This window comes from Oryctolagus cuniculus, chromosome 9 (assembly GCF_964237555.1).
Source record: "Oryctolagus cuniculus chromosome 9, mOryCun1.1, whole genome shotgun sequence".
NCBI classification, from domain to species: domain Eukaryota; kingdom Metazoa; phylum Chordata; class Mammalia; order Lagomorpha; family Leporidae; genus Oryctolagus; species Oryctolagus cuniculus.
The window spans coordinates 25,755,488-26,043,845 of record NC_091440.1 but is presented as its reverse complement, the minus strand read 5'-3'; the positions used below and the strand labels follow the sequence as shown (position 1 = coordinate 26,043,845).

The window sequence follows — 288,358 nt, the reverse complement described above, 5'->3', positions numbered from 1 at the left end:
GATGACACATAAGGATAATAATGTTCAGGCAGATAAAAACCAGAGGCTGTCTATGAGAGCTTTAAAAGATACTGAGGACATGGGAAAAGCTGTACTGAAAATAAAGTTTGAAATCTGAACACTGGCACCTGTGGAAAATTCGCAACTTACATGAATTACACAGTCTTGTCAGGTATCTTCAGTCAATCTGAGTTTTGATGAATTAGAAAGGGGCTCATGAGACCTAACATAGATAAATTTATGTGGATAAGCCTCACTATCTTGAATTTCCAAAGTCATCTGAAACAACCTATACAACAAAATTGAACTATTATCCTCTGTGAAAGAAAAACACTTCCATGTATTAGGAAATCATACAACATCACTGGAAACAGGTATCCCACAAGATAACACTTGATCTTGATGACTGCCCTATATCTTTCATTGCTTCTAAGTCTAAATCAAGGTTAGATGTCTTTAGAGCCTGGGTGAGCAAACAAAGCATATTTCCCCATCATTCATCCAAATAAATTCTATAACAAAGAACAGAATTACTTAATTCATGGAGGTATATTTGCTGTTTCCATAGAGTTTTACAATGATAAGGAAAGAAGCAATATAAGTCAAGTCTGAAAGAGAAAGTATTTTAGCATGATGTCACTGATCTGTGACTTAAGGGTCAATATTCTAGCAAGGTCACTGGTAGTTGGTCTATATTTACAGGGATGGGTGCCTGACAACTGAAAACAATGATAACATAGAGTAGACTGAAAGTTCTTTGACACAGATTCAGGGAACAAATGAAGAATCTCAGGTATCTGGGTACTTTAGGATACATACATCTGAGAAAAAAGAGGACATTCATTAGTCCATGAGGAATACACTAATGAATGTGGCACAATATCTTTGGAATCCTAATGATAGCTGGCTAGCAAGAGTACTTGGCACGGTACTGGATGTTCCTAATGATACAATTGAGGTTAATGTTATTATAGAAGGTCAGAGCAAAATTAAGCCATTTAACAGAGACAAAGGGGGAATCAATTAATGTGATATGTAAAAATGCTGACATTGGAATCAGACTACCTTAATCTAAAGGAATCTATGGGAATATTAAAGCTCACAGTATGCCTAAGGCACAATAGATGTGCGGTTAAGCAGTTAACTAACATTGCTTACTTTGTATATTTTTTAAAAGGATTAAAAGCTGGCAAGTAAAAGGCTGACATCAGCAACCACAATGGAAAAATTGAATTCTTCACATAGTGTATTAATATTTATTGCTGCCATCACAAATCAGCACAAACACAGCCACCAAAAATAATTCTGCTACAGTTTGAATATAATCCAGTACCCCAAAATTCAGCAGATAAGATCATAATTTTATATTAATGGTCTAGTATATAAGTATGATTAAATTACAGCTTTTAGTAGCAGAGCCTTTGGGAAGTGTTAAGATTGAGATAGATTTTTAAAGTGGAGTCTTCACAATTGAATCATGGTGGATTTATTAGGAGACATACACAGACACACAGATACTCCCTGCATCTTTCAAGTAATGGCTGTGTGCCACCTCAGGGCACTGCCAGTCAGAATGTCTTCATCAGTAACTAAACCAATGAATCTACTCAAAAATAGTAAACTTCCAGATCCCTGAGCCAAAAAAAAAAAAACAAAAAAACAAACAAACAAACAAACAAACAAACTCTTTTTCTTTGTATGTAGGTGAGTCAATTATTTTGTTATACTAATGAAAAGTTAACTAATGCAAACACTCATATGTTCTCTCACAATTCAAGGCGGATTCAGCCAGGCATTTTATCTGGGTCTCACAAGACCAAGTCCAGAGGTTGGCTAAATTTGACTCTTCCTTCCCTTCCATACTGTTTAAGATTATTTAAAGAATCTGCTTCCTTGTGGTTTTAAGTCTGTGGTTGACATTTATTTGCTGGCTATAAATTATGTGTTATTTCTCTCTTAAAAAATTCCAAAGTTCTTTTTTGTCAAAGCTAGTGATAATTCAATGAGCTCTTATCCTTTAATTTCTTGGTGATTGCACTGCTAACTAAGCCATAGAATACTCTCCAAATTTAAGACTTCATAAGATTTAGATCAAGCCTAATCTGATAATTTCCATATCTGATGGTTAATATAACTTAAATTAAGGCAGTGATGTCCTAGCATATTCAAAAATTCTGAGGATTAGGGAAGGACATTTAGGAAGAAGGGCAGGAATTGAAAAAAATATTTCCCACCATATTGAATTTCTTTAACTAAGTTCCTAAATAAAATGCCCAGTGATTAAAGGTAAGGACATGTGTTCTTAAAAATCACTTGCCCAACTACTAAAAGTTAGACACTGGTTTCAAGCTCTACATCAATGGACACCCAGCCATGTTTTTGGGAATAGGAGCTTCTAGTAGGCTAATCAGATATCTCCTCAAGAACCAAAACCTTTATTCCTTCAAATTCTATGGCAATAGCCTTCTATCGGCTCTTAACTGAATACCTGCCGGAAATTGTTCTCAGTTGTCTTTGGGGAAAGTGTTGCAGGAGTCTGTGGTTCTAATCCATCAGGGTTGTTTCTCATCCCTGAGAAATGTTGCTGATTTTTCTTATTGGCAATTTTTTGAAATGTTATGGCTCTTTTAGATTACATTTTTTTTTCCTGCTGGATTCCTTGTCTCACAACCATGAAGAATAAGGACAACAAACAAGGAAAATTGTGTAACACACAAATAACTTGCTGAAAGAAGCAAAGAAAGCGGTCAGCAACCAGGAGAGATCCTTTAAGAAGGAACGATTGAAGGGTGATTGTCTAGGGGTTTTATATACTGTCAAAGGGGTTATTCTCATGATTGGTCCAGGATAGGAATTGAGAAGTGATGGCCGGCGCCGTGGCTCACTAGGCTAATCCTCCGCCTTGCGGCGCCAGCACACTGGGTTCTAGTCCTGGTCGGGGCGCAGGATTCTGTCCCGGTTGCCCCTCTTCCAGGCCAGCTCTCTGCTATGGCCCGGGAGTGCAGTGGAGGATGGCCCAAGTACTTGGGCCCTGCACCCCATGGGAGACCAGGAGAAGCACCTGGCTCCTGGCTTCAGATTAGCGCAATGTGCCGGCCACAGTGCACCAGCTGTGGCGGCCATTGGAGAATGAACCAACAGCAAAAGGAAGACCTTTCTCTCTGTCCCTCTCTCTCACTGTCCACTCTGCCTGTCAAAACTAAAAAAAAAAAAAAAAAAAAAAAAAAGAGAGAGAGAGAGAGAGAAGTGATGGTTTTTGTTGGTTAATTGGGTTACAGTTAACTCTCTGTTTACATAAAACAACAGAAGTATTTTTCTTGACTTTTCTCAGATCCTTGGAGACTCACCTCCAGAAGGTGAGATTAGACCCTAGACCTTCAGGTCCCTGTCAACATAGCCAAGCGTCTATCCCTCTATCAGTCTCCCATTTGAAAAGGTAACCCTAATTGCTGTTATGGAAAGGGGGTGATGACCACTCTTCAAAGGCATGACATTAGATGACAGAGATCTGCCTCCAGAGGGCTGTGCAAGGGTCCCCAGTTGAAGGCATGCATCCATGGCTCCATCTGCAAGACCATCTTCACTTTGATAGTTTCTATGAAAGACGAGACAAACCATAAGCAGATAATACACAGGAAACAAATATTAGCAGTATAACAAAAATGTGAAGAGGGGCTAGAAAGGATTAAATTCATGTCCATAAATTACAGAGTCCTAAAGATGACAAGAAGAACTATGCCTGTTTTCTCAGGGTATCTGTGAACCTGATGTTTTCTTTTAGAATCTGTAGATTTTCTTCTACCTGGGGAAATATTAATCCAAAAACAACATGTTTCATTAAATAGTGCACAGATTCTGCCTTGTTGGGCCATAAGAATATATAATATTCAATTATTTTGCAAGACCATAAGACCCAATGAGTTAACAGAGCTTTGTTGAACCTTGATGGATCTTATCATGGTCTTCCATTCCTGTTGAGACCTGAGAGTAAATGCAACCCTCACTCTGTCATATATAGTCAACATGGTTAAAACCATGGGACTGTACAGTTAGTGGAGATAAGCAGATGTGCAATAAGATGCAAAGAACTAGCACCCCAAGTAGCTAGGCTATTCCGAAAATGATTGTAGTTTCATAATGGGATTTAGGGATGATGGGATTAAGGCATGAAGGCTGAAGAGGAGTGTGAATAATAGACTTAACTTTTTAAAAAAAGTTTTAGTCCATCTGTGGCTTGGAAATAGTATTCAAATTCCTTTAAGGTACTGAAGTCATCCTCTAGGATTTAATCTGAAATTGGTTCAGAAACTCAGGCTTTCATTTTAAGAATGGTGAATCCAGAAGTCCCATCAGGACACCTTTACTGCAGTGGGAGTAGAGACAATCAGAGCATACAGTCCATTCCCATATTCTTCTAAAGAGGGAGAATGAGTTTGAAGGGCCAAAATTGATACTGAGTCTTGTGGGTACACTCGGGCTTCTGGATCCCCTGAATTATGCCTCTGGGAGTTCTTGAATGACCTGTTGGAATTTAGCAAGTGTTGTGAAGAATCTGATCAGGGTTAAGGTCTCATTGTTATTATATATTATTAGGAAGGAAAAGACTACCATACAGCATTTCAAAGGGGAACAAACCTAACTTTGAAGGGAGTAATTCTGATATTCACTAAGGCTTTCAGCAGGAGAGAGATCCAGAGAAGGTGAGTTTCCTGAGATGGCTTCTTAAAGTGTTTCTTGAGGATGTCATTAGTGTTGTTGACCTTCACTGATGATTGAGGCCCCCAACACTTTGGAAATTATATTGTATACTGAGCACATTAGAGACACATTGAGTGATGGTCACTTTGCAGGTGGGACCATTTTCATTTTGTGGGCTCATAGGAATTCCAAATTGAGGGACAATTTCCGAGATTTTTCCTACTTTACTACTTCAATAGCACCTTTACTATTTCAATAGCCTTCTCAGTCCTACAACAGAAGTCTTTTACCCAATTAGTGAAGTGGACAGCTCAAACCAAGAGATCCTGGACATATCTTTCTTTCTTTTTAAGATTTGCTTTTATTTTTGAAAGTCAGAGTTACAGAGAGGTAGAGAGAGAGAGAGGCCTTCCATCTGTCGGTCCACTCCCCAGATGGCTGCAATTACCAGGGCTGGGACAGGTTGAAACCAGGAACCAGGCATTTCACCCAGATCTCCCGCATGGATGACAGGGGATCAAGCACTTGGGTCATCTTCCACTGCTTTTCCTCAGGCCGTTATCAGGGAATTGGATCAGTAGAGCAGCTGGGACAGGAACCAGCTCACAAAAGAGTTGCCAGCATCACAGGTGGCATCTTTATTGGCTATACTACAACACCAGCCCCAGTACTGGGCATTTCTTGTTTTAGACATGAGAGTAAAACCTACTTTCTGGTTCTCCCCTGGATATATTTCTTTTTACTTCCTGGGAAAGGAAGTCTTTGATTTAGGGGTTGTATATAAGACAAAGTTCACAGAAACCATGACCATTTTGTAATACTCCTGAGGAGGTTCTTACCGGTAAATAGCCACTTGACCAGCTGAAAAGTCTCATCTCACCCCAGCTGGAAAGCTGGATAGGGATTTTTAAGTGCCTTTTACTGGCAGGAGGAAGGAGGATGCATCCTTCCTTCTTTAGACTGAAGCCTTCCACTGGACAGAGACTTAAACCTCTAGAAAGTACCTATTGAGTCTCCTAAGAATGTATTTTGATCTGATTTCTTATAGGAAGCTCTTCCCAATTGAAGGTACTTCGAAAGGCTCAGAGAATAGTTTCTTTAGCTGCTTAACTGTCCAAAAAACATAGCAGTCACTCAGCTATTTAACCAGTCCCATTTTTGTATAACTACCCTAGAGTGTACAACATTTATTTCCTTGGGGAGGAACACTGAAGATAACAATTGATTTCCTGATAGTATTTGCTAGGGGGCCAATTTGCAGTGAGGAAGTGTTTCTGTTTCCAAAGAGCCAAATGAACATTGAGAAATGGGTAGGCCCACATAGAATTTATATAAATATTTACTTTTATCTTCATCAGCTTGAGGGCACTTGTAAGAGCTACCAGCTTTACCAGCTTTGACTACTTGTGCTAGGAGGAAGCTGAGCACTCTCTTTTTGGTCTAATTTAAGGTAACTATGGCCTATCCAGTCCTGTGGATTCCTTGTTCAACAAAGGAACTTCTGTTTGTGAATAGAACCCAGCTTGGGTCCTCTGAAGTTATTCATTGATGTCCTCTCTGGGTGCATAAATGTGAAAAACTATATGGTCACAGTCATGTTCTGGGATCTGCATTTCCTCTTGGAGAACAACAGTGGGATTAAGAGTGAAGCAAGTCTTGACCTGGATTGCAGGGCACTCTAGCAGTAATGTCTGGTATTTTAAAAATGTGCTTATTAACCAGAGATTTCCTTTCAGGCTAGCAACCATGCCATATTATGGGAGAGGTATACCATTAAATATTATTCCAAGATTGGTTTGGTGGCTTCACGAATTAGGATAACAATAGCTACTTGGAAGAATGCTGACTACCCTTTGGCTGTCAGGTCAAGTTCTTTGCTGTGATACCTTACAAGTTGCTGAGCTAGTCCTGAGCCAACAGGACCAGTTGCTGAGCCAACACTCATGAAGCCATCCCTTTTCTCTCTGGCACATATTAATTGAAGACATTGCTCATTAGGAGGCTTAAATCTGGGTCTTTGAGTAAAGCCTGTTTATGCTGGACAAAGGCCTGTGAAGCCTCTGAGCTCCATTTCAAAATGTGGGTCACTGCCTTCTGGGTCTCTTTTATCAGTCGGTATAAAGGATGGGATATTTCACCATGTCTAGGAATCCAGTTAACATAACCCTGTGACTTCCAAATTTGGTTTGTTATATGGACTATTGTATGGCTCTGAAAGTGTACTTTAAATTGTCTATTATGTCTTTTAATTCTACTATCTAATATCTGAGACTGATTGAGAAATAAATTTATACTCTAACTTGCTCTTCCTTCTAATAAATTGGGAGAAAGGGGAGTATGCTCAACTGATGCCCTCCCTCAATCTCTCTAGGTAGGTGGTGGTGTTCTCTGGACAGTGGTTGATCATGGATAGCTTTGAATAGTTTATGGACTTGATCCTGGTCCTCCTCAGTCTCTATAGCACACAAGCAATGAAATGTTTTCATTTCCATACATCTACTTGACCATACGCTCAGGTCCCTCCTCAGGGAACAGATATTTTCTGGAGAATAATAGTTTCTGACCTCCTTGGTGAGAAGACGATTTAAATGTCATGTAAAGTTTACCCAAACGCCCCTGTAACTTGAAAAGCAGCTTGCTTTTCAGTCTCAGGATCTGGAATAAGAGTGAAATTACTTCTTTCTACGTTTGTTCATAGTCTTAATCCAAAGTCTGGAAAGTCTCTGTGTACTTATCAGGATCATCTGAAAATCTTCCAAGTTCTACATTATCTTTCTGAAGTCCTGTAAGGAGAAGGGTGCCCCCAGTGGGGCTGCCATGCCTTCCATCTTGTATATTGGACATGCTGTAGTACAGAAAAAAAATCACACATTCTTTCTTCAAGGATTGGGATCAAAGAAATCCCAGTGCTCAAGGATGAACACCAAAAGGATCCATGCCCAAATGGGTTATTACCCATGTGAAATAAAAAGACAAAGGCATATACCATGGCCAGCGCTGTGGTATAGCAAGTAAAGCCTTCACCTGCAGTACCAGCATTCTGTATGAGTGCCGGTTCAAGTTCTAGTTGTTCCACTTATGATCCAGCTCTCTGCTACGGCCTGGGAAAGCAGTAGATCGCCTGAGTCCTTGGGTCCCTGAACCCATATAGAAGACCTGGAAGAAACTCCTTTCTCCTGGCTTCAGATTGGCACAGCTCCAGCCATTGCAGCCATTTAGGGAATAAACCAGAAGATGGAAGACCTCTCTCTCTCTCTCTCTCTCTCTCTCTCTCTGTCTCTCTCTTTATCTCTGCTTCTGCCTCTGTAACTTTGTCTTTCAAATAAATAAATAAATCTAAAAAAAAAAAAAAAAGAAACAAAAGCATACCAAAGTTTCTGCTTTTACTCCCTCGAGGCATACCTCAAGTTCCTGGGTTATGCGAGAATAGCATCCTGGAGTGAACAGCAGAGAGGAGTAAGAGAGTAGTCGACTCTCTTAGCTATGCTTCTAACCTTGCCCTTGATTCCCTGATTCCCTGAGATGTTGACCTCATATCCTTGCCGATGAGGCCTTTTCCATTTCTGGAATGCCTGTATCAGAAAAATAACCTCCATTCTTCACATTTGAGACTGAGAGAGGGGAGTAGCAAACAGGACGAAGAGAGAGAGAGTGATGAGTGCATATTTTACTCCAGCACCTTAATGTGTGGTTGGAATCTGGATCTGATCAGGGAGAATTAAAGTCAACACCAGGTGGCGCCCCTGGCCAGATGCCATCAATTACTCCAGACCTTACTTCAGCCTTATGGTGAATTTCTTCTTCAGCCTTCAGGTGAATTTCTGTGAACGGAAACTGAGGCAGAACAAGACCAACATTTGAGTGCCAAAATGTGTGTGTGTGGCGGGGTGGGGGGGGTGGGGGGTGGGATTCAGATCTGCCCCAAGGAGCCTGCTCTCTGAGCCATTAAGACTGGCAACTGTTCTAATCACTTTTAACTTGTCGACATAGTTCCAAAGTGTTAATTAGTAGAGGACTATGGTGGAGCTCAGAGTCTCAAATAAAAGGTGCAGAGGTAGTCTGTCTTTACTCACCTTTCCAACGATCCTGGACCAGCCCCCAAGATATGTTGCTGGTGGCCGCATTTCTAATCACTCAGGTTTGTGTCTTGTTCAAAAGAAACGACACAGAATTTTCTTCCCACTGAATTTTTGAAATATCACAGCTATTTTGGACTATAATTCTTCTTCTCCACTGGGTTTCTTCAACTCATGTCCACAAATAATGAGGTTCACCGACAAGGAAGAGTGTGTAAAGCAGATGTGGTTTATTTAAAGAAACAGAAAAAGCTCCCAGCAGCTGGAAGGAGGCCCTGAAAGAGGCAACCACTGAGGGCTGATTACCTAGTAGTTTTTATAGGCTGTACAAAGGGAAGTTCTCTTGATTGGTCTAGGAGAGACATTGAGGAGTGACAGCTTTTATTGGTTAATTAGGTGAAAGTTAATTCTCTAATCTCAGAATCTGTCTGCTTGCCTTTTCTCAGGTCCTCTGAAACTCCTCTGAAACATTTCCAGAGGTTGAGTAGGGGACTCCTGGTGCCTGTTTGCTTAGCTGGGAGTCTCTATCAAAAGGAGCTGAAGAAAACATTATGTGTCTTCTTTGGGAGGGGTCAGTGACTGGTCAGCGTGTTGTCCTCGGACTCATGTTTATATCTGAATTCATTTGGACAGGCCAGCCCCCATTGGTGCTATCTTGTGACCAGCTGATGTTTCTCTTACAAACTAGTTATAATTCACCTCTTCTTCTGCCCGATTCTATTTCTGTTTTCTTCACCTGGTTTTGGGTAGAATCTCAAAAGCCGTAAACAAACCCTGCACCCAAATATTTGCCTCAGAATATGATTTTTTAAACTTTTATTTAATGAATATAAATTTCCAAAGTACGACTTATGGATTACCATGGCTTCCCCTCCATACTGTCCCTCCCACCCGCAACCCTCCCCTTTCCCACTCCCTCTCCCCTTCCATTCACATCAAGATTCATTTTCGATTATCTTAATATACAGAAGATCAGCTTAGTATACATTAAGTAAGGATTTCAACAGTTTGCTCCCACACAGAAACATAAAGTGAAAAATAATAGATGATTTTTTTAAATGATGATGAAATCAGATCAGACCTATTGTCATCTTTAATCCCAGTGAGTCAAGTTGGGAATTGCTAATTTCTTCTTCTTCTTTTTTTTTTTTTTTTTTTTTTTTTACAGAAGATCAGTTTAGCATACATTAAGTAAAGATTTCAACAGTTTGCACCCCCATAGAAACACAAAGTGAAATATACTGTTTGAGTACTCGTTATAGCATTAAATCTCAATGTACAGCACATTAAGGACAGAGATCCTACATGAGGAGTAAGTGCACAGTGACTCCTGTCAGAATATGATTTACAGAAATTCATTTAAAACAATGTGTAAATGTGAACAGGGAAAAGAGTTTATCTAGATGGCTTGAGGGCCTTGGACATAGTATTGGGGCTAACATGAGTAAGAGATTATCTAAAATGCTACCACATTATATAGATGCCACATTTTCAATTTTTATTGACTCTAAATTTTGTTTCTGACATGTAGTGGAGAGGTGACAAAAATAGGTCTTTTTAAATGAACATCACATACCTATGTAAATAAACTTCTATTAGAGTTTTGGGGAACAGTTACATATCACTGACTCAAAAAAGCCTATAAAATATCTATAAAATATGCTATTGATTCATTATTAACAATTATTAATCAGTAAGCAAGTGGTGCTGGAAATTAGCCTAGTGAAAGAAACACCAGGTTTCACGTCAGTGTGCCATCATTGTTTCTTGGCTCTAGCTGCTAACTCCAGTTTCCTGCTGATGTGGATGCTAGGAGGCAGCTGGGATGGCCAAGTTACCGAGTCCCTGCCACTTGTATGGGATATGTGGATCGAGCTCTGGGTTCCTGTTTTGGCCTGCTGGGCATTTGGGGAATGAATCAGTGGATGGAAGCTCTCTGCCTATTTTTCTTTCTATCTGTCAAATAAATGATGACAATTTTATGTTATGAATAAGCTAATTACCCTGAATTTGTCATTAGCCAATATATGCATATACCAAAAGGTTCAATGCATATCATGAATATATTACAAATATTATCTGTTCATCAAAAATTAAAGCACTAAAACAATAAAGAACTCCATGTGAACTTGGCTAGGTTGTTTATTGAGTTTTACACATCCAAAATCACATCAACCTGAGTGAGTTATTATCTGGGGATTCTACGGAAAATTACACTGCTAAATATAAGTAAGTTGTTAGAAAAATTCTTAATATTTGTAGAAGGTCAACATTTCTTTCTTACTGTCAGCCAGAGACTTATCTTCTAGAAGATACTTTCTTTCTTTGGCACATGGTTGCCTCTATCTTCAAAGCCATCTAAGGCATATTCAATCCTTCTTATGGTCCACTGCTCTCTGACTTCTTTTTTGGAAATTCTGCTATCAGTCAAAAGAGAGATAGAGAAAAAAAAAAAAAACATGTAATTTGATTAGGCCCACCTAGTATTTTGCTTATAAATAGTAATATAATTAAGTCCTTTGCCATGTAAAGTAGCAGGATCATTAATTTATGTTTCATATCATTTGCAGTTTAAGATAAAAAACGGGATAAGGTTATGCAAGGACAAAGATAATTGGGGACCATTTTTAGAACCCTACCTACCATATATACTATATCAACTTTAGTCAATGTTTGTAATATCGCAGCTTAATAACACTTTCTTAACACACATCAAAGTCAGTCAGGACCAACTGGGACTCTCAAGTGCTGATGGAATGAGCAGGAGGAGCCTGTGGTCAAAGCCCTGAGCTCTTTTATTCCTGATATGTTGCTTGAAGAGGGGAGATAACCCCAGAGGTATTGGTTTCTAGGGGCAGTCAGTTCTCCAATGTTCCCCATTGTTAATAAGGTAGAGCCCTGGGGATTTCTCTGACAGGGGAATTTGGACACTCCTTCTTAACGTGTCCCATTTGATCACAGCCGTAGAATTTTTGAAGTCTCCAGGGGCCATAGGTGGGTGAAGATGTAAACTGCTACCAGTGTTCGGATCTTTCTGTTATCCCTACTCTCCCCTGGTTCCTGAATGATTGAGATTGAGATAGTGACCTTAAGGGTGTTTGCTAATGTGTTCTTCAGCACAATAGCCTGTTTTTGAAGATTTTTCCTTGTGTATGAGGCCGATTGAGTAATAAGCCAGTCCTTTAAGATTGCCAGTCCTTCCATAGAACCAAGAAATTAGAGGGTATGCTTAATCAAAGTCTCAGTCTTTCTAGAAAGACAGGGTGATTATTTTCAGGGTCTTTTTTATTGCAGATAGCTGAGAGTAATTTATGTCTTTGGTACTGGTTCTCCTTAGTCCCTCCAAGATACAAGCAATAAATGACTTCCATTTTCAGTCATCCGCAAAGTCATATGGTTTCCATGTAGGTAAAGGTCCCCCTGACAAGTAGCCTGCTTTCCTGTATGATATTTTCAGCCCTTGGCCCCCCTGACAAGGTGAGGATATAAATGCCATAAACAGTTGATGACCCAAAATTTCTGCAACTTTAAGAGCAGCTTGTTGTTCAGCCTTACTTAGCATCTGATTTAGGAATTACATTTTGTAGGTGAGTTTACAGACATGGGAAAAACTCTGGAAAGACTCAATGCATATGTCAGAATCAACCAAAATCTTCCCAAGTCTCCCTGCAGGGAAGAGGGAACACAGACATGAGTAGAGCCACTGAACTCTTCAGGAACCTCCTGGAGGGTAAAATAGAAGTTCATCATTGGTTACTTTGCTTGTTAGCAGGTAGTTCTGGATGGGGGGTGGTGCATGAGGGAACAGGAGCAGTACGTGGTGGGACTAGTGTGCACTGTGTGGCAGGCTCTGCAGTGGCCAGGGATAAAAGCATCTGCAGTCTTGTGAGTGCTGCTGAAAGTACCAGGTCTAATTTACAATGTTGACAAACATCTGGTGTACCTTATAGGGGAAATGCTTGTGCATAAGGGATCTCAGAACAATTTCCTTCTCTGTGACAGAAGAAATCTGGATGGAGGATGGTGTGATAGTTAATAATTCCTTCTCGGGGCCTAGTCTTTCTATCACCTGGTTTGTATTGTGGCCAAGCCATCATATAGAAGAAGACAAGGTGTTTTTTATCTTCATGGTTGAAGGTCAAAAGAATCCCAGTACTTGATGATGTATTCCAAAGTGTTGTATGCTGAAGATGGATTGTTACCTATCTAAAATGAAAGGAGAAAAGCCAAAGGCATCCCTAAGTTACTGCTTTTCCTCTTTGGGTCATCTATCAGGTTCCTTGGCTGTGGGTGCATTGCATCATGAATCCCACACTGTGGAAGAAGTTGGCAGACAGGAGTTGATGTGGTTACCTACACTCAGCAACCACTCACCTATGTCCCTGGGAATTTTTAGACTGTCTGTGGTGCAGGACAGAGAACAAGAGCTGATCTGTCTGTGTCTCTACCTCTGCCATTTTTTTCCCAGTACTGTGACTACTCTTGACCTCCAAGTCTTTTCCATGTGTGGTATTCACATATTTGAAATATGGCTTCCCTACTCACAGTGTGCCACATTTCCCACACCTCCTTTGATACCATCTGGAAAACACTGGTAAGAAATTTTCTTAAACTGCTATTTTCACCATGAACAAGACCCATACAGGACCACGTTTTCTCTAGTCTAGTTTTCTCTAGACTAGCAAAAGTGGGCCTCCTGGCCCTTCTGAGCCAAAGAGTTTCCACCTTTCTTTCCCTCCCCCCCCCTTCATTTTATACTTGCTAAATTATAGCAGTTTATCTGCTAACTTATTTAATATACTTCTGCTCTATAGTTGGGACCAATATATGCTTCGTTAAACTCATAGAGCTCTGATTGCCACTGCTTTTCCAATTATCAGTCCTGAGGCTTGAAAGGGTAAAACAGTCTGGGAGACCCTGCTGCATATACTAATCTCCTGTAACTTGCTGCGTTGTTATTGTGACAACCAATTTTAGGTCTTTCTGCTATCTGATTGTGATTCTCTGTACAAATTTGCAATTATATTGATGGAGCTATGTCTTAAAAATGTTGTTGGTTCATATTTAAATGTTTGTCTTCTTGGTTTAATGATTTTCCTGAGATCTATATGGCCTGCTATACCATGGCAAATTATAATATTGCAAATAAATATAAAATGTTACTATGGGTTAAAATTCTCTGTTTATTAAAAGATAGTTTTCTCTTAATTTAGAGGGGATGAGGATTGTTTCAGGATGTGAATTGAAGTAGTAGGTAGGAAAGACAAACGTGGAAAGTCTATAAGAATAAGAATGTATTCTTAGTGATGAAGGTTAATCAAAATTTATTTATAGAAAGTGGAACTGAATGAATATGTATACTGTAGAAGTTTTGTGAAAGTTGTATATGATGTGAGGTTAGGTTGGATGAAATTAGCAAGAAATTATGTTAACGTTAGCTCCTGTATCCAAAATGTCCAGATAGCAGGGTTTCTTGATGCTCTACATCTTTGTTCCTCTTAAGAAATGGGTTCATATGCAGATGTCATGTGCTGATACTTTTTAAAAATTTATTTATTCTATTTTATTTGGAAGACAGAGAGAGAGGGAGAGAGAGAGAGAGATCAATCTTCCATCCTCTGGTTTTCTCCCCAAATGGCTGCAATGACCATGGCTGAAGCAAGGAGCCAGGAACTCCATCCAGGTTTTTCACATGGTGACAGGGACATGTACTTGGGCCATCATCTGTTGCTTTCCTAGACACATTAGCAGAAGTGGAGCAGTTGGAACCCACACTGGGCACGTAAGGGATGCTGGTGTCACAAGTGGAGGCTTAACCCTCTGAGATGCAATGGCAGCCCTGATAATTCTTTTAATCAAGATTTTCCTGTGGTTTTGTAACTGACTTAATTAATGAGAATGTTACACATCTCTGGGAAAATTTTCCATTTTTTTTTCTGGTCTTTATTTAATCTTGATTGCTTGGAAAAACTGATTCTTAAGCAAATTAATACTATCTGCCTATTTTTAAATGATTGAGTGGTTAGGTCTGGTCCACAGCTTTTGTTAAAATGTTCAAGTTCAATGGGTTCTTACTTTCACCATGAGTTGAGATCTTATTTTGAGGGCCCAGTGCTCTGGCATATCAAGTAAAGCCACTACCTGTGGCTCCCATATGAGTACCTGTTTGAATACTGGCTGTTCCACTTCTGATCCAGCACCATGCTAATGTATCTGGGAAAACAGTAATAAACGGCCCAAATCCTTGGGCCCCCATATGCACATGGTAGCCTGGAATAAGCTCCTGGCTCCTGGCTTCAGATCAGCCCAGTTCCAGCATTTGTAGTCACTTGGGGAGTGAACCAGGGGATGGAAGATCAGTCTCTGTTTCCCCACATAACTCTGTCTTTCAAATAAAAAAAAAATACATCTTTAAAAAAAATAAATAAAAGGGGCCAGTGCTATGGCATAGCGGCTGGCATCCCGTATGCACACCAATTCCAGTCCCTGCTGCTTCTCTTCTGATCCAGCTCTCTGCTATGGCCTGGGAAAGCAGTAGAAGATGGCCCAAGTCCTTGGACCCCTGCACCTGCATGGGAGACCCAGAAGAAGCTCCTGGCTCCTGGCTTCAGATCGGTGCCGCTCTGGCTGTTGCAGCCATCTGCGGAATGAACCAGCATATGGAAGACCTCTTTTCTTCTCTCTCTGTGTAACTCTGACTCCCAAATAAATAATAAATAAATCTTAAATAAATAAATGGTCTTATTTTGACCAAATCATTTGAAGCTCTTCAGATTCTGTAGATTTTAAGTTCTGAACTGAGTCTTCTGACTATAAGAAAATGATGCCAAATTTTTTAAAAAACTAATAATTTGAAAGGCAATGAGAAGAAAATATTTCATCCACTGCTTGGAATGTTGATAGTGCAGCACCTGGCCTGGGCTACTCCATAGCAGATGTCAGGAACTCAGTCCAGGGATTCAAGTACTAGAGCCATCATCTACAGCCTACCAAGTGCATTAGCAGGAAGCTTGACTGAAAGCTTAGTGGACTAGATTCCAGACACTACTACAAAAGATACTGGTACTGAAGCAGTGACTTACCCCTGTACCACAATGCCCACCCTGATAATATTCTCAATGACTCTGGGAAGTTTATTCACTACCTATTCATCCATTCTTTGTATATTAATACACAATTACTATACCATATTAATGAATAATAAAAAGTTAGAATACTTTAAAATTTTTGAAGGAATTTGATATGAAATTAACATGTACTTTGGAAATTTCCTGAAAGTATTGATAGTTTGGTAGCAATAGTAATTAATAACTCTGGTAGAGGAATCATAAGTAATAACAGATTTTAAACTCCACAGATGAATAACATGTAAAGATTAAAAACATTCAATCTGAAGTTCTGGGCTTTAATCCTAATTTTGTTACTTTGTAACTATTTGACTCTAAGCAATTAACCTCTTTTCAGAAGCAGTTACATCACCAATTAATAATAATTATTTTTTAAAACTTCATAAACAGACTGTGAACATGATGAAAATGATGGTGACTCAGCAGTGACATACTTTCATTTTTTTAACTTCTGTGTGATCTGGAATTAGCTAGTTCTGTACTTGAGATAGCATCCTATTAAAAAAAAAGCACTCATACTTGAAAATAAATCTTAGCAAAGTTTCCAAATACAGTCATTGAGTACTTATAAATTCTGAACTTCTGAGTAATTTTCATTTTATCTTGTTCTGTGAGCCTATCCAAGTTTGAAAAATTGATGACAATAAAATTCTAAAGCAACATTTGCTTGAGGAACTAAAGAAAACCATTTGTAGACAGATGGTCAGAAGAAATGCTTCAAGGACATGGTGAAGCAAAATTTGAATCAATATGATGGAGTTGTCAGTGTCAATGAAAACCAGACTTATGCAGTGGTGCAATAGTGTGTGAATAAGTGTCTCAGAACAAAGTAGTGTTTGGAGGCTCAGAGACAGAGCTAAAAATGAATTGTGCAAGTGGCAGCCAGTCATTAGAACTAAGATGGGTTATACACATAATCAGTGTTGTGGAAACTTCACTTTATTCATTAGGCTATTGGATTCTTCAGACCATGTGTTTCCATAAGGTACAATTTCACAGCATTGAAGAAAATATTTATCTATCATTCACTATATAGTAGAGGACAATGTTAAAATAGTTGGAACTCTTCAATTCTTTAAAGAAAGAGGGATAATGAATTTGCATTGGATTCACATTGAAACATTTAAAAAGCCTCAGAACTTAATATTTAACAAACAATATAAAAATTTCAGCAAGTGACTCATGCATCCATGAACAATAAGTATGTGGTAGATTATGAAGAAGTAAGTGCTAAACAAGAAAGATATGGTACTCAATCTGTTAGTCTCCTAAATTTGGCAGAAACAGAGTGGTATAATCTATGATGTATGATTAAATGTTATGTCAAAGAAAGTAAAGTAGTATTTGGAACAAATACCATGAACAGCTAACCCATTATACATAGTGTATAAGAAGTTTTCCCAGAAAAAATATTATCTGCTTTCATCTTAACAAGACATTTTCCAAAAAAGTTATATTCCTCTAGTTCAGTGTTTCTCAATCAGTAATAATAACTTCCTACAAAAATTAAGAAAACATTATTTTTGAAACCTATTAAATTATTTGTACTATAATATTTATATGTTCACAATCATAAAAATACAAATTTTTGATGTTTATGATATTGTGCCATTTCAAAATTAAATCGCATTTGGTAATGATTCTTAAAGCAATATTTATTTCAAATTAGTGAAATGGATAATGTTTGCCTGATAGAAAATTGCTTCTTGAAATATAAATATGGAATTTGCTTTAATGATGTAGGCATTTGAGAGTGCCTTGATTTACTGCTAAATGTTTTTTTTTTTTTCTAAAAGATTTTGTTCATTTTAACCAGAGCAAAAATCATTCATATAATTCAGGCTATTAGCATTAGGTCCTCATTTTGTGAGAACACATCAATTTTGTACTATTTCTGACTCTGTCTTTTTGTTATTGGATCATAATAATTAACATGATACTATTCATTACTAAGAAGTATTTCAAAAATATGTGCATTTAAATTATATCAAATTAAATTCAAAGAACTCCAACTCATTCCCTTTTGCAAACTGGAGTGATTGCATAACTCTTTTCAAAAATTTGCATACAATAAGAAGCTTTTGGATTTTCTTGAATTTAAGACTTGTCTTGCTCTTTTTGTGCTGCTATAACAGATTATCTAGAAAGGGATACTTTATAAAGAACAGACAATTATCTTCTCATGTTTCTAGAAGCCTAAAGTAAAAAATCAAGGCACCAGCAGGTTCAATATCTGGCATAAGCCCCATAAGTATTTCCAAGAAATAATATTTTTGGTGTGTTTTCCATAGGGAGGAACACATTTCCCCTACCTAGGTGACAGGGGTTAAAGGGTTGACAAGGTAGTAAACTACTTCTTTTGAGCCCTTTTATAAGAGCATAGATCCTCTCCAAAAGTTAACATCTCCCAGCACTGAAGTAATGGGGGCTGCATTTCAGTATCAATTTTGGAAGGTGCACTAATATTCAAGTACAGAAAAACAAAATTTATTGAAATTAAAAATGGATAAAAAATGGAAGCTTAAAAGTGGAATTAATGATGACTAAGCAAACTGAAGAGCTAATCATTATGGTGAAATGCCGAGTGAAGAAATTATCAGAGAAAACACAGCAAAGATAGAATACGTATCAGGTACACACACATATGTAGTCACATCCCACAAAGAGATATTTGTAGAGGATTGCGAAAATTCCAAAATGCATTTTTCAAAGATTTTATTTATTATTTATTTGAGAGATAGAGTTTTAAACAGTGAGAAGGAGAGACAGAGAGAAAGGTCTTTGATCCACTGGTTCACTCCCCTAATGGCTATTACAGCCAGACTTTGGACAATCTGAAGCCAGGAGTCAGGAGCTTCTTCCAGGTCTCCCATGTGGGTGCAGGGACCCAAACACTTGGGCCATCTTTTACTGCTTTCCTAGACCATAGTAGAGAGCTGGGTGGGTAAAGGAGCAGCCAGAACTGCCTATATGGGTAGCTGGTGCTGCAGGCGGAGGATTAACTTCCTACACCACAGTGCCATCCCCTTCAACATGCATTTTTAACATTATCTAGAAATGAGGAGAAAAGGAAACTCTACAACATTGTATGCCTCCATTTCACTATTTAAAAAAGTACATTTAAATATAATCAATGCAACTTAAAGTTAGTAGTAATGGACTATATATCCTGGCCTTATTTTCAAATGAAGGACTAAAAGAAAAATACAAAAACACCACTCAGTCAGTAGCTTAGTAACTCATCAATTTTTTTGTGTGTGTGTATTATTGAAGTTAAGCAGATATAGAATGCCAAAATGTACAATGTTAAATGTAATCACTATGGTAACTATAAGGCAAATAGCTATAGGAATCAAACTAAATACGAGAGAAATTTTAAGTGTTTCAATACAAAATATCAAACACACAGAAAAAAGACAGAAATTCAGGAAATAGAAGACAATAAACTATAGAGTACCCAGAAAAAAGGAAATGGTAGAATTAAATTCCTTTTTATTAGTAATTACTTAAATGTAACTAAAAGAATGTTATAAACATTGATAGAATGTACTTCAAAATCATTTGTCAGCTATGTTGTCTATAAGAGTGTCACTTTGGATTCAAAGACATCAAAGATTCAGAGTAGAAAGAGAGAAACGTCTATTACAAACACATGAAGAATAGAAGACATCAGAGGTGGCTAAACTGAACTAATATCAAACAAAATAAACTTTATCTCAAAAGAACAGAGACAAATAATAATATCATATATTAATAAAAGATCTGGTACAGTAAAAAGATGTAACAGTTATAAACATTTACACACCTAGTAGCAGACCATACAATATCTATTAAATTGACAAAATTAAAGGGAGAATTTTTCTAAAATAATAGTTGGAAAATGTTGTATACAACTGTCAGTAATGGAGAAAATAAACAGGCAAAAGTCAAGTAAGGGGAGGAGGGCTTAAGATAACAAATCATCTAGATCTAACAGAGCACATGCATAAAAACACTTTGCCCAAGAATGACAGCGTGTATGTTCTCCCCTCCCCCCACCTCCATGTACATTTTCTAGGAGATAGCATCGTTTCAATAGATTTAAAAACATAGATGAAGTTTCCAGTACTTTTTTCTTTTAGCCACAATGAGATGACGTTAGAAATAGCAGAAAGAAAACTAGAATAACATTTTTATTCATTATCTTTACTTTCTTCCAGCTCAACAACCCAAGTGCTTGTCAGAAATCATCATTTTTCTCCTTCAATGTCTGCATGAATTTTGAGTAATAAAGAAGGCTGACATTGTTTTTATCAGATTTTTGTTGTGAGATTGAAATATTTCTAAATAATAAAATTATTGGCATGTTGCACATTGAGGTTTTATTCCAATTGATTACAATATTTTAAATGTATGAGGAAGAATTCAAAATAATACCACCACATAATTTTTGAGATTCATCAATTTAATTCTTTTTCTTATTTTGTTAAAGTAGTATTTTCTTTCCACTTCTTCAGAAAATTTTATAATTTGGTATATATTTTATATATTCAAGTATTTTATTCATACTACTTATAAACACATGAAAGAAAATTATAATCAAACATTAATAAGTAGCAACAAAAAAGTAAGCATAATATTTTATTATATTTATATTTCAATGTCTGTATTTATACATATACATCGCTTGTTAGGTGAAACAATGTGATTTTTGTAGCAATATTTTGCCATACCATTCTACCATGGTGGTATGTCATTTTCACTACTCAAATCAGAGAGGTTTTCTCTCTGTGAATGGCTTCGTTCATTTATCATAACGTCTTCAAGATCCAGACATTACTAAGGATATGTCAGAATTTCTTTTTTTGTAAGTGGATAAATTCATTTACTTTTGCATGAATTAATAAAATGAATTATTGCTTCTTTTTTAAATTTTTTTTTATTTGACAGAGTTACAGTGAGAGAGAGAGACAGAGAGAAAGGCCTTCCCTCTCTTGGTTCACTCCCCAAATGGCGGCTATGACCGGAGCTACATGGATCCAAAGCCAGTAGCCAGGTGCTTCCTCCTGGTCTCCCATGCAGGTGCAGGGGCCCAAGCACTTGGGCCACCCTCCACTGCCCTCCGGGGCCACAGCAGAGAGCTGGACTGGAAGAGGAGCAACTGGGCCTAGAACCCGGCGCCCATATGGGGTGCTGGTGCCGCAGGCGGAGCATTAGCCAAGTGAGCCACGGCGCCAGCTCCACTTTTATTTTTTTAATTCTTAGATTGATGTAAACATTAACCACATTGAATTTCCTAATTAATTTCTCTAGTCACTAAATTCTCTCTTATTTATGTATTTCCAGAGGAATACATTAATAATGATTCTAGGATTCTGCTTTCTAGGTATGCAAGATAATGTGCCATCAGTCTGTGTTCTGTTTGTTTTATTGTTTTTTCATCTTCTTAACTGGACTTATCCAATTTGGCTGTGTTTCTTAAGGATAGAAGTAGAATTAAAAATATCAAGAAAGTACCTTAGCATCAAATGTATTATGGCCTCTAGGGTTTATTTTTGTGACTATTTCTTTGTATAACATGGGCATTTGTACCTCAAGCCTTTCCACCCTACATCCCTGACATTTCTACCGAAGCCATTGTTTAATAATCACCTGCCTCATGTCAACATCCTCTTTCTGGTTTACAGGTCAGTTAACATCAAATGCATGATGAAAAACTTCTCATTGTCAACTATCTCTCATATTAAGAAATTTAATATTTATCAGACAGTCAGTATTTACAGAGACTGAGTCTTAGTTTCTGAAAAGTTTAATTACTTGTGAACAAAGTAAAGATTTCATCAAAAGCCAAGTGTTTATCTTTGTGTTTTTTTCCTCAAGTAAAGCCAGTTATTTTATATTATTCCGGCAAACCGCAAAATGATGAGTGTTCAATTAACTGATCCATATACATCGTGTAGAGTGTTATGCTCAGAGTATTTTACCCTCCAACCTGCTCCCCTCCCCTTGCAAATTTGCATGTTAACCTTCAGGGAGATGAGTACTTTGGAAGGAGATTGGGTCATGAATGGGATTAATGTCCTTAAAAAGAGACACAAGATTGATCATACAGCCCTGGCACAATCACTTCTCGGCCTTTTGGGTAAGATCAAGTGCATACAGCCCCGGCACCATATGAGGACATAAACAGAAAGAGACTGCCTCTTTGAACTAGGAAACCGGTCCTCGCCAGATACCGTACCTGCTTCTGCCTTGATATTAGATTTGGTAAACTCTAGAAATATAGGGAATGAATTTATGTTATTTTTAAGACACTATGTTACGTTGTTACAGCAACTCAAAAAACCAAACACACACACAGAATTCATGTTATCAATTAAAGTTAAAGAGCTTTATTTTGCTCCAGCAAACATCAAATTACTATAGATATTTAAATAGGGTTTGGAAAAAATAAATAGGGTTTTGAAAATGTAAAAAAATATTGAGAGATAAAAGTTGCCCTCAATTTTGCAAAATTACATTGAAGTTGTTGTCCAATATTATTCTCCAGATTGGTTTATTTCCCTTATCTCAACACTTGTTGTTTGGTAAGTAGTGATATGTCACCCTGGAAATTCTATTGGAAATATAGCACCAAGTCAGGGGAAATCAAACAGCCCTATACTCAGGGGAAACTTAAGGTTTAAAACAATTCCATTGTGGTGAATTAGTGAGAACCAACATTTTCAGAACAAGAGAATTTTCTGATTATAAAGATCAAGTTGTATCTCATACTATTTATTCTCTGCTTTGCAATTTGCTGTTAGGCAAAATGAAGACAATAATATAACCATGAACATAGTTATTACGAGAATGAAGAATATTGAAGAGCAGTGACAATGGTAAAGATGCCATAATTAAATCTTAATAATAATTACTTGCACATTTAATTCTGGGGCCTAAAGACTTCATAACAATTAGACCAACATAGCTAGAATCTCCAGAACACAAACCTGTATAAAGCTATTTTTCTAAAATATTATTGGATATAAAAATTTCATTAAGGAAAGAATGATCAGAAACATGGATTTAATGCATGGTTGTATGCCACCATTCTAGACATAACTTCTCAATAAAATAAAGTTTGTTGCTTAATAATCTACCCATATAAAACTATTGTGCCTCTGAGTAGACCGATGAAATGGAGAGTAGAAATAGAGAGGGATTTGTTCCCTGGTTCCTGTGTGTGTGTGTGTATGTGTGTATGTGTGAAAGTCCATGCTGAATATGCTACCTATCCTAAACTTTGGTTCTCTTCACTGGGCTTTCTGATTATTCATGTGAATAACCATACGGCTCACCTGAGATGTGTGGTGCCTTTCTGATCATAAATAAAGTATGTCCTTGAGTATAGATAGGCTGATTCACCATGACTGCTGAAGCTCTAAATTCTTCAAATTACAAACCATGACATAGAAACCTTCACTCCTTCCAAGATATTTTATGTACACTTTTGAGAAACAGAAATTAAGTTATTGTGATAGCATAGAATCACTTACTAAGCAAGGTGAGGCTATGGGAAAGCTCAAAAATAATCAGGAGAGAATAAAAAAAAAAATTCTTGTCTAACACAGCTATCTCTGCCAATTCACAGATCAATTAACACCATCTTATAACATGTGTCTTTCTTTAATAATGTGAGACTAAATGGACAGTCAAGCATCTATGATAGGATAAGTGAAAACTCAATATTTAATTTATGTGGTCAATTGCAGTAGTTGGTTTAGAAGTAGTTCAGTGTATTAAGAAATCAATTAACAATCAGCTGCTGAAGATGAACCTAAGCACATAATTGATATCCATTTCTTTACATAAATTTATGTTTCCCTTACACTTTGGTAAAATTTCATATGGTATTGTTTGCTTGTCCAGAGGGATTCAGCAACTGAAAATATCGTCTTCTCAGGCAAAGAACGCTGAGAATTATGAGTAGTGACATCAATTTACTATTTATAAATAGAACTAAATGTAGAAGCACCAAGAGGCGCCCAGTGAATTGCCTCAGTTTGATTTATTTTCTCCACCTAACTACTACACAGTATAGGAGGTATTCTAGTTCTTCACAGATTTCAGTCAGTCTTTTTAGTCGGCACACTGATATGTCAACTGGCATGAGCACTCAGAATTTCTCAATTTAGCAACACAATTTCACTTTCACTTAAGAAAGTTTTAATTTGGCCATGGACCAAAAATGCCATGAATTTCCAAAAGAATTGTGAAATAAAATCTGTGGCTGGTTCTGTGGCATACTGGTCACAGCTGCCGCCTGTAGCACCAGCAAATCGTGTGGATCACAATCCGCATCTTCCATTTGGGTGGCAGGGACACAAACACTTGAGCCATAACTTGGTGCTTTTCTGTGTGTGTGTGCACATTAGCAGGAAACTCAATAGGAAGAGGAGTGATGAATTTTAACCAAGAACTCAGATATGGGGGCTGCCATTGTGGCACAGCTGGTTAAGGGCTACCTGCCATGTCAATATCCCATATAGTCAAAGGTTTGAGTCCCGGCTGTTCCAACTCCAGCCCAGCCCCCTGATAATGTGCCTGGGAATGCAGCAGAAGACAGCCCAAGTGCTTGGGCCCCTGCAACCATGTGGAAGATCCAGATGAAGCTCCTGGCTCCTAGCTTCTGAGTGACCCAGATCCGGTCATTGTTTCCATTTGAGGAGTAAACTAGCAGATGAATAAAACATCTCTCTCTCTCTCTCTCTCTCTCTCCCCCTCTCCCTCTCCCCCCCTCAAATCTGCCTTTCAAATAAGTAAAATCTTATAAAAAAGAAAAGAACTCAAATATGGGCTCAAATATGTAGTCATTCCAAGTGGGGACTTAACGTGCTACAGGGCATCCCTTAAGCCATTATTTTCTAAGGGGAATTATTATGTAATGGTAGCTACCTAATATGTCTACATTTTCTTCCTTTCTACATTTCTTTCCAAATCAATAAATTAAAAAAACATGAAAATATATATGTTTCTATTGCAATAACAGGGTGAAATGCGTGGAGAAAAGCTTTCTTATAATTTCATTACATTCTAAAGACATATTCCATTCCTGTTAGCAATGAATGTATTTCTCATTCATTCAAACATTATGGAATTCTGCTTGGAAAAAATATCTTATTTCTAACCAATTTTCCTAACTAGATTTAAAGTGTATAATGTTGATGAATGATGCCTGTGAGGTGAGCAATATTTCTTTAGCTTCACAGCAGTCACCCAAAAGACAATGGCTATCTATTATTATCAAGAAGTTTCAAAATGTAGTTGGAATTTCAGGTCTTATGTGGAAAATCCAACATAAACAAAAACATCAGAAATTGAAATTCTACTTAGAGACATATAAATATAACTTTTAGTCTAGTGTGATAAGATTTTTGTAAAGCTTGGACTTTCTCTGTCAACGTTTCTTTTTCAAAATCTATTTCTTGTGATTACAAAATATTGATAAAGAAAATGTCCTAGAACCTAGAACTACAATATGTATATATATATATATACATACATACATATATATATATATATGATAAGCATTGATCAAAATGCTATTAAAGTAGGACAGAAAAAGATACTTTTTGAGTAATCAGGCTGTTCCACTTAATCAAAGCATGTTTAATTAGGGAGCTCTTTTAATTGGGACTTTCCCATCTTATCAAATAGAGCCTAATAACACTCAACTGTAAAGACAGGTGCTTAATTGGGATAGTAATTCTAGATAATTGGGGTGCCTGTGGGTGATCAAGAGTAGCTTACATCAGTTTGATTCAAGATATTACATGTTTGTAGATATCTCCTGCTGTGCTTGTTTATTTGCTCTCTAAGAATGACCTCTCCTCTTTTAAGAGAATAAATATCCTTTTCACTACTGGTTGCTACAATTATCAGTTCCTATCTCAGTTCTCAATAACATTATAATCCTTAAATTCTGTTGCTACTATAACTACATATTTTACATGGGATGCATATATTTGTTATAAATTCTAATTGAATATTAAAAAATAATGAGCCAAGAATAACATGAAATCAAGTATCACAGAGTAAATATACTCTAAGACAATACTACCTCTCAATACCCCAAACACAATATTTCACCATGTATAAATTACTTAGCTTGAATTTTTTTTTATTTCTCCCTTAAAGAGTCATTAGTAAATCAGTTCCTACTATAATTGCTAAAAATATTATATCTGGGAATTTGATAAACAATTCTCAAAATGCCAGCTCCAGTCCCTCACAAAAGATTAGTGAATTTGAAAATAAACAGGATTGTATTCTATTAATCATTTACAAGTAAATTTAATTACTTAGAGAACACTAAGATTACAGTTTGTTCAGACTCAACATGGAAGCTTGCAAAGTCATCAGATTACATAACATTTTCTGTAAATGAATTTCTACTTAGACCAAATTTATCGCTTCACTTTGATACTTTTGAATACATAGTACAGTAGGAGTGACATTGATTTCCACAATTTCTCCTTGAAATAAGTACACAGGATATTTTGCATTTTAAAATTCTGTGTTTTTTTTGTGTAAAGAGAGAGACACAGTGAATAAGACAGAAAAGAGCAAGCTCCCACCCTTTGGTATACTCCCCAAATGCTTGCAGTGGCCAGCAGGGGGAGGAGTGAAGCCAGGAGCCAGGAACTCAATCAAGGTTTCCCACATAGGTGGCAGGAACTTAGCCACTTTAGCCATCATTGCTGCCTTCCAGGTCTGTATTAGGAGGCAGCTGGAAATCACGAGATAGAGCTGGTTATCGGAATCAGGTTCTGACACAAGACATGGACATCCTAACTAGCAGCATAGCTGTAGGCTAAATACCCTAGATAAATAATATTCTGCAACTTAATCTGAATATTTGAGTCACTGAAAGAGATATTAATAAAAATACAGTCAAATTAAACTTCCTGGAATCTATGTACATAAATCTTCATCATGCCATACTTAAATGAGTAACATTAATAACTTCCTAAAGGAAAATTTTAGACATAGCTCATGTTCTTAAGCATAAACCACAATTTGAATATATATATACATATGTGTATACATGTGTATGTAATATATGTGCGTGTATATATATTTACATATATGGAGATAGAGTTAAACATCTCTAATGAACTAAACTTTACATTTAAATACCATTCCCGTTTTATTATTTGTGTGTTTTTGTGAAAAGGGCCTGGAGGATTACTGCAGATGAGAAACTGAGTTTAACCCCCAAAGCTGAGCATTCTTCCTCAGTGGTTGAGTGCATAGATGACATCCATGGCCATGATCACTATACATCACTACATCGCAGATCACACTCTAGGAAAATGATCATCACTCACGTCTCCTCATAGAGGGGACCAGCGAATTCTCCTGATACCTCGGGGGTGGGTCAGGCACTGTATGGAGATTTGGTGATGCCCTGCCTGTTGTGCAGTGCAGTGTCTTGCCGTGTTGCTTGGTGCTGCCCTTGCCTGGACTGCACTGCCCTTGCAACAGTCAGACATGGCTGATGTTCAAAATTGAGTAATGAGCCCTCCTTTTTAAGTTTCAGAAATGAAGATGTGTTTACATGTTAACAGCAATATCAAATGCTAGCAAGGATGCAGAAAACAGGACTCCTCACTTATGGTAGAAATGGGAAATGGTACAAGCCAATTTGGAAAACAGTTTGGTAGTTTTTCAGAAAGTTAAACAGAGTCCTACTATTCACCTGTTACAGTCATAGATACATAACCCAACTGACCTGAACACATATTTACATAAATACCTGAACAGGAACTTTTATAGCAGCTTTAGTAATAATTACTAAAAGTGAAAATAGCTATATATATATATATATATATATATATATAATCAATCAAAACTTTTTATTCAATTATTTTTTGAAAATAAAAAAGAGCAATGTAGAGACATAGAGGAATAATGATTTTTGTTTAAAAATATAAAAAGTCATGAAAGAAACTTCAATTTACATATTTGGAGAACATGTACTTTTGAAAGAAGCCAATTTGTACAATCTATATACCACTGATACCAGATGTGATATTCTGTGAAAGGCAAGATGATAAGGAAAGCGCAAAGATAATTACGGCACCACACCCTCTCTGTTGCAGCCCAGGAGTTATCCCACCTATGCAGAGAATTGCTGGGAGATGTTCTTGCCCAGGCCAACTAGACAGGCTTTCTGGCCTCCATCCAACAACAAATGATAAAGCAACCCAATCTCTCCCCAGCTAAAGAGTAGTTCCAGCTATGTAGGGAACTACAGAAGGATTAACTCATCTAACCACCAAGAGAGATTTGCTGGACTCCTCATAGCAGTGCCTAAAGGGGCCTTTTCCTAGCTCCAGCCCTTGACTGCTACGGCTGAAGCTATCTCACTAGTGCAGGGGATTGCTGGGATATTCTCCCATCTGTGCCAACACAATGAGGTTGCCAATCTCTATCCCATAGTAGATCCTTAAATAGCCCAGCAGCCTTGACTTCATCCTCTCCCACTGTGCAGTCTCAGAGTGATCCTTATGCAAAAGGGAACTGCTGGGAAGTGCACATGTTAGTACCAACTGGACAAGTTTTACAGACTATATCCCACACAGTTTCTCCCCAACTAATTTCTGCTGGGGCTCAAGCATTACCTCATCTATGGAGGGAATACCTTGGAGATGCACCCAAATGGCCTCTGTGTCACAGAGTTTGTGAAGAGTCCCTGAATCTCAATCCAACCCTTTTCCGAATGTGTTGTGTGAGCAATCCTGCCTATTTTAGGAACTGCTGGGAGTCTTGTGTAACAGGGCCACTGGGTCTGGTTTGCCAACATCAACCCCATGATGTATTCTGAGTTAGCACTGAACCTTTGTTTAGCCTCTCCCAGTTGTGATCGTGGCGATCTGCCAAGCAGAGATCCTGTTGGATGATGTGCCAATTAGTGTGGCAAGCTTGCAAAGTCTGTCTTTCAGATGTTCACATATCCCTGGATCTCAGTCAGAGCTACTCTGGTGTGGACTGTGAATCTTGATCTTCATCATCAAATGGATGGATAAAGAAGATGTGATAAATATGCGCACTAGAATAATACACTTTAAAGGAAGGAAATCTTGTCTTTTGCAGTAACATGGATGAATTTGAAGAACATTGTGTCCAGGAAAATAAGCCAGAAATAGAAAGACAAATACTGCCTGACCTCACTTAAATATGGGATCTATGAAAGTTGAACTCATAAAGTAGAATGGTTATTAACAGAGGCTATAGGATTAAAGTGGATGAGGAAAAGTGTATTGTTAACCAAAGAGTTCAAAGCTTATCAGGAGGAAAAATTATTTTTTACAGTTTTTACTCACAACAAGACATTTTGGAAGGCATTTTCAATTCATCACAAAACAAAAAATGCTGGTGAGGATTTGGGGGGGGAAAGGTTCCTAATCCACTGCTGGTGAGAATGTAAACTAGTTCAGCCATTGTGAGAGACAGTACAGAGATTCCTCAGAGATCTGAAAACACATATACCATATGACTCAGCTATCTCACTTCTGGGAATTTACTCAAATGAAATGAAATCAGCATATGAAAGAGTTATTTCTACCCCCATGTGTATTGAATCTCAATTCACAATAGCTAACGTATGGAATCAACACAGGTGTCCATCAACTGATGACTGGATAAAGAAAATATAGTACATACTATGGAATACTATTCAACAGGAAAGAAGAATGAAATCCTGTCTTTTGTATCAAAATAGATCCAACTGGAAACCATTATGCTTTTGAAATAAGCCAGTCTCTGAAAGACAAATACTATGCTTGCTCTTATATGTGGCAGTTAATATAGAATAAAAAATGTATAAGAATCAAATGGACATTTTGCGATATGATTGTCATTTTTAGCTTTTGTCTATACTCCTGTGGAACTGTGGTGTGCTACTTTTACATGTTGGATATTATGGTTAGTCGTGAATTAAGCCTGTGAATATAGAGTAGATTAAAATTATACCTTTGCAAAATCTGATGAACAGAATGAGAGGAAGGGATATTGGGGGTGTGGGGAAGTGTTATTGTCTTCTTGGAACTGTACTTATGGAATGTATGAAATCTGTCCTCTTTATATTAATACATTTTTAAAAGCTACATATTGCAAGCAGCATTGTGGTGTAGCAGTAAAGCCACTGCGTGAAACACTGGCATCCCACTGCCACCCATGTGGGAGACCCAGAAGAAGTTCCTGGCTTCTGGGTTCCACCTGGCCCAACCCAGGCCCTTGGGGCCATCTGTGGAGTGAACCAGTGAATGGATGATCTTTCTCTCTCTCTGTCCCTCCCTTTCTGTCTATAGTTCTGACTTTTAAGTAAACAAATAAAGCTTTAACAACAACAACCTCCCAAAAAGTACTCTGAGCACTGAAATTTATGCTCTTCCCAGAAGCCAAGCAGCGAGCAGGCCTCAGTCCAGGTGGTACCCACTTTGCATGACAGCATCTTGTCTTGTGCTTGCCATTTAGAAACCACGCAGTGCTGTTCAGCAACTTGTCAGTTCCTGTGTAAATATTGTTTATATGCATTGGCCTTTCTGTGTACTTTTTCACTTGCTTTATGGATCATACAATTAGAAAATTATAGTACCTGCTACATAGAGTTCTGAGGCGCCCAGCATTGTCTTTCCTTTGCTGCCATTCTATGCATCCTGAGGATGTCCAGTGCTTTTACGATGCTCCATGCTGATGCCACTTTGAATTAAGGCTTAATCAAATATTCAGGTCTGTATTTCAGGGGATGCAAGAGACTAGGTACCATGAACCAGCAGGAGATGCACCGCCCGATTTAAGAAAGCTTTTCACTGGAGTTGAAAAGGGAAGCAGTCAACAGTACACTTCTCTCTTTCCCTCTCCCTCTCCCATACCCTCTGGCTCTCCCTCTCTCCCTTGGTCTGACCTGGCTGTTGCCATTGCTTGGTGAAAATGAACCATCACATATTTCTGTGGTAGTCAGCCAAAAATCCTGTTCTGAAAGTCTTGAGATGCTTTCAGGGTGATCTTTATACACTTGAGTTTCTTTCCCTGCAGCCTGAGGCTTGCTCCCAGCTGATACTGAGGACACTCGGTGCAGGGCAAGCCCATGATCTGTGCTTTCTTCAGGTGGCATCACCTGCCCTGCATCGACACATGACTCACATGGATTTTATTTTTTTAAAGCATCTTAAATTTAGAAATAAAGTGGAGAGGACCTAGCTCTTTTTACAATGTGAATCTACCTCTGTCAAACAGTTGGGTGCTATTTACTAAGTCTGTAAATTAAATTGGAAAAAGTAAACAAACAGTGGGATAAAACTCCACGTGAAACTTGAAATCATAGTTTCTGGTTATATAATATTATTTTACTTATCTTGCGCCTTTTATGTTGTACCCTAATGCATTAAAGAAATCATTATAAAATCTACTATTTCACATTGCAGGTGGGGAGAAAAGTACAAATGACAGTGAAGGTTGCTAGATCTTCCCACAGCAAACCCCTGCAGCTTGTCAGAACCATACCACTGTCTTGTGCAAAGGAACATTTCTAAACCAAAACAAGTTTAACATTTTGCAAATAGTAAATCCCAAACCCTTCTATGCATTTATTTATAGCTATCACTTTCCCTTTCTGTGCCAATGAAGGGACCGCCAAAAATGAAAACCCATGAGTACTGGTACCATTGCTTTTTCAGCCATTCACACCCGCTTTTCCTCTGGCATATTTAGTCCGAGTTGATTTCATAAGCAGCAGATGGACCATTGTTGTTGTCTATCCCTGCTGAGCTACCTGGGCAGGTGCTAGGACCATGGACAGAGGTCAGACATGCCTGTGACTGTTCCCTGGCTGGGAGGCCTGCCTTCCCAGGGCAGGCTCTGAACACAGGGAGGAAAGGTAGGATATGGACAAGTTTCCATGCTTTCATATTTGGCAGTTTACAGTTCTAGACATTTCCTACTACAGCAATCTTGTTTTTTTACTTAATTCTTCTGAAGTCATACAATCTGTTGGAGTCTTAAGAATTTGATTTTATGCCAAGAAATAAAAATTAGGAATCTTCCCTGTAATATATATATTCTGATTGGCACAGTGCCGTCCGTAGTGGCGATTTGGCGGTGAACCAGGAGAGGGAGGACCTTTCTCTCTGTCTCTCTCTCTCTCACTTGTCTATAACTCTACCTGTCGAATAAATAAATAAATAAATAAATAGATAAATTTTAAAAAGACCACTATTCCTTATGGCAAAACTTTGAAAGTTTGGTAAAGCTTTTGGCAGCAGTCTTTTTTTTTTTTTTTAAATTTGACAGGTAGAGTTATAGACAGTGAGAGAGAGAGAGACAAAGAGAAAGGTCTTCCTTCCGTTGGTTCACTCCCCAAATGGCCACCATGGACGGCACTGCGTGGATCCAAAGCCAGGAGACAGGTGCCTCTTCCTGGTCTCCCATGCAGGTGCAGGGCCCAAGCTCTTGGGCCATCCTCCACTGCCCTCCCAGGCCACAGCAGAGAGCTGGACTGGAAGAGGAGCAACCAGGACTAGAACCCGGCGCCCATATGGGATGCCAACGCCGCAGGCAGAGGATTAACGAAGTGAGCCACAGCATTGGCCCCATTGGCAGCAGTATTTTAGAGAAGAGAAGAGAAGAGAAGAGAAGAGAAGAGAAGAGAAGAGAAGAGAAGAGAAGGGAAGGGAAGGGAAGGGAAGGGAAGGGAAGGGAAGGGAAGGGAAGGGAAGGGAAGGGAAGGGAGGGGAGGGGAGGGGAGGGGAGGGGAGGGGAGGGGAGGGGAGGGGAGGGGAGGGGAGGGGAGGGGAGGGGAGGGGAAGGGAAGGGAAGGGAAGGGAAGGGAAGGGAAGGGAAGGGAAGAGAAGAGAAGAGAAGAGAAGAGAAGAGAAGAGAAGAGAAGAGAAGAGAAGAGAAGAGAAGAGGTTCTAGTTAACCTCCATCAGGTTGACACCCAAGCAATATTTTGTAAAGAGTAAATCATCCCTCAGTGTGTTGCACTGATCAGGGTGATCATACTTTCTCAGTAATAATAAGTGTCCTACAATTGGCATGCCAGCAAACATTTTGTTTTTCACTTAGCAAGAGTACTTTGGGGCAGTGATTAAATTTACAGCTACCTCCAGAAGAGGAATCTGAATATGCTGCGCTTTATTTTGCTTTTGTTATTTTTGTTTAAATATGTGTGTTTTTGGGCCCCTAATAGACTGCTGAAAGAAAATTTAAAGTTATTCTTATAGTGGTATAGTATGTTTTTTTTTTTTTTTTAACTTTACTGCTCTGTCTGGTACAAAGTTTGTCCTAAATTAGAATGATGCTTTACCTAAACACATCCCAAGGAAAAGTATACACAGACAATAATGATTCCAATCCTTTCCATTCAGGCTGCTTTCTTGATCCACTTCTCCATCTGCCCAAAGTTGAGATATCTTGTTTGGAGGCTGAGAGATACAAAGCACAGCATCTTAATTTTGTTCAACATGGACTTCACCGAGTTGCCATGGAGTGAGTAGCGTGGCTCAAAAGGTGTTGTCCCACCGCCGAGTTTTGTGAGACCAGCCTCTTCCACATCTTATTCCTCTGTGCTCCCACTGCCCAAACACATGGGGAGTGATCTTGCTCCACAAGATAAACTGGTAAAGAAAGTTCAGTGCTGTGACACTGAGCATCTACTGTTGTCTTTCAGATAAGCTGGGCCCCTTCGAGTTTGGTTTTTCAGTTTACAAGGTTAAAGAGTTTGTAGTATTTTCACAATAAATTCATGGAAAATCTAACAGTTACTTGTTTTGTTTCTTACTGTGTATTATTAAGAATACTAAAGTTTGGTGTAGTGTTTTTTCCAGCTCCTTACCTAGCCGGTAATGTGCAAAAACAGTTGTACATCTGATAAAATGTTGTGAATGATATTTTATAAAGTTATTTTGTATGGTGTCAATTTTGTCTTATAGTACCTCAAGAAAAAATAAAATACCTCATAAAAATAACTATTACTACAATAAGTAACAATGCATTGAATGTTTCAAAATGTCCGAAGATTGTATTTTGTTTCAACCCTTCAAAATTACGGTGATGAGAAATTTTTGGATTTGCAAATTTGACCAACTTAATTATAATACATTAAAACATGTAACAAACTTTCACATTGTACCCTATAAAAACACAATTACTTTTGTAAACTAATATTTTAGAAAAAAATATTTGGTTGTCAGAGTTTGGGAGGAGGAAAGGCAGGGTGGATAGGTGGAGCACAAGTGGTTTTTATAGTGGTAAACTATTCTATATGATGTCCTATTGGTGGATTAATGACATCCCTCATTTTCCAAAACCCTACATACACTAAAAACCATAGAACCATATAACAAAATAGTGTCTCTTAATATAAACTACACATTTTAGTTAAAAATAATACATCAATATTGGTTCATTATAACAAATGTATCGCACAAAGGAAGGATGTTGATGATTGGAAAAATGTGATGGTGAAATGAGCTTTACATGGGAACTCTGCACTATCTGTTCAATTTTCTGTAAACCCAAATCTCTAGACAGCTGTTAGACTTAATCTTAGTATATTGGGGATGCTATGTGGAGGTGGGTGTGTGCGGGGGAGGGGTTAAAGGAGAGGGAGAGGGAGGGAAAGCCAGTGTGCTTGTTGTGTGTAGCTTTTACAGAAATCCCAGCCCAGGCTGGGAGGTGTGAATGCCAAAGACAACTTGTGCATCAGGCTGGATTCTGCCTTCAGGGGACTTATCTCCAGCTGACATTTTTGCTGAAAATGTGGGAGAGATATCAAGAGAGAATTGTCCAGCTGTGAATAGTCAACTACTTAAGCCACTACATTCTGTGGCAATTTGTTACACGCATTAAACATTGAGAACAATCTGTGAAGGTATGCCTGAGGTTAGCAACTGTGATTAATAGTGGAATCTGCCAAAAATGTTCGTGATTTTCCTTAGTAATGATGGCCAACCAGAAACAAAGGAAGCAGAAAGCAAGATACACCCTGTATGTGATATTACCAAAAGAAACACTGTTAAGAAAAATGCTTTGGAAAGATATTTTAACATGGATAATATACTGAACTTCTCCAGTTAGACATTCATCCTATTAGTCAATGTATATGTATATGAACCAAGCATTTGAAGTAAAATATACAATATTTTAAAATCTAAATTAAGGCTAGAAAATTTTAATATCATCAAACATACGCTGTGATTTCCTGTCATATTATTCAAAAATTGCTTGTTTTCTTTCATATTCAGGTGAAGTGTACATTTTAAACTAGTATCCCAAATACTATATACTTATGTGGAGATTAGAAATATTGTTTGTATTTTTAATTTTAAGTTCAAAATATTAAATGTTGCTCGCTACTTGTTTAATTTTGAACAATGTTATAGTATTGAAATCACAGTGAAATTTGGTGGGGATAAAATTATTCAAATATAGTTTGGTCTAACATTATTTTCTATCTTTGTATACCAACTTATTAACAGTGATTCACTAGTATCATTTTAGTGATCAATGATCATTTAGAAATTTACTATATATGAATGAAACTGGCATATTTTCATTTGATTATTGTCAATAGCCCTTGCCTACATTACTACTGAACTATGGTCTTTTTGCTTTTTACTTGTTGAACTCTATTCAGTGGATCATTAAGCTTTTAATTATTAGATAAATAAAATATTATCTCAAAAGAAAGATTGTCCATATTATTAAATCATTTATTATTTAAATTTTAAGAGCTTTATTGACATGTTTCAGGATTTTTAAGTATTTGTATTCTTGCAAATTCACTTAGTATTTAAATGTACATATTAATACTTCCTTTAATATATGCTAATTTTGCTATTAGTGGTACATTTTCTTGTCTAAATCAACCCTATAATATTTAATCAAGTGACAACCTATCAGATTTTGTTCTTACATTTATCAAATGAAAGAAGTAGCCCCTGTTACTAATGCCTCAAATAGGATTTAACAATCATAAATGAGAAATCTATTTTTTAAGATTTTTTATTTTATTTATTTGAAAGTCAGAGATACAGAGAAAGGGAGAGACAGAGAGTGAGATCTTCCATCTGCTCGTTCACTTCCCAAATGGCCTCAATAGCCAGGATTGGGCCAGGTCAAAGACAGGAGACAAGAGATTCATCCAGGTATCCCATGTGGGTTTAGGGGCCCAAACTGTTGTACCCTCCTACACTGCTTACTCATATAATTAGTAGGAAGCTGAGTCAGAAGTGGAGCAACCAAGGAATCTAGACATGAACTGGTGCCCATATGGCATTTTGTCATCGCAGGTGGAGGCTTAACCTGCTACACTAAAAGACCAGCTACTATGAGAAATCTATTTCAATATGTTTATGCACATTGACTTGAAAATTTACCTGACCCTTGAATTTTTCTATTGACATTAATTGAGTTATATACATATAAAACTAATTACCTGCCCGAATAGCAATTTGGATTTAAAAAAAAAAAACAAAAACAAAAACAAAAACACACACACATCCTAATCAACAAAAGGAATTTCAAAGTCTCATTCTATTATTCAAATGAACAGTTCTTTAGCTCATTATAGATTTTTAAAAAGATTTTATTTATTTATTTGAGAGGTAGAGTTACAGATAGTGAGAAGCAGAGACAGAGAGAAAGGTCTTCCATCCGCTGGTTCACTCCCCAGATGGCCGCAATGGCTGGACCTGTGCCGATCTGAAGCCAGGAGCCAGGAGCTTCCTCTGGGTTTCCCATGTGGGTGCAGGGGCCCAAAGACTTGGCCATCCTCCACTGCTTTCCCAGGCCATAGCAGAGAGTTGGATCGGAAGAGGAGTAGCCAGGATTTGAACCGGCACCCATGTGGGATGCCAGCGCTGCAGGCAGAGGATTAACCTACTGTACCACAGCACTGGCCCCCATTATAGATTTTTGTATATCAACAGCATTTAATAATTTTAAGGCATTAAAATATGATCAATTAATGTATGAATTGCTAAGTTACAAAAAAAGGCTTCGTTGTTTTTTTTTCATGAAAATTCTGCTTTATGAAGAAATAAATATCTTAATCTCTATAATGTTTACTGTTAACAGATTTCACTTAACATCTATTTACAATAAAAAATATCCTTGGAGCCAGCATTGTGGCATGGTGGGTAAAGCTGCCACCTGCAGTACCAGCATTCCACATGGGCAGTGGTTAGAGTCCGGGCTGCTCCACTTCCAATCCAGCTCCATGCCAATATGCCTGGGAAAGCAGCAGAGGGTGATCCAAATGCTTGGGCCCCTGCACCCAGTTGGGAGACCTGGAAGAAGATCTTGCTCCTGGATTAGGCCTGACCCAGCCACAGCCATTGTAGCCATTTGATGAGTGAACCAGTGGATGGAAGATTTCTCTCTCTCTCTCTCTCTCTCTCTCTCTCTCTAATTCTGCCTTCCATTTAAACAAATCTTTTTAAAAAGTAATTCTTATTTAACTTTAATAATAATCTCATTCCATTTACAATACTAAAATAATCTCATTAGACCTTCTCTTCTCATATTTGCTTATAGTTTTCCAATAAAAATATATATCCATTGCATTTTAATTTTCTAATTGAGAGTTCTGAGCAGTCACGTGATATTACAATGTTATGGAAGTCAGGGAATCTGCTGGTACAAATAAGACTGAACAACAACAACTAAAATTTACAGACTCATACAAATCTGTCCTGTTACAACATATTTTTTAATTCTGCAAAACTCTCTTTAGATGTAGAATGCCTAGAAGCAAAAGGCAAGAAAAGACTCAATTTAAAATGTTCTTGCTGTTCTGAATTCAATCACAAATATGATATATACTTATAATTCTTATTAGACATGTGCAGAATTAGGATTCTGAAATACAAATTATATGTCTCACCAATTCTAAGAAGTAATGTGAAAACTGTAAAAATTGAAGTCACTATTTACATTTATTTTTTAAACTCTATTGTGCTACTTCCAGAGCAGTAGTACAAAAGCAGTGTAGGGGCTGGTGCTGTGGTGCAACAGGTCAAAGTCCTGTCCTGAAGTACTGGGATCCCAGATGGGCACCGGTTCTAGTCCCAGCTGTACCTCTTCCAATCCAGCTCTCTGCTATGGCCTGGGAAAGCTGTAGAAGATGGCCCAAGTCCTTGGGCCCCTGCACCCATGTGGGAGAACCAGAAGAAGCTCCTGGCTCCTGGCTTCAGATCGGTGCAGCTCCAGCCGTTGTAGTCATCTGGGGAGTGAAGCAGCAGATAGAAGAGTTCTCTCTGTGTCTACCTCTCTCTATAACTCTTTCAAATAAATAAAATAAATCTTTAAAAAAATAGTGTAAACGTATTTTGTGCTACATTTATGGTAAACATAGACTTTTAAAAAAAGATTTATTCATTTAAATGAAAGGCAGGGTAAAAGATAAAGAGAGTGCTCAAAAGCCCTGGATGTGTCAAGCCAAAGCCGGAAGCTTGGAACACTGTCCAGGTCTCCCTTGTGGGTGGCAGCAACCCAAACACTTGAGCCATTATCTAATGCCTCCCAAGATGCATTCCCATGAAAGGAACTGGGACAAATCAGACACTCTGATAGGGGAGACAGACATCCCAAGTGTACCTTAACCCACTGTGCCATAATGTCCTCTACAAACATATATTTTATACTTACAAAAAAAAAAAAAAAAAAAAAAAAGTTGTTCAATTTGGGATCGTCTGCAGGATTGGGATTGTTACAGAGGACGCCACGGAGCCCGCCGGAGCCACAGTTCCTGTGCTGCCGCCACTTCTCAAATCAGAACCTTTTGAGCCGCAGCCACCCGCAATGTCGTGAACGAAGTGGACACAGGCAGTAGTTCAGATGGAACCGAAGATTCCGATTTGCCCACAGAACTTGAGCACACAGTTCAGAGAACGATGTCACGTTGCAAGTGTCTGCTCAAATCACCCGCTTCTCAGCCAGGCTAACTTGGAGTTCTCAAGATTGCAGCCCTGTTTGAAATCTGCAGTCTTTCGGCACTAAGGAGACTGCTTATTCTACCAGAGGAGTGACACAAAGTCAGCAGCAGCCCACCCCAGTCACTCCCAAAATTACCCCCTTCAGCAGACATGGTCCTCTGGCTCAGAAAGTGAACTAGTGGTTGATTTTTCAGGTACACAAACCAAAATTACAGCTGATCATGATGAGACACCACCTCAAATCCCAACTAGAAATGTACCTTCCTTGGAGTCTGACATAGAAATGTCCTGCCCCAATGTGTCCCACGATGAGAACATTGCCAAGGACATGTCCAGCAGCAACCTCTCTCACCGCCCCAAGCGCCATGACCACAAAAGCTACAATTTCGATATGAAGTGTCCTACACCAGGCTGCAACTCACTAGGACACCTTACAGGAAACCATGAGAGACATTTCTCCATCTCAGGATATCCACTCTATCACAACCTCCCAGCTGACGAATGCAAGGTGAGAGTACAGAGCTGGGATAAGCAGGTGGAAGAAAAGATGCTGTCTTACAGGCAAGATGACAACAGGCACCCACCAAGAGGCATCTGCGATATAAGGAAAAGGTACTGAACTCAAGAAGAAATTCTGGCCCAAGCAAAGAACAGAAAGAGAAGTATATGGAACACAGGCAGACCTATGGGACACTCGGAAACCTCTCTTAGAAAACCTGACAGGAGAGTATGACTTGAATCTTTTCCGAAGAGCACAAGCCAGAACTTCAGAGGATTTGGAGACGCTAAGGCTTCAAGGACAAATTGGAGGGGAGAAACATGATTAAAACAATTGCTTTTGGCCGCTATGAACTTGATATTTGGTGCCATTCTCCCTATCCCGAGGAATAGGTATGGCTGGGATGTCTCTACATGTGTGAATTCTGTTTAAAATATATGAAGAGCCAAACAACACTCCGCCGACACACAGCCAAGTATGTGTGCAAACACCCTCCAGGTGATGAGATGTATCACAAAGGCTCAATCTCTGTGTCTAAAGTGGATGGCAAGAAAAACAAGATCTACTGCCAAAGCCTATGTCTGTTGGCCAAGCTTTTTCTGGACCACAGACATTGTATTATAATATGGAACCATTTCTGGTCTATGTGATGACAGAAGCAGATAACACTGGCTGTCACCTGATTGGCTATTTTTCTAAGGAAAAGAATTCACTCCTAAACTACAATGTGTCCTGTGTCCTTACCATGCCTGAATACATGAAACAGAGACGTGGCAAGATGCTTGGTGATTTCAGTTATTTGCTTTGCAAAGTGGAAGACAAAGTTGGTTCCCCAAAATGTGCAATCTTAGATCTGGGGCTCATATGCTACTGCAGCTACCAGAAAGAAGTGCTTTTATGTTACCTACATAATTTCCAAGGCAAAGAGGTTTCTATCAGAGAAATTTTTCAGGAGATGGCTATGAATTCTGTGGACATTGTCAATACTCTGCAAGCCCTTCAGCTGTTCAAGTATTGGAAAAGGAAACACCTAGTTTTAAAAAGAGACAAGACCTGATTGATGAGTGGATAGCCAAAGAGGCCAAACGGTCCAACTCCAATAAAACCATAGATCCAAGTTGCTTACAATGGACTCCACCCAAGGGCTCTTAAAGTGACCTGTCATTTTGAGCCAGTCAACCTCAGCCGTAGGAATCTGTACCCTAGGGATGGGTCTGTCATTTCTGTTACTCTTGTGATTAGCAAGTACAGAATTCTTTGGGAAGGCCATCCCCCTCAGGACTATCCTGGTTCCGACTTTTTGTGCACAATGCAGATGCTGGTTCTGAGGAACTGTTGTTTGAGCCTCAATGAGGTTGCCTGGCTGGGATCTGGATTAGACTCCATGCAGTGCCCTCATCGCACTGACCCAAGGAGTTCTGTTATGGTACTGTACCTGTCCAGTCACTGGTTCTCTCCTCACGTCCTCTAGCCCCTGAGGTTGTGTTGCATCTTCCGAACTTTGTTCTAGTGCTTCTTGCCACCCTGTCACCAGACCTCCAAATACGGGTGCTACAACTAGGACCCTTCCAGTTCCTCCTGACACAGGTGTTCTGTGGAAGGGCTGGAAGAGGTAGCACTTAGAAGTGAGTGTGTGTGTGTAGTGGGAGGGGTTCGTTCACTTTGGATTTCATATTGCTCGACATGTTTTCCTCCATTTTTATTGAAAGATATGTTTTTGATCAGTACAGAGCCGACCAGAGCCACATAGTTCTGAAGAGTTTCCCAGGGATTAGTTTTCTTAACATCTGAGAATCCCTCTTGAGGAGATGGAGAGAATTAAGAGGGGGTGATTGTGTATTTTGATTTTGAGTTTACCTGTGAGCAATGGGCACTGTTTTGATGGAAAGAAATGGAACCTTCTTTTTACCTCACCAAAAAGTGCCCAGTCATAAATGCATTCTTCCCTGTTTACTCCCTGCCCTGTTTCATGTTTGCAGGTGCCGAAATAATTGACAATTTTCCCTTCATGTAACATGTTAGCTCATTAATTATGCTGTAAGAAAACCTTTTCACTTGTTCCAACAGCACAGAGTACAGTATGCCTGTACCAGGGAGAGTACACCTGTACTTGCACATGAGTTGCCCTGATTTTATCCAAACGTCCTGGAAGAGTTTGAAAGTGACTAAAAATGACTTCTGTGTCACAGCCTGTGACTCAGCCCCTGCCAAGGCTTGCTTCCTTTCTCAGCAGTGCCTCACCCTCCCTCTAGAATGACAGTGTTTCTGCCTCTCTGAGAGCTCCCCCTCCACTTCCTTCTTGGGATTTTCCATCTTCTCCTATTATCTCTCTCCTATTTCTGGTGTTGTTCAAGTGAAGGAGGAGATGGACCCTCTAATTTCTCTCTAGCCCATTATAACCTGCTATCTTGGGACAGCTTCTGATGTCTGACATGTCAGCCTTCCCAGCTTGGTCTCCTACAACACTGTCTTCATGTGGCGCCCTCACCACAATCCCGATTCTGGTCATTTGTGCCTTTCATCTCTGTACACTACTTATATTCACTGTGGGTCAGGGGAGCTAATTTTAAGTATGTTCACTGGCAGCTCCCATCCAGTTTTAGTGTCACTGTGAAAATTTATTCAAAAACAGCTTCACTGGGGGTTTTCTTTTTTTTTTTTTTTTTTTTCCGTTTTACATTGGATTTATTTCACTTTCACTTCTAAAAGCCATTAAAACATTATTTAGCACTACATCACATACTTCCACAAAATATGAATTTTGTCATGGAGTAATATTTCTTTTTCTTTTTTTTTTTTGTTTTGTTTTTTTTTTTTTTTTGGCATAGAAATGGTAGTTTTAATTTTTTTTTTTTTAGGATATTTTATTTTTTTTTAAACTTTTATTTAATGCATATAATTTTCCAAAGTACGACTTATGGATTACAATGGCTTCCCCCCCATACCGTCCCTCCCACCCACAACCCTCCCCTTTCCCACTCCCTCTCCCCTTCCATTCACATCATGATTCATTTTCGATTGTCTTAATATACAGAAGATCAGCTTAGTATACATTAAGTATGGATTTCAACAGTTTGCTCCCACACAGAAACATAAAGTGAAAAATAATAGATGATTTTTTTAAATGATGATGAAATCAGAGCAGACCTATTGTCATGTTTAATCCCAGTGAGAGTCAAGTTGGGAATTGATAATTTCTTTCTTTTTTTTTTCTTTTTTTTTTTTTTTTACAGAGGATCAGTTTAGTATGTATTAAGTAAGGATTTCAACAGTTTGCACCCCCATAGAAACACAAAGTGAAATATATTGTTTGAGTACTCGTTATAGCATTAAATCTCAATGTACAGCACATTAAGGATAGAGATCCTACATGAGGAGTAAGTGCACAGTGACTCCTGTTGTTGACTTTACCAATTGACACTCCTGTCTATGGCATCAGTAATCTCCCTATGCTCCAGTCATGAGTTTCCAAGGCTATGGAAGCCCTCCGAGTTCTCCGACTCTTATCTTGTTTAGACAAGGTCATAGTCAAAGTGGAGGTTCTCTCCTCCCTTCAGAGAAAGGTACCTCCTTCTTTGATGACCTGTTCTTTCCACTGGGATCTCACTCGCAGAGATCTTTTGCCAGAGTGTCTTGGCTTTCCATGCCTGAAATACTCTCATGAGCTTTTCAGCCAGCTCCGAATGCCTTTAGGGCTGATTCTGAGGCCAGAGTGCTATTTAGGACATCTGCCATTCTATGAGTCTGCTGAGTATCTCACTTCCCATGTTGGATCACTCTCCCCTTTATTTACTCCATCGGTTAGCGTTAGCAGGTACTAGACTTGTCTATGTGTTCCCTTTGACTCCCAGTCCCTTCACCATGACCAACTGTGAACTGAAACTGATCACCTGACTGAACACCAAGAGGGAAACCTGTTGGAGTGAGGTGGACACTATGGGAAATGGTGGCTTGATCAGCATAGCCCTGACTGTTAATGAACAACTTAACACATTATCCCTCTTAGTAGTTTTTTTTTATCTGTTCTACTTAATATGACTGGTTTAGATCTGTAATTGATGCACAGTTATTCTTAAGTGTTGAAAATTAACTGAAATGTGATCTCTGTTGAACATGGTGGTGGGAATGGGAGAGGGAAGAGATGTATAATCTGGGACATGCTCAGGCTGACTTGCCCCAAGTGGTGGAGTTGGAAGCATACCAGGGGATTCCAATTCAATCCCATCGAGGTGGCATGTACCAATGCCATCTCACTGTTCCAGGGGTTTTCTTAAGGGCAAAGGCCTTTTACAGAAGCTAAACCCTTCCCCACATGTGGTAGAATGTGCTCTTCCATATCTACTCTTCAATAAAGCATGTTCTCTGCTCAAAAAATAAAAAGCTTCTCAAAATGTCCCTCCAAAAACAAAATATATGAGGCTAGAAATGACTTATGAGTTAGCAAGTAGCAATAAAATATAGGAAATACGAGAGTATCTCAACAAGGTTACGGAAAATGCATGCTATGAGAAAAGCTATGCACAGATTTCAAAAATTTCAGACAAAAATTTACATTCTATGTTTCCACAAACTTTTCAAAGTAATTTCATGAAGAACCAAATAGTCAGGCATAGTTTATTAAACACTGTACATATTGCAAGACTTAATTGAAATAATCTTTATAATAGTTCAATGAGAAATGAAATATTTATGTTTGATGTAATTACAATCTTTGACCAATTTTGAAGTTCTAAGTGAATTTTATAATATAGGCAGTAATATATTTCTTCTAATGAAAATTACAAATAATTTATTAGTAAATAATTTTCACAATATTTATTGCAAACTATTGATCATTTGATTCTGTTAAGTCCCAAAGCATATATGGCACTGGCTGCATGAAATATCCATAACAAATATTGATTGTAGAGAGCATGGGATAAGTTAGTATAGTCACTAAATCAACAAAATATATCCAGCACAGTTTATATAAGGTTTTTCAAAAAGTTATAAACCTATTTGAGATTCAGTGTTACATAGAGAAAGAGAGAGAGAGACAGAGACAGAGAGAGAGAGAGAGAGAGAGAGAATATCTTCCATCCATTTGTTCACTCAAGACGGCTGCAACGGCTAGCACTGGGACAGGCCAAAACCAGGAGCCAGGATCTTCATCCAGGGCTCCTGCGTGAGTGACACAAACCCAAACACTTGGGCCATCTTCCATTGCCTTCCCAGGCAATTAACAGGAAGCTGGATTAGAAATGCAGCAGTGGTACAGGAAATGGTGCCCATATGGGATGCTGGCATCAGAGACAGCTGCTTTACCTGCTACACCACACACTTGCCCCTACAAAATATGTTTGGTAATATAATGTTGGTAAAGATATAAATTAGCATGGAAACTGTTAAGTGCATAAATATATAGTGGAGTATGTATAGAAGCAACAACAAGAATAATTTTCATTTGTGTAACTGCAATTGTGCTATTGGATGCTAGATAAAGGAGAATAGTTTGGGAAAGAAATGGTTTATAAAATGGCTTTGTTTGAATGTAGGTTGAGTATGTAGATTTCTGTTTTCATCTCATTTGCTCTAATCTGCACATTTTCTTTGCTTTATATTATATTTGAATATTCAACAAAATGTATGTATTTTAATAGATTCCACATGTGTGACTTCAAATACATTTATTAAGATCTTATTCTTCACTGGACAAAGAAGTTTGATGACCCAGTCTCTAAATATCTATGCAAAAATGGCAATGTTTTTAATTTTTTTTTTAATTTTTTTTTTCTCCAAATTCCTGGTTTAATAAGGACTTGTTTATTTTGAGAAAAAGGTCCCAACATCAGGCTGTTCACAAAAATAACCCACAGTATCAACTTTAGAAAACAAATATTAAGACTATTACACTACTTTTTTTCTAGAGGATGCATTTGACATGCCAACTCTCATTCACAAAAATACATTGTTACAGTTGTGTTGAACAGCCCCACACAGCACTCGTATGTGGGGTAGCACACACTTCTAACTCAAAGCCGCTGGCAGGTGCTACTCAACTAAATGAGATGGCTTTTGCAGTTAGGGAAGCAACTACTGAGCTCATGAATGGGAAGAACTGTACTCCCTGCATTAACAAGAGATTATTTTGGAGACAGCTGATAAAAACCATACATCCTTTTTATTGTTAAGTCATAAAGAGGTATCAAAATTAAAAGCAAAAATTACAGGGCAAGACTTAACAAAACTACTAGGAGCATCAAAGGAAGTGAAAATGGGACTAGGCGCAGGGCAATAGGAATTAATGAACATGGGAAGGACAAGGATGGGGCGAACAGTGAGCATGTGCTGAAGATACTAGGGGAGAGGATCTGGTGAAAATTTTGATCTTAGACAAGCGCCTAGGTAAAGAAATAATGGGATAAGATTCCTAAACCCCACTATGTGCTTAAGAGTCATCCTCGCCATTGGCGCTGTCTCTGTCATCCTCTCCTTCCTCAGCCTCTTTTTCATCATCCTTGATCAACTCCAGCTGGTCATCCCCCCGATCTTCATTATCATCATCATCCAGTAGGTCCCCCTCCTCAGCAGAGTCATCTGCACCCCCCTCAGACTCCATCTTCACATTAGTCTCATCTTTCTTCTGGGAGCTGCTGCTCTGCTCCTCTTCTGACTTATCATTCTTCATCTCTACTCCTTGTTTGCTCTGCTCCTTTTCAATTTTTTCCAGGCTTTCCAGCAGAGAATCCACTTTTTGTTTTATCTGGGTCAATTCCTTCTTAATGGCCTGGAGGTCATCTCCTTTCAACTTTCCAGACTTGGAAGAAGATCCTCGTTGTCCACTCTTAGAATTGAAACTTTTTCCCCTTCTTGAGGTGTTTCCTGATACACGCTGGCGTTTAGAGGGCACTACAGCCCGAGCAATAGGAGGAGGAGGAGGAACACTTGCTGGGTAGCTGTACATCCTGTCATAATAATCCCGTTGAAAGTCATAGTCCAAGTCAAAAGAGGAGCTGAGTAGAGGGGACGGAGAAGGGTGTTCTGGTACTGACCCGTACATCTCCGCTGCAGATCGTTTCACACCTGCTTTTCCTCGGTTCACTTTTGGCTCCGCAGCCAGATTAATATCTAAAACCTGGCCAGCAATCATTCTGCCATCCTCTCCTGCTACTGCAGCTCGGGCATTTCTCTCATTAACGTACTGAACAAAGGCAAAGCCCTTGTGAACAGAGCAGCCCACAATTTTGCCATACTTCGAGAAGATTGCCTCTACATCAGACTTCTTGACCACAAGAGTGTTGAGATTCCCAATGAATACACGGGAGTTCATGGAGCGAGGATCTGTCTTGTTGGTAACATTGCTTGCCATTGTGTTTGATGCTAGGGTCTTCACAAAGCCGAAAAATGTAGCTGAAGATCAAAAAAATCTCACAGGAGGGGGAGGGAGAAGAGATTCGATTCTGAATCTCCCACTCCCGAGTTCTACGTGGAGAGGCCGACCGCTGCTCGAGGTAGGCAACAAGGCCACAACCGCACCGTCTTCGTCTCCAATTTTTTTTTTTAATTTTTACAGATAGAGGGACATCTGGAGAAAGAGATATCTTCCATCTATTGGTTCAATGACTGTGGCTGGGCCAGACCAAAGCCAGGAACCTGGAATTCCATTTGGGTCTCCCAAGTGGGTGCAGTGGCCCACGCACTTGAGTCATCTTCTGTTTTCCTAGGCACATTAGCAGGCAGCTGGATCAGAAATGGAGCACCTAGAACCCAAACCAACTGCCCATTGGGATGACTGTCTCATAGGCAGTGTCTTAACCCATTGATCCCCAATGCTAGCTTGAAGATAGAAAATCTTGGAAATTAAATTTTACTATATGCACTCTTCTAGTCTTCTTTATTTCATTTGGCAACTCTGGATGTAGTTATCCTAAGTAATAAGAATTGTGTGTTTCACTTTTTCCTTCTATTTCTAATATAAGACAAATAAGCACATGCACAAATGCATACACATCTTTAAGGACAAGATCTTTCACAATTTCCTGGTTTTTTTCACTAATTGGAATCAAATTACTTCCATTTAATGTGAAAACACATTTTTCAAAAAGTAACTTTTCTATGTTTTATGTTTATTTTCAAATTTCCTAATGGTGCTTGCTAAAACTGCCAAAACAAATTATGACAAATGCAATGGCTGAATACAACAAGAATCTATTTCTCACAATTTTAAGTATATAAGCTTCAAACCAGAAATCATCAGGGCCGTGCTCCAAATGAAGGCTCTAATGCAGCATCTGTTGCCTCTTTGTACAATCTGGTGGTCACCAACAATCTCTGCGATGTAAACTTGTTGCTCCATCACTTAATATTCAAGTCCGTCTTTACATGAACTTCTCTGTTTTTAAAATAAAGATTTGCCTATTTATTTATTATAAAGGCAAACTTATAAAAAAAGATAGAGGAGGAGAGAAAGACACACAGATTGAGAGAGAGAGAGAGAGAGAGAGAGAAAGAGAGAGAGAGAGAGATTTTTTTTATACCTGCTGGTTATTCCCAAAATGGTTGCAATGGCAGGGGGTGGAACAGGATATGGTCAGGAGTCTGGAATTTTATCCTAATCTCCCACATAGATGGCAGGAGCCCCAGTGCTTGGGCTCCCTCTACTGCTTTGCCAGGCACATTGGCTGGGAACTGGATCAGAGACGGAGCAGCCAGGACTCCAAGGAGCACCCATATGGGGTGCCAGCTCTTCAGGCAGCAGCTTAGCTGAGTGTACTGCAGCACCACACTGATCCCAATTTTCTTCTCTTGTGTTTGTGAGTCTCCAAATCTTCCTCCCACTATGAAATCAACAGTGATCATACTTAGGGCTTGCACTAATCTAGTATGACCTTGCTGTAACATAGTTATATATGCAAAGACTAAATCTTTCCAAATAATATCATACCCATAGTTACTAGTAATTAAAATTCAACATATATTGTGGGGGTACACAAATCAAACCACAACAATTGCCACAAGTTATATGAACACACTTAAACAATTACCATAAATAATTTAATGACATGTAAAAGTAAAAATATTGTATATAGCTTAATAATTTATTACATACAATTATATAATAAATAATGTTGCAAAAAGAGTGGCATTCAAATCATTATCTCAACTATTCTTAAAAAACAAAACAGAAAAGTGAATATTTAGCCTATAAATGCAAATGTCAATTGATACGCCTGTGTCCCACATCCATGTATCTAGATTCCATCCAGGCTAAGGCTCTTATTCCAGCTTCCTGCTAACATAGACACTGAAGGGCAGTGATGATTACTTGAATGATCCCTGGCTCACAGCGGAGACTGAGATTGTGTCATGGACCTCTGACCAGCTCTAACTTAGTCCTGTCCTCTGTGGACACTTAGGGAATGCATCAGCAGATAGGAGCAATCTCTCTCTGTGTGTCTCTCTGTCTCTGTCTCTCTCTCTCTCCTTTTCTTATGAAATACGTTTTAAAATGCCTAACCAAAAAAGTGCTTGTATGTACTTAGATGTAACAGAATCAACATTTGAGAAGTTATTTGGAAATTAAATTACTTGCGATTATTTTCATTTGGATTCTATATATAAGATTAATATTTGCTTTTGTGAAAGCTGTCATGCGAATTTTGTGATTATAAAAAGAATATAATTCTTGATAATCAAAATAAAGGAGCAATCATGGCATATTTTTGTGTGTTACAATTTATCCCAATAAAATCCATCACCAGCAATGTACAAAGCTAAAGAACACTGTGTGCATAAAATCATTCTTTACAGAAAAGAGAGAGATTTACTCTTGACTAAGCATTATAAATTGAGCTGTTTACCAAATGAAATAAGTCAAAACCATGATTCACTGGTTGAATTGCATCGTAAAAATTATTCTCTTTCCCATGTAAGTTTGAAAGTTGGTATAATGTAACATTATAGATAAATAGGGCAGCTTCATTGTTCAGTTTCCATTCCATGGAAAGAAAGATACAACCTCATTTTGACATTAACAAGACCTACAGTAGTATCAGAAGACTGTTTCAAATCGAAACACCTTCTAAATGTGTTAGAATACAGGTAAATTCAAGAGCAAGCATTTTTGGTTAAATAAAATGTTTTCTACTTTTCATAACTGAGATAAACTTTCCTAAATTTGACACATCCGCCACTGCCCATGAAGTTCATTACATCCACCATTACCACCTTGACCACATCAAATATAAAACCACTTATATTGTGAAGACATGGACATTATAAGTGAAGCCATGGTCTCCATATCTGCACATACAGATCGTGTTGTATATATTATTATATTGTATGTAGATAGAAATTAAACTATTCTGTTTAAAAAAAAAAAACACTGGAAAAACTTCCCCACCTGTTCTCTCTTGAATGCTTTCTCGTGGCTATGCCTGCAAGTTTTCCATTCTTCTGAGACTTGAATCATTTAGATTAAAAAAAAAAAAAAACACCATTCCCCTTTCCAATTTACCTGTTTATTACAGTTATAAAACTCTAATAATGGCTTTACATTACAGCAATATGGATCTCTATATATGGTTAATTGAGAAGTAGACAATGTATGTTTCAAATGACTACTCATAACTTGCTCAGAAAATATGTAGAAAGAGCTTATCTGAAAACATAAGCTAACAGAAAAGTGAGGTTAAATGGCATATGGTTATCCCAATTGCTTCAGAAATTCAATCACAAATTTGTTTACTCCCAAATAAATGAACCTTGTCTGAATTCTTCATAAAGTTCTGGTAGTTAAATAATATGAAAAAACATGATGCATGAATTTTATTAAACAAGCTTATATTTTAAGTCCACAAATTAATAACAGACAGTTAATATTTATTTCGTTGATAAAATGTCATAGATATCATATGATATCTGTTCCCTTGAATCAAATGTGAAGATTTTTAAGAATAAGAGAAAAGGAAACTATATAGCAATCAAATTCTAGCCAAATTAATTATGATGTAACTAAGTTCAAGCAGATAAAATAACACTATAGAGCAAGCATTATTAGGAATAGAGCATTGCATAATGTGAAAATTTCCATGCTTTTAAGTATAAATTTATGAATACATTAAATATTGGCAAAGGAGGTCAGCATCAAGGTGCAGCAAAGTAAGCTGCCACTTGCTACACCAGCTTCCAATATTGGAGTGCTGGTTCAAGTTCCGTCTGTTCTGGTTCTAGTACAGCTTTCATCTAACGTACCTGAGATGGCAGTGAAAGATGACTCAAATACTGTACCTATGCTACCCATGAGGGAGATAAACTTAGATCTGACTGTTGCAGCCATTTGGAAGAAGAACCACCAATGGAAGTTCCCTCCCTCCCTCTCTCTCTCTTTCAGTGTGTGCATTTTTTGTATATGTGTATGTGTGTGCTACTCCCTTTCTCTCTGTCATTCTGCCTTTTAAATTAAAAACAAATCTGAAATATAAATGAATAACAGCAGATCAACACAGAAGAAATATAAACATGATCATTCCATGTGACAAAATTTGAACCCTTCTTTCATTAAATCATATGCCAAACATAGAAAAATATTAAAACTATATAGAGGCCATGGACAAAGTACTATAGATCCATGACAGCTAACCGAGCACCTAAAAGGAAACCTGTTGAAGTGAAATGGACACTATGAGAAACAATGACTTGATCAGCCCTTGTCCCGACTGTTGAGGAACAACTTGATACTTTATTCCTTTTAATATTTTTTGTTCTACTTAACACTATTGGTTGAACTCTTTAATTAACACACAATTATTCTTAGGTATTTAAATTTAATTGCAAAGTGATCCTTGTTAAATATAAGCATGGGAATAAGAGAGGCAGGATATGTACAGTTCAGCACATGTTCAATTGGACTTACCCCCAGTGGGAGAGTTAGAAATGTGCCAGGGGATTCCAATTCAATCCTATCATGGCCTGTAGCAATGCCATCTTACTAGTCAAAGTGATCAGTTTCAGTTCATAATTGATCATAATGATAGGATTAAGAGTCAAAGGGATCACATAAACAAGACTAGTGTCTACTAATACTAACTGATAGAATTAAAAAGAATAGAGTGATCCAATATGGGAAGCGGGACACACAGCAGACTCATAGAATGGCAGATGTCCTAAATAGCACTCCGGCCTCAGAATCAGCCGTTAAGGCATTTGGATCCAGCTAAAAAGCCCATGAGAGTTCTGCAGGCATGGAAAGCCAAGACACTCTGGCAGAAAAAAAAAAAATGACCTAAATGAAAGATCTCCGTGAGTGAGATCCCAGCGGAAGAATGGGCCATCAAAGATGGAGGTACCTTTCTCTGAAGGGAGGAGAGAGCTTCCACTTTGACTATGACCTTGACTAAATAACATCAGAGTTGGTGAACTCAAGAGGCTTCCATAGCCTTGGCAGCTCATGACAAGAGCCTTGGGTGATTACTGACATCATAAATAAGAGTGTCAGTTGTTAAATCAACAACAGGAGTCACTGTGCACTTACTCCTCATGTAGGATCTCTGTCCTTAATGTGTTGTACTATGTGGATTAACGGCATAAGTAGTACTCAAATAGTACTTTATACTTTGTGTTTCTGTGTGGGTGCAAACTGTTGAAATCTTTACTTAGTATATATTAAATTGATCTTCTTCTGTATATAAAGATAATTGAAAATGAATCTTGATGTGAATGGGATGGGTGAGGGAGTGGGAGATGGGATGGTTGTGGGTGGGCGGGAGTTTATGGGGCAAAAAGCTACCATAATTCAGAAGTTGTATTTTGGAAATTTAAATTTATTAAATGAAAGTTAAAAAAGTAATTTATATCATTTTGAATCTTAACTATCTATCATTTTTCAATAATACTATATTATAAATATTAAATAAATTTGAAGCCACAAATCTGTAATGTTAAAAAACTTACTAGTTTATGAACTACATTTCCTCACAGGAAAGGAAAGGAAAATTAACTCAGAAATAAGTAATTGTTTATTATTTGCAAATCAAGTCTAAGTGGCTGAGAAACAAAAGACCATTTTATAGTAAAAATCATAATAAAATGTACTATGACATTTACATATGAAATTAAATAGGCTGCAAGCTCAAACTATAGAGAAAAATCAATAGCTTCAAATACGTATAAAACTGGAAACACCTAAAAGTAGAATCTCAGAGTGGATTACATATGACATTATTGTAGGAAACTGTAGCCAATTACTTGCATTCAGGTCCCATCACCCACATGAATGAGGAACACAAGTAAGGAAGGGTGAGAGGGAGGAAATTTTTATTTATTAAGTAAGAAGAGAAAGCAAAATAGAAAGAAAAAGCTCCCGGCAATAGACAGGAGTCCCAGAAGATTTGGCCTGTTGAAGGGAAGTTATGTAGGGGTTTACAGCCTCATGGCTGTGAGGAATTTTTTTTTTTTTTTAACTTTTATTTAATGAATATACGTTTCCAAAGTACGAATAATGGATTACTATGGCTTCCCCCCCATACCGTCCCTCCCACCCACAACCCTCCCCTTTCCCACTCCCTCTCCCCTTTCATTCACATCAAGATTCATTTTCGATTATCTTAATATACAGAAGATCAGCTTAGTATACATTAAGTAAGGATTTCAACAGTTTGCTCCCACACAGAAACATAAAGTGAAAAATAATAGATGATTTTTTTTTTAATGATGATGAAATCAGATCAGACCTATTGTCATGTTTAATCCCAGTGAGAGTCAAGTTGGGAATTGATAATTTCTTTTTTTTTTTTTTTTACAGAGGATCAGTTTAGTATGCATTAAGTAAGGATTTCAACAGTTTGCACCCCCATAGAAACACAAAGTGAAATATATTATTTGAGTACTCGTTATAGCATTAAATCTCAATGCACAGCACATTAAGGACAGAGATCCTACATGAGGAGTAAGTGCACAGTGACTCCTGTTGTTGACTTTACCAATTGACACTCCTGTCTATGGCATCAGTAATCTCCCTATGCTCCAGTCATGAGTTTCCAAGGCTATGGAAGCCCTCTGAGTTCTCCGACTCTTATCTTGGTTAGACAAGGTCATAGTCAAAGTGGAGGTTCTCTCCTCCCTTCAGAGAAAGGTACCTCCTTCTTTGAAGACCTGTTCTTTCCACTGAGATCTCACTCGCAGAGATCTTTTGCCAGAGTGTCTTGGCTTTCCATGCCTGAAATACTCTCATGGGCTTTTCAGCCAGATCTGAATGCCTTTAGGGCTGATTCTGAGGCCAGAGTGCTAGTTATGGCATCTGCCATTCTATGAGTCTGCTGAGTATCTCACTTCCCATGTTGGATCACTCTCCCCTTTATTTATTCTATCGGTTAGTGTTAGCAGGTACTAGACTTGTTTATGTGCTCCCTTTGACTCTTAGTCCTTTCATTATGATCAATTGCGAACTGAAATTTATCACTTGGACTAGTGAGATGGCATTGGTACATGCCACCTTGATGGGATTAAATTGGAGTCCCCTGGTATGTTTCTAACTCTACCATTTGGGGCAAGTCAGCTTGAGCATGTCCCAAATTATATATCTCTTCCCTCTCTTATTCCTACTCTTATGTTTAACAGGGATCACATTTCAGTTAAATTTCAACACTTAAGAATAACTGTGTATTAATTACAGAATTAAACCAGTCATATTAAGTAGAACAGACAAAAAAACTACTAAGAGGGATAATGTATTAAGTTGTTCATTAACAGTCAGGGCTATGCTGATCAAGTCACCGTTTCCCATAGTGTCCATTCCACTTCAACAGGTTTCCTTTTTGGTGTTCGGCTGTGAGGAATTTTTATAGGCTTTTGCAAACATGTTACTTCAACATTCTTGTTCCTGGGGAGTCAGGTCCTGGAGCAGCATGGGTCCAGCTGTAACTTCCTCCTGTTTTATTTTCAATTTCTCTATCTTGTTTTTGAGTAATGAGGCATTCAATTCCAGGTGTGCCCCTCTGCGCACTGGGCTTGTTTCTTATCTTCTCATTCCAGGCTTCCACTCTCTCCCGTATTCATCAACCCTCTCCTGAAGAGGTAACTCCAATTTCCATTAGGGATCAGTAGCAATGGCTGCTTTACCTGTTTTCTGCCTGTAAGGGATGGTGAGGTGTGAACACAGATACCCGTCAGAGTGATGTGTCTAAGATCCCTTGGTTGAAGGGTGGAGTATCATTTGTACCTGAATTGCTTGTATGTGAGAAGAAATAAAATGGGTGATTTAGTTGGTTATGAGAAGGACAAAGAGCAGAAGTATGAAGCTGATGGCAAATGGCCCTAAGAGGGGAAGCAGCCAGGGGAGACTAGGCAATATAAGGGGCAAGAGATGTTGTTTACTTTTTTGCTGAAGTTTTTTATGTGGCCTGGTGACCTGTTTATACAGCTCTCTGATGCTGGTCTCAACCTGTCCTGCTTATATAAGTACAACAGGTTTTATTAATTATAATGCAAACCCCTCCCTGCTCCATTGGCAGGTAGCCTGAAGCTAGGTGATTTTCTGTGACCACTCCTTCCAAGGAGTCTATTGATTAGGAAATATTTCTCTAACCACCCTTCCCTTTGTTGCACTTTGTAGAATCTTTACCCTAAATATAGATGAGGACAGTAAATATAAGAGAAAAAAAATGGATTCACATTAATGAGCAGACATGGAAAAATCCTAAAAACCTCTTAAAATAGAAAGAAAATAAGATATTATATAAAGTTTAAAAATATAATAATAATTTATTAATTATACATATCCATGCTTCCCATCAATCTCTCTGTATTAAATAATTTTCAAAATTGTATTACTATCAATCAGAATAATCAGAATAACTATACAAATTCTGAAAATATAAAAGTTAATAAGGAATAGTTTCTTTAACAAATGGTATGTTATTCACAAGACAACTAAATATATAAAATAAATAAGTTATGGACTAAAATAAGACTATTTAATAATACTTACAACAAAAATAATGTATTTATGTAATGAAATATTATAAGTGGGCTTTTAAAAAATCAAACTATGAATCTATTTTTCAGAATCTGAGACAAAGCAAGGTTCAGTTCATGCAGTCTTGTAAATCATGATGGGATGTTTATTCTTTGAAAAAAAATAATAGCACACTGACTCTTGAAAGAGATTTAACCTGATTAAAAAAATCATTCAGGTCAGTTAAGAAAGGAGAAGAAACATTAAATGATTTATTAATATATATCTATTTGGGGCCAGCGCTGTGGCACAGTGGGTTAAGGCCCTGGCCTGAAACGCTGACATCCCATATGGGTGCCAGTTCAAGTCCCAGCTGCTTCACTTCCCATCCAGCTCTCTGCTGTGGCCTAGGAAAGCAGTAGAAGATAGCCCAAGTCTTGGGCCCCTGCACCCGGGTGGGAGACCTGGAAGAAGCTCCTGGCTCCTGGCTTCGGATCGGTGCAGCTCCTGCTATTGCAGCCATCTGGGAAGTGAATCAGCGGATGGAAGAACTCTCTCTCTGTTTCTGCCTCTCTCTGTAACTTTTTCAGAATAAATGAAATAAATCTTAAAAAAAAATTAGAAAAATATATGCACCTATTTGTGCATATACTTATGAACAGCATTTTTACTTGTTCTTAATGTTGTGCATTTTCTAAATACCATGTTTTAATATTTTTAGATCTTAAAGAAGTATCATAGTTCAAATGTGACTTGTTTTTATTTTTAGTTTTATTTATTTATTTTCATTTTATTTGAAAGGCAGAGACAGAGACAGCAAAACTGTCTTCTATCCACTGGTTCACTCCCTAGTTGCCCAGGCCAAAAAAAAAAAAAAAAAAAAAATTCTTTCAGAGTCTACCACATAGGAACCCAAGTACTTGAGCCATCACCTACTGCCTCTCAGGGTGCTCATTAGCAGGAAGCTGGATCAGAATTGTAGTAGCTAGCATAAGAACCAAGCACCTCAGAGTGGCATGTGCAAGTCACAAGCAGCAGGTTAAGCTGCTGCACCAAATAGCTGCCCTTAAATAATTTTATTACTTCTTTCCAGTCATATAATAATAAATTTTGTTTTGAATGCTATTCTATTAAAAATGAGTAAATTACACCCTAAAATAAGATTAAGTGACTAAGGCTATCAGATAAAGCAAACAACATAAATCAGTACATTACAGAACTGATTACACTTCTTTGCTTGTTAGATATATGGCTTCAGGGGCTTAGGCATCACTATTTTTGACATATTAGTCATCTGGAGTTGTCATGAATTACCAAACCAAAAATTCCCAGAGTTCATTTTATAAGCCTCAGAAGCTAAAGAGTCTTGTCATGCCATCTTTTTACATGGTTTTATCATTTATTACAGAATACAATTATAACTATTTACTCAGTCAGGCAAAATAGATTCTTAGGAGGAATACAAAAGCCATGACCTGCATAATTAAGAAAAGACTGTTGTTCTGAATAAATAGACCTGGGAATCTGATGTGTCTCGAAACCCACAAAGTATTCTTCAATACTTATGCAGCAACTAAGAAAAATCTGTATATTAAAAGATTGCTACCAGAACGAAAAAGTTTAAAAACTCATAAAAGTAATAAACATAAATGGGTATATGCATATGAATCATTGTTATATTATAAGACCATAAAAGATGATCATAATATCTTGAAAATTCATGATTTATGGTTTTTTTTTTTTTTTTTTTTTGGACAGGCAGAGTGGACAGTGAGAGAGAGCGACTGAGAGAAAGGTCTTCCTTTGCCGTTGGGTCACTCTCCAATGGCCGCTGCGGCCGCCGCGCTGCAGCTGGCGCACCACGCTGATCAAATGGCAGGAGCCAGGTGCTTCTCCTGGTCTCCCATGGGGTGCAGGGCCCAAACACTTGGGCCATCCTCCACTGCACTCCCGGGCCACAGCAGAGAGCTGGCCTGGAAGAGGGGCAACCGGGACAGAATCCGGCGCCCCGACTGGGACTAGAACCCAGTGTGCCGGTGCTGCAAGGTGGAGGATTAGCCTAGTGAGCCATGACGCCGGCCATGATTTATGCTTTTTAAGCAGATATTGGAAGTTGTTATTGGTACAAAATCATAACACATGCATATGAAATGTGAAAGTAAGGAAACAATAATTTGAATAGCTCTCTGTATTGCTCTGTTCCTTTTCTTTCTTCTGCCTCCAATTTTAATAAGATCCCTAGTTATAAGTCAGATGTTTATACTTATGGAAAGTATTACATCTGTTTGATAGGAAAATTGATAATCAGATGGGAAAGTAGATTAAATATTAAAAAGTCAATATACTATCAAGAATGATTAACAGGAGCCAGTGTTGTTGTACAGTGGATTAAACTGCTGTTGGGAATGGTGACATCCAATATAGATGCTGGTTTAAGTCCTGGCTGCTCTACTTCCTGTCCAGCTCTCTGCCAATACCCCTGGGAAAGCAGTGGAAGATGACCCCAGTACTTAGGACCCTTTGTCACCCAAGTGAGAAATCCAGATGGAGATCCAGCGTCTTGGTTTGGGACTGGACCCATCTTGGCCATTACAGCCATTTGGAGTGTGAACCAGCTTATGGAAGATCTCACTCTCTCTATGTCTCTTCTTCACTCACTGTAGCTCTGACTTTCAAGTAAATAAATAAATAAATACTTTTAAAAAATAAAGAATGAATAGCATAGATTAGACTTGGCAGTGAATCAACAAAAGAAAATAAATAACAGCAACAAAGATGAAGACAAACTAGAATTTTTTTTTAAGATTTTTAAAATTTTATTTGAAAGGAAGAGTTACAGAGAGGAAAGGCAAAGAGAGAAAGAAATGTCCCCCAACCACTGGTTAGCTCCTCAAGTGATCACAATTCCCCATGCTGAGCTGACCCAAAGCTAGGATCCAGGATCTTCTTCTGAGTCCCTCATGTGTGTGAAGGGCCCCAAGCACTTGGGCCATCTTGTACTGTTTTCCCAGGCCATAGCAGAGAGCTGGATCAGAAGTGGAGCAGCCGGAGTTTGAACTAGTGCCCATATGGGATGCTAGCACTGCAGGCGGCAATTTTACCTGCTGAGCCACAGCTCCAGCCCCTCAAACTAAATTCTTTTAAAATTATTTTAATAGGGAGTAAGAAGTGCAGAAGAAGGACAGAGTGTTTAAAAGAATGTGATCCCTGTCAAATATAAGAGTGGGAATAAGAGAGGGAAGAGATGTACAATTTGGGACATGCTCAAGCTGATTTGCACCAGACGGTACAGTTAGAAACATAGCAGGGGATTTCAATTCAATCCCACCAAGGTGGCATGTACCAATGCCATCTCACTAGTCCCAGTGATCAATTTCTGTTCACAACTGATCATAATGAAAGGACTAAGAGTCAAAGGGATCACATAAACAAGTCTAGTGCCTGCAAATACTAACCGATAGAATAAACAAAGGGGAGAGCGATCCAACATGGGAAGTGAGATACACTGCAGACTCATAGAATGGCGGATGTCCTAAACAGCACTCTGGCCTCAGAATCAGCCCTAAAGGCATTCGGATCTGGCTGAAAAGCCCATGAGAGTATTTTACGCATGGAAAGCCAAGACACTCTGGCAAAAAAACAAAACAAAACAAAACAAAACAAAACAAAACAAAAAAAAAAAAAAACCAAGGACACTGTGGGGAGCCACTCGGACTAGACTAAGTTACTGGAATTAAGACTTATTCTATGCATCTGCTCTCCCACAATATGGCGCTGGGAGAGGAGTAAACAACTTTTACACAGCTGCCTCCAGTTTGACCAGTAACCTGCAGGAGCTGATCCTGCTCCTGATTGGAGGAGAGCAGCGGACTCGGCGTGTGGGTAACAGAGTTGGGATTGGTGGAAGAGGACTATAAAGGAGGAGAGAGACAACATGCACCAGGAACACCTGAGGAACATCTGAGCAGCCCCCGAGAGAGCCGGCCGGCGGTATGCCGCTCCCCCGCGGAAGTGGGGAAAGTGGCAGGGGGGCCCGCCCCTCCACGGAGGTGGAGGGACGGCAGCCAACCCAGGAAGAACCAGCAGCAAACCCGGGAAGGGCCGAGCAGACAAAAGAACAGCGCAGGGCCCTGTGTCGTTCCTCCACGAAGAGGGGGAGCGACAGGACCCAAATGAAAGATCTCTGTGAGTGAGATCTCAGTGGAAAGAACAGGTCTTCAAAGAAGGAGGTACCTTTCTCTGAAGGGAGGAGAGAACTTCCACTTTGACTATGACCTTGTCTAAATAAGATCAGAGTTGGTGAACTCAGGGGGCTTCCATAGCCTTGGCAGCTCATGACAAGAGCCTAGGGTGATTACTGAGGCCATAAACAAGAGTGTCAATTTGTTAAGTCAACAACAGGAGTCACTGTGCACTTACTCCTCATGTAGGATCTCTGTCCTTAGTGTGTTGTCCAATGTGAAGTAATGCTATAACTAGTACTCAAACAGCATTTTTCACTTTATGTTTCTGTGTGGGTGAAAACTGTTGAAATCTTTACTTAATATATACTAAACTGATCTTCTGTATATAAAGAGAATTGAAAATGAATCTTGATGTGAATGGAAGGGGAGAGAGAGCGGGAAAGGGGAAGGTTGCGTGTGGGAGGGAAGTCATCGGAGGTGGGGGGGAAGCCAATGTAATCCATAAGCTGTGCTTTGGAAATCTATATTCATTAAATAAAAGTTAAAAAAATTAACCAAAAAAAAAAGGAAGTGAGAAAATGAATGTCAGAAACCCCTCATTTTGTTGGCAACACTCTCTCTTCTTGTCTCTAATGACTAGTTACATGTGAATAGTTGATATAAATCAATATGCCAGTGTGTGTGTGACAGTAGTTGTGAGAAGGTATGCTTGGTAATATTTATGTTTTTTTTTTTTTTGACAGGCAGAGTTAGACAGAGAGAGACAGACAGAGAGAAAGGTCTTCCTTCCATTGGTTCACCCCCCAAATGGCCGCAATGGCCTGCGCGCTTCGGCCAGCAGCCAGAAGCCAGGTGCTTCCTCCTGGTCTTCCACGCGGGTGCAGGGCCCAAGCACTTGGGCCATCCTCCACTGCCTTCCCATGCCACAGCAGAGAGCTGGACTGGAAGAGGAGCAACCTGGACTAGGACCTGGGGAGCCGGCGCCGCAGGCAGAGGATTAGCCAAGTGAGCCAAGGCGCTGGCCGGTACTATTTAAGTTTTAATATGTATTAAAATTTTCTAGGAAAGCCACATGTTTTTTAAGGTTTCTTTATTAAAAGATTTTAACTGTCAATTTAATTTGAATACATACAGAACCCTTAAGATTAGCCACATCTCATTGGAAGAAATTGAGTATCTGTGTCCTTTAAGAAATCTGAGCTCAGCTCAGGTATTGCACATGGACTGAAAGAACTGTGGTTGAGCAACCACCTGCAGCTTCTCAGGGCGCACATCAGGAAGAAGTTGGATTGGAAGCAGAGCCAGTACTCAAACTCAGCACTGTGATATGAGATGCAGGAATTTCAAGCAACATCTTAACAGCTGCACTAAATGCCTACCACTCAATTTATTCTTTTAACATCACACTGCTAGATGCTCAAGTATTTCTTGGAACTCATTGCACAATGCAAAATTAAATGAAATTTCAAGGACTGCCAGAATGGCAATTTCTTTTTATTCCTAAATAGCAAGTTTTATTTAAATATTTTTTTTTCAGTTTTAGTCTTTGAGAATGAAATTTTATTGTGCTCACAAATTATCTCCAGTTAAGATATGAGGGAATCTTCTTATTATAGATGGGGCTCAACTAGCATGAATCACTTAGTTATTTTATTTTCACTCTTTAATCATCAATGTACTTTTAAAGTTATTACACCAATAAATCATACTTTTTAGAAAACCAACTTCTTGCATAGAAAGCATTGCTATACTTTTATTAAATACAAGAATTTCTTAGGTTGCTATCTATAATATTATTAGTATTTTACTTCAAGATATTTCTATCTTGTGCGTAATGTGTGTGAATAATAATGCAATTTAAACACATCTTGCAATATCTTGCTTAGGTCTTGCCAAAATACAATCTGTGAGGTTTCAGATTTAATTTAGTTTACCATTTTGACAATTTAAACACAACATCCAATTTAGAAGCAATTCTGGTAGGTAGGATGAAACAGGATATGGGAAACACCTGCCAATTTTGGCATCGCTTGTGAGGATAAACCACTCATAAAGACTATCATGATATACCAAGAACAGCATTGCATTGTATTTATCAGCAATCTTGTTAAAATTATGTTTTTCAGATTCACAGAACTGGGAACTTGGATGACACTTTTTAACTTTGGAAACATACTTCTAAATTTATGTATGGAAGTTACATTTTCATGAATTATTTGTGTGCATTTTAAAATAGGAATATGCTTACAATATGCTGTTCATAGAAAAATAAAAGACAAAACTAGCATGAAATCAAGTTACATTCATTAAGAAACAAATAGGGGATGGTGTTTGGCACAGTCGTTAGGCTACCAATTAGGATACCTGCAACCCATATCAGAGTGACTGTGTTTGAATCCTAATTTTACTTTCCATTCCAGTTTCCTGCTAATTCGTATCTTGATAGGCAATAAGTGATGGTTAAATTACTTGGCTGCTGCCAGCCACATAGGAGACTTTCTCTGAGTCACTGGCTCCTGGCTTTAGTATGGCCCAGGCTTAGATGTTATGGGTATTGTATTTGGGGGATGAACTCATGGTTGGAAAATCTCTCTCTCTCTCTCGTAAGTTAATAAATAAAAAAAATTGAATTATAGAATTATAAGATAAATACAAGTTTGTCAGTTACAATAAATTCCATCTAAAGGTATTAACATTGATGATAAAACAGCACAAAAAGATAAAAGGAAAAAAACCTCTATAGCCAAAAACAAAAAGTTAGTAATGGCAACAAGGTTATTTGAGGGCTCTTCAAAAATTCATGGTAACACTTTTTATGTTGGGATACCCACATCCCATGTTTTGAGTGTCTGGGTTTGAGTACTGACTTTGTACCCTATTCTAGCTTCCTACATATGTGTAACCTACGAGGCAGCAAATGATGGCTTCAATAGTTGGATTCCTGCTGCCCATATGAAAGACTCAATTCTGTGCCAAGCTCCAGTTTTTTGTCTGTTCCAGTACCTGGCATTGAGGGCATTTTGTGAGTGAACCAAAAGATGGGAAATTTCATTCTATGTCTATTGCTCATTCTCGTTTTCTCTTTCCCCTCCCTTTCTCTGTCTCTTCTTTCTCACATTTTACCTTTAATAAAGAAAAAAGAAGTATCCATGGATTTTCAAATATTTGAAAAAACATAATATTATCTTTTAATTCAATTTTACATGAACTTTCTAAATTTCCATCAAATGTGCTGAAAACTATAGAGAAAGTATTCTAAGAATATATTAGAGCTATTAAGATGTGTTAAGAGTATCGTTAAGCACAAGGACAATGAACAAAATGACAAATAGACATTATAAAGACATATATGATAACATTTATATGTGTATATATACACACATATATATACATATATATGTTTCAAAACGGAAAGCTAAACCCATTAAGCATATGTTTACAGTATTTTCAAAAATGCTTAGAACATCTAAAAACAATATTGAGAAGATATAGATGAGATGTCTGAATGAATGAATAAATGCTTCATTTCAGTTCAAGTAAATATGGTAGAATAGTTGCAGAAAACTTTAGTCTGGAATGCATGTAGTTTAAATCAACATTAGTCAGCAAAATTCAGAAGAAATTGCAAGCTGGGGAACTTTCTCAGAAATAAATCTTTCATATTATTTATAAAGTTATTGATGCAGAGAAAGTAACCACGATCTATATTCTTTTCCTCTGTTTATTCCTAAAAATATTCTTATTTTCCCTATCAGTGTATCCAGATGAAAATATCACCAATTTCAAACACTTTTGCATTGCATCAAGTGGTAACTGGATCACAACATCAGCCAGTTTTGACCTTTCTGAAATTACGCTGGCTTTGAGAAGGAAGACTTGGCTTTCTCAGTAAATAATGCCATTCATAATTTGTCCTTTTCTTTTACTCCCAGGTCAACATCAAAATGAGAAATGTAAATCAGGCTAGAAAATGAAACAGATTTTTAAAATCATAAACAGAAAGATATGGAGTATGGAGAGCTTGAGCTTCTGTAGGCTGCTACCGAAGCTGGAAAAGACAAAAAAAAAACTCCCACAGAGGGACTGGAGAGGCATGTGCACCTTTCACGACTTTCATGTTATCCAAGTAAGACCCATATCATACTTCTGAATAAAAGAACCCTAATAAAACCAGTGTGCACTTTAAGTCATCAAGTAAGTTATAATTCCTTACAGCAGCCATAGAAAACCATTAGATATGGTTGTATGTTTATCATAGTGACTGCAATGCATATTGGAGTGCCTTGCTTTGATTTCTGGCTCTGGATTATGAATCTAACTTCTCACTAATACAGGTCCTTAGAAGTGGTGATGATGGATTAAATGATTGAGGTCCTGCCACCCAGCTGGGAGATCTGGATTGACTTACCAGCTTCCAGGTCTGGCAGGGCCCCATTCATGGTCATTGTAAGAAATTGGGGAGTGAACTAGCAGATGGGAATTAAATTGTGTGTGCGTGTATATATGTATGTGTGTGTGTCTGTGTGTCTGCTTCTCAAATAAATAATCAAAGTTTGAAAAATAGACAATAGCTAGCTAGACAGATGATAGATGTATAGTGATATTTATACACAAACACTTAGTCCCTGGTCAGAAATCAAATTTCTTTATTATAGCAATAACTTCATAGTGACAACTTCTTATATCAGTTCTCTGCTGTACAATGATGTGAGCTAGGTGTCAACTGTATATCGAGTTATATTTGCACTATAGAAAATAGCCCAAGATTTATGACACTGAGTATATATGGGGCAGCTAATACATCTGAATACTATCGTTTGAAGAAAGATATATTTTATTCTGAAATATTAGCAGATCCTCCCTGGGGGTGAGAAGATAGAGTCTCTAGATTTTCTATACACATTGGATTTAAACAAATGAGTCTACAAAAACAAATGCTCAAATCTTTCCAGTGAAATACATGTATCTCACTTCCAAGGTATATGTTTGCCATTTATCATTTAATCCAGACACTAGTGTCCTGTGCTCAAAAATCCCTGGAATATATAAATGGGAAAATATTACTAAAGCAATGTTAAGACAGTAATAATCTCATTTTATGTTTTAATAAAATATTCATATTCATAAGATGTGGCTGCATGTAATTTGGTCAACATAAAATGTTGAAGGATAAAATCACAATGAAATAATATTGTTGAAAATCAAAATATCAAGGAACCTAAATTCTCACTGTTAAGACAAGTATGTGAGCAGAATTAAGAGCAATGAATATACTCATCTGCTTTCCCCAGTTACCTCTACCATTGTTCACTGGGCTCAAGAACAAAGTGGTCATGGTAGAAGGGATGAAGGTTATCCATGGACTTCTTTTTGAAATTATTTATTTATTTATTTATTTGAAAGGTAGAGCTCAATAGATTTAGTGAAAATCATCTTCAGCTATGAGATGAGCATTGGTGGAGAGTGAATGGATGTATTCTCTTACTGAAGCAAAGTATGCATCTTTTCTTGCTATCAGACATCATTGTTATAAGCTCTCACATCTGCAGACTCAGACTGGGATTGTGTTGCCTTGATTCTGAAATTGTTTTGCTTTTCTAAAAGTATAAAACATTCTTTCTGAAGTTTCTACTTTGCAGATGACAGATCATGGAATTTATCCCCTTAAATATCACGAGGCAAATGATTCAACTAAACCTTTTTTTAATTAATATAAATATCTATCCTGTTACTTCTATTCCTCTGGTGAATTCTGATATATCCTTCAAAGACTACTTTTTATTTTTAAACATCTATTTATTTGAAGGCAGACTGACAGAAAGAGATCTTCAATTTGAGGGTTCACTCCCTAAATGACCACAATGACCAGGGATGGTCCAGGATGAAACCAGGAGTCAAGAATTCCATTAAGGTCTTCCATGTGGGCGGCCGGAACCCAAGCACTTGAACCATCTTTGGCTGCTTTCCTAGAAACATCAGCAGGGAGCTGGATCAGAAATGGTGCTCTGATATGGAATACCAGCATTTCAAGCAACAGCTGAATTCCGTGTGCCACAACACAGGCTCTGAGATAATTCTTTTGAATCAATTCTTTGTCAATTATGTTTGTGTTTGCAACTTATATATACTGTCCTGCCTCCATTTATTCTCCTTTCTTCCATTACTCTCTCCATGTCACTCTCTCTTCCCTCCTAACTTGTTTTTCCACTTGAGGGCATTTTTCTTCACTTGGTCAAAGGTATATCAATAACATATTATACACTGAACCATGCAAGCAATCTGTTGAAGTAGGAATATATTAGTAAATGGAGTTTGGATTAAAAGAAATAGGGGAAGCTGGGTGTGATTCATTAACTCTGATAAAAATAATAGCATGATATGTTAATATAGGAAATTAGGAGAGGGTTATATAGTGACTCTGTTACTACCTAATACTTTTTATTTTGTGAATGTAACCATTATGAAACAATATGTAGAAAAAAATATTGAACACAATCTTTGCTGTCTTCTAAGGACATTATGTTTTGTCTGAAAGAGAAGCTGATGTGAATATTAAAGTTCATTTCCTAATTTGCATAGTGTCACATAACAGAAGAAAGAAATTCTTCTGATCTCTGTCCTGATACCTTTTATACATGGATTTATCTAGTCTATCATTATAAGTCTGAGTCCAACGTCAGACTATTTGACTATAATAGAAACAAATACTGGAAATGATGTTTAGTTAAAGGCCTCTGGTATACAAATGTTAATAACTGATTAAGTGTGCAATGGGTTGATCAGAGGACATACCTGTGAGAGAAAATTGGGCAAATTCAGAGTATGCTGTGAGAGTCCTGAAACCATGAGACAAATATGAGCTTAAAAGAAAGGCAGAGGCGGCCAGAGCTGCTGCATAGCAGTTAGAGCTGTGGAGTCAACATCACAAATGGGTGCCTACTCGAGACCTGGCTGCCCCACTTCTGTGGGAGATCCAGAAGAAACTCATGGCTCCTGACTTCAGATCAGTCCAATTCTGGCTATTGTTGCTATTTGGGGAGTGAACTTTTGGATGGACAATCTCTCTCTCTCTGTGCCACTCTCTTTCTCTTTCTGTGTAATTCTGCCTTTCAAAAATAAAAAAATAAATCTTTAAAAAGGAGATAGGTTTTAAAGAGAGAGAGAAAGGTAGAAGCAAATAAATCTTGGTAGAAGATTAATAGACTCTTGGAGAGTCTAAGAAAATTGTAGCAAGCCCATTCAGGAGTTTTGAGCAATAATCAGTAGTCTGAGTAGTCCCACATTCCCAGAACTCAGACCTGCCTTGGAATGACTGCTTTGTTCAGCTGGTGGGAACTTGAGACTCAGCACACAGTGATGAATTTTAGATCACAGATGCTAAAGCTTTGGTCATTTGTCTCTTCTTGGAATTGTCATTGATGGACTTTGCATTCCAATACAAGCTCCACACACTGGGTAATAAAGCACAGAATCCAAATACAGAAGCAGTATCATAAAGATTTTATTCCCAAATATATCTTTAAGTCCATATTTTATTTGAAGATAATTATAATACATTTTTCTATAATCATTTGACAACAAATTCAGTTCATAAAAAACCCAACTTTGTGTCTGAATGGTACTGATATATGATTATATTATCATAATCTTTATTATTCTAATTAAAAAATAACTGGTTTGTAGAAAAATTTCAACGTTTTCTTTGCATTCACAGCATTAACACATGAGAGCAACTGCAGACTCTACTGGTATCAAGATGGAGCATTAACCCCAATAGTTCCAGGGCACAGTTATGGGGGTATGGAGAGAAAGAAACATGCTTTTCCTATGCTGGATTAGGTGGGTAACTGACCCCCTACTAGGGCTCCAGGGAGAATTCAAAGTCAACATCACCCACAAGGTTCTCCCTCATGCAATATCACCATTGGCATGGGTTGCCACCATCTGCCCTCACCTCCCTATCAGAACCTGGCATCTCCTCCATGCCTCAGCTGCAGGATTTGTATGTGGTGTCCCCATTCACTGCTGCATGTCCGCACTCTCCACACTGCTCCATGGACTTTTTCTTCTTACTGTAGTGTTCTCACCAATTCTCCCCTGTGAATACACTTCATCCACTTTACTTATTCTATCTTCTCCTGGTCAGACTCAGCACATCTTTTCCTATTCTGCCATCTTGGATTCCAGCAGGCATGATCGTTACCCCTCACCACCACTGCCACTGACAATAGACAAGATCTACCATGCCCATCTTGGGTGTCACCATGGATTCCCACCCCACACTGGAGCTCCATAGCTCCACCAAGCACATGCCCTGGCTATCTGCTGAAGGAGCAGACACTCCACTAAACCACAGAGGTATACTTTAAAGGTAAAACCCATCAGTGGAGAAAAGTAACAAGTGTTTCCATAAATATTGAAAAATTAATGTAAAAATACAAGAAACAAGAATAAGAATAAGGAAGACAACCTGACTCCCCCAAAAGAGTACAACACTTCAATATTAGAATGTGAAGGTGAAGAGATGGATGAAATACCTGAAAAAAGAATTCAAAAGAATGAAATAGGATTACTCAGAAGCAATAAGAAGCAAATTTATGAGTAAAGGAATCCATTAAGACATCCATAAATGACATATATGTAAAATTTTCTGGTGAGACAGTGATTTTGAAGAGAAATCAAACCAAAATATCAGAAATGAAGAATTCAATATGTCAATAAAAATACAGTGAAAACCTTAAAAACAGACTTGTGTGATAGAAGAATATATCTGAGAAAGAAGACAATTCACTGGAAATAGGTCAATCAAACCAGAAAGAAGAAAGAAGAAAAAAAAGAAGAAAGAAGAAGGAAAAGGAGAAGTGTGGGGAGCAATCCGGACTAGACTAAGTTGCTCGAATTAGGACTTATTCTATGCATCTGCTCTCCCACAATATGGCGCTGGGAGAGAAGTAAACAGCTTCCGCACAGCTGCCTCCAGTTCAACCAATTAACTGTAGGACTTGCTCCTGATTGGAGAGCAGCGTACTCAGCCGAGTTGGGATTGGCGGAGGAGGACTATAAAGGAGGAGAGAGACGGCATGCACCAGGAACATCTATGGGGAACATCTAAGGGAACCCGTGCAGCCCCCAGAGAGCCGGCCGGCGGTGTGCCGCTCCCCTGCGGAAGTGGGGAATGCGGCCAGGGGGAACTGCCCTTCCACGGAGGTGGAAGGGATAGTAGCCAACCCGGGAAGAACCAGCAGCAAACCCGGGGAGGGCCGAGCAGACGAAAGAACAGCGCAGGGTCCTGTGTTGCTCCTCCACGAAGAGGGGGAGCGACATAATGGTGCCGTGACTCGGATAGGAAACTTAGGACGGATATGAAACTTAGGAGGGAAGAAACGGGAAGAACTAGGGAAAATATCGGAGAGAGAAACTAGCAAACAGCCTAGGGAAAAGCCGGACGAAAAAGGAGCCGGAAGAAGCTATTGAAAGCCTAGGCATAGACTCGAAACAGCCTAGGGAAAAACCGGACGAAAAAGGAGCCGGAAGAAGCTATTGAAAGCCTAGGCATAGACTCGGATACGGACTACGGGGGGAAGCTGGGAGAAATCTCTAAGGTCGAAAGTGAAAGCTAGAACAAACAAGACTCGGATGCAGACTGTGGGGAGAGGCCAGGAGAAATGAGGGAGGAATATCGTTGGAGGAAAGCTTGGGGAAACATACCGGGTAGAGAAAAATGTTAGGGAAATTGAAGCCGCGGGGGGCAGGCCGAGGCGGAGACGAAAGCCACTTTGGGATTCTCAAGTTAGCCCGGGAATAGGGGGCGAAAAGTTGAAACCAGAAGCTGAGACGTAAGCCAGATTGGGATCCGTCTGATTAGCCCGGGGAGCAAAGGACGGGAAGCCAAATCGTGGGGCGGAGACGTACGCTGGGTTGAATTCGCCAGGCTAGCCCGGGGAACTTGGATTGAATCCTAGTGGTGGAGACGCAAGCTACGCTGTGTTACTCACGGAAGCCGCCGCGTGCAGAGAGAGCACGGGGCGTGAGTAGATAGGGAACGGGGCTGGCGTAGGCCGTGGTTCAGACGCGAAAGGGTTAAGCGTGGAGACCGCGGACCGCGCAAAGCCGGGAAGCCGCGCAGATGAGGCGCGGGCTGAAGCGGCTCAGAGCCGGCGAGGCGCGGAGAAGCAGCCTCGGGGCGGAGCCCGCTGGCGGGGCGAGGCGCCGGGAAGCTGCGCGGAGCCGTGAAGCTGCCGGCAGGGCGAGGTGCCGGGAAGCTGCGGGGATAAGAGAAACAGAAGTTTTAGAAGTAAAGTGAGAGAAATAGGAATGCTGGAAGACAGAAGTAAAATGGGAGAAATAGAAATGCCCGGAGATAGAGAAATAGAGAAAAATAAGGCCTCCCCTCAACATGCCAATTAGGAGGCTTGGATTCGGTCTGCCTGATTTAAGGCGGTAAGCGCCAGCAAAGCTCGACCAGAGTATGAGCTGCAGGTCACCGAAGATAGGCACAAACCAACACTAATAAGTCTCCCCCACAATACGGCAATGAGAAGGCTTGGATTCGGTTTGCCTGATAGGTTTTGTAAACACCTGCAGGCAGTTCTAGCAGAGCAGAGCATGCGCTGCAGGGCACCGAACACAGGCACGCATCAGCGCCTAAAAACCTCCTCACAATGGCGAAGAGAGGACCCGGATTCGGTTTTCCTGATTGATAGGACTTGTAAGAGCCTGTGGCAACTCTAGCAAGTACAGCAGAGTGTGTGCTGCGGGACACCGAAGACAGGCGCGTATCAACGCCAAAAAATAAAAAGAAAGGGGGATCTGTGGGGAGCAATCCGGACTAGACTAAGTTGCTCGAATTAGGACTTATTCTATGCATCTGCTCTCCCACAATATGGCGCTGGGAGAGAAGTAAACAGCTTCCGCACAGCTGCCTCCAGTTCAACCAATTAACTGTAGGACTTGCTCCTGATTGGAGAGCAGCGTACTCAGCCGAGTTGGGATTGGCGGAGGAGGACTATAAAGGAGGAGAGAGACGGCATGCACCAGGAACATCTATGGGGAACATCTAAGGGAACCCGTGCAGCCCCCAGAGAGCCGGCCGGCGGTGTGCCGCTCCCCTGCGGAAGTGGGGAATGCGGCCAGGGGGAACTGCCCTTCCACGGAGGTGGAAGGGATAGTAGCCAACCCGGGAAGAACCAGCAGCAAACCCGGGGAGGGCCGAGCAGACGAAAGAACAGCGCAGGGTCCTGTGTTGCTCCTCCACGAAGAGGGGGAGCGACAAGAAGGAGAAAAAAAATGAAATTAGAAAAGTTTAAAAACAGTGATCAGTGTTGGAGATTTATGAGATATTATCAAATAACCCAACATATGGGTGTTAGGAATTTCTGAAGGTGTAGCAAGACAGATTAGATTAGGAGGCCTATTGAATGAAATATTAACAGAAATGTTCCCTAATTTTGAGAAAGAAAAGGGCTTCCAAGTACAGGAAGCACAGAGAACTCATAATAGACAGGACCAGTAAAAACCTTCACAACAACACAGTGTTGTCAAACTTTCAACAGCAAAAAATAAAGAAAAGTTTCTAAAATGTGCGTGAGAGAAATGCCAGATTACCTTCAGACGATCTCCAATTAGACTGTCAATTGATTTCCATCAGAAACGTGACAGGCTAGGAGAGAATGGAGGGACATAGTGAAAGCCTTAAGAGAAAAAAAAAATGTCACCTCAGAATACTGTACCCTGAAAAGCTCTCATTTATGAATTAAGGTGACAAAATAAAGACCTTCCATAAAAAACAGAAATTGAAAGAATTTGTCATCACTTGTCCATCCTTACAGAAGATGCTTAAGGGTATGCTACACACAGAAACACAGAAAGATAGTTAATAACTTTGCAATACAAAGCAAAAAATAGAAATATTTACAGAAAAATGGCAGGGCCAAGCAGTTATTTATGAATAATAACATTAAACGTAAATGGCTTCAAATCTCCAGCAAAAAGATGAAGACTGGTTGAATGTATTAAAAACAAGACCTATTTGCTGCCTTCAAGAAACACACCTCACCAAAAAAGATACACAGGGACTGAAAGTGAAAGAATGGAAAACGATATTACATGCTAACTAATACAAAGCAAAAACAAGCAAGTATAGCCATCCTAATATCAGACAAAATAGACTTTAACACAAAACTGCTAAAAAAGACAACAAGATGTAATGATTAAGGGATCAACTGAACAGGAATATGGGACTATAGTATATGTATTTGCACCCAATGCCATGGAACTTGGCTATTTAAGCCAAATGTCAACGGAACTCAAGGGAGATATAGACTCCAATACAATAGTTACAGGGGACTTGCACACCCCAACTTTAATCAGTGGATAGATCCACTAGACAGAAAATTAGGAAAGAAACAACAGAGCTAGGGGCTGGCGCCATGGTGCACTTGGTTAATCCTCCACCTGTGGTGCCGGCATAACATATGGGTGCCGGTTCTAGTCCTGGCTGCTCCTCTTCCAGTCCAGATCTCTGCTGTGTCCTGGGATGGAAGTGGAGGATGGCCCAAGTGTTTGGGCCCCTGCATCTGCATGGGAGACCAGGAAGAAGCACCTGGCTCCTGGCTTCAGATTGGCGCAGCTCCAGTCATTGAGGCCATTTTGAGAGTGAACCAACTGAAGAAAGACCTTTCTCTCTGTCTCTCTCTCTTACTGTCTGTAACTCTACTTGTCAAATACATAAATAAAAATCTTTAAAAAAAGAAACAACAGAGCTAAGGAACTAACTAATATTTATTGAACATTTATTGCACAATTGAAGAATACATGTTTTTCATCATTGCATAAAACTTCCTTCAGGGTAGACCATATTCCAAGCCATGAAGCAAGTCTCAGCAAATTCAAAAAAGTAGAAATCATACCACACATCTTTCCTGACCACAATGGAATGAAGTTAGAGATTAATAATCTAATAATCTCCAGAAAATATGCAAATATATGGATACTGAACAACACACTCCACAGTGAACAGTTAGTCATAGAAGTAATCAAAGGAGCAAACAAAAAGTCTTATAAATGAATGAAAATGACAATACAGCATAGTAAAACTTATGGCATACAGTATTAAGAGAGAATTTCATAGCAATCAGTGTCTACATCAAGAAATTGGAAAGACATTGAATAAATGAGGACCCAGAAAGACAAGAAGAAAAAAGCCCCAAATTGGTCAGAGAAAAGAAATAATGACAATTAGAACAGAAATAAAGAAAATTGAAGCAAAAATACAAAAAATCAGTGAAATTAAAAGATGATTTTTTGAATAATGAAATTGATACACCAGTGGCCAAACTAATCAAAAAAGAAGGGAGAACGCCAAATAAATAAAATCAGTCATGAAAAAAGCAATATTATAAAGGATACCACAGAAATAAAATAATCATCAGAAATAGTTACAGACAGCTATAAGCCAAGAAATTGGAAAATCTAGAAAAAATCAGTAGATTCCTGAACACAAACAATCTACAAAAATGAGTCATGAAGACATAGAAAACCTAAACAGACCAATAACCAAGATGGAGATAGAATCAGTTAAAAGACCCTCCCAACAAAGAAAAGCCTAGGACCCGATGGTTTCACTGCTGAATTCTACCCCACTTAAAAAACAACAAATTTCAATTCTTCTCAAACAATTCAAAACAGTACAAAGTAAGGGACTCCTCTGAAAGTCTTCTATGACATCAGCATCACCTTAGTTCCAAAACCAGAAAATGATACAAAGAAAGGAACTATAGACTCATGTCCCTGATGTACCTAGATGCAAAAATCCTCAAAAATGCCAGCTAATCAAATCCAACAACACATCAGAAAGATCATTAACCTAGACAAAGTGGGATTTATCCCTGGTATGCAAAGATGCTTCAAGATATAAAAAAATCAATAAATGTAATAAATCAATCAACAAATTTTATAATAAAAACATGATCCTCTCAATGGATGCAGAACAAGCATTTGATAAAATACAATATCAATTCATGATGAAAAACTTTGGTAAATTAGGTATAGAAGGAAAATTCCTCAATGCAAACAAGCCAATTTATTTATTTATTTATTTATTTGACAGGCAGGGTGGACAGTAAGAGAGAGAGACAGAGAGAAAGATCTCCTTTTCCATTGGTTCACCCCTCAATGGCCATTGTGGCCGGCGCACCGTGCTGATCCGAAGCCAGGAGCCAGGTGATTCTCCTGGTCTCCCATGCGGATGCAGGGCCCAAGGACTTGAGCCATCCTCCACTGCACTCCTGGGCCACAGCAGATAGCTGGACTGGAAGAGGAGCAACCGGGACAGAATCTGATGCCCCAACTGGGACTAGAACCTGTGGTGCCGTTGCCACAGGCAGATGATTAGCCTATTGAGCCATGGCGCCGGCCAGACAAGCCATTTTATGCAATTTATGAAAAACCCACAGCCACCTTCTTATTGAAAGGGGTAAAGTTTGAAGCGTTTCCACTAAGATCCAGAACCAGACAAGGATGCCCACATTCATCATTGCTAATCATTATAGTCCTGGAAGAGTTACCTGAACCATTAGGCCAAGAAAAAATCAAAAGTGCATCAACTGGACAGGAGGAAGTCAAAATACCCCTACTTGCAGATGACATGTGCCTGGGAATGTAATGGAGGATGGCCCAAATCCTTGGGCCCCTGCACCCATGTGGGAAACCTGGACGAAGCTCCTGGCTCCTGACTTTGACCTAGGTGTCAGACCTAGCTTTTTCAGCCATTTGAGGAGTGAACCAATGGATCAAAGACCTCTCTCTCTTTCCCTCTCTCTAAATGACCTTATTATCGAATAAATAAGTATTTCCTCATTGAACTACATTTTTAGTTCATATGGATGTGTACAGAAAAATACCTTAGATTGTGTACTTTAAGTCCAAAAGATATTCATTGTGCAAATTCTGAAGTCTGGAAGGCTTAAGATTGAAGTGTTAACATATCTGATGTCCAGTGGTGCTCAGTTTGCTTCACATGGTGGGAGGAGAGACTAAGCTCCTTCATTCCTGTGTATGAGGATGCTAAATCCCATTCATGAGAGCATAGCCCTCATAACTTAATCATCACCAAGGTCTCACTTCTTCAAACAACATGTTGAGGATTAGTTTTAACTGTGATGAAATTTGGGGAAATGTAGACATTCAGATTATATTACTAATATTCAACAAGGACATTATACATAATAAACTAATTATAAACAGTAGTTGGTAAAGGCAATTAAATATTTGTTTTGTTGTGTGCAAATGATATTCTCTATATAATATTGGTTATTTGATACACTAAATTGCTTATTCTTATTTTATAGACTATTTTACAATACTCTTTCTCAAAATATATGCCATAAGAATTAAAATTATATTTATAGAAACTAACAAAGTGTATCCCAATAATTTTATTCTATCATTAAATTTACGCTGAGAAAGCAATGGTATAGCATTTTTTCTTGCTATGCTGAACTCTGTGTCAAAGAAACATGTAGCTATGACTTGTGGACTCCATGTATGCATAAAAGAGACTCAATTTTAAAATGCCACCTGACAAAATGTGAAGGTTGTCATTTACTCTGTAAATTGCAATGTACCACCTTCTCAGCATTAGTAAATCAGAACCTTAATCACACTTGCCAGTATTGCATACTTATATTTGTTCTTTAGTAAATGCTCAACAAGACAAATTTTTTTCAAAATATAAATGATGGGTTACCTTAACAATACTATTTTAAAATATTTTGAATTATAAAATATGAAAACAAATAGATTTCCAGAGTGACAAGTGACAGTCTGCTCACCCATATTAAGTAAAATGAGCTTAAAATATAAAAAATAAGAATTACTTATTTTTAGTAAAATTTCTAATTTTTCAGGTCATTTTTACATATATTACATATTTGAAAATAAGTTCTGCTATCTGTTTTACAGGCTCAGTATTGAGAGACTGTAATACCTTATGTTACTTCCATTGTTATATTTACATCCTTTATCATTTCTATCATTTCCTATTTTTACATATACTATGGCCCTGTTGTTTGGGTTTTCTCAATGCCTTTTCAAATATAATGTTACTGATAACTGAATTGTTATTCAAAAGTAGTTAATTGATACCTGAGGTATCATACATGTGTAGATATCACCCTTTCCTACTCCCATACCTTCTCCTTCATGTGTCTTAATTCTGGGTGGCACTGTGAGGGTTAAGCTTTTAATGTTTTTCCATTTACTTGTGATTGATTGGTATGTATTGTTGCTTTTGTTGTTGCCATTGTTACTTCCAGATTCATTATAGTATTCTTTGACAAATCAGTACTGTTTTCACTTTTCGTTTTGATTGGTACTTTGTGGGATGATTACAAAATTAGAATCTTTTAGGTTCTTGTGATCTAACAGAACCGTTTGTCTATGAGATTTAAATCATCATACAAACCTTCAAATGATTGACTAGAAATGACAATTGCCTAATGCAATACACATTAACTAGCCATAATAGATGTAGTTTACTGCATTTTTAACTTTCATTCAAAACTCTGGAAAATATTTTTGTGATGGTTACACAGTGATATTGGATATGTTCAATTCTTAGGTGTCCACCTAACACAAGAAGCTAAATACGTGCATGCTCATACTGCTTTTTCACAGAATCAAACATATTTATGCACTTTAAATTAATTCAAAAAAATCACACAATATATTTCGATAACACAAGCTTCTGAAGCCATGCTAAATTAAAGAGTTGGTAACCCATGACAATTTATAACCATAATAAATTTTTCATTATCCAAAGAGGAGACTGTATGCAGTCTTAAAGACAAGAGCTTTATTCTGTTCTTGTTTATATTGTGAATTGTTTCTAAATCTAAATGCCTCTTGAGGTACATAAGAGGCCTTGGGGGAATTCTAGGAAAAGGCAGTGTAGACTCCAGGCTTGGAAACTGGCACTAGAGTCAATCCACTGGTTTTATCTTGCTCTGTTTTTACCGGCCATTTCATTGTATGAACATTATTTAATCATTATTGACACTTATTTTTCTCATTTGTACAAAAAATATATAAATTTACTTTCTTTAGGATTTAGTAGTGTGATTATTTAAAATATACCCTTTGAAAGTCTCTGGACTCCAGTTTCAGGTTCTACATATAAATGAGTTTGGGAGCAGGCATTTAGGCTTGTGGTTAAGATGCCCATTTCCCACATCCAAGTACTTGAATTCACTTCCCACTTCTCTTGGACACAGTGGTGATCATTCCAGTACTAGGGTTACTGCCACCCATGAGGGAGAACTGGGTTGAGTTATAGCTAAAAATATTGTCAAGAAAAAGAGTGATTTAGAATGATCCTCAAAGAGAAAATTTACAATGAGGGAAAATGTCAATATGAAGATACAGTAAATCAGAAGTTGTAATGTATAAGGTTACAAAATTAATAAACAAGGGGCCGGCGCAGTGGCTCACTTGGTTAATCCTCCGCCTGTGGCGCTGGCATCCCATATGGGCACCAGGTTCTAGTTCTGGTTGTTCCTCTTCCAGTCCAGCTCTCTGCTGTGGCCTGGGAAGGCAGTGGAGGATGGCCCAAGTGCTTGGGTCCCTGCACCCCATGGGAGACCAGGAGGAGGCACCTGGTCCTGGCTTTGGATCGGTGTAGCTCCAGCTGTAGCAGCCATTTGGTGGGGTGAACCAACAGAAGGAAGACCTTTCTGTCTCTCTGTCTCTCTCTCTCTCTCTCTCACTATCTGTCAAATATAAAAAAAAAGAAAATTAATAAACAAAAATAATGCATGCATACAGGACTCTTTGTTTTTGACATATGGGCATTGTCCATCAGGGAGGAAATGTACACTCTCATTGTCTTGGATCTACTGGATAGCAAAGGAGGGGAAAAGGAGCTGACATTCTGGTGTAGTGCGTTAAGCTGCGACAGCGACAATGGCATCCCACATGAGCACAGTTTCAAGTCCTGGCTGCTCCACTTCCAGTTCATGTCCCTGATAATGGACTGGGGAGAGCAGCAGAAAATGGCCCAAGTGCTTGGGGCCCTGCACCCATGTAGGAGATCTGGATGAAGCTCCTGGCTCCTGGCTTCAGCCTGGATTAGTTCTAGCCATTGTGACTTTCTGGGGAGTGGACCAGGGGATGGAGAGTTGCTCTATCTCTGTCTCTTCTCTCTCTGTACTCGCCTTTCAAATAAATAATGACTATTTTAGAAAAAAGGAGAGGGCAGAAGGACAACATGACTATGTTATTATCCCATAAGTAAAATCAATGCCAGGTAAATTGTGGATCAAAATGTGAAAGACAAAACGTAATTTTGGAAATTAATATTTGAAAATGCCCTCAATATATTACCACTTGTCAATATTTTTTTTAAATTATTTATTGGGACCAGTGCTTTGGCGCAGCATCCCATATAGGCCGTGATTATTTTCCCAGATGCTCCTCTTCCAATCCAGCTCTCTGCTGTGGCCTGGAGAAACAGTGGGAGATGACCCAAGTCCTTGAGCCCCTGTACCCACATGGGAGGTCCGGAGGAAGCTCCTGGCTCCTGGCTTCAGATCAGCGCAGCTCTGGCCATTGCAGCCATCTGGGGAGTGAACCAGCAAATTGAAGACCTCTCTCTCTGTCTCTACCTCTCTCTGTAACTCTTTCAAATAAATAAAATAAAATATTTTTTTTAATTTATTTATTTAGTTTAAAGAGTTACACAGAGAGAGAAGGAGAGGCAGAGAGAGGGGTGGGGAGAGGTCTCCCATCCACTGATTCACTCCCCAATTGGCCACAACAACCGGAGCTGTGCTGATCCGAAGCCAGGAGCTTCTTCTGGGTCTCCAGACTTGGACCATCTTCTACTGCTTTCTCAGGCCACAGCACAGAGCTGCATCGGAAGTGGAGCAGCTGGGACTTGAACTGGTAGCCATATGGGATGCCCACACTGCAGTCTGTGGCTTCACCCGCTGCACCACAGTGCTGGCCCCATTGGCAATGTTTCTTAAAAGATGATTGAAAATCAACAACCATAAAATATAAAGAATTCATATTCATTAATAGATACCATGACAATAAATACATATTATGCAGCAAAAAATGTTTCCACATATATTGATAACTGAAAATCAGAGGGCTTAAATTAAGAAAATATTGTCATGAAAATCAAAGGAAATACTTAATATGACTGGTTTAATTCTGTAATTAATACACAGTTATTCTTAAGTGTTGAAATTTAACTGAAATGTGATCCCTGTTAAACATAAGAGTGGGAATAAGAGAGGGAAGAGATGTAGAATTTGGGACATGCTCAAGCTGACTTGCCCCAAATGGTAGAGTTAGAAACATACCAGGGGATTCCAATTCAATCCCATCAAGGTGGCATGTACCAATGCCATCTCACTAGTCCAAGTGATCAATTTCAGTTCACAATTGATCATAATGAAAGGACTAAGAGTCAAAGGGAGCACATAAACAAGTCTAGTACCTGCTAACACTAACCGATAGAATAAAGAAAGGGGAGAGTGATCCAACATGGGAAGCGAGATACTCAGCAGACTCATAGAATGGCAGATGTCCTAAACAGCACTCTGGCCTCAGAATCAGCCCTAAAGGCATTCGGATCTGGCTGAAAAGCCCATGAGAGTATTTCAGGCATGGAAAGCCAAGACACTCTGGCAAAAGATCTCTGCGAGTGAGATCCCAGTGGAAAGAACAGGTCTTCAAAGAAGGAGGTACCTTTCTCTGAAGGGAGGAGAGAACCTCCACTTTGACTATGACCTTGTCTAAATAAGATAAGAGTCGGAGAACTCAGAGGGCTTCCATAGCCTTGGAAACTCATGACTGGAGCATAGGGAGATTACTGATGCCATAGACAGGAGTGTCAATTGGTAAAGTCAACAACAGGAGTCACTGTGCACTTACTCCTCATGTAGCATCTCTGTCCTTAATGTGCTGTGCATTGAGATTTAATGCTATAACGAGTACTCAAACAATATATTTCACTTTGTGTTTCTATGGGGGTGCAAACTGTTGAACTCTTTACTTAATGCATACTAAACTGATCCTCTGTAAAAAAAAAAAAAAAAAAAAAAAGAAAAAGAAAAAAAAAAAGAAACTATCAATTCCCAACTTGACTCTCACTGGGATTAAACATGACAATAGGTCTGATCTGATTTCATCATCATTTAAAAAAAATCATCTATTATTTTTCACTTTATGTTTCTGTGTGGGAGCAAACTGTTGAAATCCTTACTTAATGTATACTAAGCTGATCTTCTGTATATTAAGATAATCGAAAATGAATCTTGATGTGAATGGAAGGGGAGAGGGAGTGGGAAAGGCGATGGTTGTGGGTGGGGGGACGGTATGGGGGGAAGCCATTGTAATCCATAAATCGTACTTTGGAAATTTATATTCATTAAATAAAAGTTAAAAAAAAAAGAAAATCAAAGGAAAAATAAAATAGCAAATAAAAAGTAATATGAACAGACCCAGTATCCAGAAGCTGGAAAAAATTCATTAGGATATTATTTAATGATCCAACTGGGTATTCAACTCAAAATAAATAAAAAAGCAGCTTCAAGTCCCCCTTAACCTCCTGACTACCTCACAGAGAGCCAAATAGCCCTGAAAGTTTGGGCCTGTAAAATAATCAAGGGAGGTAATCAATCCCTCCTCAGAAATGAATTAACAACAGCAGGAAAACTAGTAAAAAGAAAATAATACCCCATCCCACTGGAAGGGAGAACAGGGTTATAACTGGTGACGGGGTGCTGATGGCCGGTGGGTTACTTGAACCCTGTGTGTCACCTTGTAATACCCCGTTCTGCATATTAGGAAAAGAGACAGGTTTTACCAATTAGTCCAGGGTCTGAGAGACATTAACGGTACAAGGCAGACATCTGGTGATCCTAAGCCTTATCCTCTCCTTTTAAGACACCTCTACCTCTTGTGGTTCACCGTGGTGGATCTCAAGGACACCTCCTGGGTCTGCCCTTTGGCAGAAGAGAGCAGAGATCTTTCTGCTTCCGAATGGGAAAATCCCCGATGGGGAGAAGTCGACAATGCCGATGGACTGTCCTGGGCCCTCAAGGCTTCACTGACTCCCAACCTGCACAGCGCTGAGAACAAGGCATTGAAAAACTTACTCTCCTTCCCCAAATAAGCCTTTTAAGATATGTGGATGTTCCGTTATCCGGACTCACAAACAGTAAAACGATCCATGCCTCCATCACACCCCTAAACTTCTCGGGCCACCAAAGCCAAAGTTCAGTCTGTAGTGGAGAAAGCTGTGAACTATAGGACCTCTAGTCAGTCAAGGGGTCTGAGAGAGCAGCCCCTGCCCTGAGCCAAGAGAGTCCTTAGACAATGTCGGGAACTCACAGAGTACTGGAGGTTACAGAGACTCCTCTGCCTTAAAAACCAAACCTTCATATTCTAAGCTGGCAGAGGACGAACCTGAGGAACTTGGGTTAATAAGCAACCTTCATTCCTGCTCTGCTTTGGCTTTACCCATGCTGGAAAAATCCTTTCACCACTTTGTCACCATAGAGCAGGGAGCAGTGCTTGGGGTTGTGACTCAAGAACATGGGGAGATAAGCCAGCTGTGGCCCCCGTTTCTCAGTTACTAGATCCTGTGGCAAAAGGATGGCCTGAATGCACACACTCTGTCATGGCTGCCACCCTTCCTGTTGACAAGAGCAGGAAATAAACTTTTGGAGGCACAGTAACAGTTAGCAAGCCCCGTCAGGTGCAAATATTCTACAACAGAAAACAGGAAGCTGTGATAGATTGAAGAATATTAAAGTATAAAGTCTCTCACTAGAAGAGGACGGTTCCATTCTAGGCACGGTAGGGTGTCTCAGTGCAGCTGAGTGTGCTGGGAGGAGAGTTTGGACCCATTGGAACATGACTGACTAATCTTAGTTTCAAACAAAAGAGCTGACCTGAGTGCGATCCCGTTTAAAGAACGATGTCCACGTTTTATAGATAGGTCATCGAGAGCAGTACGAGGGAAAAGAAGTGAATACCCAGAGGTTATGGAGATTTTCTGGAAGTTGTAGAAGCAGGAAGATTCCAAATAACTGGTCAGCCCAAACCTGAGTTTGCTCTAAACCAAGCATTCAGATTCTTCAAAGGGAAAGAGGAACCAATCTATACTGATTGGAAGTATATATTTGAAGTAGTACAAACCTTTGGAAATATTTGGACTAATGAGAAGTAAGGGTAAAGGGGCCTGGCACTTGTAGTACCAGCATCCCATATGGGTGCCAGTTTGTGTCCTGACTGCTCCACTTCTGATCCACCTCTCTGCTAATGGTGTGGGAAAAGCGCAGAAAGACGGCCCAAGGGCGTGGGCCTCTGCACGCATGTGGAGGACCTAGAAGAACCTCTGCTCCTGGCTTCAGCTTGGCCCCGCCCTGCTTGTTGGGCCTTCTGGCGAGTGAATCAAGGATGGAAGATCTCTGTCATTTTCTCTGTAATGCTGACTTTAAAATAAATTAGAAAATAAATAAATCTTTTAAAAAGAAATAAAGGGATATGAAGCAAAATGAAACATTGAAAATATACATGAAATGACAAATATGCATATGAATAAAATAACTATCCAATAGTCTGTGGTATCAAAGAAACAGAGTTGTAACATGGCTACTGAAAATAATGTGAAGTGTGGCGATGATAATTTTATGCATCTACTTGCCTAGGTCATTGTTCCAGGCTATTTAGTTGTATATCTGCAATCATACATTATGAAGCAGCCTGTAATAACTACAAGGATACAAAGTAATGTACAAGATATATAATATGTTTGGAAAAACAATAGGCAAATTAGAAAAAAAAAATAACACTTTGTATTGGATTAACAATGTTGGTAAAGCAATAGGGTTGGTGACTGAAAAAAGACATGAGGAGGTTTGGGACGCAAGGTTGACTTTATTTCATGTATGTATTCAAAGTATGGTTAATGACACTTAACGAAAACGAGTTGAGCTTTATACTTAAGGTCGTGGGTGTGAGTGTGTGTGAGTGTGTGTGTGTTAGAGTATACCTGGGTTCGGCATTTGGCATATTGGTTAAAATGTTTAGTAGGCCTGAAGTGCCTGAGCTGAGTCCTGAATCTGCTGTGATTCCGGCTTTCTGCTAAGGGACATCCTCCTCTCTGTCTGTTGAAGGCATTTCAAGATTGAGCCAACAGATACAAGACCTTTGACTGCCTCTTCCCCACTCTCTCTTTCTCTTTCTGCCTTTTCCCCTTTAAAACAATAAATGTAGAAAGAAAGCTGTATATGTAATTTCAATATAGGCAGTAAAATGCTTAAAACCAAAAGTCATCATATAAGACTAGTATGGAAAGTTTCAGTAACTATTTCAAGTTCAACAATATGAAACTGCTTATTAAAGAAAAAATAATTGAGATTACTGACGCCTTAAACAAGAGTGTCAGTTTGTTAAGTCAACAACAGGAGTCACTGTGCACTTACTCCTCATGTAGGATCCCCGTCCTTAATGTGTTCGATGTGAATTAATGCTATAACTAGTACTCAAACAGTATAAACAGTATTTTTCACTTTATGTTCTGTGTGGGCACAAACTGATGAAATCTTTACTTAATATATACTAAATTGATCTTCTGTATATAAAGAGAATTGAACATGAATCTTGATGTGAATGGAATGGGAGAGGGGGTGGGAGATGGGAGGGTTGCAGGTGGGAGGGAAATTATGGGGGGGGGAAGCCATTGTAATCCATCAACTGTACTTTGGAAATTTATATTTACTAAATAAAAGTTAAAAAAAGAAAAAAAAATTGTGCATCATCGTGTATTTTAAATATTTTCCATTTCTATCATAATGTATGATTGCTGATGTACAAATAAAAATAAAATTCATAGTCCTATACAACAAATACTGTTATTACAAAAATATCTCATCTACCTTATTTATTGTTCATAATGTTGTTTGGCTCAATTTAATTGTGAAATATTTTTCTACTGAAGACTTTTAATTGCAAGTTATCACTCCAAGAAAATTCAGTCTTCCTAAAAGCTAAAATTATTCCACCTTACATCAATAATAAGTGTTTTTAATAGTTTTCTCTAAATGAAACTAATATTATAACTTATAAGGTAATTATGTATAATATACCAAAACATGAACACAATACTAATTTCTTTGCCACATTGTAATAGTGAGATGGTAACTACAATGCATGATAGAAGCTGATATACAGAAGTTAGAACATGAACATAAGTTTTTCACATATATGTTTGTCTTCTTTCTAGGTCATTTTTTTCAACAACAAAATAAGTACAAAGGAAAAATGATTCTTTAATTATAATTCTTGGAAGCTGACAAATAGCTATTGCTATCAAAAAGTCTGTGCCAATCTAGTCAACTTCAAAAGACCCCGAAGTCCCTGACCCTGGGCATCACGTGGAGGAGCACTTTTCCTTTAGACGAGGGACGCCAACCTCGTGTATATCAACGCCTTCCTTCCGGAGTTTGGCCATGGAATTCCAGCACTCCTGCATGCAGTGTTGTTACCAGTTTAGGAGTTGCTCTTTGAAGATCTATCAAAATCACGTTTACTTGTTACAGTTAATCCTAAATATACACTAATTATATAGAAACAGTTAAAAGAAAATTGTGTTGTTAAATTTATGGTCTCTCAATCCCTACCAGGATAGAGGTTGACATAGCAGATCCTATTAAGTTTACCGTCTGCAATGCCTCGGTATAATCAATAATTTTAATCCCAATTCTGTTTTGGATTTTTGTTGGCATTCCTGTTTTCATCTGGGATGTTATTTAAAATTTAGGATTTATGCTTTCAAAACAGGCTGTTTCAAGGACTGTGGTATGGACGGGAATCTAAAATAAGGACTGCCGAGTGAAGAAATAAATTACTACACACATGGGAATTCCTTATGGATATCTCCTCTTCTGGTAATGGCATTTAAGCCATTTCTCAATTGTACCAACTGATCTCACACAGTTTTCTCGATTTCTCTTACTGAGCTGTCATTCTTAAAACTTCACCGCTTTTATCACTGATCCTCGTGTTAAGATGTAAGAAATTATCCTGTCTCCTAATTTTTTTAGGAAATGACTGCTTTGTATTTAACTTTTCATCTGTCTTATCTTATTTCTTTCATACATTTCTTCTGTTCTTTGAACAAAAATGATCTGATCAAACTTTTATTTCTTCTTTTCTCATACATTCTATTTGCTATCAGAGTAAAGAAGAAATATTTTTTCAGAGCATATGGGAACTCTTTTTGATAAAAATAAGAAATAAATTGCAGTGTCAGCAAGCAAATAGCCAAAAGAATAAACACATTTCAAAAGTTATTCTGCCTAGACTTGCTAAGGTGTTAGAAGTTGAAGGTTTTTTTTTTTTAATTTTTCTCTCTTTCCAAGATGTAAATGTTTCTTTATGTCAGCAATTTTTGGCTATGCCAGTGTTTTTCTCTGCTGAGATTGACATGGAACCATAAGGATCATGTGTTTTCTGATCATTGTGGAAGGTACAAATGCAAGCAATGTGTCAGATGTTTGTTTCTTCTTTTTTTCAAGAGTTATTTATTTATTTGACAGAGTTACACAGAGAGAGGAGAGGCAGAGAGAGAGACAGGGGTCTTCCATCCGATGGTTCATTCCCCAGTTGGCCACAACTGCTGGAGCTGTGCTGATCCGAAGCCAGGAGCCAGGAGCTTCTTCCTGGTCTCCCACATGGGTGCAGGGGCCCAAGGACTTGGGCCATCTTCTGTTGCCTTCCTAGGCTATAGCAGAGAGATGGATGGGAAGTGGAGCAGCAGGGACAAAAATTGGTGCCCATATGGGATGCCGGCACCTCAGGCTAGGGCAGCACTGCGCCCCAGAGCTGGCCCCAAATGTTTGGTTTCTTTAGAACCTGTATCTTTGACTTGCTGATAACTATCATCTCTTATTTGTGTGGATAGGTCCTTTGTGGACAAGAATATGTGAATCATAATCTCTTTGTCTTTTTTATTTTTTTTTTTGACATGCAGAGTTAGACAGTGAGAGAGAGAGACAGAGAGAGTTATAGACAGTGGTCTTCCTTCCGTTGGTTCACTCCCCTAATGGCTGCCATGGCCCTAGCTGCGCAGATCTGAAGCCAGGAGCCAGGAGCCAGGAGCCAAGTGCTTCGCCCCAGTCTCCCATGTGGGTGCAGGGACCCAAGCACTTGGGCCATCCTCCACTGCCCTCCTGGGCCACAGCAGAGAGCTGGACTGGAAGAGGAGCAACAGGGACTAGTACCCAGAGCCCCAACCGGGACTGGAACCCGGGGTGCCGGTGCCACAGTCGGAAGATTAGCCAAGTGAACCATGGTTCCAGCCATCTCTTTGTCTTTTTAAAAATGCTTATGTGCACTTTTACTTATTTGAAAGACAGAACACACACACACACACACACACAGCGAGTGAGAGTATACTCCATCCAATGGCTTATTTTCAAAAAGCGTGCAACAACTAAGGCTGGTCCAAGCTGAACCTAGGAGCAAGAAACTCCATCTGATTCTTCCATGTGGTTGGCAGGGACTCAAATACTTGAGCCATCATCTGTTGCCTCCAGCAGAGGCAGCCAGTGTAGCTCAATACCAGCCATTCTGATATGGGATACAGGGGTTCCAAGTACAGATTTAATCCTGTGCGACACCATGGCTGACCCTCCTCTACTTCTAAGTGGATTTAAGAATGTAGGATTTAGAAAAGGTGGGACACAGGAACATGAACACAGGATATGAACCAGTTTACTCACTTGAGAGCCTTTTTTCCAGAGGATAGAACAGGGAAAATCACCTTGCAACATTTTACTCCAAGGAAGTGAGGTTACCAGAAACAAGGGAAGCTGCAAGAACAGTGTAAGTCACATTTTAAACACACAAGGTAGGAATACATTTTTCCTGGAGCAACAAGGGCTCTCCAACTCCTTTTGTGTATACTGGACAGATACTTAAACAGGAATCTGCTAACATTCCTTCTTTTCTATATCCTAAACACTCACCTAGCCATTGTTATAAAAGCCTTTTCAAATTGTTTTGAAGGGAGGCAGGTTTTATAGAATTATATCTTCCCAGTGTCTCTTTACTTGTTACAAGTAAATAAATCTCTCTTCTGCACAACTCCTGCATGACACCCCAAGCGAATGGACCTCATTTCCACTAAGAAAACTGATAAGGCTGGATGGGACCAAATCCAGCCTACACTTGGCGTGACTGTGAAGTGAAAGTGAAGCAGGGTCTTTTCACTCTCAGTGAACATTTTCTTTGTCCCGTTAGCATGAGGTTTCACTTAATGCCTGGAAATTCTATGTTTCTGGATTGGAGATCCAAGAAATGAAGTGACTAGAAACCATTGTGTCCTGCACCTCCTAGAATAAGGAGTGATTTGGGATTGCTACTCTAATAAGTGTCAAAGAGTTTTAAAAATGAAAGCCATGCCAGGTAGTGGGCTGTCAGGAAAGAACTGGGAACGAGAAAGGGAGAACCTTTTCCAAGTTGCTCCCATAAAAGTATGAATTGTTATTCTCAGAAAGTGAATATCGCAACATGAATGGTCTGAGAAGTCTTCAGAAAAAGTTCTGGGTTACTTCGCACTACATCTTCCCAGTTTCATAGATGAGATATTTGACTCATGTTCAGTGATCTCTACAGGTAATAAGTAAAAAAAAAAAAAAGAAACTTAATATAGGGATTTCATGTTTTATAACTGATAAAAATTGTGATGACTTGATTTCTCTCTTGGTGCTTTTTGGTAAGAAGATTGAAATTTTATTCTTCCTGCTCCTGCATTCCCTAATGGTTTGCAAGCTTTGCCAGATTTCTATGCTTGCCAAATTAGGGGAAAAAGCTTTTTTCCTCATTGTATATACTGGAACACCAATATTGGGCTTTGACAGACCTTTGTGGGAAACCATCTTTAACTCAGTGGGATGCGCAGTTCTGTGCCTCTGTTGTCTGATTCTTTGTGTGTTTCCAGACAAAGGCACAATTGAATGAGCAATGCAGTCTAGTCTTTCTGAAAAACCCTTAGTGAAAAAAGCATATGAAATAGAATCTCTTTAGACTGGTAGGAGAAAGAAAAGGGTCAAGGTTACCTCCAGAAGCCCCCTAATCCTGAATCCACACCTGCTAGCTCTGATAATCTATTAAAAAACAATAATAATAATAATAAATAAACACTTTACCCCCTGATTCTACAGCTATGCCTCTGATATGCTGCAACTAGGCATTTAGTGAAAGCTCAGGTGAACTGGAATTCTTGAATCCTGCAAAGTAGCATTTGTCTTTTTAACTGTCAGCTTGACACACCCACTTTCCCAGGATACACCTGTCTCATTACTAACTGAATCAGATGTAGCATTTTGGGACTAGTTTCATGCTGGCTTTTAATTATAATAAAACAATCTTTTTGATTTACCTTTCTGTCTTGTACATTCATTGTTGTAAGTCAAAGAATGATAGAGGTTGAAGAAAGAATGTTTGGGGTAGGACTGTGGCATAGTAGGCTAAGCCACCACCTGCAGCACTGGCATTCCATACAGGTGCTGGTTCATGTCCCGGATGCTCCTCTTCCAATCCAGATCTCTCTTTATGACCTAGGAAAGCAGTAGAGAATGGCCCAAGTGCTAGTGTCCATGCACCTGTGTAGGAGACCTGGAAGAAATTCCCATATCCTGGCTTTGGATCAGCCCAGTTAGAGCAAATTTGGGAAGTCAAATAGCAAATGGAAGACCTTTCTCTCTGTCTCTCCTTTTCTCTGTGACTCTCTCAAAAAATAAATAAATAAATAAATAAAGCCTTTAAAAAATAGAAAAATAGAATTTCAAAGCATAAGTCATTGAAAGGTAATAGGTGATCAATTATTTTAATTATTTTGATATATTATCCTTTAGGAACACTTGCTAATCATCAGCGTTCTGATTATGAATACAAACCATACACTATTATAGTAATTATGCTACACATAAAAAGAACTCTATTATATTTTTTTAACCTTTATTTAATGAATATAAATTTCCAAAGTACAGCTTATGGATTACAATGGCTCCCCCCCCCCGATAACTTCCCTCCCACCTGCAACACTCCCCTTTCCCTCTCCCTCCCCCCTTCCATTCACATCAAGATTCATGTTCAATTCTCTTTATATACAGAAGATCAGTTTAGCATATATTAGGTAAAGATTTCAACAGTTTGCTCCCACGCAGAAACATAAAGTGAAAAATACTGTTTGAGTACTAGTTATAGCATTAAATCACAATATACAGCACATTAAGTACAGAGATCCTACATGAGGAGTAAGTGCACAGTGACTCCTGTTGTTGACTTAACAAATGGACACTCTTGTTTATGGCATCAGTAATCACCCTAGGCTCTAATCATGAGCTGCCAAGGCTATGGAAGCCCCCTGAGTTCACTGACTCTGATCATATTTAGACAAGGTTGTAGTCAAAGTGGAAGTTCTCTCCTCCCTTCAGAGAAAGGTACTTCCTTCTTTGATGACCTGTTCTTTCCACTGGGATCTTTCCACTGGATCTTTCATTTAGTTGTTTTTTTTTTTTTTCCAGAGTATTTTGGCTTTCCATGCCTGTAATACTCTCATGGGCTTTTCAGCCAGATCCGAATGCCTTAAGGGCTGATTCTGAGGCCAGAGTGCTGTTTAGGACATCTGCCATTCTATGGGCCTGCTGTGTATCTCACTTCCCATGTTGGATCGTTCTCTCCCTTTTTTATTCTATCAGCTAGTATTTGCAGACACTAGTCTTGTTTATGTGCTCCCTTTGACTCTTAGTCCTATCACTATGATCAATTGTGAACAGAAATTGATCACCGGGACTAGTGAGATGGCATTGGTATATGCCACCTTGATGGGATTGACTTGGAATCCCCTGGTATGTTTCTAACTCTACCGTTTGTGGTAAGTCAGCTTGAGCATGTCCCGAATTGCACATCTCTTCCCTCTCTTATTCCCACTCTTATATTTAACAGCGATCACTTTTCAGTTAAGTTCCAGCACTTAAGAATAATTGTGTATTGATTACAGTATTCAACCAAAAGTATTAAGTAGAACAAACAAAAAAAATACTAAGATGGATAACGTATTAAGTTGTTCATCAACAATCAAGGCAAGAGCTGATCAAGTCACCATTTCTCATAGTGAATTGTCCCCCCGAATGTACATGTTGAAGATCTCATTCCCAAGACTTCAAAATACTACTATATTTTAATATAGGTTGTTTACAGAGGTAATGAAGGCAAAAATAAATCATTTCAATGGACCTAAACCATGTGAATATTTCTTATGTTAGGAGATACATGGTTTCAAAGAAACTATACTTAAAGAAAAATGAAAGGCATCTTGAATGGGTGTCTTGTATATTAAAAATAAATAATACTGATCAAGTCACCGTTTCTCATAGTGTCCATTTCACTTCAACAACGGTGACTTGATCAGCATAGCTCTGACTGTTAAGGAACAACTTAATACATTATCCCTCTTAGTAGTTTTTTTTGTCTGTTCTACTTCATATGAGTGGTTTAATTCTCTAATTAATACACAGTTATTCTTAAGTGTTGAAATTTAACTGAAATGTGATCCCTGTTAAACATAAGAGTAGGAATAAGAGAGGGAAGAGATGTACAATTTGGGACATGCTCAAGCCCCAAATGGTAGAGTTAGAAACATACCAGGGGACTCCAATTTAATCCCATCAAGGTGGCATGTACCAATGCCATCTCACTATTCCAAGTGATCAATTTCAGTTCACAATTGATCATAATGAAAGGACTGAGAGTCAAAGGAAGCACATAAACAAGCCTAGTACCTGCTAATACTAACTGATAGAATAAATAAAAGGGAGAGTGATCCAACATGGGAAGCGAGATACTCAGCAGACTCATAGAATAGTGGATGTCATAAACAGCACTCTGGCCTCAGAATCAGCCCTAAAGGCATTCGGATCTGGCTGAAAAGCCCATGAGAGTATATCAGGCATGGAAAGCCAAGACACTCTGGCAAAAAAAAAAAAATACCCTAAATGAAAGATCTCTGTGAGTGAGATCCCAGTGGAAAGAACAGGTCTTCAAAGAAGGAGGTACCTTTCTCTGAAGGGAGGAGAGAACCTCCACTTCGACTATGACCTTGTCTAAACAAGATAAGAATCGGTGAACTCAAAAGGCTTCCATAGCCTTGGAAACTCATGACTGGTGCATAGGGAGTTTACTGATGCCATAAACAAGAGTGTCCATTTGTTAAGTCAACAACAGGAGTCACTGTGCACTTACTCCTCATGTAGGATCTCTGTCCTTAATGTGCTGTACATTGAGGCTTAATGCTATAATGAGTACTCAAACAGTATATTTCGCTTTGTGTTTCTATGGGGGTGCAAACTGTTGAAATCTTTACTTAATGTATACTAAACTGATCTTCTGTAAAAAAAAAAAAAAAAGAAATTATCAGTTCCCAACTTGACTCACACTGGGATTAAACATGACAATAGGTCTGATCTGATTTCATCATCATTTAAAAAATCATCTATTATTTTTCACTTTATGTTTGTGTGGGAGCAAACTGTTGAAATCTTTACTTAATGTATGCTAAACTGATCTTCTGTATATAAAGAGAATCGAAAATGAATCCTCATGTGAATGGAAGGGGAGAGGGAGTGGGAAAGGGGAGGGATGCGGGTGGGAGAGATGATATGGGGGGGAAGCCATTGTAATCCATAAGCCGTACTTTGGAGATTTATATTCATTAAATAAAAGTTAATAAATAAATAAATAAATAATACTAAATATGACAACATTTAACATGTAGTAACACAAAATGATTGGGATTTGTAGATTATATGTTCACCAAGGATTAAAGATGGGGGCACTCAGCAAAGTATGTTAGGGAAATACATAAGAAACAAGTGGCCCTGATACAAAAAATTGAATAACACAGAATACTTCTGAAACATTTCTGGAGAGTAGGAAGAGAGAAAATAGTTTATAATTTTGGTTCAGATTTCTTGTTTTAGACTTAGGATTCACCATACCACTTTGATTATGGGTCCAGTAAAAGCATGTAATTATTTGTACCTTCAAACAGTGAAAAATGAAATCATTGCTTATATTTTTACAATTTTTTGTAATTGACCTCAAGTAAAGCATGAAATAATTATCTAAATTTATAACATGGCAAACCAAACAAATATTAATGAATCAAAATAACTGATAATATTTGAAAATGTAGGACATATGCAGAAGAGAGAGATCAAAGTGAAAGGATGACATCTTCTATTCTCTGTCAGGATTTACTTCCTAAATTTCATGTCTCTGAAATACAGTTAAAAAGGTGAGATCACAATTGAGGTACAAATTTCTATTCAAAATATAGTAAAAATTCTGATTTATGATAACTTGTAGCTATCTTCTCATAAATAATCTATCATCTTGTAGATTTATTATTAGAGTTTTCATTTTTAACAAAACATATTACTATATTATCAATATTCCTTCTGAATTTTTTTATTATTTTGTCTTTACAACTAATCTCCACTGTAATTTATCTGAATCAAAAGACTGTTAGAATTTCCCAAAGAATATGGAAGGATTTAGTTATATTTCATTCACATTGACATTCTATCCTTGAGACTTGTAAGAGCTACTTTAAAAAAAAAATCTTCCAATTAAATGGGCATGCATAATATTTTCCTGAGATGTTTTGATTAACATGGTGCTCATTTCTCACCCAATTGAGATTTTCTCACATTCACTATGCTTGTATACATCTTTTTAAGATATTCACCTCAGTTTCCTTTATTATACATAAAATGCAACTAAGGAAAGATATATATATATATATATATATATATATATTTAAAGATTTATTTTTTTATTTGAAAGTCAGAGTTATACAGAGAGAGAAGGAGAGATAGAGAGAGAGAGAGGTCTTCCATCCACTGGTCACTCCCCAGCAGGCCACAATGGCCGGAGCTGCGCCAATCCGAAGCCAGGAGCTGGGAGCAAGAGCCTGGAGCTTCTTCTGGGTCTCCAATGCAGATGCAAGGACCCAAGGACTTGGGCCATTTTCTACTGCTTTCCCAAGTCATAGCAGAGAGTTGGATCAGAAGTGCAGTAGTCAGGACTCAAACCAGCGCCCATATGGGATGCCTGCACTGCAGACAGCAGCTTTACCAGCTATGCTACAGCACAGGCCCTGGAAAAATATATCCTAATACAAATTTCACTTAACAAGGCCATTGCTATTTCAAAGCCTAATAACAAATATTCAAAATATATTACATTGTGAATGTAGCAAAATCAAAGATTGTATAGATGCTTCCCAAGATGATATTTTCCAAATGAATTCTTTTCAAGAAAATGAAAAACACTATATTTCTTAAATTTAAATCCTGGCTATATGTATTCTAACCAGGATTATTATTGGTAATCATTCATGGTAATTCATTATTATTTAAAAGTGCAATTTTTAGAAAATGAAATACGTGTTATACTTTCCATTTTCCATGAAAATTCTCAAGATTCAAACTCAGAAGTCAAGCTTATTTATTGGAGGATTGGAGGATGCAGTTACAGCAGGTGGTCTGGGATTCATTTTGAGCCACTGGCTTCAGTGAGGAAGCACACACTGTCCTATTAGCATCCATCAAGACAGGAAAATAATTCTGTTCTTAGAGACCCATTATATTTACATGGAATAAGAGAATCTATTTTTTTTTAAATGAACAGATGTGTGACTTAGGAAATAAATGTTGCCACTAAAATGAATGTATCTATTTAATCATGTTTGTTTCTTGCCTTGAGCCATAAATTGAAGCTGTCTGACCAGTAATTTGACTGGTTGGAATATATATTTATTAATGGGAGACAAGAACCCCTTCTGAGAAGCTCTGCGCAGAAAATTCCCATAGACGGGTCTGTGCTTAGAGACCAAGAATGGCACAAAGCCCAGAGTTAGCCGGGTGGAGAGATGGAGGAAATTGAAACCCACACCAGATGCCTGTTTTTCCTTTACAGTCTGTTTACACCACATGTGAACAAGATACCTCTATCTCAAAACTATGTGTGCAGTCACACTGCTGTCCGGAATCCAGTTCTTTCCAACGAATGCATTAAATTCAGTGGCAACTCAACCTTTCCTTCTCAGGAGCACAAAAGGCAGGGGTGGCAATGCAGTAGAACAGTTTGTACAGGTGTTTGTCAAGCACAGTGACAAATATTTAATGATGACATCTGCTGGACACCATATGGAGGATGGATGACAGTTGTGCACTTCAGAAAACACTATAGCTGAAAGGTCACAGTCATGCTCAAGCTACAGCATGTTGAATGTTTTGGGAAAAACACAGAATATGCAGTATGAAGCAAAAGGATAAGTACTATCTAAGTACTATCTATCTCATAATGTTTATTTTCCAATGCTTTACATTTCTCCCTAGTTAGTTTATTAGTGTATTAAGCTTATTTTACATTTCTTCCTAATTTACTTTGCATTTCTATCCTCTTAAATCATTGTTTATATCATATTCATGTGTATTCAATTCCCACTTTACAAATTTTATCTTTTCTGTGCACCCCCCCCCACAATTTATTTGTGTAGTTTCCTTCTTATCTGAAACATCGTATTGTGATTTACTATATGGAAAATCTGTGGTGAACAACAAAATTATCTTATCCAAACATTTCAAAACACCATTACAGTATTACGGTCTAGCCCCTACCCTAATTAGGAAGAAATATTAACAATGTTTACTTCCTGTCCAGCCCAGGAACAAACTTATCCCTGAGACTGTCAAAAATAACTGAAAGTTCAAAGATGCTCCTAATACTTTCTTAATGAGAACTGTCTTACATAATTTATAGTGTATTCTTCCACTGTTATATATATATATATAAACACATATATGTACATATATATATACATATATATTTAGATTTAGCCCATACTATGTGAAATGTCTATTCTCCTTTTCCCTCTTTTAACAACATAAATTCATTTTTCTGTTTTAATTTTAATTCGTAATATGTCATGTAATTACCCAGATATCTGATAATTGTGTGTGCAGAAATATCTACTCTCTACTCTGTTTGAGCATATTTCTTGAAACCATTTCTTTTGCTTCAAGAACATTAACATTATTACATTCATTCTTTCCCCTACTTCTTCCCTCCCTTCCTTGTCTCCCATTTTCCTCCTTTCCTCCCTCTATCTATTGTCTGTAAAGAGATTATTGGGAGAATTACCAACATAGGAATGAGCTCTATAGAAAGTGATGAATAACAGATCAAGTCTAATTTCCTGCTTTTGATGTATTGTAACTAAGTTAAAATAACCCTGTTCATAGCAAATGCACACACACACACACACACACACCAATTTAAGATGATACAGAGATTGCAGGGGAGGGGGTTTGATGCCAAAAATGTATTTTCATAATTCTCTGGAAAAGTTATCTGTTTAATTACTGCAACATTTCTATGCGTTGCTAACTCATTTGAAAGAAGCATATTACGAGATTAAATTATCACTCTGTATTTGAGGCTCAATTCTACATGAATTTGGTTGTCTGTATGTAAACAGTTATCAACATATAGAATTACAGTGAATTTTCACGATTTTGTGCAGCCCTGGCATCTGTTTGGAATATGGATTTAATGCTTTCGTACTACAAGTAGGGCTTAGCAACACAGTTTCCAGTCCCCTTGCTTCTCCCAGTTCCTCAATACGATCCACCCAAGTAGCTGCCATTTACAATCCCCTCTTTGGGATCACATCCGTAGGGGACAGCTAGATACCATCGCTTACCTCCTCACTGACACCACTTGTGGCCTGAACTACACAGATTTGCGGGAGTGACCGCCTCTCAGTCACAACACAACACCACACAACTTGCCTTCTCTTGTTCTAAAGCCACCAGCTATAACTCCTCACAGGAATCTTGCTTGGATAGGACCCGGTACAACAAAAACTTGAGTCCTTTCTTGCTTGCCTACCCAAAGGTTATACCACCTGTTCTGGAAAATTTTTGCTCTTTCCTATTGCAACATGCCGGGTGTGTTGCCCTCTTCTCGGGGATCTCTAAGGAATGCACTTCTGTTATTTCACAGGTTTGTTGACTTGCCCTGTGTCTCTTCCGGCACACACCCTTGAACCTAACTACTCCTGCAGTCAGGGCAGCACTAGAGAGTGATGATCCTTCTGGGAAAGAAATATTCATAAGCCACAGGGGGCCTACAAGTGTGTCTTCCGGTGGAAACAAGTTTCCTGTTAAAGGAGCACCTGGTCACATGCTATATATCTGGATAAAGAAAAATCCCATGAAAGGCATACTGTGTCCATGACCAACGGCCAAATTCCTTGAAGTCCTGTGAGAGCAGCGCTTGTTTATAACCACCCTCAGGAAAGAGACCGCAGTGATTAGTTGGAGAGAAATATAACAGCAAGCCTGCAAGGATTCCTTTTATTTATGCAATTCAGAAGTTCCAACAAAATAGTTCTAGAATCATGTTATATATTATTCAATAATTGCTCCTTGATTACTATGTAGCTTTGAAAAAAGGAATACTCAAGTATTAATTATGTGAGGTTTCTTATATTTTCTGATTTCATTTTCCCATATAAATTGTAATATGAGAGATTCTTCCAAAAGTTCATGGAAATATTGTGAAAAAAACTACACAGGGATTTCAAATATTTTTAGTTTCACAATAAACTTACCTTTTAATTCCATTTTCTATGAACTTTTAAATTATTGTTGTATGTGTTTATTCTTTACCCTACATCCGATTTTCACATTTCTGGCAATGATAATGTTTACAATTTCTGTTAAATCTGTCTCTATAATACTCTTCCATATTTTATACACTAACAAAGATCATCATATACTGTATCAAAAATTTAAGAATAATACATTCTGTGAGAATACATTTTGTGGAGATTTAGCTTTTTCTTGATATTTCTGTGTATCTCTCTTGAGGGTTCTTGGGTAGGATGTGAATAACATGAAAACAATTTTTTCAGTGGAAAGATGGTTCACAATATGATCCTCAAATTTCCTTTTAATTATTTTGTTCTGATCACATTTATAGAGTCTTAGAATATTCTCTCTCTTATTAGCTTCAGTGATGACAGAAGCCTATACTGAATTATCTTCCAATTGGTTTTCACAGACTGTAAATAGCAACAGAGTGATTCAAAATGCTATAATAATGTACATGTATCACAGAGAATTATGTAAGCTATCAAGATATAATGACTATCTTCTCCTTTTATAGTTTATGATATGATTTTTCATTGAACATATGACTTCAGAAAAAAATTTTAAATGCATAAAAATTAAATATTGTATAACAATAATTTAGTCTGAATTTGTATTATAATGTTTTCTTAAGCTTTTTATATTTTTATTACTTTCTGAAATTCTCACTCTTAATGTTATTTGGTTTATCATTGTAGACTAAGACTGTTATAGGAATAGAATTATTACTAGGTTAGAAGTAGTTAACTGGGTTAATTATAGTACTTCAGGCAACAATATAATTATTTTGATGCTTTAAATTATTAATTAATTAAATCATTCTTTCACTGAACAAGTGTTTATTGATTTATTATAGCCACTATTGTAAATTATAATTACATAAAATGACCAAAAATAGATATAACTCAGCACAGCTTTTTAATGAAATATTACAGGGGAGGGTAAGGAGGTACAGGAGGTAAAGGCGTTGCTTGGGCTGGCTTCATCCTGTGTTAAGTGAAATTTTGAATCCTGGCTGCTCCACACTTCCAAATCAGATTCTTCCAAATGTGCCTTCGAAAGCAGAGGAAGGAAAAATAAATACCAGGGCCCCGGCAAACCACTTGGGAAACACAGGTAGAGATCCAAGCTCCAGGATTCAGCTTGGCCCTATCCAGGCTATTTGTGGCCATTTGATGAATGAATGAGACTCTATTTTTCTCTGTCTCTCCCTCTCTTTCCTTCCTTCTCCCTCTCCTCCTATTTCTGTCACTCTGCCTTTCATACTAATAAATAATTAAATTCTAGTTAAAAAGTCATTGTAAATCATGATTTTCTGTTATACACTGTTATACATCAGACAAGTCTACATAATTGATATTCAGCTTTTGTGTTGACAAGACATATTTATTGGTACACTCATTTTCCTCACCTCTGTCATTGTATTTTATGCTCAAAATAAAATATGCCGAGTTTAACCTATAGAATGCACTGAATGCAAATTTCCACATATCTGAAATCAATTAAATCTTTTACACATGTTTTTCATTCATTTTATACATGAACATGTATATTTATGACTATTTGCGTTAGAAAATAAATACATTTTTAGAATGCGAAATGTATTCCCTGGAAAGAAAAACAATAACTTGGGTCATTTGTTTTTCAAAATGAATTATGTTTATCCTGCAAAATTTATGATTAATTGTATTCCCATTACTTGAATTAGTAAAAAATCTAACAATATTATAAATAAATACTGGACTATATCTAACTCATGTTTTCCATTGACTTATTTGTCAACTTATCTGTCATTTCACTACATAGTTACTTGATTATCAAATTTATTTAATAAAGTCAGTATCACTTTTCATCTAGATTAGTCAAAATGAATAAACATAGAATAATATAAAAATCATAATCACTGACTTATATTGAAGTGTAAAGAAAAAATTTGTGTACAGTTGCTTTCAAATGTCTCATGAGGCACCAGAAGTGAAGAAATATCAAGACAGAGGCAAGTTTTGTCATCAAAAGTTATAATATTTTTAACATATTTTTAACATACTCTCTAGTATTGTCCTTTATTCAGGTACTTATGGACATTTTTCCATACATAACTCAAATCACACTACTTGTGGGTTGGATATAATTCACCACTATATTTAATTCTTTTATACTTATGGATATAGAAGTTGTTTACAATTGTAATACAACAAATGCTGAAGTGTAATTACTTTAGAGTTTCCGATACATTTTATCTCTTACCGTAAATATTATCAAATGAGTATAATAATTTCATTTATTAAAGCACAGAAATTTCTTACATCTTAATTTCACTAGTTCTTTTTCTCATAACTCTGTTAATAGCGATTATGTGCTTTATGTTAGATTTTTGTAATGCAAGTGTTACTTTGGAAAAACCATGTGTGTTTTGCATATTTATGATGATGTGAGAAATCATTATTAACAAATGATATGTGTGTGTACACATTTCAGTGTAATGGCAGCTTCCATATATATATGGGATATATAATATTATATATTATTATATAATATTTATATAATATATATAATTATTACATAATTATATAATATATACAGCATATTATGTATATGTATGTATTTGAGAGGAAGAAAAGAAGACAAAGAGAAAGAACTCTCTATCCACTGGTTCACTCACCCAGGGCTTGCAACATCCAGGATTGAAGACAAGAGTTTGGAACCCTATCCAGGTTCCCAAGTGAGGTGCAGTGACCCAACTAGTAGAATCATGACCAGTGCCTCTTAGAGTCTGCATTAGTGTGAAACAGGAATGAGAGTTGGAGCAGACGCTAGGTGTTAAACCCAAGTACTCCAATGTTGTTCATTGGTATCTTAATTACTATGCTGAATACCACCTCACATTTTTTTTTTCTTTTTATTTCACAAGAGGCCTAGGAGTTCTGATGTCTCTCCTGGATGGTGATGAGGCCCTAACATGAATTTGAAATAGTAGTAAAGGGACATATTGTTGATGTACATTAAGCACATGAATATTGCCACCTAAAAATTCAGTCAACAGAGAAGTCAAAGTAAAGTCTTGCAGTTTATGGTCAACCAGATGTCTCCCCTTGATTGTCATCATCCCATAACCACACATGTACATAATTTGGAAAGGTCATCTGTAGAGGATATGGTCATCTTTTTTTTATTTGGTGATTGTAACCACAGTCGCTTACTTACGAAACTCCTTTTTAAAAGATGTATTTATTCATTTATTTTAAAGATTTATTTATTTCTTTGAAAGGCAGTGTCACAGAGAGAGAGACAGAGAGAGAGAGAGAGATCTTCCATCAGCTGGTTCACTCCCCAGATAGTTGCAATGGCTGGAGCTATGCCACTCCAAAGCCAGGAGCCAGGAGCCAAGAGTCTCTTCTGGGTCTCCCATGGAGGTGCAAGGTCCCAAGGACTTGGGCCATCTTCCACTGTTTTCCTAAGCCATATCAGTGAGCTGGATCAGAAGTGGAGCAACCGGGACTCGAACCAGTGCCCATATGGGATGCCAGCACTGAAAGCAGTGGCCTTACCCATTACGCCACAGTGCTAGCCCCGATTTATTTATTTTTTTAAACAGCAGTTACAGAAAGAGAAAAAGTTCTTTCATCCACTGGTTTACTCCCAAATGTCTGCAATGTTTGGGGATAGGTCAGGCCAGACCAGGAGCAAGGAGCTTCTTCCAGGTCTCCCACATGCGCGGCAGGGACCCTAACACTGGGGCCATCATCTGCTGCTTTCCCAGAAGCATTACCAGGGAGCTGGATCAGATGAGGAGCGGCAGGTACTTCAGCTGGCACACACATGAGATGCCAGCCAGCAGTCCGTGGCTTAACCTGCTGTGCCTCAGCACAAGCCCTATTTATGAAATTCTTATTTATTTATTTATTTATTTGACAGGCAGAGTAGACAGTGAGAGAGCTAGACAGAGAGAAAGGTCTTCCTTTTCCATTGGTTCACCCTCCAATGGCCGCCACGGCCGTGCGCGGCGGCCGGTGCACGGCGGCCGGTGCATTGCGCTGATCCGAATCCAGGAGCCAGGTGCTTCTCCTAGTCTCCCATGGGGTGCAGGGCCCAAGCACTTGGGCCATCCTCCACTGCACTACCGGGCCATAGCAGAGAGCTGGCCTGGAAGAGGGGCAACCAGGACAGAATCCAGCGCCCCGACCGGGACTAGAACCCATGGTGCCGTTGCCGCAGGTGGAGGATTAGCCTATTGAGCCACGGTGCCGGCCTGAAATTCTTAATATGCAAACACTACTACGTAAAAATTAATCAAATTATATCACCTACATCACGGGAGCATTTAAAGTTTGCCTTAGTAGGTGATATAATATCCAATATAGAGAAAAAACAGTACCAGAAATAACAATAATATTAACCAAAAAAACATTTTAATTTTAGATGGGAAACTTCTCTACAGATATGTGATTTTTTAAAGGAATGGCAGAAATAATCACTAATTAATGTAGTAACATATGCAGTCTCATAGTAACTGATAAACAAATTGATTTTACAGTTTGCCACAGAAATAACCTTTGCAAGTTCTGAAAGTGACTATCAGGACATTTGAAAAACAGTGGGTTCTCAGGGATCCAACAAACCCTGGATCCTTAGGGGAAAAATGATCCTAAATCATTTTATTACTTGACAATAATGACAATAATTTCTTGCAGCAAAACCTAGAATTAGTATACTACTTTGTTTTCAAAATAAAGTGACAATTTAAACAACACCCAACTAAAACAATTTCACTTATGAACAAAATACAACTAACAAATAAGTGCACTTCTTACACCAGGTCAGTAACCAACCCAGAGAATAGTTTGACTTATAAAGAAGCTCATTTCTCTTATAACTCATGTTCAGTTATATCAGGAGGTAAATAATAATTTTGAACATCTGCTTTTTAAAGCAAGTGCTTTAATTAACAGAAAAACTAAGTAAACAGAAGGTCTGCAAATAACCTCATTATTCCCAAGAGGAATTCCACCAGGAGGGGTTAAAAGAGCTCCATGGAACATGCTGGCAACCTTCTGCTTGGAACAGAAGGACTGACACCCTATGTGGTCTTCCTGGTCCACACATAAGGAACAGTTTACTGGAGGGACTGAACTATCTGGGAGGCCAACATAAGGCAACTGCATCCATTTTCAAAATTGTTCCGTGATTTATTGACTCTCTCAAATTGCTGTTCTTATCCAAAAAGAAAGATTTGATTTTCAAGTCAATAGAAGATTAATAAAATACAGTACAACATAACCTAAAAACTTCTAACTTCATTTAACCTATGTGAAATTCAAAATTATGCCAAGCCAAAAATCCCACAATGAAGAGACAGAATCAAAACAATTGTTTATTCCTCTTATCTTAATCTCCTCCTGGGTTCTCACCGCTTGGGTGCGCACCACTTAACTATACACTGGTGTTTTCTGACCATGGAACATTCCAGACCCCAATTTCTCCTTCTGTGGAGTGCTTTTTCTGTGTTATTCAGAGAACTCTCACCAGTGGGACATGTCAGAATTTCCTAAATGTTGGCAGTGACTCTCATGGATGATATGACATCCAGGTTAAGCCTCCGCCTGCAGTGCAGGCATCCCATATGGACATCCAATATGGACAGTTCGAGTGCCTGACTGCTCCACTTTCTATCCAGCTCCCTCCTAATGTGGCTGGGAAAGCAGCAGAGGATGGCCCTAATCCTTGGCCCGCTGCACCCACATGAGAGACCTGAAAGAAGCTCCTGGCTCCTGACTTCGACCAACCCAGCCCTCGCCATTTGGGGAACGAACCAGCAGAGGGAAGATATCTCTCCTCTGTATTTCTGCATTTCAAATAAATCAATCAATCTAAAAAAAAGTCACATGTCCTTTCTAGACTGACCAGGAGGCTAGTGGTGCAATCTCAATTAATTGCCCTGTATTTCCTCTCTGTAAACAATTGCACAATACAAAACAAATGAAAACACTTTAAAGAACAGGTTAATCTATCTATTAATATTAAAAACTTCTCCAAATACACATTGACCCTAGTGGTTAAGACACCTGCAGCAGAACGGTAGGAATTTTACCATATGTCAAGAATTTTTCCAATTGCATTTTTAGCAATTGGACAAGAATTCGTATCATCTCTTGGCAAAAAGACAGATTCACTGAAAACTTTTCTCAAATGTCATATATGCAGTCTATGATCATCGTGCAGCTGTTGATGTTTTATGGAAAATCAGCTAAATATTGTAATCAGCAATGGACAATGTAGGCAAAGGGGTGTAAGTGGCTCTGGATATTGTGTTGAGCTTCCTTACTTCAGTTTTTTTTTTTTTTTTTTTTTTTTTCTTCCAGAAGATATCCCAGGCAAGCTCATCTTGCAGCTTGTTCTCAGGTGAGCAGCTCACCACCACTAGCAAGGAAAGTTGCAAGAAACCCATCTGGGGCCAGTGCTGTAGCAGAGGGTGTAAAACTGCCACCTGTGGTGTCAGCATCCCATGTGGACACTGGTTCAAGTCCATGCTGCTCCACTTCAATACTTCAATCCAACTCCCTACTAATGTGCCTGGGAAGGCAACAGAAGATGGTCCAAATACCTGGGACCCTGCACCCATGTGGGAGACCAGGAAGAAGCTCCTGGCTCCTGGTTGCAGCCATTTGGAAAATGAACCAGCAAATGGAAATATTCATCTCTCTCTCTCTCTCTCTCTCTCTCTCTCTCTCTCTCTTTCTCTCTCTCTCTCTTTCTCTCTTTCTCTCTTTCTCTTTCTCTCTCTCCCCCTTTCTCTGCCTCTGCCTCTCTGTAACTCATCTGGAAGTCAGAATTTGAACACAGAATGCAGAAAGATGTAAATTGCAGGTCGTAAGGGCCTTCCCAGTCTTCCTTGTCTATGTCCTTGTTGCTTGCCTAGCCCTTGATAGAAAAGCCTTAATAATCTGCTTCTTAGGGATGCAGTTCCTTTAGGAAACTATATCTTCCTTATCATAAGCGAATAAAGATTTCCACTGAGCAATTCCTTTTTGAGGCTGATTATTTAGCAACAGCCCAAACAAATGGCCACTATTTTCTATTAGCATGTTAGCAGTATTAGGAATACTAAATAGTAAGCAACTTAGATAAAATACATTTTAAAAGCGATTTAATAACTTATAATGGTTAAAGGAACTTTTGGAGAAATATCCACATTATAAAAACTTTACCTTAATTAACAAAAATGAACTATATGTTATATTCATAATGAACATAAAATTGTTAACCCATATAGGATAAGAAAACATTTTGTATAAAGTATAATAGTAAAATGAATTATTTTAATAATATTATTAATATATTTTTGACAGACAGAGTTAGACAGTGAGAGAGACAGAGAGAAAGGTCTTCCTTCCGTTGGGTCACCCCCAAATGGCCGCTATGGCCGGCGCTGTGCTGATGCGAAGCCAGGAGCCAGGTACTTCCTCCTGGTCTCCCATGCAGGTGCAGGATCCAAGCACTTGGGCCATCCTCACTGCCTTCCCAGGCCACAGCAGAGAGCTGGACTGCAAGAGGAGCAACCGGGACAGAATCCGGTGCCCCAACCAGGACTAGAACCTGGGGTGCCGGTGCCGCAGGCGGAGGATTAGCCAAGTGAGCCGTGGCACCTGCCTTCAATTCTTTCTTTTTTTAAAAATGATCAGCCTTGGGGGCTGGACCTGTGGCATGGCAGGTAAAGCTGCAACCTCAGTGCCGGCATCCCATAGAGTCACTATTTCCAGTCCAGGATGTTCCACTTCTGATCCAGCTCTCTGCTAAGGCCTGGGAAAGCAGTAGAAGATGGCCCAAGTCCTTGGGCCCCTGCATCTGCGTAGGAGACCCCTTTCCTGCTCTTTTTAAATTATCATTATCTGAAAGCAATACTTATTTTAATCTACTATATATAAAGTTGTTAGAAGAGTAATAATTAGAATGTCCTTTATAAAGTAAAAACAACACAACAGAAATATAATGAATGATTATATTAATGGAATTCTTCCTAAGATCTGGAAGTTCATTTCAGTGACATCAACAGGACATAAAAATTGCTTAAGATATATATAACATGCACATACACATATATGAATGCATATATATACATAGATATTATATTTCTATATTATACATGTCATATGGTTTAAATAGTATAATACAAATCTGCTTACTCTATTATATATATATTAAAGTGGTAGACAATAGATATTAGGTATATAATAAGTAAATAGATACTGATGGACAAGTAGCTATGTAATAAATACATATGTATTATTTATTTGCTAGATAGATAGAGAGAGAGTGAGATACAGAGTCAGAGAGAGAGAAAGAGACAGACAGACTGATCCCATCCACAGGTTCACTCTCAAATTCCAGAGCACCCCTGGTTGGTATTTTCCTAAAGCCAAGATATCAGAACTTAACCCGAATTTCCTAGGTAGATGTAAGAAACCCACTAAAAATAACTGGATGATGACAAAATTTGCAGAATTTAGTGCAGTACATTCAAATTTCCCCACTCAGTATGGTATTGACTATTATATTTTCACATTTAGCAATAATAAAGTTCAGTGTTCCTTCTATACCCAATGTGTGGAGGATTTTTAACATGAAGGGATGTTTAATCTTAACAATCCTTTCTCTGAACCTATTGAGATGATTAGCTAGATCCATAGATACAAAGCAATATGAAAAACAAAATACATCATAATTAAGTGACTTATTCCAGAGATAGGAGTGGTTCAACATTCAAAAATAAATAAATGCCATAAATCACTTCAACAGAAGAAGACCAATATATATCTATCTACATATCTAAGTTTATATCTATTTTTCATGTTGCTTTGGATTTTATTTGTCTTTATTTTAGTAAGAATTTTTGCATCCGTGTTCATCTAGCAGATAGGTTTGTTGTTATCAAGTTGTGCCTTTGGAGTCTATCAGAATTCCATTGTGTTTAACATTTGGAATAGCTTGAAAAACATGAAGGCTAGTTCACCTTTAAATATTTTGTTGAATTCTGTAATAAAGCCTTCAGGTTTTGGACTTCTCATTGATGGAAAACTTTAATCACTGCTTCAATTTCATTGTCTGTTAGGTTTTGTTAAAATTCTCTGTATCTTCAATGTAATCTTATTAGATTATGTGTATCTAGGAATTTATTCATTTCTATGAGTTTTCCCAATTTGTTAGTACATAGTTTTTCGTAATAATACCTTATGATCTTTAGTATTTCTGTGCTGTCAGTTTTAATATCTCCCTTTTCATCTCTAACTTTACTTGAGTTTCTCTCTTTTTTTCTGTTAATCTGGCTAACGGTTTGGCTATTTTGTTTATCTTCTTAAAAAACAAATTTTTGAAATTTTGCATTTGTTTAGCTTCAATTTCATTTATTTCTTTTTATAAAAAAGATTTATTTATTTGAAAGGCAGAATTATAGGGGGAAGAAAGAGAGAGACAGAGCCAGAGAAAGAGAGATCTTCCATCCATTGGTTTGCTCTCCAAATTCCATAATGTCCAAGGCTGGGCCAGGCTGAAGCCAGGAGTCTGGATCTTCTTCTGGGTCTCCAATGTGAGTGCAGGGACCCAAGTACTTGGGCCATCCTCTGCTGCTTCCTAGGCAAATTAGCAGGGAGCTGACTCAGAAGTAGAGCAGCCAGGATTCTAACAGGCACCCACAGGGGATGATGGCATTATTTGCAGTAGCTAAACCCATTACACGTGAATGTGGTCCACAATGCCATTTATTTTGCTTTGATCCTTATTATTTCTAACTGCTGATTTGGGCTTTTTTTTTTTTGCTGTTATTCTTGTTTCCCCAAGTCTCTGTGATGCAACAGTATAGCATTTATTTGAGACTTTTCTATTTTGGCATTGTAAGCACTAAATGCAACCAATGTCCCTCTTTGTTTATCTCATAGGTTTTGATATGTTGTAATTTCATATTTATTTATTTCAAAAACCTATTTGATTTCCTTTTAAATTTCTTCAATGATCTGTTGGCAATCCAATAGCTTGGTGTTTAATTTCCATGTATTTGTGAATGTTCTATTGTTATTCTAATTTTATTTTTATGTGATCTGAGAGGATTAATAATAAGGTTTGAATCTTTTTTTCCGTGTACTGAGACTTGATTTGTGTCCTAATATATGGTCTATCCTAGGAAATATTCCATGTACCGATGAGAAGAATGTGTTTTCTGTAACTGTTGTGTAAAATGCCCTCTGAATGTGTGTGAGGCCCATTGCTGAAGTATGTTTCAACTCCAATGTAATTGTTTTTTATTTTCTACCCACATTATCTGTCCATTGGTGACAGTGGGATATTGGAGTCACACATATTATTTTATTGGAGACTATCTCTCACTTTAGCTTTAATAGTATTTCATGTATATATGGGTCTTATTCTTGATACATATATATATATAAAATGTATATATACAGTGTATATATATGTGCATATATACATTTGCTGAATCAACCTTTCTCAATATATAATACCCTTCTTTTTCTCCTGTTACAGTTATTGATTTAATGTCTAATCTGCTATGAGTAAAACTAGTCCTGCTCATTTTTGTTTTCCATCTGCTTAGTATATATCTTTTTCCAGCTTTTTACTTTCAGTTTATGTGTATCTTAATTTGAGAAATGAGCTTCTTGTAGACAATATATAGTAGTAGGTACTTGGTTTTTGATCCATTCAGCCAACCTAAATATTTTGGCTGGGGAATTTAGATTTTTTAAAATCAAGTTAGTATTGACAGATAAGAACTAACACCTGTCATTTTGTTCATTGGTTACTGACTGTACCTGTTTTGTTAGTGAATTTGGCAGCATCATGTGTTTCATGATGTTTCCTTTTAATGCAGGATTCCTTTCAGAATTTCCTATAAGGCAAATCTGGTAGTGATGAATTCTATTTTTGATTTTCTGAGAAAATACCTTGTTTCTCCTCCCTTTTGACAGTGTAGGTTGTGTAGATATGATATTCTTGGTTGGAAGTTATTTTTTTTTCTTTAAGACTTTGAAAATATCATTCTCCTCTACTCTATAGGATTTCTACAGAGATGTCTACTATTATTCTATTAGGTTTTGCTCTATGTAACTTGACACTTTTTATCTTACTAATTTTAGTATTCTGTCCTTGTACTTAGGAAATTTTGACTAAAATATCCTTTGAAGAAGATTAACTTTGGTTGAGTTGGCTTGGTGTTGTTTGTACTTTCTCTATCTGAATGGCCAGGTCTATTTCAATAACTGGGAAATTCTCAAATATTTCACTTAGCAGGTTTTCAACAACTTTTTCTTGTCTTTTTCTGTAACAATACCTATAACACAAATGGTTGGACCTTTAATAGTATACTGTATTTCATATAGACTTTTTTTTTCTTCTTTTTAATTCTTTTCTCATCAGTTTGTCTGATTGAGTTATTTTGTGTCTTGTCTTTCAGATTAGAATTTCATTCCTCTGCTTGTTTAATTTTGCTGTTGAAGTGCTCAGTCGTATTTCTTTTTTCACTGATTCAAGTTTTCATCTCCCAAATTTCTGTTTGGTTCTATTTTTGAGGAATAATGGTCTAATTTCATTATCTATATATCCTTAAAGCCTTTCTTCTTAGATTTCTGCTGTTACAATTTGATATATACTTAATTTTTCATTCTAATATATCTATGAAATCTATGACATCTCCTCTGGTCATATTAATAAAACATTAAAACAAAAAAATCTCTAGTACTGCTTGATGATGTCTGAATGAATAGTGAGTCATAGAATAAATCAATATAGAAATAAAAAAAATTTGGCAATAAATGAAAATGACAATATATCACATTAAAATTATGGGATATAGCAAAAGCAGTGTTAAGTGAGGGGTTTATAGTGATTGCTGCCTACATGAAGAAATTGGAAAGGTACCAAATAAATGATTTATCAATGCATCTCAAGGACCTAGAAAAACAATAGCAAATTAAACCCAAAATTTGTAGGAGGAAAGAAATAATTAAAATTAGAGAAGAAATAAACAAAATTGAAACCAAAATAACAATACAAAAGATCAATGTAATGAAGAGACAGGTTTTTTCCAAAAAAAATTTAAAAAATTGATACATCGTTTGCCCAACTAACCAAAAAAAGAGGGAGAAGAACCAAGTCAATAAAATAAGTAATGAAAAAAGAAATATAACAACAGATATCACAGAAATAAAAATAATAATCAGGAATTACTACAAAGAACTGTATTGCAGTAAATTGAGAAACCTAGAAGAAATGGATAGACAATCTGCCAAAATTGAGTCATGAAGACACAGAAAACCTAAACAGACCAATAATCAAGATGGGAATTGAATCAGTATTAAAGGCCTTCCAAAAAAAGAAAGGCCCAGGACAAGATGGCTTCACTGTTGATTTCTACAAGACATTTAAAGGAGAACTAATTCAAATATTTTTCAAGGTATTCAAAACAACTGAAAGAAGTGAATCCTCCCAAACTCCTTCTATGAAATTGGCATCACCTTAATTCTTAAACTAGAAAAAGTCGTACAACAGAGAAAGAGAATTACAGACCAATACCCTGATGAATATTTATGTAAAATCTTCAGCAAAATGCTAGCTAATCAAATCCAACAATACATTAGGGAGATTATTCACCCATAATAAGTGGGATTTATCCTTGATATGCAGGGTTGGTTCAATGTATGCAAATCAATAAATGTAATAAATCATATCAGCAAATTTTATAATATAAACCATATAATTATTTCAATAGATGTAGAGAAAGCATTTAATAAAATACAGCATCATTTTATGATAAAAAAAAAACCTTAAGTAAATTGAGCATAGAAAAAGGAATATTCCTCAATGCAATCAAGGTAATTTATGACAAACCCACTGCTAGCATCTTACTGAATATGGAAATGGTGGAAGCATTCCACCTAAGATCTGGAAACAGATAGGATGTCTACTCTTACCATTGCTATTCAATATTGCCCTGGAAGTTTTAGCCAGAGCCATTAGGAAAGAAAAAGAAATCAAAGGGATATGAATTGTTAAGGAGGAAATCAAACTATCCCTATTTGAAGATGGCATGATTTTATATGGGTGGTTATCTGCACCCCCATGCTAATTAAACCTCAACTCACAATAGGTAAGATATGGAACCAACCCAGATGTCCATGAACTGAAGACTGCATAAAGAAATTATTGTACATTTTGTACATATACCCTATGAAGTGCCATTTAGGTATAAAAAAAATCCTGTCTTTTGCAATAAAATAGATACAACTGGAAATCATTATACTTAGAGAAATAATCCAGTCCCAAAAAGACAAATATCGTATATTTTCCCTGATCAGGGGTAACTAATGGTCTACCTAAAATGTAATGTATTGAAGATTTTTGAGATTCAGTGACTGTTTACAGACCTTTTCTCTTCTGTTGAAGAAATTTTTTTTTTTATTTTTCATACTATTTATTAAAGTCTTTTACTTAGTGTTGTGTTAAAATTACAACCATTAGATAGTCTGAAAGTAGATCTTTGTAAAAATTAAGAGTGGGAATGAGAAAGGGAGGAGGAAGAAGGGTTGCAGCATGGGTGGGAGAGCAGAAAGTATCACTATGATCCTAAATCTGTAAATAATAAACTCATGAAACTTGTACAACTTAAATAAAAATTTGAAATGTATAAATATAAATAAAAATAAAGCAAAGAAATGCCATAAAATTATATGTATGTATGTTAATAATTTTTTAAGATTTTAGTTTGTGGTATTAGCTTGTTTTCTGAGCCCTCCTTTTTTCTGACGATTTTACCCAAAAATGTAACACTCTGCTTTCCTAATTTTTGAAATTAAGAATTCATAGAACATAATATTTCACTTTTCAATAAAATTTAACTACAATGTCAATCAAAAATAAGAAAAGAACATCAATTATAACAGATAACACATTTCTTGATTCTGTCAACCTGGTGCCACAGATTTTGTCAGCTACTTCTTTGCACAAACATATTTATCTCATAAACCATTCGCACTATTTATTTGACCATTCCATTGCCAAATCTGCCTCAAAGTTACAGCAATGCACGTTCTGCAAACAGAAAATCAAAAGAACAACTTTACAAAAAACTTACATGTGCAACTTTTCTGCTTAAAAGTCATCCATTGATTTCAAATGTTCTTTGAATAATTCCCAAATGTCTTAATTTGATCCGTAAAGTAAATACAGTCTGCTCTGTGAACCCTGCCCATTTCATTTTCCCCCTACTTAGCTCTCAGGTGGTCAATAGCCTGCTTTTATTTTATTCAATACACACAACCCTCGCCCTTTATCTCCCCCTCCTGCTCCTTCTTACTCTATTTTCCTGTTCCTTCTCCTCCTTCCAGTTTGCTCAATAGATTCTGCATAATCTATTTTGTCTTTCTGGAAGATAATGACTGTCCCCACTCTTTTCTAGTCATACCCCAACACAGTCTTTATTTATCAATAAAAGCAGGGAAGAGGCCTGCATCTGGGTAAAGCCTATGTGTAATTTTTTGATCCTGATCACAGATGATTTCAAAGGCTTTATTTAGCAATCCTCATAAGGATTGTTCCCCACCCCTCACCAGGCACAATGCACAGGACATTACTTTCTTTGAAGGGAGCTTTTTTAAGTATTCATACTTTCATGGCCAATTATGATGTTTGCATGTTTGCATTTCATACTCAGGTATCTTCATTCCTGGATCCTTTATCTCAGGTCCTGTGCAGAAGTCTTCTTCAGGCACCACTGGTGAGGCATCCTTATAGAGTGGGATGGGAAGGTGACTGAGAAAGCTTGAAGACATTTTTCTCCACTCTGACTCAGAACCAATTACTTTTCCACATTTATACCTATCCCCTTGCCTTTCCCTGCAACGTGATAATCATTAAACTGCAGGAGAGTTTTATATAGGTCCTTTAAACATTTGAATCTTAGCTAGGATGCAAGTCCATGGGAGAAATTTAAATGGAAAGTCGGGACTTTTTCAAAAGTAGACAATTGTACATACCATATCAGAAAAAGCCTAAGACTTTCATTTATGACTTTTTGCTTTAATTTTCCACTCAACACTTGTACTGCTCAGTTGTCTCTCTCTCTCCTCTGTCAATATTTGCCTTAATATGCCCATCAGTATCACCATACTTTTTATTTTTTTCAACTTTTATTTAATACATATAAATTTCCAAAGTAAAACTTTTGGATTATAGTGGCTTTTCCTCCCATAACCTCTCTCCCACCCGCAATCATCCATCTCCCATTATACTTTTTAATATGCACTCCTGCCAAAAAAAACTGCTGAAGATTCTGTTGGTCAGCATTTATCTTCCTTGACAATTATGTAATCTGGTACAAGATTAATATTAAGTATTTTTTAAAATAATTGAATGAAGTTTCACAATGAGGAAGACCATACATTCCCAGGGAAATTTTTTATATTACTGCGTATGACTCATGGAGTTGAATAAATAAAGACTCACGAGTTTAAGTTATTCCACCAGGTAACAAAATTAATATGTCATTGTCTTACATAAAAATTAAGTAATGAGGCCAGCATTTTGGTGTTTTGGGTAAAGCCACCACCTGCAATACCAGCATCACATATGGACACCTGTTTGAGTACTGGCTGCTCCACTTCCCATCCAGCACTCTAATGCACCTGGGAAACCAATGGAGGATGGTCCAAGTACTTGGGTCCCTGAACGCATGTGGAAGATACGAAAAAGTTGCTGGCTCCTGGTTTCAGCTTAGCCCAACTCCAGCCATTGCAGCCATTTCGGGAATGAACCAGCCGATAGATCTCTCTCTCTCTCTCTCTCTCTCTCTCTGCCTCTCCTTCTCCCTCTCCCTCTCTCCCACTTCATCTCCCTCTTCCTTTCTATAACTTTGCCTTTCAAATAAATAAAATAAATATTTAAAAAAAGAATTAAGTATTTGCTTGAATTCAAACATATAATTATTATAGTTCCATACCGGTACTGATAGAGATTCTTCATTGATACCTTTAATCAATTCCTCATCAAATTACTAAATTTAATACATATTGAAACCCATGCAGTCTCAAGTAGACTATTCAACTGTAAACAGTATAACTATATGTTGCTAAATACTTGAATGGGAAAACACACACCATGTGTACTACTTCTCCCAAAATAATAATTTGGTAGCATTGAATATTGTTTCCAAATAATTTTTCATTATAGTGATGAAAATTAAGTTATTATATTATTCTCAATTTATTGAGAACCTGCTAAGACTTTATTCAATAACTTACATCTTAGAAAACAAACATACATCTTTGATGATTACTATCAACAAATCATTAAGTGGTGAATATCAGAATATTTAAAAGAGATATTAAATTTTAAAATTGAAAAGAATAAATCCACAAGCAATTGTAAGAATAACAGAGAGTGGTTCCATAAACACTTTAGTAAGACACCTGTTTCACAGTGGAAACATCTTGCAGGAGATTGGCACTGACACAGTCAAGATACTGAACATTTCTGTCACTTCAAAATTCCTTTGTGTTATCTTTTAAAAGTTTTACTTATTTTATTTTACTTGGGAGGCAGAGAAGAACAGCTTGTTGTAGCTTATTGATGAGCAGTCCATGTTATGGCTGAGCCAGCTTGTTTATCCATCTCTTGAAGGACATCTGAATTGATTGCAATTTTTTTACTATTATGAGTAAATATGTTGTAAGTATTGGTTTACACGTTTTGTGCAAACATAGTATTTGTTTCTTTGATATAAATGACCACAAATTATGTTGCATGGTTATTGCCTGTTTAGTGGTTAGAAAAGGAAACAAACCTGCTGTTATTTTCAAAACAGACTATAACCAATGTGTGAATGCTCCACTTTCTCTCCATCCTCAACTACATAGTGGCCACCAGATCACGTGACCTACTTCCATCCTTTCTATCTTCTTGTATTTATGCTTTACATTGGAAGGGGATTACTAAATGTAGTTAATTGGAGTCAACACTAAGTGAATCAATCTGGGGTAACCAGAAATAATAAGCCAAGCATTTGTCTCTGAAGCCTCCAAACATAGACTTCTTACAATTTGCAAACGTAGATAAATCAAGCAACAGCATGTTCACACGTAGCATAACCTTTCTTTCTTTCAAATAATTCTGAAGACGTTAAATCCTCAAGAGTGAAAATACAAGTATCAATAATGTCCCTCATCTATTGGAAATCACCAAATAACCTGTCATTTATGAATTGAATTATAATTGTCACCAACAACTCCTATTGTAAAGAGTAAGGGAGAGGACAATGTAGTGGCACAGTGGGTTAACACATCATTTGTGACATTGGCATGCCACATTGGAGTGAGAGCTTGAGCCCTAGCTGCTCTACTTCTGATTCAGCTTCCTACTTATGTGCCTAAAAAGGTAGAAGCTGGCCCAAGTACTTGTGACTCTCTGCCCACATGGAAGACCAGGATGGAGTTCTTGCAACCTGTCTTAAGGCTGGCCAAGCCCTGATCATTGAGACCATTTAGGAAGGGAAATGATGGATGATAACTTTCTCTCTCTCTCCCCACCACCCCCCTCCCATTCAATATCAGGGAAAATGCTAAACACATAATCACATACTAAAGACAAAAAAGGTTCTCATTGATTTTGTTTCCTAAACTAATCATGAGGATGTCATTGCTAATTTCTCTCAGTCACTTTCTCTCAGTCAAAACCTTCATCACAGAAATTTTTATTGCATGAATAACCCAAACATTTTATCCTAACTGGTGCAAATTCATAGAAACAGTTTTTCTTGGAGTTGCTCTTATTTCAGTTTTACCTCAGTACATTGAAGTGACATATTTATATTTCTCCACACCTTCATTAGATTAAGATTGTATCATTCAGCATTGTTCTCACTTTTACTCGGGTTGATTCATTTAAAAAAATCCAATAAATACCTTTTTTTCTTTCCCTACCTCACTGCCCCTTAGCTTGGTTGTACTGTTGATCCAATGACACACTATTGTTTTTCTCTTACTCTACTCCTTTATCAGAGTAGAATAAGAATTCAAACTACAAGTTATATCAAAAAGAAAGTCCAAATGTACAATTTAATTTATATAGTTTAAAATCCATTGGAAAATTAAATTTTCCATTGGGTAGAGGTAACAAAATTTAATATGGTTAAGTTGTCAACAAAATTCAGAGTGTATCAAACACTTTCTCAATCTTTATGATATGAGGTATACTAAGTTGACTCCTACCTTTTGAGAAGACATTTTGATATACCCTAAAAATAGACCCTCCATACAGGTGGATCATGGAGACTTTAAATTCAATTAAGTGTATGTCCTAAACTCTACTGCAAAAGTGTTGTGGAAAGACACCCTGTGAAGCTTGCACATCCTATTTAGCAGGTTTTTCACAACCATGATATTACTGAATGAATCAGTATGATTTTTCTTTTTTTTTTTTTTTGCTCTAATTTATTTGTATTTATTTCAAAGGCAGTGTTAAAGAGAGAGAGGGAGAGACAGAGAGATATATCTTCCATCTGCTGGTTCACTCCCTAATTGGCTGCAATGACCAGGACTGGAGCCAGGACAAAGCCAGGAGCCAGGTGCTTCATCAGGATCTCCCTCATGGGTGCAGGGGCCAATGTTCTAGGGCCATCTTTGGCTGCTTTTCCAGGTGCATTAGTAGGAGATAGATCAGAAATAGTGCAGCCAGGACTCTAACCAGAACCCATATGGGCTGCCAGTATTGCAGGATGTGGCTTAATCCATTACTCCACAACACTGGCTCCAAAATATGTGGTTTTTTTAAATTATCTGCATGGTGTCCTCTTCATTGTTGATAACATGTGACTTAGAGCAAACAGCATCAGCAAAATATAAGACCTGCATCCTGTGAAGCAAGTTCCTCTGTGACCATATCAAAAGAAATAAAAATGAACATGAAGTAAAGGAAAATTTTCTCACTTGTCTGAGAAATACCGATTTTGTGGAAAGAAATAGTTTTCCTAGTAAACTTAAGAGCCTTTGTCAATTATTTGCAATTTTGAATATTTAAAAATACATAGATATCTACTTTAATATATAAAATTGAATGCCTTTAAGTATACACAATTTCCACAGAAATTGCAAATATTTTGGCATAAATACTTAACAGTCAAACTTTTTGAGAGTAATTTCAATACAAATTACATAATACCTTCACTGCTAGGTGAAATCACATTTACTTTATTGTTATGAGAAAAAATACTATGTAATCAGTAGCTGTAAACAAGAGTCTCAGGGAATGTTTGATTTTTCTCTAGCAAGAACATAATTAGAATCACAACTACTGCAGATGGAAATGCAAACTGAATCAGATTATAGTAATTTATTGCTAGAATTAGAGGACCATCTGATATTAGATAGGCCGAGTTGGGTCAAGCAATTGGTGAGTAATAGAAGCTTCCACTGCTGAATCCTTCATGTTGTTCCTAGCGATACTAACACTGGTGTTTGAATGTGCTGCTACTTTCGTGGTAGCACATATTTGTGTGCAAAGCTACTTGGTATCACACCTTGAAAGTATCTTGTAAGTGTATAAACTTCCCTATTCATAAATTGTGGATGATCAAAATTCATTGACCTGATCTAGTTTTGTTCCTAATGGGAATTATGAAGTGATTGACATTTTGGAGCATAAGACATACTTCTGAGTTTACTTGGTTATTAGTCCTCTGTGTGCAGCTGAAATCTTTTTCTTTTAATGGATTCCCAAAAAGTAAGGTGGTGAGGTTCTGAATGAGCACATGATTCTCCCAGCAAATAAATTAATGATACATCAAGCAAAATTAAAATAGCATTGTAAGTGACAGGAAGTATCAAGTGAAACTTAATGGTATTGGAGGAGTTCTGGACATTGAAATCACCTGAATGTCAATGAATTTATATTTCAGTGTTTGTAATTACAAATCTCCTCCACTAATATTCCAAGGTACACTTACTGATCTTGTAATTTTTTAAATACAATTTTTATTTCATTAGCTCTCAAAAATATTTTCTTCAGACTCAGCATCTTAATTATGTAAAAACAATTGTTAAAAGTACTAAAATATATTGTGAAGTAGTCACTGAGTGTTCTATGGTTAGACTTTGTGTAGAAAACTTAAGCCTAGAACAAATATTTCTTTTACTTCAAGTTCTTCCATCCAACATTCTGTATTCCTCATGTTCCACTTTAAAGTTAGGCTATTCCTAGTGCTATTCAGCAGTTAGACAAGTCTTACACTGCTATGCCTTTCAATCCAGGTGTGTAGGAATACTTCCTTTTTTTGTACTGATATGGATAATCATTTTTTTTTTTTTGGACAGGCAGAGTTAGACAGTGAGAGAGAGACAGACAGAGAGAAAGGTCTTCCTTTTTCCGATGGTTCACACCCCACGTGGCCGCTATGGCCAGTGCACTGCACCAATCCGAAGCCAGGAGCCAGGTGCTTCCTCCTAGTCTCCCATGCAGGTGAAAGGCCCAAGCACCTGGGCCATCCTCCACTGCACTCCTGGGCCACAGCAGAGAGCTGGACTGGAAGAGGAGCAACTGGGACAGAATCCGGTGCCCTAACCAGGACTAGAACCCGGGGTGCTGGCGCAGCAGGCGGAGGATTAGCCTAGTGAGCCGCAGCGCCGGCTGATAATCTATTTCTAATATCAAAACTTATTAGATATCATTACTTTTGTAAACAATAAATTGAGTGGCCGGAGTTGTGGTATAACAGATAAATCTCCCACCTGTGATACGAGCACCCTATATGGGCAGAAGTTCAAGACCCAGCTACCCCACTTCCAATCCAGTTCCCTGTTAATGTGACTTGGAAAGCAGTGGAAGATGGCCCAAGTGCTTGGGCCCCTGAATTCAAGGGAGAGATCTGGAAGAAGCTCGTGGTTCATGGCTCCTGGCTCAGGGTTTCAGCCTGGCCCAGCCCCAGCCATTGGGGCCATCTGAGGAATGAACCAGTGTATGAAGTTCTTTCTCTCTCTCTCTCTCTCTCTCTCACACACACACACACACATACACATACACACACACACACAAACACACAATTTATACTAGAACATAGGACACAGAACCTCGGTAACCACAGCATAGTAACAACCAAACAATTTAGTCACAAAATCCTGTGTGCCTGTCTAGAAAAGGTTCTATATGTTTCTGTATTCTGAGAATTTTTATAAGAATCTAGAACACAGGCAAAAGTATAGGAACTTGAAAAATACAATCATTAATTTTCCAGTTACTGATTCAGGAGTGCATGCTAGATGATCCATGCCTTAGGGGTTGAATGAGCTAAGAATTTGCCACAATTATGTTTTATATCACATAAAAACAGTTTATCACTGTTTTATATGCTCTGTTTTTATCACTTTAGCTTAATGATGTCTCTTTTTATTTAAAATACTTCTCAACATTTAGAATAAGTTAAATATAATTTCTTTTAAGGGTATTATATAGACCATAATAAATAGAGACACAGAAAATCTGTTGCTCACAAAATTAGCAACAATTATCAACAGGAGAAATTTGGAACAAAAAGTTGAAGAAGGGTTGTTGAAGAAGCACCAGTCTGTATTGATGGAAATTTATGCTGTGATTACAGTTGTCTTTTTGATCCTTCAGCACTGCAGAAATAAATGTAACTAATTTATAATCTTACTTCCCTGCATCTTTGATCATTTTCTCCATATTGGATGTGATGACCAAGCTCATTTCTTGGGCCAAATATTTTTCCTGCTTCATTGCTACATTGCAAAAATATCAGCTGATATATGATTTCCCTTGGGTTCCATGACACATAGAAAGACCTAAACCCACACTAAAACTGCCCCCAAGTAAGTGTGTTCAGATGCTAGGAAGAATAAAAGATCAACAATACAATAACATCAATCATCTTCATATACCTGTTACCTACATTCCTCTTACTTGGCAATTTTTATGAGACTCCTACTTTCCTTTAGAGGGTAGAAGCTGCAGTGAAAATTACTTCTAATGCAACATAGAAAGGATAAACATAATATTAAATTCTCCTTACTTAATCTGAGAGCTGAATTTACAAAACAACCAAATAATCAAATTAGAGGAGAGATACGCATTCACAAGAAGGGACAAAACAAACACGATTTCTTAATTTTCACGGATGATGGAAGTAAATGATGGTCACTGTAAAAATGGATAAGGAAAAAAATCACCTAATTTGTTCAAAACAAAATCTTAAGAGGCAAGCTTGCCTGAATTTGGGAACTCCAGACATAATGTGTATTTGCAATAACTTTTAAGAGTGTAGAAAATTGAAATACTCTGAAAGAGCAGAATGATATTTTATTTGTTATATTCCATATATAATAATCTTCATATAGTCATATCCCTTCTAAATATTCATTCATATTACCAAACACATTAGAAAAATTTATAAAATTATTCATAATGTGGTCCTTAATTGTAAGACAAAGTATTTCTGAAAAATAGGCCTTAAGTATGTTTAAGTATTATTATATCTTCATTTAAAATGAGGAGAGATTGGATTAATAAGGCGGAGTTGTGAGGGAGATTACTGCTCTAGTTGAGAAGAAGATCATTTAAAAAAAAAGTGGAGAGAGTGCAGTCTCTGGAAAGAGTTAGTGCAAAAACAGCAAAGGAACTACATGCAAATCAGAGGGACACAGTAGACCTGCATGGAGGGTGTGGACATGCACAAATCAAGACCCCAGCAGCCGAGAGCTTCCACACCAGCTTTAGTGAGTGAGGTGAGACCACACTGCAGCAGGCCAAGCCACTGATGATAAAGCTTCAAGAAGAGCATGGAGGGAATCTGGCTTGGAGCTCTGTAGGGGATAGTGTATCTGCCAAACTAGAAGAGAAGGGGGGGGGGGGGCATGTTTCTCTCTCTCTCTGATCACCCAGCAATGGCCTCCTGTAATTTGCCTATAGAGAGCAGGTGCCATTTTGGACATATATAACAGCTATACCAGCTCATGTCGGCCCAGCAACCAGCCGAGTAGACTCCTGAGTCTGGTAGGGAGAACTGACAGGGGGCTGGGTGCTCCTGACTGCAGGAGGTTTGTGTGCTGGGAATGTGAAAACACTGAGGCTGTGCGGGGGAGGGGGAAGGGCTCAGGGTATGGCTGGGACTTTGGGCAGTCAATGTGGATAGATGTACATGCTTAGGGCTCCCTGATCCCCTGGTGAGGGACATTGTTAGGGATTCTGTGCTTACACTGAGGACTATGCAGATCCTTTGTGTGGTCCTTGTGAAAGCACAGACAAACATACTGGGAGGAGAGGAGGTGAGCTGAGACTATGCCAGCAGAGCAGAACTAACCTCCCATCTGATGAAAAAAAAAAAAAAAGTGATATTTACCATGCTCAACCTGGGTGTCACCTTAAACACTCCTTTCACCCTAGAGCACTGAACAGAGCTCCCTGGCCACACCCACCACAAGCCTCTAGGTATTCATTGAAAAAGTAGAAATTCCACTAATCCACAGATGCATAGTCCAAAGATAAAAGCCACCAAGCGGGAAAAAAAAAAAACATAGAGGAAACCAAAGAGTATCTCCACAAATGCCTAATAATAAACACACCAATTCAAGAAACAAGAACAAGGAGGCCAGTGCCGCAGTTCACTAGGCTAATCCTCTGTGTTGTGGTGCCAGCACACCGGGTTCTAGTCCCTGTCAGGGTGCCAGATTCTGTCCCGGTTGCCCCTTTTCCAGGTCAGCTCCCTGCTGTGGCCTGGGTATGCAGTGGAGGATGGCCCAAGTGCTTGGGCCCTGCACCCCATGGGAGACCAGGATAAGTACCTGGCTCCAGGATAAGTACCTGCCATCAGATCAGTGTGGTGTGCCGGCTGCAGCACAGTGGCCATTGGAGGGTGAACCAATGGCAAAGGAAGACCTTTCTCTCTCTCTCTCTCTCTTTCTCTTTCTCTGTCCACTCTGCCTGTCAAAAAAAAAAAAAAAGAAAAGAAAAGAAAAGAAACAAGAACAAGGAACATAACATGACAACTCTAAAAGAATACAACACTTCAATACTAGATTGTGAAGATGAAGAGACTGAAGAAATGCCAGAAATGGAATTCAAAAAATTTATCATAGGATTATTTAGATGTAATCATAAGCAAATGCATGAACTAATGAAATACGTACATGGCATGAAATAAAACTTTTCCCATGAGATTGAGATCTTAGAGAGAAAGCAAAATGAAATCTTGGAAAAGAAGAATTTGATAGAACAAATAAAAAATGCAATGGAAAGCCTAAACAACAGAATTTGTGAAGCAGAAGAAAGAATATCTGATTAGATAACAAATCATGGAAAATGGCACAGTAAGACCAAAAGCAACAAGAAGAAATTAGAAAACTAAAAATCCCTATTGGGAATCTATAGGATACTATCAAATGATTCAACAAACAGGTTCTAGGAGTTCTTGAAGGCATGAAAGAGAGAAATGATTAGAACGTCTTTTTAGTGAAATAATAATAGCAGAAAGCTTCCCTAATTTGGAGAAAGAAAGAGACATCCAAGTAAAGGAAGCCCATAGAATTCCTAATACACATGACCATAAAAGATCTCACAATGACACATTGTAATCAAACTCCCCACAGTAAAACATATAGAAAAGATTAAAAAATGTGGACTAGAGAAATGGCAGATTACTTTCACAGGAATTCCAATAAAATCCACAGCAGACTGCTCATCAGAAACTCTACAGGCTAGAAGAGAATGGTGAGATATATTCCAAGTCTTAAGGGAAAAAAAAGTCAACCCAAAATACTGTGCCCTGCAAAGCTCTCATTTATGAATGAAGGTGAAATAAAGACCTTCCATAACAAACAGAAATTGAAAGAATTTGTTACCACCTGTCCAGCCTTGCAAGGGATACTTAAAGATGTGCTGCACATAGAAATATGGTCAACATTAAGAAAGAAAGTAAAGGCAGAAAATATCCCAGTAAAAGCACAAAGAAAATCCAAAGTAAATAATAGTAATATTTACAGAAAAATGGCTAGGAAAGTCATTTCTTATCAATAGTTACCTTGAATGTAAATAGCCTCAACTCTCTAGTTAAAAGATACAGACTGGCAGAATGGATTAAAAAAAAACAAAACCCATCTATTCGCTGCCTACAAAAAACACAGCTCACCAACAAAGATGCAAGTGACTGAAAGTGAAAGGATGGAAAAAGATACTCTGTGCCAACAGAAACCAAAAAAGAGCTGATGTAGCCATCTTAATATCAGACAGAATAGACTTAAACAAACAAACTGTTAAGAGACAAAGAAAGGTACTATGTAATTTTTAAGGGATCAATTCAACAGGAAGATGTAACTATTATAAATGTATAAGCACATAACTATAAGGCACCTGGCTGTTTAAAAGAAATGCTATGGGATCAAAAGGGAAACATAGACTGCAACACAATATTAATGGGGGATTTCAGTACCCCAGTTTCAGCAATGGACAGAAAATCAGAAAGAAAAGGAGAGAATTAATCAACACTATAGACCAAATGGACTTAATGAATATCTACAGAACTTTTCATCCTACAGTTGCAGAATGCACATTCTTTTCACCAGTGCATGTAACTTTCTGTAGGACTGACCACATGCTGGGCCAAAATCTAAGACTCAGCAAATTCAAAAAAAGTTGAAATCATACCATGCATATTCTTGGACCACAATGTAATGAAGCTGGAAATCAGCAAATCAGGAATCTATAGAGCATGTGCAAATACATGGAGACTAAACAACATGCTCTTGAATGAACAGTGAGTCATAGAAGAAATCAAAAGAGAAATCAAAAAATTTTTGAAACAAATGAAGATGACAATACAGCGTATCAAAACTTATGGGATATATCAAAGGAGTGTTAAGAGGAAAGTTTATGCCAACAGATACCTATCAAAAAATTGGAAAGGCACCAAATAAATGAGCTATCAATGCATCTCAAAAATCTAGAAGAACAACAGCAAACCAAACCCAAAACTAGTAGGAGGAAACAAATAAATAAATTTAGAGAAGAAATAAACAAAACAAAATATTAGAAAAAAAAGAACTAGTTGTTTGAAAATACTTTAAAAAATGAAGCACTGTTGGCCAATTAGAGAAGACTTAAATTAATAAAATTAGAGATGAAAAAGGAAATGTAAAAACAAACATTACAAAAATAAAAAGAATCATCATAAATTACTTCCAAGAGCTATATGCTAATAACCAGGAAACCTAGAAGATATGGATAGATTCTTAGACACCTACAACCTACCTAAATTGAGCCATGAGACATAGAAAACCTAAACAGAACCATAACCAAAATGGAATTAAACCAATAATAAAGACGTTACCAACAACGAAAAGCCCAGGACAGGATGACAACACTGCTGAATTCTACCAGATATGTAAAGAACTAACTCTAATGCTTCTCAAGCTGTTCAAAACAACTGAAATTCTTTGAATGAAGCCAGCAAAGCCTAAATTCCTAAACCTGAAAAAGATGCAACAGAGCAAGAGAGCTACAGACTAATTTCCTTGATGAACATAGACACAAAAATCCTCAACAAAATTCTAGCCAATCAAATCCAACAAAACATCAGAAAGCTCATTCACCTGGGCCAAGTGGAATTTATCCCTGGCATGCAGGGATGGTTCAACATTTGCAGATCAATCAGTGTAATATGTCACATTAACAAACTGAAGAACTAAAACCATATGATTACTTCAATAGATGCAAAGAAAGCATTTCATAAAATACAACACCCTTTCATGAAGAAAACCTTAGGCAAATTGGGTATAGAAAGAATATTCTTCAACACAATCTAGGAAATATATTACAAACCTATGGTCAGAATTCTATTTAAAGGGAAAAAATTGGAATCATTTCGACTGAGATCTGGAACCAGACCAGGATGCCCAATCTCATCCCTGCTATTTTATATAGTCCTGGAAGTTTTAGCCAGAGCCATTAGGCAAGAAAAAGAAATCAAAGAGATACAAATTTAGAAGGAGGAAATCATACTATCCATCTTTGCAGATTATATGATTCTATACATAGGGGATCCAAAGGATTCCACCAGGGCACTATTAGAACTCACAGAAGAGTTTGGTACAGTAGCAGGATATAAAATCAATATGCAAAAATCAACAGCCTTTGTATATTCAGACAATGCCATTTCTGAGAAAGAACTCCTAAAATCAATCCCACTCACAATAGCTACCAAAAAAATCAAATACTTTGGAATAATTTTAACCAAGATTGTCAAAGATCTCTATAATGAGAATTACAAAACATAGGAAAGCCATATGTGTTTGTAAAGTATGAACTAGAGACAAGTTCTATACACCAGGCTAAATTAAAATTCAGACATTTACTGGCTCACCAATATTTCCAAGTATACAAATAAATCAACAATTCCAATTTTTAAATAGCTTTGTTTAATGGGTAGAATTAATAAATAAGTGCATGCTAATATCGGCAAAATACAGAACACATGTAAATGTTTTTATGATGTGTACAATGACTATTACCACCATTATATTACTGATTTTGGAAATTCTATAAAACTAACAGTTTTCTGAGATAATGATTACCCCTCACAATATTCATATATCATCTTTCAAACTTCAAAGTGTTACATGCTCTGAATAAAAAATGAATCTTATTCATATACATAGTTCTAATAATATTATAATGCATCATTGTTGGGGACCACCACATGGCCTGAATTCTATTAAAGGCCTAGATTTCAAAGACCACCACATGGCCTGAATTTTGCTGAAGGCATGCTTGGACATATTGCAGAAGGTGATCAGTCAAGTCATTTGACATGAATTGATTCTGAAGCAGCTAAGAAAATGTTGTGGGCCCATTAAACAGCAAGAGTGACATTTGTCCCAGTTAAAAATTCATCCCCCTCAAGGTTCCTGGACAATAAGATCGTTGCCTTAATCCTAGCTTCTAAGAAATACATCTTTCATGCAAACATCAAAACTCCACATTGTTCTCTGTTTCTTTGTGTTTAAACTCCCTGATCATAAAATCATCTTTTCATGAAATTACACATTTTTTATGAGTAATCAATTAGGTCACAGTTGATAATAAATATTTGGATAACCAGACATCTGGTCCTCTGCCTCTGCCTCCACTTTTGGCAGTATGCAGTATTCCCTGGTTTCCTAACATTAAATCCGTAATCTGAAACTGATTCCTTAATCTCTGCAACATCATTCCTTTTTTTTAGGGTAAACCTTGTTGTGCTGGACACAGAACATTATATCATCCATATATCACAGGTAACAATAATTGCCTACTATAAAGTACTTGGTATGTGTCAGGGATTCTAGTTGCTATGATTTCCCACTTAGATTTAATACACACAAAATCCTGAATTATAAAGCAGGAAGAGTAACCAGACAGGAGATAGCAAATATAGGCTTTTCTATTTTCTTGGGACAACAAATGGAGAAGCAATAGAAAAGTCAAATCTCAGGGTTTTTTTTTTTTTCCTATCTCTCATTTTATCTGTACAGAGGGTGAAAAGGTCTTAATAAACTCCTCAAACCAAGCTTTGAAGTAAAAGTGGCTTTGAAGACATTTGATGACTGCATAAAATATTAATTTAAATGATACTGATTATGAAAAAGACCATCAGAATATAAAAGAAAGACCATTATGTAAAAGAACTAAAATGATTGCTATCTTACATTAACTGTGTAATAAATTATTGGATGTTTCAAAATTCGTATTACTGAGTTTTTTTTTTTTTATTTTAAATATAGTACAAATCAGCTGGGACAGTAAAGCCAGTAGGATGCTAACTCCACTCTTGAGCAAGTGGATGTTTTGTTTTTAGAACAACAGGTCAAGAATTTTGCTCCACAGTAGTAAAGCTATGGGTGATCATTAAAAAGAGGTCAGACAGTGTCAAAGGCACAAGTGCAGATTGTATTCATCTTGAGCCTCTGGCAAACCATGAAAAGCTGAGAGATGCTCTTAGATCCTCAGATGAAAGGCAATAAGAAGTGAAAATAGATCTTTGAAAATGAAACTTATTTTGTATGATAATTTTCTAGTTTAAAAACATTTCACAGAAATGCAAACTAGATTAAATACATACTTTTGCAAGGGAAATTTATATTTTCATTTATTAAATTTCAAAATAGGAATAAATGAAGCTATTCATTTGAGTGTTTCCTCCCCAGCTAGTTTAGTGACTATGCTCCAAAATCTTGGGAAGAAATAAGGTAAAATCTCAGTTTACAGTAGGAATTTGGAGGTTAAGTAATAGAGAACATGAGTTTAATGAAAAACATTCGATACTCAAGTAGAACTTCAAGCTTACTGATGTGTGCCTTTACAAATTTTATCTTAACATGGGCACTAGGAGTCCTCATCCACATTTAGGCTTGCTTTGCCATTAAATCATTTTAAATCAGGATAGAAGGGTAGTGAAGGATCAGGAATAGACAGAAGAAATCAATAGCTCCAAGCTCTTCAAGTCTTCGCCTCCAATTTATGAAGATCCAACTTAAAATTTCTTAACTTTATAATGGTGTTAAAGTGGTAGATTTTTCAATAGAATTGTAATTCAAATTTTTACTTTGATCTTTTCTCAACTAGCAATATTTGCTACAGATTCTAATAAATCTGGGCATCAACAGCTCCCAGGCAGCCTTGTGTTTGTGAGACAAAACAATCAACATCCCCACTCTACAGTGTCCTGTATTCAATAAATTACATGAGATATTCAAGACTTGATTATAAAATAAGCTATGTGTTACAGGAATTTACCCAACTACAGGGTACCAAAAGTGTTGTATGTTTAAGCTAAGCTGTTTGGTAGCTTGGATGTATTAATTACATTTTTACTTATAGTACATTCAACTTAAAGTGAGTTTATTGGGCTAAAACTCCATAATAAGTAGGAAACCATCCATCTGTAAGTTTGGATATAAGTGGGTGTGGCAGAGGCACATAAATCAACCACACTTCCCAACATTTTTGACTTGCTATTTGCATCTTATCTGGTGGTAAGATAATCATGCCTGTCACCAACTTTTTAGTCTTTAAGACCCTGTGAAAAAGTAGCCATTGCTACATTAGTTTCTGAATGGAACAATGTGTTTTTTGCTCTGTAACATATATGAAATTGGCTCACACTGCAGAAACCTTCCTAATGATGCTAAATCTAGTGCACTTGCAAGCATATTCCCAGGATAGCTTCTCTTAAATTCTTCCTTTGTAACAACACACTGATTGAGGGGATGTTCAAGCGAAAGGACTGACTTCAAGATTTTACCTAAACCTTTAAAATTATTTTTTTTTTCATTTTCAGTGTGCCAATTTAATGATCATACGTAACTAAATTTGGGGCAATAATAACTAAGTCACTTCTCAATGCCTTATCATATTTTCCCAAAGAAATTTAATTGTCTCATAAAGCATTTTTTTTTAATTTTTTTTAATTTTTTTTTATTTTTTGACAGGCAGAGTGGACAGTGAGAGAGAGAGACAGAGAGAAAGGTCTTCCTTTGCCGTTGGTTCACCCTCCAATGGCCGCCGCGGCCGGCGCGCTGCGGCCGGCGCACCGCGCTGATCCGATGGCAGGAGCCAGGAGCCAGGTGCTTTTCCTGGTCTCCCATGGGGTGCAGGGCCCAAGCACTTGGGCCATCCTCCACTGCACTCCCTGGCCACAGCAGAGAGCTGGCCTGGAAGAGGGGCAACCAGGACAGAATCCGGCGCCCCGACCGGGACTAGAACCCGGTGTGCCGGCGCCGCTAGGCGGAGGATTAGCCTAGTGAGCCGCGGCGCCGGCCTTCATAAAGCATTTTTAAGATGACAAAAGTTTCTGTGTAACACTTTACTCCCACTTTAATCCACTGTTGGTGGGAACATAAACTGGTGCAGCCACTGTGGAAAACCGTATGAAGATATATCAGAAATCTGGATATACACTTATCATATGATCCAGCCATCCCATTCCTAGAAATTTACTGAAACCAAAAGAAATCAGCATATGAAAGAGTTATCTGTACTCCCATTCCATTGCAGCTCAATTCACAACCCAAATGTCCATCAACTGAAGACTGGATAAAGAAATTATGGCATATATGCACTACAGAGTACTACTTAGCTGTAAAAAAATTGAAATGCTTTATTTTGCAAGAAAATGCATGAAACTGGAAAGCATTATTCTTAGTGATATAAGCCAATCCCCAAATACAGATATCATATGTTTTTCCTGATCTGAGGTAGCTAATAGAGTATCGAAAAGGTAATCTATGGAAAAAATGGAACTTTTGAGTTGCGATGATTACTTACAGCCCTTGTCTCCTTGGTGTTTTTTGCTTTTTTTTCTTCATACTATTTATACTATTTTTCAACTCATTTTCTAAGTGTATATTTAACTTTATGATCATTATCTGAAAGTAGATCTTTGTAAAAATCAAGAATGGGAATGGGAGAGGAAAGAGGAAGAACATCCTCAATGTGGACAGGAGGGGAGTAGAATGGGAAGTATCGCTATGTTCTTAAATCTGCATATGTGAAATACATGAAACTTGTATAACTTAAACAAAATTTAGAATAAATAAATATTAAAATAAAATAAAATGTTTTCTCTATTAAGATAATAATGCTCGATGTTAAAATTAGGTGGAATTTAGCTTGACTACCACAGGATCAGAAAAATCATGCAATATCGAGTAGAAGTAACACAACCAGAACATCACTTTGGCTTCATCTGTTGTTGAATCTACTTTCAAATTATTTCCCATCATCCATCTCCCCATTTCCTCATCATTAGCAAACACTTAATTGGTTTACAATACATTAGTGGGATGACAATTTGATAAACACAGTTGTTAAGCATTTCCATGATTTTCCCTTTTATTCCTTGAGTTGCGGTCTAAGACTTGAAACTTCCTTTTCTAGTCTATCATCATGGTCAATATAAATGTCAATGGTTGCGCAGAATAGGAGATTTTACTTCATTGTGAGATAACAAATTAGTCATTCACTGTGTTATCAACACTGGTAGAAGATACAAATATTCAGGATCAGGGAATAAGTTCATCTTGTTATTCACCAAAATAAAATAGCAGTAGGCAGAATTTTTAGCCAGAATTTTCTTGAACCCCAATTTCCACATGGCTTGATAAGGAAACTCAGCTGTCACCTGCATACTTGATTCTGTTACAGAAGGTGGGCACTCAGCTTTAGGAATATGAAGTTATATTTATATTTAAAATATTTATTGATTTATGTATTTGAAAGGCAGAGTGACCAAGTGAGAGAGAAAGAAAGAGAGAGTGAGAAAGATCTCCATCCATTGGTTTACTCCTCAAATGCCTGCAGCATCCAGGACTGGACTAGACTCAGGCCAGGATACAGAAAATCCACCTGGGTTTCCCACATGTGTGCCAGGAACCTGAGTCCTCAGGCCATCAGTCACTGTCTTTCAAGCACTTTAGCAGGAAGCTGAATCAGAAGCATGGACCATAAAATAGCTGGGACTTAAATCTGGCTCTCTGACCTGGGATGTCAGCATTACAAATAGCAATTTTACCTCCTATGCCACAATGCCCAGCCCTTGAATCATTCATAATGGGAATACACATGCCTGTCCTTTCTCTGGTGGCATAGATTTCCTCCATAATGAAGGACAGCCAATGTGCCTGCTGTTAAATCTTTTTATGGTTTCTTTTATTTATATTTTTAAAAATGCATAGAAAGGTAACAAATGTATGTATTTCATGTATAGAGTTTTAAGGATAATTATAATTCCCACCTCACCCTCTCTCCCTCCTTTCTCCCACCTTCCTTCCTCCTTCCTTTATTATTTTTGTTGTAGTTTATACAATGGCATAGACTTCAATTTACTTTATAATTACAAGGTTAACCTTCTACTACATAAAGAATTCAACAAGTAGTATAGAGTATGGGGGTGTATTGCAAGCAAAAGGAGCGACAGGACATGGGAAGTCTTCCTCTGAAGAGCGCCACTGGAATGTTTTTTGGGCTGCCCCAGTGTGCTTCTTTTATTGACAGGGATTACGTCAGCCTTTTGTATAGCGCATGGACATGCTCTAATATTACTTGTAAGATTACTTGATAATCTTCAGAATATGATTGTCAAGACCTTGTTGGGGTGCCTTGCAACTTGGTTTCCATGATAAGTAAGTCTGGGAAAGTAGGTGCCTGTCTTTGTAGGAACCAACGTTCTCATGAGAAATCAACGCTCTTCCTGATAATAGGTCATTTATTATCTCTAATCAGTTCCTGCAGCCACCCTCTGTGTCTAGGAAGAGTGTGTACTCCACTAGGAATGCTTTGGCAGATGTTCCCGCATTCTGCAGCCGTACTCTGTGTTTTCAACTGAGAGTGCTTTAGCAGAAGACATGTTCGCTACAATAGAGATGAACCACAAGAGTACAGACAGAGACTACAAACAATAATGAAATTTCAAAATGTCAATTTTGCTCATGTGCATTACATTTATTGTACTCTGTATATTAGTTACACAATCATGGAAACATATTTCTTTTGGGGACTGGCTTCTTTCCCTGCACACAGTAGTTTACACTTGCATCAATTTTGTTCTGAAAGACAGGATTTCATTCTTTTCTTATGGCTGAGTAGAATTCTGTAGTGTTTATGTATCATAAGTCTTCAGGTTATGGACATGTAGGTTGATTTCAAATATTTTTTAACAGGCAGAGATGGACAATGAGAGAGAGAGAGAGACAGAAAGAAAGGTCTTCCTTCTGTTGGTTCGCTCCCTAAATGGCTGCTACGGCTGGTGCTCTGCGCTGATCCGAAGCCAGGAGACAGGTGCTTCCTCCTGGTCTCCCATGCGGGTGTAGGGGCCCAAGAACTTGGGCCATCCTCCACTGCACTCCTAGGCCACAGCAGAGAGCTGTAATGGAAGAGGAGCAACCAGGACAGAACCCGGATTGCTGGCGCAGGAGGAGGATTAGCCAAGTGAGCCGCAGCACTGGCCTCCAAATCTTAACTATTGTGAGTTGAGCTACTATAAACCTGGGGGCAACAAATAACTCTTTAATATGCTGATTTCATGTCCTCTGGATAAATTCCCAGGAGTGAAATCGCTGGGTTATATGCTAGATCTTTTTTTTTTTTTAACTTTTATTTAATGAATATACGTTTCCAAAGTACGAATAATGGATTACTATGGCTTCCCCCCCATACCGTCCCTCCCACCCACAACCCTCCCCTTTCCCACTCCCTCTCCCCTTCCATTCACATCAAGATTCATTTTCGATTATCTTAATATACAGAAGATCAGCTTAGTATACATTAAGTAAGGATTTCAACAGTTTGCTCCCACACAGAAACATAAAGTGAAAAATAATAGATGATTTTTTTTTAATGATGATGAAATCAGATCAGACCTATTGTCATGTTTAATCCCAGTGAGAGTCAAGTTGGGAGTTGATAGTTTCTTTTTTTTTTTTTTTTTTTTTTTTTTTTTTTTAAGATTTCTGAGAGCAGGCGCCACAGCTCACTGGGCTAATCCTCCACCTGTGGTGCTGGCACACCGGGTTCTAGTCCCGTTTGGGGCACCGGTTCTGTCCTGGTTGCTCCTCTTCTAGGCCAGCTCTCTGCTGTGGCCCAGGAGTGCAGTAGACGATGGCCCAGGTCCTTGATTCCTGCACCCGTGTGGGAGACCAGGAGAAACACCTGGCTCCTGGCTTCGGATCAGGGCAGCGCACCAGCTGTAGCAGCAATTTGTGGGGGTGAACCAATGGAAGGAAGACCTTTCTCTCTCACTAACTCTACCTGTCAAAAAAAATTTCTGAGAAATCTCCATATTGTCTTACATAATGGTTTCACTAGTTTACATTCACAAAAACAGTGTATTATGGTACATGTTTCCCCATATTCTCACAATTATTATTTTTTGTTTTTTTGATGATGGCTGTTCTAATGGGGGTGAGGTGTCTAGTGATCCTGAGCATCTTTTTGTGTGTTGGCCATTTGTATTTCATCATATGGAAAATGCTTGATCATATCCTTAGCCCATTTCTTAACTATATTACTAGATTGTTGACTTTTGAGATACACATTTCTTCTTTTCTCTTAAAGTATTTGTTATAAAAATATTTTGAAAAGTTAATCTGGAACAAAAGGTAGGGAATGTCTCCCTCATGTGATATGACAGAATGCCATAGTTCCATGGAGAATTCTGGGGCATTAATTTAATCATATAAAATTTCAGAGCAGAAGGAAGTCCTACTGTGGACAAATATTTGAGTACATTAAATGTAGTAGTAGTCGTCTATGTAATTGTACTTGTCAAAAATAAAATGGTGTATTAAAATGAATATAATTTTAGATGAAAGTTATGCCTTATGTATAATGTGGAAAAAGCAGTTGATCTTAAGGACTGTATTTAATAGTACAAAGTGGTAGGACAGAACACTAAAGTCCAGACCTTACCCTGTCAAACATGTACTGTATACACATATGTGGCCATTAATTAAAGCTAGATAGACAATACCCAAACTGTGAAGGAGTAATCCAGTTATTGAATTTAAATCTAGACCTTCTGATGGCTCTAGAACTTCCAAAATTGTTATGTGCTGCTTCATGATTTTCACACTCAGTAACACTCATTCTATCCCTCCCTCATCTTCTCTGTCTAATGCACTCAATTATTCGGAATACAAATTCACATTTCCAGTGCATGATTTCCATGACCTAGAACGCATTTTCTACTTGTATACCTTTGGGTCAACACATGACACCTCCTTTTGCTATTTTTTTTTCTATTGGTAATGATTTTTCTTTATTCTTGACTTAAAAGAAAAACTTCCACATCCTAAAATCATGTTTTGCACATATGGTCATTCAGAAATAGATTCTAAATAATAAATTGGTATTGCAATATTCATTGACTTTCCTGATTAATGTATTTGCCCTTATAATGATTGTTTTGTCCTGGGATGGTACTGCCTCTTACAGTCATCAATTCCACACCCTTATTTTACAAGACTGCTCATGAATGACCCACTGAAAGTTCATGTTTCAATAAGAAGTGCCATTTATATCAGAACATTGAAACCTGAAGACATTTATGAAGTCATTTTCTAAAAAGGGAAACAAAAATGCTTTCTTGGTGATGACCTTATTCAATGTGGAATTCTAAATGACACATTTATGATATGGCATTTCCTTGTCAAAAGAACATTACAGTCATTATCATTGTCTGCAAAATCTGACAGATTCTCCAGGGAGCAGCACCATTACCTAATGTGTGCACACTACACTTGAAGGTAGATTTTAATGAAAATCAGTTTCAGAATAAATAAGATATCCTGGATATCTGACAATACATCTGTAATATATAAATCATAAATGTAAATAGTTTTAAGATATATATGTGATAAAAATGTAGGGTGATTTTTCTTTAGTTTCTATCTTCTAAGAATCACTCGAAAACTTGGAACTAGCATTGTGGCAAATAAGATAAAGCTGCCAATTGTGATGTTGGCACCTCAAATGGGCACGAGTTCATGTTCTGGCTGCTCTGTTTCCCATCCAGTTCCTTGCTAATGACCTGGGAAAGCAATGGAAGATGGCTCAAGTGCCTGGGCCCCCACCACCCACATGAAAGACCTGGATGAAATTACTGGCTTCAACCTAGGCCAGCTCTGGCTGTTGTGGCCATTTAGGGAGTGAACCAAAGATTTCTCTCTCTCTTTCTCTCCCCACCCCCACATATTCTTGGCTTTCAAATAAATAAATATTTTTAAAATTTTTAAAAATAAATAACTAACAATATTATTTGTTAATATACTATGGTTCCATTCATGCTTTTCTTGGTGAAATTAAATTCAGACACTTTAAAAAGTATTACATATACATTGAATATACATCGATGGCAAAATTAACTCACCAACAATATTTTAACTTTTGCCACTTATAATGAAGTTCAGTGATACACATAAGTAGCCAAAAAATACATAAATACAATTCATAGTAAATGCAATGAAAGGGCAAAAGAAATAAGAGAAACGGTACTGGTATTTTCTTATGCATTTTATTTTATGAAAAGAAGACTCAGTGATTCAGCCATTTGAAATATATGAAGTCATGTCTATAACCACAGGGGTACAGGTATGAGGAGAGGGGATGAGGAATTGTATTAATTTATTTGACAGGTTGAGACACATCACTGGACATCTTGAAAGCATAAATTAACATGATCTAATTTATAGTTTGAAATAGGTATTAATTTTTTCAGGTGTCAAAATTATCATTAAAATTTGTGGTAATTTCTTACAGTACTGATAAGAAAATACAGAGTTTGGAGTTGAAATACAGAAATGCAGAGGCATGTACATATATTTAGAAACATATACACTTTTACACTAAGATATGTCAAAATATGTATTTACCCATAAACAAGAGCCATGACAGAGATATACAATATACCAATCCTCTAAAAATATTCAATCTTTTTTTTAGAACCCAGGCAATCTATTATGTGTTCTCTGTTAGAATAAATACATTCTGCTGGTTCTAGAATTTCATAGAAATGGAGTCATACAGTATGCACTCCTGTTTCAACTTTTCTCACACAATCTAAAACTATCAATATTCATCTGATTCACTATTTTTCCTAATAAATGCTTCCTTTTCATTTTTTACTATTCTATTTAAAAGATAGTTCCATTAAGCATGCATACATTTTTAATAGATTTATTTATTTCATTGAAAGAATGACAGAAAGAGACAGAGAATAAGAGAGAGAGAGAGAGAGAGAGAGAGAGAGAGATCTTCCACTTATTGGTTCCCTCCCCAATGGCCATAACAGCCAGGGGTGGGCCAGGCAAATGCCAGGATTGAGAAACTATCAGTTCTCCACATGGGTGTAGGGGCAACCGTCTGCTGCTTTCTCAGGCACATTAGCAGGGAACTGCATTAGAAGCAAAGCAGCTACTACTTGAACCAGTGCCTTGATATGGAATGCCAATGTAAAAAGCAAATGCTTAATCCACTGCCACAGGCTAGTCGCTGATTTTATGCTAAAATTGGTTTGATTCCATATCTGTTATTTTGTAGCTCTGTTGGTCACAAGTTTTTGTCTTACTGAGCTTCCCTTTTTAAGGATTCACAAGGCTAAAATTAAAGTGTAAAGTGGCAGGGCATGTCGGGGAGGGCAGGCTCTGGGAAAAATTCACTCCCTAAATTCAATTACATTGTTGGCAGAATTCCATTCTTTGAAATAGTAATATTGAGAAAATCACTTCCTTTCTGGCTGTTAGCTAGTGGTGTCCCTTAACTCATGAACCTTCTCATTAGTCTTTACACATGGATCCCTATTCCACACTCAGGAATCTGTCTTCATATTGTGCCTCTTGTCTTATGCCTCCAGGCTGAAAAAGTTCTGTCTTGAAGGGCTCATGTTATTTGATTCACTCACTTTGACAATCCAGCATTATCATCAGTTTTGAAGATGTAGAACTTGAGTTACATTTGCAAAATTTCTTCTCCTGTTCACCATACATACACAATGGTTTATCCCATGGGTTAGGACTTGTGTATCATTGATGGGCCATTATTGGGTGTATGCAACTTCATTTGTTCTGTGAGTTCCCATTCATCAAAGGAGGTTACCAGATTTTTCCTGAAGCATACACTATTTTCCATCTAAAATTCAATATATGAGGAATTATATTCTTTAATTTGAGCCAAATTTCAGAAAATAACTACTATATGTTTGCTATTTCCTTTATATGGAAAATTTAGATTCCAGAATTGTAGCAGTAGTTTATTTTCAACAGAATTAAAATGCATTATTTCAGGCATGGAAAGCCAAGACACTGTAGCAAAAAAGTGTTCTACATGAAGGACCTCTGTGGGTGAGACTCCAGTGGAAAGAAGTGGTCATCAAAGAAAGATCTACTTTACTCTAAAGGGAGGAGAAAACTTCCATTTTGCTTATGGCCTTGCCTAAATACTGAAACAGTTTGTGGATCCAAAAGTCTTCCATAGCCTAGGCAGCTCTTGTCAAGAGCCTTGGGTAATCACTGACATCATACATAAGAGTGCTAATTGTTAAATTAACAACAGGGGTCACTGTACACTAACTTCCCAGCAGGACTTCTGTCCTAAAGAATTGTATTATGAGAGTTAATAGTAAAACTTGTTCTCAAAAATTTACTTTATTTTAGTGTATTAAGTGGAAGATAGTTTACGACTAATAAGTTTTAGGTAAGCCTAACTGCCCAACCCAATTGCTTGTTTCCTTGGGTACTTTTTCAATTAATGTTAAAACTTATTCTCAAAGAAAAAAAAGTATATTATCACAAAAATTAAAAGAAAAATAAGAAAGGAATTCGGAGGTAGGGTGGGAGTGAGGGAGGGAGCAATGATGGGGTGGGAAGTGTCCTTATATTCTTAAAACTGTATGAGATACATGAAATATGTTCCATTTATATAAATAAAATTTTATTTTGTTATTTTTATTTTTTTTATTTTTATTTTTATTTTTATTTTATTTTTTTTTTTTTTAAATTTTTGACAGGCAGAGTGGACAGTGAGAGAGAGAGACAGAGAGAAAGGTCTTCCTTTGCCGTTGGTTCACCCTCCAATGGCCGCCGCGGCCGGCGCGCTGCGGCCGGCGCACCGCGCTGATCCGATGGCAGGAGCCAGGAGCCAGGTGCTTTTTCCTGGTCTCCCATGGGGTGCAGGGCCCAAGCGCCTGGGCCATCCTCCACTGCACTCCCTGGCCACAGCAGAGGGCTGGCCTGGAAGAAGGGCAACCGGGACAGAATCCGGCGCCCCGACCAGGACTAGAACCCGGTGTGCCGGCGCCGCAAGGCGGAGGATTAGCCTAGTGAGCCGTGGCGCCGGCCTATATAAATAAAGCCAAGACACTCTGGCAAAAGATCTCTGTGAGTGAGATCTCAGTGGAAAGAACAGGTCTTCAAAGAAGGAGGTACCTTTCTCTGAAGGGAGGAGAGAACCTCCACTTTGACTATGACCTTGTCTAAACAAGATAAGAATCGGAGAACTCAGAGGGCTTCCATAGCCTTGGAAACTCATGACTGGAGCATAGGGAGATTACTGATGCCATAGACAGGAGTGTCAATTGGTAAAGTCAACAACAGGAGTCACTGTGCACTTACTCCTCACGTAGGATCTCTGTCCTTAATGTGCTGTGCATTGAGATTTAATGCTATAACGAGTACTCAAACAATATATTTCACTTTGTGTTTCTATGGGGGTGCAAACTGTTGAAATCTTTACTTAATGCATACTAAACTGATCTTCTGTAAAAAAAAAAAAAAAAAAAAAAAAAAAAAAGAAACTATCAACTCCCAACTTGACTCTCACTGGGATTAAACATGACAATAGGTCTGATCTGATTTCATCATCATTAAAAAAAAATCATCTATTATTTTTCACTTTATGTTTCTGTGTGGGAGCAAACTGTTGAAATCCTTACTTAATGTATACTAAGCTGATCTTCTGTATATTAAGATAATCGAAAATGAATCTTGATGTGAATGGAAGGGGAGAGGGAGCGGGAAAGGGGAGGGTTGTGGGTGGGAGGGACTTTATGGGGGGGAAGCCATTGTAATCCATTATTCGTACTTTGGAAACTTATATTCATTAAATAAATAATAAAAAAAAAAGAAAAAAAAAAGAAACACACAAAAAAAATAAAAATAAAAAATAAAAAAAATAAATAAATAAATAAAAAACTTTTGCACCAAAAAAAAAAAAATTTAAATAAAAAAGAAAAAATGCATTATTTTTTGATTTTGCTCATTTAAACTAATTCACAATATTCATGTAAACTGAAAAGTTTCTTGAGAAAAAATTTTATTCCCCACTCATTTTTCAAATACAATAGTTTGAATAGTTTCTTGTCCAAAAAAATAGTGTTAAATTAATAAAAAAAATTAATAATTTTAGAAAAATAACTGCTAATTAAGTTATTTATTATTAGAGTAGAAAATCTGAAAAGAGATTTTATATAGGCGTAAATGTTGCTATCTGAGTTAGATACCTAAATTTAAGTAAAAACTTCCCAAGGAATGAATTATTTTCTTTGTAAAACAGCCCTGCATGACTATTGTTACTTTTCTTTTAATCAGTTCTTCCTTTTTTTTTTTTGATGATCAACCTTAGGGGCTGGACCTGTGGCATGGCAAGTAAAGCTGCCACCTCAGTGCCGGCATCCCATACAGTCATTTGTTCCAGTCCCGGATGCCCCACTTCCGATCCAGCTCTCTGCTAAGGACTGGTAAAGCAGTAGAAGATGGCACAAATCCTTGGGCCCCTGCATATGCCCCACAATGAAGCTTTTGACTCCTGGATTTGGATTGGCCCAGCTCTGGCCGTTGTAGCCATTTAAGGAGTGAACAAGCGGATGGAAGACTTCTTTCTCTGCCTCTTCCTCTCTGTAACTCTGCCTTTCAAATAAGTAAATATGATCAGCCTCTGCATTTCTGCTGTTTTCCTTCAAAATATTCTTTTTATTTATTAAAAATAATTGTCGGTTATCATTGTAGCACAGTGGTTTAAGCCACTGTTTATGACACCAACATCCCATATCAGAGCACATGTTTAAGTCCCAACTGCTCCACTTCTGCTATAGTTCCAGACTCATGCATGTGGGAAAGCAGTAGATGATGGTCCAAGTTCTTGGCCCCTGCTACCCACGTGGGAAACCTATATGGAATTCCTGTTCCTAGAGTTGATCTGGCCTAGCCCTGGCCATTACAACCATTTGGACAGCGAACCAGTGATAATCTTGGGGAAAAAAAAAAAAAAAAAAGGACATCATCCTGTATTTCTCTGGGCCCAATTTAACTACACAAGTTCTTAAATATGGAAGAAGGAAATGGAAGAATATGTATGCGAATTGTTTTATGATGATATAACATGCCACTTTGCCATTACAGGTTGGGAAAGTACAAGCTCTCTCTCTCTCTCTCACTCTTGCTCTCGCTCTTGAAATTTTACATATATTCTAAAATATACATCAGAAATAGAGCAAATTTTAGGAGAAATTATTTATATAAAATAAATAAAATATTTATTTATTAAGATAGAAACTTGTCTTTTATAAGAATTCTGCTAACATTGAAGAATATACATATTATTTGATCACAATCTTTATATGTACACAGATATTTATATATATATATTAAAAATCTTGGTGTCTCTGAGATTAAATGTTTTTATCAAGCACAATACAAATTCATTTTTTGAGTAAATATAGAAATCTTGAAATATTTTCCTCCATGGTGGCTGGATTTACTGAGCCTGGATAATGAATGTGCATTTATCTACTGACTTGATTGACCAGTGATTTTCCCAGATCAAAGTTAAATGACCTTGGCATCCCCGAAGTTGAGCATCAATGTCGTTAGTAATGTGAATGGTTGTATGGTTTATGATGTCTATCTGATGTTTCTTCTTTTCTGGATCAACATTCTGTGATTGTAATTTATTGCTTGAGTTTAAATTTCACCAAGTTTTAGATAACTTTCATAAATTCTGAGTGAGTTAGTTCCCCAGCTGTTATTCCTTGAGGACTCTCTAGCTCTTACTCGATTGTCACATAGGCACTCCAGACTGAAAGACCTGTGTCTGCTTTTGAAAGGTTAAAAGAAAAAAAAAGCAACAACAAAACTTCTGACACTGAATTTCTTCTGACAGTTCAGGGTTTCCTCAGATGATAACTAATCTATCCTCTACTACATGAAAACGATTATTATAGAACTCATGCTTCACTGTACAATAGGATAATATATCACTTTATCTTCTCACTGTCTCTCATAGTGCAACACACTTATTAAAAATCACATTTCACTTCACAAGGAAATAATCCTCATACTTTGCTGTTTGGGGCTCATTATTCTTTCTACCTTTACCATCAATGAACAATCTTCATTGAATACTTCTAATTCCTATAAAAAGGAATGATTGATCTACATTTTATAACACATAAGTGTTTTGTTTATATAATAAAATATAATATTTCTATCAATCTGAAACATTTCTGAATTTGTATTTTAAATACAAATATTTAAATATTTTAAAATATTTTCCACTATGAATTCACAATACTATTTAAAATCAGCTTATGTTGCTTTGGAAAAAATTCAATATTAAATTATCTTCATATTATAAGTTTTGAATTATACATATTTACATGTTTAATAAATTTATGCATTTTAAGGTTCAATAGTGCATATGCATTGTTATGGTTGTTGTCTTTTAAAGGCAATCTGTATATTTTCAAATTAAGTAATCTAAGTAAGTTTATATGTCATAGAAATACAGATGATTTTCTTTAAACTGATTTTTTTGTTGTTGTTGTTGTTCAGGAGAAGAAAACATTATCCTTAAGTGTCTGGACAAGCAAACTCATTTCACAAAAGGCTTTACAAATGCCACATGGGGAATGGTTTAACAGTAACTAATTTTAGAGTTTACGAGTGCAATTTCTTTCTCTGTTATGTCTTTTCCAATTCTTAAATGTCAAGCCAATGTTGCTGTTCATTGTACATAGAAATTTGTAATAGATTGGTTGGTACTGACAGACTGGCAGACATGATGGGCCATGAACACAGAACTGAAGTTGTAACTAAATAAATAAATACTTGAATTACTAAAATACCAATCAAACTAAGCCACTGCGCAGTACGTAGCCTTCAGACCCTAGAAACCATCAAGCCATGACTCCCACCATTTTCCAGAATTCCTCACTTAGCTTAAAACTTCCTTGTCCTGCTTACATGATTGCAAATCAATATCTTACTAAAATTAGCACACTAAGTTAAAGGGATGGTACAGCTCCAAACCCATGAGATCATTTAGTTTCCCTATGGATAACATCATGATGTTCCATCTTCTCTTGAGGGCTTTTTATTGATCCCGGAAGCCTGAGCCTTGAGCAAAATGTACCCACCACCCAGGCTGGAGCCTACTTTGCCTTACCAGTACTCCCTGAAGGACACAATATCAACAACCAATCAAAAGAAGGTTTCAAGCACTGCAGACCAACCAGTGACATTCCTAGGAGACGAACACAGAGCTCTCAACACCAATAAAAACCTTTACCCCCAAACTCTTGGTGATCCCAAGAATAAGGCAATAATTGTCTGGTTCCTTACTGTATACTTTGTGCAACAAATAACCCCAGTGTCAGTAATTGGCTTGCTGGCCATCAGGCAAAGACATCCAGTTTCAAGAGATCTTTCACCAGCAAGAAATTAGTTAATGAGTCTAACAAATTCTTTCTCTGTGTATATACATGTAAGATAGTGTGAATGAAATTTTGCTTTTAAGAGAGTCTGTAAGAATCCTGTTAGGGTTGTGGTAGAGTTTAATTATTAAATAATACACAACCACCCACTGGCTGTGGCAGGTTTTGTGCAAAGCACATTTTACTATCATCTCCCATGGGCTACTATGTTAAAAGCCCCAAAATGTGGAAATAAAGTATTCTTGATTTCAGAATTCCTCTGCACTTATAATTATAGTCTAGAAGAATTCTTGCAAAACTGATTTCTACAAAGACAGATATATAAGTACATTCCTAAGGAGATGATATGTATGTTTAAAGATAGATCATATTAATGACATTGAAATAAGACCTTTACAAATACATTATGTTTCATACAAATGAAGAAACTTAACAATTAATGATGACTTATGATTTGAAAAGAATTTAGACCTAAAATGATAATATGTAACAAAGTAAAAAAAATCAAAGAACTCCATGGCCAAGAAATCAAATTATTTTATACTATGCATATTTAAGAGATTCAAAACTTAAACATGCCTTTAACTGCCACTGTTTTCCACCTCTGATGTTATAATATCTGGATCAAATAGATAGAAAATAAAATATATGAATATACACATTTACATGAAAGAACTTCATATAAAATTAATTATTAGATTGAGATTGATCCTCAAGAGAGCATATTAAATTATGAGTGTCAAGAAAATAATATTTAAGCACAGTAATAATTGTTTTTAGTATTATGTGTGGACATAGTAATCTGAAATTTAATTATAGTTCAAAAAATTCTAAGTTCATTTTTATGACTTGTATCTCATGTTGACTGTGCAGTCTTATTAAGACATACATTTAGTCTACAAAACTATTTTAACAAAACAGAATCCACAAACTGAAATACAGGAACACTTTACATTGCATTTTTCTTTGCAAGTTCCAAAAGCTTATCAAAAATTATCATGAAATGTTCATCTCTATTGTGTGCTGCAACATGACATGTGATTCTTTAGGTTTTTACGTGTAACATATAACTAAGCACTTTTTATGAGTAATCTTCTATTTACTGTCACTACATTTTGAGTATTTTGAAAATGAAAATCAATGCATTCCTAAAAACATTTTTCTAAACATATATTAGGGCATACTCACATTTTCAAAATTTGTTTTGAAATTGTATTTCAATAATATATGCAGTTTGCTACTGAATTTTCTGCTTCCCCTAAGTTAGCCAAGATTAAACATGTTGGAAATGTTTAAAACACTAAAGATTTGCTGATATGGCTAGGAACAGTTGTATTTGAATCCAATGTCTTCTTTTTCTCTTTGTTTTTAATTTGTACAAGATTTAGAGTAAGAAGAAGAGAGATAAGGAAATAGAGAGACAGGTAGATAGAGTCCCCATCTGCTGGTTTACTCTCCAAATGCCAGCAATAACAAGGACTAAGTCAGGCCATGATCAGGATCTAGGAATCCAATCCAGGTCTCCCAGGCTCATGGCAGGAATCCAACTACTTTAGTCATCACATCCTACATCTCAAGGTCTACATTAGCAGGAAGATGGGTTGGGAGCTGGAGCCAGGAATCAAACTCAATTAGTGTGATGTGAGACATAGCACAACTACTGGGCCAGACACATGTTTATCTTTCTCATGTGTCCGTAACATCTTTTATGATGCCTCTGCACTCTCCTTGCAAACTGAAATCTTCCCACTCAGTGACTGAAGGCATTTAACTACAACTAGGTTTTTTGATACTGCATTAATGGAACTGAGCTAGAATATAAACATTGGCAATCATTCACTCCTTTGGCTACCTCCCTACAACTAATCATCTCTTATCAGATGTTATTTGGTTCAGAAAGAGTGTTTTGAGCTCATGTTTTTACAGGAGAAGCAAATGATTACACAAGTGATTATACAGGCAGGAGGTAGGGAGGGTAGGGAAAATCACTATGTTCCTAAATTATGTATACTTGAAATGCATGAAGTTTGTATTCCTTAAATAAAATTTAAAAGAATAACAATAATAATTTTGATGAATCTTATATTGTACTTACTATATGCAAGTCATAATTCTAAATACTTACTATGAATTAGATATGAAGTTTTCACAAAAAATGCATTTTAGGTAGGATATTATTCCCCTAAAAGTCATGAAGGAACCAAGATATATAAGTTAGTTAACATGTCAGAAAACACAATGAGGAAGTGGCGGATCTTGATTCATACTCTGGCAATTTTAATCCACTGGAAAACTTTCGTGTCTTAACAAATCTATCTCTTTCTGAGGACTCCCTGGAACAGCTTGGCTAGAACAACTTAGAAAGGAAATGATTGACATTTAACAACATCTATAATACTTCTTCAAACAAAAAGACCGAATATTTGAAAACTTCTATTTTGACATTTAGCACTAACAGTGCTTCTTGCACCGAGATAGTCTCAAGTCAGGAACACTGAACTAGAATAATATCTCAAGGGATAATTTACGCTTTAGGACATGTCTATTTCACTTGAAAGCATAAATTTCAGCTCCTAAGTACATTGGGTTAAATATAATTCTTAAAACATGTCAGATGGAGAATGGGTGACTGTATGGATTCAATGGAAATATAAAGCTTCTTATTTTAGAAAAATAACTGGGTTCAGTGTTGTGGCATAGCTGGTAAAGTTGCTGCCTGTGATGCCAGCATCCCATATAGGCACCAGTTTGTACGTATCCTCACTGCTTTACTTCTGATCCAGCTCCCTGTTAATGTGCCTGGGAAGGCACTGGAAGATGGCCCAAGTGTTTGGTCCCTATCATTTATGTGAGAGACCCTGATGAAACTCCTGGCTCCATTGTGCCCATCTGGATAGTGAGTCGGCAGATGAAAGATATCTCTCACCTCTCCCTCTCTCTCATTCTCTCTCTGTAACTACTCTTTCAAATAAATAAATAAATCTTTAAAAAATGGCTAACCAAGCTGGCGCCGCAGCTTACTAGGCTAATCCTCCACCTTGCGGCGCCGGCACATCGGGTTCTAATCCCGGTCAGAGCGCCGGATTCTGTCCCGTTTGCCCCTCTTCCAGGCCAGCTCTCTGCTGTGGCCTGGGAGTGCAGTGGAGGATGGCCCAAGTGCTTGGGCCCTGCACCCCATGGGAGACCAGAATAAGTACCTGGCTCCTGCCATCGGATCAGCGCGGTGCCATTGGATGGTGAACCAATGGCAAAGGAAGACCTTTCTCTCTGTCTCTCTCTCTCACTGTCCACTCTACCTGTCAAAAAAAAAAAAAAAAAATGGCTAACCTAGAAAATGTTCATTAGAGTTTTACTCTTAGACTTTCAGACATGGAAACTATTTCACTGAGCTTGCCACTAGTAAATCAGGGCTGTCCCTCCTTAGGAAATACTGTAATTTATGAGAATAGGACTGGATACCATGAAAACAAGACTAGAAAAGCTTAGAAGAATGTGATAGGAGGTCACACCTTTCAGCTGGAGCCTCCTTTCAGAAGGCTGCTTTTCTTCTGCAACATATGCACCAAGACAAAATTGTAGTGCACATAAAATCTTACTGGAAGAATTAGAATCTCTGTTCTCTTTCCATAAAACACTTGAATTCAGAAGAGATCCCACAGGAATAAGGAAGCATCTAGAATTCAAAAATTATTTCTTACTCACAATGACTATATAACAAGTGTGCAAAAAACTTTCATATTTTTAATCCATTAAGATTTTAGTGTGTACTTTATCATCACAATTCTCTGGATCAATTTGTCCCACATGAAATAAAAGCATCTCAAACTGAATGTATCCAAAGCTCAACCTGCTTCTTCCCATTTGCCTCAGTAAACTGAATTGTACAACCACCCACTGAGTTGATCAATTCAGAAATCAAGATGTCAGTTTGACTCCCCTTTTTCCTACTTCTATCACCAACTACTTGCTAATTTCTGGAGTCAATTTTTGTACCCTTCTATCCATTTGACATTAAACTATTTTAGCCATTTTTAAAATTTGACACTCTGTCAGCCCCTCGTCCATATGAAAAATCTGTCTGTATTTCAAGTTAACTTATGTCAGTTTTCTGATAAAAATTCCACTTCAAAGTAAGAAGAAAGACTCATACCACACACTTTGTACAAAAATTGACTCAAAATGGATTACAACCCAATACCATCAAATTATTAGAGAATATTGGGGAAACCATGCAAGACATTGACATAAGCAAAGAGTTCTTCAAAAGACCCCAGAAGCACAGGCAATCCTATCCAAAATTGACAAATGGGAATATATCAAGCTGAGAAGCTTCTATAATGCAAAAGAAAAACTCAGGAAAATGAAGAGACAACTTACAGAATGGGAGATATTATTTGCAAACTATGCAACTGATAAAGGCTTAATAATAAGATTATAGAAAGAGCTCAAGAAACTCAGCAACAACTAACAAACAACCCAGTTAAGAAAAGGGAAAAGGACTTAAACAGGCATTTTTCAAAAAAGGAAATCCAAATGGCCAACAGACACATGAAAAAATGCTCAGGATCACTAGCTATCAGGGAAATGCAAACCAAAACCACAATGAGGTTTCACCTCATCCCCATTAGAATGGCTTTCATACAGAAATCAACAAACAACAAATGCTGGTGAGGATGTAGGGTTAAAGGTACACTAATCCACTGTTGGTAGGAATGTAAACTGGTAAAGCTACTATGGAAGACAGTGTGGAGATACTTCAGAAATCTGAATATCGACTTGCCATATGACTCAGCCATCCTACTCCTTGGAATTTACCAAATGGAAATGACATTAGCATATGAAAGAGTTATCTGTGTCTCATGTTTATTGCAGTTCAATTCACAATTGCTAAAACATGAAATTAACCCAGCTGAAGACTGGATAAAGAAATTATTGGATATGTACACCATGGAATATTACACAGAGATTAAAAAAAAAAAACACCAAAATCTGATCTTTGCAACAAAATGAATGAAACTGGAAAACATCATTCTTAGTGAAATAAGCCAGTCCCAAAAGGATAAATACCATATGTTCTCTCTGACCTGTGATAACCAATAGAGCACCTAAAAGGCAATCTGTAGGTGTTGAAAATGTCACTTTGAGAAGCAATGGCTTCGAACAACCCTTGTCTTAACTGTTGAGGAACATTTTTTTTTGCATACTATTTGCTGAGCTCTTTATTTAACAGAGTTAATTATATGTGTATAAAGTTAAATGCAAATAGATCTTAGGAAAAAATAAGAGAGGGAGGAGGAAGAGGGGTGGGAGAGTGGGTGGGATGGTAGGTACAGTGGGAAGAATCACCATGTTCCTAAAGTTGTATTTATGAAATGTATGAAGTTTGTTTTTCTTAATTGAAAGGTTTCTGAGGAAAAAGAAAAACAAAACTCCTCTGAATAAACTATTTTCATGAAGTATTTAAAATTCATAGAATACTCTAAAGAGGGTAGCATTCCTCTATGTTGTACATATCTTCCCTTTCACATTACTTATACTTTACATAGTTCAGCTATGCAGAACAGTTTTTGTATGTATCACTCTGATCTTCATAGCTACTTTCATAATCCTAAAGTGTAAATACTACAAACTCCATCCCGAGCCCTTAAAGTTTATGTTGGCATCTTCTTTACTTTCTGTTATTTTCTTTAATTTCAAGTTCTGCTATTATCTAAGAATTTCTGAGTAGTAGCTCCACCTCATTGTGCATTCTAGCACTGTGTTCCCAAAACCAAACATAGGAAGATATTTTATAGCAGTGTTTTATGGCAAGTGAAAAATATTAAATCTAATTATTATCACATCTATTAATTCTTAGTCAATACTTCCATTTCTTACTTTACATGGCACAAAATGACTCATTTGTGTGACCCAAGGAGCCATCATTGCATAGTTCTCTTTCCATAGTGAGATCATTCTTTCCCATACTCTTCCTTTGGTGCCTGAGTTTGCTAAATAGCATCAGAATTCTTTCTGCTGCTACAAGAATAAGAAATGAATCTTAAGCCATTCTTGGAAAACTCATTACTTTTTCATAGAATACATAAAAGGATTGCATTCCCTGCTTTTATATTTCTGGGACGTCCTATTTTAAGATGTTGTTTGAAAGGCAGAGAGAGCATTGGACAGAGAGATCTTCCATCTGCTGTTTCTCTTCTCAAATGCCCACAACAACCAGTAGTGGGCCAAGCTGAAGTCCAAAGCTTGGAACACCATCAGGTCTCGCATTAGAGTTTCTAGAACCTAAGTTCTGGCACCATGATCTTCTGCCTCCTAGGAAGCCCATTAGTCGGAAGCTTGATCAGAAGCAGAGGAGTCAATACTCAAACCAGGTACATCAACGTGGGATGCAGGATTCCCAAGTGACAAGTTAACTGCTTACACAATCACCCACCTCCTCTGCGATTTCTAATGGGTCCTTTCCAGGAACAACAGTAAATGGTCACTAGTGTTTAGACTGAGTGCTTGATGCTGCATAAGCTCTATACGAATTTAACTATGATTCATGGTGTGTTTGTTATTATCAAAGCACATAGAAAAACCTGCTTTAACAAATATAGAGACGCTTAGTGTAAGATTCAGAAGATTGAAATAGAACAATATCATTCTGGTTACTTTGGATTTGATTGTTACTATAGCTTACACTAAATACTTCATTCCAACACATTCTCAAGGGGAGACAATAAATCTGTTTCTGGGAAAAACAGATAAACGATGATTATCGTTGAAAACACATGGCTTTTGTATTTAAACCTAGGAGAGACATTTGGCTACAAACCTAGAATTCTTCCCAAGCACACAGAGATTCTGAGAAACAGAATTCAAAATAAATGTGTTCTCTTACTGAAATTCAGACAATTTTAAAGAGACTATACAGTTCCCAATTTCAACTTCATTATTTTCATAGTATTAAAAATGTTCCTGGAATTAAAGTATGCATATTTTTCCCCTGTGACTTACAGGACTGATCTCTTTCCTGTTTTAATTTTTTTATTTTATTTATTTTTATTTTTTAACCTTTATTTAATGAATATAAATTTCCAAGTACAGCTTATGGATTACAATGGCTTCCCCCCCATAACTTCCCTCCCACCTGCAACCCTCCCCTTTCCCTCTCCCTCTCCCATTCTCTTCAGATCAAGATTTATGTTCAATTCTCTTTATATACAGAAGATCAATTTAGCATATATTAAGTAAAGATTTCAACAGTTTGCACCCACATAGAAACATAAAGTGAAAAATACTATTTGAGTACTAGTTATAGATTAAATCGCAATGTACAACACATTAAGGACAGAGATCCTACATGAGGAGTAAGTGCACAGTGACTCCTGTTGTTGACTTAACAAATTGACACTCTTGTTTATGGCCTCAGTAATCACCATAGGCTCTTTTCATGAGTTGCCAAGGCTATGGAAGCCCCCTGAGTTCACCGACTCTGAAAATATTTAGACAAGATTGTAGTCAAAATGGAAGTTCTCTCCTCCCTTCACAGAAAGGTACCTCCTTCTTTGATGACCTGTTCTTTCCACTGGGATCTCACTAATGGAGATCTTTCATTTAGTGTGTTTTTTTTTTTTTTTTGCCAGAGTGTCTTGGCTTTCCATGCCTGTAATACTCTCATGGGCTTTTCAGCCAGATCTGAATGCCTTAAGGGCTGATTCTGAGGCTAGAGTGCCGTTTAGGACATCTGCCATTCTATGGGTCTGCTGTGTATCTCGCTTCGCATGCTGGATCGTTCTCTCCCTTATTTTTTCTATCAGCTAGTATTTGCAGACACTAGTCTTGTTTATGTGATCCCTTTGGTTCTTAGTCCTATCATTATGATCAATTGTGAACTGAAATTGATCACTGGGACTAGTTAGATGGCATTGGTACATGCCACCTTGATGGGATTGAATTGGAATCCCCTGGTATGGTTCTAACTCTACCATTTGAGGTAAGTCAGCTTGAGCATGTCCCAAATTGCACATCTCTTCCCTCTCTTATTCCCACTCTTATATTTAACAGTGATCCCTTTTCAGTTAAGTTTCAACACTTAAGAATAACTGTGTATTGATTACAGTATTCAACCAAAAGTATTAAGTAGAACAAACAAAAAAAAATACTAAGAGGGATAACGTATTAAGTTGTTCATTAACAGTCAGGGCAAGGGCTGATCAAGTCACCGTTTCTCATAGTATTCATTTCACTTTAACAGGTTTCCTTTTTGGTGCTCAGTTAGTTGTCGCCCATCAGGGAAACATATGATATTTGTCCCTTTGGGACTGGCTTATTTCACTCAACATGATGTTTTCCAAATTTGGGATTGCATCAAATTGAGAAGTTTCTGTACTGCAAAAGAAACAGTCAGGAGAGTGAAGAGACAACCGACAGAATGGGAAAAAATATTTGCAAACTATGAAAACCAGAATCTACAAAGAAATCAAGAAACTCCACAACATCAAAACAAACAACCCACTTAAGAGATGGGCCAAGGACCTCAATAGACATTTTTCAAAAGATGGAAATCCAAATGGCCAACAGGCATGTGAAAAAATGTTCAAGATCACTAGCAATCAGGGAAATGCAAATCAAAACCACAATGAGGTTTCACTTCACCCCGGCTAGAATGGCTCACATTCAGAAATATACCAACAATAGATGCTGGCGAGGATGTGGGGAAAAAGGGACACTAACCCACTGTTGGTGGGAATGCAATTTGGTTAAGCCACTATGGAAGTCAGTCTGGAGATGCCTCAGAAACCTGAATATAAACCTACCATTCAACCCAGTTATACCACTCCTTGGAATTTACCCAGAGGAAATGAAATTGGCAAACAAAAAAAGCTGTCTGCACATTAATATTTATTGCAGCTCAATTCACAATAGCTAAGACCTGGAACCAACCCAAATGCCCATCAACAGTAGACTGGATAAAGAAATTATGGGACATGTACTCTATTGAATAGTATACAGCAGTCAAAAACAATGAAACCCGGTCATTTGGAACAAGATGGAGGAATTTGGAAAACATCATGCTGAGTGAATTAAGCTAGTCCCAAAGGGTCAAATACCATATGTTCTCCCTGATCAGCAACAACTAACTGAGCACCAATGGGGAAACTTGTTGAAGTGAAATGGACACTATGAGAAACAGTGACTTGGTCAGCTCTTGTCCTGACGGTTGATGTACAATGTAATACTTTATCCATTTTAGTATTTTGTTTTTGTTTTTGTTCTAGTACTATTGGTTGAACTCTGTAATTAACTCACAATTATTCTTAGGTGTTGAAATTTTAACTGAAAAGTGATCCCTGTTAGGAATTTGGAAAGCATTATGCTGAGTGAAATCAGCCAGTCTTTCCTGTTTTAAATCCATAGTAAGCACTCTTTGAATACCATGGTTTCTACTGCTGCATTTGCCAGCCATGCTTCCATTGTAGGAATCACCTTACATGGAAAATTCAGTAAGCCTCACTTCACATCATGTTTTAAGATGCTTGTCATGTTACCCCAGCTCTCCATCTAATAAACATCTCACTGCTTTGAGGTTAGCTTATGGCCATAGCCATTTCTTCTGGACTTTGTTTTGTTTCATTACAAAGTGGTCATGAAATTGCCACTATCTTTCTTATGCAATTAGAGAAAGACAATTTCAGCAAGTTCATTTCTATTAAATTAAATAAAAAAATATAAATCCAATCTTTTATTTTACCTGGTTCTACACTTTTTTATGGAATCATCTCACAGCATTGTGTTATGCACTCCAAAAGTAAATAGATGTAAAAATCACAAATGCACTTCCAAAGAAAATTATATAGAAGTAATATAAAGGTTAAAAATATTGATTATTATATATTGTAAATTTAATTTTAATAAAAATAAAATATGAATCATAGTTCTATAAGGTAGTTATGATGAGTGGTTTTTAAATATTATGGAAATAAAAACAGAACAGTGACACATATACAGAATTATTATCATTTCTATGTAAAAAATGAGATTTTTAAACTCTGCTTAGCTGAATATGTGGTTCTGGAATAGATTAGTGGATGTTATATGCAGGTGGAATAATTGTGTCATTTTAAATAGCTAAAACTGACAGCATTTAAAAAATTACTATTTTGAAGAATCACTCATCGACACCTAAGTTTATATATCATTTGGATACATAAATAATATTATATATACATATATATGCATATGCACTACATACATGCACACATGTGCACACATGCTTATTTTATCTGGCAACACATATTTACTTAGTTAAATTTAAATTTCTAATAAACAACAAATAAGTTTTCCTTTTTTATTGAGATGAAATTCACAGAGCATGAAATTAACCATTTTAAAATGTACATTTCAATGGCATTTAGTACATTCACAGTGTTCTTCAATCACCAGTCTAATCAAATTCTAAAACATTTTTCTCACCCTGAAAGAAAATCTCATACCTATTAAAAAGTCAGTTCTCCCCCTCTTCCTTCCACCCAACCTACAGCAACTACCAATCCACATCTGTACCTTTAGATTAACCTACTCTTGTTATGCCATTTGAAAGAAACTGTGCAACCTGAAACTTTTGCATCTTCATTCTTCCACTTAAAAATATGCTTTAAAGATTCATCAACAACATAGCGTATATTGGTATTTTATTCCTTATTATGGCTGGAATATATTCCATTATATGTGTTTACCTCATTGATTTGTCTATTTATCTGTTGAGGCGAATTTTAATTGTTTCCTTCTTTTGTCTATTGTGAATAGTCTGCACATGTATTTATTTTATTAGTTTTTTGATTATTTTTCGTTTACTTGTTGAATTTTTTGAATGACAGGATCGTATAGTAACGTTGGATTCAACTATTTTAAGTAGTGAAGAAATAGCTGAAATATTTTATATTTCATCAACAATATATATAATTTTCAACATCTCCACAACTTGATGAATGCTTATTATTTTCAAGCTTTTATTGTTTAATATAACTATCCTAATGTACGAGAAGTAGTGTCCCATTGTGGTAATGTAATTACTAATGAAATTGGACATCTTTCATTCCATGTACCTCTTCTCTCTTTGTGTATATTCTTTGGAGAAATATCTCTTCAAGTTTTTACTCATTTTAATAGGCTCTTTATTGAGTTGTTTGTTTTTTTATGATTAATTGTAAAAATTGTATGTGTTCCTTGTATATTTTGGACAATGGTTTTTTTAGACATATGGAGTGAAAATTTTTTCTCCTATTCTGTAAGTATTTTGTACTCCTTTAATATTGTTCTTTGATGGATACAAGCTTTAAACTTGCTGAAGTTTAATTTATGTTTTCTTCTGCTGCTCATGATTTTGTTGTCACGTATATCAGTTGCCAAATATATCATAATGTTTTGCTCCTATGTTTTTTCTAAGAAATTCACACGTTTAGCTCTTATTTTAGATCCAGTCTGAGTTAATATTTTGTATGTGTTATTGAACTTGATGGCTCCAAGCCCTGTTTGTATTTGAATACCTAGTTTTCAGAGCATTAATATTTGAAAACTATTTTTTCCACATCAGATTGCCAAAAATCAATTGACTATATTTATAGGTATTTGATATGTTAATAAACTCTCAATTTCATTGCACTGGCTTATAGTCCTATTGTAAGTCATTATCAAAATTCATTGATAATTGTAAATTAGGCAGAAGTTTTGAAATCAGGAAGTATGAGTCCTCCAAGACTGCTGCCTTTCAACATTGTTTTGCCTATGGAGTTATGAATGTAAACCTATTCATATCACTTCATTTCTTTCCCACTTATGTCACTATAATCAGTCATTGCTAACAATTTATTTGACCTTAAACTATCAAAACCAAAACAAAACAATTCAGGTTTTCAGATTTGAGGGTTTTACATTTTGAATTTTTGAGCAAGGAGTCACCAACTATCATTTTCCTCTTGGTAAAAAATAGTATTATAAGTTTGAATGTACTATGGAATCACTTAAAGTCATGGTTTTGGATATGTGTCCTAGGTCTGCCATACAGATTTATCATATGGGGCAAGCATTGCACTGGTAGTCAAGCCACTATTTGGGATGCTTGCAGAGAGGCCTGGCTTGCACCACAACTACTCCACATTTCTGATCCAGCTTCCTGCTAACATGTTTGGAAACCAGTGGATGACATTCAAGCATCTGGGTTCTCATCACCTACAATGGAGACCTGGATTGAGTTCCTGGCTTCAGTCTGGCCTAGCCTTGTCTATTGTAGGACTTTGGGGAATGGAACCATCAGATAGAAGATCTCTTTAAAAATTACCATAAACTTGGTGGTTTAAGACAACATAAAGTTAAGTTGTCATGGTTACAGAGATGGAAGGCTGAAATAGTGGTGTGGGTTGTGGTGCATTTTCTATGAATGAGATTCCACTGCCAGCTTATTGTTCACTCCTGGAATTTCTTGGCTTGTAGAAGTGGAACAGAAATATCTGCTACTGTCTTCACCCTAAGTTTCTCTTTTGTTTCTGTGTGTTTCCTATTATATCATCTCCTAAAACAACACCAACCATTCTCGTGATCTTAGGTATGCTGAATGCTAAATGATCTCGTATTGTGATTTTTGTCCTAATTAGGTCTGTAAGGACCCTAATTTCCAGTACTCACGAGGTCACATCCTGAGGTATCCAGTGAATACCCAATTTGGGTATTTGGGAACCACTGTTCAGCCCTTCAGACTTGAGGATGTATTATATATTCATTTTTCAATGAATAAACATTGCTTCCCTAGTATCATTGAGAATGGTGATTCATTTTATACTGTTTGGAAGAATGTCCCCAAGACACAGAATTCTAAGAAATGAATAAGAATTTCAGAATTAACAATAAAGCATTTTGCATTGTATATTTGATATCTGGTCCCTAAATATGCTTTATGGTTACATTTGACATATTAAAATTCTCAATGGATGAAAATGTTGTCTGAAACTTGGTGGAAATTATCAACCTATGTATCTCCTAACTTGTTGAGGCTAAACAAAAAAATTACATTAAACATGAATTAATTTTATTAATGTTCCATATGTAAAATATCCATAGAATATCCATAGAATTAGGATCTCTCCATTCACTCTTCTATTTTCTCCCTTTTCTTTCTTTTTTTGATTGCTTCATAGCACTTGGAATCAATTTTCCAAAAAAAAAGTTGTATTTTAACTCACAAGATGATTTTAACTTGGCCAAGGCTATAAGCTCATAAGAATGATATTACTAGGAGTGATGTTTACTCTGAAAAGTGGAATGATCATTGCAGATCTTCTTACTTGTCAATTATACCCAATTGATAAATCATATCTAATCAATAAACTTTCTGTCATTTTTAGAAGATAGAAGATATTTACAAATAAGCTAAATTATTTAAAATTTATCCACCAAAGCAAATAAATCCTAGTAAGTTCTATTTTATGTTTTCATAATTTGACTTGTCAAAACATAATATTCTTAAAATAAAATGAAAGAATTTCTGTGTTTTTAAAAGAAACAATCAATGTTTATTGCACTCAATTCACAATAGCTAAGACATGGAATCAGCCAAAATGCTAATCAACAGAAGACTGGATAAAGAAATTATGGGGTATGTACTCTATAGAATACTACATATCGGTTAAAAAATGGAATCCGGTCATTTGCAACAAGATGGAGGAATTTGGAACACATCATGCTGAGTGAAATAAGCCAGTCCCAAAGGGACAAATATCATATGTTCTCCCTGATTGGTGACAACTAACTGAGCACCTAAAAGGAAATCTGTTGAAGTGAAATGGATATTATGAGAAATAGTGACTTGATCAGCCCTTGTCCTGACTGTCGAGGAACAACTTACTATTTTGTTCCTTTTAGTATTTTTTTTGTACTACTTAATACCATTGGTTGAACTCTTTATTTAACACACAATTATTCTTAGGCGTTTGAAATTAACTGAAAAGTGATCCCTGTTAAATATAATAATGGGAATAAGAGAGGGAAGAGATGTACAGTTTGGCACATGGTCACTCCAACTTACCCGGAATGGTAGAGCTAGAAACGTGCCAGGGGATTCCAATTCAATCTCATCAAGGTGACAGGTACCAATGCCATCTCAGTAGTCCCAGTGATCAACTTCAGTTCACAATTGATCATAATAATAGGATTAAGTGTCAAAGGGATCACATAAATAAGAACAGTGTCTGCTAATAATAACAGATATAATTAAAAAGGAGAGAATGATCAGACATGGGAAGTGGATACACAGCAGACTCATAGAATGGCAGATGTCCTAAACAGCTCTCTGGCCTCAGAATCAGCCCTTAAGGCATTCGGATCTGGCTAAAAAGCCCATGAGATTATTTCAGGCATAGAAAGCAAGAAACTGTGGCAAAAAAAAAAAAAAAATATGACCTAAATGAAAGTTCTCTGTGAGTGAGATCCCAGAGGAAAGAACGGGCCATCAAAGAAGGAGGTACCTTTCTCTGAAGGGAGGAAAGAACTTCCAGTTTGAATAAGAGTTGGTGTGCTTAAGAGGTTTGCATAGCCTTGGCAGCTCATGACAAGAGCCTCAGGTGGCTACTGATGTCATAAATAAGAGTGTCAATTGTTAAATCAACAACGGGAGTCACTATGCACTTACTACCCATGTAGGATCTCTGTCCTTAATGTGTTGTACTACGCGAATTAATGGTAAAACTACTACTCAAACAATACGTTATACTTTGTGTGCCTGTGTGGGTGCAATCTGTTGAAATCTTTACTTAGTATATACTAAGTTGATCTTCTGTATATAAAGATAATTTTAAATGAATCTTGGTGAATATTGGGATGGGAGAGGGAATGAGAGATGGGATGGTTGTGGGTGGGAGGGAGGTTATGGGGGGGGGGAAGCCGCTATAATCCAAAAGTTGTACTTTGGAAATTTATATTTATTAAATAAAAGTTAAAAAAATAATCAAATTTAAATATCTCCATAAATTAATTTCCAATGCAGAGTTCAGATATATTTCCCAGACAGAATAAACCTCAATTATTTAATAAATATATTAAATATTGCAAATTTGAATGGTGTTATAAACTAAATAGGAGTTTTGAAAAAAGTGAAAAAATTTTCCTGTAATATTTCTACATTATTTCATTTGTGGGTGAATTTTGATCATCTTAAAGCCAATGCTGAACACAAGGGGGAAGCTTTTTAATTTTTTAGGTGATATTTCACTTAAGCTTGAATCATAATTTATCAGGATTGATGACTGATTCACATAGCACTAATCTTTTTCACAATGAAAAATTCTCTTGTTAACCATAGAAACTGTCAAGATAAAAATTTGGGATCACAAAATAATGTAAGAATAAGGAAACATTTATGGTAGACAGAAAAATGTCCAACGATTTTTGTTAAGATCGAAAATAGGAAAACTTTACAAGTAATGGATACCTTGCCTACACATTGTAATTGCTTGCCAACAGAAATCCAATGTTATGAAAGTTGTATTGATGAAATGAAACCATTAGTGGCCTAACTCAATTAACAACTGCCCTGTACTTTATCTGTAATCAATTTATGGATATGTCTATTACAAATCTGGTAGTGCTGGAAATTAGTTTTACTTGCAAATACCTAAGGAAAGGAGGGAAAGCAAGAAAAAAGGGGGTGAGCAAGGGAAGAGGTGGGAGAGGTCTTGACTATTCTCATGGAAATTGTTTAGTGATGCTGTGGTGCCTGCACCTATAGCAACTTTTTTCATGATGATATAGGAAAACCTCACCTAGACTTAGCAGGTGGCAGACTAGAATGTAAAAGTATTATATTCATTCCCAATCAAGATTCTGTGTCACAATCCCATATTGTGTTAAGTAAATAACAACTATTGTCTATTTTAAATTAGCATTAGTTAGGAATTATGTTACCAGTAGACAAATGTACTATAGATAATGTTGATTGAAAGAGACTACAGTTCAGGATCATCACCTGAAGACTCATCAGTAGAGTTTAAAAATTATCCGGCACCACGGCTTACTAGGCTAATCCTCCACAGATTTGTAGGTTTGTAGAGAAAATGTGATAATTCATTATGAATCACCAGTATTTTATTATATAAAAACCATATCCAAGATCATATGAAATTTACCTTTATGGACCACATTCCCAACACGTATCTAGAGCAGGTAGACTTACCTGCATATAAAGAGAAAGGCCCTATCATGATTTTCTTTTTTATCTCAGGTTTTTAAAGTGATATCATGCATGCATAGTGAATAAAATTGAAAACAAACCTTGCCAAGTACCAGCAATCCTTCAAAGTGAGCAAGGTAAGGCAGGGTCAAAAATTAGTGATTTATGAATAAAATCATAAAATGAGTAAGTATTACCTATTTAATCATGTGGATATCATGAGTTTGACAATAGATAGGGATTAATTTACAACATTTTTGAGAGATATTCCTGAATTATAGGTTAATTGTGCTTTTACTAATATTTTATCAACATTTAATCAATGTAAAGATAACAGATTTCATTTTTTATGGGCACAAATTTAGGAATAAAACCATACTCCTCACCTTCCCCTCCTGCTTTCTTTTTTTCAATCCACTCTAGAATCAGGGTTAAGGCACCACAAGCCATAAGTTAAAAGCAGAAAGGCCACAGTTCCACAGGAATATCAACAAGGGCTAGAAACAATCATGTCACAAAATGTCCGTTTCATTCTTATACATTTTTGTATTTTATATATATATATATATATATTTTTTTTTTGACAGGCAGAGTGGACAGTGAGAGAGAGAGACAGAGAGAAAGGTCTTCCTTTGCCGTTGGTTCACCCTCCAATGGCCGCCACAGCTGCCGTGCTGCGGCCAGTGCACCATGCTGATCCGAAGCCAGGAGCCAGGTGCTTCTCCTGTTCTCCCATGTGGGTGCAGGGCCCAAGCACTTGGGCCATCCTTCACTGCACCACCTGGCCACAGTAGAGAGCTGGCCTGGAAGAGGGACAACCGGGACAGAATCCGGTGCCCCGACCAGGACTAGAACCCGGTGTGCCGGCGCCGCTAAGCGCAGGATTAGCCTATTGAGCCGCGGCGCCGGCCTTGTATTATATATTATTTACTACATATAAGGGGAAAAAATCTGAAGCTAAAACAAAATAGACACCATGTTGAGGTAACATTAAAGGCATTCATATATTTCTTATAAATGTTCCAGGGGCTGATGAAGGGATTGATGATTATAGGTTATATGATTATAATTAAGGATTATAGATTATATTTATGAAATAAGCCTTCCAAACATTTTTGAAAAAAATTGGGAGACAATCCTAATGTAATTCAAGGAGTCACAGAATAATATGAGAGATTATTACAATGGTTTAATAAGTAATGGCAAAGGCTAGAATATGAATAATCATTTTTCTGAGAATGATAGATTTAAGAAATAGTAATTTGTTATTTGTTAACAAGTACTTCATCTTCTGCTAAAAGTAGTGTTCTTTCAGACATAGAGAAAGAAAAAATGTAAAAATACAAGAACTGTTCCTCAGTGGCTTCTGTCAAGGAAAATTGTATGAAAATCAAGAGCAGAAGTTTATAGCCAACTTGCAATCTTTTAATTCATCTGAGAAATAATGAAATACTGGAAACATATTGAGATTTCATGTATTGTTTCATGTATTATTTTGATGCAATAGAGTAAGAAATGGCAGCTCCATTTTTCAGGTAATACAACATAAATTCATTTCAAACCACAGAAATAGTAGAATAGCTGTCTCTAATTTCAGAGAATAAGTTTTTCACCAAAATGAGAAAGTGAAATCATATCTGCAAACTTTTTGTTCAATGCACCATATTGTTTTTCAAATTCTCATCTGGAACTGAGGCTTCTCAGATAGTATGGATCAAATATACACTTATAAATAATACACAATCAAATACTTTCTCACGACCAAATTTTCAAAATTAAGTCCGCACTCTTCATGTTTTTAAGCAGTTTTAAAACTATCTAAACAATATCCTCTTTGTCCATAATATAATATGCTATTTAATTGTTTCAATTAAGAAATTTATTTAAGAAAATTGAAACAACCCTAATAGGAATGCATTTAATATTCATATAGAAATTAGTTTAGAATTTGTGTACTGGGATGTTGAATATTAATATTATTGCATTGCCAGATAATTGCCAGATAATTTTTCCTGAAGCAATGATTCATAGTTATTGTACTATAGTACACTTTAGAAACACAGCTGTCTCTACACATTTTCATTAACTTGTTTAGGGTCAAAATAAAATTTAAAATCATGTAAAAAGAGTTATGAGATAGATATATAAAAATGAGAATTTCAAGCTCAATTTAGGTATAAAACAAACTGCACATAATATTACCTTGCATGTAATCTAAGCAACCAAATGCTAGTACTATCAGTGATGCTCCACACATTTTACAACTATTGGCCTCTCTGTATTGCTTCAGGAGAAATTAAAGTTGAACAGTTGACCAAGTAATTGGGAAATGAATAGAATGCTCCTTTTGTATTAAGAGTTCCTCAATCTGGGTGCCTGTTTTAGCCATAATCTCAATTTTTGTCTTCCTTGTTTTAACTAGTTCAGAGAAGCAGTGAATACTGATGCCCAGTGGGAATCCAGAGGGCGGAGTATTAAGGAGAAGTGTTTCAGAAGCCAGTGTGGTGTGAACAGATTGTCCAGCTTGAGCTCAAACAGAGAGCACATCTGAATGCCACTGTTGCTCGTGGTGTGTTTTGATTAATTAATCTTAATTTAGGGCTTAGAGGCCTTTGAATACTTAATGTGAACCCAATTCAGTGTTGAAAACTAATAAGCAATTATACACAAGGATGTGATTTGATAAGCATTTTTGTCTATTTATTCAATATCAATAGGCACTCCTCTATATGCAACTGATATGTCAAGTTCTAACATTTACTCCAAAACAAATGGTCAAGAAAAAATACATATATGCACTCACTTATATTTTAGTTTAGCTTTATTATAAGTGTCATTATTGTCCTCAGTTTACACACAAAGAAAGTGGGGAAAAGAAGGTGTATAAAACACCATATGTAATAACAAGAAGTTGTGATGCTAAAGTTAAATCTCAAGAAGTCTGTTATTAAGCCACTAGGTCATATACAACAATACACAACAGGCGCACACATACATGCATATCCAGATGTTTGTATTTACATATGTATATGTGCATACTGACAACCACATACACGTAAACAAGGGGATTTGGAAAAGTATGTAGGAAATTTCAGTCTTCACATAATGTGTGTGTGTGTGTATGTGAGTGTGAGCGTATGAGTGTGTGTTTGAGTCTTTGTGTTTCTAAGTGTTAGTGTCTGTATCTAGGCATACCAAGAGTTGGAGTTAATTTTTCTCCCCTTTTTAACTGTTATTTAGTTCAATATTAGTTGATTTCTCCTGCAGAGAGAAATAGACTGCTGTACTCAATGCACTTTAAAACACTCCACAATCTTGAGAATATGTATGTTTTCTTGCTTTTATTATGTATTTGAATAAAGTATATATAACTACACATAAAATTATTTTAACCAATGCTTTATTCTTTTAGAAATATGAAACCTTGAGATTTGCTATCTAGGGTACTTTAAATAAATTCTGAAAAATTAATGCTTATATTAGTCTAAATTTATCATTCTCTTATACAGAAATTTCAATATTGCATACACAAGTCTATGAATCTATTTTAGAAATTTATAGATTTCATTCAGTATGTTGCTTATATTCTTTATTACAACCAAAATTATTATTTTTTATTTATATGTATCTCAGAAATACAGTATTATGAACATAAGACAGTTTTCTAATCTTACTGTAAAATTATAGAATTTTTCAAGAAATAAATTGCTGCTAAAATTTAAATATATATGTTAAGTAATGTATAAGACCTAATACACTTAATTGCAAGAATTGATAAATGTTAGAATGTATATATCTTATTTTATGATATCTAAAGTCTGTTTTAAATATTTTAAATTTTAGTTTTTACTTAGTTTTTAACAATTTAATAGGTTTTGCAGATAAAATTTTAAGAATGTAGTGATTCCTCTCCCCTCCCTGATAGTTTTTTAAAAAGAGTAATTTATTTGAAATGCAGAGATATTGTGTGCATACACTCATGAGAGAGATAGAGAAAGAGAGGGAGAGGTGTCTCCTATCTTCTGGTTCACTCCCTAGATGGCCACAATAGCCAGGTCTGGGCCAGATTGCTGCCAGTAACCTAGAATGCCACCTGGTTCTCCCACATAGATGACAGAGATCCAAGTACGTGGGACATCTTCAGTTGCTTTCCCAGGCATATTAGCAAGGAACTGGATTGGAAGTGAAGCAGTTTAAACTCTAATGGGTGCTCATTGGTGCTAGCATGAACATGTAGGAGGCTTACTTCACTGTGCCATATGCTGGACTATAATTAAAAGTTTTAATACAAATGTATTGATTTCTGATAGCTTATTTTAAGCTTTTTTAGCTCATTATTTTTATACAAAATAACACATATATAGGTTAGCATTTTTTTTTATATTTATTTATTTAATTACTTGTAAGTCAGAGTTACCCAGAGAGAGAAGGAGAGGCAGAGAGAGAGAGTCTTCCATCCGCTGGTTCATTCCCCATTTGGCCACAACGGCTGAAGCTGTGTTGATTCGAAGCTAGAAGCCAGGAGCCAGGATTTTCTTCAGGGTCTCCCATGTGGGTGCAGGGGCCCAAGGAGTCGGGCCATATTCTACTGCTTTCCCAGGCCACAGCAGAGAGCTGGATTAGAAGTGGAGCAGCTGAGTCTCAAACCAGTGCCCATACCAGCTGACGGCACTTCAGGTGGCGGCTGAACTTACTACTCCACAGTGCTGGCCCCTACACTAAAATTTTAATGAAAGCAGTTTTCCTTTTTTTTTAAACCAGTCTTCTTAATAGTACATAATATGAGAAATACAATATTACTATATCAGTTGAAGCAACAATTATTTTCTAGTGTTCAGCTTGCATCCAAAATAAAATAGAAAACAAAATTGAACATGAATTCTGAAGCCATTTCCCTTTCTGTTGAAAAATATAATTTTTTTATTTGAAGAAATTTCATCATGTACAGTGTATTTCCAGCATTTCTTTTAATTAAAAGATGTACATATTAGTCTACAAATTAAAATATTTTAATGTATGAATTTAAGAATTAATATTTCTATCATGTATATTTCATGTACAGATCCATGGAGAGCAAGTTAGAAACAAATGCATCTTTTCATATGAGGGGTAATTGAGAGAAAATTTTATTAGAAGGGATGGAGGAAATACATCTAATTTTAATATATAGGCAAAATTATGAATTTATTATTCATGGAAATCTTACAGATCAGGAAATTCTTTAATATAGAGACAGATCCACACATTTGTCCATTATATTGAGATAACCCATTGCAAAGTCCTAATTAGTAAGATTTTTAGGTCATATCCACAGCACTTCTGGTTGCCATGACAATGGTGATCTATCCAACACTAATGACATGATAACAAGCATGAAAATGGAGTAAATCATAATTAAAATCAAAATTAATTAGTTATCTTGATCTTGGGAGACAGTATGAGAATAAATTTTAAAATGTTGACAATGAACAGTAAGTAAGTATGAGGCCATGTTTTCAGAAATCTGGTTTTATTTACAAGGTTTAATCTATGATTGAATGCTCAGGAGTGAGGAGTTTGTTTATACATATGAGTTTGTCTGAAGATCATGTAAGTAATAAAATATGTGGTTGTTTAATCTATCTGGTCACCCATGTATTCCTGAAGGATCATTGATCTGGAAAGCGGTTGATTTGTCAACCTGTAGATAGTTGTCTGGGATAGGACTAGTTTTTATAGCCGAGTACCTGAATTGCACATTTTTCAATTGGAATGCAATTTGGATTGCCAATGTTGTGGTATAGCAGCTAAAGCTGCTGCCTGTGACACTTGCATCCCAAATGAGTGCCAGTTTACATACTGGCTGATCCACTTTCGATCCAGGTCCCTGCTAATGTCCTGGGAAAAGCAGCTGAAGATGGCCCAACTACATGGGCCCCTGCCAGCCAACTGGGAGACCAAGCAGTTCCTAGCTCCAGGATTTGGCCCAGCCCAGCCCCAGTTGTTGCAATCTTTTGGTGTGAATCAGGAGATAGAAGCTCTCTGTATGTGTCTCTCCCTCCCTGACTGTAATTATCAGTTTCAAATAAATAAAACTTTAAAAAATATTAGAATAAAATCCAACAAAGTATAGAGATAATTATATACTGTGATAAATTATGATTTATCTCAGGTATAGAGAATTAGTTCAACATTCAAAAATTCATCACATCACAAACTAAAGAATAGAAATTTCTTTCTCATATCAAGAGATACAGAAAAATAATTTGGCAAAGTTCCACATCCATTCATGAAGAAAACTACCAGTTAACTAATAATACAAGGGACCATCCTTAACATGGTAAATCAAATCTACAAAAAACTGTGGCCAACATCATCTTTAAAGATGAACAAACAAATGTTTCCTTTAGATGAGAAGTAATACCAGTTTGTCTCCTCTCATCACTGTTTTTGGAAATTGTACTTGAAGTCCTCAAAACTGTAATAAGACAAGAAAAGGGAGTGAAAATCTAGATTCAAGGAAGGAATAGCAGTGTTTTGTTCACACTTGACATGGATATTTATGTAAAATTCCAGAAGAATTAAAGTAGGGATTCATGAAATTGATAAAAAAAAATTATAGTAGGATTGGAGGGGACATTAAGATAAAAAGGTCAATCTCTTTTTTAATATCCTAGCCATGAACAATTAGAAACTGAAATTCAGAACATATATTACTAACAAAAGCCACAAAATACAAAATATTTGCATAAATCTAACAAAAATCTGTTGAAGAGCTGTATTTTGAACAAGATATGAAAGCTATAAAGAGTAAATAAATTACTATTAGAGAATATTGGGGAAACACTTTAAGACATTGGCATAAGCAAAGACTTCTAGAAAAGACCCCAAATTGAGAAACTTCTACACTACAAATTGAGAAATTTCTACACTTCAGCAAAGTGAAAAGGAAATCGACATAATGGGGGAAATTATTTGTAAACTATGCAACTGATAAAGATTAATATCTAGGATCTATGAAAGATCAAATAACTCAACAATAACAAAACAAACCAACCAGTCAAGAGATGGGCAAAGAACTTCATTACACATTTTTCAACAGAGGAAATCCAAATGGCCAGCAGACACATGAATAAATCCTGAGGATCACTAGCCATCAGGGAAATCAAATCAAAACTATAATGAGGTTTCCTCTCACCCCAGTTAGAATAGCTTTCATACAGAAATCAACAAATAACCAATGTTGGAGAGGATGTGAGGAAAAGGTACCTTAATCCACTGTTAGTGGGAGTGTAAACTGGTGTGGCCACTGTGGAAGACAGTATGAAGGTAGTGAAAAATCTGGATATAGACCTAACTTATGATCCAACCATTCCACTCCTGGGAATTTACCCAAAGAATTGTAATCAGCATATGAAAAAGTGGTACATCCTTGTTCATTGCACCTCAATTCACAACAGCTACAATAAAAATCAACCCAGATGCCTGACATCTAAAGACTGGATAAAGAAATTATGATATATGTACTCCACAGAACATGTACTACACAGCAGTGAAAAAAAAAAAATCCTGTCATTTGTAACAAAAAGGATGCAATTGGAAAACATTATACTTAGTGAAATAAACCAGCCCCAAAAAGACAAATACCATATGTTCTCCCTGATCTGTGGTAACTAATAGAGCACCTATCATTGTGAAATAAGCCATTTCCAAAAAGACAGATTTCATGTTTTTCATGATCTAAGGTAACTAACAGAGTATCTGATATGTAATGTACTGTAGTGAAATAGACATTTCGAGATTCAATGATTGTTTATAGCCCCTGTACCATCTACTGAGGAACAATATTTTGTTGCTTTTGTTGTTTTCCTTTTCTTTCATAATATTTTACTAACTGTAGGGCTAACTATATGGTCATTAAGTAAACTCAAGATAGATCTTTGTAGAAATTAAACGTGGGAATGTGAGAGAAGTAGGAAGGGATGGAGTCGGGGTGGAGGCAGGGCAGCGGGGGAAGTGTTACTATACTCCTAAATATGTATAGGTGAAATACATAAAACTCACATAACTTAAATACATTTTAAAAACATCATCACAGAAAGAAAAGATGGTAATCTATAGAATAAATGGACACTTCAAACTGTCCACCTCAAGATGAGCATCTCAAAATGCGATGACTTTGAACAGCCCTTGTCTCCACTGGTGAGGAAAAGTGTTTTTTTTTTTTTTTCATATTGTTTGTTGAACTCTTTACTTACTGTAGAGTTAATCTTTTGTGTATTTTTTAATTGAAAATAGATCACAATAAAAAATAAGTAGGGGAATAGGAGAGGGAAGAGGAAGAAAAAGCGTGAGAGTGTGGATGGAGGGAGATTTGGGTGGGATGAATTACTATGTTCCTAAATTTGTATATATGAAATGCATGAAGTTTGCATACCTTAAATAAAAGGTTTCTAGATTTAAAAAGAACTTTTGCTCTCTATTACTGTAACTTTTGACTCACTCTCTATTACTGTAACTTTTGACTCAATGTTTGTAGAAAAACTTATTTCCCAAAAGTAAACACTCCAGTTAACATTTATAGTTTCCATAAATTATACCAGGCTCAAGTTAGTTTAGGTAAATCAAGTCGATGAACTGAAGACTTAAAAATCAGATTATTACTCTTCAGTGTTAGTAATTTTGATAAAGAAAGTAACCTCAGGTTGGTTGCTATGCTGTATTGGCAGATAAGATTATGACTACTCTATTCTTCTATTGTTGTTGTTTATCAAATATATCCAATTGTGCCACTAAGGACACATTGGATTTGGGTTTATTAAACTAATTGGGAGAAATAAAGAAAGATAACATTCATAGGAGACCATGTCTTATCCATCTGATTATTGAATCAAATTTAACCAGCAAGTCACTCCATTAATATTCATTAGTCACTGCCCAAAAGCTGTGTCTCTCCCCGTGTCTTTATTAATTTTGGAAGTCACATATTTTGCTGGAAGTTCTGCTCCTTGGAAAGTTTTTTCAATATTGTTTTTCAGAAGCAACCCTGCACAAGGCTGATTTTCAACAGCCATCATTTCTTCATGGCACCAGTTTAACATGCAGACTCAGCTGTAAATCAATCAGGTCCACCTTTTTTCCCCTCTCCCATTGACACTCATAGTGGAAATCCCATGAGGTCATAGTAGTGTTGTTAAGAAGGAGTAGAGTAGCAGGAATAGATATTATGGTCGTCTGAGCCACCTGTTCCAGTCATTTATTCACATCTTTTCAGTTTTGTTTGGGTCCAGTTTGGTCATACAGTTTCTATTTAAAGATGCCATACTGCTGTGCGTGTATTATATGACATCCAGTTTATGACTGGTAGCTAGGTTCTAACAGATGTTTGCTACTTGGTTAGGAATACATGATTTCTCATATAGTCACTACAATTTTTGAATGAAATGTGTTCAATATTGTGAGGTGTGCATGATCAATCAAGGTACAAGAAATATATATATATTGTGTTAATATCCAAACATTGCCTATAATCACTTGGTTACTGATTGGACTTCCCCAAGAGTCAGGCTTATGATCTATATATTTTCCTATGAGCAATTTCCTATAAGGTTAAGAAGATAAATAAAATCAACAAAGAAAATCAATATTATACCTATTTTATACATGGCTTTTAATTTTCTATCAAGTTGCAGGCTAAAGTCAATTTCCCAATGGATTCTGGGATAGATTTTGTCGTTGTATTGGTTTTATCAACTTCTTACATTGGTCAACCATAAAGACAGACAGATAATTGATATCTGTCTATACGCCTAACTACTTACCTATCTATGCAGACACAAAGTTACATACTTATTTTACATGGAGGAAAGTTATGCAATTCATACTATTCTGGCTAGATAATCAGTGATCCCAAAAGAGTCTTTAAAAAATATGAGAGGTATATCAAAGGAAGGTAGATTTGCATAGAAATTTAGAAAACTTCCTATGTGATTACGCCTTATGCTATAAATCATGGAGGACTACCAACAATATGTCAATGAGAAAATTCACAAGAAAGCCTTATTGCTATTTTGCTTGAGCGTTTGCCTTGCTTTATTGGTCAAGAATCATGTTCTGAGATGCTGAGCAAGGAAAAAAGTCACATTTGTTATATGTGACACACAGTGGACGATGGAAGTCAGATACAGCAACTGTCATTCGACATAATATAATGAACATTTTTGGATTTCCTTCCTCAAAGATCACTATTCTTGGCATTAGTTGTAACTATTTTGTATTCTTTCTATGTTATTTATGAAGTCACTTATGAATTTTCTATGAATCAAATTTATTATAGTAGTCTAAAGAAACTTTTCAAAATTGTTTCTTCAATTAAGATTCTGGTGCAATTCTTGATTTTGGTCTTTTCTACATTTCTTTTCTACTGATTTCTGTGAGTTACCCAAGATCATTTTAGTAGGTTTGCGCTATGTTTTGTAATGCTTTGAATGTGTTTGTTTTGGCTTCAGTTAGTGAAATATTTTACATGTAATAAGGAGAGAACTCTGAAAAATAAAATATGTGAGTTATTTCAAAGTCTTGCTTTTCTCATTTGGCACACATTTACAATTTGGTTTCAATAACAAGATGGGAGTAATAATTGAGGTAGGGTTGAGCTTGAGTATCAGAAAAAATATTTTTAGATTCATTTTTTCCCAATAACAACATGACAAAGTATCTGAACTCCATAGACACTGTGATAGGATTTAGATATTTGTTTATTCTGAAAAGGCTTAGTTTACTATAGTTACCATAGTAATTTTAAATCACTCATAATAAGTTCATTACTGATAATAACCAATTCTTATGTTCTTTTACAATTTTTCTAGAATTTAGAAGGGTATTTCAATTCTATCACTGAACAACATAAGAGGTAAAGTGTTCACTTGGTGTGATGTTAAGTTTTTCACTAATATTAATGCAATTAACATTTATTGAACAGAAAAAGTGTGCCAGGCATAATGCTATGAATGGAGATGGTGGTTAAAATATAAACATATTTGTAATCATAATATTTACTGATATAATTTTCAGTGACTTAAGTGCTATTTTATAGCATATACTATTTTCATATTTTCAAAAGCATAATGTTGTTGCTATATTCTTATTTTTCTCAAATATTTTAGATTACCAGAATTTTACTAATTAACTTTGAAAATTCTCCATGTAACATTTCTATTTGCTAAGAGTCAAATTTTGTTATTAATATCCCTATTTTGAAAAAAAAGTATCTATATGATATCTACAAATGAAGTGAATATGGAAAAGTATTCAATCTGAAAATAAACCTAAAAAGAACCTTAGTATTTTCTGTTAAATGCATTTATTTGGTATGTAATCCCATATGTAAGATTCTACAACCAAAGTTGATAACATGTCATAGATGAATATTTTAGAACATCATGAAAAAATTCTTTCAACAAACATAATCTTTGTTCTAAAAAATTTTCTTGTATTTAATCATTGCAATAGGAAAGGGATGCACAATCTTTAGTAGCTGAATCTCCAGTGCTATATGTCTTGAGATTATATTTTACTTCTTCTGCTTATTATACGTTTAACATTGGGGAGTTACTTCACTATATTTTCCTCAGATTACTCAAGTCTAAACTGAGAGCAATTATTTTGGATAGAATATGGGGTAATTAAGAGTATTAAAATGAAAAATAGGGTTTCAAGGCCTGTGCTGCGATGTATGTGGGAAAGTCGCCGCCTGCAGTGCCGGCATCCCATATGGATGCTGGTTCGAGTCTCGACTGTGCCACTTCCAATCCAGCTCTCTTCTATGTCCTGGGAAAGCAGTGGAGGATGGCCCAAGTCCTTGGGCCCCTGCACCCAAGTGGAAGATTTGGAGGAAGCTCCTGCTTCCTGGCTTTGGACAGGCTCAGCTCCAGGCGCTGCAGCCAATTAGAGAGTGAACCAGCGGATGGAATACCTCTCTCTCTCTCTCTCTCTTTCTCTTTCTCTCTCTCTCTGCCTCTCCTCTCTCAGTGTAACTCTGACTTTCAAATAATAAATAAAATCTTTTAAAAAGAAAGAAAAATAGCACTTAGATTTTGGCTTGCCAACAGATATGCTGATGAAATGCGTACCTCACCTATCAGAGTTTCTGGGTTATAATGTTGGCTCCATTTCTGGCTCCTGATTCCAGATTTCTGCAGATCATAAGAGGCAGCAGTGATATCACAAATGATTGGATCCCCGCTACCCATTTGGGAGACCTTGAGGGAATTTCTGTTGCCTGGCTTCACCCTCAACCTAAGGTTGTTGAAAGTATTTGAGGAGCCAACCAACAAATAGGAACTCATATTTTTTGTTGGTCTGTGTCTCTGTCTCCATCCTCTCAAATAAATAAATGCAAATTTTTAAAAAGGCAAATATGTTAAAGGCATGTAAGACAATTTGCACACTTCAAAATTAAATAAATGCCAGTCACTGTTGTTATTGCTACTGTCATTAATTATTATTATTTCAGAATTTTTACATGAATGGATAAGAAATGGATTAACAATAAAAATATAGCAAACATGGCTGGTGCTGCGGCTCACTAGGCTAATCCTCCACCTTGTGGCGCCAGCACACTGGGTTCTAGTCCCGGTCGGGGCACTGGATTCTGTCCACGTTGCCCCTCTTCCAGGCCAGCTCTCTGCTGTGGCCAGGAAGTGCAGTGGAGGATGGCCCAAGTCCTTGGGCCCTGCACCCCATGGGAGACCAGGAGAAGCACCTGGCTCCTGCCATCGGATCAGCGTAGTGCACCGGCCGTGGTGGCCATTGGAGGGTGAACCAACGGCAAAGGAAGACCTTTCTGTCTCTCTCTCTCACTGTCCACTCTGCCTGTCAAAACAAAACAAAACAAAACAAAACAAAATATAGCAAGCACATTATAATGAAACAACTATATAAATAGTGTATGTATATTTATATATTAAAATAATTAAATGTTTCTTGGAAAATATTTTAATTGGAGATATAAGCAACAGTCCTGTACACAAATAAGTATATATCATAATAACAACCCAATGAGGAAAATAACTGGTGAAAGTTAAAGTAGGCCGGATCTGCGGTTCAACAGGCTAATCCTCCGCCTAGCGGCGCCAGCACACCGGGTTCTAGTCCCGGTCGGGGCACCGGATTCTGTCCTGGTTGACCTCTTCCAGGCCAGCTCTCTGCTGTGGCCAGGGAGTGCAGTGGAGGATGGCCCAAGTGCTTGGGCCCTGCACCCCATGGGAGACCAGGAGAAGCACCTGGCTCCTGCCATCGGATCAGCGTGGTTCGCTGGCTGCAGCGCGCTGGCTGCAGCAGCCACTGGAGGGAGAACCAACGGAAAAGGAAGACCTTTCTCTCTGTCTCTCTCTCACTGTCCATTCTGCCTGTCAAAAAAAAAAAAAAAAAGTTAAAGTAATTAAAGATAAATGGTGTTTCTCTACTGCTATATCTATGACCATTTTCTAAGATCATTGCCTATAATATGGTATATGTATCATTTCACTTTACAAACAAGACAGTATAGTGGAATTGTTGTAGGGGAAATGGTATAATTTTTAGTGAAAAGGTAATATAAACTTTCCATTCTGTGAAAGGAAAGCAATTTTTAAACAGGAATAAAATTTCAGATAGAGGCACTGATATGATCAGCAATATAGATATCATAAAACTAAATAGATCAATTCAATCTTAATTTATAATAGAAGAATGTCTAATACAAAGGACACAAAGGAGTCAGAATAGTGTCAGTTTTTATGAGTAAGTGGTTGATCGTATATTGAATTGGGAAATAATTTTGACATAGATAAGCTCAATGAAAAGAAGTAGAAAAAGGCTTACACATAACGCATTTATGATATAGGATAAGCTAAATACAGGACATAATGAAAATAATGAACTAGCCATATCTAAACAAAAGGAAACATTAGACAGAGAAAGAGCGAGATCTTCAACCTGTGGTTCACTGTCCCAAGTCCCTACAATACCTGGCACTGGGTCAATCTGAAGCTGAAGGTCAGGAACTAACTACAAGTCTCCCATTTGAGTAGAAGGAATCCAACTACTTGAATCATCACCATCACCACTACCTCGCAGGATTTGCATTGACTTCAAGTTGGAATCAGAAACTGGAGCTGAGAAAGGAATCCAGGTATTTCAGCGTAAGACAAAGGCCTCTTAAGTGTTAAACTAAATTCTGGTCCCATACTTTTGTGCTTCAAAATGATATATTTATGAAATGTCATGGGTGCATTTATAACTAAAAATATGGCAAATGACAGCTCATTTTAGGTGGGGGTGGGAGGAGAGCTATTTTAAACATGTACCAACAAATCATTGATGAACCACTAACCTGAATCAACATTGCATAGATGGTATGTGAATTTTGATTTCAGTGTTTCCTGGCCTGTTCTCATGGTTATTTCTCTTTGTTGAGGAAGTCTGTATCCTTTTAGATCTTCAAATTCTTAATCAGTGGACTGCATTAATTAAGAGCACAGCATGTACTCACTGAACACTGTTATTTTATAACTCATAAGATTAATGCTTTTCTATTTATAACCTGGATGAAGCTGAGCCAAGGGATACTGGAGTGAATGAAATGATGAAGAAAAAGTGATTATAAGAGAAAATCAACAACATTCAGAGAAAAATCCTGAGAATAAACAAGTATGGGAAAGGGAAATATAGAAGGATGTGGGAATTGCCAGTGACTTAAACAGACAGAGAGAAACAGAGATAGAGACAGAAAGAAGAACAAATAAATAACAAGAAATAAATTATATTTTGGTAATAAAGGCTCCAGAAAAATAGGTCACAAAATAATACAGTGGGGCAAATGTTCAGCTTAGCAGTTCAGACAAAGGAAATAAAAGTTCAAGTCCTACATCAGAGTACCCTGGCTCAAAGCATAGATATCTCTGGCACACCAATCCTATTTTCTGATTGTACAGACTGGGTTGAATTCTTGGCTCCAGCATCCATGTAGCCCAGGTGGACAGTTAGGTAATGAACCAGTGAATGGGTGCTCTCTCAACCTTTCTCTCTCTCCATATATGTGTGTGTGTGGGTGTATGTGTGTGTTCAATATGTATGAGTGTGTGTGTGCATGTGCATATACTGCTCAAATAAATAAAATTATAAAAATAATAATCAAAAAATCAAACATTATTTATATTACTTTAAGTTAATCAAGGCAAGATACCAAAATGGTCTTATAGATTATAGGACCAATGTTATTAATTTGCTTATTTATTCCTATTAAGGTAACATGAAAAGAATTAAAATAAGAGGTGCAGAGATAAACAAAGAAATGATGATGAAATAAATTTAAATATAAGGATCTGTAGAAGGAAAAAAAGGAATAGAAAATACATATTCAATGTTTCAAAATATTAATGGACAAGTGAGCAAAACAGAAAAATTAAGATTTAAAAATTTGTAATATGAACCATATATATAATCATGCAAAAATCTTGAAGGGTATGACAAAAAGCAATGAATAATCAATGGTTTGGGAGAAGTAGACACATTGGCATAAGAAGTTACACACTCTGATCTTTTGTTGCTTCTACTGAAAATTGGAATTTCAGAAGAACACAAAGTGAGATGGTATGGACAATTTTATTTAAATATATAATACGTTAAAATTAAGGTATATAAAACTATAATTATAATCTGTCATACATCTAAAATTTTGATATTGGTAAAATGATGTCATAAATATACTTGTAAGGAAAACAGTGGAGTGTTGGAGAAAAAACATGTGATTGCCAAAAATTTTAAGGAAGACAAAACTTTTCAGTGATATTCAAATATTCGTATAAACCATGATTAGAATAGGACTATTCATATGTCTAGGTCAAAATAAATAATTTATCATTCATAAGTTAAAATACACATCCTGCAGAGTGCCAGGTGTTTGGGAAAGAATAAAGGTATCTGAACTCTCAGTACAAAGACAAAAACTCAGACATATGTCCCTAGTTTAAAAAGGATCTTGATGAAATAAAGCCATTCCCCTAGCCTAAGATTATAAATAGAAAAAAATAGAGCCACTTTCATGAGAAGAGCACATTGTGTTTCATGAGTAGATGCTGGATACTAATTCATATCATCCATTGAATAAGAAACTCCAGCCCCTCATGGATGAAGAAACCCTAAACAAAGCAAAAACAAGGATGTTGATGCATGGATTCAAAGTGTGCTGATAAAGAGATAAAATACGTTATCAGAAATGTAAAGCCCTGCTCTGTAGCTTTTCTCAGTTTCTGTGGTATAAATGCATCTTCTTTGGATAACAGCTATTTATCCATATTTAACAGAATAATAAATACAATATTTTAAACTTATTTATTAAAATATGCATATCCTATTAGTTTGAATTATAAGATTTTGAGGAAACATCATTTTTCAATAGCTACTTGCCCATTTTTAACAAAGTGTGTGCCACGTAGAATCATTTGCTGAATTACTTTTGGTTACATTTATGAAAATCTTAACATGCCCTTGGTTTCTTCTTTTGTTGACTAAATTAATGGGGAACCTCAACAAAATTTTTGAATAAAGGAGCCACTCATTTCTCAATCTCATGGATATATTTAAGGATATATACTATGAAAAAATGCAATAAGATAATATAAATTATTAAAATGTATAGCATTCTAGGATTATTTACTTATTTGAAATACGGAGAGGGAGAGAGAGAGATCTACCTGCTAGCACACTCCTCAAATGACTGCAACAGGCAGCTCTGGTCCAAAGCAAGGAGCCAGGAACTCCATCCTGTTTTCTCACACATGGGTAGGAGATATGTGTCTCCCTCCCATCCTCATACCTTTCCTCCCTCCCTCCATTCCTTTTTTATTTAAGATTTATTTATTTAAAAATCACAAATAGAGAGAGGGAGAGACAGAGAGAGATCTTCATCCACTGGTTCACTTTTTCTTTTTTTTTTGACAGGCAGAGTGGACAGTGAGAGAGAGAGAGAGAGACAGAGAGAAAGGTCTTCCTTTGCCGTTGGTTCACCCTCCAATGGCCGCCGCGGCCAGCGCGCTGTGCCTGGCGCACCTTGCTGATCCAAAGGCAGGAGCCAGGTGCTTCTCCTGGTCTCCCATGGGGTGCAGGGCCCAAGCATTGGGCCATCCTCCACTGCACTCCCAGGTCACAGCAGAGAGCTGGACAGGAAGAGGAGCAACTGGGACAGAATCCAGTGCCCCAACCGGGAACCCCATGTGCCAGCGCCACAGGCGGAGGATTAGCTTATTGAGCCGCAGTGCCAGCTCACTGGTTCACTTTCAGGATGGCTGCAATGGCTGGGGCTGGGCCAGGAAGAAGCCAGAATCCACAAGCTTCATATGGATTTCCCATATGGGTGCAGGGGCCCAAACACTTGCGCCATCTTCCTCTGATTTTCCCAGGCTATTATCAACAATCCGGATTGGAAATGATTCAGCCGCGACATGAATTGGCATCCATATTGCATGCCAGCATTCAGGCAGCAGCTTAACCCAAGAAGCCACATTGGTGGCTCCTCCTTCCTTTCTTCCTTCCTTTATTTAAACCTTAAAATGGATATCAAGTTACTCTGAAGTTCGTAATAGATATTTCAGGAGTAGCAAAACTTTTGATAATGGAAATAATATGAAACATGGGAAGATTTCTAAAAATAGTTAAAGAATGACTCAATATGATCTCAAACAAAATACCAAGGACATTTTTTCTCAGATCTAGAAAAAGTCATGCTAAAATTAATATGGAAACACAGGAGACTCTGAATAGATAAAGCAATTTTAAACAACAGAAACAAAACTTGAGGCATCACAATACCAGACTTAAAGACATACTGCAGGGAAGTTATATTCAAAAGAGATTGGTACTCGCACAAAAATAGACATGTAGGCCAAGAAAACAAAATAAAAACCACAGAAATTAATTTTCATCTATAATAGTCTAACCTTTGAAAAACAATCCAAAACTAATCCCTGGACAAAGGACAGCTTCTTCTACAAATGGTGTTGGGAAAATTGGATCTATGCATGAAGCTGAGACTTCCGCATTGCAAACAAAACATTCAGTGAAAAGTCAATGAACAGCATGAGAGAAAATATTTTCAAAATAAACAACTTATAAAGGATTAATATCCAGGATGTATAAAGAACTCAAGAAATTCAACAGCAACAATGCAAACAACCCAGTTAAGGAATGGGCAAAGCACATGAACAGGTATTTTTCAAAAGGTAAGATAACAAATGGCCAACAGACACATGATAAACTGTTCAGAGTCACTAGCCATCAGAGAAGTGCAAATAAAAACGTCATGAAGTTTAACCTCACCCTAGTTAGAATTGCTATCACCCAAAACTAAAAAAAAAAAAAAAAAAAAAAAAAAAAAAAAAAGCTATATAGGATATGGGATACATGTATCTTAATCCACTGTTGCTGGAAATTAAAATTAGTACAACCAATGTGAAAGACAGTATGGAGATTCTTCAGAAATATGTAAATAGATCAATCTTATGATCCAGTCATCTCACTCCTGAGAGGTTACCCAAACAAAGTAAAATCAGCAGACAAAAGAGTTATCTGTATGCCTCTGTTTATTGCAACTCAATTCACAATAGCTAAGATATGAAATCAACCCAAATGTCTATCAGTTGATTACTGGATGAAAAAAATGTGTTATATATACACAATGGAATACTAATCAGCCATAACAAAAATGAAATCCTTCACAGCAAAATGGATGCAACTGGAAACTATTAAACTTAGTAAAACAAGCTAGCCCCTAATACACATATATCATATGTTGTCCCTTATAGGTGGTAGCTAATATAATACAAATAAAAATGTACAGGAAAAAATGGACATCTTGTGATTTGATTGTTGTTTTTGGCTCTTATTTAAACTCCTGTGGAATTGTGGTCTTTCACCTTTTTTCTTGTTGAATATTATGGTTAGTGGTGCATTAAGCCTATGGTTATAGAGCATATTGAAATTATATTTTTGCAAAAATTAATAAAAAAGAGCAAAGGAAGGGGATTGAGGGAGGGAGGAGGGGAACAGACTATGGTTATTTTCATAGAATTGTACCTATTAAATACATGAAATATGTTCTCTGTGTATTAATAAAATTTAAAAAAAAATAAAAAACAAAACCAAAAATAAATGCCTGTATGTATCAGTGTTGCTGAAAATACAGTTATGTTAAACGTTTCAAGTGCAATGCCTTGTGTATTCTCTAAATTTCTCCATGGGGAAATTAAAATTTTTATATTCTGCTTGAAAAATAAAGTAGGTCCAAAATGTAGTTTGTTCATGAATTAGACTTGAACTTAGCTATGTCCACTGTTAAATACTATATTATTAAGCTTTTATAGAGATATTCAAATAATCAACATGTAGTATGCTACACACAGAAATCAACCTTTTATTTAAACATTTTATAGAACTCTAATATAGATACCAAGACATGCACATAATTGTGCAGATAAATGAGGTTATTTTCAGCTTTTACAAATAAGATACATAGGAAATTATTACATTAAATAATAAATATTCACACTGTTACCTAAAAAATTCTCCTGCTCCCTTTGTGATTCTTCTCCCTATCTCAACATTCCACTTTGAGATGAGCACCAATTTAGTTTCTATTACAATATTTTAATTTATATTTTCTAGAATTATGTGTGCGTAAAGTACTACAATATATACTATGTTTTGATTGGCTTGTTTGGCTAAGCATAATTATTTGAGATTAATCCATGACTTAGCAGGTATCTAGAGTACATTTTTTTTTTTTGTTCATTTCACTTTAACAGGTTTCCTTTTTGGTGCTCAGTTAGTTGCACCGATCAGTGAGAACAAGTGGTATTATTTGTCCCTTTGGGATTGGCTTATTTCACTCAACATAATGTTTTCCAAATTCCTAACAGGGATCACTTTTCAGTTAAAATTTAAACACCTAAGAATAATTGTGTGTTAATTACAGAGTTCAACCAATGGTACTAGAACAAAAAAAAATACTAAAATGGATAAAGTATTACATTGTACATCAACCATCAGGAAAAGAGCTGATCAAGTCACTGTTTCTCATAGTGTCCATTTCACTTCAACAAGTTTCCCCTTTGGTGCTCAGTTAGTTGTGGCCGATCAGGGAGAACATGTGATATTTGTCCCTTTGGGACTGGCTTAATTCACTCAGCATGATGTTTTCCAGATTCCTCCATTTTGTTGCAAATGACCAGGTTTCGTTTTTTTTGACTGCTGTATAGTATTCGATAGAGTACATGTCCCATAATTTCTTTATCCAGTCTACTGTTGATGGGCATTTGGGTTGGTTCCAGGTCTTAGCTATTGTGAATTGAGCTGCTATAAACATTAATGTGCAGACAGCTTGTTTGTTTGTCAACTTCATTTCCTTTGGGTAAATTCCAAGGAGTGGTATGGCTGGGTTGAATGGTAGGGTTATATTCAGGTTTCTGAGGAATCTCCAAACTGACTTCCATAGTGGCTTAACCAATTTGCATTCCCACCAACAGTGGGTTAGTGTCCCTTTTTCCCCACATCCTCGCCAGCATCTGTTGTTGGTACATTTCTGAATGTGAGCCATTCTAGCCGGGGTGAGGTGAAACCTCATTGATTTGCATTTCCCTGATTGCTAGTGAATGTGAACATTTTTTCACGTGCCTGTTGGCCATTTGGATTTCCATCTTTTGAAAAACGTCTATTGAGGTCCTTGGCCCATCTCTTAAGTGGGTTGTTTGTTTTGATGTTGTGGAGTTTCTTGATTTCTTTGTAGATTCTGGTAATCAACCCTTTATCAGTTGCATAGTTTGCAAATATTTTTTCCAATTCTGTTGGTTGCTTCTTCACTTTCCTGACAGTTTCTTTTGCAGTACAGAAACTTCTCAATTTGATGCAATCCCAAATGTTGATTTTGGCTTTGACTTCCTGTGCTTCTGGGGTGTTATCCAAAAATCATTGCCGGTACCTATATCTTGCAGGGTTTTTCCAATGCTTTCTAATAATTTGATGGTGTCAAGTCGTAGATTTAAGTCTTTAATCATGTTGAGTGAATTTTTGTGTACGGTGAAAGGTAGGGGTCTTGCTTCATGATTCTGTACGTGGAAATCCAATTTTCCCAGCACCATTTATGGAATAGACTGTCCTTACTCCAAGGATTGGTTTTGGATCCTTGATCAAATATGAGTTGGCTGTAGATGTTTGAGTTGATTTCTGGTATTTCAATTCTGTTCCATTGGTCTATCCATCTGTTTCTGTACCAGTACCATGCTGTTTTGATTACAACTGCCCTGTAGTATGTCCTGAAATCTGGTATTGTGATGCCTCCAGCTTTGTTTTTGTTGTACAAGATTGCTTTAGCTATTCGAGGTCTCCTGTGTCTCCATATGAATTTCAGCATCATTTTTTCCAGTTTTGAGAAGAAGGTCTTCGTTCTTGATTGGTATTACATTGAATCTATAAATTGCTTTTGGGAAAATGGACATTTTGATGATATTGATTCTTCCAATCCATGAGCATGGAAGATTTTTCCATTTCTTAGTATCCTCTTCTATTTCTTTCTTTAAGGTTTTGTAATTTTCATCATAGAGATCCTTAACGTCCTTGGTTAAGTTTATTCCAAGGTATTTGATTGTTTTTGTAGCTATTGTGAATGGGATTGATCTTAGAAGTTCTTCCTCAGCCATGGCATTGCCTGTGTATACAAAGGCTGTTGATTTTTGTGCATTGATTTTATACCCTGCTACTTTGCCAAACTCTTCTATGAGTTCCAATAGTCTCTTAGTAGGGTTCTTTGGGTCCCCTAAATAAAGAATCATATCATCTGCAAAGAGGGATAGTTTGAGTTCTTCCTTCCCAATTTGTATCCATTTAATTTCTTTTTCTTGCCTAATAGCTCTGGCTAGAACTTCCAGAACTATATTGAATAGTAGTGGTGAGAGTGGGCATCCCTGTCTGGTACCAGATCTCAGTGGAAATGCTTCCAACTTTTCCCCATTCAATAGGATGTTGGCCGTGGTTTTTTCATAGATTGCTTTGATTGTATTGGGGACTGTTCCTTCCATACCCAGTTTGCTTAGAATTTTCATCATGAACGGGTGTTGTATTTTATCAAATGCTTTCTCAGCATCTATTTTAATAATCATATGGTTTTTCTTCTGCAGTCTGTTAATGTGGTGTATCACATTGATTGTTTTGCGCACATTAAACCATCCCTGCATACCTGGGATAAATCCCACTTGGTCTGGGTGGATGATCTTTCTGATGTGTTGGTGCATTCCATTGGTGAGAATTTTATTGAGGATTTTTGCATCTATGTTCATCAGAGATATTGGTCTGTAATTCTCTTTCAGTGCTGCATCTTTTTCCTGCTTAGGAATTAAGGTGATGCTGGCTTCATAGAAAGAATTTGGGAGGACTTCCTCTTTTTCAATTGTTCTGAATAGTTTTAGAAGAATTGGAGTCAGTTCTTCTTTAAATGTCTGGTAGAATTCAGCAGTGAATCCATCTGGTCCTGGGCTTTTCTTTGTTGGGAGCGTCTTTATTACTGTTTCAATTTCTGTCTCAGTTATGGGTCTCTTTAGGTTTTCTGTATCTTCCTGGTTCAATTTAGGTAGGTTGCATGTGTCCAGGAATCTATCCATTTCTGATAGGTTTCCCTGTTTGCTGGCATACAAGTCCTTGTAGTAATTTCTGATGATTTTTTTTATTTCTGTGGTGTCTGTTGTTATGTTTCCTTTTTCATCTCTGATTTTATTGATTTGGGTCTTTTCTCTTCGTTTTTTAGTTAGTTGGGCCAATGGGGTGTCAATTTTGTTTATTTTTTTCAAAAAAACCAGCTCCTCGTTTGGCGGATTTTTTGTAATGTTTTTTGGATTCAATCCTGTTGATTTCTTCTCTGATTTTATTACTTCTCTTCTCCTACTAGATTTGGGTCTGGTTTGCTGTAGATTTTCTAGATCCTTGAGGTGAATTGAAAGCTCATCTCTTTGGTGCCTTTCCAATTTCTTGATGTAGGCACCAATTGATATAAACTTTCCTCTTAACACTGCTTTTGCTGCATCCGATAAGTTTTGGTATGTTGTGCTGTTATCCTCATTTACTTCCAGAAAATTTTTGATTTCTCGTTTAATTTCTTCTATGACCCATTGTTCATTCAGGAGCAAGTTGTTCAGTCTCCATGTGTTTGCGTATGCTCTAGGGATTCCTGAGTTGCTAATTTCCAACGTCATTCCTTTATGGTCTGAGAAGCTGCATGGTATGATTCTAATTCTTTTGAATTTGCTGAGACTTGCTTTATGGCCTAGTATGTGGTCAATTCTAGAGAAGGTTCCATGTACTGCTGAGAAGAATGTAAAATCTTTAGCTGTAGGATTGAAAGTTCTGTATATATCTATTAGATCCAATTGGGCTATAGTGTCGTTTAAATCTACTGTATCCTTGTCCATTAAGGATTTCTGTAGTTCAAGAATTTGTTTTTGAGAACTTCTTAATGTTCTTATCAATTTTTTGAGATCTGCTTCTTGCTTTTCTTCTATCTCATCATCTTCACAATCTTGAATTGGGGTGTCTTTTTCATTTGGGGGCGTCATAGTGACTTCCTTGTTTTTATTACCTCAGTTTTTGTGTTTGTTATTTGGCATATTGGAGATATTTGGTTTCTTCACTGTGGTGCTTTTTCTTGTTATACTATGACTCTAGATTAAGTGGACTGTCTGTTTTTGATGGAGCCTTAGAGGCTTGAGCTGGGTGTGGCCTGAGAGCGCTGTTTGGTGTGCCAAAGGTGACACTCCCAGGTTAGGCGTGGTAGATCTCTCTCTCTTTCTTTCTTTTTTTTTTTTTTTTTTTTTTTTTTTTTTTTTGATTCAAAAGGGAAGTAATTCCGCACAACTGAATGAAGTTGGAGGTAGTTAGCAGGCAAATGATATACCCACAGGAGCCAGAGATCGGAAGCTCTTTCCCAAGGACCACACAGGGAATCTGTTCTGCCCTCAGAGTGGGCTCAAATTCTCCTTCAGTCTCCCACTGCATTGCCAAAGTTACAGAATTGTAGCGTCTGTGGAGAGTACTCACGTGAATTCCGTGAGCACCACAAATTCACTATGTCCTAATCTCCTGTTAATTCGCCCCACCTAGAGTCAGGTTTTTCTGCTAGGCTCAGGGCCTGTGCAGACCTGAGGTCGCTCTGCTTATGACGTATGTCCAAGATGGTGCCTGCTCTTTGTCTTGCTCGCCCTTGAGAGGTGAGCGCGGAGAGAGAGAAACCCATGTCTGTATCGGTCATTTATTTTTCTCTCTCTCTCTCTTCTAGTTAGTCTGGTGAACTTTTCCCCCGGGGTCATTCCCTCTAGTCTCCTCTTTCTGCTTGCCTGCCAGTGTATCGGGCTATTGAGGTTCGGCTCACCTCGCGTTCCAGCGCTGGTGTGTTGAGTCTGCTGCTGGTGTCCCGAACTGTGGGCTCCCACGCTCTCCACACAGGTCCATTGTGAATCACTCATTCCGGAAGAGTTTCTTCTGCTGTTTCTTCCCCTACTCTTCCTTGAACCTGCAGCATCTCCACTTTTATTAAACTTTCTCTCCCCGGACTATCATTGTGCTCCCTTCCTATTCCGCCATCTTGAGTCCCCTTTTCAAGTACATTTATTTTACTAACCTGAATTCTATATTATGGATATAATACAATATATATTGTTGTGTGCTAATTAAAATATACATTGTTTTTAATTTTTAACCATTAGTAAAAATTATATTTTTAAATGCTGTGTGAAAGTTTCCTATGGAACTATATTATTATTTCTCTTGGAGCAATACCTTTATGTGGAATGACTGATTGTACACTATTTGTACAATTATCTTTGAGTAAAATCTTGACAGAATTTCAAGGTAATTGTACCATTTTTCATTTGCATTAGCTGTGTATGAGATTTTCATTCCCTGCATATGCATAAAAACACGAGGAATGTGCAGTGTATTTAATTTAAAGCAATGAAATAAGTATACATTCCTCTATCACTTTATTTGAAAGGCAGAGCAACAAAGAGAGAGGGAGAGATAGAAAGAAAGAGATCTCCCATCCTACCATTCAGTCCCCAAAACCTTACAAGAGCAATTCTGGGACTGGCCAAATTCAGGGGCCAGGGACTCCATTCTGGTCTTCCACATGGATGGCAGACCAATCTTCCACTGCCCTCCCAGGTGCATTAACAGAAAGCTGAATCTGATTTCAGCAACTGGGACTCAAACAGGCACTCCAATATGTGGTCTTGACATTGCAAGTGATGGCTTAACCTCAGGGCCTAAGTAAAATTTTATGTTGATGACATTTGAACTAGCATTTTCCTAATAATTAATAACTATTACTTATTTTTTTAATTTTTTATTTAGTAAATATAAATTTTCAAAGTACAGTTAATGGATTACAATGGCTTCGCCCCCCAAAATTTCCCTCCCACCCACACCCCTCGCATCTCCCGCTCCCTCTCCCATTCCATTCAAATCAAGATTCATTTTCAATTATCCTTATATACAGAAGATCGATTTGGTATATATTAAGTAAAGATTTCATCAGTTTGCACCCACACAGAAACACAAAGTGTAAAATACTGTTTCAGTACTAGTTATAGCATAAATTCACATTAGACAACACACTAAGGACAGATCCCACATGAGAAGTAAGTACACAGTGACTCCTGTTGTTGACTTAACAATTTGACACTCTTGTTTATGGTGTCAGTAATCTCCCTAGGCTCCAGTCATGAGTTGCCAAGGCTATGGAAGCCTTTTGAGTTCGCCGACTTCAATCTTATTCTGACAGGGTCATAGTCAAAGTGGAAGTTCTCTCCTCCCTTCAAAAAAGGTACCTCCTTCTTTTATGGCCCCATTCTTTCCACTGGCATCTCACTAGCAGAGATCTTCCATTTAGGTCTTCCTTATTTTTTTTTTTTCCCAGGATGTCTTGGCTTTCCATGCCTAAAATACTCTCATGGGCTCTTCAGCCATATCTGAATGCCTTAAGGGCTGATTCTGAGGCCAGAGTGCTGTTTAGGACATTTGCCATTCTATGAGTTTAGTGTGTATCCCACTTCCCATGGATTGTTCTCTCCCTTTTTGATTCTATCAGCTAGTATTAACAGACACTAGACTTGTTTGTGTGATCCCTTTGACTCTCAGACATATCAGTGTGATCAATTGTGAACTGAAATTGATCACTTGGACTAGTGAGATGGCATTGGTACATGCCACCTTGATGGGATTGTATTGGGATCCCCTGGCATGATTCTAACTCCACCATTTGGGGCACGTCCGATTGAGCATGTCCCAAATTGTACAACTCCTCCCTCTCTTATTCCCACTCTTATATTTAACAGGGATCATTTTTCAGTCAAATTTCAACACCTAAGAATAATTGTGTGTTAATCAATAACTATTACTTATTAATGTATTAATTTAAATTAATGCATTAATTTCTGTATTTGACAAAAATTTCTTTTAAAGTTTTTTTTCTTTATTATTAAATTTCTATAAATATTCTTGAAGTTTTGTGATATAATTTAGTTACTTGCAAGAAGTCATATCTTCTGAAATCTGCATTTACATTTATTAAGTATGGATATTTATTAAGAATGGAGTCAAACTCACTGCTGGGTTAAGATCTTCTGCATACTTCTCCAAATAACCCATGGACTGAGATTTCCTACTGCCTAGTGAGAACATGAAATATCCTGGCCATAAGTGACCCATTAGACATTCTTATTGTTAATTTCTAAAGTTTCTAGTCCCTTCATGTATAAGTTCTATGTAATAAACAGTTTGAAAACTTCAGAACTCCAAGAATTCCTGATTTCTCTCTTTGGTTCTTTATCTGGACTTTGTTTTGAGACCTCCACTTCACCCTGTAGTACTAGTGTATCAGACATTTCTTCAGAACTCAGTGAGTCAGTCCGACTCCTCCTAGATTCATCCTTAATCCATTGTCATCCAGAAACCTTATCAGGGCATTGATAAGAGAAAATAAAATGGTTCACTTTTTTATTTTTCTGCAGTATTACTTTTTTATTATCTGATGTCTCATTGTCTTATAAACTTTTTTAATTTTTCATATGTGTTGCCCATTTTTGATACTTCATATGGTGAGGATACATCCTACCTCTAATATCCTGTCTTGGTCCAAACTTAAATGTTGCATTTCTAACAAAGTTGCTACCTTTTATCTCTGTACAGTAAAAGCAAAATAATGCCATTCAAAGAAATAACATATACGTTATTTCTCTCTTATTCCTATCCTTTGAAATTATGTTTTATGCTCTATGTATATAAAAAGTAATGTAATATGGCTCACACCTTTAAAAATAAGAAAAATATGCATCACAATTTCAGTGTTATCTTTTGAGGTTTCACATAGACATATGCACACAACAAAATAAGAGTATAACTGGCAGTCTATGCAGGTTTAATTGGAATCTTGGCAGATATTCAGCAAATGCTACCTATAAGAGTTGATTACAGAATTAAATTTGAATTGATGATTTTGAGTTCTCAATGCCAGAAAATGCAACATGAAAACATTACACATAGGTAATATAAAAATATGTTCAAATGTGTGAATAGAATATAATGTACTTCCAAAACCTCAAGTAAATTTAAATCTCTTCTATATGAAGTAGACTTATATAGTTAACCTTACATTGAAAAAGGAGGCTGAGGTAGTAGACAGCTGTGAAGCAAAAAATTGCTTGTATAAACCAGTTACCTCTGGCTATGATCCACTAATGAAATTGTAATCTGGAGGCTGGTGCTGTGGTACAGTGGGTTATAGTCCTAGCCTGTGGTGCCAGCCTCCCATATAGATACCAGTTTGAGTCCCAGCTGCTCCTCTTCCAATCCAGCTCTCTGCTATAGCCTGGGAAAGCAGTTTAAGATGGTCCTTGGGCCCCTGAACCCACCTGGGAGACCTGGAAGAAGCTCCTGGCTCCTGGCTTTGGATCAGCTCAGCTCTGGCTATTGGGTTCATTTGGGGAGTGAACCAGCATGGAATAGAAGCCCTCTCTCTCTCTGCCTCTACCTCTCTCTGTAACTCTGTCTTTCAAATAAATAAAATAATTGATAAAAAAAAGAAACTGTAATCTAAAATAAGTGAAAAAGTATAATATTTAACAAACCACATTGAAACTGAAGGTATGAAACATTACTTGTAGAATGTTCTACTCATATGGTTACAAGTTCTTGGTTAATAATAGGTCATCATAAAATGGCACAGCAACAGGGAGATAATATGTCAATTTTTATATATGGGTTCTTAAAGGGAAAATAAAATGACAAAACATAGTCAAGGATTTTGAGAATTTTCTTAAGAAACTATGAAGTGAACAGTCTTGAATTTCTAAAGGAGGGATAAACATAATGCTGAATTATAATAAAAGTGAGGTACAATTCAAAAAATATAAATTTGCTTTCTGAAAGTTGAATAGAAAAAAAATGAGAATTTTGAAAGTATGGGTTATAAACAACAAAATAAAATTATATTAATCCATATCTTTACTTATGACTTCAAATATTTACATGTTTGTGGTATCAATGGATAAGCATTATGTCCACAACACTTTAATATTTAAGATGTTTATGTCTTTGCTTCCTTCCTGTGCTCCCAAGCAAGTGTAGGAATACTTAGAAACCTTCAGTTCCACTTTTAGTCAATGGCCCTTTGAATTTGGTGTCTTACAACTCAAAATAGTACATAATGGGAGTCTCCTCACAGTCACCTTCTCTTTTTATGGGTAACTCTTGCTTCTGTTTCAGCTTTAATAATTAATTTTTCAGGAAACCTTCTCTATAGCTTCCTGTATACTTCCTTAGTGAGTTGGTGTACCATGTATATCACCAAAAATTTTCTTATCATAATACAACAGTTTGATATGATATCAACGAATTTCCCATTTCTATATTCAAGATAAACAGGGCATTTTTTAGCATTTCTTTTGATAATCACCAATGTAAGTATTGATAACCTCTGCATAGACTGTAATGCACATGAACTCATTAAAGGTACATTTTTCTTTTCAAGGAGGAGCTTTTCTGTTGAATGTGTTTATTTTTTGCTTTCAAAAATTCCACAAAACTAAAAAAGAATCAATAGGAATTGCATTTTATCCAACCTAGATTCCTTAAACATAATTTTCTCTAATTTTTGTATACCACCTGTGTTTATCCTATTAATTGCTTTGGGATATATATTCACTAGTACTTTAGTAAAAATTATTTCTCCGTGTTTTCCAAAGTCTGGGATTGGAAAATTATAGACATTCTTAAACATTTCTCTCCAACATTGCTGCCTGGGGTTGTTTCTTGTGCTCACAGCCCACTATTGTCAACATCCGCATTCTGGATCCACTGTTTTCCTGTTTTTATTTCTCTTTTGGTTCTGGCTCCGATTCCCTGTGGTTATATTTACTGCAGATCATATATCTTTACTGCTGGCAGATGCTACAGCACGTTGCTCCATTAATGCCTACAGAATTGCCCACAGTGTCAATGCAGAAAAGTGCAGAAGCTGCTCCCCTGTGCCTCTTTTGTCTTTGTGGTGTGCTGCCATGCACAATGGTTTAATTCTTTCCCTGCGGTGACCCTAGGATTCTGTTAATTCACAGAGACCCTTAGGTGTAACATATCTTTCAGGTTTTCACTTGCTGTTATCTCTCACAGGAACTCAGATCCAGGACTATGAGAGTTAGAATGGAGAATTAAATTTGCCCATTTGTGCAGCCATTGGCTCATTCAGTTGACACACTTTTATCGTGTTCCTATTAAGTGCCAGGGGTACTGCTAGGCAGTGAAAATGCAATGAAGACATTGCTCCTTGCCAAACCAAATGAACAGTTTAGTCTAACAGAAGAGACAAAAAAAGTTTTTAAAATTTATCCCCAGATATTTGAAGAAATCTTGTTACCTGCCAGAAGCATCTTAAAAAATCAACCCCGATCTCTTACAAATAGAAGTCTTTTCCTCTGGGAGAGATGGTAAGTAAACAGAACACACATAAACTTAAACATTAATAGCTGTTACGAAGAAAAATAACCCAGAGAAATAAAGTATCATATTACAAATGTTAAATCATGGGGTGACTGTATTAGACAGCACATCTCTCCTAACAACATGACATTGTAGCAAAAATAAAAATAAAGAAAACTAAGATATCCCAATCACAAATATAATGAGCAATTACATTAAGATATACAAGTCAGATATAATTGTTAAAATTTGAATAGTTTATACTCTAAGTTTTATTTTGGTTATTGATATAATTTACTAAAATATTCCAGTCTGCATGGTAAACATTATTGCTAAAACTATTCTCCTGAGCCGGCGCCGTGGCTCAATAGGCTAATCCTCCACCTTGCGGCGCCGGCACACCGGGTTCTAGTCCCGGTCGGGGCACCGGATTCTGTCCCGGTTGCCCCTCTTCCAGGCCAGCTCTCTGCTATGGCCAGGGAGTGCAGTGGAGGATGGCCCAGGTGCTTGGGCCCTGCACCCCATGGGAGACCAGGAAAAGCACCTGGATCCTGGCTCCTGCCATCGGATCAGCGCGGTGCGCCGGCTGCAGCGGCGGCCATTGGAGGGTGAACCAACGGCAAAAAAGGAAGACCTTTCTCTCTGTCTCTCTCTCTCACTGTCCACTCTGCCTATCAAAAAAAAAAAAAAAAAAAAAAAAAAAAACTATTCTCCTACAAATTTTGCTCCTTCTTCCTTTTTCCCCTCTCAAAATACATATAATGAATTATATATACATATATAGAATTGTATAAATTATATATATATATATATACACATATATATAAACACACACAATCCAGAAGTATATTCTGGATTAACTTGGACAATAACAAATAAGTGATTTTACTCAAAGTATTTACTTTTAATGAATTTAAAACATCGAATTCACTATTAGTTACTAGGCACGAGTTTAAATACTTCCAAATTATTCTTTTGAAAATCATTAGTTCTTTGATTAAGTCTTTTGGCATGGGCAAAAACATACACATTGATTAACCATCAAATAACAGGGATTGATTCAATCAATAAAGTAAAGAATAATCATTGCAGACATTTGTAATTGATATGTAAATCACTTTAATGTGAAAGCCTTAGATCCAGCTCTTTATGAAAAATTTTCTTTGTCAGACCAATCCTGATTGCATGTCTTTGTTATTCTAAAGTCAAATCACATAAGATAAATTTATACAAATTTAGAATGGGTCATGTATATTATAAATTTTGGGGGGCAGGCATTTGACTTTGAGTTAATTATTAAAATTTAAAAGGAATTATATCTGTTTATTTGAAGCTGCCTAAATTTTCTATGAGTAAATGAACAGTTATGACTGTTATGCCCCCTTGATTTCCTCATACTTAAAAATAGTTTGGATTTAAAAAATCCTTCCAGAATTTGTGCTGTTGTCTAAAAGTATGAAATGCTGTGACTTGAGCATTGAATCCTAAACATATTCCAGGTCTTTGCAGGCAGATATAAAATGAATGCAATTAGCTCACCATCTGAGTCTAGAAATGAGAGAATCTCAACTAACATAATCATAAACTTTATTTGTATGCTTATTTTAATATATATGATTTTATTTAGTGATTACCACACTAAAATTGTTACTATTATTATTATATTAATAAGAGCAGCAGAAATTTTACACAAATACACTTATTACTTCACAATTTCCATCTTCAGAAATCCAGATTTTGTTCAGTTGGGTCTTTGGCCCAGATTTCTCACAAGAAATATCCAGGTTTGGCTAGAGCTGAAGTAATTTGTAGGTGGATCTGCCAAACCAAAGGGACGGCACAGCCTTTATTGCTTTGTTTCTTTTTCTTTGCTCTGTTACTACAAAGCTCTTGACAAGTAAGTGGCCCATGGCCAGAGGTCTAAAATAGAAAAACTCAGGGAACCATAGAATATCTGAAAGTCCACAAAGAGAGACAATCTGAGAGTTCACAAAGAGAGAGGGGACAGGGATGGTTTTCAACTCCTATGCACAACTCAGACCTGTGAATGCATGCACCTGATTTTAATTAGTATACCTAATGAAATGAAAAAAGTGAGTCCATTTCCATAAGATCCTAAATTGATCATTGAGTGGTACACACTCATGATATGACTAAATATTTTTTCTGGTGTTAGTTTTGAAAAGTTAACCTTGGAGACATAGGCTACAAAATGTAAGTTATAACATATAGTCCCATATGATTGTCAGCCAAAGCAAAATATCAGCATTGCCCATAGCATTTGCTAAAACACTCTAAGTTTCCACATCAGGTAATAGATACAACTCAAAATTTAAAGAACATATAGTTAAATTTGACTATCTCAACTGACATTGGAAATGTGAATCAATGATTGAATGTCAATAAGATGGCAAAAATGTTGAAATTATTTTGTAAATAATTTAAAATAAATATAAAAATGTTCAAAAAGTAAATATGAACAATTATAAATATGAAACTATAAAACACTTATAAAAAGGAACATGTTTTAAAAAGCACATGGAAATTATAAAAATGCCATAACTAAAATATTAAAAGAAAATTTATTATACAGATTCACAGCAATAGAGGAAGATGGAGTCATAGAGGGCAAACTGATACAGTAAGAAGTCACAGCTCTGGTTCTCCCAGAGACACAGAGACTTTACAATGGCATACAGACCAACATACTTTCATAAGAACCCCAGAAAAAAGTTATAAGTAGCAGTGCGTCAGATAAATACACAACTGAGCATGGCTGTTCCAAAAAGTACAAAAGCTATGTGATTTTACCCATTCACACGCCACCCCTCAGCCTTCACAGTGAAGCTTAGCCCTCTATGACTTAGCCTGTGGCTCCTGCAGCAGGATGACTGGGTCAGGGGAGGAGTTAAAGGGGAACAGAACGTGCTGCCAGTGTTCAAGCATTTTGCAGGGCTGCTTGTAAGGATGAGTTTTGTGTTGTATGGCTGGGAACACTAATGGAATCAGCATATTTTGGATGTCTAGGGGTTATTAAAAGCAAAAGTGAACAGAGTTAACTGCTATACCAACAAGAAGAATGTAGCACTGCAGAGATTGATATGGCTTAGCCCTATCTTGGGAAGTTGCCCAAAACATGGATTCTTGGGATAGAAAAATGAAGCAGACATTTGGCACTTAAGCTTTTTGGAGAGCTGTCCAAAGAACTCAAATCCATCCTGCTTGGTATGAGGAACTAACTGATGGAGAAATGACATAATTTGGATGCCTGAAACCAAATGAAAACAAAAGGGAGAGGTATTACTTAAGAGATGTTACTGGCCGGCGCCTTGGCTCACTTGGCTAATCCTCCATCTGTGGAGCCAGCACCCCGGGTTCTAGTCCCGGTTGGGGTGCTGGGTACTGGTCCCGGTTGCTCCTCTTCCAGTCCAGCTCTCTGCTGTGGCCCTGGAGGGCAGTGGAGGATGGCCCAAGTACTTGGGTCCCTGCACCAGCATGGGAGACCGGGAGGAAGCACCTGGATTCGGATTGGCACAGCGCCGGCCGTGACGACCATTAGGGGAGTGAGCCAAGGGAAGGAAGACCTTTCTCTCTGTCTCTCTCTGACTGTCTATAACTCTCTCTCTGTCTCTCTCTCTCACTAACTCTGCCTGTCAAAAAATACAAAAAGAGATGTTACTTATGTTATAATGATAGACAACATGGAGTATCTCAAATAGAGGAACAAAGAAATTGTGAACTCCTCAAATAGAAACCAGTAAATCTCTACCATTGGGAAATTTCTGATAGCCCAGAGAATTCAAAACAACCCAAAAAATTTCAGAAGCCTCAAAAATCATTAGGCTGACGGGTGAAGGTCTTTTCCTGTTTGAAGTTAATTTACAAAGAGTTGGAGAAGTACTGGTTATTTTGCAAACAGGTAAAACAGATCCAAAAATAGCAGTGATAACAGTAAAAACCAACACACAGAAACACACGCACACACACATAAAGCAGAGTGCACATGAAGAAAAAGGAAATATAGTCTACCTGTAGGAACAAGCTAAATTTGCTTCCAGAAAGCAAACCAAAAGAAACACAGATCAGTGGATTATTTTAAAAGTATTATATCTTTAAAATGTTCAGTAATCTACATAAGTTATTAAATGAAATCAGAAAAACAATCCATAAACAGAATGAAAATATTTAAAAGATAAAAACTATGAATAAATTAGATTCAGTTTCATATGCTGAATTATGAAATAACTGAATTTAAAAATTTGCTAAACAGGTGCAACAGCTGATTCCTTAAAGAAAAAAAATGATCACTGAACTGAAAAACCAACCCTCTGACACTGTTTTATTATATATATTTAATTAATATAAAGATTAAGATTCCATGTATTTCATAGATACGATTTTAAGAAGATAGCCATACTTCTCTCCCTCCCCCTCCCTCAATCCTCCTTCCTTCCTTTCTTTCCTTTAATTTTTGCAATAGCATGATTTCAATTTATTTTATAATCACAGGCTTAATGTGCAACTAACCATGATGTTCAAGAAATAAAAAGTAGACAGACCACTGTTCCATAGGAATATACACAAGTGCTGTAAACAATAATCAAATTGTAAGATGTCAGGTTCATTCCCTTATAACTTTATTTGTTATACAAGTTTCACATATTCCATATATACTGATTTAGGAACATAATGATACCGCCCATTCTACTCTCCCTCCTACCCATGCTCCAACCCTTCTTCCTCCTCCCTCTCCCATTCACATTTAATTTTTACAAATATCTATTTTCAGTCTACTTAATGATCATAAAGTTAACCCATTAAGTAAAAGAGTTCAATAAATAGTATGAAGAAAAAAAAAAAAAAAACCAGTTCTCCTCAATGGAAGAGACAAGGACTGTAAACAATCATCGAGTCTCAAAATGTGCATTTCACTCCAACACATTACATTTTGGGTATTCTCTTAGCTATGTCAGATCAGGAAAAACATGATATTTGTCTTTTTAGAACTGGCTTATTTCACCAAGTATAATAGCTTCCAGTTGTGTCCATCTTTTTGCAAAAGACAGGATTTCATTTTGTTTTTACAGCTGAGTAGTACTCTATAATGTATTTATACCATAATTTCTTTATCCAGTCAATAGTTGAAGGACATCTGGGTTGTTTCCATGTCTTAGCTATTGGAATGGTGCTGCAATGAACATGGGGTTACATACAACTCTTTCATACACTGATTTTTTTTGAGGAGTGGATAAATTCCCAGGAGTGGGATAGCTGGATCATTATATGGTCAGTCTCCATTCAGATTTATGAGGTATCTCCATAATGTCTTCAACAGTGACCTTACCAGTTCACAATCCCACCAACAGTGGATTAGGGTACCTTTTCCCCCCACATCCTTGCCAGTGTTTCTTGTTTGTTGATTTCTGTATGAGAGGCATTCTAATTGGAGTGAGGCAAAAATTTCTTTGTGGTTAAGATTTTTTTTTTTTTTTTGACAGGCAGAGTGAACAGTGAGAGAGAGAGACAGAGAGAAAGGTCTTCCTTTACCATTGGTTTACCCACCAATGGCTGCTGCGGCCAGTGCACCGCGCTGATCTGAAGCCAGGAGCCAGGTGCTTCTCCTGGTCTCCCATGCGGGTACAGGGCCCAAGCACTTGGGCCATCCTCCACTGCACTCCCGGGCCACAACAGAGAGCTGGACTGGAAGGGGGTAACCAGGACAGAATCCGGTGCCCCTACCTGGACTAGAACCCCGTGTGCTGGCACCACAGGCAGAGGATTAGCCTAGTGAGCCACGGCGCCAGCCCATGTGGTTTGGATGTGCATTTACCTGTTGGCTAGTGATCCTGAGCATTTTTTCAAGTGTTTTTTGGCCATTTGAATTTCCTCTCTTGAAAAATGCCTGTTGAAGTGGTTTGCCCATATCTTAACTGGACTTTTTGTTTTGTTGTTGTTGAATTTCTTGAGCTCTTTATTCCAGGTTCATTCATATATATTGTGTTTATTTAATATTCTTTAGTAACTAACATATCAGAGCAAACATATGATATTTGCTTTTTGGGAACAATTTATTTCACTAAGCATAACAGTACTCCTGTTGTCTTCCACAACAAAATGGTTGCAATTGACACTATTTTAAAAAATATATTTAGTTACTTATTTGACAGGCAAAGTGACACACAGAGACAGACAGACAAAAATACCTTCCATCTTCTAGGTCACTCCTCACATGCCCAAAAGAGTTGGAGCTAGGACAGGTTGAAGCTGGGAGCCAGGACCTCCACAGGCTTCCCGGAAGGAGGGCAGGAGCCCAAAGATGTATGGCATAATCAGCTGCCTCTCAGGGACATTAACAGGAAGCTGAACTGGAAGCTCAAAGTTAGGTCAAACCAAGCACTCCTATATGGGATGTTGGAACTACAAGCAGTGTTTAACTTGCCGTACCATAAAAGCCCATCCCCATATGATACTATTGAAAAAAGAAATAAAAGAAAGGATGAGGGCCTCACAGGCTACACAATCTGACCAAAATATGTTCTATGGAATTTCCAGTAGGGGTAGAAAGAAATTAACAGAGAGCTTATTTGAAATAGTGAGTGAAAACTTCCCAAAACAGGAAGGAAATGGACATCCAAATTCATGAAGCTCAAAGTATTTTAAGAAGGATTTACCTAAAAGAGTCCAACTGAGACATGTTCTAATGAAACTGTCAAAGGCAAAGACAAAGAAAACCTTGAGAGCAGCAGAGAAAACCACTTGTCATAAACAAAGTCACTTCCCTTAGATCATCAGTGGGTGTCTCAGAAAAACCTTGCAGGCCAAAGTGAGAGGGATGATTTATTCATAGTTTAAAGAAGAAATCTGCCAACCAAGAATATGATACCTGGCAAAAGTGTTGTTCAAAATGAAGAAGAAATAAAGATGTCCCAGACTGACCAACTTTGTATTGAAGAAATTCATCTGTACTACATCTACTTCATAGGAAATGATACAGGAAGATCTGTCAGACAACAAAGTAAAAAAGATACTAGACTACAGCACAAAAGCATGCAAAAATATAAAGCCTACTGGTAAAAGAAAATATATAGAAAACTAGAGGATTTTGTAACACCATATAGTGATATGTAAAGCAGTTTTAGTTCTAGAATAGAATTTGAAAGACAAAACAAAAATAGCTTGAACTAGAAACCTGTGTTAGTAAATACACAATATATCAGTGTATAATTTGTGATATCAATCATGTAAGGTCAGATGGAGAGATGTAAAATCGAAGGTTTGAGTACAAAAAAGATAAGGTGTTATTAGCTTAACATAGATTATTATAACTATAAAAAATTTATACATCTCATGTTAATCATGAATAAAAAGTTCTGTGGATATATAAAGGAGAATTAGGAATCAAAATGTGTCCATACAAAACTCTAATGAAACACAGAATAAGGCAGCAAGAGAATAAAATAAGTTCAAATAGCAATAGACACAGAAAATAACAAATTCTTCTTTATAATAACTACTTTAAATTTAAATGGATAAGCACCTTAAGCAAAAAGTATAGTGGGAGAAGTATATTTATAATTTTTAAGAAATACTATATTTCCAAGTTGTATATGAAACTCATTTAGATATGACACACAAAAAAGGATGAGCAAGATATTCCATGCAAACATTATCAAAATACAGCAGAGGTGGCCACACTAATATCAGAGTGTGAGCAATCTCAGCAGTTACCTGAGCCCAGGCACATTTCTCCCCACCCCCCACTCTCCCCTACTCCCACCTTCTGCCAATCCAGGCCCATCAGGCCCACCTGGGGAGCCATCCTGCCTAAGTGAACTTCTAGATGATTGGATCAGCATATTGGCCTCAGTGTCTGTTCTGCCCTATGGTTAACATTCCCCAGAATTGGTTACGTCCCTTTTACCCACCCTTTATAAAGTACGTGCTTGTGAATAAACACTGACATGCTCACGGAAGCTTGTCCCCGGTGTCTTTGTGGAGGGAAAAGTCATCACCGCCTTGCCCATCCCTGACAGTGTGGCTTAGCAGGACTAAGCAACATCAGAGAAAATAGAATCTAGGTAAAAAAATTTCACAAGTGAAAATGAAAAATACTATATCATCACAAAATTGTCAATTCACTAGGACAATCCGGTAGTTTAAAGAAACATGCATCTGGGGTCTGGCACTGTGGCACAGTGGGTAAAGCCCCCGCCCACAGTGCCGGCTTCTCATATGGGTGAGAGTTCAAGCCCTGGATGCTTCACTTCCAAGTCAGCTCTCTGCTATTGGCTGGGAAAGCAGTAGAAGATGGCACAAGTTTGGGCCTCTGCACCTGCGTAGGAGACCTGGAAGAAGCTCCTGGATCCTGGTTCCTGGTTCCTGGCTTCAATCAGCTCAGCTCTGGCCATTGCTGCCAACTGGGGAGTGAACCAGTGGATGGAAGACCTTTCTCTCTCTCTCTTTCTCTTAGTCTGCCTCTGATTTTCCATAACTCTGCCTTTCAAAAAAATAAGTAAATTTGAAAAAAAAAAAAACATATATTTAACATCAAAAAACTCATTTAATGAGAGCATTTCAAAAAGTTCATGGTTTGAAGTAAGTAAAAAAGTAAGTTTGTCAGTGCAGAAACATTTTTAAATTAATATATTTTTATTTCATAAAGCACATTTTAAATAAACTTTTTGAAAACCACTTGTATTTGAAATAAGTGTTAAAGGATTGAAGGGGAAATAGATAATAGTAATGATAATAAGCATTCTTAATATTTCCATTTAAATTAAACATAAGCACCATATTTCTGGATTCTCAATTCAGTTCCATTGATCTATATGTGTATACCTTTCAGAAATACTATAAAGTTTATTTATTTGAAAGGAAAAGTGACATAGGACAGAGAAAAAGAGATCTTTCACCTACTGATTCACTCTGCAAATCTCAGAAACAGCCAATTGTGGATCAAGGTGAAGCCAGGAGCCAGGGACCAATCCTGCTCTCCCACATGTGTACCAGAGGCCCAAGTGCTTAAATAATCTTCTATGGCCTTCCCAAGTGCATTAGCAGGAAGCTGAGTCAGAAGCAGAGCAGCCAGGACTCAAACTGGCAACATGATAAGGGAGATTGGTGTCACAAGCGATTTAAGCCGCTATGCCAAAATGCTTGCCTCTAGATTTATTAATTGCCAAAAAATTTTATTAAAATTTCTGTTATTTTCCAAAATAAAATTATTTTTCTTTTGTCATCCTTCAATAATTTTTCTTTAAAAATATTTAGGGGCAGGAGTATAGTGCAGCAGATAAGTTACCACTTTGCAGTTCCACATTCCACAACAGAATAGCTGGGCTGGAGTCCCAGTCCACTATAAAAAAAAATGCCTCTTCAACTATCCCATTTCAACAATATTTTCATAAGTTAAACTTATCATTGTAAATATGAATTTGGTCTAATAGTGATAATGTTGTTTAAGATACCTGTATCTCATGTTGGAGAACCTAGGCTCAATTCTGGACTCCATCTGACCACTTCAGCTTCCTGGGATTTCAAAATGTGATGTATCAAGTAGCTGGATCCTTCTAACCCATGTCAAAGACGTGGATAGAGCCCCTGGCTCCCAGTTTTAGCCTGGCCCATACCTGACTATGGAAGCCATCTGGGGAATAAAATTGTAGATGGAAGATCTTCTCTGGTTCCACCTCTTTCTCTATAACTCTGCCTTTCAAAGAAATAGGCACATCTTTTAAAAATTCATCTGATTTTTGTTAGATTGCAAATTTGTTAAATATACACATATATGAAAAAAGCAGGATTTATAGATTACTGACATAGCATATTAAAGAAAAAATTCACATATTCACTACTAATAAATTTAACTGCAGGAATATTTCATCTGATATATTAATCTGTTTAGTATAAACTAAGATGCTGCATTAATAATTGAGAATATATTTATTGATTTAAACACTTGGAAACAACATGTCAAATAATGGACATATTTATTGAAATAACTCATTTAACAGGGAAAGTTTAAATCTAACTTGTAATAGGCTACTTAATAATAAATTATCAATTCTAATTAATTTGCATTATATGTTTTTGGGATTGTATTCTTATGGAAGTATATTTTCAGCAAAAATATATTTTGTGCAAACATTTTCATGATTAATATCTACTGATATTTATTTCTTTGTCAACAGCAATAATTAGAACTGCCAGAAAATGCCATATAGCAGTGAGAAATAGATAATCTTTCCTTGCTTTGTTCCATCGCAGTTGTTTTGGTCAAGACATTGTTGCATTACCTACATGTGCTGATGATCATTGCATGTATTTATGGGCTTAGAAATTAGCTAATATTTGTATAGTATGATTTGAAGTGTTTTAAATAAACAAGCATTATATAATACATCATATAAATATTTATCAAATAGCATTATGAAATAAATAATATTACAATTTACATGTAAAAATTCAGTGTAGAGACTTCATGAAACTACTTATGCTGTAACTAGCCATCTTAACACATATTTATTCATATATATATGTGTGTGTGCCTGTGTATATGTATTTATAAGCATTTATGTATGTATATATACAAATATACCTGAAACTTATCATAGTTGAGTATTTAATATTTCTGTGATTGTGTGGCCTCTAACTCTTTTTTGAGGCTAATGATCAATCTTCAGTGTAGCAATGAATACAGAACCAGATTTAAATTGTTTCAGTATTTGGCTGGCGCAACGGCTCACTAGGCTAATCCTCTGCCTTGTGGCCCCGGCACACCGGGTTCTAGTCCCGGTCAGGGCGCCAGATTCTGTCCTGGTTGCCCCTCTTCCAGGCCAGCTCTCTGCTGTGGCCTGGGAATGCAGTGGAGGATGGCCCAAGTGCTTGGGCCCTGCACCCCATGGGAGACCAGGAGAAGCACCTGGCTCCTGGCATCGGATCAGCGCAGTGCGCCGGCTGCGGTGGCTGTGGCGGCCATTGGAGGGTGAACCAACAGCAAAGGAAGACCTTTCTCTCTCTTTCTCACTGTCCACTCTGCCTGTCTAAATAAATAAATAAATAAATAATTGTTTCAGTATTTAATACTGGATGAGTAAATGAACAAAAGCAGTTCAAATCAATGGATGAATATAAAAAATAAGAGCAGAACATGTAAATCACGAGGTTGTATTAGAAATATTGCCCTCAATCCTCCCAAATTCTTTCTGTGAAGCCAGCATCACCTTAATTCCTAAGCTGGAAAAAGATGCAGCAATGAAAGAGAATTACAGACCAATATCCCTGATGAACATAGATGCAAAAATCCTCAATAAAATTCTCGCCAATAGAATGCAACAACACATCAGAAAGATCATCCACCCAGACCAAGTGGGATTTATCCCTGGTATGCAGGGATGGTTCAATGTTTGCAAATCAATCAATGTGATACACCACATTAACAGACTGCAGAAGAAAAACCATATGATTATCTTAATAGATGCCGAGAAAGCATTTGATAAAATACAGCACCCATTCATGATGAAAACTCTAAGCAAACTGGGTTTGGAAGGAACATTCCTCAATACAATCAAAGCAATCTATGAAAAACCCACAGCCAACATCCTATTGAATGGGGAAAAGCTGGAAGCATTTCAACTGAGATCTGGTACCAGACAGGGATGCCCACTCTCACCACTGCTATTCAATATAGTTCTGGAGGTTCTAGCCAGAGCTATTAGGCAAGAAAAAGAAATTAAAGGGATACAAATTGGGAAGGAAGAACTCAAACTATCCCTCTTTGCAGATGACATGATTCTTTATTTAGGGGACCCAAAGAACTCTACTAAGAAACTATTGGAACTCATAGAAGAGTTTGGCAAAGTAGCAGGGTATAAAATCAATGCACAAACATCAACAGCCTTTGTATACACAGACAAAGCCATGGCTGAGGAAGAACTTCTAAGATCAATACCATTCACAATAGCTACAAAAACAATCAAATACCTTGGAATAAACTTAACCAAGGATGTTAAAGATCTCTACAATGAAAATTACAAAACCTTAAAGAAAGAAATAGAAGAGGATACCAAGAAATGGAAAAATCTTCCATGCTCATGGATTGGAAGAATCAATATCATCAAAATGTCCATTCTGCCTAAAGCAATTTATAGATTCAATACAATACCAATCAAGATACCGAAGACATTCTTCTCAGATCTGGAAAAAATGATGCTGAAATTCATATGGAGACACAAGAGACCTCGAATAGCTAAAGCAATCTTGTACAACAAAAACAAAGCCGGAGGCATCACAATACCAGATTTCAGGACATACTACAGGGCAGTTGTAATCAAAACAGCATGGTACTGGTACAGAAACAGGTGGATAGACCAATGGAACAGAATTGAAACACCAGAAATCAACCCAAACATCTACAGCCAACTTATATTTGATCAAGGATCTAAAACTAATTCCTGGAGCAAGGACAGTCTATTCAATAAATGGTGCTGGGAAAATTGGATTTCCACGTGCAGAATCATGAAGCAAGACCCCTACCTTACACCTTACACAAAAATCCACTCAACATGGATTAAAGACCTAAATCTATGACCTGACAGCATCAAGTTACTAGAGAACATTGGAGAAACCCTTCAAGATATTGGCACAGGCAAAGAGTTTCTGGAAAAGACCCGGGAGGCACAGGCAGTCAAAGCCAAAATCAACTCTTGGGATTGCATCAAATTGAGAAGTTTCTGTACTGCAAAAGAAACAGTCAGGAGAGTGAAGAGACAACCGACAGAATGGGAAAAAATATTTGCAAACTATGCAACAGATAAAGGGTTAATAACCAGAATCTACAAAGAGATCAAGAAACTCCACAAAAACAAAACCAACAACCCACTTAAGAGATGGGCCAAGGACCTCAATAGACATTTTTCAAAAGAGGAAATCCAAATGGCCAACAGGCACATGAAAAAATGTTCAAGGTCATTAGCAATCAGGGAAATGCAAATCAAAACCACAATGAGGTTTCACCTCACCCCGCTTAGAATGGCTCACATGCAGAAATCTACCAACAACAGATGCTGGCGAGGATGTGGGGAAAAAGGGACACTAACCCACTGTTGGTGGGAATGCAAACTGGTCAAGCCACTATGGAAGTCAGTCTGGAGATTCCTCAGAAACCTGAAGATAACCCTACCGTTTGACCCAGCCATCGCACTCCTTGGAATTTAACCAAAGGAATTTAAATTGGCAAACAAAAAAGCGGTCTGCACCCTAATGTTTATTGCAGCTCAATTCACAATAGCTAAGACCTGGAACCAACCTAAATGCCCATCAACGGTAGACTGGATAAAGAAATTATGGGATATGTACTCTTTAGAATACTATACTGCAGTAAGAAACAACGAAATCCAGTCATTTGCAACAAAATGGAGGAATCTGGAACACATCATGCTGAGTGAAATAAGCCAGTCCCAAAGGGACAAACACCATATGTTCTCCCTGATTGGTGACAACTGACTGAACACCAAAAAGGAAACCTGTTGAAGTGAAATGGACACTATGGGAAACGGTGACTTGAGCAGCATAGCCCTGACTGTTAATGAACAACTTAATACATTATCCCTCTTAGTAGTCTTTTTGTCTGTTCTACTTAATATGACTGGTTTAATTCTGTAATTAATACACAGTTATTCTTAAGTGTTGAAAATTAACTGAAATGTGAACCCTGTTAAACATAAGAGTGGGAATAAGAGAGGGAAGAGATGTATAATTTGGGACATGCTCAAGCTGACTTGCCTCAAATGGTAGAGTTAGAAACATACCAGGGGATTCCAATTCAATCCCATCAAGGTGGCATGTACCAATGCCATCTCACTATTCCAAGTGATCAATTTCAGTTCACAATTGATCATAATGAAAGGACTAAGAGTCAAAGGGAGCACATAAACAAGTCTAGTACCTGCTAACACTAACCGATAGAATAAATAAAGGGGAAAGTGATCCAACATGGGAAGTGAGATACTCAGCAGACTCATAGAATGGCAGATGTCCTAAATAGCACTCTGGCCTCAGAATCAGCCCTAAAGGCATTCGGATCCGGCTGAAAAGCCCATGAGAGTATTTCAGGCATGGAAAGCCAAGACACTCTGGCAAAAGATCTCTGTGAGTGAGATCCCAGTGGAAAGAACAGGTCTTCAAAGAAGGAGGTACCTTTCTCTGAAGGGAGGAGAGAACCTCCACTTTGACTATGACCTTGTCTAAACAAGATAAGAGTCGGAGAACTCAGAGGGCTTCCATAGCCTTGGAAACTCATGACTGGAGCATAGGGAGATTACTGATGCCATAGACAGGCGTGTCAATTTGTAAAGTCAACAACAGGAGTCACTGTGCACTTACTCCTCATGTAGGATCTCTGTCCTTAATGTGCTGTGCATTGAGATTTAATGCTATAACGAGTACTCAAACAATATATTTCACTTTGTGTTTCTATGGGGGTGCAAACTGTTGAAATCTTTACTTAATGCATACTAAACTGATTTTCTGTAAAAAAAAAAAAAAAGAAATTTTCAACTCCCAACTTGACTCTCACTGGGATTAAACATTACAATAGGTCTGATCTGATTTCATCATCATTTAAAAAAAATCATCTATTATTTTTCACTTTATGTTTCTGTGTGGGAGCAATCCGTTGAAATCCTTACTTAATGTATACTAAGCTGATCTTCTGTATATTAAGATAATCGAAAATGAATCTTGATGTGAATGGAAGGGGAGAGGGAGTGGGAAAGGGGAGGGTTGTGGGTGGGAGGGACGGTATGGGGGGGAAGCCATTGTAATCCATAAATCATACTTTGGAAATTTATATTCATTAAATAAAAGTTAAAAAAAAAATAAAAAAAGGAAAAAAAAAAGAATATGGGACACAGGACGTTGCTTACTCACTGTGCCACAACTTTAGCCCTACAATAATTGTTTTGTAATAAAATGCTTCTACCTCAAAAAAAAAAAAAAAAAAAAAGAAATATTGCCCTCATCAAAGTACTCCCAGTGATTTCTTATATGTATTTTAAGAATAATGCACTCTATCTAGTTAATATTTATTTCAGTAATATCATAAAGATTTTCTTTAAAAAAGCTTTATTAAGAATGTTTAGCTTAGGGGCCTGCACTGTGGCTCACTTGGTTAATCTTCTGCCTGCAGTACCGGCATCCTAAATGGGCGCAGTGTTCTAGTCCCGGTTGTTCCTCTTCAAGTCCGGCTCTCTGCTGTGGCCCGGGAGGGAAGTGGAGGATGGTCCAAGTGCTTGCTTAGGCACCTGCACCCTCCTGGGAGACCAGGAGGAAGCACCTGACTCCTGGCGGCCATTTGGGGGGTGAACCAATGGAAGGAAGACCTTTCTCTCTCTCTCTCTCTCTCTCTCTCTCTCTCTCTCTCTCACTATCTGGCTCTGCCTGTCAAATAAACACACACACACACACAAAACAGAATGTATAGCTTAAAAATAAACCATTTATTTTGATAGGTTAATTTGACCAGACATCAAAAATCTTTCTGAAGCCCTCCCACTTGTTTATGTAAGCACAACTATGATTCTATCTTCAATGATTTTTCTTAGTCAAATAAATTCATGAGTGACCACTCTATTCAGAAATGAGAAAAAATGCTTGTTTTTATTCCATTACTTGATATTCTTTGGGAAATTTTCTTTGTAAGTATCAAATATGAGCCTATGTAACCATTACTTCTATTATAACCTATTTCTATTACTTATATTCTTTTTCTAATAGTAATTAGAAATGATGAAAAACACAATCAAATAAGAATGAAATATTCTGGAATAAACATTGGGTTTATAAATTGACATAAAACTTTTTCAGAGTCACTTTTCAGTAGCAATCAACAATTTCAAATGAATATTAGTTACTTTTAACTCAACAGTTCCAATTGTATAGTCCATATTATTATCTAAATTGGTGCCATTATCTTTAGTTACGAAGCTATTAATATAATCCAATTCTAAAATAATTACTGCCATAATGAAAGGAATATCTAAGTATAGAATAATTTAATGTATTTACTAAATGTTTAGGAATTATAATAACATTTCTTATCTGTTGTCAACATTAAATTTCTTCTAAGTTTCTTCTTATAATGATCTGCAATAAGGAATGCTTATTGTGAAATATAGAATTCATCTTACACATTCAAGTAGCCCAAATCTAAGAATCAAACATTATTTTTCATGGAGTATGGATAGTTTAGATTTGGATTTGTTCTTCATATAATGACCTCTGGACATTGGCTTCAGTTATCGTTGGATAAGGATCAAGGAAAAGTATTGTAAAACCAGCAACCAAATGAATACACTACCAAAATATGCTACAAACTAGAAGTCAGAGCACTTTATTCCAAACCTATATATTGGGCATGAGCATCTGGATATTGAAACTTTGACTATGAATGAGGGCAGTCTGCATAGCCTCGTGATTTTTTCATAAAATGCACAACAGTCAAGATAGAGCAGAGAAGTCAAATGTATCTATGTTTGTTTATGTTTGTGATTCATAACTATAACTTGACATAATATAGCACCTGAGTCTCAATAGCAGTTTACATTTTGCCATAAAATATATTTTTCACTAAACTAGGTTGGTGACATTTCAATGTATGAGTACACAGCCTGATGAAATTTAAACACATACACACAGAATGGACTATTCTCATTTCCTCAATGGCATAAAATGATGTTTGAAGTGACTCTTAACATTTTATCATGTGTACTGCAATACCACTTTAACAGCATAAATCTCTTTTATATTTAGGAATGAAAATCATTTGTGGTTTAGAATTATTTTTATGTTGACAAAGCAGAATAGCAGGGTATTATATTCCATCAAATACTTATGGAGTCTGATAGTAGACATTTCATAAAATATTCTCTTCAGACTATTTGACTTGTTCTATACTTTTACATTGGAAATACTCCATTTTCTATATCACTTAATATTTTTGAAATATGCAGTGAATTTGAATATTGCTGAGGAGATAGTATTTTGCTTTCTTCAGTGATTTTCATTTATCCAAATGTTTCAAAGGTAAGAGAAGTGATGTAAAGCATTGAAGAACCATATGTTCCTGGGATAATTCAATATCAGGAACTAGACTGGTAATTCAATATGTGAAGTGGCCATTGGGAAGCCATTGTGAGCTTTGAGTACTCTTCTATCAGAAAAGTGGAGTCGCATGTAGAGGTGGTAATATCAATTTTAGCAGAGGATGGGAAAACACAAACCAGAAAATCCACAAAGGGAAAAGGGGGGCGGAGGAGACAGATATTTCCAACCAGAAGAGCATGAGCTCATTGAAAATTTGCTATACCATTGTATAAATTTCAATAACCACATATTTAAAATGCATTGTTGAATCTTAAATATCGCGGCCAGTGTTGTGATCCAGCCAGCACCCATATGAGTGCTGATTCAATTCTTGATTTTTATACTTCCAATTCAGCTCCCTGCCAGTGCCTCTGGGAAGGCGTCAGAAGATGGCTGAAGTATATGGTCACTGCCATATGCCTGGAAGGCCCCAGAGGAATTCCAGGCTCCGGGCTTCAGCTTAACCCAGCCTTACTTTTTATTTATTTTAGGGAGATTGACGATATGAACAAATTCTGAAAGTAAATGTTTGGTAAATGTCGTATGTGTGTGTATACTAAGGATTTATTTGTTTATTTATTTGAAAGACAAAGAGAGAATGAGATCTTCCAACTTGTCATTGACTCCTCAAATGCCCCTAACAGCCGGGGCTGAGCCAAACTGTAGCCAGGATTTCAACCAACACTCCTTTACGGGATGCAGGTATCCCGAGTGGTGGCTTAACTCACCAAGCCACAACTCCAAACCCATATGTACACATACTTTAAAAGATTTCTTTCTTACATCGTATGTAGGACAACAGATTTTGAAATGTGAATATAATGCCCAATAAAATCAAAGTGAAGATACAAAAGAAGATACAACAAAAGAAGAAGAAAATTTATCTTATTTTACCTTTATTTGCTTTTTGTTTTGGTGTGCCTGTAAGTATCAAATTATTTCAAAACTTAATTATAAAAGTGTAAGGATGGATTTTTAAAATGGCGAGGTTAGCAAGTAACAATCTAAAGAAAAATAATAGTAAATTAAGAACTGCAGTAATTTATGTATTCAAGGCATCATTTGGTATTTGAATATAAGAATGCCTAAACTAAATTGGATTAATTTCTAAGAAATGCACTGGATGAATCACACTAGATTAAGTTCAGAGATATGTAGAGATTCAAAGTGATAATGAAAATTCAAGGATCTCATCAAGGACCAGACATTTTTTTCTATACTCCCTGCCAATGCATAAAACATGAAATTTTCTACTCTAAAGGTTTTAGAAAGGCTAAGAGCAGAAGTTGTGACTAAATATTTCTTACTCATGGAGAACGTGAAATAGCACAACTGGTTTCTATGAATTCCTTTTAAAAATAAGACCATAAAAGCACTGGCAAGAAAAGCAGAAGTATACAATGAAGTTATATAAAATCCAGAACCTTGGCATTGCAAATGAAACAGTCAACAGGGTAAAGAGACTTCAGACAAAATAGAAGAAAATATCTGCAAGCTACTTAATCAGCAACATTACAACCTAACATATATCATTACCCAGTAAAAGTCAACAACGGGGGAGAGCATTGTGGCACAGTGGATTTAAGCTTTCACTTGCAATGTCAGCTTATCATATGGCATGCTCATTCAAGACCCCAGCTGCTTCGCTTCCTATCCTGCTTCTTGCTAATATAACTGGGAAAGCAGAGGTAGATGGTTCAAGTACTTGGGTCCTGCCACTCACATGGAACACCCAACGGCATTCTAGGCTCCTGGCCTTGGCCCAACACGGCCCCGACCATTCTGGCTATTTGAGTATTGAATGTATGAATTGAAGATCTTTCTCTCTGTGTCTCTGTCTGTCCCTCTGCTTTTCAAATAAATAACAAAATCTTTAAAAAAATGAACAACAAAAGGATCAATCAATCCAGTTAAGAAATGGACAAAGACTTGAATTTTTAGTTCATAGAAGAGGAATATCAATGGCCCAACAAATATGTGAGAAATTGCTCAATGTCTCTAGGCATCAGGGAAATTCAAATTAATACCACAGTGAGATGTCATCTTAGCCCTGTCAGAATGGCTATTATTAAAAAAGGCAGAGAACAACTACTAAGAATGTGGAGAAAGAAGAAACCTGATATACTGTCATGGGCAGGGGGTGGGGTATGTGAATTAGGGCACCTTCTGTCAAACACCAATATGAAGATTTCTTAAAAACAAGCAAACAAAAACTAGAATGCACTGCCAAATGATCCTCACTACTGGGTATACATCCAAAAGACAGGAACTCGATGTATCAAGTAGTTACCTGCTCCCCATATTTATTGAAGTATGGTTCACAACAGTGAAAATAAGGAATCAACTAAGGGTTCATTATCACGTAAACGGATGAAGAAAATGTGGCATATATGTGTGATGGAAAACTATTCAGCAGCAGCAACAGCAACAAAAAATGAAATCTTGTCATTTGCTGCAAAATGAATAGAACCGGAGGACACAATGTTGAGTGAAATCAGCAAAACATGGGAAGACAAATACTGCATGTGCTCTCCTATAGGTGGGAGCTAAACTTAAGAATAGAAAGAAAGAAAAAGAAACTTCAGTCTGAACACAGAATGTTAATTACTAAGACCAGTAGTGGTCAGAGGGATAAAAGTTTAGGTTAAAAAAAATAGGTAAACTGGGTGTTGTTCATGAGTTCTGACAAATATACTAACATGAAATGTTAGTAGGAAACATGTAAGAACTCATTTTATTACTACCTCAAACTTGTGTTTTCAAAATTTAAAATTAATAACAAAAATATGAATGTTACCCTTCTTTTTCTTAATTTCCTTAACTTCCTTTCTTTCTTCTGTATCAAAACACCTTTTATACAATCTTGAATTCGACAGGGCTAAGGATTTTCCATGGATTTTCCATTGATTTTCCATTAACAAGATTAAATTTGGTAATATTTTATGATTTTCAGGATAACAAAGATAACTGTCTTTGTTCTGGCAGGAATGAGTGATGTTATTGATTTATATTTCTCAATTCCAATAGAAATGTGAATACAATGCAAGTATTGTCAGGGGATTATTTTACAAAGCAGAAACATTTCTGAATAGTAGAATTTAACTTTCTGTGCTTATAAAGAACAATTGCTTGGAAAACCAATCAAGTTTGCGGTTTATGAGATACATGATAATTGAGGGTATTTCTGACTATCACATATACATTTTTAACAGACTTTTGTTTAATAAATTCCAAATAAAAGTGATGTTGAGATGATCAATCATAGGTCTAAGTATGAGTATGTAAAAAGAGGAAAAATATTAGTAATGTGGTAGAATTGAAAAGAATAGAGGCATAAAGAAATTAAAGTCTTCTTCAGAGTCTGAAGATAAATATAATTTGTAACTATATAACAGAAATCTTAGAATTCTGTTCAATAGTGGATGTATAAACATTATAGAGTAGTTTTTGGGATGGGGAAGAAAGTATAGGATTTATCTATTGCTATCACTGACCCAATGATAAGTGAAGTCATTGGTATATGTTGTATTTTTGTTTCCTTGTTCAGTCATCTGAATTATTGAAAGAGAAAAAAAATGCAATTATAGACAAAGATTTAGTTAATCCTACAGGCAGAAGAAAATACTATGTGGAATTTTGTGTTGTAGATTAATTGATTTGCAACAGATATTTTCAAAAGGCAAATTGGGAATTAGGCACAAATGCTGTTAAGCCTGAAAAGAGGATGGCTTGATTTCTGCCATGACATCTGAACTTTTAAGTAGTACAAATGAAAGGAATTAATACATAATTACTATTATTGGTAGAGTTTTTTTTTTTTTTTAATTTGTTTAGGTATTACTAAGATTCCACACATGATCTGGCATGGTCTCAGAGATGTGGAGTATCTGAGACTACAGGAGGGTAATGACCTGGCTGAACAAGTATGAATCCTTTCTTGTGTTTTGTGATTCATGTCTGACTTAAAAATAAGTCCCTAGGGGCCAGCATTGTGGCAGAGTGAGTTAAATCTCTGCTTGTGAAGCTGGCATCCCATATGAAGATCAGATTAAGTCTTGGCTGCTACAGTTCCGATCCTTGATCCTTTGCCCTGCTAATGCACCTGGAAAAGCAAGAGAAGATGGTCTGAGTACATGGCCCCTGCCATCCATGTAGGAGGCCCAGATGGAGTTCCAGGCTCATAGCTTCAGCCTGGCCCAGTCACAGCTGATGTAGCCCTTTAGATCTCTCTCTCTCTCTCTCTCTCTCTCTCTCTCTCTCTCTCTCTTTCTCTCTCTCTTTCTCTTCATCCCTCCCTCACTCTCCCCCCTGCCACCATCTCTCTCCTCCCTCCCCTCTTCTCTCTGTAACCCTGCCTTCCAAGTAAATAAAATAAATCTTTTTTTTTTCTTTTTTTTGACAATATATTTCTAAACAATTTTCTTTACATGGGAACTTCACAGGAGGATCAATGGATCAGGACAGTCTGAGATGAGTATATAGACTGAGTCTTGCTAGCATGCTGTCATATTCATGGTTATTCGAGTTTGTCTCCAGTATAGGCTAGTGTGTAACACTTTTCAACTATATGAACTGTATGTTGGATGGTGAGGGGCTCATTCCTTTAGGACTAATTCTGTGAAGGCTGTCACATTGAACTTTCTTTTTTTTTTTTGTTATTTTTTTTTAATTTTATTTAATGAACATAAATTTCCAAAGTATAGCTTATGGATTACAATAGCTTCCCCCCCATAACTTCCCTCCCACCCACAACACTCCCCTCTCCCACTCCCTTTCCCCTTCCATTCACATCAAGATTAATTTTCAATTATCTTTATATACATTGAACTTTCAATAACCTCTTACTACGTTTGAGTTGTAATATGTAGCATCACCTACCATGAGGTCTTTTTTTATTTTTATATTCTAATTTTGCTCATATTCACTTTGAACAGACTTTGTACATTCATTATTCCTTCATTTCTCTTAAAGATAAGTCTTTCTGTGTTACCTAAATCACCATCATTGTATCTATTATTATTTTTAGTTTTTTCATTTGTTTGCCTTTCAGGAGCCCTCCTTAGTCTTATTCGTATCAGTGCTAAGGTTTTCAGGTTTACTATCTGCAATCCTATCTGATTCATCATTCAGCTTGCTTCTGCATTATCAGAGAGCATATTATTAATTTTATTGTTCTGCTTCTCCTGGCTGACATATTTAACAAGATCTGATAAAAATTCCTTTTCTTTAATCCAAATGAAACCCCAATGCTCTTTGCTAGTAATGGCTTCTTTGCTAAATTATTTGGTCTGCTACAATTGTGTTTGCTGGACCGGGGAATAGCAATATGGTTACCTAATAACAGTTTTGTTTCCTGATCCTCTATACACCTATGATTAAATCCATGTCATTCCCCCATGAAAATTATATATTAATTTACTATTCAATCATAACGTATTGTAATGCATTGTCTTTACATTGTCCTGGTTTACAGATTTATAGAACATTTGATGCATATTGTGGCCTTCTTTAGATTCGGTATTAATTGTCACCAACCTATTTCATTTGTCTATAATTGATTTAGTAATTCGGCTTATAGTATTGGAGGGACAACAACATTTTAGTCAACTTATTTTTTAAAAGCATGATTAGCACACAGATGTGAAAATACAATAGTCACAATTCAGGAAGTGTTAAAATCAGGTAGATTTACTTATTTATTAAATATATATTTATTGATTACTTCCCATGTATCCTGCACTGCAAAAACAGAAGATTTAACAATGAAAAAAATAGCCTCTCTCTTTACAATGGGAAGGTTGTTCAGGCAAATGTCATTGCACTCCAACTGAGGCTTTGCAGTGAAAAGAAGAAAGTAAAGCTTGGCAAGGACAGTTTCAAGGAGTTTTTGGTACCTGCATGCAGTGGGATTCCAGAAAGAGCTGCATATGGTCTTCTGGAAAGCACATAGCTGTCTTGGCTGGCGCCGCGGCTCACTAGGCTAATCCTCCTCCTTGTGGCGCCGGCACACCGGGTTCTAGTCCCGGTCGGGGCCCCGGATTCTGTCCCGGTTGCCCCTCTTCCACGCCAGCTCTCTGCTATGGCCTAGGAGTGCAGTGGAGGATGGCCCAAGTGCTTGGGCCTTGCACCAGCACGGGAGATCCGATCAGCGCGATGCGCCGGCCACAGTGGCCATTGGAGGGTGAACCAACGCAAAAGGAAGGCCTTTCTCTCTGTCTCTCCCTTTCACTGTCCACTCTGCCTGTCAAATAAATAAATAAATAAATAAAAACAAAAATAAAAATAAATTAAAAAGAAAGCACATAGCTGTCTGAGCTAAAGGTAAATATTTCAAGTTCATTATTCCTGCTCTGATAGTTACAGCTAGAAGTGAGAACTAGGTTTCTTGGGTAAAAATGTGCAATTGAAGAGATGGCCTACTCCTGAACTCTGGAAGATACGGGGTTTCACTTTTATTTGAATTCTGTGAAACTAATTAATAGACATAAAGAATATCTTGAAGCATATTTTTACAGAGGCTGTCTAATATTTTATTGTTAACATATTCTGTGAAATAAACTAAAGCAATATTTTAGTAGAGAGAATATATTACCCTCTTTATTGGGGATCTCTGAGTTTATTTAATTGGTAATGCCAAAGAACCTTAATGAAAAGAGAAGTTAAATGTAAAAGAGATGGACCACAGATGAGTTCAGTGTTGACTTAGCAAGAGACTTGTGTCCTGTTTATTTTATTTGACTCCAGAAGTGTTTATGTGTTGACTGGTTTAGTAAATAATTCATTATGTAAGCTGGTTAAACAACAAATTGATACAATAAGAGGTATTTAGTAATGGCATCTACTAAAAATGTAACAGTGTCCTTCCATATTTCTTTGAGAATGAAGTCTAATTGAGGCTTTAGAATTCACTTTTTAAACTTTATTTATCTAGTATTTCCATACTGCCTTTTAAAATAAATTTATTTATTTGAAAGGCAGTATGACAGAGAAAGAGAAGTGGAGACAGAAAGAGAACAGAAGGATTCAAGGTAAAGCAATCATTGATTAAACTTGAAGGCAATCTTAAAAATTTACCTATAATACATAGACTAAAGAAATTGGATCAATTTTGACTAAGAGAATAATGAATTAAATCTGCTTGAAATGTTTGATGGTATAAAAGAAACCATTTTGAGCTGAATAGAATAACTGAAAAGACAATCACATCTATACATATGTTTGTGAAATTTTGAAACAAAAAAGATAAAGAGCAAGACATTAAAACTGTGAGAGCATAAAAATATTTCTTAACTTGAGATTCAAAATAGCATCTGGAAATTACAGATGTATTGAAGTCTTACTCTTGAACCTCTAAGGGAGGAGGGGACATTTGGTACAGTAGTTAAAACACCACTTGCGATGCCCACATTTCACATCAGAGAGCTTGGATTCTAGCCCCACCTCTGTTCTCAATTTTGGTTTTCCGTTTATGTGCACTCTTGGAAGCAGCAGATGATGGCTCAAATATTTGAGTGCCTGCTGCCTATGTGAGAGACCTACACTGACTTCCTTTTCCTTGCTTCAGTTTGGTACAGCCCTTGCCAATACAGGTATTTGGAGAGCAAGCCAGTTGATGAAATATCTCCTGACCCCACCTCTCTTTCAAGCAAAAATAAATAAATACATAATATTGGGGAAACGGAATCTGTCAGGTTCTCTCACAAAACAATTGGCAGGTCCAAAAACTGATACATTTTCTACTAATCAGAGGGCTCAAAGGGCTGACATAGTCCCTGCTACTCAACTGGCCCAGAAACTGATACAGTTCTGCTATGTAACTAATTGGCTATCTGCCACTGTTGTCTATAAGCATATATAAGTAACTGAGGGCAGAGCTAGGCATGAACCTCTTTGCTGCAGCATGACAGTAGTCATGCGCATGTGTATGTGTTTCCTTTGTATATTTGTGTACTGGTGCAAGAATAAAGAGGTATAAATTGCCAAAGGGCCCTAATGCTGTTTTCAGGCCTGTGTGAATCTGAATCTGTTCTTCCCGGAGCTGAGTTCCTGTAGCTCACATGGCATAGTCAGAAGGATTCATTTCTGGCCATTCATTTGTCCCCTTGGAGGGTGAAATTCAATAGTGTTCAGCCACAAATATATGATGCTCGATAGCTGTGGCCTTGGCTTGTCCCCAGGAATTGGGCTGAAGTGCATGACTTTCTCACTAACGTAGAGAAAGCATTGTATGTGCTCAGAGAGATATTTGAGCAAGGAGACAACCGGACGAAGGCAGGGGACATGGGATGGGTGTTTCTAACCAAGGAGTGGGCAGGAGGTAATGCTGGACTGCAGGCAGAGACCCAAGTGGGAACTTCAATGTGCCTTAGAGGAGGCAAGAGAGGATCAGAAGAATACCCATACAATGACGGAACCAAAGTTGGCTCCTAATCACTGCTTTGTGGGCAGGGACAATGCTAAGTTGCAGGTCTTGGAAACTCAAGAACTAGACTTGCAATGGAACCAAGAACAGAGGCGATGAGGGCCAGATCAAGGCTACACCCCCTGCACAGAGCCTGGCCACCCCTCAACTCCAACTTTTCTGAGGAAAGGGTGTGAGGTTTGGCATGGTGGGAGAAGGAGAAGCTCTGGAATTTGCTGGGGCAGTAAGTGGCCACAAAGCAGCCTGGCTGGGAGCAACAAAAGGAGAAATAAAAGCAGCTGAGCCAGGAGCAGGATTACATGGAGTCTTCACTAAAGCTTCTGGGAAACCTGGTGCCAGAGAACCCGGTGATGGAGAACTCAATGTTCCATCTATATACTCAGGTTGATTCGTTTACGGGATACAGGGGATAGATGGGATTTTGGTCTCAGGACTGAAAAAGTTAAACAATTGATGTCTCTGTGTGCCCAGTCTTACAGCAGTGGCTACAGAGCACTCATCACATAGCCCCACCTTGTGGCATAGTTTGGTAATGAAAAATTGGACAGGATGGCATATGTACATCATTATGTAAACAATGTGGTGTTAACCTGTGACTCTCATGCCGATTTATAAGCGCTTATAACCATTTTGTTGAGTTATTTAAAGTCATGTAACTGAGTAGTCAATTAATCCAAAATGTAGGGATGAGGATTCTTTGTCAAATTCCTGGGAATTGTCCAGTTGGGTGGGACCAAGGTCATTCCCAAGGCAGTTGTACATAATTTCCAGGACTTTTCCATGCCAACATATGTAAGGCAATTACAATAGTTTGTAGGACTGTTGAGATTTGGGAGAGTGTGCATCCCATACCTGACAGAAATTCTGAGGCCCTTGTACAATTTGGTAAAGAAGGTCAACAGGTAGGAATGGATAAGGCAAAAGAAAGCAGCCTTCACAGTGGCTAAGTGCAATGTACAAACTTCCTAGTCCTTTAGTACGCTGATCCAATTTGTCAGTGTGAGCATGTCACTGCAGACATGTTTACTTGGCCTTTGGCAGTAGCCTGAGAGCCTGAGATAGTCTATTGGGTTTTAGTTCCATTTTTGGAAAGGAGCAGAAACTCAGTACTCCTTAGCTGAGCAACAGAGCACTGCAATGTAAGCCATTTTGATGACCACTAAAAGCATAAGCGGCACTGCCCCTGTTACTGAGAACTCCCCGTATCCTATTGTGGGCTAGATAAGAGCCTGAACAGTGAGACCACGTGGTGAGACAGCACAGATACCCACACTGACAAAGTGCAGAGTCTATCTGCAACAAATGGGGCATTCTAAATGCAAGTCCATTGTGGGCTTAATTATAAAGAATTTGGGACCCTGTGAATTATTTAACTGACAGTATGATCCCTGAGGCCCTGTGTGCCATGGAATCAGTACCTAGTCCATACAAGGATGGGGCTCCACCAATCACAGGCGGGTCCAGCAGAACGAATTCCATACAGTGGACTGCAGTGGCCTTCTAGCCGTGCACTGAGACAATTTGGTAGGAATCAGATAATCACCAAAGTAGTCATTTGGGCCACATACAAGCAATGTGACTGGTCACTGTCAATGAGCTCTCACCTATTGCTATTTGCATCTATCAGAGCCTAACTGCCTGTGTAGCAATATGGTATGCAGAGAATTGATGATTACACACCATGAGGTGAGGTCAAGTCATGTAGCGAGACTTGTGAGAAATGCGGCTCCAGAAGAAAATCACTATGCATCATGTGAAAAGTCACACATTTCTTGCCCATGCGGGGAACAGTGGAGCTGATACTCTTGTTTAAAAAATACCCCAACAAATGATGCTGCTCATTAGCTAAACTGGCAGCCTATACACACAAACAAATGACTTTGTGGGCTACAGTAAAGGCCTGGAAGCTCTCTGTAACTTACCTAGAGGTTCTACTCATCTGAAAAAAATTGTACTTTCCCGGGAACATCCTTGCCACTGAATACTGGAACTATGATGGAGTGGATGCCCCTTGACAGGTGAAAAATATACTTTATCAGATTTTTACCCAAATCTGCTGGATGCAAGTATGTTGTCACCTGTGTGGATATTGCTACAAGGGTGCTCTTTGTTGTTTACTTTAGCTGGCCTGAACAGAGAGTTTACTTTAGCTGGCCTGAACTATGTGTAGGGGCTGGCACTGTTGCATAGCGAGTAAAGCTGCCACCTGCAGTGCTGGCTTCCTGTATGGGTGCCGGTTCCAGTCTCAGCTATTCCACTTTCGATCTCTCTGCTGTGACCTGGGAAAGCAGTACAAGGTGGCCCAAGTCTTTGAGCCCCTGCAGCTATGTGGGAGACCTGGAAGAAACTCCTGGCTCCTGGCTTCGGATTGGCAGAGCTCCGGCCATTGCGGCCAACTGGAGAGTGAACCAGCAGATGGAAGACCTCTCTCTCTCTCTCTCTCTGCCTCTCCTCTCTTTGTGTAACTATGACTTTCAAATAAATAAATAAATCTTAAAAAAAGACTATATGTAAAGTATGGACAATCACAGGTTATTAAAAGTGATCATGGGAACAATTTTACAGACTATGGAGTGCAGGACTGGGCCAAATGCCTGGGGATTGACTGGAAGCTACATTCTTCATGCAATGTCCAAAGAGCCAGGATGATTAAACAATATATTGTTCTATAGAAACAAGGACTCAAAAAGGAAACCAACTCAGGCTCCCTGGAGGTAGTACCCAAAGGCTATGGACTGCATTACAGCTCTAAAATGCATGGTCTTAGACAGGAGCAGTAGCTCCCAAGGAGGCCTTGCTACATTATTCAGCCACAGACATTCAACTGCAAGTGCAAACTCACCTTTAAAATCAGGTTTCAGAAGACAAAGCAATGTGTTGTTACCTGTTCCCATGGACCTTCAGCCAGGGGAACCAATCACTTGGCAGTGATCATAGAAAATACAAAAGCCAACAATTCCTGGTTTTTCTTGTTGACACCATGGAGAGCAGGAATAGAGTATGACATTGAATAACACCTTGGGTTGTGCTAATTTGGTCATCTGTGGTCAAGGAACATTGCCCATGAAAGGAAGTGGCCATTGCCTATCCCAAGGGCACATTTGTCTTTTTTTAAGATTTATTTATTTTATTTGAAAGTCAGAGTTACACTGAAAGAGGAGAGGCAGAGAGAGAGAGAGAGAGAAAAAGAGAGAGAGAGAGAGAGAGAAGTTTTCCATTAGCTGGTTCACTCCCCTGATGGCCGCAGTAGCTGGAGCTGTGCCTATCTGAAGCCAGGAGCCAGGAGCTTCTTCCGGGTCTCTCTTGTGGGTGCAGGGGCCCAAGGACTTGGGCCATCTTCTACTGATTTGCCAGGCCATAGCAGAGAGCTGGATTGGAAGTGGAGCAGCCGGGTCTCGAACCAGCACCCATAGGAGATTCTGGCACTTCAGGCCAGGGTATTAACCTGCTGCGCCAGAACGACGGCCCCTCATTTGTATTAACCTTATGGCTAGTGCTAGCATCTCTAATATTACTACACATAGAAGAGTACCCAAAACAGCTATGCCCCACTGAGTCTGATATAAGAGGCTGGGGCAAGCCATTCTGCCAGCTATAGCATTATCTCAAGATAAAGCCCTTGCTTGTATCAGACCCAACGATTGAGATTTGCCATTGTTGGTACCACTAAATTCTTTGTCTTACCACCTTTAGCCTGGTGGGTGTGGTAGAGAGGTAGTTTTCTGACAGGCAGACAAGGCCCAGGGGCACCTCTCAAGCATCTGGAGATGAGTCTCAGAAGACTTGAAGGAAGTCAAGCAACTGGGTATTCTGTGTGGGACAATCCAGGTTGGCTTTCTACAGAGGTTATATTTAGCATTGCATGATAACTTAATTTGTTTCTGTAGCTTGTATTACTGTTGTGATTTTTAGATGCAATGTCCCACATTCCTTGAACACTCCTCACACAGGGACTCTTCTGGAAGAATACAGATTGAGAGGCAAAGAACCCTGAAGGAGTGGAGTATTGGGCAAATGTAGTCAATCAGGATACCTTGCTGTCATTGCAACCAGTAGGCCTGAAAGCTGATACATTTTCTACTTGTCAGAGGGCCCAAAAGGGTGATACTTTTTCTGACAATCAGCTGGCTCAGAAAATAACACAGTTCTGCTATATATTTCTTAGCTGTCTGCCACTATTCTCTGTAAGCACAGGTAAAAAAACTGACGGTAGAATTGGGCATGGACCTCTTTGCAGCTCTCCAGCCTCTTGGAGCAAGTGCATGTGTTTCCTGCATATACTTGCCCACTGCTGTGAGAATAAAGAAGTATGAATCTCCAAAAGGTTCTGAAACTGTTCTTTGGCTGATCCCAATCCAAATTTGCTCTTTCAGAAGTTAAACTCCTCCAACACTCACAATTAATAAATTGTTAAAACTTCTCAGGGAGAAAGTGTTTTTCCAGCCACTGTGTAAAATTTTGTTTTCAGGCATAATGCTTAGTCAAATGTGAGGCCATAAAATAGAAGTTTAATGAAAATTTAAACACACAAACATGTTTATGTTCCAGCCAAGTGAGGAAGAAAAAAAATATATAGAAGACAAGTAGCAAAGGAGACAGTGACTCCAAATGCAATGACTAGGACAGATTCTTGTAATAGAGTACTTACTCTGAATCATGAAGTGGATTTCAGATTTTTAATGGGGTATTTAGATAAAGAATCAAGTGTGATTGAAAGCTTAGAGAAAAAAATCAGGGAAAATAAACAATGAAAAGAGTAAAAGAGGAGCAGTAAGTGTATCCACAAAAAATAATGTACGCAAGTTATGGTCAAAATAAGAAGCAAAACAAAATATGTTGAAGGCTTAAATAAACACTGAGAGATTAGATGGAAATAAAAATATTTTCCTTGAGGTGAGGAATATTAATATTTGAGGATCAAAGGAACCACATTAATAGCCACGCACAATAACAATCAGATATTTACATTAGATGGCCTATCACTAGGCATAATTTGCTAATGCAAAGAATGTCAAATTTATATTGCTTCATAATTTTAATCTTTATAGAGAAATAGAACTGAAAAATATGGCTTTGAAAGCACAGGAGTGAAAATAAGTAGGAAAAACTTCAATAGTCATGACAATAACTAGGCAAATTAAGAGGAAAAATTACAATCAAGGTAGGCTTCAGAACCTGCCAATCATAGGTTGAAAAAGGAATAGAATGTTATATTCTTATTTCATAATCAATGGAAAAATGATGTGATGATATAAATACTAGGAATCGAAAAAGAAGTAAAGCAAGATTTCATACTAAGTAGTAAATGCAAGTTTTTTACATTGGGAAATGGAATAACTAAATTGAATAAATGGAGAATGTCAGTTTTTTCTTATGGATTGAACTTGAAATGGGTAAGCAGAGTTTTGCAGAGACAGTGTTGTTCCCCCCAACCTATTTGTTTTGGTCCTGCACATGGGAAAAATAAAATGTTTAAATCCTGCTACCCCAATATGGTACCAGTTAGTTCCAATAGTTCCATTGATTCAGAACCAAATGTGAATACCAGTGTAGTCGGTATGGCTGGGGCCTGTAAACATCTCTCCACATAGTCTCTCATGTTTTGTTCTCTGTATGTCAAGCACCTGAAGGAGGGCAGCCTGACCAACAACTCAACTAGGAACATCTGCATCAACCTTATGTGAGCAAACAATACCACTTTGTATGTTAATTTGAATAAATTTGGGGATTGTATTTTATAAAAACTAGACATAGTTGCAATCGTTAATCCAGAATACAAGGAGATTATATATTTTATGATAAACTTTTCTAAGAGCAAATGATATGCCATCGTGTATATCTATCACTCTGATGAAATTTTCTTAAAATGTCAATGAAAACAAAAGTACCGTATCTTTTCTCTTCATTGACTAAAGTTTAAAATTGCATGCATTTTAATTTTCTAAGTATATTTATAAATATCATGCCAAGCTTCATAAATATATAGCCTATAACTTCTAGTTGTTTTTAAATTATGACATCCACATTTTATTGGAATTCAGGGTATATGTCTGAACACTCCTATTTAAATATAACTGAAACATACTGAAAGAATTAACTAGCTCATATAATAAACTCACAAGTGATTGTTTTCACAAGAACTAAGATAAAGATATGTACTTGGCAAAAAATACAATAAATGAAAGAGGCCAAAAACATACAGCAAAAGTATTGTCAATGGACAGATGTCTGGTATAGTGTATACACAGGGCTAGATTGTCAGTTTATTTTAGAAAAATAAATTTACAGACTTGAGTTTGCTATTTTATTACAGGAATACTACCTTGAAGCAATGTAATTTCTTCTGTACAGTTACTCCTTTGATAGAGATGAATAAAAGTTTCTCTATAAAAAAGTGTAGTATTTGTGTGTCAATGCAAAAAAAACACATTAGTTTATAATTCTCTAGTAATTAAGAATATAATTCTTCTATTACAATATAACATTAATTTCCTATAGTGATATGTCTGAATATATTAAAATTATTCTTGTCCTTTGTGGGGAGCAACCCTGACTAGACTAATTTACTGGAATTAAGACTTATTCTATGCATCTGCTCTCCCACAATATGGCACTGAGAAGGGAGAAACAGCTTCTACACAGCTGCCTCCAGTTCAACCAATAAACTGTAGGACCTACTCCTGATTGGAGGAGAGCAGCGTACTCGGCGTGTGGGTAGCAGAGTTGGGATTGGTGGAAGAGGACTATAAAGGAGGAGAGAGACAACATGCACCAGGAACATCTAAGAGGAACATCTGAAGGAACACCTGTGCAGCCCCCGAGAGAGCCAGCCGGCGGTGTGCCGCTCCCCCGCAGAAGTGGGGAAGGTGGCAGGGGGAACCGCCCTTCCACGGAGGTGGAAGGGACGGTAGCCAACCCGGGAAGAACCAGCAGCAAACCCGGGGAGGGCCGAGCAGACAAAAGAACAGCGCAGGGTCCTGTGTCGTTCCTCCACGAAGACAGGGAGCGACAGTCCTTCTAAAATCTTAGCATAATTATATTGAAACATATTAAGCTCTCTGTGTTAGAGTGTTCAAATACAGACTTATCCTTTATGCTGGGTCTGTAAATTAAGGAATTTTGGACAGAACACTGCATCTCTGTTATTATTTTTACAGAATCATAGTACTTCTACTGGTTTCCTTCTACAGAATTAATGTGGTTGAATAGGAGATAATTTCAACAAATTGTAAAAAGAAAACAAGCATTAAAATAAAAATACCCTTGTGTTTTATGGATATGAGACCGAAACATGAAAAGTGTGAACTTATCCATGATTTTGAAAACAGGCACAGCTAAGATGTCATTCAATAGGTGAGTGAAAAGCAAACTGGAGTACATCCAGAAGATGGAATATTATGTGTAATAAAAATAAAAGAAATATCAAGCCATATATCAATATAGAAGATAAGAAAATGTATATTACTAAGTGAAAGAATAAACTCAAAGTCCTAAATGTAAGACATGATGCTATCAAAGCACTGGACAAAAACATTGGAGAAACACTAAAAGACATTGGCACAGGCAATGACTTTTTGGATAAGACCCCAAAGCCACAAAAATGGACTTGGTGGGATTATATTAAACTAAGACACTATTGCACAGCAATAAAATGATTAACAAAATAACATAACCAATAGAATGAAGGAAAATATTTGCAAACTATGCATCTGACAAGGCATTCATTTCCAGAATATGTAATAAGCTCAAGAAATTCAACAATATAAACAATTTAGTTGAGAAATGGGCAAAAGATATGAATCAACATTTTTCAAATGAATAAACAAAATTCATCACAAGCATCAGGGAAATGAAAGTAAAAACCATAATGAGGGGTCCAGCACTGTGGTGTAGTGGGAAAACCACCACCTGCAGTGCTGGTATCCCAAAAGAGTGCCAGATCAAGTTCCATCTGCGCCACTTCAAATACAACTCTCTGCTATGGCCTGGGAACAAAGTGGAAGATGGCCTATGCACCTGGTCCCCTGCACCCATGGGGGAGACCTGGAAGAAGTCCCTGGTTCCTGGCTTCGGATCTGTCCAGCTCCAACCACTGCAGCCATTTGGGGAGTGAACCAGAGGATGGAAGTCCTTTCTCTTTCTCTCTGTACCTCTGCTTCTCTGTACTTCTGTCTTTCAAATAAATAAATAAATCTTAAAACAATAAAAAAGGCCCCAATGAGATATTGTCTCACTCCAGTCAGAATGGCTATTTATTGAAAGTCTAAACATAGCACATAATAGTTAGGATATGAAAAAGGCAAACCCTAGTACTTTCGTAAGAATACAAATTAGTATAACCATTATGACAAACAGTTTGGCGATTCTTCAGAAAACTAGTAAGAGATTTACCATATGACCCAGCCATCCCAATTCTGGGAACATATCCAAAAGAATTGAAGTTAACATGTGAATGAGATATCTGCACTCCCATGTTTATTGCAGCCCAATTCACAATAGCAAATTGTATGCCCATCAACTGTCAACCAGACAAAGAAAACGTGGTTTATATACAAGATAGATTGTTACTCAGCCATAAACAAGAATGAAATTCTGATGACTGCCACAAAATGGACAAATCTGGTGATCATTATACTAAGTGAAATGAACCAGACACATAAAGACAAGTCCCTCATGTTTTCTAACATGTATAGAAGTTAATAAATATAGAGAGAGTACTAAAAAAAGTTTGGATGCTGTATTATTTGGAATCTAGACACTTTAATAAATGTTATTTTTACTGAATTATAACCTCTGCTTAATAATACACTCCCTTTCGCACGTTATCATCCTTGTCATGAGTTCCAGATTATGTGTTATGAACATCCCCGCTTTCAGGAAAAATAGTTATGCATATAATATTTACATATGAAGCAAATAGGATAATATGTTAGCCATTGTTAAATCTAAAGAAAGACTTTGACTTAAAAAAGAAACCAGAGAAAAGAAAATCGAGTCAATCTTTATAATCTATGTGTTCCATTGGAAGTACAGCAATCCTTGTTTTTCTCCATATTATGTAGATTCATATTTATGCAGAATTTCATTTAAATGTAATATTCATACTAAAAGGAATAGAACATAGTTCTTCTGTCACCTTAGCACACAAAATACTGCTTCCCAGGGATTGAGTCAGGATATTTTATATACAAAATAGCACCATTAATAATTTTTCTGCCAAGTCTCCTGCTAACCAGGATGGTGATGGTAATGATGGTAACATTTATGTGAATTCAACTATTGTTATTGTTATTCTAGAGTTATTTATTTGATTCACCATGATTAATCTCATTTTATCCTGAAATTACATAATATAAATCTCCTGACTATGAGAATGGGAAATAGAAAGAAAGGAAGTAATTATTGAAAGTTCACATCAAACAACTTCCTCAAGATATTTGGTGAAAGATCAGTTCAGTTACAGAATTCAAATTTATCTAAAGCAAAAAGACCTTAGCTTAGAGGGCTTATAGACAATGACTATAAACAATAATTGAATGTAAAAATTATCACTTCACATTTATGCAGTAAATTTAAAGCAATCACAGATCATTAACACTACAGTAGTATAACATTCTTAACCATTGGTTTCACAAAGCTATAAAATGGAGTTTTACAGACACTTCCTTCTTCTTTTGTCCTTTTTTTTTTTAGTTTAGCTCCCACATAATAAGGGAAAACAAGCAGTGGTTGCAGACCTAAGACTAGAAACACCATTTTGTCAAAATATTCAGTTTAAAAAGTATTCCAGTAAAAACCTCATTTTAATTATATAAATGGAAGGTGAAAAATTGTGCTTTTTGAAAAAAATAGCTTTTAAATTTTCATTTGAAAGGCAGAGAAAGACAAGATACAAGTAGATGTCAGAGACTGAGAGAGATCCTCCACCTGCTGATTCAATCCCCAGTAGGCAGGACTTGCAACAGCGAGGGCTAGTCCATGCAGAAGTCATCAGCTTGGAACTCGGTCTGCATCTCCAGTGTGACAGAAACCCAAGTACTTCTGCTGTCACCTGCAGTCTTCCAGGGCGAGCAGTAGCAACAAGGAGGATTGGACACAGAGGAGCTGGAAATCTGGTCAGGCACTCTGCTCTGGGAAGCAGGAGTCCCAAGTGGGGACTTAACTGCTGCAACAAGTTTGTGCCCCATATGCTGTGCATAGAATGCGAAATTGTAATACATGGAGAGTGTTTTATGAAACATAGAGGAAATAACAGCATTTTGACTAGAAAAATAAATATGATATTTCAAAATCTATATTTTTATATTGCCATCCATGATTAAGTATTTTAATATTTTTTGGAAATAATTAATTTTGATTGAATTTATATTGGCACAGGCTACATTATGTTGATTATACTGATTTATAATGAATTTGATTCAAAAGTATTTAATTTAGGGGCCAACATTTTGGCATAGAGGCTTAAGCTGCTACCTGAGACTCTGGCATCCCATACAGGCACCGGCAATTCCCAGTTGCTCCATTTCCAATCTAGATCCAGGCTAATGTGACTAGGAAAGCATCAAAGCATGGTCTAAGACTTTGGACCCTGCACCCATGAGGGATACCCTGATGAAGCTCCTGGCTTATGGCTCTGGCCAGGCCCAGTCCCAACTGTTGTGGTTTTCTGGGGGAGAGAAGCAGTGGATGGAAGATCTCTCTCCCTCTCTTTCTCTCTCTCTCCCCTCCCTTCTCTCTGAAACTTTGCCTTTCAATTAAAATAAATGAAATGTGAGGCTGTCATTGTAGCGCAGAGGGTTAAGCTGCAAAGTGTGGCATTGGGATTCTGTCTGGGCACTGGTTCAAGTCCCAGCTGCTCCAGTTCCTGTCCAGGTCCCTGCTAGTGCCCTGGAAAAGCAGTGGCAGATGGCCCAAGTGGTTTGTTCCCTGCACCCACATGGAAGACCTGGAAGAGGCTCCTGGCTCCTGGCTTACAGCCATTTGGGAAGTGAACCTGTGGATACAAAATTCTCCCCACCCTTCCCTTACAGATAAATAAAATGAATATTTTAATTTTAAAAATGAAAAATAGATCTTTAAAATATTTCATTTGAATCTATATTTTGCTATATTTTCATTCAAGTATGTGTATCCTGATAACTGTGTGAAATGATAAAACAAATCATATATATGCAGATACACTCATACATATATGTAAGTACATGTATACAGGCATGCATTTTTAGGATTTATTTGTTTATTTGAAAGGCAGATTTACAGAGAAGGAGAGAGAGAGAGAGAGAGAGAGAGAGAGAGAAGAAATATTCCATCCACTGGTTCATTCCCCACAATAGCCAGGGCTGGGCCAGGTAAAAGGAGCCAGGAGCTTCATCCAGGTCTGCCATGTGGATGCAGGAGCCTAAGCACTTGGGCCATCTTCCGTTGCTTTCCCAGGTCAATAGTAAAACCAGTGCCCATGTGGGATGCCAGGACTACGGGTGGTGGCTTTAGCTGCTATGCCACAGCACCAACCCCAGGCATGCATATTGATAAATATATAATATTGTAAAATGTGTGTTGCTTTTATTATATATCAAATGTTAAAGTGTCCTCATCATAGCTGTGCTATTTAAATAATTCTAATTGTAGTTGCAGTTAAGGAATATCAGTTAATGATTAATAATTATAGTGTCCCTTTAATTGAAAATCTTTAATTTTTTGAACATGATAAGCATTCCAAAAGCTAGCAATTCCAATGACCAAATGAAAAATATATTAAGAACCAATAACAGGTTGAACTGCTGCTTGGGATGCCCACATACCATTTTGGAGCGCCTGATTTGAGTCCCACTTACCACACGTTTCCAATAGAGCTTCCTGATAATGTACGTGGCAGGCAGCAGATGATGGTCCAATTTCTTGGATCACTCCCATCCATATGGGAAACCCAAATGGAGTCCCTGGCTCCTGGCTTGAGCCTAGTCCATCCCTGACTGCTGCTGGCATTTGGAGAGTGGACCCGCATATGGAAAACCTCTCTCTCTCTGTCTCTCTCTCTCTCTGTATATGTAAATCTGCCTTTCAAACATTTAAATAAAAAATGAGCTAAAATTCACTTCATTTGTTTTTTTCTGTAGGATAAAATCTAAGTCAGTCTATAGGAAACATTTAAATCTCAGTGCACACTACTATCTATTTTTTTTTTAATTTTCAATGTTATAAGTATTAAATGTTTTCATCATTCAGCAGCTAACCTCTAATTAAGTTTAGCAGTTGCATATTAGTAACAAAGAAAAAAAATTTGATAAAATACTATTTGCTGATCCATTACATTACCTAAAATACAATTCTGCCATATATAGTTTTGTGTATAAATGTAGGTGTACTTATAGCTTGCTGTGGTTTGCATAACGTTTGTCCTAAAAAATGATGTAAGGCAATTAGGTCACCAGTGCCCACACTGAATAATGGATTAACGTTGTCACTTGGGAGCTAATCAAGTCTCAGGAGACTGGACAGGTTAAAGAGAAAGTGGTGGCATTTCCTTCCTTGAAAATTTGCTGTTTGCCTTCCAAACACTTGCCAGAAGTGTACTTAGTTACCCCCTGTTCTAAGTATACTCATAGCAGAAATTCTAAAATGTTCACCTCCCACCTCCCCTAATCGATGATCTGCTTTGCCTCAGCAACAATTACAACTGAGCAAGGCTGAGAACTCCCCAGTGTTTCTTACTTGCTGGCACATGTGCCCCTTTGGCGGGCAGCCAGTTCCCTTTCTGCTTCTCCACCAGGTGGTGATACAGCCAGAAGGCACTGCTGTGTTGTTTGAACTTTCCAGCTATCAGAATCATGAACCAAATAAATTCCCTTTCAATATTAAGTACCTAGCCCAATATTTTGTTATAGTACCTCAAGACAGATTAAGACATTGCCACTTGGAAAACTGCAATAGACATAAGAAAGAAAAAAAAAAAAAAACTACTTAAGCACTAGTCGTTAAATCACTAGCACCTACTACCAGAATATTATTTGCATAATGACTCTTCATATGTTTAAAAAACCTAAAACTTCTCTTTCAATAGTCATGAACCATATCTCCAAAAATGGTTGCACAGTATTTCAAGTAAACCATGAAAAACATTGTTCTTATTTTAAAAGTAGGATTCCTATAGTATAAAACTTCCAGCTATCCTTCTTCAGTTATATTTTTAATCTCTAGAAAATTCCAAGAAAGAATTTTAGCTCATAGAAAACTAAATATAATAATAAAGTTATCAAATTTTTCAAACCATTGTGCATACATTATACATGCCTGCTTCGAAGTTAGAGCGCATATGATAAATATAGAGAAAAACTACAATATTGGAGCATTTCCCAGTTCTCTCTAAGATATATCATTTAAATAGAATTTCTGTTCTGTAAATTGAATCAAACCATTTACAAAGTAGTGCTTTCATCCTCTTATTGATGGATGTGAATGAATTGTTTATCATTGTTGCTATTGTAACATACGGGAGAAATCTAAACAAATAGATACAATTTTCTCCAAGAACAAGATCAATTTCACTTTTTGGCAGTTTCTAAATTGTGTTTGTCAATTGTTAGTGAAATTATGGAGATAGATGATCACTGGTCTTGACCTTTCATTACTCCAAGGCCAGAGTGTGAAGAAGCAGGTTGCTCCTGTAAAGTTTTCTTGCTTTGTTTCAATTTACAGGATCTAGGGGTTATTACTCAAAGCACAGAGTAAGATAACTGTCTGGAGAGGTTTATTAAACTGCCACACTTACATTTGAGATATTATAGCTACCTTCTAGGTTTTTACAAATCTTTCTTATCCTACTGTACCTGCTTACAGCTCAACCATATAGACAAATTGCTTGGTGTAATTGTATCTATCCCCTTAACTTGTGACACTTATTTATTGAATTTATTTGACTAAATTGGATTTACTTTATAGTCAGTATCTTGAAAATTGTTTTAACCTTTTATTCTTCACAGGAAAAAGTGCTTCCAAGGGACTCATATGTCAAAACTATCAACTAATTGTTATGCAGGTTCTTTTTTTTTTAAATATAGGAATTAATGCAAAAATTAGTGAATGATGACTCTGAAACAAACTAGAAATTTTTAGGAAAAACTGTGATTTTGAGTGACCATGCAGCTAAAGAAGTTAATATTTGTGTTGTAATCTTTATTGCTGAAATGGATCCAGTATGAATACACTTGTATCACAAAGTTATCTATTTTTATGAGGATGGAAAAAATCATTTGTTATAAAAGCTTTCAGACATGTGGGTTTAAATGTTAGATTTTTGAAGGAGACATATCTCCATTCTCTGCCCCCCACAACACATTCAAAACAAAATATTTTGAAATGGCATTTTCCTTTCAGTGAAAAGTTTTTACCCACAAGTCAGTTTCTAAAGAAAATTATATACCTGTTATGTTAGAATTCCCCATCTATATCACAAGGTCAAACAAGTTCACCTATTGCATGCTTTGAGTTTTGGCGCTAAATATCCTATTCCTTAAAAAGATTTCTTTTATGTTGAAAGTGCTCAACTATTTCTTGGATAATGGAGACTTTTTTATGAGTGTGATAAGAGGACAAAAATTTATTTATCTGTATACTTATGAGTATTTCTTGGTGTATGTGCTGTATTTCAATAAATTTCATTAAGCAGTGGACAAAACTAAAAAAAAAAAAAATTCTACTGCAATTAATATGTCCCCAAGAGGGGGCCGGCACCATGGCTCACATGGTTAATCCTCCACCTGCGGCGCCAGCATCCCATATGGGCACCGAGTTCTAGTCCTGGTTGCTCCTCTTCCAGTCCAGCTCTCTGCTGTGGCCCAGGAAGGCAGTGGAGGATGGTCCAGGTGCTTGGGCTCCTGCACCCACATGGGAGACCAAGAGAAGCACCTGGCTCCTGGCTTCAGATTGGCGCAGTTCCAGCTGTAGCAGCCATTTGGGGAGTGAACCAGCGGAAGGAAGACCTTTCTCTCTGTCTCTCTCTCTCACTGTCTAATTCTGTCTGTCAAATTAAAATAAATAAATAAATAAATAAGCTAGGAGCCAGGAGCTTCTTCAGAGTCTCCCACGTAGGTGCAGGATCCAAGGACTTAGGCCATTTTCTATTGCTTTCCCAGACAATGAATAGGGATTTGGATCTTATGAGGAGTAGCTGGGACTAAAACCATTGCCATTGCCCATAGAGGCTGCAGGCGCTGAAGCTGGAGGATTAACCTACTGCACCACAATGCCGGACCCTACACAGCATATTCTTGAAAGACGGATCTATCTTGCTTTGTCGTTGTCTCTGTCTTTCATTTGGTTTGTTTTTCAAATCAGTAAATCAACTTCAGTATCTGGCACATAAAAATTCAATAACTGTGTAGCAGGTAAAGCCTCTGTCTGCAATGCCAGCATCCCATATGGGTGCCATTTCCTGTCTCAGCTGCTCCACTCCAGATCCAACTCCCTGGTAACTGCCTGGGAAAGCGGTGGAAGATGGCCTGAGTGTTTCGACACCTGCCACCTTCACGGGAGACCAGGAAGAAGCTCCTGGCTCCTGGCTTCAGTCTGGCTCAGCTCTGGCCTTTGCAGCCATCTGAGGAGTGAACTAGCGGACAGGAGATTCCTCTCTCTCTCTCTCTTTCTCTCCTCTTTCTCTCTCTCTGTGTATAACTCTTTCAAATAAATTAATCTTTTCTAAAAATATCAATAACTATGAGAAATAAATAATGGGGGGTTTCAAGCATTTTTATTCACATTTGTTTTATTAAGACTTATATCTCAGCCATTATGGGGTCTGTTTTCTATTTAATTGTCAAAATCATTCTATAATGATCTCATGAACTAATAAATGAAAGCCCTTTCTTCTAATTCTCAGAAGAATTGACAAAAGAAACACATAATAGGTCAATTCACTTTTTAAAACCTATGTGATAGATAGAAATCAATTATAGCTTAAATTTTCTAATTTGTATTTCCAGTTTACTTATTCGTAGGCATTCCTTTCTATTTATACTTTGTGTATTTATTTCTCCATGCAGTTGTGTAACAGAAAGCCAAACACATTGTAGACATTCCATGATGTTTTACACTGAGTTCTTACCTATTAAAAATGTAGAAATGGGGGCCAGTGCTGTGGCGTGGCAGGTTAATGCCCTGGCCTGAAGCACCAGCAACCCATGTGGGCTCCAGTTCAAGGTCCGGCAGCTCCACTTCCGATCCAGCTCTCTGCTGTGGCCTGGGAAAGCTGTGGGAGATGGCCCAAGTCCTTGGGTCCCTGCACCCATGTGGGAGACATGGAGGAGGCTCCTGGCTCCTGGCTTCAGATCAGTCAAGCTCCGGCCATTGTGGCCAACTAGGGAGTACACCATCAGATGGAGGACCTCTCTCTTTCTTTCTGCCTCTCTGTTCTCTGTGTAACTCTGACTTTCAAAAAAACTAATAAAATTTTAAAAAATGTAGAAATGGATGATTTTAAATGTAGCATAAGAAGATGAAGAAAACATGAAAACAGCAAAATGGAAAGTTTGATATTGGGCTTGTGGGGAATTATATGTGCATATAGCATATGCTCTCACCACAACTGAAAAGCTCAGTTTGTGATCTTTACTCAAATTTCTTTAAGTAAGAACTTATAATGTAGTTAGACAAGAATACTTACCATAAAAACTAAAACTGTAAATGTATTAAATAATGAAATACTCCATAATGAAAAAGGGTTTTGACAGGTCAAAGAAAAATTGAAGGATATATGATTCTACAAGTTTATTTCATAAAAATATTCTAAACTTCTGTTTGGGCAGATTTCTTATGGAAATACTGACATAAAGATCCAAATGAGAATGGATTACATAATTGGTTCATTTTTATAAAGACACTGGAACTTTTGAACATGGATATACAAATTTTAATTCTACATTGAAAGAAAGTATGTGGGTCTGAAGTCCCAAATTGCTCCACCATTCTGTTTCACTCAGAGGCAGTCAATGCTGTCAGAATCTCTAGGCAGAAAACAAGCCTCCTATGAATGGGACCATTTAATTAGGATTCTCTGAGTTGGGTAAAACAGTACAATTCTACTTTTTAAAACTGATTCATCAGACTAAGACAATTAAAGAATAAAAGGAAAAGCTATATCTTTCATTAACGTAAGACACCCACAACAACTGGACAAAGGATAGGAAGGGCAGCCGTATCTACCTATCCATCCTATCCTATTAAAGGGAAAATTAGACTTTATGGAAGACTCAGAAGTTAGACCTCTGCTGATCACCCACAGCCTGTAGTGCTCATCCAAAGGAGCCAAACTGGGCAGGCATTTGGCACAGAGGTTAAGATGCCACTTGGGATTTCCCGATCACATGCACAAACCACAAGGTTGAAGTCCCAGCTCATGTGCACTGTAGGAGGCAGAAGGTAATGACTCAAGTACTTGGATCCTTACCATTCTTTTAGGAAACCTGGGTTGAGCTCTGAGTTTCTGGTTTTGACTTGGTCTAGTCCCTCCCACCTATTGCAGACTTTTGTGGAACAAAGCAGTGATGGAAGATATCTATCTCTGTCTCTGTTTCTGTCTATGCTTTTCAAATAAAAGTAAATACAGCAGAAATTTCAATATAAAGTTAATTATATATATATGTATGTATGTATATATATATGTATGCATATATGTATATGTGTGTGTGTGTGTGTGTAGTCTGATGAAGAAAGCATATCTACCTTTATTTAAAAGTTAAGATTAGAATTAAAAGTGAGACAGACCAGTGCTGTTGTGTAACGGATCAAGCTGCTGTCTCCACACCAGCATCCTTTATGCCCTTCTGGCTACTAGTTCAAATTCAAGTTGCTCCACATCCAATCCATTTCCATGCTATTGCACCTGAGAAAGTAGTGGAAGATGGCCCTAGAGCCTAGGCCCCTGTATCCATGTTAGGGACATGGAAGAAACTCTTGGCTCCTTGCTTAGGTCTGGTCTGGTTCTGGCTGTGTGGCCATTTCGGGAGGTGAACCAGTGTATGGAAGATTTCTCTCTCTCTCTCTCTCTCTCTCTCTCTCTCTCTCTGTTTCTCCTCCTCGCTCTCTCTCTCCCCCCTTCTCTCTCTGTAACTCTACTTGTCAAATAAATAAATAAATCTTTTAAAAAGTGAGACTGAGCTAAATAAAAACAAATGCACATTTCCTGCAGTAAATAGGCTAATATGAAATGCTGGAAGGAAATAAGTGCAATTGGTCATTGAAGCTGATTCTTGGATTAATGGTATTACACAAAGCATTGCGTGAAGCAACTTACTTCAGCAATATCTCCTCACTTAAGCAAATTGTGTGCTTCTGTTGAGTGGAGAAATGGGCAGAAAATAAAAAGATGGTGTATACGAATTAGGAAGGGAAAAACTAACTAGAATATGAACTGTGTCCAAGTTTAGGTGAGCATCTTTAACTCCCACCTATGGGAAGAAATTCAAAGCAATTTACAAAACTAAGGATACGCAGATGGTCAAACTGCCAGAAAGAGAAAGGGTAAGGAGAGAGTGAACCATGATTAAATAAAAAGTTCATGCAGTAGGATTAATTGTGAACTTTTCCCTCAGATCAGGATGGTGAAAGAAACAGGAAAATACTATATTAAGACTGCTAGAGAAATAGCTGGTAATCTGGAAGTCTATGATTAAGTAAATTATACTGAAGATTGATTGTAAAATAAAATAATTTCTAGCCATGCAAAAATTTATTATAAACATTTATATATTACACAATACACTCTCAAATGTATACACATGGGCTCACAATGAAGGATAAGTTTTGAAATAATAGTGTTGGCCATGTAAAAGTAAATATGTTGATATATTTAAAAAACATTGGAACTTCCAAATATTACTGTTAATATTTTGTTTATTTAACATGAAATGGGAATGGAATAATAACAAGCTGGCAGTTGTCAAAGAGAAAGTTGCAATGATAAATAAGCCAAGAATAGCACCTGAACAGTTAATAAAAGGAAGGAAAAAAGGTATGGAGAGAAAGATTCAGAAAGAAACTGAATAACTTCTCACTCCAAAAGAGATAAAATTAAAATGTCCAGAATTACTGAAGTGGAATATAACAATAAAAATGGAAAATATATCTAAGACCTGAAGCTATGCCTTGGTGTGTGTGTGGGGGGAAGGTCTTTCAATAGATTACAGAAAGATGGTAGTCACAAATAAAATAGGAACAGGAAATATTATGGTTAAATACTTTCAAAATGTGAATATTTTATATCTACACATTGAAAAATTTAAGTGAATTCTATAATTTCCCAGAAACTTGGTTTGTGTTCCGTGTTATGTTTAGAGTATGAATCATGTTACTACATGTGCTACTAAAGTATTTTATTCTCTTCTTTAGCTTTCAACTTACAAGATATTTCAGAAAGAGTGTGGAGAAGAGCATAATTTCAATTAATGTTTTTTAAAATTTTATAATATGGATATCAAAACAAATATGTCATTCTAAATATAACCATAATTCACAGATTTACATGCAAATATAGAAAATATGTTGGCTAATATAATCCAGGCACAAAGTTTAAAGAATAATGCACACCTAAGTAGAATTTATATTGTGACTCTAAGAATAGCTCACTATTAGTAAATCTCTTAATAAAAGTCAACACAAGAGCCCAAATTAATGAAATGTCAACATTTAATTATCTCAAGAAATTTTGAAAAATAACAATATTATTAGTGTCTTACAATATAAGCTTTAAATGAACTTAAAATAGAAATAATAAGGAACTTAATAAATTTGAAATGATGCCAATTAACTAAAATATTTAACAAGTACCATAAAATATAAAAAATCCTGATATTCTTATTCAAGAAGTGGATTTTTAACAGCGATTATTCCTGTTTTATTTGGACTGCAATTCTGGGCACTGTTTTGATACAAAATATTAAGGAGGAGGAGAGGCAGCTACAAGAGACATGTGGATAGAAGCAGAATGAGAAACAGAATTAAAAAAATGCAAAAAATGTAAAGAAAGGACAGGGTAATTTTAGCAATTTGAAATTATTACTAAATGTTATCCATTTATGGTAAAGCCTCCTTTTAAACTTGTAATTAATGTTCTTTACTAAGCAAGGCAGTAAATATAGAAAACTCAGAATTCTTACGAGAAAATAAAACAATGTAGATGAAAAAATCTACAGGCAAATAATCTATAAGCATAAATAACTAACAGGTAGAAACATTAATAACAACTATGCTTAACAGCTAAATAATTTCCTTAATATACTAAAAAAACTTACAATCAACTAACAGTCTCGTTTTGGAAGTACTGATCAGTTATTCTAAACAAAAAGTAAATTTAAATTACTATTAAATGTATGAAATATTGTGAATTAAGGCACAATCAAATAAATATAAATCCATAACACATCATTTTTATTTTTTTGTTATAAACACATTATTTAGTAAATTTAATTTTCCAAAGTACAGTTTAAGGATTACAATGGCTTTTCCCCTCCATAACTTCCCTCCCACACGCACCCCTCCCATTCCTGCTCCCGCTCCCATTCCATTCACATCAATATTCATTTTCAATTATCTTTATATACAGAATATCGATTTAATATATATTAAGTAGAGATTTCATCAGTTTGCACCACACAGAACATAAAGTGTAAAATACTGTTTCAGTACAAGTTATAGCATAAATTCACATTGGACAACACATTAAGGACAGAGATCCCACATGAGGAGTAAGTACACAGTGACTCCTGTTGTTGACTTAACAATTTGACATTCTTGTTTATGGTGTCAGAAATCTCCACAGGCTTTAGACATGAGTTTTCAAGGCTATGGAAGCCTCTTGAGTTTACTGACTTCGATCTTATTTAGACAAGGTCATATTCAAAGTGGAAGTTCTCTCCTCCCTTCAGAGAAAGGTACCTCCTTTTTTGATGGCCCATTCTTTCTACTGGGATCTCACTTGCAGAGATCTTTCATACAGGTTTTTTGTTGTTGTTGTTGGTTTCTTTTTTTTTTTTTTTTTTTTTTTCCCAGAGTGTCTTGGCTTCCATGCTTAAAACACTCTCATGGGCTCTTCAGCCAGATCTGAATAACTTAGGGGCTGATTCTGAGGCCAGAGTGCTGTTTAGGACATCTGCCATTCTATGAGTCTGCTGTGTATCCCACTTCCCATGTTGGATTGTTGTCTCCCTTTTTTAATCTATCAGTTAGTATTCACAGACACTAGTCTTATTTGTGTGATCTCTTTGACTCTTAGACCTATCAGTATGATCAATTGTGAACTGAAATTGATCACTTGGACTAGTGAGATGGCATTGGTACATTCCACCTTGATGGGATTGCATTGGAATCCCCTGGCACATTTCTAACTCCACCATTTGGGGCAAATCCGATTGAGCATGTCCCAAATTGTACATCTCCTCCCTCCCTTATTCCCACTCTTATATTTAACAGGGATCACTTTTCAGTCAAATTTCAACACCTAAGAATAATTGTGTGTTAATTACAGAGTTCAACAATAGTATTAAGTGGAAAAAAAATACTAAAAGGGATAAAGTATTAATTGTACATCAACAGTCAGGGCAAGGGCTGATCAAGTCACTGTTTCTCATAGTGTCCATTTCACTTCAACAGATTTCCTTTTTGGTGCTCGGTTAGTTATCACCGATCAGGGAGAACATATGATATTTGGCCTTTTGGGACTAGCTTATTTCACCCAGCATGATGTTTTTCAGATACCTCCATTTTGTTGCAAATGACCGGATTTCATTGTTTTTTGACTGCTGTATAGTATTCTATAGAGTACATGTCCCATAATTTCTTTATCCAGTCTACTATTGATGGGCATTTGGGTTGGTTCCAGGTCTTAGCTATTGTGAATTGAGCTGCAATAAACATTAAGGTGCAGACCACTTTTTTTGTTTGCCAATTTGATTTCCTTTGGGTAAATTCCAAGGAGTGGGATGCCTGGGTTGTATGGTAGGGTTATATTCAGGTTTCTGAGGAATCTCCAGACTGACTTCCATAGTGGCTTAACCAATTTGCATTCCCACCAACAGTGGGTTAGTGTTCCTTTTCCCCCCACATCCTCACCAGCATCTATTGTTGGTAGATTTCTGTATGTGTGCCATTCTCACCGGGGTGAGGTGAAACCTCATTGTGGTTTTGATTTGCATTTCCCTGATTGCTAGTGATCTTGAACATTTTTTCATGTGTCTGTTGGCCATTTGGATTTCCTCTTTTGAAAAATGTCTTTTGAGGTCCTTGTCCCATCTCTCAAGTGGGTTGTTTGTTTTGATGTTGTGGAGTTTCTTGATCTCATTGTAGATTCTGGTTATTAATCCTTTATCTGTAGCATAACACATCATTTTTAAATGTAAGCATTTCAAAGCCAAGTAGTTTATAATATACATTGCCTCCATTTTGTTATACTTACTGAAATGAGCCACTCACCAAAAGACAGATGTGATATGCTTTCCCTGATCAGGGGTAACTAACAGAGAACTTAAAATATAAGGTATTGGAATATAACTATCCCTCTTTGCAGATGATATATTCTTTATTTAGGGGACCCAAAGAACGCTAATAAGAGACCATTGGAACTCATAGGAGAATTTGGCAAAGTAGCAGGATATAAAATCAGTGCACCAAAATCAGCAGCCTTAGTATACACAGGCAATGCCACGGCTGAGACAGAACTGCTAAGATCAATCCCATTCACAATAGCTACAAAAACTATCAAATACCTTGGAATAAACTTAACCAAGGACGTTAAGGATCTCTACGATGAAAATTACAAAACCTTAAAGAAAGAAATAGAAGAGGATACTAAGAAATGGAAAAATCTTCCATGCTCATGGATTGGAAGAATCAATATCATCAAAATGTCCATTCTCCCAAAAGCAATTTATAGATTCAAAGCAATACCAATCAAGATAACGAAGACCTTCTTCTCAGATCTGGAAAAAATGATACTGAAATTCATATGGAGACACAGGAGACCTTGAATAGCTAAAGCAATCTTGCACACCAAAAACAAAGCCAGAGGCATCACAATACCAGATTTCAGGACATACTACAGGGCAGTTGTAATCAAAACAGCATGGTACTGGTACAGAAACAGATGGATAGACCACTGGACCATAATACAAACACCAGAAAACAATCCAAACATCTACAGCCAACTTATATTTGATCAAGGATCCAAAACCAATCCCTGGAGCAAGGACAGTCTATTCAATAAATGGTGCTGGGAAAATTGGATTTCCACGTGTAGAATCATGAAGCAAGACCCCTACCTTTCACCTTACACAAAAATTCACTCAACATGCATTGAAGACTTAAATCTACGACCTGACACCTTCAAAGTATTAGAGAGCATTGGAAAAACCCTGCAAGATATAGGTACTGGCAATGACTTCTTGGAAAACACCCCAGAAACATAGGCAGTCAACCCAAAATTAACATTTGGGATTGCATCAAATTGAGAAGTTTCTGTACTGCAAAAGAAACTGTCAGGAGAATGAAGAGACAACTGACAGCATGGGAAAAATATTTGCAAACTATGCCAATGATAAAGGGTTGATCACCAGAATCTACAAAGAAATCAAGAAACTCCACAACATCAAAACAAACAACCCACTTGAGAGATGGGACAAGGACCTCAAAAGACATTTTTCAAAAGAGGAAATCCAAATGGCCAACAGACACATGAAAAAATGTTCAAGATCACTAGCAATCAGGGAAATGCAAATCAAAACCACAATGAGGTTTCACCTCACCCCGGTGAGAATGGCACACATACAGAAATCTACCAACAATAGATGCTGGTGAGGATGTGGGGAAAAAGGGACACTAACCCATTGTTGGTGGGAATGCAAATTGGTTAAGCCACTATGGAAGTCAGTCTGGAGATTCCTCAGAAACCTGAATATAACCCTACCATACAACCCAGGCATCCCACTCCTTGGAATTTACCCAAAGGAAATCAAATTGGCAAACAAAAAAAGTGGTCTGCACCTTAATGTTTATTGCAGCTCAATTCATAATAGCTAAGACCTGGAACCAACCCAAATGCCCATCAATAGTAGACTGGATAAAGAAATTATGGGACATGTACTCTAAAGAATACTATACAGCAGTCAAAAACAACGAAACCCGGTCATATGCAACAAGATGGAGGAATTTGGAAAACATCATGCTGAGTGAATTAAGCCAGTCCAAAAGGGACAAATATCATATGTTCTCCCTGATCAGCGACAACTAACTGAGCACCAAAGAGGAAACTTTTTGAAGTGAAATGGACACTATGAGAAACAGTGACTTGATCAACTCTTGTCCTGACGGTTGATGTACATTGTAATACTTTATCCATTTTAGTATTTTTTTTGTTCTAGTACCATTGGTTGAACTCTGTAATTAACATACAATTATTCTTAGGTGTTTAAATTTAACTGAAAAGTGATCCCTGTTAGGAATTTGGAAAACATTATACTGAGTGAAATAAGACAATCCCAAAGGGACAAATACCACTTGTTCTCCTTGATAGGTGACAACTAACTGAGCACCAAAAAGGAAACCCGTTAAAGTGAAATGAACACTATGAGAAATGGGGACTTGATCAGCCCTGGCCCTGATTGTTGATGAACAACTTAATATGTTATCCCTCTTAGTATTTTTTGTTTGTTTGTTCTACTTAATACTTTTGGTTGAATACTGTAATCAATACACAATTCTTCTTAAGTGCTGAAACTTAGCTGAAAAGTGATCACTGTTAATATAAGAGTGGGAATAAGAGAGGGAAGAGATGTGCAATTCGGGACATGCTCAAGCTGAGTTACCTCAAATGGTAAAGTTAGAACCATACCAGGGGATTCCAATTGAATCCCATCAAGGTGGCATGTACCAATGCCATCTCACTAGTCCCAGTGATCAATTTCTGTTCACAATTGATCATAATGATAGGACTAAGAACCAAAGGGATCACATAAACAAGAATAGTGTCTGCAAATACTAGCTGATAGAATAAAAAAGGGAGAGAACGATCCAACATGGGAAGTGAGATACACAGCAGGCCCATAGAATGGCAGATGTCCTAAACAGCACTCTGGCCTCAGAATCAGCCCCAAAGGCATGCAGATCTGGCTGAAAAGCCCATGAGAGTATTTCAGGCATGGAAAGCCAAGACACTCTGGGAAAAAAAAAAAAAAAAACAAAAAACAAAAAACAAAAACACACACCTAAATGAAAGATCTCCGTGAATGAGATCCCAGTGGAAAGAACGGGTCATCAAAGAAGGAGGTACCTTTCTCTGAAGGGAGGAGAGAACTTCCACTTTGACCATGGTCTTGTCTAAATATGATCAGAATCAGTGAACTCAGGGGGCTTCCATAGCCTTGGCAGCTCATGACAAGAGCCTAGGGTGATTACTGAGGCCATAAACAAGAGTGTCCATTTGTTAAGTCAACAACAGGAGTCACTGTGCACTTACTCCTCATGTAGGATCTCTGTCCTTAGTGTGCTGTACATTGAGATTTAATGCTATAATTAGTACTCAAACAGTATTTTTCACTTTATGTTTCTGTGTGGGAGCAAACTGTTGCAATCTTTACTTAATGTATGCTAAACTGATCTTCTGTATATAAAGAGAATCGAAAATGAATCTTGATGTGAATGGAAGGGGAGAGGGAGTGGGAAAGGGGAGGGTTGCTGGTGGGAGGGATGTTATGGGGGGGAAACCATTGTAGTCCATAAGCTGTACTTTGGAAATTTATATTCATTAAATAAAAGTTTAAAAAAAAGAAATATAATGGACTTTTGAGATTCAATAATTGTTTATAGCTCTTGTCTCTTCTATTGAGGAACAGTGTTTTTTCTTCATACTGTTATTTGTTGAACTCTTTAAGTGTAGGGTTAATCTTATGATTTTTTTTTTTTTTTTGACAGGCAGAGTTAGACTCAGAGAGAGACAGAGAGAAAAGTCTTCCTTTTCCGTTGGTTCACCCCACAAATGGCCGCTATGACTTGTGTGCTGGACCGATCTGAAGCCAGGAACCAGGTGACCCTCCTGGTCTCCCATGTGGGCGCAGGGTCCAAGCACTTGGGCCATCCTCCACAGCCTTACCAGGCCACAGCAGAGAGCCAGACTGGAAGAGGAGCAACCGGGACAGAACCGGCGCCACAACTGGGACTAAAACCCGGGGTGCTGGCGCTGCAGGAGGAGGATTATGTAAAAATTAAGAGTGGGAATGGGAATTCGAGGAAGAATAAGGGTTAGAAATGGGTGAGAGGGAGGGAAGTGTCACTATGTTCCCAAATCTGTATATATGAAATACATGAAACTTGTATAACTTTATTAAAAAATACACATTGCCAAAAAGGACTTCGGTTAGATTAACTCACGTCTGCAGAAAAATGAAGTTATTTAATTGCATCCTAAAGGAAGGGATACTGTGCTTCGGCCATTTATTCATTTGCTTTATTCATTTGCTTTTATTGATATGTGAAATTCGTCCTACGGTTTATTTTCCCCATCAGATGATGAAGAATTGGAAAAAAATTGGCAATTTTTAAAACACCCAAATCTTGTGCCTCTTCATGTACATCTCAAGAAATTTATCTTGTGCATATGTTGGCACGCAATGGCATTTTTATTACAATTATACTGTTAAATGACTTCAACTACTTGTTCACAATAAGTTTCTGTACATCAAATGAATGAATATATAATAAACATAGTAAATACAGTGAGAAAAATGAAAACATCTATAATCCATTTATTTTTTGCTACATCAAGTTCTCCCCTCTACCAATCATTTAATATATTTGTATTCATATGTTAGTACATTATCCAAACGTATTAATTAACCAATGCTTTAATAAATAACTTTATTATCAACTACCTAGAGATTAAGAAGACAATGCATAAAGTGGTAATAGTTCTTAAAACTCTCGAGTATATTCAATAGAAAACTTCTGTTTAAACTTGCTTCCTTAGGCTTAGCACACCTAGGTGACTGTGTTTTATATTAGCAACCAAAAAACACTTGATCAAATACCTAGACAAACAGGATAAACTCTGCAACATGGATGAAATACAAGTGATCATAATTTCACTTAAAGTATTGGTAACTCTGTTTTGATGATTCACTTTGCCAGCAAGCTGCATTACTCACTTTTGTGATGAAAGCTGCAAATTATAAACTTTGTGGTTTTTACGGCTATTAACACGGCTTGAGAGCTTGGGAACTGAGCCATAGGCTGCCACAATGCGTATCAGTAACCTTTTAAATTAGAAACAGTTTTAATTGAGGGGTACACAGCAATGTAAGTGTTTCTATTTAGAATGAATTTAAACTTCTAATAACAGATATTTTTCTTTATAATTCTTATAATCATTTTCAGGTATGACCTTTACAGAAATACGTGCTCTCTTACTATTACTACTTCACAGTAAAAGTCTGTAAATAACCTGGTCGTGTAGGTCCAAACAAAGGGAAGTCTCATCTGCCCTGTACCAAGGGTTTTATTATGTTGTTCTGGGAGGAAATTTAGGAATTCCATAACTAAGAAGCCCTCCACCCAGGTAGACATCCCAGTCAGGGAGGTGAAATGGAAGGCTTGTACCCAAATTCATATGAACCACAGTCTGAATGCAGACTGGGCTCTCAGTTCTTTTCTGAGATAACCTGTTCCATCATGCACACTTCTTTCCATAAAACTTTACTTCAATATATAAAAAAGAAAATGTAGGGACATTCTTTAAACTTCTAATCACCTTTTAAAGACAGCTATTGATGTATCAATCCCCTTTAATTTTAGCTAACAATAAATTTAATCATAACTAAGTATGTATTTATACATATGTTTTATTAGAATTGATAAAAGTATCCTTTAAAAGTGATCTATTTGACATTACCAGCAATTATCCTTTCCAATGTGGAGTGTTTATTATTTTGAGTCCTGGCACTGTCCAAACGCCTTGATAATTACTGCTGCTTAAATCCTGTGATTATGCTTCTTGGATTAAGAGTATGTTTTTATTGTTACTATGTAAAATCTAAATTAGGCCAAATAACACAGGTTCAAAATTTTTCCATTGATAGTCTAATGGTCTTCATGAGTATAAATAATACTTGGAAGATACTTTAAAATATAAAATTTTAACTTTTTTCTATTTGTTTTTTTTTTTTTCAAATAACATTGATTTCTTTGTTAAAGTAATCACATACTTTAACCAACTTGGTGTAAGGTGGATTAAATACACTAATAACTGGAGAATGAATAAATATTTAGTAGAGTACTCTCTACTTATATATAATTTTTGAGAAAGTATTAAGTTTTGGACCAGGATAATGGCCGAAGCACAGTATGCCTTCCTTTAGGATGCAATTAAAGAACTTCATTTTTCTTCAGATGTGAGTTAATCTAAACGAAGTCCAGTTTGTTTACTAAGTTATTCTAGTGGAAAACATTAATATTTCTCAACTAACACATCAAAATACTTGAGTTTCTATATTCTTATCATTATAATCTCATTGTTTATGATAGTCACTGCCCAATGTTTATTACTATTGCTAGAATCAGTTAGATGTTGACTTGTGACCCCAAAAAGATTCGTTTTCCAAGATGTTGCATTCAAGCACCTTGTTTTCTTTATTAGATGATTAAGTGATGTTAATAATGAACAGCTAAGTATGACACAAACTGCAACAGGCAAATAGATGTTATGAAAAAAGTCAGCTTTCTTTCTGCCTCTTCACCCTGAGAACTACAGTGGTCAGTGTCCTGAGATAGTCTAGTGTAGAACTAAAGTGATAGCCATTCTCCACATGCATTGTTGGCACTTTTACAAGTACACATTTAATATATAAAATGTGTGAATTTATAGATATATACTTTATATACACTCTCTTCTACCTTTCCCAAATTAAAAATCCGTCATGATCATACCATTATACTTGTACATATAGCTTTGTTTAGAAATCAACAGTTACCCTGACCTTCTGTTCTATATTTTAAATAGTTTCACGGGTTATTGTGAGTACTTTTAAGCCAGTATTTTATGCATTCCTGGGATAGAGCAGCTATATATATATATATACATAATATTATATATAATATTAATAGAAATTACAAATACGCTCATTATCAGCATTATTAATTCAATATTCTTTTAAAACATGTAACTTGAAAACTGAAAATTATGTTAATCATGTTCTTTGATGGAGTCAGTTTGTAATGATTAATGTAGGATTCAATGTGGCTATGAATGAATTCATTGCAAATAACTTACTCTGTGTTTCCTGAAATCTTTAAAAGACTGAAACGAATGTTTCATATACTATCTCTGTAACAACAATCTAAAGCTATATTTTAGATCATTTTTTAGATTTAGATTAGTATTATACAGTCTCTTATGCTATCAGACATTGGTATTATATGAAGCATATTCATTTCCCTGGTATTATAATACATCATGCATACCAAATTCTGGTCATTGCCATACCTCTTATTTGATAAATGCTTGTAGCATATATTTACTGTCAGGCATGAAAATATGATCTGAGAGTCTGACCAGATAATACATTAATATCTTTAATTTTCCATTGATTGCTATTCAAAGGAATTATTAGATTTTATAATCTATACAGCCTTTATTTTTCCTATGGAGAATATCAGTTCCTTACAGCTACAATAGTATTATAAATAGAAAGTGTGAATTCAATTGCATTTTGTAGATTCTACTTAAGCCTTGAATAAAGACAACGTATTGACGGGATAAATTTAACAACACAAACCTCGATTCTATATGATTTTCACTCATAATCTTGCTACATGTAGCCATTTTCTTTAAGGGAAATCTATCCTTCAGCCAAACAAAATCCTCTTTTTGTCTTATTAATAAAATTTGCTCACTCATTTAAGTATAATTCTCTAGATGTGTTGGAGACTGGGGTCAGCACTCCTTGGGGAACCTCTTTTGGTCCCATGTAAAGCAACTGTCTGCTCTGAAGCCCAGTACTTCGATATGCTGTCCTGTACAGTCCTCTACTTGGATGGTCCCACTGTTATAATTCTCTATATGTTTCATACCTGAATCATAGCCATTCACTGTTTAAGTCAGTTTTGTCCTACGCTAATGGAATATCATAGACTAATTTATAAAAACAGAAACTCTTTTCCTCACAGTTCTGAAAGTTGGAAAGTCCAAGGCCAGGGTGCTGGAAACTGGGATTGGGAGTGTTTCTTTCTTCATTGTCAGTGGGGGAAGAAAAGAGGGCACCAGATTTGTCATTTTCTAAGGAACCTGCTACTGTGTCTAACAAACCTACTCCTTTGACTCCTGTGCCTAACAGTGAATGAGGGAAGAGCCCTAAAGCCCTAATCTGCTCTTGAAAGTTAAACTTGTTAACACCCTTACACTGGTGATTAAGTTTCCAACACATGATTTGGGGGAGGGGGCATTAAAATCATAGCATTCCCCTTATTCCAAATATGTAATAACTTGGGAGACAGAAATGGTCATATGTGTCATATATCAAATCCTCCAAAATAGTTCTAATGGTTTCCTTATCTTATGAATTCTATTTTCAGTTCAGTTTAATAATTCAGTCATAGACACATTTTACATGTACTGTATTTGCATCTTGCCTCCATTACTTGCATGTATATTAGTTGCTTAAGTACTCAGTAAATCAGTAGCCTTGGTTTTAATGGTAAAGAGGCCAGACAAAAGTATCAAGTTGATGCTCATGAAATGTCTTCTGTACAATCACTTAACATAAATAATTCCTGGTATTTATTTTTTCCTTTAATCTACTGATTCTATATAATTTTAAAAAGATTTACGTGTTCATCTGAAAGGCAGAGTGACACAGAGAACATGAGGACCAGGGAGAGAGAGAGAGTGAGAGAGAGAGAGAGTCTCTCTCCTTGTTCACTCCTCAAATAACAAAATAAATCTTAAAAAACAGAGCAATTCGATTTTTTAGATCATTTCATAACAGCATAAATGTCCAATCTGTATCTTAATTTATGTATTTGTGTTAGTATTCCTTCTGTTCTGACTCTACTTATCCTTATTAACTGTAAGTTCCTTTATCTTTAGAAATCTTCCTTACTATTTGACAGAGTTAGTGAGAGAGAGACAAAGATTTTTTCCTTCCGTTGGTTCACCCCCCAAATGATCGCTACAGCCAGAGCTACACCGATCCAAATCCACGAGCCAGATGCTTCCTCTTGGTCTCCCATGGGGTGCAGTGACCAAGCACTTGGGCCATCCTCCACTGCCTTCCCTGGCCACAGCAGAGAGCTGGACTGGAAGAGGAGCAATCGGGACTAGAACCTGGCACCCATATGGGATGCTGGTGCAGCAGTCAGAGAATTAACCAAGTGAGCCACTGCACTGGCCCCTGAATTCTTTATTTAGTAGAGCATTAATCCTTTGGCTATAATGTAAATTAAAAATGTTATCAATTTTTTTTTAAAAAGATAATTTTTTTAAAAGAGGAGCTGGTGTTGTGGCAGATTGGGTAAACCCTCTGCTTGCAATGCCAGCATCCCACATGTACACTGGTTTCGTACCCGTTGCTCCTTGTTTGATCCATATCCATCCTAACTAGCCTGGGAAAGCAGTGGAAGATACCCAGTTCCTAAGGCCCCTATACCCACGTGGGAGTCCCAAAAAAAGCTCAGAGCTCCTGGCTTCAGCCAGGCCCAGCCTTGTCTGTTGTGGCCATTCGAGGAGCAAACCAAAGGTCTTCCTCTCTCTATGCAAGGTAGACTTTCAAATAATTAAATCTTGAAATCTGGTATTGTGATGCCTCCGGGTTTGTTTTTGTTGTACAAGATTGCTTTAGCTATTCGAGGTCTCTTGTGCCTCCATATGAATTTCAGCACCATTTTTTCCAGATCTGAGAAGAAGGTCTTCGGTATCTTGATTGGTATCACATTGAATCTATAAATTGCTTTTGGGAGAATGGACATTTTGATGATATTGATTCTTCCAATCCATGAGCATGGAAGATTTTTCCATTTCTTGGTATCCTCTTCTATTTCTTTCTTTAAGGTTTTGTAATTTTCATTGTAGAGATCTTTAACATCCTTGGTTAAGTTTATTCCAAGGTATTTGATTGTTTTTGTAGCTATTGTGAATGGTATTGATCTTAGAAGTTCTTCCTCAGCCATGGCTTTGTCTGTGTATACAAAGGCTGTTGATTTTTGTGCATTGATTTTATACCCTGCTACTCTTCCAAACTCTTCTATGAGTTCCAATAGTCTCTTAGTAGAGTTCTTTGGGTCCCCTAAATAAAGAATCATGTCATCTGCAAAGAGGGATAGTTTGAGTTCTTCCTTCCCAATTTGTATCCCTTTAATTTCTTTTTCTTGCCTAATAGCTCTGGCTAGAACCTCCAGAACTATATTTAATAGCAGTGGTGAGAGTGGGCATCCCTGTCTGGTCCCAGATCTCAGTGGAAATGCTTCCAACTTTTCCCCATTCAATAGGATGTTGGCTGTGGGTTTTTCATAGATTGCTTTGATTGTATTGAGGAATATTCCTTCCAAACCCAGTGTGCTTAGAGTTTTCATCATGAACGGGTGTTGTATTTTATCAAATGCTTTCTCAGCGTCTATTGAGATAATCATATGGTTTTTCTTCTGCAGTCTGTTAATGTGGTGTATCACATTGATTGTCTTGCGCACATTAAACCATCCCTGCATACCAGGGATAAATCCCACTTGGTCTGGGTGGATGATCTTTCTGATGTGTTGTTGCATTCTATTGGCGAGAATTTTATTGAGGATTTTTGCATCTATGTTCATCAGGGATATTGGTCTGTAATTCTCTTTCAGTGCTGCATCTTTTTCCGGCTTAGGAATTAAGGTGATGCTGGCTTCACAGAAAGAATTTGGGAGGATTCCCTCTTCTTCGATTGTTCTGAATAGTTTGAGAAGAATTGGAGTTAGTTCTTCTTTAAATGTCTGGTAGAATTCAGCAGTGAATCCATCTGGTCCTGGGCTTTTCTTTGTTGGGAGGGCCTTTATTAGTTTCAATTTCTGTCTCAGTTATGGGTCTGTTTAGGTTTTCTATGTCTTCCTGGTTCAATTTAGGTAGGTTGCATGTGTCCAGGAATCTATCCATTTCTGATAGGTTTTCCTGTTTGCTGGCATACAAGTCCTTGTAGTAATTTCTGATGATTCTTTTTATTTCTGTGGTGTCTGTTGTTACATTTCCTTTTTCATCTCTGATTTTATTGATTTGGGTCTTTTCTCCTCTTTTTTTAGTTAGTTGGGCCAATGGGGTGTCAATTTTGTTTATTTTTTCAAAAAACCAGCTCCTCGTTTGGCTGATTTTTTGTAATGTTTTTCTTGATTCAATCCTGTTGATTTGTTCTCTGATTTTAATTATTTCTCTTCTCCTACTAGATTTGGGTCTGGTTTGCTGTAGGTTTTCTAGATCCTTGAGGTGAATTGAAAGCTCATCTAGTTGGTGCCTTTCCAATTTCTTGATGTAGGCACCTATTGATATAAACTTTCCTCTTAACACTGCTTTTGCTGCGTCCCATAAGTTTTGTTATGTTGTGCTGTTATCCTCATCTACTTCCAGAAAGTTTTTGATTTCTCTTTTCATTTCTTCTATGACCCATTGTTCATTCAGGAACATGTTGTTCAATCTCCATGTGTTTGCGTATGCTCTAGGGATTCCTGAGTTGCTAATTTCCAACTTCATTCCTTTATGGTCTGAGAAGCTGCATGGTATGATTCTAATTCTTTTGAATTTGCTGAGACTTGCTTTATGGCCTAGTATGTGGTCAATCCTAGAGAAGGTTCCATGTACTGCTGAGAAGAATGTAAAATATTTAGCTGTAGGATTGAAAGTTCTGTATATATCTGTTAGATCCATTTGGGCTATAGTGTCGTTTAAATCTACTGTATCCTTGTTGATCTTCTGTCCTGTTGATCTGTCTATTTCTGAGAGTGGAGTATTGAAGTCCCCCAGTACTATTGTATTTGGGCCTAAGTCTCCCTTTAAGTCCGTTAATAAATCTTTTAGATAAACCAGTGCCCTGTAGTTAGGTGCATATACATTGATAATTGTTATATCTTCTTGTTGTATTGATCCCTTAGTCATTATATAGTGCCCCTCTTTGTCTCTCTTAACAGTTTTTGTGGTAAAGTTTATGTTGTCCGATATTAAGATGTCTACGCCCGCTATTTTTCATTTCTGTTGGCATGGTATATCTTTTTCCAGCCTTTCACTTTCAGTCTGTATGGATCTTTGTTGGAAAGATGTGTTTCTTGTAAGCAGCAAATAGATGGGTTTTGTTCCTTAACCCAATCAGCCAATCAGTGTCTTTTAACCGGACAGTTCAGGCCATTCACGTTCAATGTGACTATGATAAGTGGTAACTTTGCCCTGCCATTTGCCAAAGATAAGTTCTAATATATGCTTTGAATTCCCTGTGATCATTTGCTGTGAGCTTTCCTTCCTTGGTTTCCTTCCTTTACCTTCTTTCATATTGATGACCGTGTTTCTGTGTTTCTGTGTGTAACAAATCTTTAAGCATCTTTTGTAGGGCTGGACAAGTGGCAACAAATTCTTTCAGTTTCTGTTTGCTATGAAAAGTCTTTATTTCACCTTCATTCACAAATGATAGCTTTGCAGGATATAATATTCTGGGCTGGCAGTTTTTCTCTCTTAGTACCTGAGCTATATCTCACCATTCTTCCTAGCTTGTAGAGTTTCTGATGAGAAGTCAGCTGTGAGTCTGATTGGAGATCCTCTGAGAGTAATCTGACGTTTCTCTCTTGCACATTTTAGGATCTTTTCTTTATGTTTCACTGTGGAGAGTTTAATTACAACGTGTCGTGGTGAGGATCTCTTTTGGTCGTGTTTATTAGGGTTTCTGTGAGCTTCCTGAACTAGGATTTCTCTGTCTTTCTCCAAACCTGGGAAATTTTCTGCTAATATCTCACTAAAAAGGCCTTCTAATCCTTTCTCCCTCTCCATGCCTTCAGGAACTCCTAGAACCCGAATGTTGGGTTTTTTAATAGTATCCTGAAGATTCCCGACAATATGTTTTAGATTTCTAATTTCCTCTTCTTTTCTTTGGTCTGACTGTATCCTTTCCTGTTCTCTGTCTTCTAAGTCCGATATTCTCTCTTCTGCTTCTCCCATTCTGTTTGTAAGGCTCTCTATTGTGTTTTTCATTTGATCTATTGAATTCTTCACTTCAGTCACTATCACAGTTTCCTGTTATACTAGTTGTTTCGTTTCATTTTGATTGCTCCTTAATATTTCATTTTCGAGAGAGAGATTTTCTATCTTGTCCATTAAGGATTTCTGTAGTTCAAGAATTTGTTTTTGAGAACTTCTTAATGTTCTTATCAATTTTTTGAGATCTGCTTCTTGCATTTCTTCTATGTCATCATCTTCATAATCTTGAATTGGGTTGTCTTTTTCATTTGAGGGCATCATGCTGGCTTCCTTGTTTTTATTACCTCAGTTTTTCGTTTGTTATTTGGCATATTGGAGATATTTGGTTTCTTCACTGTGGTGCTTTTTCTTGTTATACTATGACTCTAGATTAAATGGACTATCTGTTTTTGATGGAGCCTTAGGGCTTGAGATGGGTGTGGCCTGAGAGCTCTGTTTGGTGTGCCAAAGGTGACACTCCCAGGTTAGGCGTGGTAGATCTCTCTCTCTCTCTTTCTTTCTTTTTTTTTTTTTTTTTTTTTTTTTTTGATTCAAAAGGGAAGTAATTCCGCACAGCTGAACAAAGTTGGAGGTAGTTAGCAGGCAAATGATATACCCACAGGAGCCAGAGATTGGAAGCTCTTTCCCAAGGACCACACATGGAATCTGTTCGGCCCTCAGAGTGGGCTCAAATTCTCCTTCAGTCTCCCACTGGGTTGCCAAAGTTACGGAATTGTAGCGTCTCTGGAGAGTACTCACATGAATTCCGTGAGTTCTCTCCCCCACCGTCTCTTTTTTCACAGTCTCAGTTCAGTAGCACCACAAATTTACTAGGTCCTAAACTCCTGTTAATTCGCCCCACCCAGAGTCATGTTTTTCTGCTAGGCTCAGGGCCGGTGCAGACCTGAGGTCGCTCTGCTTATGACATATGTCCAAGATGGCGCCTGCTCTTTGTCTTGCTCGCCCTTGAGAGGTGAGCAGAGAGAGAGAAACCCGTGTCCGTACCAGTCACCCTTTTTTTTTTTCTCTCTCTCTCTCTCTTCCAGTTAGCCTGGTGAACTTCCCCCCCCCCGGGGGTCGTTCCCTCTAGTCTCCTCTCTCCGCTTGCCTGCCGGTGTCTCGGGCTATTGAGGTTCAGCTCACCTCGCGTTCCCGCGCTGGTGTGTTGAATCTGCCACTGGTGTCCCAGTGACCTGACACCATCAAGTTACTAGAGAACATTGGAGAAACCCTTCAAGATATTGGCACAGGCAAAGAATTTCTGGAAAAGACACGGGAAACACAGGCAGTCAAAGCCAAAATCAACTATTGGGATTGCATCAAATTGAGAAGTTTCTGTACTGCAAAAGAAACAGTCAGGAGAGTGAAGAGACAACCGACAGAATGGGAAAAAAATATTTGCAAACAATGCAACAGATAAAGGGTTAATAACCAGAATCTACAAAGAGATCAAGAAACTCCACAAAAACAAAACCAACAACCCAGTTAAGCGATGGGCCAAGGACCTCAATAGACATTTTTCAAAAGAGGAAATCCAAATGGCCAACAGGCACATGAAAAAATGTTCAAGGTCATTAGCAATCAGGGAAATGCAAATCAAAACCACAATGAGGTTTCACCTCACCCCGGTTAGAATGGCTCACATGCAGAAATCTACCAACAACAGATGCTGGCAAGGATGTGGGGAAAAAGGGACACTAACCCACTGTTGGTGGGAATGCAAACTGGTCAAGCCACTATGGAAGTCAGTCTGGAGGTTCCTCAGAAACCTGAAGATAATCCTACCGTTTGACCCAGCCATCCCACTCCTTGGAATTTACCCAAAGGAATTTAAATTGGCAAACAAAAAAGCGGTCTGCACCCTAATGTTTATTGCAGCTCAATTCACAATAGCTAAGACCTGGAACCAACCTAAATGCCCATCAACGGTAGACTGGATAAAGAAATTATGGGATATGTACTCTTTAGAATACTATACTGCAGTAAGAAACAACGAAATCCAGTCATTTGCAACAAAATGGAGGAATCTGGAAAACATCATGCTGAGTGAAATAAGCCAGTCCCAAAGGGACAAATACCATACGTTCTCTCTGATTGGTGACAACTGACTGAACACCAAAAAGGAAACCTGTTGAAGTGAAATGGACACTATGGGAAACGGTGACTTGATCAGTATAGCCCTGACTGTTAATGAACAACTTAATACATTATCCCTCTTAGTAGTTTTTTTATCTGTTCTACTTAATGTGACTGGTTTAATTCTGTAATTAATACACAGTTATTCTTAAGTGTTGAAAATTAACTGAAATGTGAACCCTGTTAAACATAAGAGTGGGAATAAGAGAGGGAAGAGATGTAGAATTTGGGACATGCTCAAGCTGACTTGCCCCAAATGGTAGAGTTAGAAACATACCAGGGGATTCCAATTCAATCCCATCAAGGTGGCATGTACCAATGCCATCTCACTATTCCAAGTGATCAAGTTCAGTTCACAATTGATCATAATGAAAGGACTAAGAGTCAAAGGGAGCACATAAACAAGTCTAGTACCTGCTAACACTAACCGATAGAATAAAGAAACGGGAGAGTGATCCAACATGGGAAGTGAGTTACTCAGCAGACTCATAGAATGGCAGATGTCCTAAATAGCACTCTGGCCTCAGAATCAGCCCTAAAGGCATTCGGATCTGGCTGAAAAGCCCATGAGAGTATTTCAGGCATGGAAAGCCAAGACACTCTGGCAAAAGATCTCTGCTAGTGAGATCCCAGTGGAAAGAACAGGTCTTCAAAGAAGGAGGTACCTTTCTCTGAAGGGAGGAGAGAACCTCCACTTTGACTATGACCTTGTCTAAACAAGATAAGAATCGGAGAACTCAGAGGGCTTCCATAGCCTTGGAAACTCATGACTGGAGCATAGGGAGAATACTGATGCCATAGACAGGAGTGTCAATTGGTAAAGTCAACAACAGGAGTCACTGTGCACTTACTCCTCATGTAGGATCTCTGTCGTTAATTTGATGTGCATTGAGATTTAATGCTATAACAAGTACTCAAACAATATATTTCACTTTGTGTTTCTATGTGGGTGCAAACTGTTGAAATCTTTACTTAATGTATGCTAAACTGATCTTCTGTAAAAAAAAAAAAAAAAAAGAAATTATCAATTCCCAACTTGACTCTCACTGGGATTAAACATGACAATAGGTCTGATCTGATTTCATCATCATTTAAAAAAATCATCTATTATTTTTCACTTTATGTTTCTGTGTGGGAGCAAACTGTTGAAATCCTTACTTAATGTATACTAAGCTGATCTTCTGTATATTAAGATAATCGAAAATGAATCTTGATGTGAATGGAAGGGGAGAGGGAGTGGGAAAGGGGAGGGTTGTGGGTGGGAGGGACGGTATGGGGGGGAAGCCATTGTAATCCGTAAGTCGTACTTTGGAAATTTATATTCATTAAATAAAAGTTAAAAAAATTTAAAAAAAATTAAAAAAAAACTGAAAAAAAAATTAAATCTTTAAAAAAAGGAAAGAAAAAAGTTTCGCTTTAAAAAAATCAAAAGCACTAGCTGACTATAATCCTGGTGCTTTTTAAAATCCAGCTAAATTTCGTCTTATTTCCGGCTACTCAGTAGAGAGAAAACTCTATCTAATCAATCTGGCAAAGCTGCTGCTTCTCAGTGGCACGAGTTAGCAAGCGAACCTTGCCATTTGTGATGGATACTAACCCCCTACCGAAGTGATGTTCTGCTGGATCCAAATCACTCCTGGGACCATTATCTTGGGTTGCACAGCAACCCACATGCATTCAAATGATTATTTTTACACTTCGTCCAAAAGCTGTGATTATCTTCAACCATATGCTCTGCTCAAGCCAGTCATTCTCTATGAAACTTAGTCCATCACATTTATCATGAATGAGGATCAGGGGATCTCATATTTCATGATCAGTTTCTCTTATTTCCTCCCTTTCCTCCAAACACCTAAGACCATTGGATGGTTCCTGAAAATGTGAACTAAGGAGTAAAAAAGTGTCTGGGTCAAACTCTACATCCGTAGGCCACCTGGTCTACATGCAGACTTGCACACTGTTGCTTCTGTGACAGCCCTACAATAAGAAGTTTTATAAGGAGCTGCATTTGTCAGGACATAATAGCTTCTTTAATTCCCTGACTCTGTGTAAATGTGCCTTCTGGAATACTATTGGCATGAATAAGGAAGATAATCATATGACTTCTGATCAGAACAAAGATAATGTGCCCCAAGGTAGCTTTCTCTTTCTACACAGTGAGAACGAAGAAGAGCCTGACAAACTCTTGTCTCCTATAAGTAGTATTATAATTCATTTCTATTCTTTTCCCACTAAATATTGTAAGCTTGAATGTTCATTTTCATTCAAATGATATTTTTAATCAACATATGTATATGTTAAAACATAAACAGTAACTTCTCTTTTAAGATTTTATTTATTTATTTATTTGATAGGCACAGTGACAGAGAGAAAAGGAGTGACAGAAAAAGAGATATTCTATCCACTGTTTCACTCCCTAAATTGCCACATATCTGGGACTGGGCCAGGGTGAACCCAGGAGTCTAAAATACTATCCAGGTCTCCCATGTAGATGGCAGACCCCCAAGCACTTGGGTCACCTTTGCTTCACCTTAGCAGGAAGCTGGATTAGAAGCATAGCATTTGGGATTAGAATTAACACTCCAATATGCGATGCTGGTGTGCCAAGAGGTGACTTAATCAGCTGGGCCACAATGCTGGCACAGTAATTTATTATTTTGTATCATAGATCCTTTTAAATGATAAAATGAAGTATCAAAGTTTCTCAATAGATTGCATACAGAAAGTTTTTGGAAAACGACAAATTACGTTAATATAAGAACACTGAAAAGATTGCTGTGTATGCTAAAATTCAAATATTGACTGACATTTGGCATATCTGTTCATTCAATATGCATATAGACACTCTAATATATCTGCAGAAACAGAGGATCTTAAAAATTTATCACTCATTTTATTAGGTGAATAATTTAAACACATTTTATAGAAATATTTATGTGACTCTTTACTTAATTATTTACCTGTTTATATTAAAAGGTCATTATTCAATAGTCATTTTCTTACCTTACTATTTTTAAGGAGGGAAAGAATGGGGACCCATTGTAAGGCAAATCGCAAAACTCTGTCATGAATCTTCTTTCTTTAGTTTTATTCTCTAATTAACATTTTTGTTCTTGAGTAATCTCTTCATTTTTCTTTGTCCAATTTCAGAAGCAGAGACTTATCTATTCTAGTAATGCTTCCAGACAAGTTTGCCAATTTTCCAGCTTAATCTTAGTTTTGAGCTTTTTACTATCTCCAGCTAAAATTCTGTGAAAAAAAAATTTGCAGCTGATTTTCACTTCACAATGTATTCCATAAGCATCAATAGCCCTGCCTTGTTTATGATTTTTCTCAGGGCCACAGAGGCATCCAAAATTGTCAGTACTCAGGTCCCAGTAAAATATACTGCTATGTGATTATTGGAACTCTGTGATGATCAGAAGTCATCATTTATCTATAACACTATTGGCTTACTCCTGTAATCCATGATTCTCTGTGAATCAGAATCTACATCAAAAGTTTCCTTGGTCAATTTGGAAATATTATTCAAAGATATATTAATAGCATAAGCCAGGGAGGAAATTTTTCCATTTTGTGCTATGGTCTTGACTGGCAAGATTTAATATGTGTATGTAGTGAATAATGTTCTCATTTGGATATGTAGTTAAATATTAAAGCAATCATCAGTAGCACTCCTGATAGGTTCCAGCTCAACTTTACTGTCTTATTTGGACTGCTATCACACAATACCATGGATAAGGTGGTTTACAAAACTGGAACTTTGTTTCTCATGCTCTGGAAGCTGGGAAATCCAAGATCAAGACACTAGAAGATTAAATCTGAAGACGGATCACTCACTGACCAGGGTGTCTTTTTTTTCTTTTTTTCTTTCTTCTTTTTTTTTTTTTTTAACCTGACATGCGAGAAGAGTTGTGGTGCTCACATTGTGATGCCATTTATAAGGACACTCTGCTATTCATCAGGGCTTTACCCTGGTGAGTTCAATGAATCAGATCTCTAAAGCCCTAAGACTTGACACCAGCACACTAATTTGAGATGGAGAGAGACACAAATTAACAGTAAGGAAAAACAACTTTGTATCAAGGGCTAAAACCATTGTACTTACTTGCTGATAAAGCAGTTATGGATAGAAATGGTAATATTGTCCAGCATGATGCAAGAGATGTTAAAAATCATTACCCCTAAACGTCAATTTTTGAACTAGTCAGAAACCATTTTTCAAGTCTGTGAATTCTGTGAGAAATCTGGAAGCATAATTTAAGCATAGAGAAAATCTCCATTTATAATTAACGAAGAGAAGAGAACATTTCCCTGACAAAAACTTGCTTAATGTTCCCTTTAGACTGATTTCAACCTTACTCTTGGTTTCTGACCATTTTTCTTAGAGCATTTACTTTATAAAACCTAAGATTGTAGATTATTTATCCACCATTTGTTACGTAAATCTTCTCCAAACTCTTTGCTGTAATAAAACCAAGAGTGTTTTTCTCAAGGACCTTAGAGAAGGATCTTTGAAATACAACCCTCAAGTAAGACAGTACCCTTATATCCCCAATCTCTTTGAGAAAGTAAAAGTCTATTTTTTTGTGTTGGGGGAAGGAGAGTAGACACACACACACACACACACACACTCACACACAGAGTGAGAGCAAGAAGATACCCCTCAAATCCCCATATGCCACAATGGCTAGACTGTGGCTGGGCTAGGTCTTGAGCCAAGAGCCAAACTGTAATCCAGGTTTCTCCTGTGCAACAGGGACCCAATCACTTGAGAAATCACCTGCTGCCTCCGAGGGTCTGCACTGACAGGAACTGGAATCTGGACCTGCTCCACCAAAGTTCCTCCACATATTTGACCTAAATACAGTGACTAGCTTAATTTTGATATAGCTTAGCACTTTTTAACTACCTCACCTGAGGGCTTAAAAGTTCTCCAGCCTTTAGTTTCAGTACGGTTGGATTCAGTCTCTCCCTGTTGCCAAGGACCTCAATAGACATTTTTCAAAAGAGGAAATCCAAATGGCCAACAGACACATGAAAAAATGTTCAAGATCACTAGCAATCAAGGAAATGCAAATCAAAACCACAATGAGGTTAGAATGGCTCACATTCAGAAATCTACCAACAATAGATGCTGGAGAGGATGTGGGGAAAAAGGGACACTAACCCACTGTTGGTGGGAATGCAAACTGGTAAAGCCACTATGGAAGTCAGTGTGGAGATTCCTCGGAAACCTGAATATAACCCTACCATTCAACCCAGCCATACCACCCCTTGGAATTTACCAAAAGGAAATTAAATTGGGAAACAAACAAGCTGTCTGCACCTTAATGTTTATTACAGCTCAATTCACAATAGCTAAGACCTGGAACCAACCTAAATGCCCAACAACAGTAGACTGGATAAAGAAATTATGGGACATGTACTCTATAGAATACCATACAGCAGTCAAAAACAATGAAATCTGGTCATTTGCAACAAAATGGAGGTATCTGAAAAACATCATGCTGAGTGAAATAAGCCAGTCCAAAAGGGACAAATATCTGTTCTCCCTGATTGGTGATAACTAACTGAGCACCAAAAGGGAAATCTGTTGAAGTGAAATGGACACTATGAGAAACAGTGACTTGATCAGCCCATGTCCCAGATGTTGATGTACAATTTAATATTTTATCCCTTTTAGTATTTTTTTGTTCTACTTAATACTATTGGTTGAATTCTGTAATTAACACACAATTATTCTTAGGTGTTGAAATTTACCTGAAAAGTGATCCCTGTTAAATATAAGAGTGGTAATAGGAGAGGGAGGAGATGCACAATTTGGGACATGCTCAATCGGACTTGCCCCAAATGGTGGAGTTAGAAATGTGCCAGGAGATTCCAATACAATCCCATCAAGGTGGCATGTACCAATGCCATCTCACTAGTCCAAGTGATCAATTTCAGTTCACAATTGATCATGCTGATAGATCTAAGAGTCAAAAGGATCACATAAACAAGACTAGTGTCTGCTAATACTAACTGATAGAATCAAAATGGGAGAGAACAATCCATCATGGAAAGCAGGATACACAGCAGACCCATAGAATGGCAGATGTCCTAAACAGCACTCTGGCCTCAGAATAAGCCCCTAAGGCATTAGGATCTGGCTGAAGAGCCCATGAGAGTATTTTAGGCATGGAAAGCCAAGACACTCTGGCAAAAAAAAGAGGACCTAAATGAAAGATCTCTGCGAGTGAGATCCCAGTAGAAAGAATGGGCCATCAATGAATGAGGTACCTTTCTCTGAAAGGAGGAGACAACTTCCGCTTTGAATATGTCTTGTAGAAATAAGATCAAAGTCAGTGAACTCAAAAGGCTTCCATAGCCTTGGCAACTCATGACTAGAGCCTAGGGAGATTACTGACGCCATAAACAAGAGTGTCAAATTGTTAAGTCAACAACAGGAGTCACTGTGCTCTTACTCCTCATGTGGGATCTGTCCTTAATGTGTTGTTCAATGTGAATTAATGCTATAACTAGTACTCAAACAGTATTTTTCACTTTATGTTCTGTGTGGGTGCAAACTTATGAAATCTTTACTTAATATATACTAAATTGATCTTCTGTATATAAAGAGAATCAAAAATGAATCTTGATGTGAATGGAATGGGAGAGGGAGCGGGAGATGGGAGGGTTGCAGGTGGGAGGGAAGTTATGGGGGGGGAAGCCATTGTAATCCACCAACTGTACTTTGGAAATTTATATTTACTAAATAAAGGTTAAAAAAAGGTACAGAACCCTGTTACACAGAATTTTAGTACTACCAACATCTAGAACTGTAAGAGAACAGACTTTAACTCTTTACGTCACTATTTATAGTAAGTTTTTATAAATATGGCAAACTAATATACCTATTAACAATAAATTGTGCTTTTCGCCTTATATAGTGATATACTTTTTTGTCTTTTTTTGTAAGACTGCTTCATTTCTCTAGCAATATAGAAAACAGATGTATAATTGTCCGATGGTGAATATAAAGGATATTCTGAAAGTCTCTATCCTGATGATTCATTATTTCTTCTGTACAGTAACTTTAAAGTTGCTTGTGTATTTAATAGGTTAATAACATACTTTTGGCATGCTGTAGTGAACCATTTGTGTAACAAATAGCTAGCAATAGATTCATTTTTAGTGAAACACATGCACTGCACTTTCTTACAATAATGCTCATGATGAAATGCTCAAAACTTATTGGTGGTGATCATTCTACCACAGCAGGCATAGGTAGTGGGTATCACATTGAATCCTGAAATCACAATACTCAAATCCCCTGAAGCAGCACCATCCCTTCAGCAGAGAGCACTTCTGGTAAGGACACAGTGACAATATTGCATGTATGGTTGCAGAAAGAACATTTATATAACACTCTTGAGATTAAGATTATCTTTTTATTTTCACCACATATTCTTTTTATAAATTGATTGTCATCATTTTGATCAAAATATCCTTTGTGTGTGTGAATGTATGGGTTCAACTAGCAGTAAAACATACTTTCAAACAGTTAAGTGCTGACAGTTTTATTACAATATCATATAATGAATTAAGGAGAAAACCAGTTAACTGCAAACAATGATTCAAATGTTTTATACTGATTTCTGAAATCAAAGTAAAGCTTTTGAAAGTATATTTTGCTAAAGGTAGATTGCATGGCATTCAAAAGTATGTTATTATAAAGCCAGCTAAAATTACATCAATAAAATTATTTTAAAAATAAAATACATTCTAAGTTTAGTAAGGCAAATGCCATTGAGTAAACAACGTCTTTATTAAAATAAGAAAACTGGAGCTGAAATGACTTGGCAATAACTTCTACTGAATATATAACTCATAATTACATCCAAAACAATTGTAATGTTCTACCACCTAATGAAAAGCTCAAGTTATTAAATTTACATACACATGCACTTACAATACCAAGCCTCTTTTCTGTATATTAAACCCCTGATGCTGATGCTGACTATGCCAAAAACCTCTACTTTATTTTTTTTTACTTCTCAATTGTATGAGTCTTTTTACTTTAAGAGTAGGATTTATTTTTTTAAGAGAGTTATTTATTTATTTGAGATGCAGAGTTACAGACAGAGAGAGGAAGAGACAGAGAGAAAAGTCTTCCACCTGCTGGTTCACTCCCTAAGTGGCCTCAGTAGCTAGAGCTGGACCCATCTGAAGCCAGAAGCCAAGTGATTCTTCAGGGTCTCCCACGTGGGTTGAAGGGGGACCAAGCACCTAGACCATCTTTTACTGATTCCCCAGGCCATAGTAGAGAGCTGGACACAAACCAAAGGCCATATGGGAGGCCAGCATCACAGGCAGAGGCTTAGTCACCTGCACCGCAACACCAACCCCTCTTCCACTATAACCCAAAATTTGTGATTATGAAATTTATGTTTATTAAATAAAACTCTCTATAATAAAAAATAAAGTTTTTTTTACATTTCTATTTCTATATTTTTCTATACTCTTGAATTTAATTAGAGTTATACTCAGAAAATAAGTTCATTGGGCAGAATATAGTAGATGATACATAACTTACATAATGTACAAAAAGATTTTTCACTAATCATAATCATAATCACAAAATCATAATCATCAATGAGAAAGTCATTAATTTAAATATAACAATGGGCGTTCCAGGAGGAAGAGTTCACTGATGGCAAAGAAAGAGAAATATCTAAATAAAATCATATATTTTATAATCTTGTAATATAAATTAAAATTGGATTGCCATAAATGCTTCTTGACAATTTGAAGTATTAAAGGTTAAGTCATGATATTTGAGTAATACAGAATTATAATTATGAAAGACTACATTCACTGTTAAGGATTATGTCTTATAACTATTTTTAAATAATCCCAAGACAACAGTTTTAATGGAAGGCACAAATTAAAATTGTGCAAGAAGAGATGTAGTAACCACATACTCACAAAGACATTCACAGAAAATAATTCAGGTAGAATAATGACTAGACATCAAAAATTTATTTTCTTAAAAATGTATATATGATTGTTTTGGTTTGCTCTTGAAATTTGACTGAAGAAAATGTAGGTGATGGGTAACCTTAAGAAATGATGCCTTATACGATCTCTTTCATAGTAGCAATGATGCATTTGGGCTGATAAGGAATCACAAGAGTGAAATGTTAAGTTTTTTAAAAGTAAAAAGAGAGAAGTTCCAAGATGGCAGAATAGGGAGAGAGCTTACTGCTCTCCTCTAGGAGAGGATAGCTTTAAAAAAGTGGAGGGAGTGCAGTCTCAAAGAAGAGTTATGGAGAAAATGGTAGAAGAAATTCTACGCAAATTAGAGGGACAAAGTGGACCAGCGTGGAGGGCTTGGATGCCCACGGATCAGGACTCCAGCAGGCAAGAACTTCTGCACCAGTGTGGGAGAGTGAGGGGAGACCAGACTGCAGTAGCCTAAGCCACTGGAAATAAAGCTGCAGGAAGAGCCTAGAGGGAACCCAGGGGAGCCCCATGGGGGATAGTGTACCTACTACACTAGAGGGGAAAAAAAAAGGAGAGACACGTTTCTCTCTCCCCAACCACCTTACAGGCCAACAAAGTAGGTGTCATTTTAGACATACATAACAGCTATACCAGCTGGTGTCCATGCCCAATAATCAGCCAAATGGAAACTCCTGACTCTGGTAGAAATAATTAACAGGGGCTGAGTGCTCGTGACTGTGGGAGGGTTGTGTGCTGGACTGTAAAAACAAACAAACAAACAATAGAGGCTGGGTGGGAGGACTCTCAGAGTGGCTGGGACTTTGGGCAATCAATGTGGAAGACTTCACTTGCTCAGGGCTTCCTGGTTACCTGGTAAGGGGCATTGCTGGGGAATTTGAACTTGCAGATCCTTTGTGTGGTCTTTGGGACCCAGCAGACGAATATTACAACCACTGGGACTAGTGCTCAGGCACTGGTCTCAGAGAGGAGGAGCTCAGCTGAACAGAATAAATTTCCTTTCTAATAAAAAATTGAAAAAAGACAAGATTTACCAAGCCAAACCTGGGTGTGTCACTTCAGATATGCCCTTCACCCTGGAGAACTGAGCAGAGCTCCCTGGCCACATTCACCACACACCTCTAGATACTCACTGAAAGCAAACACTCCACATACCACAGAGGCAGGGTACAAAGATAAAAGCTGCCAAGTGGAAGAATCAAAGAAACCAATGAGTATCTCCACAAATGCGGAATAAAAATACACCAATTCAAGAAACAAGAATAAGGAAGACAACATGATGTCCCCCAAAAAACACAGCATTTCAATACTGGATTGTGGTGATGAGATTGAATAATGCCAGAAATGGAATTAAAAACATTGCATTGATCATAAGATTACACAGAAATAATCAGAAGCAAATGACTGGGGCTGGCGCTGTGGCACAGTGCGTTAACACCCTGGCCTGAAGCATCAGCATCCCATATGAGCACTGGTTCGAGGACTGGCAGTTCCACTTCAAATCCAGCTCTCAGCTTTGGCCTGGGAAAGCAGTGGAAGATGGCCCAAGTCCTTGGGCTCCTGCACCCTTGTAGGGAACCTGGAGGAAGCTCCTGGCTCCTGGCTTTGGCTCTGTGCAGCTCTGGGCATTGCAGTCAATTGGAGAGTAGACCAGCAGAGGGAAGACACCTCTCTCTCTCTCTCTCTCTCTCTCTCTGCCTCTCCTGTCTCTGTGTAAATCTGACTTTCAAATAAATAAATAAATATTTTAAAAAGAAGCAAATGCAAAAGCTACTGAATTCTGTACGTGATAGCAAAGAAAATTTCTCAGGAGAAAATGAGATCTTAAAGAGAAATCAAAATGAAATGAAGAATGCAATAGAACAAATTTAAAAATGCAGTGGAAAGCCTCAACAACAGAATCGGTGAAAGAGAAGAAAGAATATCTGACCTAGAAGATAAAGCACATGGAATTATACAGTCAAATTAAGAACAAGAAGATGAGATTAGAAAATCAAAAAAACATTGTTGGGAATTTACAGGGTACTATCAAATGACCCAACATGCAAGTTCTAGGAGTTCCTGAAGGCATGAAGAGGGAGACAGGATTAGAAGGCCTTTTTAGTGAAATAATTTCAGAAAACATTCCTAATTTGGAGAAAGAAAGGGACATCCAAGTAAAGAAATAACATAGAACTCCTAATAGTCATGATCAGAAAATATCTTCACCTCAACACATTGTAATCAAACTCACCATAGTAAAGCATAAATATTCCAAAATGTCATAAGAGAAAAGTCAGATTACTTTCAGAAGATCTCCAATTAGATTCACAGCAGACTTCTCATTAGAAACCCTACAGGCTAGGAGAGAACAGCAAGATATATTCCAAGTCTTAAGAGAAAAGAACTGTCAGCCCAGAATACTATACCATGCAAAACTCTCAATATGAAGAGGAAATAAATACCTCTTAAAACAAACAGTAATTGAAAGAATTTGTGGGGCCGGCGCTGTGGCTCACTTGGTTAATCTTCCACCTGCAGAGCCGGCATCCCATATAGGCACCAGGTTTTAGTCCCAGTTGCTCCTCTTCCAGTCCAGCTTTCTGCTGTGGACTGGGAAGGCAGTGGAGGATGGCCCAAGTGCTTGGGCGCCTGCACCCATGTGGGAGACCAGGAGGAAGCACCTGGCTCCTGGCTTCGGATCGGCTTAGCTCTCGCTGTAGCGGCCATTTGGGGGGTGAACCAATGGAAGGAAGACCTTTCTCTCTGTCTCTCTCTCACTGCCTAACTCTATCTGTCAAATAAAAAAAAAAAAAGAAAGAGAAAAGAAAGGAAGGAAGAAAAAGAATTTGTCACCACTTATTTGGCCCTACAGAAGATATGTCAGGATGTGGTGCACACAGAAACACAGGATGGGTATTATGGGAAGAATAACTATACTCCTAAAGTTGTACATGTAAAATTTGTATTCCTTAAAAATAAATTAATTAATTAAAAAATAAAGAGAAAGAAAGCTAAGTTTTCTCTTTCTTGTTTTCATAATTTCTCTTTAATCCCCTAATGATTTCAGATACCCGAATGTGCCAAATGTCATCTATGTTTTAAGACAGTAAGGTCTCCTTTACCATTTACATGAGTTTGGTATGCAGTAGGGAAACAGAAAGAAGTAATCAGATGTATAGGACAATCAGAATATAATGATAGTAATGCAGAGATGGAAAAAAGAAAGAGACACAGTCCAGGCTCATTTGTCTTTCAAGTGTTTATGGTTTTTCTCTGGATTTCAGGCTGTGAGTTCATTCCCTTCCACAGTTGGGCAATTACTCACTCCAGGAGTATATCCAACTGGGGTCAAACCAGCTGTGTGCATAACAAGAATTCCTGTAGAGATTCTGCCTTCAAAAATTGCACTCTACTTTTTGAATAGGTAAACAAAAGACAAAAACAAAACAAAACAAAAATTCGATTGTTTTCCCAAGACATTTTTCAAAGGAAAATATTTGACTTAACATGCTTGAAAAATTGTCACTGCAGGGAAAGAAAACTGAAAAGTTATACTTCTCCAATCCTTTTGAAAACAAAGACTTAATATTTTGATTAATTGTTAGAATCACCCGGAATTTATTTGAGATTGACATTTATCACATAAATTAGAAAAAGTTCTGTGAGATGGAATTCAACTTCAAATTTTCTTTTTTTTCTTTTTAATTTTTAAAAATTTTTTTCTGACAGGCAGAGTGGACAGTGAGAGAGACAGATAGAGAGAAAGGTCTTCCTTTTGCCGTTGGTTCACCCTCCAATGGACACTGTGGCCGGCACGCTGCGGCCGGTGCACCACGCTGATCCAAAGGCAGGAGCCAGGTGCTTCTCCTGGTCTCCCATGGGGTGCAGGAGCCAAGCACTTGGGCCATCCTCCACTGCACTCCCAGGCCATAACAGAGAGCTGGCCTGGAAGAGGTGCAACCAGGACAGAATCCGGGGCCCCTACTGGGACTAGAACCCGGTGTGCCGGTGCTGCAGGTGGAGGATTAGCCTATTGAGCCGTGGTGCCGGCCCGAATTTTCAACATTGTATAAAAAGCACACCCACAATCCCTGCATTCAGAAAAAATATTGTCAAAAATTAATTATTTTAAATAAAAATATATTATCTAATTTCATACTGCATTCAATTATATGGACATTTCATAGCAATATAAATTTGTACAGATCAATTACAAATTACATTAATAAAATAATTAATCATTCATTTGTGTGGTTTTTTTGTGCTTTTATTAATGCTGTCCTCTTAAATACTAACTAGTAACCCATAAATTTAGAATCTTTTTATAAATAAGAAATTAAAATAATGCATTTGCATCATGTCAGGAGAAGAGCTCAATGATTTAAAATATAAATGTTAAGAAAATTGAGGATTATCTGTCTTAGTTTTATTATGAGGATATCCATCCTCTAAAATTGTTTAGATATACCTAAATAAAATAAGGACTTACCATACAACAAGGGGCAGATATTGCTTAGCAGCAGGTTAAGCCTATATTTGCAATGCCCAGATTCCATCAGCATCTTAGATGCCTGTTCCAGCCCAGGTTACTCCCTTTCTGATCCTGTTTCCTGCTAATGCCCCATGGAACCGCACATGATGAGAGAATTATATAATTATATAACTTTCTGCCTACCATGTAGGAGACTCTGTTGGAGTTCCAGGCTCCTGGGTTTGGCCTGGCCCAGCTGTGGTTCTTGTGGCCAATTAGGGAGTGAACCAGCAGATGGAAGATATCTCTCACACACACACTCTGTCTCTCCTCCTCTCTGTCATTTTACCTTTCAAATCAATCATTCAATCAGCAAGTCATTCTGTGTAAGTCCCTAAGAACTTGTGATTGTAGCAACTAATTTTTTTTAAAGATTTATTTATTTATTTGAAAGAGTTACACATAGAGAGGAAAGGTAGAGAGAGAGAGAGAAAGAGAGGTCTTCCATCCAATGGTTCACTTCCCAATTGGCTACAACAGCCAAAGCTGCGCTGATTCGAAGCCAGGAGCCAGGAACTTCCTGCGGGTCCCCCACATGGGAGCAGGGGCCCAAGGACCTGGGCCATCTTCTACTGCTTTCCCAGGCCATAGCAGAGTTGGATCAGAAGTGGAGCAGCCAGGTCTCAAACTGGCGCCCACATGGGATGCCTGTGCTTCAGGCCAGGGCATTAACCTGCTGTGCCACAACGCTAGCGCCAACAACTAAATTACTATTATGTAAACAACAACTTCATTCAACAGAAGTATTATTCACACTTTCCACATTATTCCACTTTGAAAACGTATAATAACTATAAATATTTGTTAGGTTAGTTATTTGTCTTTGTCCTATCTCCACAATCCAGTGGCTCTCTAGTCTTGGTTGAGTACTGTCAGTCAGGTGAAACTTCATTATGGTGGAATTAGAAAGTTTTATATCTGGGGACAGCTGATAACCCTCACTGGATGCTCCAGATGGTTTGAACTTGGAAAACAAACACAGATGAGGGTTGGTTTCTAGTTTTCTTTTCCTGTTCCGGGGTGTATTCCCTCTACCCTACAGCAGTTATCAAGCAGGAGCATTTTCTTTGTGTACTGTTTTGGAATTCTAATTTAATGCCCAGTTCACATGATGTTGTAGACATTTGTAATCTGCTAGACTGCATTCCATTACTACAAGGAAATATATGAGGCAACTAACCTTAAAAAGAAAAGAGATTTAATTTGGCTCATGGTAAGGAAATTCACAGTCCAAGATGGGCAGTGTCCTATTGGTTTGTCCTCCCATGATTGTGTACTTGCTGATTGTATACTTGCGGAGCGTAATACGGCGAGAGGGATTCTCTGTGGCTGTGTCTATGTCTACATATTTTTTATAAAGCCATTAACATTAATCCTAGGCCTCTGCCTAACAATCCAACCCTAGTCAATTCAATCACGCCCTAAGTCCCCATCTCTTAACACAATGTTAGTGTCACTGACATAAAACCTTGGGAAGCAAACCTTTAACACATTCACCTTAGGGAGACATTCAACACCGAACTAGCATCCAAACCACAGCAGGTCCTCAGTCAATGTGAAGTCTTCTAACTGATCCTGAACTTTGTGCAGATTTCAAGTTGTACCTTTTACCCAATTCCTCATGAGGTCGAAAGTAGAAATTAAAGTTTAGAGTTCTACAGATATTTTAAAATGAAATCATGGTGAGAAATAGACACTCTCAATATTAAAAGATATCTCCCTTTGGTTTTTGATTTTGACTTATTGTTGGCTTCTGACCATTTTATCTATTTTTCTGTCTATCTATATTTATTTTAATTTCAGTTTTTTTATCTCCTTTCCTTTCTGTTTCTCTTCTCTCATTCTCTCTGTCTTCTTTTTTCCTCCTTTCTTCCCTCTCTCAGTCTCTATTTCCATCTCTATCTGTCTCATCTACCTAATAGTTTCTTATTATATTTAGTGTCAGAATTTGTGATTTGCACAATATGGAAAGTTTTGGTTCTGTTGTTATAATATTTTGGGGTAATCAACCTAGATTCTTCCAGATAATAAGATATCTTTTTCCAGATTCAGATAATAATCATCTTTCAGTATATTACTACAAATGCTCTAAGGAATATAGTGATAGGTAAATCACTGTTAACTAGACACTGTTTTAAAGCTTTCTCTTCTGTGTTGTTTCATCTGTTCCTTAAGTTCCATAATAACATATTCATTTTCATTTCCATGAAATTATATAAAAGCAGATTTAAGTAAATGTACCTGTTCAGTTTGGAGAAACGTCATGTTCAATTTTGCCTATACTTTGAAAAGACAATCCTAAATCCTAAAACAATCTGGGAATAAAACAACAGAAAGCGAATTCTCTCTTTCTACTAAATTATGTTTCAAATTTTCCTAGTTCACTGTCATAAAAACAATCACATAATCACTGCCTGGTATTTTAAACAAGCCTTCTTATTATTTATGACCCAAAGGTCAATCATTCATATCAGTAAATAGATGATTAGCCATGCCGGTGTCAAGTAATACACCAACTTTAAGTTTTATTACTGTATCAGACCTTTACATCTACCCTTGTTCCCATGTTTACACTACTATAAAAAGGTCTTAGAAAATAACATTGTCTTGTCTAGGTTGTTTTAAGCCAGTAGGAGATGCAACAGAATATACAATCTACATAAACTAAGAAAGATAAAAATTTCTGCCACATTTCTTAAGAGAAGCACATTTTTCCTATCTCTGGTTCTGCATTAGAATTTTTAAAGCAAAATTTTATTATCTGCTCGATTCTGCTGCAAACATTTCTGATCTAATGCCATGATAAACAAAACCTTGTTAATTAATATCCTGTGGCCTGTCAAACATTCAATTACAGTATATAAACATCATGAATTGTATGTCTTATTTTCTCTCTATTCTTGGAGGGATTAAAATGTAAATTAATAATAAGAAAATCAAATTGTTCTCACTGTTCTGATTTTTTTTTATTTTAAAATATTTTAGAGAAACCATGTTATGGCATAACAAAATTCAAGTCCACTCCACTTCCAATCCAGCACTTGCTAATGCACCTGGGAAATCTTTAGAAGATGGCCAGAGTTTGGGCTCAAGTCCCTTGCAGAAGAATTGGATAAAGCTCATGGCTCCAGAGTTCAATTGCCCACCACTGGCAGTTGCACCCAATTGGGGTATGAACCACCAGATAAAAGATTTCTATGTATCCCTCCCTCTTTCTCTCTCTGTAACTCTGCCTTTCAAATAAAGAAATAAATCCTTTTTTTAAAAAAATATTTATCCCTTTATTTGAAAGAGCTAGAGAGAGAGAAAGAGAGAGAAAAAGAGAGAAAGAGAGAGAAAGAGATCCTCCCTACACTGGTTGACTCCCCAAAGGGCCACAAAGGCTGGGACTGACCCACGCCAAAGCCAGGAGTCAGGAGCCTCCCTCCAGGTGTCCCATGGAAGTGCAGGGTTCCAAGCATTTAGTCCATCCTCCACTGGTTTCCCAGGTGCATCAGCAGGGAGCTTGACCAGAAGTGGAACAACCAGGACTCAAACTGGTGCCCACATGGGATACCTGTCCCGCAGGCAGCATTACCGGCTATACTACAGCACCAACCCCAGAAATAAATCTCAATTTTTTTTTTGGAATAGAAAATAAAGAAAGGTCAGGTCTGGAAATTGAAAGAACATTTCACCTTCTTTAATCAAAAGTTATTTAAATTTATATGAGGAACAAATTTCGTGTATTTCATATACACAGATTTAAGACCACAATGATACTTTCCGCCCTTCTCTACCTCCTTGCCTTGCTTCTTCCTTTTTCCTCCTTCCTTTCTTATTGTTCTTTCAATTTTTACAATGTCATCATTTCAGTTTATTTTATAATCACAAGCTTAACTCTCCAGGAATAAAGAATTCAACAAGTAGTAAGTAGAAAAACCACTGTTCTTAAAGAGTATTGGCAAGGGCTATAAACAATAATCACATATCAAAATGTCAATTTTGCTCTTGTACTTTTGTTTAGTACTCTGTATATACAACCCACATCATCCAGGATTGATGTAATTGCCTACTTATTGGGATCTAACCAGAGTTCTGTTAATCAGGTTAATTATACTCTATCAGTTCTGGATTTATTTTAAGTAACATCAGTCTTCTATATATACTCGGTAATAATTATGACCCTATTAACTATAGCAAAATGCCTCACTGGGAAGATTCTGAATGCATTAAATATCACCACACCTGCCTTCACCTTTCCCAATGTATAATTATTTCTGCTTGTTAATGTATCTGTACTACTGTATTCCCATCTCCAAGGTTATCCAGTTCTTTATAATTTCCATATAAGATTCTCAAGGACAAAAGTATTCCAAAAGATTACACTAGATATGTATTTTCTCAATGAACTATTTTTTAAGCAATTATTTCATTGCTAAATGGTAAGGGAAAATTTCAAAATAGGACAAATAATATTACATTAGTGGTGGCATGATTCTATTGTCTATGAAGGATGGGACCATTTTACACATTTTTATGTGTATATATTTTTCATAAAATCCAAGACTTTATGTGGAAAAAGAGATGAATATTTAAGATTGTATCAAAATGTTTTAAAATTAGTTTTTGTGTAATTCAGGCTATTAGCTTTCTAAATGTCATTTAGAAATTTTCTAAAACCACATTTAATGATAACCAACTGCTATTTCTACATATTTTTTTCTTTCTTTGAGATTTTATTTAAAAGAAAATGCATGCAACATATTTCATTTATAGTCCACAATATGGTATGGAGAAAAGAGCATAGGGAACATATTTCATCCAAGTATGAGTAGATGTAAATTTTATGAACAAATGTTACAGTTACTTAGAAGAAACAAAAAGGATGGGTGTTGCAAAGAGATAACTCTTTCCAGTTCTAATTACTTCCAATTCAACGCTAAGAAAAAGAAGAAAGCAAATAAGCACACCCAGAAACTGAATTCCATATTTTTCTTCTTAGAAATGAATATGCTTGAAAGTAAGCATTTCTGATATATATGATACAGTGTTCTCATAAAAAGCTTAGCTTATTTCTAGGAGTGGTTGTTTCCCTAGATAATATGAAAAAAATGTTTGAAATGGAGTCTTCTGAAATATAGCATAGATTCCTTTTATTTAAATGTACTTGTATATTCCCATTTTTATTAATGTGACCCATTTTTAAATAAAGCTATGACACAAAATAGCTTCTTTCCTATAGAACAATGCAACAAAAGCTAATATATTATTTTATATTTGTTAAATGAATATTATTATGAAGTATATTAAAATAATACATTATTAACACATACATTCAGTGTCTTCTTCACATATAAATTGTATTAATTGAAACATAAGACATACTTATTTTAGGGATTAAACATTCTATCTAGCAAAGTTTCATCTAAATTTAAGTATATTTATTAAATACTTGAAAATACACACAATGTTACTTGATTTTAAAATGAGTTTATTAACAGTATAGTTTATTAAATATTGCAGTATTCTAATTTATTTTATATTTTTAATTTTTAAAATAGTAATTGTATTTATTCAGAAATCTGAGAACTCAGGGTTTATGAACATTTTGTAGAAACTAAATTAAATCAGAAATGAAAATGAACTCCGTTTCAGATGCTCAATGTAAAAACCATATTAAACAAAATTAAAATAAGTAGTTTTAAACAATCTAAAGCAATATAAAATCCTGAGTCATTTACAGAGCTTTAGCAATGCAGATTTTGATCTATTTTCCTTAATATTAGGAAGAAAGCATAGATTTATAGGCCAGCAAATAGACTTCAACTGTTTAAAAGGTTTTAATCTAATTTTCTAAGCAGATTGAAAGAAATTGTGAAATCATTAGAATGGAAACAAAAGAAAAATTAAATGAGAAATTAATGATTACTTCCATGATGGAAGAACTAATAAATCTATAAAGATGATAATCCTTGGTATCTGGCATTGTAATTTTATGATCTCTCCTATGCTTTAATTAAGTACCCAGACACAAACAAAAGACTCAATTCTGGAATATTTTCCTTGTACGTTGCTATCAAGTCATCCTGGTGCTACATTAGGAAATTGTTGCCTGTGACAGCTATTTTTAAAAAAGTTTAATCTTAAAAAAAACTACAAAAGTTTAAGAATGGAAAATGTATCTTAGAATGACAACGAAAGATAAATACTGGGGGCCGGCATTGTGGAATAGCAGGTAAAGCCACCGCCTGCAGTGCTGGCATCCCATATGGGCGGTGGTTTGAGTCCCAGCTGCTCCACTTCTGATCCAGCTTTCTGCTATAGCCTGGGAAAGCAGTAGAAGATGACCAAAGTCCTTGGGCCCCTGCACCTGTATGGGAGACCCGGAAGAAGCTCCTGGCTCCTGGCTTCGGATCTGCGCAGCTCCGGCCATTGCGGTCATCTGGGGACTGAATCAGCAGATGGAAGACCCTTTCTCTCTCTCTCTCTCTCTGTCTCTCTCTCTGCCTCTAACTCTCTGTAACTCTGCCCTCTGCCTTTCAAATAAATAAATCTTAAAAAAAAAAAGAAAGATAAATATTGCAACAATAAATCCTAACCAATAGCCCTGAGTGCAGTTTTAATCCATAAGGTGAAACAAAAGCCAAGAAATAAACAATGGAATGAGTTTAATTTATAAAGTACTGGGGCCAGCATTGTGGTGCAATGTGTTAAGGCATTGTTTGTGAAGACCCCATGATGGCATTCCATGTAACACATCATATTCCAGTCTCAGTTGCTCCTCTTCTGATCCAATTCCCTGATAATGCCTGGGAAAGCAGTGGCTGATGAATCAAGTACTTGGGTCCCACCCATGTAGTAGACCCTGAGGAGTTGCAGGTACTGGCTTTGGTCTGGTTCAATCCTGTTGTTGTGGTCATTTGGGGAATGAACCAGCAGTTAAACAATTCTCTCTCTCTCTCTCTCCTTTTCCTTCCTCTTCCCTTCTCCTTTTCAAATAACTAGAATAAATCTTAAAAAAAAAAAAAATTCTACAGAAGATTAGTTTAGTATACATTAAGTAAAGATTTCAACAGTTTGCACCCCCATAGAACACAAAGTGAAATATACTGTTTGAGTACTCGTTATAGCATTAAGTCTCAATGTACAGCACATTAAGGACAGAGATCCTACATGAGGAGTAAGTGCACAGTGACTCCTGTTGTTGACTTTACAAATTGACACTCCTGTTTATGGCATCAGTAATCTCCCTATGCACCAGTCATGAGTTTCCAAGGCTATGGAAGCCCCTTGAGTTCTCCGACTCTTATCTTGTTTAGACAAGGTCATAGTCAAAGTGGAGGTTCTCTCCTCTCTTCAGAGAAAGGTACCTCCTTCTTTGAAGACCTGTTCTTTCCACTGGGATCTCACTCACAGAGATCTTTCATTTAGGGTTTGTTTTTTGTTTTTTTTTTTTTGTTTTTTTTTTTTTGCCAGAGTTTCTTGGCTTTCCATGCCTGAAATACTCTCATGGGCTTAAAATCTTCTGAAAAAAAAAAAAGAAGAAGAAGAAGAAATTATCAATTCCCAACTTGACTCGACTCTCACTGGGATTAAACATGACAATAGGTCTTATCTGATTTCAACATCATTTAAAAAATCATCTATTATTTTTCACTTTATGTTTCTGTGTGCTAGCAAACTGTTGAAATCTTTACTTAATGTATGCTAAACTGATCTTCTGTATATAAAGAGAATTGAAAATGAATCCTCATGTGAATGGAAGGGGATAGGGAGTGGGAGAGGGGAGGGTTGCGGGTGGGAGGGACGTTATGGGGGGGAAGCCATTGTAATCCATAAGCTGTACTTTGGAAATTTATATTCATTAAATAAAAGTTAAAAAAACATTCTAAACCACCATTGCTACTATGGACTTGGAAAGAGATTCTAATAGATAATTTCAACTATGATATGTTCATTTATTCAATTATTCATGCTTTTCATTTACTTATTTGAATCAAATTTTTCTTTACATCATTTTCATTCTATCTGAATAAATCCTTTAATTTTTCTTGCAGTGAAGTTTTGCTGATCATGAATTCTCCCCATTTTTTTTTTAGAAATAATTAATATTCTTGTTCCTTTATGAGTTGTGTTCTATTTCTTTTCTCTGGCTTGTTCAAATTTTTTTCTCTTTGTCTTTGGTTATCTGTAGTTTGAATATGAAGGCTTTGGGACACTTATCCGGCTTCATGGTCTCTGGTCATCCTGGACTTGTGGTTTAGTGCCTGTAATTAAGTTCAGAATGCTCTCTCCCATGATTACTCAAAAGTTTTGTTTCCTCTCCATATTCTCTTTTTCATCTGGAATTCTACACACATGAAGCAAAAGTCATAAATAGAGTCCTTGGATTTTCTGTTATATTTTTCACACAGTTTTCTCTTTGGGCTTCAGTTCCTGAAATTTCTATTCTTCAAGCCCACCAGTGTTTCCTAAAATTATCAATAGACAAAATACAATGTATTCAAGAACATATTAATGGCAATGTTTATTTCTATAATACAATATTTTTGGTTTATACCCTTTTCTTTTGATACTTTCTCAGCTAATGCTTATCTGTAAGTATAACTCCCATGTATTCTTGCATGTTGTCTAATTTTTACATTAGTTAAAATTATTTGAGATATCTTGTGTGTGAAGTCCAACCACCATGGTAGGAGTCTCCATCTTAAAGCTTGCTTTGTCTCTTTGGAGACAGAAGAGTTTGTTTCTGCCTCTTCATGGACCTGAAGTTGTGTTGTTGAAAGTCAGGCACGTCATATCAGATAGCAGGAATGAAGTAAAGGGAGTTTTAGAATAGAACAGAGTTGAGCTGCAGTCCATGTTTCTTGTAGTTACAGGTATGGCAGGCATCCACATTTTAGTGTCTTTGTTTTGGTCTTCCCTCATGTTTTGGAGTTTCCCTAAGTATTTTCACTCAGAGTCAGTTCTTTCAGATGCAATTTGCTCTAAGCAAATTATATCTTACAGACTTGGTAATATGTGTGGAAAGATTATTCTATATTCTGATTAAATATTGGGTCTGTGCTGGTCCTGATTCCTGGGACTATGACTTTGAGGAGTGATTTTTCCTTTCCTTGCTCACTGCTCCTTACCCCTTGCTGAAATGGTTCCAATGTTTCCTTGAATTTCCATCCTCTATTACTGTATCCCCTGTCTCTCCTTTGGGTGCGAGTAGAGATAGAAGTTTCTTTCGATATTGTGCTCTACTGACATCTTTCCTGTGGGCGAGCCATTTTTTAGAGAGAATGAGCTTGGCATGTTTCACAAAGATGTTCTTCACTTCCTTCTCCCAAGGTGAGGAAGGGGTTTTTCTGGGCTCTTTATCATGAGAGTCTGTTTGAATATCTAAAGGAAAATTTACGAAAATATGGGAACCCCTCAAGACTAAAAAGCCCAGCTTTCTTACTCTCAGCGTAGTCAACAATCATCTATAAATTATTTTTTAAAGATTTATTTATTTATTTGAAAGTCAGAGTTACACAGAAATAAAAGAGAGGGTGGTTCACTCCTCAATTGGCCAAAAAGGCTGGAGCTGCACCGATCCAAAGCCAGGAGCCAGGAGCTTCTTCCAGGTCTCCCACATGGGTGCAGGGGCCCAAGGACTTGGGCCACTTTGTACTGTTTTCCCAGGCCACAGCAGAGCTAGATGGGAAGTGGAACAGCCAGGACTCAAACCAGCACCCATATGAGATGCCAGCGTCACAAGTAGTGACTTAATCCACTGCACCCCAGTGCAGGCCTCCATAAAACTTGCAAAGTAGTCATTTATGTGTTTCCACTGTTATGTCTCCAGTGACTTTTGCTCATGGTTAGCATGCATCAATTGTCTATCTCTGAATTTGCTTATATCTCCAAATTCAGGAATGATGGCTTCCCTGTGATCTCAGTTCTCTGAAGGACCAGGAAAATTCATCCATTTTCACTTTGTGTATTTTTTATTCATATTGTAAGGACATAGGTGGTCGTTACCAAACATTCAGCATTCCAGAAATAAAACTGCAAGATTGCTCTATTTATTGTGAATGCAAAGCAAAACAGAAATACCAGCAAAGGTTAAAAAGCATTTGCTATTAAACTGAGTCTGAGTCTCTATTACTTGATTTTACATATACTTTAGGGTCAGTGAAGACCAATTTCATTGTTAAAATATGCAGATGTGAATATAATAGGGAAATCTGGTTACACCAAATCCTGCTGTAATCTCTACATTTTGTTCATGATGAAGTAATGCATATTTTTTTTTGTTAAACAAATTTTTACTATACTTTGCAAATCTCAGGGTAGCACCATGTTTATCGACTGCAACAACCAATTGACTAATTGGGGCCTTAACCTAGTGCTTAAGTTTGTATGATACTATTCTTACAATTATTTATATTTTTGAAAGATTCATTTATTTATTTGAAAGGCAGAGTGACAGAGAGAGGGAGGGAGAGACAGAGAAAGAGAGAGGGTTAGAGTGAAATTTCCAGCCCCTAGTTTAACCGCCAAATGGTATCGTTGGCTAGGACTAAGTCCAGACCAAAGCCAAGAGCCAGAAACTCCTTCCCAGTCTCCCTCATGATTGGCAGAAGCCCGAGCATCCTGGTCAAGTTCTGCTTCCTTCTCATGCACAGGATCTGGGAACTGAATTGCAAACATTAGAGGAACAGGCACACAATATGGTATGCCCAAGTCACACACAACTCTTACTCCACAATTATTTATGCATTTACTCTCCTATAATTATGTATATCTATCTGATATGAATATAAATCAGTTAATGTTTAATAAATTGTTTTTTGTCTCTCTAATATGTTGGTAAAGAAGGATTTTTTGTTTGTAGGGATATTTTATTTTCCTAGTAACATTTACTAAATATTTTGTTTGCTTCATATTTCCTTACATAGTTGACTCATAGTCTATGAATTAAAATATTCATATGTTTTTAGAGTAGGTAGAGAATTGTCCATGCATCCATTTTAACCAAATACCCATTTTGAAGTAATTCTTTGAAAATTAACTTTGGGAGCAAGTGTTTAGGACTAATGGTTAAAATGCTTGCACCCCACACTGGAGTGCCTCTGATTGAGTTATGGCTGTGCTCCGAAGTGCAGCTTCTAGCCAATGTGCAAGCCAGGGGAGGAAGGCAGCAGCAGTGGATTAAGAAATTGGATCCCTACCACCTAACTTGAAAAGCTGGATTGGGTTCCTGTCATATAGATTTTAAAAAATGAGCCGTTGGCACCACGACTCACTAGGCTAAACCTCTGCCTGCGGCGCTTACACCCCAGGTTCTAGTCCTGGTTGCTCCTCTTCCAGTCCAGCTCTCTGCTGTGGCCCGGGAAGGCAGTGGAGGATGGCCCAGGTCCTTGGGCCCTGCCCCTGCATGGGAGACCAGGAGGAAGTACTTGGCTCCTGCCTTCAGATCAGTGCGGTGCGCTGGCTGCAGCGCACCGGCTGTAGCGGCCATTGTGGGGTGAACCAACGGCAAAGGAAGACCTTTCTCTCTGTCTCTCTCTCTCACTGCCCACTCTGCCTGTCAAAAAAAAATAAAAAATAAATAAATAAATATTTGAAAATTCCATTTAAAATATTCAAATATATTAATTTGCAAATATATACAAATATCTAATATATGTAATTTTCTTTAAAATACAACAAAATAAATGTCCTTTTTTATCTGTGAGTTTGGGCAGTGAATTACATTCTGAATGAACAACTTGAGCACTAATTTTATCTCACTGTTATCATTGGATGATTGGTCTGCCTGCATACATCTTCTCCAGCCATTGGCCTCAAATAACTGTTTCCTCTGATCTCTAAGTACTGCAAGGAAATATTTCTGATGTCTTTTTATTTAATACAATCTGGGCACCGCACTGACCTGAAGGCAGGAGCCAGGTGCTTCTCCTGGTCTCCCATGTGGGTGCAGGACCCAAGGACTTGAGCCATCCTCCACTGCACTCCCAGGCCACAGCAGAGAGCTGGACAGGAAGAGGAGCGATTGGGACTAGAACCTGGTGTGCTGGTGCCATAAGTGGAGGATTAGCCTACTGAGCCGCAGCGCCGGGCCCCAAATTCACATTTTAAATGTCATATTTTATCTGAAATGTTCAACAAATATATACAGATTGAATTTAATATAAATTGTTTCATGGATAACTAAGTCACTGAATAATGCATAACGTCTTATAGAAATGTCATCTTTTATTTCAGAAAAATTAGTGATTTGTAAATACATATATGTATAACATATAAATGTATTTGTTAATCCATTTTTAAATTTTTGTATTTATGGTCAGTGCAGGAGATACAAAGTAGTTAAAAAAATAAAATATGTAGTTTACTTTCACTCATTCCCCAATGTGTTCTGAAGTAACACAATAGAAGAGAAAGAGCTTCCATATTCTAGATATATATGCTCGAAGGCATTATGTATTTCATACCATGCTAAATGTATCAGGATAAATAAATAATTTAAAATTTTATATACGGTGCCATTTTCCTCATGTAAAGACTAATCTAAGTTAATTTTAGCAGTGCACCTATTCATATCACTGTTGTGATGTTGAAATATTAATAATGTCCAGAAATACTCAGCTATATATAATATATATAATCAATTGAAATATGCATCAATTATGTACAAGAGGCTAACAAGTGTTTTTCAAACATGTATGTAGCCATCATCTTAATTTCCAACGAATTCCTTCATTTATGTCATGCTGTTTGTCCCCATCAAAAAGAACTACTAATTCTTATTTTCCTTCATTTATTATTTTTATTTCCAGCTGAAAATTCATTATGTTTCCATGCCTTTATGACTTTTTGATTTTCATTAGAGATCAGTAAGCTACTGGGAAATAATCATATCTTGGATACAATACAAGCAGGGTCTCTCTACCTGATTACATTGTATTGTGTTTTTAAATTAATATCTGCAAACTGAGATCAATTAAATACTTTATGAACAATAAATTGCATATAAATTGCTTTATGGATAATGTATTGTCATAAAGTATAATTTAAGAAAAACTTATCACTGCTTGGTTATGTTGAAATGGAATCCTGATAAATATTAACCCCTACAAATAGATTTAAAAAATCTGAAATGAAAGTTCTTTTTAAACTGCTGAAATATTAGGATCAATTGTCATGTCAGAGGATTCATGTAATAAATTAAACTATGCAGACTGCTTAAAGAATAACACAGTGAAAATATTAATGTGGGTGTCTTGAGTTTCTGGAACATTTTGCACAACCAGTACAGCTTTTGCTCTGGCAATAACATCTCTAATGCAAAATTAAAACCAAGAGTGCTCATTCCAGATGGATAAGATCAAGTGTAAACATATTTTCATACGTTGCATTTGAGAACAGAACATTGCTGAGAATGTAAAAATAAAACCACTTTTTCTAGCTATTCCTCAGTTCAAACTGAGTTCAGATCCTTCCTCCTAGTCTCCAATGAGCAGATGTTTCTAACATATTTGGGGGGTTTAACAACCATAGGAAAAGGACACCAAAGCCCTTTGCCAAGTGAAGTCATACTCACCTTCAATCCAGATTCTAAACGGGAGTAGATGCTGAGAGCAACCATCTAGATGACCCTGAATGACAGTCTGTCAAATTAGCAGACATATCAGCCTTGCAACTCAGCCTGGAGGCTAGCGCTGATAATTTGAGCTTAACGAAAAATATTATCTCTTTCACCTTTGGCGAAAGGGAATAAAACATCAAACATTAAGAAGCACAAACAATATTTAAAAAGAGGGCAACCATTTGATGTCAAGGCTAAGAAAGTGTTTGGGACACCCACCTCTCATATCAGAGTGCCTGCTTAGTCCCAGTGTCAATTAAGAACCTACCTTCTTGCTAATGTGCACGCTGGGATGCAGCTGAAACACATGTAATTTTGCCAACAACATCAGAGGCCTGTACTGAGTTCTGGACTCCTGGTTTCAGTAAATTGGAATGCAAGATATCTCTGTCTTCCTCTCTGCTTTACTAATAAATGAAAATTTTGAAAAATGCAGACAAAACTGTCATATACTCTATATTTGACTTCAACATGCCATGTTGTCATTTGTGCCAAAGATCACAAACGGCAAATTTTGTTTGGGCAATGTGAAACATTTAAAATTCTAGTCATTTGGGAAATCTTTGAAAATCTTGTTTATGAATTCATTAATTGTTCACTGTGTTTTTATTCACAACTATGTAGTAGAGGGGTATTCTCCCTTTTTTTTGAGCTTCCATGAACAACTACATAAAAAAGTATAAGCTATTAATGGCTGAAGCTTCTTGAACCATACTGACACGTAATCTGAATACAGATATGGACAAAAACAAAAATGTATGAATATCAGGTTTGACCAAACTGCAGATTTGCGTCATATCTCAAAGGTGTAAATGGATAAATGCTGATAGCTTAGTAAGTGAGAATGCTGAATACTGTATTTTTAGGCCTATGTTTAAGGCCAGCGCCACGGCTCAATAGGCTAATCCTCTACCTTCGGTGCCAGCACACTGGGTTCTAGTCCTTGTTGGGGTGCCGGATTCTGTCCCAGTTGCTCCTCTTCCAGTCCAGCTCTCTGCTGTGGCCCGGGAGTGCAGTGGAGGATGGCCCAGGTCCTTGGGCCCTGCACCCACATGGGAGACCAGGAGAAGCACGTGGCTTCTGGCTTTGGATCAGCGCGGTGTACCAGCTGCAGCGTGCTGGCTGCAGTGGCCACTGGAGAGTGAATCAAAGGTAAAGGAAGACCTTTCTCTCTGTCTCTCTCTCTCACACTGTCCACTCTGTCTGTCAAAAAAAAAAAAAAAAAAGACTATATTTAAGTACTATACTTTTAAAGGATTCAAAAGGACTGTATTTTTAAATGCTGAGTTACTATATTTTAAAGAATTTGGCAGTATGCCGTTAAATGATGAAGTTTAATGTTTTACCAAAAATACTGAAATTTTAGAGGAAAAGCTATAAGGATTTATGAAGAAAAAAATGGAAAATATTTTGTTACAATTATGAAACAAGATTATCTCTGCATATTTAAATGCTGAAAAACTAATATTTTTGCAACAGTGATATTTTTTCAACAGATTGATGTTAAACAGAAGTTTCAAAACTGGGTAAGAGAATTTAGTTTGAATCAGATTTGTCACTAAAATGCTTATGAAAGCTTTGGCAATTTAATTAACTTCTCTGTACTTCAGTATTATTATTTCAAATGGTAATGAGAATTCTGACCTCCAATATTTGTTGTAGGAATTCATGATTAAAGTAAGAGAAAAATTCTAGTGGCTAATGAACATGAAAAGAAAATGATTTTCCTCCTAGGAATACATAATGCTTCCTTAAAATTACATTTTAGTAAGAATACTTAACAAAATCCATGTAAAAAGTGAAACTTAAGTTAACTTAAATATTTAATAATAATTCCATATATTCATGCAAAGTAGAATAGAAATAATTAAATGTGAAACAGAAAAATATTCTTTTTCATTAATTTTGTGAAACTCCCACTCATGTAACTTTGCAAGTATGTATTAAAATGACTAATCAAATTGTATACTTTTTTCTAATATTAATTTACAAATATTACCCAAAAAGTAAATAAAATATTATTTTTGTTAAATATTGTATCTACAAGTTCAATTTCTGAATAAACTATTTAATGTGTAATTTTTAACTCTTGAAATAAAATGTACACACCCACACATATATAGGGTGCACTTTTAGAAATAAAGTCTTGAGTGAATTAGACAAAAATCTGACTGTTCAGTATTTCAGCTGGCTTTCGCATAGATATCAAAATATCAATTCTATGACCTATTTGGACATGCAAAGTGACTAATATTCCATGAAAACTTAAAAGAAAATGACAAGGTGGGAGGACTATTCAATCAGAAAACAATCAGTATAAAGTCACGTTAATTAAGATGTGATAGTAATATAAGCATAGATAAACAAGCCCATTTGCAAAAACACGTCTAGTGGTACAGTTTACAGGCTTGTTTGCACTCCAGAATTCAAGTTCTGAAGCGGAATCACAGGAAGTGGTAGTAGGAGGTAGAACCACTGCAGGAGTTCTTTGCGTGCTCCCCAGCGCCAGGGGAAGTCTCTGCATCTCCCTGAACAACTCGGGAAGGACTGAGCGCCATTCAACACCGGGCAGGACTCTGCAGCGCGATCGCACCTCCAGGGGCAGTGGCCCAGTGTGCGGAGCCTGGTCCCAGGCAGCTCCCTGCCTCGAATCGGGGCTCTCCTCCTGAGCTCCTCGCCTGTTCACGTGAAAAAGCTGAAGCTGTCTGAGCTGAAAGAGGAGGGAGAAGCGGGCCTTTCCTACCAGGGCCTCAAGGCCGAGCTCACAGAGCGCCTGCAGGCTGCGAGGCACTGTGGGGAGGCCGAGGGCCGTCTGGCAGTGGAGCCCTGGGCCTGCAGCCTGGACCTGGGCGGGGATTCTGCCGCGCGCTCCGGAGCAGGCCTGGAGCAGGAGGCTGTAGCCAGCAGCGACAACCAGGAGGAGTAGGAGGAGGAAGGAGAGGAGGAGGAGGAAGGGATTGCCGCCCTGGATGGCGACCAGATGGATCTAGGAGAGGAAAACGCGGCGGCGGGGGCTGCCCACTCGGGCCTCATGGAGGAGAAGGCAAAACAGGTGACCACATCATTTTCATCAAACTTCTCTCCATAATCTTCAGTCTCAGGGTTGCAGGTTTTTATTCCTTCCAGAGAAAATGCATAAGAGAATTCCTCACCTAGCAACATTCCAACTTGTGGTTCGTGACCAGCCAATCCGAGCTTCATGTGTGATCTATCTTTTCTGTATAAATGCCTTACAGGGATCTTCTCTGAAATCTTCATCTGAAAACAAACTTAGCCTTTTGACACATCAAAAGATGTCCTTCCTCCAGCCCCCAAAAGGCAAAGCTCTCCATAGCAATCAAAGCACTGAGGCGATCACTTGATAGTCTAAAATGAAAATCACAATTATAAGTATCTAGACAAATCACTGTATCATCGAAGTGCTCGTCTTCAACGTTGGGCTGAGGAGATTTGGCTCTGCTGTACTTATTCTCTTGAGTGCACTCAAAATATCCACGACCATTATCTGCCCTCAGGTGATTTTACGCCTCCTTTTATTATCATGACTTTCTGCTCTCTTCTGCTGTCTCCTGCCACCAGATCCCCCACCACCATCACCGTGAACAGCAAGGTGGGGCCACTGCTCTAACCCCACGGCCTCTTTGGCTGCCCTGCGCTGTTCAGGGTTGTTGCTGCAGTGTTGCCTTTAAAATCAGTAAGGAATTTCTTGCTAGGTGGCCACTGATCCCACATGTTCTCTGCCACAATTGTGCAGTTAAATTTAATTTTGGTCAAAAGGAAAAGCCAATTTTCCAATATCCGAAGAGTATATTTTATCCAGAATGTCCCCTGAGAGGGCAGAGTTAGAGGACAAGAGGACAAAAGGGTCCTGAAGAAAGATTGTGAAGTTGTGATAAAGGTTGGCTTGCCAGGAGCTGGGAGAATTACCTGGGTTATTAAATATGCAGCTAAGAATCCTGGTAAATTCAACATTCTTGGCACAAATACTATTATGGGTAAAATGATGGTGGCAGGTTTTAAGAAGCAAATGTAGATACTGCAAAACTGAGCACACTGGTACAGACAGCCCCACAGTGTCTTGGAAAGTTTATTGAGATTTCTCCTCTGAAGAAGAGAAACTTCATTCTGGACAAGACAAATGTGTCCGCTGCTGCCCAGAGGAGAAAAATGTGCCTCTTTGAAGGTTTCCATTGAGAAGCTTTTGTAGTTTCCCCAAAAGATGAAGATTATGAGCAAAGAACACAGACGAAAGCAGAAGTTGAGGGGGAAAACCTATGGAAACATGCAGTGCTCAAAATGAAATGCAGTCCCCAAAATGGCCCTGTTTTTCCCAGCTGAGGCGGTTATTCAAAGAGAGGGAATTACAACAGAGGTGCAATGTCCAGCAGAGGGAAGTATATCCAGGACATAAGAGGATGAGGAAACAATTGTGACAACAAAAATGAAATCAGGGCTTTAACCACCGGCAGCAGGGTAAATTCTGGGGTCAGAATCCATGGAGTCACCATTATCACCAAGAATATTATTGCATACCCAAAGAAAATGAACTGATGACTATTTCTCTAAAACCTTCAAAAACAAACAAAAACACTGAGAGTCATTAGGTCATCATATTAATGCACTTAGAAAATATATTCTAAACATCTACTCCCCTCAGGTGCTAGAAAGGAAGCAGAGAGCCTTAATCAGACACTAAGTCTGCTGGCATCTTGATCTCCAGACCTGTGGCAAATGGATTTCTGTTGCTTTTAAGCCACCCAGTGTATGTTATCTTCTTATGGAATCTCAAAAAGACTAAGACATCTGGTCATATGGTTTATCAACACAGCTTGTTTTGCAAAAGAGTGGAAGCAATTATTGAATTTTCACTTTTGGGTTTCATTCAATTGGGACTCCATATGGAGATAAATGAATTGCACATTTACACAAATTTAATTTCAGTAGATTAAAAATTATGTGTTAAAAGTATTAAAGATAAATCTTGATAATAGTGACATATTATCATATATTAGAATGATATTTTATATTATCAATAGTATAATAATAAGATACTATAGGTGAGGGTTATCATGACCTTGAGTGGACAGGTTTTTATTAAAAATTATGAAGGTAAATTTTACAAATTTTTTATATTAAATGTAAAATGAAAAAATAAATAAATGAGAAGCTCATTAGTAGAATAGGAAATACAAACCACCACGTAGGGGTGAGGCAAGCAGTACACATAAGCAGTTAAATTACTAAAATATAATATATAAAAATTTCCAGCAATAATGGATTAGGGATGTCTTTTTTCCCACATCCTTGCCAGCATTTGTTGCGTTTGTTGTTTGTTGATTTGTATATGTGAGCCATTCTATTCTAACTTGGGTGAGGTGAAACCTCATTGTGGTTTTGATTTGCATTTCCCTGATGGCTAGTCATGCTGAGCATTTTTTCAGGTATCTGCTGGCCATCTGAATTTCCTCTCTTGCAAAATGCCTGTTCAGGTCCTTTGCTCCTTTCTCAACTGGATTTTTTGTTTTGCGGTTGTTTAGTTTCTTGAGCTCTTTATAGATTCTAGATATTATTCATTTATCAACTGCATAACTTGCAAATATTGTCTCCTGTTCTGTCAGTTGCCTCTTCACTTTACTGAGTGTTTCTTTTGCAGTGCATAAGCTTCTCAGCTTGATGTGATCCCATTAGTCATTTTTGGTCTTGATTGCCTGTGCTTCTGGGGTCTTTTCCAAGAAGTCTTTGTCTATGCCAATATCTGGCAGAGTTTCCCCAGTGATTTCTGGTAATTTGATAGTAGCAGGTCCTAGATTTAGGTCTTTGATCCATTTTCAGTGGATTTTGTGTAAGGTGTAAGGTAGGGTTCTAGTTTTAGACTTCTGCATGTGGAGATTCAGCTTTGCTGGCACCATTTGTTGACAAGACTATCCTTGGTTCAAGAATTGACTTTAGCTCCTTTGTCAAAGATGAGTTGGTTGTAGATGTCTGCATTGATTTCTGGAGTTTGTGTTCTGTTCCATTGGGCTACACATGTGTTTTTGTGCCATTACCAAGCTGTTTTGTTTTACAACTGCCCTGTAGTATGTCCACAACCCAGATGTCCATCAACTTATGACTTGATAAAGAAATTATGGTGTATATACACTATGGAGTACTACTCAACTGTAAAAAAGTTATTAAATCCCATCTTTTGCATCACAATTTACGCGAATGGAAACCACTTTATTTAGTGAAATAACCAAGTCCCAAAACGACAGATATATTATGTGTTTCCTGATCTGGGGTAACTAATAGAGTACCTAAAATATGAAGTATTGGAGTGAAGTGGGTATTTTTATATTATACGCACACACACACACACACACACACTCATACACACACACACCAATAGAGATGAAATAAAAAAATGTAGAGCAATGGATAAAATACTTAAATAGGCAAATCTAAAATCTGAGCATAAAATACAAACATAAAACAATGCTAAATATCACTAGTAATAAGGGAATAAAATTTAAAAACTACTGGCATACAAAGAAGCATCCATCTACATTTACTTGATTATAAAAACATTTGCAAAATAAATTGTTGGGGACATGCAGCCTATATAAAAGATGTATGCATCATTAGGGACATCTACACTGGATTAAAGATCCTAAAGTAGTGTTCATATGTATTGCTGATATTAAATATGCCTGTGATCTTAAATTCAGATATTCAACTCCCACATAACACCAAAAGAATATTGACAGGGATGTTCCTGTACATAGATGAGAAGCAATTCCTATTAAGATGGTACACGACAGTTAGAAATGATACATTTATGCATATACCAGTTGTGAATGATAATTTTTCTTTGTAAGTCAGGAGAGTCTATTGGATAGCATTAGAGTTATTGATATTATATTTTAACCAATATGTTCCTAAAATAGCAATGAATCTGACTCCCTATTAAACAACAACAACAAAAAAAACCTAGTTAATTCATCCATGAATCTAGATGTGATTTATAATCCTGAGATTATGGCCTAGACATATTCATTTGATGTAGAAGGAAATATGCTAAATTTTGTCTGAAAAATATTGCTACATAAGTCATAGCTAATAGGTTATCTTGAATGAACTGTATCTTCCTAATAAAAGTTTGGAATTCATAAATGAGTAGTTTGATTATTAGAATCCCAAGATGGCAAGTGATCTTTCATGAGCAGGACTTGTACCTGGATTTGAACTAATAAACTATGGCACAGGCAAGAGACAACAGTCTTTGATTACATTATATAGTATGGCAAAGATAAAAATATTTTGCAAATGTAATAAAGTGCACTAATGAATTGACCTTAAGTTAATAAGAAGTAAATGCTCTTGTTAGGGATGAACTAATCAGATTAACACTCTAAATGAGAGTCTGGAAATCAGATTCCTTTACTACTGACCTTGAAGAAGTAATACTCTGACTTGTAACACTTCCTGCCAACAGCCATGTAAGCATTGAGCTTTGGAGAGGACCTTGAATGTCAGATAAGGTCTCAATCCCAGATGACTCCTTGACTATAGGTATGAGAACCCCAGCAGAGAAACTAATTTGATATGTTCACTATCCTGAATTGCAGCAGCTATGTGGTACTGTGTGTGCACTGATTCTATCTACTAAATTTGTGCTGTAGATATAGAAAACCAGTTCAGTTAATTAATTATTTAAAATAATTCTGGACTTTCCCAAGTAATCTCTGATCTGGTAAATTAAAGTCCATATATATTTACAGAGTATTGGCTTTGTATATTTTTCCTTTTTTTATCTTTTCCAACTGAGTCTGCCAGATCAGAATTTATAATAAATCAGAAAAATGTCAGCAGTGTTCCAATTCCCAATTTAGCTCTATGACTTTGGAGCAAGAACTGAAGTTATATGGTCTCACTGGTGCTGCTTTTTGTTTATGTTTTTGTAAATACTTGAGTCTCCAAAAGGAATATATGTATAGTAAAATGATGCACAGTGTGCTCTATTGCTAGTTGGAATGATGTTAAGATATTCATTTTATTTCTTTGTTATTGCAACCTATTATATCAAATTTTCAAGTAGTTGTTTTCAAAATGATACACATATGTGATTATGTTCATACTTTTTCAATGATGTCATTTGAGGAAAGAGTCTACCCTCCATACTTAGTATACACTATATACATTAAAATGATTTTGCTATTCTAGAATTTTCACTAGCATCAATTTTCCTTAGCTATGGTTCCCATAATACCAATGCCTCTTTAGTATAAAATATCAAAATCCTGTTCTTGCATTAACAACACTTCATTATTATTATTATTTTTTTTGACAGGCAGAGTGGACAGTGAGAGAGAGAGACAGAGAGAAAGGTCTTCCTTTGCCGTTGGTTCACCCTCCAATAGCCGCCGTGGCCACCGTGGCCACCGCGCTGCGGCCAGCGCACCGCGCTGATCCGATGGCAGGAGCCAGGTGCTTCTCCTCGTCTCCCATGGGGTGCAGGGCCCAAGCACTTGGGCCATCCTCTACTGCACTCCCTGGCCACAGCAGAGAGCTGGCCTAGAAGAGGGGCAACCTGGACAGAATCCAGTGCCCCAACCGGGACTGGAACCCGGTGTGCTGGCGCTGCAAGGCGGAGGATTAGCCTAGTGAGCCGTGGCGCTGGCTCCAATTCAGTATTAATAGTAGTATTTTGAATCAGATTCAATCAAGTCATTATTGAAAGATCTGTATTTAACTAAACTTCCATTTCTCAATAGTTTCAGAGTTTCCTTTACCTCTTTAGAGACACTGTCATAGTATTGTGAGATGGTCTTTTCCCCAGTAATTGTAAGCAACAAATTTTACTTTGTCTAATGAATAGATTGTTTGCTGATATTAGGAAATTAAAGTTTTGTGGACAAGGTAATGTTTAGAAAACCTTCTATATCTAAAATTTTATACCATAATAACCACTTAGCCTACTGATTATGACATCCATATCCCAGATCAGAGTTTCTGAGTTTGATTCCTAGATTTCGATCCTGATTAATGTAGAGTGAAAGGGAGAGCAAGACCCTGGCAGGCAGCGGTGATGGCTCAAGTAGTTGGGTTCCTGCTACCTAAGTGGGAGATCAGGATTGTGTTGCAGTCTCCAATTTTCACCCTGGCCCAGGCCATGCCTGCCATCTTCTGTAACTGGAAACTGAACTAATGGACGGCAGTGCTTTTTGCTCTCTCCTCACCCCCTCCTCTTTCACTTTCAATCTCTTCCTCCTCCAATAAATGATTTAAAATAATATAATCCTACAGTGATTTAAATATTGACTCCATCCTTTAGAATATTACACTCTTTTTTAAATTACTTATTTATTTGTTATATTTCAAAAGGGGAAAAGAGAGGGAAAGAAGAATTTTGCATCCACTGATTTACTCCCCAAATGCCCACAATATCCAGAGTTGGGCCAGAGCAAAGTCCACACCTAAGAACTCAGTCTGATTCCCCTACATGCAGAGCAGGCACCACCTATCTGAACCATCACCTGATGCCTCCCAGGGTTCACATTAGCAGGAATTTGAAATTTAAAGCTGAATTAGACTCAAATCTAGGCTCTCCAACACAAAACATGGGTTTCCCAAGTGGCATAATAATGTTGATCATATTAGTTACTTCAGATATTATTGAATAATCAAATTTCTGCTTTGTTAAGTTAAGGAATGTCTTCAGTTTGTTCAGTATTTCTTGAGGCTAATGAAGATACATATATCTAACCAGCCTATCAGCATAATATTCCAAAAATAAACGCTATATTACTGCAGGGCATATCCATTTAAAATTCAGTGAAATTAGACTGTTCAATATTTTATTTCACTGTTCGTGGACACAAGTAACTTAAAGGAGTGATTTGCGGGTTTCTGTCTGGAGACTGCTGCTAACCCTGACATCTGCTGAAACTCACTGCTCTACCAGTCACTGCTGGAGGAAAAAATGCTTCCTGATATCTATCTACTTCCTAAATTCCAAGAATGTACTTCTCTTTGGAAGAATGAAAACTTGGATGTAACTCTCAAAAGTGTCTGGGAAATGTGATTTCAAAGCATCCATTCTCTGCCAACTGAGGAAATTACAGGAGGATGGAGGAATAGTGTTGTATACTAACATCATGCTGGACACAGAGGATGGAGGGATAGTGTTGTATACTAACATCATGCTGGACACAGAGGATGGAGGGCTAGTGTTGTGTACTAACATCATGCTGGACACAGAGGATAGAGGGATAGTGTTGTGTACTAACATCATGCTGACACAGAGGATGGAGGGATAGTGTTGTATACTAACATCATGCTGGACACAGAGGATGGAGGAATAGTGTTGTGTACTAACATCATGCTGGGCACAGAGGATGGAGGGATAGTGTTGTATACTAACATCATGCTGGACACAGAGGATGGAGGGATAGTGTTGTGTACTAACATTATGCTGACGCAGAGGATGGAGGAATAGTGTTGTGTACTAACATCATGCTGGACACAGAGGATGGAGGAATAGTGTTGTATACTAACATCATGCTGGACACAGAGGATGGAGGAATAGTGTTGTATACTAACAGACATGCTGGAAGCATTCCTCAGTGGTCTTCATCCATTTGACAATAAATGAGTCAATTTGTCAAATAATGTTATAATTTTTGAGGTTTCATCATTTCAATATAGTATTATATTCACATTCACCACTACTGTTTTGGGCTTAGAGTAGTTTTTTATGTGTCATCTTACATTGAACCATATGATTTTAGAAAATACAAAAGCTCCAAGTTAGCTCCATGGGATTATCAGATGTACATATCTGGCATCCTCTAAAGAATGTCTAATAAGCATCTTAAACTTAACAGACCAAAGCAATCCCTTCATCATTATTTAAACCTCTTTCAATACTTTCATTTCTGATCTAGAAAAGGATATGATTTTTCCACTTGGTAGTGACATAATGTACCACCTAATCCAAGACATGAAAATGAAAAAGGAGGGGCCTGCACTGTGCCATAACAGGTAAAGCTGAGATCTGCAACGCCAGCATCCCATATGGGTGCCAGTTCAAGTTCTGGCTGTCTCACTCCATATGGAGCTCCCTGCTAATGTGCCTGGGAAAGCAGCGAAAGATAGCCCAAGTGCTGGGGCCCCTGCGCTCATGTGGGAGACCCAGATAAGGCTCCTGGTTTTTACCTGGCTGTTTTTGAGTGAACCAGCGGTCAGATTATTTCTCTCTCTCTCTCTCTCTCTCTCTCTCTCTCTGTGTGTGTGTGTGTCCCTCTCTCTGTAATTCTTTCAAATAAATAAATCTTTAAAAAAGAAAATGATAAAGAATGCTATTCTTCATTAGGCTTGTACAACAGACACAAACAACAAAATAAGGTGATAGCCTCATTTTTATTTTATCTTCAGTATCTCTTCCTATTTATCAGCAACGAATGTCTTGTCTCCTCTATTTCCCAAAGAAATTTCACTTGGCTACATGCACATTAACATAATATACCATTTACTTTTGTAGGTTACACCA

The 288,358-nt window shown here is 37.2% G+C and overlaps 1 protein-coding gene and 2 pseudogenes across 1 annotated transcript; 2 read left to right on the top strand and 1 right to left on the bottom strand.

Annotated features, from left to right (window-relative positions):
• Positions 1-37,671: 37,671 nt before the first annotated feature.
• LOC100348649 (histone acetyltransferase KAT7-like) lies at positions 37,672-40,516 on the top strand (annotated as a pseudogene).
• Positions 40,517-45,107: 4,591 nt separating this feature from the next.
• LOC100354921 (heterogeneous nuclear ribonucleoprotein C) lies at positions 45,108-46,899 on the bottom strand. Its single transcript, XM_008253033.4, has 2 exons — positions 46,396-46,899; positions 45,108-46,356 (listed from the first exon to the last, which is right to left on the bottom strand). The coding sequence occupies exons 1-2, from the start codon at positions 46,710-46,712 to the stop codon at positions 45,792-45,794; spliced, it is 882 nt and encodes a 293-aa protein (XP_008251255.2). The 5' UTR covers positions 46,713-46,899; the 3' UTR covers positions 45,108-45,791.
• Positions 46,900-86,176: 39,277 nt separating this feature from the next.
• Positions 86,177-281,166, top strand: LOC103349130 (heterogeneous nuclear ribonucleoprotein U pseudogene; annotated as a pseudogene).
• Positions 281,167-288,358: the final 7,192 nt, after the last annotated feature.

What these genes read in the sequence shown, in the direction of transcription:
- LOC100354921 (XM_008253033.4), bottom strand. Translation starts at nt 46,712, where the DNA reads ATGGCAAGCAATGTTACCAACAAGACAGATCCTCGCTCCATGAACTCC. An exon ending in TCTGCAGCGGAGATGTACGG is followed by an intron (nt 46,357 to 46,395) that starts GTCAGTACCAGA and finishes CCCTCTACTCAG; the next exon opens with CTCCTCTTTTGACTTGGACT.